Source organism: Eretmochelys imbricata, chromosome 11, assembly GCF_965152235.1.
Source record: "Eretmochelys imbricata isolate rEreImb1 chromosome 11, rEreImb1.hap1, whole genome shotgun sequence".
Taxonomy (NCBI): Eukaryota; Metazoa; Chordata; order Testudines; family Cheloniidae; genus Eretmochelys; species Eretmochelys imbricata.
The window spans coordinates 3,029,294-3,273,353 of record NC_135582.1 but is presented as its reverse complement, the minus strand read 5'-3'; the positions used below and the strand labels follow the sequence as shown (position 1 = coordinate 3,273,353).

The 244,060-nt window shown below is 56.8% G+C and overlaps 1 protein-coding gene across 1 annotated transcript; it reads right to left on the bottom strand.

Moving 5' to 3' along the window:
• Positions 1–10,089: 10,089 nt before the first annotated feature.
• On the bottom strand, positions 10,090–142,240 carry TNS1 (tensin 1). Its single transcript, XM_077829448.1, has 28 exons — positions 142,019–142,240; positions 137,359–137,408; positions 135,517–135,688; positions 132,438–132,488; positions 130,063–130,185; positions 128,595–128,659; positions 127,085–127,168; positions 122,631–122,743; positions 121,444–121,504; positions 117,857–117,932; positions 117,195–117,324; positions 113,008–113,073; positions 109,851–110,012; positions 77,251–79,038; positions 55,446–55,642; positions 55,063–55,138; positions 50,018–50,110; positions 38,644–38,827; positions 33,328–34,196; positions 30,996–31,082; positions 26,265–26,396; positions 25,345–25,437; positions 24,513–24,590; positions 23,641–23,712; positions 22,003–22,171; positions 20,546–20,614; positions 18,929–18,961; positions 10,090–16,142 (listed from the first exon to the last, which is right to left on the bottom strand). Exons 1-28 carry the CDS (start codon positions 142,058–142,060, stop codon positions 15,998–16,000), a joined length of 5,280 nt encoding a protein of 1,759 aa, XP_077685574.1. The 5' UTR covers positions 142,061–142,240; the 3' UTR covers positions 10,090–15,997.
• Positions 142,241–244,060: the final 101,820 nt, after the last annotated feature.

Sequence of the window (244,060 nt, the reverse complement as noted above, 5' to 3'; positions counted from 1 at the left end):
TTGAAATGGGAGGTTGGAGCCTAAATACCTTTGAGGATGTGGGCCCTCATCTTTAGTTTACCGCTTAAGGAAGAGAAAGTTGACTTGATCACAGCCTACAACGAGCTACATGGGGAACAAATATCTAATAACGGGCTCTTTGCTCTAGCAGAGAAAGGTCTAACACAATCCAGTGGCTGGAAGTTGACACTAGACAAATCCAGACTGGAAATAAGGTGTATTTTTTTTTAGCAGTGAGAGTAATTAACCATTGGCACCATTTCCCCCGGGTCGTGGTGGATCCTCCATCCCTGACCGTTCTGAAATCAAGACTGGCTGTTTTCCAACCAGCTCTGCTGTAGGGGCAGTTCTCCAGCCTGCCTTGTGCAGGAGGTCCAGTGAGATGCTCACAGTGGTTCCTTCTGGCCTTGGAATCTATGAGACTGGAGGGTTTTGAGGTAGCGCTGACCTACCCAACGTCGTCTTAGATAAATAAGGAGCTGTCCCGGCGCCTGGTAAGAATCTTGGGACTGTAAACGTAGAACCCGTTTGGTCAAAAAGCCGAACAATCTGCCATACATAGCATGTACAACTTGCAATGAAAGCCTCCGAACCACCATTCTGTGCAAGGCCAGACTCACAATCACTGGCCCTGACTAAAAGAAAATAGTGTTGAATGTTAAACAGAAGCTACAAAGCCGCATTTCAGAGTCTGCATAAAGGCTCCCAAAGTGTCAGCGGAAAGTCGTTACCCCATCACATTGACAGGAAGCAGAGATCTGCCAGGAATTTGCATTGACATTTCCTACAATTAAACAAGCAACAGACATAATAAGCAGTTGAGCTGCCCTAGTCTTCGGCCAGCATGTGTATGGAAATAATTGTAAGTATGTCTTAGACATTCGGTAAAGGCGGAGGCAAGTTTGTAAGAACCTAAAACAAGAATAAATTATAATGCAGGTTTTTGCCTTGATATTAAGAGTTACCCCGCTCTGTCCCAAAACAGGCAGAGGCCTGGCCGCTACATGGGGGAGGCCAGCCATGCAAGCCCAGAGCTTTCAGAGAGAGAACAAGGAAAGCCCAGTGCATGGAAAGCGAGGGACCGATAAGGAACATGTTGAGGAAAAACATGAACCAGAAGCTCCCGGGGAATCCTGGAAAGGAAACGGGGAATTAGCTGCTGAAAAAAATGCCGTGGTTTATGGCTTAAGACAAATGGGTTTCTGCCTCCCTTTGCAATTCGCTCCCTCTCCGAGGTGAGACATAACAATGTCATTCGAGAACAGCTGGAGTGCTGTTCTCTACTTCCCAGGCAGTGGGAGAGTCCTGGGAAAGGTCAGCCACAGGGTAGGCGGGTGGGTGGTTTGGGACAGTGACGGGACTGGGTTACTGCAGGGCTCCCCAGGGCGCAGGAAGGAATTTCAGGAAAAGCTCGGAAATCTCACCCTCCATTTGGACGCGTTAGCCAGGAAGAGGGGGCCATTTGTCTTCTTCTCTCGTTCTGCTCTCACATATAATTCGGGGTGGGGAGGAGGGGGCGGACGTTGTGTGTGAGAGAAAAGAACTGTTCAGGCAGACGCTGGCTGGTCTGGTCGCTCCTGGCAGAGGAAAGCCAGAACCCAGCAGTCATGAATATAAATGGGGGTTCGTTCTTGAGGCCAACGGACACAAGCGAGACCCTGTCCCTTTCTGTTTCACTAGCTCGCCAGCCTGTTGTTTCTTTTATCGCAGTCATGGAAGGGCCTGCCAGCGACCTATCACAGTAACAAGACCAGAGTCCCTGTGGGAGAGTCCAGGGTGTGCATCTCCCCCCGTAACAAACTGCGAGAGCGCTGAGATCAAAATGGCCACCGCCATTTTGGCGAGATGTGGAACTTAGGCATCCGTGTAAGAGGGGTGCAGTAGCCCAGGTCCCCCGGCACATTTCCGCTCATTTGGTTACATTCTGCCTACCAGTCGCTCCTTTGGCTCGGGGAGTCAAAGCCCTTGGGTGGCGTTGCCGTGCGCTGTCCAGCCGCTGCAGTGTTCCACACCAGAGACGGTGCACGTTACTGGCGGTTGAGGTGGCAGCTGCATGAGGGAAAACATGACTGCTCAAATGCTCTGCAGTGTCGGGGAGGCGAAAGCATCTTCTCTCCTCTTGTGGGTGGGGCCAGCAATGGCATGGGACAACGAACGTGGCGGCCTGAGCACTCGGCATTTAAGGATTCATGGAAAAATCCTAAGCCCCTGCATCCCCCGCTTAGCTACGCTGATGCTCGGCCCTTCCACCTCGTGTGCTAAGGTGGCTCGCCATGGCTCTGCATGCCACACCCCGTCTGAGGGCAGAGGAGCCCCTGAGAAGGACATTAGCAGCGTTCCTTGCCAATTTGCCAGCAACATAAATTACTGCGTGTCCCTATGGAGCATACCACCTCGAGTGGCGCCTCCTTAGCTCCGCCCCCTTCTGGCAGGCCACTCCCTCCCAAAAAATGGAAGCTCTTTTTTTTAACAAGCATGGCAACGTTTGCAAACAAACTCCAGTAGATTCTGTTACAAGAGCGTTACTGATATCGCTTGCTGGTAGGGTTGCCAGGTGTCCAGTTTTCGACTGGAACACTGGGTCGAAAAGGGACCCTGGCGGCTCCGGTCAGCACCGCCAACCGGGCCGTTAAAAGTCCGGTCCGCAGTGCTGAGGGTCTAAGGCGGGGTAGTCCCTACCTGTCCTGGCACCACGCTGCGTCCCGGAAGCGGCCAGCAGATCCAGCTACTAAGCCGGGGGGGTGCATGGAGCTCCTCATGCTGCCCCCGCCCCAAGCACCGGCTCCGCACTCCCATTGGCCAGCAACCGCCCGTCCCTCCTACGAGCCAGACCTGCTGGCCACTTCCAGGGCGCAGTGCCGAGCCTGCCTTAGCCCAGCTGACTGGAAGCTGCCCGAGGTAAGCCTGCGCCCCAAACCCCAGCCCCAACCCCCTGCCCCAGCCCTGAGCTCACCCAAACTCGGAGCCCCCTCCTGCACCCCAAACCCCTCATCCCCGCCCAGAGCCCACACCCCCAGCCGAGAGCTTGAACCCCCAGCCACACCCCAACCCCCTGCCTCAACCCGCAGCCCCTCCCACATTCCAACTCCTCGACCCCACCTGCCTGCCTGGAGCCCCCTCCTACACCCCAAACCCCTCCTCCCCAGATCCTGCACCCTCAGCTGGAGCCCTCACCCCCTCCCACACCCCAACTCCCTGCCCCATCCCGGAGCCCCCTCCCGCACCCTGAACCCCCTCATTTTTGGCCCCACCCTGGAGCCCACACCCCCGTTTACAACCCTCACCCAACCCCCTGCCCCAGCCCAGTGAAAGTGAGGGCAGAGGACAGCGAGCCACTGAGGGAGGGGGACTGCAGTGAGCAGGGGGCGGGGCCTCGCAGAAGGGGCAGGAAAGGGGGGCTCTGGGAAGGGGCGGGGCTCGGTTTGGTGCTATTCGAAAGTCGGCAATCCTAGTCGCTGAGCATGGCGCAGGGCGGCCCAGAGCTGCTTGAGACCCCCATATGAACAGAGGTGCCCTCGAGAAGAGAGCTCACTGCCGCCATCTGGCGATGGGCAAGGAGAAAGGGCTGAATGGGGCAGGCCTCATTTGCATTTCAGTTGTGTGACAGTTTGGGGCGTTTTAGTTAAAATACAGATAAGTGTTGCGCTTGGAGGCAATCAAATGCTATTATCTCTGTTCAGAAATGAAAGGGCAAGAGACTTCTCCTGGGGTGAGATGTCACCCTGACCATGATCTGGTAGGGTTGGGTATTTCCCCCCTGGAGAAAACAAGCCCAGAGTCCCCAGAGAAGATTGCGGAGAAGAACAAAGGAATCTTGTTTTCTCTGTGTTTGTTGAAAAGGAGCTTATTAAAGGTCTTAGGTATCACTGATTTGTCTCTGAAAATTAAGCAGAGAGGCAATCTCAAGAGGGTAGGTGACTTTGGGGTGGCAGGAGGTGGTGAGGTGGTGGAGAGAGAGAGAGAGACTTTCAAGTGTTCTTTTGCTGTAGTTCAAGTTGTCTTAATCGGATATGTGCCTTCTGGCCCAGCAATCCAAGGTGAAGTCATTTCAGGTGGAGGAGCCCCCAGGGCAGCCCAGGTGGAAGTGTCACCTTGTAGGCAGGAGATGGACGTGGCCAACGCTGGACATGAGCGGGGAGCTGGGAAGGAGAGCAGTGACTAGAACGCATTAGTCACTCACAACTGTGAGAGAAGGGCTGAGGCGGGAACTACGGCTAAGATACTGGCAGGGCAGGGTTGAGAGGCTTACCTCATCGAGATCGTACCGGCTCCACGGCTCCCATTGGCCGCAGTGCCCCAGGTTCCCAGCCAATGGGAGCCGGCGTTTGGGGCAGTGCCTGTGGGCGGGGGCAGCGTGCAGAGCCCCCCGTCCCCGGCCGCCCCTCCAACTAGGCACCGGACATGCCACTGTTTCCCAGGAGTCACACAGAGCTGGGCAGGGAGCGTTCCACCTGGCAATGGTACCCACAGGGGTCCTGGCCAACAGGGGGGGCCCCAGGAAAAAATCTGATGCCAGGTGGGTGGGCAGGGCAGGAGGAATCCCCCCCACCAACACCCACCAGCCCTGTCCCCAGCAGAAGCTGCAGGATGTGGGAAGCCCCCATGCCCGACCCTGCTCTCCAGCAGACGCGCTGGGCAGGAGAAGCAGGAGACCCCCCAGTGCCCGGACCCCCACTGAGCCCCTGGGACTGGAGGAGCTCTTACCCCCCCCCCGGCCCCCAGGGCCATGACATGTGAACAGAGCTTCTCTGGTCTTGGGGGCTGAATTGGAGGGGGGGCAGAAAAGAGCAAAAGCTGTTATGGGGCTGCAGTGGGGTTGGGGAAGGGTCACCCACTTGCTCTGGCCCAATGAGGTTCATGTCGGGGGGGGGATGATACACACACACCCCCGAGGTGGCCTCCAGACCCGCCCATGTGCCTCAGCTGCCCCCACATGGATTTACACCCCTGCACCCCCTAATGTGCCTCTGACCCCTCACTTTCCACAGATGCAACCCCACAAGTGTCTGTCCCCCCGCAAAGCGCCCTGCTCCCAAACGCCAATGTGTGTCTGCCCCATCCCATTCCTACCCCCCACCCCAGGCTCTGGCTCCCCCCTCTCCTCTCAGAGGCGGATCCTGAGGGCCTGGTCTCCCCTCCAGTCTATGGGGGGCACTGACTTCCCCCCACAAGCACAACAAGTGAAAGGGACCTGACCCTGCTCCCCCCTCGCGCTCTGCCGGCTCCCGCTCAGCCTGGGTGGCTCCTCCCCCTGGGCGGGGCTTGCCTACCCACGGGATGTAGCCACAGTGTGCGGTGCGGTGCCATGAGGCTCGTGGAGGGCCAGTCCTAAAGGCGCCCGGTTTATTGACCCTCTGTTTAAAAAGGTTTTGCCTTGTTTCCATGCTCTGGTCTTTGGGGCTAGCCTGGAGCTGCTGCTCCTTTCTCACCTCTTTCATTTGGCCCTCAGAGGGCTCATTCCACTCTGGACCCCCGCCCACCCTCCAAGTGAAGGCTCCTTACAGTGCCCCGTGGAGGGGGTTAAAACTTGGTTTGCATGAGGGTGATGTGGTGCCCGCACTGGGTATGGGCTACGCTGGCATTAGAAACCTGCGGCAGGCCCGTGCCAGCTGCTTCAGGCTCACGGGGCTCCGGCTAAGGGGCTGTTGAATGGCGGCGTAGATCTCTAGGGCCCGTACAAGGTCCAGAGCCCGGGCTGAAGCCCGCGCCCAAACGTCTACATTGCAATTAAACAGCCCTTAACCCAGGTAAGCTGGCGTGGGCCAGCCCTGGGGTTTCGATGGCCACGTAGACACGCACGCCAAGGTGTCCGAGCCGCAACTGCCTTTCAGAAATGGGCTGGCATCACAAAGGCCACACCAAGACTCGGCTGCGTAGCCAAGCTCTGGTGTGCTGGCCCATCGGGTGGGGAAAGCTAGCAGAGTAGTTCCCTACAGCATTTAAGCTAGGTGGAAATGGACAATGAGGCTCCTACCCCTTCCCTTAGGAGACTGCCTTGCCATGGCAGGTCCTAGCTGAGAACAAATTGCTCAGCTGCCCCGTTGGACGGTTGCTGTTTGCTCCTAAGTCATTGGGCACCCTCCTTCCGTGTTTCCAGCCTTTCCGCTATTTCTGGGGTGTTGGGGGTCCCCAAAAGCACCGTGCACTGAGCGGCCCCTCCCATCTTAACCTCTATCGCTCCCAGCCCCTGCGTCACGCAGCCTACCTGCCAGAGGAGCAGGAGTCCCTGGCCACATGCCTCACGAGCTAGGCAGGCCCTTGCCCGGGTTTCTTGTAGGGTTAGCATGGCGTGGCTCCCCGCAGGGCCAACCAGCCCTGCCCCAGCTTGCAGTCACTAGGGAACGGCGTGTATTTACCAATAAACAGCCCCCTAAATACACTGTTTATGCCAAATATAGTTGAGTGTGAGGCGAGGGTATTTTTAGCCCTCCGGGGGGATGCTAAGTGCCTCGGCGCGGGAGTGCTGGTGCCAGGGAAGCAGCCAGCGCTTTGGCTGACATTTATCTTATCATTAACCTCAATCCATTCCGGGAGCCCATTTCTTGCCCATCGCTCTGCAGCGTGCCGGGAGGAAGCAGGACCAGACAGCCAGGGGAGGCAGCTAGGAAGCCTGCTGCCCGTTACGGCAGCTGGTGACGGAGCAGCAGCTTGCTGATAGTGCCATTCACCAAGCAGGGCAGGGACCTGTTCAGGGAGGCGCTAGACATGGGATAACTAATGGGCCAGCTGGGGCAAATCAGCTGGGAGAACTGTCCATGCTGGCCTGTGGCCTGGGAATAAAGGCATAACTAGGGGGGCTGTGCAGAGACGGGACACGCCGCTTCACGGAGGCTGGCGCGATATCACAATTTGTTTTCATTCCCATGAGGAACGAAACCTGCCCATTCTGAAATCATGAAATCATAGAATCTCAGGGTTGGAAGGGACCTCAGGAGGTCATCTAGTCCAACCCCTGCTCAAAGCAGGACCAATCCCCAATTTTTGCCCCAGATCCCTAAATGGTCCCCTCAAGGATTGAACTCACAACCCTGGGTTTAGCAGGCCAATGCTCAAACCACTGAGCTGTCCCTCCCCCGCAATGATCCACAGAAGGAAATTCCAAAAAAAGAGAATTGTTTTGGGGGAGGGGAGGAACTGGCTCAACCTGGTTCATTTCGATGTTGGCTGTTCCTTTTATAATTGGTACAATTAAAAAAAAAATCAAAGCAAAACCTCATTTTGCAAGGGTAACATTGAACGGTGTCGTTCCAACACTGTCACGATGGGTCTTTTCATGGTGGTGGAGCTTTTCCCCTTTTGGTTCTTCCAAACAAAATCGCAGCGAAATCGACCCGGTTTCACGGAGCGTTTCAATGTTGACATCTCTCCCTTGGAAAGCTGATCTGCTGATGTTCTTCTGACCAGCGCCAATCATTAGGGTTAAAGGGACGGCGGTGGCGGGCTGCAGATGACGACGGCCCTTGGAAACCCCTATGTGATGTCCTGGAAAGAGCCTCTCTGTGTTCGCAACCAGAACTTTGGAGCAACCCCAGTAGAGTCTCCTGCATTCCCCCACCGGCAGGTTTGACTTGAGATCCAGCAGCTGTTAGGGAGGGGTAATTGGTCTACAGAGACCTTGGGCAAGCAGGACTGGCTCTAGGTTTTTTGCCAACCCCAAGCAAAAAATTTGCCACCCCATGTTCCGAGAGCGCCAAAAAAAAAGGGTAGCCGGAAAGCCGCCCCTGGAATTGTGCCGTCCTGAGCACGTGCATTCTTTGCTGGTGCCGAGAGCCGGTCCTATGGGCAAGGAGGATTATATTTATCAGAAGCTGCAAGTCCTTTCCCTTCATGTGTTAGTTCCAGGCTGTAGTGCCCTGAGACACGGCATTTCCTTGATCCTCGAGTAGCACGGCATTCATGTTGTGGGCTTGCGGAGTGGATTCTCTATAAGCAATCAGAGGCCATAGTGGTTGCTCTTTCAGACAGGCTGCTTTCCTCAGGGGTCTCCTATCAGACAAACATCTCACCACTCAACCGCACCCGCTGCCCCCATCTCCCGAAGCATGCATTAGCCCCAACCGCGGAGGAGATGGAGCGGAAAGGGCCTCCAGTTGAACGATTAGCACCATGAGCAGCCAGCAGCATGGGCGGGACTATGTAGTGACCCCTCACCGTCCTTTCTCCTGTGCCATCCACCAACCTCTTCCATCAGAGCAGCCTCCTCCTCACAGGAACGGGACAGGGCATGTGCCTTGCTGGTGGGACTCAGTGATCGAACCTGTGACCTTGCACGGCTCGGTCCCAGGTTCAACTGAAGCCCGTTGCCCTAAGTGATGGTTTGGTGGCCTCTTGTGTAACGTGGGCTGGACATTGGGAACTATCTGATACACACCAGATCAGCTCTCACGTTGAGGGCTCCGGCGTGCAGGCTCCTCGGAGAACGCCAGAGAGGAACGGACTCGGGGGCTACGTCTGAAGGGAGCTCCGCCCAAGGAAAGGTGCGAGGGCTTTTCCAGGGGGTGGCAAGAGGCCCTGCCCACTGCCGCTGCTGGTCTTCTGCAGAGAAACAGGAGATTCTGCTCTCCCAAGCTGGCAACCCAGTTCCTCCCCCCCAGAACTGAAGCCACTTCACTTAAAAGTGGGTGCTCTGCATCTGCACGTTCCCGCAGAGGGAACCTAGGAGGTGCGATTTGAAATCCACAGGCAGAACGCCACGCAGGCTGGCGTGCAGACAGGGTGGTGTGCTATGGTCCTGCCTCAGCGCAGACGCTGCTGGGGGGGGGCGGGGGCGGGGGGAGACTAACAGGAAATGAAACAATGGCAAAGATAAGGTCTACCCAGCAGTCCTGGAGGATACAGCAGGGAAACTAGTAAATGGGGGGATACCCCCGGCTGGGCTCCCGCTCATCTGCTGAGGTGTATTTCCCCAGGCCAAACCCTAGGATCAAAGGGTGCACCGAAATCTTAAGGCGCCAGCCTAGGCTGACGGGCGCAGAGAGAGACAGACGCTGCAGCGGGGAAGTCTGCTACACCCTGTCCCACAGCATCCATAGTGCTTGCGGGGGCTGAGCCCAAGCTCCTCAGAGGTATTTAGGCTTCTAACTCCCATGGGTCTCAATTGAATGCCCTTGAGCATCTGGGCCATAATGGCCGCAGGGCCCAGCGGGGAAGCTTCACGGCAGGTACAGAGCATGGGCAGCTCCTTCCAGTTCTCCTCCACCTTTTCCTTCTGGTTGGCCCTGGCTGCGGAGAGGGGAAATGGGGGAACATCCAGCAGGGGCAGTGAGTCAGGAAGGGTCAAAGCCGAGTGGGAAGGTGCAGCTAGCAAGGGCATGCGGAAAGGGAAGGTGGAGAGGGTGGCCACGCTGCCTTGTGGGGAGAAGGACGGCTGCTATCAAAGGTAGGAGGCAGGGTTATGTGGAAACTTCGGGGGAGCGTAGGCAAAGGGTGTGCTTGGGGGTAGCGGGGGGCAGCAGCCGTGGGAGTCACTTTGAGGGCTCGGTCGAACATCATGGCATTAGTTTACGTGCAGTATGTTATTTAGCCACCAGATGCCGCTGTGAGCTGAAGCATTCCAGGCAGGGTGATGTCCCTGGTAAACAAAGTGAGACCATGCTGGAAGTCAAGCTGCGCAAGGGACTGTTTGTTTCTGTCGGTAGTTGTAGCCGTTTTCTTTAAACGACGTCGCCTGTTTAACAGGGCCCATGGATCATGGATCATCACATCCCCGTGCACCCGCCCTCAATCATCAAGCCCATGGCCACCACGTTTCCACCTAGGAAGGGGAGAAGCAACTCAGGCAGGAGCAAATACAGTCACCATATAGATTTCCCTGTGCAAAAAGAACAGAGCATTTATTCCTGCACTCCCTTAAAATTTCGAGATACAATTCCAGCAATCCAGACACCGCGCTGGCATTCCAAGCAACAGTATATTATAGATAATTGATTCTTTTATCACTTATAAAGCCATACAATGAACTGCAAAGAATCAGTCCTCTGTACAAAGGAGAGGGAAAAGGCTAGGGAAGGGGTGTAGTGCGCATTCACACCTGGACAATGAGTAACACAGGTCGCCTTTATACAAGTGACAAAGTTATGGGCACAAAGATGAAAAATATAAAGTATATTTCCATCGATATAAATACACTGAAATGGGAAATTCTGGTTTTCCTCTTTTGTGTTTCTTACATTTTTTTGAAAAAACGGACATGATGCAAACTGAAGGTAAGTTATTTTAAACTGCTCGTTAACACTGATTAGCAAATACATTTGTAACATTCCCAAATCGACAATGGTAGCAACACAACAGCAAATGAAATGTTGAAAAAAAGAGTGATTTTGCAAAACAAAAAAATACCAGCCCACTTTGCTGCACGATTTTCCTGTCGGTTTGATTAGCAGGTTTTTGACATCTGGATTATTTATGAGACTGAGGGTTTTTTTAAAATAATACTTTGCACACCTGCAGTGCCTTTTAAAGCAGGTACTCAATGTGCTTTACAAACATTAACCACAAGGATTTAGGATCTGCACCAGTAGAGGGAGTTTTGTCCTTGATTTCAGTGCAAGCAGGATCAGCCCCAAACCCCGGTATGGGGGAAGGTGTTATGTGAGTCAGTGCCAAATCTGGCCCCATTATGTGGATGAACCGGGGGGGGGTGGGAGGGCACGAGGCTTGTGTTATAGTGACTTCTCTTGTTGTATGTGTGTAGTTCCTATTTGCATTACCAGATTCGGGTGCGGGGAAGGAACAGACTGGAAAGACATTAACCAGTGCAGGGCAAATCTCTAAACTGGTTTGGTTCCGATAAGATCCTAAAAAATCAATTCCTTCACCCAAGCCTTGTTAAGCTGAAAAACCGGACTTGGGAACCTCACAAGAATGGGCTGTGTCAACAGGTTCTGGGAGACGCAGCTGCAGTGCAGCGAGAGGAGCTTTTCTGCTGGCAGCTCCAATCCCAGCTACAGCCAGGAAAGAGGGCCACATGGAAACGGGATGCAGTGAGGCAGGGTCTGCGTTTATTGAAACTCAGAAATGGTTCAGTTCCAGGAATGGATGCTGGCTCAAACAGATTCTGTTTTTATATCAACCTCTACAAGAGCTCCAGGAGAGATCCCAAAGCCTAGATCCAGTGTTTTGATACTGGGTTATTCAATGCCGGTGTACTGATCAACACGATGATGGCCAATAACACACCCTGGATGAAGGGCCAAAGTTGTCTAAAGTTTGGAACATTGTTGGTTAGCCAGTTGGTAAAAAGGGAGGTAGGACCAATTTGGATCCAATCCCATGAAAGGGCGTTTGGACTGAAGGATGACAATGCGCTTAGTGGATGTTTGTATATTTAAGATTCTGAGTCAAAGCTCGTAAGTCAATGGGAAGACGCCCATTGACTTTAACGGCTTTTGGATCAGAACGCCAAAGACATTTCTATTTCCCTTTCTGGGGGACGTGGGGAGGAAGTTTATTGAGCAGTAAGATATGGAGGAGACATAAATAGCAGTTTGGTTGAAATGCCACCAAACACAAGCAACTACAGCATGCTGCTTTGTCTCCGGGGTTCTTTTCCGAAGAAGGGGTTTGAGAAGGGAAGGCCAGGAGAAGCGTGAGAAGAATTGACTGACCTGCTGCCCTCATCACTCAGTCTGCGACTAAAGAAATCAGGATATCTTGTGTCAACTATTTTAAGAATCTCCGACTCTACTGGAACACAGCGTTACATAAAATTAACATCAGCCGGCCGCTCCGGGAATCAGAGTTTACTGATACACACAACAAAATCGACAGCAAAGGGGTCCTTGGGGGGGAGGGGAAAAGAGCACATACAATCAATTTACAAAACAAAACTGGCTGGGAAAAGTGCATTTTAAAGGCTATCTTTGGCAAGAATATATGCAGTTCCTTGTGCAGGGAGTAGGTGTGAGTGTCTGCGTGTGTGAGAGATATAACATCCGCTGCTGAAAAAAACGGCAGTGTGATTATTAGGATACATCCGCTGGAATAAATTGCATCAGCATTAATCTCAAATACTGTGACTGCATTTTTAAAACACAAAGAATCTTCTCGGTCCCTTTAGGAAAGAAAAATGTAAACCTTGGCCGGTAAAGCCAGGTTTTTGCCTGGCTTAGCAGCTTCACAGATATCAGTGGAACGGCTCCGATTTACACAAGCTGATGGTCTGTCTCGGGAAATCAGGGATGACAGAAAGAAGTTACCCAAAAAATGTACTTTTAAAAAAAAAAAATAGCTCTTCAATTGAAGCTGGAAAACACCTGCCTATGTCATTTGCAAGATGATTAGCTTTGTGTTAAAAATATAATCAATGGTGATTTTAGCGTTAGAGATTCTGACCTCGTCTAAATCTTTCGTCTTCAGCTCGTGAGTTAGCAATGAGCCGTTGCCGGCCACGGCTGGAAGCAAGGGTTCGGTTGTTATTGGGGATCTGCTGTGATTGCTTTATAGATGAGATTGCTGGATGCCTTAATACGGGTTCATTTTATGGGGGGAAAATATGCATTTAAGGCTCAAGCCCCAATTCCCGGGGCAGGACAGCAGATTAAAACAAAAATAATAAAATTAGCTTTAGCTGTGAGAAAAATGAAGTCTGAAAAATAGAGACTTTCAAAAAATATACCTTTATATATTTAAATATCTATAAACACAGTGTTTGTCTAATTGGTTAATGGCAGGGTGAGAAGGTTACAAGTGAGGGGGTTCCTCGTGCTTGAATTTTGCAGAAGGAGGGAATTTCTTTTTAACAACTTAAAATAAAAATATCTCAACGTGCTATACGACAGGGTGGGCTGGAACACAGGGCCCTGGTGGACGTCCTAAAGTGACCCCTCCCACCCCATCCCAGTACCAGTCTCCCAACACCTCCCTGACTCAAATCTAACCCTCCTACGGTATCCAGAAACGAAAGAGCCCTCCACACGCTCACGCAGCTGTGGCCCTCACACACACACACTCGCACACATCCGCGCACGCCGCCAACCCTTGCGTCACTTGGCAACGGTTTCAAACTCACACGCCTCACATGCTAATTTGCTCCAGGCGCTAGCAAATGTCCATGTTCAACAGGGAAAGGGGGCAGGGGTTAGAGGTGGGGGACCAATCATACGCATTGCACCTTGGGGGCGGTGTCTAAAGGGACACTGCACTCTCTTGGATCCTTACCCATGTCACTAGTATAACCGAAATAAACCATGTTTGTCTGTTACACTCTATTATGAGTTATACGTACAAGAGTCTATATGGGGATGGGGGGTGGGGGGCCGTATATAAGGGAGGAGGGTAAGATACACAGAAAGCAATATGGCAAAAAAATAAATATTTTTGTGTAAATTTAACCCCTTTTAAAAATTTGATTAGCTTACAGTATTTTTCAGTATATTTCATATATATATTATATATATCAGGACACTGCCTCTGTATGAGAGAGCAGAGTGCTCTGGGGGAATCCAGGTGGTTGCAATATTTTAGCTGGTTTATAGTTCTCGGGTGTTTTTTGGTTTTATTAACAGACAGCCTGTATCACATAACCTTGCACTGAAATGTGGCACAAACAAGGAAAGGCCTATCTCTCCTGCTTCCTGATTTCCCCCTCCCCTAACACCTCTGACCATATCTGAGTGATTCAAGCTGGTTACGGCGTTTTCCGAAAGCCCCAGAAAGGTGCTTGGGAGATTGGCTGTTAATGCAAATTTGTAGGGTTCCCCAGAGCTGGGCGGAAGCTGAAGATCAGATCTGGGTTTGGAACGCCTCCAGAAGTGGGGAGTGTTTGGGCCGGGGGGCTGTTCATAGCTTGGGTCTCAGTTCTAGCTTGAACTAAGCATTAAAAAAAGAAAAATAGACCCATAAGATTTACCACACAGGAAAAACGTGTTGGCCCGTCCAATCTGCTATCCTGCCACAGGGATTGGCCAATATCAGCTGTGTCAGAGGAAGGGGTAAAACCTGCATAATTTTACCTGGCCATTCCCCAGGGAGAACGAAAAACATCTCTTAACTTCCTGGACTGTCCTCTGGTGGCTCCTATCTCAGCCAAGCTACACGGAGCCAGATATTAACCACAGATCGTCCCATGGGGCCCAGTGTGGAGTCAGAGAGAGGACACGAGCCCTGTATCTGTGGGCAATGCACCTTTTTTGCCGCACCAACTTGTTCCCTATGGAAAGGCCCAAGCAGAGAGGAGATCATGCAGGGATTTGCAAGGCTGGGAACTTTGCCTCATCTATCCACATTTGCAACACTAGTCGATATCTCTTGTGAGTTAGCATTTCAGTGCAAAGTCTGGGGCCTATGGCCTTCTGAAGCAAAAGCAAAGCTTACGCCTACTGGGTTGTTACTAAACTACAATACATTCAGCACTCCAAGCCTCCACAGGGCAGAGCATCTGAGAACGAAATTCGGCCATGAGATCTCTTGGCTTTTGGATCAGCTGAGAGGATCATGCAGAGCCAAAGCTGCCCACAGACTGCAGGGTCTTTTCTTTTAGTGGCCTCCAAAAATGCCTGAGTTTGCTTTATACTGATTTGCCTTTCGTGCAACCAAATGTCCATGCAATGACCAAATCGCCTGTACGTCTACAGAAGGAGTAGAGACCAGGCTCGACCAGACCTGTGTCCGCTTCCGGTATGTTAGTTTTTAAGAGAACATGTGACAGTCTGCAGGTGAAAATACAGGGTAAAGTATGGTACTGCAGGTCCAGTATATATATATGGTATATAGCCCAGAAGATCTTTCCAGTGAAGATGATCTTTGGAAAGCATGCTCCTGAATGCAGTTAGTGAAGGCAACCTGCTAAACAACTCTGTGTGTGTGTAAGAACTGCCTAGTGTGTATGCATCACCACCGCCCTGTACTGGATGGAATCAGAACTGCTCACCTGTGTGTCATAGATCCCATACTGCTAACCATGCGTCCCCTTTCGCTCAAGTGGCCTAGGTCCTGTGCTTTTTGGAGCAGGAGGATCTGAGTTCTCTCCCTTCTGCTGCCAGGAAATCCTGACGGGCTGTGGCGTGCAGCACAGAGACCAAAGGGAGTCGCTCGGGGGCTACAGGCTTATATATAAACCCCACCGCTGTGAATATACATGTATGACACATCCCCGCACTCACTTCATATACACAGGAGTGGCAGACCTCAGAGCAGGGAAGGTTAAAAGGGATATTGACCATCCTTTGTTTTCCTGCTTGATCACTTGAGCACAGCGGTTTTCAACCTGTTTTCATTTGCGGACCCCTAAAAAATTTCAGATGAAGGTGCGGACCCCTTTGGAAATCTTAGACATAGTCTGTGGACCCCCCCCCCCTTTCGCCCCGGGGTCTGCGGAGCACAGGTAGAAAACCACTGTTCTAGCACATAGGTCATGAGGCCAGAATGGACCACTGAGATCTAGTCTGACCTCTTGTGTAACACAGGCCAGAGATCTGCCCTGAATTCATTCCTGTTTGAACCAGAGCAGATCTCTTAGCAAAACATCTCATCTTGATTTGAAAATTGCCAGTGATGGAGAAAGCCCACCACAGCCCCTGGTAAGCTGTTTCAATGGGTAATTCCCCGGGGGCGGGGGGTGGGCGGGGGTGGTCCTGCAGACCTGCCTTTCATTCGATTAGTTAGCCATGGGCGTTGTTTAAAACAAACGACTGACATTTGCAAACAGAGTTGTTGGTTTTCAAACGGCAGGGCCGCGAACGTTCCCACTTTGACCCGGGGTGAATTCGCCACTTGAAACCTCCCGCGGGGACGCTGATCCAAAAGCCAACCCAGTTCCACTCCTCCGACTCCTGGCCGTTGCGCTGGTCGCATTCCCTGCATGGGGAAATGCGCTGACATCGCTTCCTTTAGTTTTGTTTTGTTACGCTTGGGTGAGGGTTTTTTTTCTTCCACAATTCAGACCGTTTCCCCCCGATTCACTTCCCTCTCCCACAATGCACTTCCTCGCGCTCCTTCTCGGATCAACTCCAAGTCCTTCTCCAAAATTCAAGGGCAAGAACTACCCGTGTCCAGTGGCTCATCTCTTCTGGCCAGAGCCAAGCATGACCCTTGACACGAAATTGACAATGGCGGTGGCCGGCTGGTCAGGATCCAGCTCGGCGAAGAGGTGACAAATGTTGTCCGTTGTGCTTCCCTGCTTCCTGGCCACAAAGCCAAAGAGCCTGTTGGGTCACAAAGAGAGAATGCACATGAGAGAGCTGCAAGGAAGCAGAGATCATGAGACAACAGCATATATCTAGCAACGGGATATGGCTCGCCGGGGCAAGTGAAGGGATGGGGCAGCCCACATTAGAACATCTGGCCCATCTGGATGACAAGCCGCTAAACCACCCTCCCAACTGGTGAGCCAACGTCCCAGCCTACACTTGATCACCCGCGGGAGAGAACTGATGGCCGCTGCTCAGGATACATGGACCATGCTTTGCACGGCAGTGGGGAACACACCCGAGCTGGTTCGGCACACGCATCCTCAGGGCCCATTCTGCTTCCACTGGTGCTGATAGAGTTTTTCCCGTCGACTCACGGAGATCAGGCCTCAGTGGGAACATTTCCTTGCCTTCAGGCTGAGAAGTTCAAAGCCATCTGAAGGATTGCGTGCTCTACTCCCATTGGAATGAATGGGAAAGGGGGTCTATATCGTAGCCCACGTGTCTATCAATTCTTATGCAGGGCAGCGTGAGTCAGGAGTAAATCGGTGTCCAGAAGATCAGCAACACCACTGGCACAATTCAAATCCAATTCGGTTCAAATGGGGCCGGGGACATCGTCTGGGAAGCGGCTGTTGGGAAGGGGTAACACCCACGTGCTGAACGAGGCCTCAGAGCAACCTGCAGGACCCTGCATCGATAGCTTCTTAAGCAGCATGCTCCTGGGACACCACAAAAGTGGGTCTGGGGTTGCGGGGCCCAGTCTGGACCCAGTTCTGAACTTCCCCCAAGCCCTTGGTCTGGGGTTTTGGTTTGTGCACTATAGCTGTCCCCAAAGGGACCGGAGTGGCCACAAGCCTGCCAGTGCGACTGTGTGAATCACTGACCATGGCTTCTCCTTTCCTTCTCCGTCCTCCAGCCTTGCCTTCTTCACTCTTCCTCCCCCTCTCAGTGCTGCTCACACTTCTCTCTTCCCCTCCACCAGCCACTCTCTGCCGGGGCCTTGTGAGCTCAGGCCAAATCCTCAAAGATGCTGAGCCACGGGCAACACCCCTGAAAGCCAAGGGGAGCTGCAGATGGCTCCTTCCCTCTGAGGACACCATTCCTATGCATTGGTGCCCACCGTACCCATCGTCTCTTTAATGCCTGGGTGTGGCCTGTGCCAACCACCCGTCTGAGGCAGGCTGCATTTCAAGGAGAAAAGGCGGGTGACGCCCTGATCCTAGCAGCGAGGCGGTGATGGGCATGCTCTGCTTGGCAAGACCCTTGGGCTTTTTTAAACGTGACTATTCCATGAAGCAGGCTACAAAATAATCACGTCCAGATGCTTCAAAGGACAAGAATATTTATTCCCCAGGGGACATCTTGTTCTCCTACGGCAACCCCAGACAGGCATTGTCCTGGGTGCGCACTGCCCATTCAGAACCTCTCCCAGGGATCGAGGTGGTCGATCGTGCGTTTCTATGGTGATTCATCTCCCCATACATGGAAGGGGAAAGAAGGGTTTGTTAGTCTTGGAGGAGACGAGGGGCGGGAGGAGAAGGGGGATTGTCCGGCCCCGTTAAAATCTCCCTCCCCCTGTACAAACAAAATGTCCTTTTTAATTCCAACATTAAAAGCCAGGTTATAAATATGGGATTGGAGGGGAACAGAATGTTAGCCAGCTCCCTGCCAGGTCATTTCTAATTAGAGAGCGAAAAATCCTAACAGCTGGGGATACTAATTAAAAGCCCTTCGCTAACACAATGACTAAAATTAGTGGAGCCTGGGCTCACTCGAATGGGGCTCAGCCGGCAGCTCCGTCCTCCTGTGGGCAACGTAGGGCAAAGGGCTAGTCAGCTTAGAAGTGGAAAGAGAAAAGCCAGATCCACACGGCTGCCCCTTCCCACTGCCCTCGTTCGCTTGGGGACGTGTGACGCCGGCCAGGCCTGGAGAAGGCGAAGGGTCTTTGCGGCTACCTGCAGACCTGCCATTCACACTGATGGGAGCGGTCAGGGACTGCATTGTCTAGCCAGTTTGGGATGGAGGAGCCTTATTAAGCCTGGGCAGGGTCTGGGGCAGGAATGTTTCCTATAGACCAGCCTCTTCAGCCAAACGAAGCTCTTTTCCTTGCCTCTCCTCCCCGCAAGAAAATTTCCACCAAGGGACACATGCCAACGGGACCCCACACCTCGGGGCATGTCCCACTGGCCCCCCACAGGGAAATGGTCTCTTCCTGCAGCCTTTGTTTTTGTTGTTGGTTATTACAGTCTCAGGCTACAGCGGGAAATGTTTCCCAGCTGCGACGGGCAGCATCTGGCTATCACAGAAGAACATGCAAACGCTGGGGGAACCAGATTTGGGTGCATCTGCCTGCTGGGGGATGATGATGCTGCCTGCAGTCCCGCCCAGCTCCAGAGGGGGCACTGCCGAGTCAGCATGTGCCCTGCCCCGCCCCACCCGGAGCACCCTGGAGAACAAGCTGAGCATGGCACTCAAAACGTCCTGTCACGCCTTCCGGCAGCTGCCTCTCCCCTGCTCCACCAAGGCCAGAGACAGGAGCCGCTCGCATGCACCGGACCCGTACCGGAAGGACAGAGCAAACTGCGATGCATGCCCTTTGAGTCACCCCGTCGGGATGGCCGATTTGTTTGACAAAAGACACCTGGAGAAGCATCTACGCTTGGCAGGGTTGATCTGGTCTGGTTTGCTGGCATGGAGCATTCACTCAGCGGGTGGCTCGTGGGGCCAACTCAAAACGCGAACGCAACCCAACAGTCAGAATGTGAACGGCAGCAAAGAATTCGATACATGGCACTTACTTTGCGGGACCTCCACCGTCTGATTTAGTCCATCTGCGGGGAGAAAAACAGCCCCAGGGAATTACTGCTCTTCTCACCAAGCACAATGGTACCAAACTCATTTGCTAGCATCACCGTTTCAGGCCAAGCGCTAGCTGCAAAGTCACTGTCCGGGCCTGACTTTCAGAAGTTCTAAATGAGGCCATGGGGGGCTGGGGAAACCTCTGAAAATAAGGAGGTAAGGCCCAGATCCTCAGAGGTATTTAGGCACCTAACTCCCCTAAACATAAAGTCACTCTAGTCCATTGATGTCTTGGAACTAGATATGAGCCTGTTTCTAAGATCTGCTTCTATGGACTGAGCCCCCTACAAGCGCTCCCAGGCCCACGGGCAAACGCCCGCACCCAAACCATCTACTTTGAAGCACTGTTTTTATCAGAACCTGACCCTGTTAAGCGGAGACACCCAACAGGCTCCATCTGACTCCTCTGTTCCCCATTGAAAACAGATTCCCTTGCCCAGGAGCGAAGGCCAGCTGCTACAAAGATCATGCTCTACTGCCTAAATTAGGCGCATCATCCCAGGATTGCCTGGCTGCAGTATCTGGCAGTGACCATATCCTGCAGGGCCATCAACAGCAAAGAGGGAAGCACAAGGATATAATCGGATGCTTTTGGCCAGCATGAGCGGGGAGGGGTCTCAGCATACCAGTAGCCAGCGTACTTCTCCCCTGACCCTTTATCTACACTGGGGATTTTCCATAGGTGAGCCCAGAGCTACACTGGTCTAACCCCTGAGAATAGGCAGGCAAAGCTGCTATAAACTCCCTTTGCACCCAGGCTGCTCACCCCTGTTTCAAGTAAAGAGTAAATTGCACCTATGCAAATTGCCGCTGATAGCCGATTCTCCGGTCTATGCTAGGCGTTCGGGCTGGTACAGCTACACCAGTGACTTATCAGTGCTGATAAGTGCAAAGTAAGGCACACTGGAAATAATCATCTCAACTCTGCATGCAAAACGATGGCGTCTAAATGAGCTATTACCGCTCAGGAAAGCTGGGTGTCAATGGGATTGGATACTTAACTCTAGCGTTTCCCACTCGCGAGCTCAAATTGATGATTGGGAAGGAATTTTCATAGGTTTTAAAGCCAGAAAGGACCATTAGTTTCATCTGGCCTGGCTTCCGGCACAACAAGGCCAAAAAACCTCTCTCAGGGATCCTGCATCCAGCCCAGAACTAGGCTAGAGCAAGAGAGACATCCAGTCTTGACTTAAAAACTCCCAGTAATGGAGAATCCACCGCGTCGTGAGGGATTTCCCTCCCGGGGGATATCGGCAGAGACCCGAGAGCAGGGGGATGTTGCCTTTCTCGGCAGCACAGAGCAGGAATGACCCATCAGTTGGGTCAGTTGGTGTTGACAGATTGCCCCGCCGCCGCTCATTCTCCCAGGTGTTGGTGGCCCCTCCATGGCAGACTGCTGGCTGCCTCTGGATTTCAATGGGATATCAAGCCTTTTTCCTCCTCAAAAGCAAGCTGGGTGTGGTTAGCGAAGCCGTTGACCCACACACAGACCCAAGAGAGGGGGATTCTTTCTCCAACCCCATTCCCACTCAGGGATCTCTGGCTACGGCACTTACTTTCGTTCCTGGGGGTCCAGGTCGCAGTAGGTGACGGTGCTGAGGGGATAATGTCGTCTGAAGAACAATCTGAAACACAAGCAGAGGCCATGGTGAGCGCGTAAGATCAGCCTCTAGGCTCTGCATCCCGCCTGGAGCCCCGCCCCGCCAGCTCTTCTCCCGCCACGTTTGCATCCTCCTGCCACGAGGTGCGTTAACGAGATGTTGCATCCTCATACGGCCCTGCAACCCCAGCAGGGGCTGAGGCAACGGCGCCGGGTGAACGCGGGACATGGTGACTTTGCCTTGCCATGCCTGAAATAGGGAAGGGGGCAAGGAGCCTTTCGTTGTCCTGTTAGCTGACAGCCGGAGGTGGGTCAGACCTGAGCAAACTGGGCCCGTCCTGGGAGCATCCAGGTACATGATGATCCTTCCAAGAGCCTGTTCCCCAGGCAGCAGTCTCCCAATTACAGCGGACTGAGCAGGGGTGAGGTCTCAGTTCCGGTCTGTAACTAGCCCTGAATGCCAGGCACTCGCTCCCCCGGTGCATGCACCATTCCCAGCAGCAGGGGTCAGCGCAGCCAGGACTGGGGATCAAATCCTCCATTTCCCACGGCACTACGGCACCTGACACAGGGGCCAGTACAGCACGGGCCTTTTTAAAAGATGAATAGCTCCAAACTCGCTCTTCAAGACACACTCCGAAAAAGACAGCTGGACCCAAACCAAAACCCAGCACCTCTCCTGGGCTGGGAACTGAAATCAAGTCTGGATCGGACCCCGTTTCTCATGTAAATGAGTCTCCAGTCAGATCTGTTTCTGTCTTACCTCCGTTTGGTCAGACAAAGAAACCCCGTCTCCCTCAGGAAGGCTCCCGAGAGTTGTGGTTAAATGGCCACAGCAGCTGTATCCCACCCCCAGCCCAGCTGTCCCCCCACTGCAGGAATCTATGGTACTTACCTGACCCCCTGCTCCCATGGTGTCTGAATGTCTCCTAGGATTTGATCCCATAGGAGATGGGACAGTGCACCCGCTCCCCCTTGTACCAAGTGGGAGCTGAGACACTGAGAGTAACGGACTTGCCCAAGGTCACATACGGAGCCTGGCAAAGACGGGAATTGAACCTGAGCTTCCCAAGTCCCTGAATCGCACCCTAACCATTGGGCAATGCTTCCTCCCCAATCCTCAGCTCCTTCCCAGATCCCGGCTATTCTTCACAGGCCTCCGGTCTGGCCCTCCCCTGACAGCCTGTTCTGGGGGCTCTTCCAGCGTGACACCAACCTCACCGTGGATTTACGTCCACAGAAGCTGCCGGGTTCGGAGGGCAAATTCCTGCAGGGGTGGCCAGCCGCCGCCCTCCTACCTGTTCACCCAGCCCCTCCGCAGCTCGTTCCGTGGTGACCTGTGTGTGCTCGATGCCTGGGCGCCCCCGCGTGATAAGGCCCCCCGCGGGAGCTGGGCCCAGGCGGGGCTCTTACTTTCTCTGGTTGTCTGTCAAGGTGATCCCCTGTGCGGAGACTTTGAAGTGCACGATGATGGCTGCGGGCATGGGCACCAGGGCCAGTGTCTCGCTGATGGCTTTGGCGATGGCCTGTGGGCCCGTCAGCGACTCCATCTCCACCGAGTTGATGAAGATCACGTTACAGGCTGGAAGGGAAACACGGCAGGCGTGAAGGGAAGGGGTGCAAATGTCACCGACGGGCCGGGCACCCACGCGAGGGCCAGCTCACGCTCGGCTATTGTCCTCCACCTTGGGAACTAAGCTACGGCGGGGGGGGCTGGAGAGGGTGCAGAGTGTCGGCTCTCTTGTCTCAAGACCCCCCGCTTCCAGTCCCCAGCTCAGATTACGGGGGAATGTGACGTTTGTGGCTTGGGGCCTGGTTGAGCACGTCCCAAACCCTAACACACTGGCTCTCGGCAGTGCCTAGGGCTGGACAAGAAACGGGGGGTCTGGGGGGGCTGCGGGTCAAGATCGAGGGGCATCGGCAGAGCTCTTTCCATGGGGAATCTGCAGGTAGGGTAGCAGCGGGCTGTGGGTCAAAGCGAGGGGCACGGCAGAGCTGGGGGTGGCGGTGTGGGGGAGTCCAGGATGGGCTGAAGGTCAGGACTGAGGCAGAGCTATGAGGGGGGAACCCAGGCTGAGATACCAGCAGGCTCTGGGGCGTCCGCAGAGCCCTGCCTGGGGGGAACCCAGGACTGGAAAACAGGGAGGGCTGCGAGCTGGGATCGAGGGGCCGCAGAAGAGCTGAGTGTGTCCCCGCGGGGAGCCCAGAACAGGAATAGCAGGGGTGGCTGCTGGTCAGGCTTGAGGGTCCGCAGCAGGGTCCTTTATACAAAACCCTACGGCCAAGCAGCCCCAGGCTTTGCAGGAGATTTGAAATCGAGCTCTGGATCCCAGTGACGGGGCTGGGGCCCATCTCTAACGATGAGGAGCAGCTTTTTGGAACTGCTCCTCCCAGTCGTTCATGGAGCCTCACAGCCCCACCTGGAAGGGAAACAGCCTTATTCCCCAGACACTGAGAGGGGAAGCTCGCAGCCAGGCAGTGGCACAACTGGGAGCGGAACCCAGGAGTCCTGGCACCCCATGCCCTGCTTTAACTATTAGACCATGTTCCTTCACTGAGCTAGGAAAGGAACCCAGGAGTCCTAGCTGCCAGGCCGCACTCTGATCACCAGACCACCCTCCCACCCAGTATATTGGAGCATCGCCTATGTTCAGCGTGACGTTGAGAGAAGCCAAACCCCGGCTATGCAATTCCAGCATGGCACCTGCCCTTCCACTGGGGGCGGGGGCAGAGGTTTGCAAGCCCTCCCTATCTGAATCTTTCTTAACCTAAAAGAACGCCTGTGAGCTGCCTCGTCAGTGCAGCCGCAGGGGCCAGCGTGGCACGGCTGTCCGGTTGGACCCCAGGGCTCCCCCAGGGGCTCTAAGCGCCCCCGCACCGCACGCTTTCGAAGCCTCCGCGCTCTGCCTGCACCTCCGAGGGCGAGCGAAGTGCGTCCGCGGCACACAGCGGGTAAAGTGGAGGAGGCCGCGGTGGAGAACGCCTGCGGAAAGGCGGCCCGATGCAGACGGAGCTCCCTGCCACGCTCCCCGCCACGTCCCGGCCACTCACCGGCTCCCTGCTTGAGCAGGTCTGTCGCCGAGTTGGCGGCTGAGCTTGCCTCTTTCGGTTTGTCCGTGGGATCTAAAAAAAACCGGGGAGAGGAAGGACAGTGACTCCTCCGCCACTAGCCGTCTGGGAATACACGCTGGGGCTCCTACGGCCGGGATCTGCGGGGGCGATCGTGTGATGGAGGAACAATGTCACTGAGGAGCCGTACGCACTGCGCTGGTCTCCATGGGAATCTCTACAGAGATACACCCGAATGGGATGCCCTCTCAGTCTAAGTCATTATGTCGTGTTTGGGGTGCGGATCAGAACTTTCCCGGGGGCTGGGGGAGTTTGGATCCGGGGGGCTGAGGGATCTGATCCCAAAGAGGGATTGTAAGCTCTTTTTGTTCTGGCATTGTACCACGTCAAGAACAATGGGGTCCTGGCCATAGACTCCTAGAGGCACAGACCCATAGGGTTAGGAGGGGCCACCAGGGTCATCTGGCCTAACCCCCTGCCAAGATGCAGGATTTGTTCTGGCTTAACCATCCATCCATTACCCTAGGGCCTAGGAGCTGCAGTCGTGGTACAGCATTCCTCCTAGGCCCCGTGGTAACTCAAATAATACTAATGAGACGGACGGGTCCTGAACATACTACTTGACACACGTGGCTTCTGCCAGAGGACAATGACTCCTGGGCTTGGGTAAGTAAGCCTCGCAGATAAGTAAAGAAGGAACCGAATTCGGAACATCTCCGGGGTCAGACACAGTGTTAGGGATGGGATCTTATAAAGCTTTCCAGTTCCGCCCTGCGGTGCTGAGCAAGGGGAAAAATCCATCCAGCCCCAGACCCCGGTGCATCCTCCATGCCCCATTCCCCTGTGCCTCCTACCTTGGTCGGGAATGACCAGCTTGCAGGGCAAGGCCAGCGGGATGATGGAGTGCTGGTACACCAGAGCAGACAGGCATCCTGGGGAGAGAGCCCGGCAGGGAACACTGTCAGTCTAACGCTGAGGCATGGACACAGCCTGCATTAGAGTGGGGACGTTCCTTCCCCATCAGCTGACAAGCCATCCGCTAGCTTCCCCACCTGCTCGCTTTGGCCCCGACTCGGATCCCCACAGTCATGAGCAGCCCCGGTGACTTCACTGGCACTGCTTGAGTAAGGGGGATACTCAGGGAACCAGACCGGCTCTGTGCTTTCCAGTGTCTCCCACCACCCCATGTCCTGGAGTTCACTGTCGTTCCTTTACACGGCAAGCTCTTTGGGGCCTTGTTCTCCCTCCTTTCGGTAGGAGCCAGACATCTGCACACCCCAAGCACAGGGGATAGGGCTGCCAACCCTCGAGGATTGTCCTGGAGTCTCCAGGAATTAAAGTTTAACCTTGAATTAAAGAGTAGAAACCTCCAGGAATATGTCCAACCAAAACTGGCCACCCTAACAGAGGACCCAGCTTTATTGTCATTCCTGGATGTCTGGTTACCAAACTCCTGGTTAGCTTGTGTTGGTGTTTGGGGGAGGGGGGGGTGACCGTGCTTGTGTGTCACTGTTAGGGAGGTGCTTTTTGGCCTCTGTTCCAGATGCCCACAGGATACCCCAAATCCAGTCATGCCTGTGGTGATTCCTATCAATGCCGCTTACTCCCCACAAGGGGGCGTCGCTGCCACAGGGCACTGAACGGTCCTAGGGCTGAATAAGGGAGGGGAGGGTCATTGCCACTTACCAAAGTTGGGCTCGTTGGGGCATCCTTTTAGCTTCACCCCGCGCGGGCTGGTCTCGATCAGGAAGTGCCTCACCAGCTCATTGGTTATATCTCCTGGGGGGAGAGAGGACGACGTCACTCCGGGCTCCCGGCCCCTCCTGAAACCAACCCCCTTGTGCTCCCTCGGACAGCGGGCTCTGGAGTGGCCTGGCCCCTTAGGGTGAACATCCCTCCTGCCCGCCCCACCCCTCAGTGCACGCTGGGTGATCCAGGCCCCAGGCTCTGGGGAGCGAGAGCAGAGTCCAGGAGCCAGCTGCCCTGGGCTTTGCTTTCCCCGTGGGTGAGCCGAGGGAGCAGTGCAGCTAAGGAATCCCAGCTGGTGCAGCTCGGCCGGAGAGAGCGTCAGCAGCCAGCCGGGGGCCTCCTTTCAAATCCCCCCCGCAGGCTGCATGAAAGAGGCAGGTTCTGAGCTCCAGGCCCCAGTGACGGACACCTGGGCTAACTAACTCCACTGACGTCACTGGGGTCACTCCAGTTTGCACTGGGGTAGGTGGGAGGGGAGCCCGGTCCACAGAACACTATTCTAGACAGCTAGGCTACGGCCCAGGGGCACTTGGGACCAGACACTTCATCCCCAGTGCAGAGAGGGCAGCAGCAGAGAGAAAGGGGACCACGCCCCTGGGCTCTTTGCCCACGAGGACACAGAGACATGCTTTGCTGGCAACCCCCGGCCTGGATCTAAGCTCCCATAACTCAGTGGAAAGGCTCCCACGGGCCAGCCGAGAGCTAAACGCCCTGCATCCCAGGCGGATTCCTGCTGCCTCAGCACATACCCAGCTGCGCTCCGCTGCCCCGAGCGGCCCCGTGCTCAGCCAGCAGAACAATGGGGGGGAAGTACCGTGCGCTCCCGGGGGCTGGCGCGCGGGGGTGGACGACAATACCTTTCTTGTTCTGCTGCAGGATGGTTGGAGGCGGAGAGGCTACTTTCATGGCCAGCCCGTAGGCTCCCCGGAAGGAGTGACTGTCTCGGATAATGAAGGCTCCGGGCTCCCTGTCCTTCAGTAGCGTGATGGCTGGGACGGGAGAGGAGCACAGGAGTCAGGACACGCAATGAGGCAGCTACTGCGCCTCTGAGCACGGAGCAGCTGCCCCAGGAAAGGCAGAAAGCTACACTGGGCGAGTTATGCAGGGTAGCTGTAGCCGTGGTGGTCTCAGGACGTGAGAGAGACAAGATGGGGGAGGTCATATCTTTCATTGGACCAACCACAACCCAGGCTCAAGGGGGACCCCATCCTGAAAGAAATCTTTCCTGGACCCCCACTTCTGACCTTCAAACAACCCTCCAACTTCTCCACGCTCATCGTCAGAAGCAAGCTCCCCACAGACCAGGGCACACCAACCCCAACGGCACCAGACCCTGCCGGAACAGCAGGTACAATATCCCCAGGCATCAAACTGATCGACACCCCCCCACAATAGGCCTTTCAAGATCCATGGGTCCTACACATGCCTAGCACATGTGCTGCACCCCACCCAGTGCACGGCAAGACAATCGCTGCGCTCTTGAATGAACTCACACAGGAAAATGCAAAACACCCTGTCACTTGCGGGAGAACATCGCTCTCGATCTGACCTCTCCGTCCTCGAAGGAAACCTCCACAATACTTTTAAAAGACAAGCCTGCGATCTTTAATTCATAACTCTGCTAGACACTAAAATTCATGGACTGAACAGAGGTGCTGGATTAGTGGTTTATTACAACAATCCGTAACCCACTAGCCCCCCTTTTATGTCCTATGACAGCAGGGGTGTTAACGGGCCACTCTACCTTGAATGGTCCCTTACAATATGTGCTAATTACATATGCTAAACTATCTGTTCCACCTTGCATTTAGCTGCGAGGCTCCAGTACCTTTCCCTGTCTGGCTGGAAAGCTTGTCTCTCTCTCCAACAGAAGCTGATCCAATAAGATATCACCTCCCCCACCTTGTCTCTACAATGGGCGAGGCACAGACTTGGGAGGCTCAAACCTGTCCTCTCCTTTGGACCCGTCACTTGATTTCTCAGACACGGCTGCCAAACATTAAGCATCCCCCTCCCGCCATCCCTCTCTGTAGTAAGTGGTGACCATCACCGTAGTATCTTGGCACCTGCAGAGGCGTTATTCTTATTTATTATTGATATTTACTGTAGCACCTAGGTGCCTGCGTCCTGGCCAGGACCCCAGTGTGCTTGGTGCGGTACAAACAGAACAAAAATTTGGCACCTGCTTCCAAGCCAAGCATAAGACAAGAGCTGGGTCCAAGCAAAGGGTGAGGGGGACAAGGCCACAGGCAGACAGTCTGGTCGGCAGGATGGGCAGCGGTCGCAGCACTCCAGTGGTCGCAGTCTGAACGTCGGCCCTGCATGTGCCTATTACAGAGATGGGCTCCTAGCGTTACCATCCCCCAAGATCTGACAATGTGGCCTCAGCCCTCTTTGTGCCTCAGTTTCTCCTTGTAAAAAGGAGATCATAAGAATCACCTACTGACCTCCTGGGGCCAATGGGCTGTGAGATCTGGTACCCTTTGAGCGCGTTAACTACTGCCACCAGGGAGTGCTTTAGAAATGTTACTATGCTCAAATAAATTGGTTAGTCTCTAAGGTGCCACGAGTACTCCTTTTCTTTTAGCTGCTAATGAATTTCACCTCCCAGTGAGGTTAGTAGCATGATCATTTTCCATTCTGCAGAGAAGGGGAACTGGGAAACAACATCACCAGCCCCGGGTCGCATGTAGGGAGTCAGGGATAGAACCCAGGTGCCCTGACGCCCAGCCCCCTCTCCGAGATCACCTCCCATTTATCTCAATGGGGATATTGTCCTTTGCGTAATCAGCCAAGGGGGGCGGAGAAGGAACAATAGAGAGAAAGAGGCAATAAAGGTGGTTCTGGGCCAGGTGGTGGGGCTGAGGGGTTTGGGCTCCCACATGTCAATGGAACCAGCATTAGGGAAGGGCAAAGTGAACCTGTCGGTGGCCTGGCAGCTGGTGTGTTGTGGCTGCTACTTCTTATAATTGTCAGGTCAGTCTAGAGGATCCCAATGGCCTGCTTTGGCTTTAAAATGCACCAGTCTAGTCATCTCCCTGTGCCTTGTGACACCCCAGTCCCTGGGCCGTATGTCCCTGGGACCTCTCATCGCATACTCAGATTGTCTTTGGGACAGGGATTGCCATTCATCATACACCTGGACAGAGCCTAGCAATATGGGGGCCTGGATCCTGGACGGGGGTGTCTGGGCACTGCCGCAGTACAGCTCAGCAGGGGTAATTAACACGCCAAGATCTCTGCCATGTCACAGGTGTCCTGCCCTGGCGTAAGGAGGTGCTGAGCTCTCCCAAGGGGGATCGGAAGGGATCGAGCAAATGCACCGACACACAGACAATGTCTTTTTATCCCAGCCAGCAGCCTAACCCAGTGGTTCTCAACCAGCGGTATGTGGAGCCCTGGGGGTAGGCAGAGGTCTTCTGGGGGTACATCAACTCCTCTAGATATTTGCCTACTTGTACAACAGGCTACAGAAAAAGCACTAGCGAAGTCAGGACAAATTAAAATTCCATACAGATGATGACTTGTTTACACTGCTCTATATACCGTACACTGAAATGTCAGTACAATATTTATATTCCAACGGATTTATTTTGTAACTCTATGGTAAAAATGAGAAAGGCGGCCATTTGTCAGGAACAGTGTGGCTGGGACACTTTTGTATTTTTATGGCTGATTTTGTAAGCAAGTAGGTTTTAAGTGAGGTGAAACTTGGGGTACGCAAGACAAATCAGCCTCTTGAAAGGGGGACAGTGATCTGGAAAGGTTGAGAGCCCCTGGCCTAACTCTTCCTCCAGGCAGACTGCGAGCCTGGGGTGCATTGCAGCTTCCAACGCACCAGCAGGCTGCAAGATGGACCTGGCCCTGAAGAGCTGAAATTTGCATCCAGAGACAAACTTCTGTAGCTTCACCTTATTCAAGGTCCCTCCTGCCGGCTTCCCCATCATCTTCTCCTGTGTATCTTAGGTGCTTAGCTTGCCCCCTCACCAGAGTATCTGAGCACCTGACAGTCTTTACCATATTTATCCTCACAACCCCTGTGAGGTAGGGCAGTGCCAATGTACAGATGGGGAACTGAGGCACACACACAATAAGGCCCATGTAGGTATGCAGGCAGCACTGTGCTCGGTGTTGCGATGCCTAACTGACTTAGGAACCTACACCTCATTTTCAAAAGGGATTTAGGCACTTACAAGCCTAAATCAGATTGATGGGCAGTAGGATTTAGGTTCCTAAGGGCCTAAATCCCTTTTGAAAATGAGACAAACAGAAATGGGCTTAATCTGCAGCAAGGGACAGTTAGGTTAGTTACTAGGAAGAACTTTCTCAGGATGAGGGTGGTTCAGAATCGGCTTCCTAGGGCGGTTGTGGGAACTCTGTCAATGGAGGTTTTTAAGACCAAGTTAGACAAACCCCTGTCAGAGATGGTCGAGGTCTCCTTGGTCCTGCTATGGGCAGGGCTTGATGACCTCTCAAGGACCCTTCCCCTCTCCAGGTCTAGGATTCGATGACTTGTCCAAGGTCACACAGAATATCTGTGGCACAGCAAGGAATTGAACCTGGGGTTTCCTGGGGCCGAGAGTAGGGTCCAAACCATCCTTCCTCTCTCCCATTACCTGCCACTTACCCACAACCTTTCCCCCAGGAGCCACTTCCTCAGACAGCCCCATTGTCTCCTCTTGCCCGAGCCTCCAGCAGAGGTTCCCTTGGGAACAGGTCCGGGATAGACTGTGGGGTCATTTCTCGGCTGCAAGGAGCGGCTCTCAGAGGAGCCGGGAGGGGAGATTCCTAGCCAAGTGCAAACACTGGCAACATTGCCAGCAGGAACAGAGACAAGCCCTGGCCAGGTTGCTATCCCTCTGCAGGGACTAGCTCTCGGTAGCTCTCGGACTGGCGTCCCTCTGTCATGCCAGTCGGGGGGGTGCGGCAGGCTGGGTCGCAGCAATGTGGGGAGAATGCCCCCAAGCGAGTTAACAAATGAGCAGAGGGCTGAGACGGGTCGGGAACACGGCTCCAGCACTGCCAAGAGGATCGGTGATTGGCTGCTGGCAGAGAGGAGTGGAAGAGCTAAGCCCAAACACAGGTGTGAGATCGGGAAGTGATTCCCCCTCAGGTCAGATTGGCAGGCACTTGGGGGAGGTGGGTTTCGCCTCCTCTGCAGCATGGAGCGTGGATCTCCTGCTGGGGTCATCTGGGTGTATCTCACCAAATCCATTCCCTGTCATTGCCCCCAGTGCACTCGGGCCTGCCTGCTCTCTGCCTCTGGCACACAATGGGTCGGTCTCTTGCGGCTACTTGGGTCTCACCCAAGATCATCCCAAATGTCCAGAGTCACCCAAGCAGCCACAATGTGCAGATACAACCACCCTGGGCGGATGGGATCCCTGGAAAGAACCACGGCGCGATAGAGACGCCCATCTACCAGGGACAGCCCAGGCAGGATGTGGGCAGCCATAACGCCAGGATGTGGGCAAAATGACCCAGGACCAGGATAACCCACATGGTTCTCAGAACCAGCACATGTGTGCACACTGATTCCCAATTCCCATCCCCCCGGCTGCTGCTTTTCACTGGGGCTGGCTACTCACCCTGCTCCCTGGAAATCTCTGGCTTGTACCAATACTTGGACGTGTCCTGGACAAATTTCACGTTGGCCCGCGTCTCGGGGCTGCTGTCTGAGAGAGGGGAAGGAGAGAAACAATCAAGGGAAGCATTCGAGACATGTTTATAGCCACTCCAGATTCACAATTCAGAGGGATCTCACGGTGCAGCCCTCCCAGAGAACAGGACAGGAACAGATACTCTTACTGGTCTTGTTTAGCTGCATCTCTTTGAAAGTATAAATATCTTAATCTTCCTTTAACCCTTGTAAATATCCTGACCCCACCACTAATTCCATCTGGAGATCACAAGGGCACCTCCTCTTCCCCGAACCAGCAAACACTTACGCACAGGCTTCAACTTTCTAAACCCGTTGATGTTGATGGGGATACTCATATGCTGAGAATTAAGCATGTGCTCAAGAGTTTGAAGGATCAGGGACATACGTGGGGTGATAGACCCAGGCTGGTTGGGTACAGCAGAGTATCAAAAGGCAGATATACTGGCTACTGGATAAGCAGTTTTCTGTTCCCTGACCAACCAGAGCAGGGGCTGCTCCACGCTAATGAGAACACCTGACTCCAATTAACCTGCAAAGAGTCAGGTGAGGCCGTTAAGCTAATGTGGCCACCTGACTCTAATTAAGGCTCCTCTGATACTATAAAAGGGCTCACTCCGGTCAGGCCAAAAAAAGCCAGGGGGCCAGAGGAGAGGAAGTGCGGCTGAAGGGCTGGGTAGTGAAGACAACCTCAAGCCACTGGAAAAGGAGCCCTAAGGTAAGGGAGAAGAAGGCGTTAAGAGAGAGAAGCAGGAGAGCTATGGGGAAGAGGCCCAGGGAAATGTAGCAACTCTGGCAGTGAAAGGTCGGCTGCCGACAGCTGTTGCCATTCGGGTCCCTGGGCCGGAACCCGGAGTCGAGGGCGGGCCCGGGTTCCCCCCAACCCGCCACTACTGAAACACCTCCTGGGAGGTGAAAACAGGCCCCCGTCAGGACAGGGGTTGAGCAGTGAGCGCAACCCCCTCCCCCGGCACATTGGAAAGTTGGCACCTGTCGCTCCAGCCCCGGAGTCGGCACCTATGCAAGGAGCCGCAGGTTAACTTCTGAAGAGCCGCATGCAACTCCGGAGCCCTGGTTGGCCCCCCCTGGCCTAACCTGTCAGACGTACCAAGACCGGACGGCTTATGACCTAGGGCGCGCCGTGCTGGCCGTATAAATCCACAAGACCAGCTCTTAGCTGCACTGATTTCCGGGGAGCTACACTGGGCAACACCAGTTGAGGGGTCACCTGAGACAGGCGCAGTTCGAATCCTTTCAGACCGAGTATGATGAAGCAGACGGTGCCCCTTTACAAAAGCCTTCCCCAGAGAGCGCTGGATTCAGCTCTGCCCCGCAGGCGGCAGGGCAAAGGACTATATCCGACCAAGTTGCTTTGACCTCACGGCCTGCAAGCTGTTGTGTTTTTGACATCAACTGTGTGGTGGTTCTTCCTTTGATGCTAGCTCTGTATTTTCCTGTTTTGATTCTGACCGCTAATTTTAGAAGAAGGAAAAGAGGGGGTGGACCTGGGCACCAGCGGTGACTCCTATATATATGTCTCCTGACGTAGGAAGCAAAGCAGATACGCAACCCCTACCACTCCCAGCGGCTCTGTGAACTGTAGGGCACGTGCCTGCAGGAGGTTGCATTGCGGAGGACAGAATCGCAGAGCAGCGGTAGGCAGGACAGTAGCGCTGGGACCAGAGTAATAGCGGCCCTCAGGGGAAAGCCTAAAGGAGCGCAGCGAGCAGGAAATAATCTAGCCTCTGGAGGAGGAGGGTGCTGTGCAGATGCCCGGGGATAACAGTGGAGCGCGCCCATTCTGCGGATCGCAGCACGTAATCTTAAGAGAGCGAGCAGTGCGCTGAGGGGCTGGCCAGGACCCTAAGTACATCAGATACCCTGCCAGGTCCCAACCCTAATGTACTTCCCCAGCTAACGGGAGCGCGGCCCGAGTGAGGACTGGGTGAGAACTGAGCCAGGACCTTGGGATTTATACCCAGGGTCCGACCCATTGCTAATGGCAGGTGCAAAGGAGGGGAAAGCCCAAGATCCATTTGATCATTCAGAGGAGGCCCTCTGGTGGGGGGAGAAGCCCTCCGGGGAGTCCGCTCTGAAGCAGGCTGTGAAGGACAGCGCCGTCTAGCTGGAGAGCACTTGGCCTTTGGAGAGAACGTGTCCTCCAGGACCATAGGCCCCCCCCATCCCCACCCCCTCCGGCCTGCCCCCAGGCACCTGCCCCACGCTCTAGGGTTCCCGCGCCGCGATGGGCGAGCCCTTACCTGGCAGCGAGAGCTTGGAGAAGTCGGGCAGTGTGTGCGGGTACGCCACGCTGCTCCCGCCGATGGGGCTGGACATGCCGCTGGAGACGGGCGAGGACATCTTGCCATTCACCGTGGCGTAGTTAGGCAGGCTGTTGGACCGCTCCCCGGCCGACATCCTCCTCTTCTCGGGCAGCACCGGCTGCGGCAGGGGGCTGCCCTGCCGGTAGGTGGCGGAGTCCGGGGAGGAGGACTGCGGGCTGCTCAAGCCGGGATAGTAGGCCGGGGACATGGGGAACGACGGAGTGGAGGGGGGCTGGTACCCCGAGGCGCTGCTCTGCCGGGACAGCGTGGGGCGCTGCTCCTCCGGGGTGGAATAGCCGTACATGATGTGCCTGTCCATGCTGGGGCTGCCGGCCACACCGGGTGCACCGCCTCCCTTAGCGGCCTGGTGCCTACCGAGGCTCGGGCTGCCCGGGGTCCCAGCCAGGTGGGTGCCCACGGGGTGCCTGCCCAGGCCGGGGCTCCCGGGAGCAGCTGCCATGCCAGGATTGAGTGCTCTTCGCCCGAAGCCGGGGCTCGGCGGCGTGTTGGTGGCCACCGTCCTGTGAAGGGTGTGGGGGCTCCCCGGCAGGACGTGAACACCCACCACGCTGACCTGGGGCTGCGGCCTCGTGTGGGCGTCTTGCTGCGCGCCGGCTCGGCCATCGGGGTACTCGGGGCTCACGTAGAGGGAGCCCGCGGGGCCCCCCTGGCTGAAGGACACCGGCGAGGCGTTTTGGTAGCTGCTGTGTGCCGACGGCACCCGGGAGCTGGACTCGGCTGAGGGCCGCGGGGGCATGGCGGTGCTGTGGCCACTGCTCTCCGACGGGTAGCTGCGGATCGACACCCTGGGAAAGGCAAGGGACGAGCTCAGCTCGCACTGCTCCACGCCAGGCTCACTGCTGCCTGAGTTAGTTACTGGCCTCCCTCTGGTGCACATCACCGTACCCTCAGGGCAACTCGTGTAGGTCAGTCACCACACCACACCTGAGGCACTGGGAAAGCAAGACCCAGATCCTTAAAGTCCCATTGATTTCAGTGGGAGTTAAGTGCGTCAATACCGTTGAGGATCTGGGTGTGAGTGACTTGCCCAAGGCCACCCAGGAAATCTGTGGCAGAGCCAGGAATCAAACCCAGACCTCCCAAGCCCCACTTCAGTGTCCGAGCCACAAGATCACCCTCCCTTTGCTGTGGAATTGGCTCCGTCGGGCCCCAGGTGCTTGTGCCAAGGCCCCATTTTCCAGCGTCCCAGCTTAGCATCTGGCTGCAAACTGCTGTCGGTGCGTGCCCACACCAGACCTGCCTTCTGGAATACCCACCGGCTGGCTGGAAACACAGGTAGGCGCAAAGCAGCCATTTGCCAGCACGGCAGCCTAGGTGGGAAGCTTTGAAACTTTGTTCCTCTGTATCTAGCCTGAAAGCCCAGGTCTGCCCCTGCCCAACCCAGCAGCACTGTGCCATCTTGAGGCAACAGGAGGAACTTTACAACCCAAAGGATCCTGCAGAGTGTTAGACAAATACATCAGGATAGTACAAGTCAGAACCAGCTCCCCGAAGATTCAGGTCCCTAACTTCCACTGATGTCAGAGGGCGTTAGGTGTCTGAATAGCTTTGAAAGCATCTAGAGAGCTCAGGCCCAGATCCTCAAAGGAGAGTGTGTTTCCTTCTAGGGATAGCACAGATAGGGAAACGGAGGCACGGAGCGGCCAAGTGACCTGGCCAGGTGACACAGTGACCCAGTTCTCCTGACTTCCATTCCCCCCGGCCCTGTCTACTGGATCATGCTGAAACAAACGATCGACAGCTAGACACAACACTGAAATGCAGCCATCCTGCCCCTCTGTCTACTGAACCTTCCCCTACAAGAGCAGGATGCTTCCGGCAGGGAAGCCGATGCCTACGTACCCCTGCTCTCTGACTCTGTCTCCGGTCGGCAAACAGCTCAGCCCGTGGAGGGAAGAGAGAGCAGAGGGGGCTGCTCTTCTCTGAGTCTATACGTGATGGGACTGATGCCCAGACGCCCTGGTCATGGTGACACCTTCCAAAGAAATTCATAATACCATGCAGCTCAGCAGGGATGACCGAACTGCAGAAGGAACTAGGGCAGGAGTGGGCAAACGTTTGGCCCAAGGGCCACATCAGGGCATGGACATTGTATGGCAGGCCATGAATGCTCACGAAATTGGGGTTGGAGTGCGGGAGGGGGTGAGGGCTCCGGCTGGAGGCACAGGCTCTGGAGTGGGGCCAGAAATGAGGGATTCAGGGTGTGGGAGGGGACTCTGGGCTGGGGCAGGGGGTTCGGGCATGGGAGGGGGTAAGGGCTCTGGCAGGGGGTGCAGGTTCTGGGGTGGGTTGGGGATGAGGGGTTTGGGGTATAGGAGGGTGCTCCGGGCTAGGCCAAGGGGTTCAGAGGGAGGGAGAGGGATCAGGGCTGGGGCTGTGGGTTGGGGTGCAGGAGGGGATCAGGAGTGCAGGCTCCGGGCTGCGCTTACCTCCTCAAGCAGCTCCTGGAAGCAGCGGCATGTCCCGCCTCCGGCTCCAATGCGGAGGCGCAGCCAGACGGCTCTGCGCGCTGCCCCGTCCGCAGGCGCCGCCCCTGCAGCTCCCATTGGCCGCGGTTCCTAGCCAATAGGAGCTGCAGGGGTGGTGCTTGGGGTGGGGGCAGCGCACGAAGCCCTCTGGCTGCCCCTACGCATAGGAGCCGAAGGGGGGACATGCTGCTGCTTCTGGGAGCCGCGCAGAGCAGGGCAAGCCCCAGACCTCGCTCCCCAGTGGGAGCTAGAGGGCCGGATTAAAATGGCTGGTGGTCAGGGCCTTAGGTTTTTGTGTCCTGGGTTCCCCTGATGCCTGGGGCACCGAACACCAACTGATTGGTCACCGGGCCTGAGCAGTGACCAACCCACCATTGCAGCCACACACCTGAGCGTGTCCTCGGTCAAAACCATGCAGCCCCACATGGTTCGCAATGAGCCCAGCAGGCTCTCAGGGGGAACACCAGGCGTGCAGGAGCAGCCGCTCCAGGGGACTTTTCTCAGGAGTCGGTCAGTCGTTTGGGACCTGATCCTGTACAATGGCTTGGTGCTGGGCACCCCCAGAGCTCACCGGCTTCGGAGGGAGGCCTTGGGGCTCAGCACCGCCCGACAGGGGGCCTTTGGACTAATCAGGGTAAGTCAGAAAGGGGCTCTGTGCATGGCGGGCGAAGGGAAGGAAGGGCTGTGAGTCCTCCTACTCCCAGAATGGGGGTTGCTGGGGTCCGAGGGCTCGCTGGGGCCCTGCCCACCCACTGGGCATGAGAAGTGTCTATCCCAGCCCACTGGGAAAGGAGAGGAAGGGGTTAGCTAGAGCCAGGGTGTGACGAAGCAGGACTGTTCTTAATGTTTCCTCTGAATAATATGGGGGTGCCTCAGTTTCCCCTAGGCAGTTCTTAAGTATCTAGGGGGTGGGATAAGGGTGTATGATCGTTGCAGAGCCCTAGAGGGCAGGTATGTGCAGGGGTCTGGACACAGAATGGCCGACACCCTGTTTCCTGACCACCGATGGCCTGGTCCTTCCCCCTGCAAGGTGAGAGCTAAAGGGTTGGAGAACAAAGGAATCCGGTGACCTCCTGGCCCGGGAAAGGGACAAAGCCCAGAGGAATGGGGGCTGGCAGGACTTTCAGTTGGGGGCTGGCTGGGGACATGGAGTGAAGGGCAGACGTGGTTGTCTGGCTCACTGCCCTCCACAATGGACCCAGCTGAGGGGTCCTGTTCTCTGCAGCTACAAGCTGTGTGTTAGACCATGTTCCTGTCGTCTAATAAACCTTCTGTGTTACTGGCTGGCTGAGAGTCCCGTCTGACTGCGGAGTTGGGGGGCAGGACCCTCTGGCCCCCCAGGACCCCGCCTGGGCAGACTCGCTGGGGGAAGCGCACGGAGGGGCAGAGGAGGCTGAATGCTCCGAGGTCAGACCCAGGAAGGGGGGAGCCGGGGGAGCTGTGTGTCCTGCAGACAGGCTGCTCCCAGAGAGGAGACTCCCCCAGAGTCCTGCCTGGCTTCATGGGGAGCAGTTCCAGAGCATCGCCCGGGGGCTCCGTGACACGGGGTGACAGGAGCAGCCTTTCAGACGCAGGATGGCCCCCTGCAGCACCCAGTCCCCGCAGCTCCATCCGGCAGGGAACAGCCAGGAGCAGCAGCAAGCCCGGGGCGCGAGCTGCGAGGGGGCCGAGCCAGCGGACAATCCCCACTCCCCACGCTGCACTGCCGCCAGATCACACCCGTGGACACGCCCTCCCGATCACACCCGCGGACACGCCCTCCCAACCACCCCCCTGCACACACAACCCTACATGCGTGCACACAACCGCACACACACACAACCCTACATGCGTGCACACAACCGCACACACACACACAACCCTACATGCGTGCACACAACCGCACACACACACACAACCCTACATGCGTGCACACAACCGCACACACACACAACCCTACATGCGTGCACACAACCGCACACACACACAACCCTACATGCGTGCACACAACCGCGCACACACACAACCCTACATGCGTGCACACAACCGCACACACACACAACCCTACATGCGTGCACACAACCGCACACACACACAACCCTACATGCGTGCACACAACCGCGCACACACACAACCCTACATGCGTGCACACAACCGCACACACACACACAACCCTACATGCGTGCACACAACCGCACACACACACAACCCTACATGCGTGCACACAACCGCACACACACACACACAACCCTACATGCGTGCACACACATACCCCGACACGTGTGCCCATGCAAACCCCCCATGCGCACACACCCCACACCTCCCAAGCGCACACGCAACCACACATCCACCCCTGTTTCCCCTACACACAACCAGCTACACCCACCCCCTCCCCACACTGTCTTGTACACACCCACCCTCTCTTCGACCACATCCTCATTCATGCACACAACCCCCCTCAAACCCACACAACCGCAGACCCTCTCGAATACACACGGGAAAAACCTTACACACACCCCCTTGTCCCCCCAAACACACTCTCCCCGCCACACCCCCATGTACCCCTGGACACAACCACCTACACACACACACTTCCTGACCCTGTGGTGACAGCTGACACCCTGAAGCATGAGAATGCACAGCTGCAAACTGACCACAGCACGGCCCTTATTCGTGTGACCCAAGTCATTGATGGGCGTGTTCAGGTGAGGAAGGGCTGAAGGGCAAAGCACTCCTGGAGTTAAACCCAGCACTATAGGGGTCCCCAGTGCCCGGCTCTCCTTACCCGTCCATGCTGTGAATGGGGCTGCTGGTGGAGATGGGGCTGGGGGAGGTGAAGGAGTTCATGAAGGCCCCGTTCCTCATTGGTGTCTCAGTGCTGTAGGCCTGTGGAGTTGGGGGGCTCTGGGGCGTCCCCCCGCCCCCCGTCGCCGCCTTGCGGGCCACTGACTCCACATAGGTCCTGGAACCTGGGGGGCAAAAGGAAAGGAAGGGTGAAGCTGGCGACTGACCCGGGGAGGTCGGCGTGCATGTGCCCTTTGGCTGCAGCTCAGGATCGGGGCCGATCACAGCCAGGGCCCGAATATCAGTCACCCCGTTTCAAATCGATAACCCCGTCGCGGCCGCGACAGCTGATCTGAGAAATCCACTGCATCCCCATCATCCCACACCAAGCAATGAATGAAATCCCCCCACCTCCACCCAGCTAGGGCGTTGCCAAAACAGATGCATCGTGTGACACAGCCCCCGGCCCCCTCTGAATCGTCTTCCCCGTCATTCCTCCCTACATGAGTCTTGTGCAACACACAGCTTCGTGCCTGTTACACATTGCAGGCACCACTGTGCCCATGAGAAGTCAGTCCTCGTCATCATTTAAAAATAGATCCTTTTGAATCACCCCCGCCAGACATGCAGCTGGCTAAGCAGAGTTACTGTATGACTGGCCGTAAGTAACCCCTGTCCCACCTCCCTGCACACTGGCTCACTCCTAAGATGAGACTGTGACTCCACCAGGCGGGAACGCTTTCCGCTGCACGCCCAGCACGGGCTGGAGAAATCAATCACACGAGGTGCCCATGGCAGACAAAACCTGGTGTCTTTTTAAGGTGCAAAGCCCAGCTGCGGCCTGGCAGCTTGGGAGGTGCCTTCTCAGACAGGGGGCGCCTTAATTTAGATCCAGCCAAACTGAACTTCTTACGTCTACACGGGAGCTGGCAGTGTAATGAGACAGACCCAGCTCGAGTTTAGACGTACCCTCGTCCCCCAACCTCGAGGCATTTATCTCCAAGTATGTTCACCAACAGAGGAATGAGCTGGATCTAATCCTTGCATCCACCTTCCCGGGGTTACCCCGAATTTGCCCTCTTGGGACTGCAGTGAAATGGACTCTCCCATCTCTGCATCTCCAACCCCCAGCTTCTCTCTCTTACGAGCCGCAGGTGAGAAAAGCAAACAGGAGCCACCATCTGGCCAGGCAGTTAAAGACTCCCCCATCTCTGCCCACTGCATTGCTGAGGGTGATCTCAGCCTGTCACGCCCACAGGGCTGGTGCCTCAGGACGGCCTCGTTCCATTTCTGGAAGCAGCTGGGTTCAGTGTCTGGTCTAGCGTGGCTGCGGTGTGTCCCGAGAGCACCGGCAGGGGGAAGGATGGGCAGGCCCTTGGGGTGCACTGCTGCACGCTGGGGGTGAAGTGAGATGGCTTCTCTGAACCCCAAGAGGCAGCAACGATCGTCTCGAGAACCGAAACTCACCATTGTGTCGAACCATGAGCCCAAGTCCGGGCCGTTCTGCCGGCCGCCGCAGGAACACGCGTTGCCCTGCAATCCGCGGGATGGCCGCAGGGCAACCATCTGCAGTGGCCCAGCTCCATCCTCTCAAACAAAGGTAACTCCCAATGATGAGGGGAGAAACCTTGCTACAGCCTCCCATCCTTCCCACCCCATCGCTGCGTGGCAGGAAGGATGGCAGAGCCGGTGCCCTCTACGCCCGGAGGGGATGGAACCCGACAGAACTAGGCGGCTTTCCGACACGGCCGGTGCAGGGCGGGACAATGCTCGCCAGGCCCCTCTCTTTGGACCCTGCGAGCCACAAACCCGCTGAGCAGCCACTGGCCCGGGTCACCCCCGCGGCGAGCCGGGCAAGCTGCCCTCCAGGGCCCCATGCCCGCCCAGACTATCGGCGATGACCGCGACGTCAGCTCCCCCGGGGGCGTAAAGCAGCGTGACACTGACCTCAGTGGAGCAATGCTCATTTACACCAGCTGCCGGATCTGGCCCCCCAACATGTAGAAGCCGGGCACGTTCGGAGAGAGCTGACTAACCGCCCTGCAGTGCGCTCGTTCCCCAGACGGCAGCAGAGTCGTCGCCTAGACCCCCCCGCGCCCTGCCAGCTCCGGACGCGGTCACCCTGCTCAGACAGCCGCATGGTTTCCAGGCTTTAGAGACCCGTCCCCCTTTGCCCCCCGGAGGCGGCTTCTCAGAGACTCTTCCCAGAGTTCTGGGCCCTCCCGCTTCAGCCCCACAAGGCTTCCATCTCCTACCCCCTTCCACACTCACCCCATTCCTCCTCTGCCCCCTGCCTGGCTCCCCCTTTGGCCCCAATCCCCCCGGGTATAAACACCCAGTTCTTGCCTGCATCCCTTCCCCCCACCTTTGCAGCCCCCACTCCGAGGAGAAGGCAACGAGCCCTGGGATTGTTCCTGCTTTTCCCAACAGAGGCGCCCCGTTCTCATGCTCCCTGCCTCCCTGGCTGTCTTACTCCCCGCCTGCCTGGGGGACCTTGCCCTGACCCTGCCTTCACCCGGGCGGCAGGGCCGCACCGTGGCCTCGTCTGAGTGCGTGAGCGAGTCCAGGAGGCTCGGGAACCTTCACCCTCTGCCTCCCGCCCGTCCTCGCCAGTGCCAGCCCCCTCTCCACTATCCCACAGGCGGCTCCTGCGAATGCTGTCCATGCCCCATCAGGGCCTGGCGTCACTGTGGGCTGGTGCCAAGCTGCCTTCCCGCTTCTCCCGGCCAGCACCCAGCGTGAATTTCTGCCTCTTGCTGAAGGAAATGAGGTGCGGGGGAGGGTGTTATACCAGGGACCCTAGAATCCTAGAATATCAGGGTTGGAAGGGACCTCAGGAGGTCATCTAGTCCAACCCCCTGCTCAAAGCAGGACCAATCCCCAATTTTTGACCCAAATGGCCCCCTCAAGGATTGAACTCACAACCCTGGGTTTAGCAGGCCAATGCTCAAACCACTGAGCTATCCCTCCCATATGACGTGAGTGGCACTGCCCGCAAAGACCTGAGATTCACCCACCAGCCGGCCTTGCCTCCTTGTCTCGCAAAGCCACGTGTCTAGCAGCAGGGCTTTTTCAGCCTTTCCATTCCGTGAGCGACTGCATCAGAGACCCCCCTCTTCCCCTGGACCCTTCTCCCCTCCTACAATTCACTGGAGGAGCCATTCCCGCGTAGGCAAGGCCGGGGGTAAGATAACCCCAGAGATCTTTGGCATCTCTAGTGCAGTGGGCGGCATACGCAATACACGGCTGGAAATAAAACGGACCCCTACGGTGATTAGTTAACGTCACCGCGGCTCCTGAGTGGCTAAGAAGTGAGCACGCCCTATTATTCTGTTACCCAGTCTCCTCCCCCACCAGCCATGGTCTATTTGTCTGATCGCCTGTAGCCCGTGAGCTTTTTGGGGTAGAGGCTACCAGGTACCCTCTGCCTGGTATAAGCTCTCCGTCCAGCCCTGCCCCGCCCTGCATAATCAGATGGGGCAGGAGCTGACCTCTGAAGGGAGCTGGGCTAATCTTTTCCTACAGAACATTCCAGCTGGGTTTCGGGATTTTCACTGAACTCGGCACTTGGGTCCGCTCGGCCGGGGCCAAAGTGCTGCTTAGGGTGACCTGCAGAATGGGGGTAATACACCTTCCCCCGCTTCGGTCATTAAATCCTGCTCCCTGCCCCGACCAAAATTCGCCAGTCCAAGTGCATGAGTCCGCCTGTCAGGGGTTCGGGAGAAATGGCTGCAGAACGGCAGCGACACAAGGGAAATCAGGGGCATGGGCAAAGAAGAGAGGAGGTGGGTGTGCCACGTTTGGGGGCAGAAAAGAGAGTTTGGCATATTTTTTTAGATTAAAAATGTAGAGCTCATCTGTTCTGATTTTTCTGCTAGGGCTCTATGGATGATATCTTAAGAACAAAGGAAGAGACACATGAACAATTGAGGGTGGGTGGGAGCTCATTATAACCCCCAAAATGCCAGAGAGACACCCGGATACACACAGGGTATTATTTTTAAAGGGCCCTCAATCCATTCTCTGTCCTTGCAGGTAGAAATTCAGATATTCAGCATTCAGCTGGTCAGATCTGGAGGACCATCCAGTAAATTAGAACTTGAACATCTGCACCTGTGATTTTGTGCTCATAATTCACTTGCAAAACTGGACGTTGACTTCAAAAGACTGGGGGGGGTGTGAATGCGTGTGTGCGCGTGTGTTTGTTTGTTTGTAAAAAGATGCTGTTTAAACATAAATCAACAGTGCACAAATTCAGTGTAGACAGTCTGACTAGAGGACTAGTGCAGAAAAACCTGCAGCTCCTTTCTATTCTAATTGACTATATTATTGGCCAAATTCTCTATCCCATTATCTATCAGGGATTTATCAATGTATCTATCAAGGTACACGCGGACAGGAACACAGCTATAGTTTCCACAGCGCCGAGCTAAACCCTGCTTCGCTTTACACATCCGATGAAAACAGTCGCATTCCTATGGGCTCAGTCCCACCCTTCCAGCTGTGCAGCTACTGACTCTCCAGGTGCACCTTTCTGAGTGCCAGGGTGCATCCACCCCAGGGTGCACTTCTGTTAGACCATCCCTGGGCTTTGCACAAAGCACAGAACAAGCTGAACACTTAAGGAGAGTTGCAGGGGCCAGAAGAGGACAGAGAGCAGATGCTCATGCCGATTAAGTGGCACTGCTATGGGTACCCGCATGGCCCCACAGGATGCCAACATTTTTATAGCTGACTTAGAGCAACGCTTCCTCAGCTCTCGTCCCCTAACGCCCCTACTCTACTTGCGCTATATTGATGACATCTTCATCATCTGGACCCATGGAAAAGAAGCCCTTGAGGAATTCCACCATGACTTCAACAACTTCCATCCCACCATCAACCTCAGCCTGGTCCAGTCCACACAAGAGATCCACTTCCTGGACACTACAGTGCTAATAAACGATGGTCACATAAACACCACCCTATACCGGAAACCTACTGACCGCTATTCCTACCTACATGCCTCCAGCTTTCACCCTGACCACACCACACGATCCATCGTCTACAGCGAAGCTCTGCGATACAACCGCATTTGCTCCAACCCCTCAGACAGAGACAAACACCTACAAGATCTCTATCAAGCATTCTTACAACTACAAGACCCACCTGCAGAAGTGAAGAAACAGATTGATAGAGCCAGAAGAGTTCCCAGAAGTCACCTACTACAGGACAGGCCTAACAAAGAAAATAACAGAACGCCACTAGCCGTCACCTTCAGCCCCCAACTAAAACCCCTCCAATGCATTATTAAGGATCTACAACCTATCCTGAAGGATGACCCAACACTCTCACACATCTTGGGAGACAGGCCAGTCCTTGCCTACAGACAGCCCCCCAACCTGAAGCAAATAATCACCAGCAACCACATACCACACAACAGAACCACTAACCCAGGAACCTATCCTTGCAACAAAGCCTGTTGCCAACTGTGCCCACATATCTATTCAGGGGACACCATCACAGGGCCTAATAACATCAGCCACACTATCAGAGGCTCGTTCACCTGCACATCCACCAATGTGATATATGCCATCATGTGCCAGCAATGCCCCTCTGCCATGTACATTGGTCAAACTGGACAGTCTCTACGTAAAAGAATAAATGGACACAAATCAGATGTCAAGAATTATAACATTCATAAACCAGTCGGAGAACACTTCAATCTCTCTGGTCACGCGATTACAGACATGAAAGTTGTGAAATTACAACAGAAAAACTCCAAAACCAGACTCCAGTGAGAGAGTGTTGAATTGGAATTCATTTGCAAATTGGATACAATTAACTTAGGCTTGAATAGAGACTGGGAGTGGCTAAGTCATTATGCAAGGTAACCTATTTCCCCTTGTTTTTTCCTACCCCCCCCCTTCCTCAGACATTCTTGTTATTTGTGCTGGAAATGGCCCACCTTGATTATCATACACATTGTAAGGAGAGTGATCACTTTAGATAAGCTATTACCAACAGGAGAGTGGGTTTGTGTGTGTTGAAAAAAAAAGGGGTGGGGGGGAGAAAACCTGGATTTACGCTGGAAATGGCCCAGCTTGATTATCATACACATTGTAAGGAGAGTGATCACTTTAGATAAGCTATTACCAGCAGGAGAGTGGGGTGGCGGGAGAGAAAACCTTTTGTAGTGGTAAACACCCATTTTTTCATGGTTTGTATGTATAAGAACATCTTCTGTATTTTCCACAGTATGCATCCGATGAAGTGAGCTGTAGCTCATGAAAGCTTATGCTCAAATAAATTGGTTAGTCTCTAAGGTGCCACAAGTACTCCTTTTCTTTTTGCGAATACAGACTAACCCGGCTGTTACTCTGAAACCATTCTAAATGTAGTTGGGGGAAAAAATGTGGAAAATTTCAAAACTTTGTTAGTTTTGCCTTTTTGCACTGGGTTCAAAAAACAGACTTTTTTCCATTTCCCAAATTTGTGGGCACATTTTCCCCCCTCTTTTTATCAAAAGTGTTATTAAAAACGTCACCAAAATGTTCCATCTGTGAAAACTGGTTTTGGGGAAACAGAAGCTTTTTCCAAATGTATTAGGAAAAAAGGCACAAACCCCACAACAGACTGACAAAATCAAAACCATCGTTTTTTGGGGGGAAGGGCATTTTTCTATCTAAAATTTTTTCTTTCAAAAAAAGTCAACTCGCTCAGCTAATTTCTTCCCCGCGGCAAAAGCATTGGTCCTCTTTCAGGAGCCAGAACATGGTAGGTTTTAAAACACAAATTATCTGAGTCATGCAGAAAATGGGTGAAAGAATGTTGTAATGGTTAGGCAGTATTGCCAACCCAAAGTGTTCAAAACGCATGAGTCAGACCCTAAACCCCATGAAATTGGCTTAAAAAGAACTCAAAATGTATTATTTTAAAAAATCTCATGTCTTTTTTATTTCCTTTCTGGTATTGAACTGTAGGGATCACAGTTCAACCTGGTCTACAAAACAATTGTGATAAAAATGAAGACGTTTTCATTTTCATCCAAATTTTTCTTCAAAAGGATTTTGGGGTTATGTCAAACCACCGAAAACCTGAAAAATCAAACATTTGTCTGTTTCTGGCTGAAAAGAATTCAGCCAAACTCCCAAAATATTCTGGTTTGGGCTGCAATTTTCCCTTTTTTTAAATGAAAAATGGGAAAAAATGATAGAAAAAGGAGATTAGCCACAGAAAATGCCATTCTGACCAAAAAAGTCATTTTCTTGTTGAAAAACATTTTGAACAACAACAAAAATTGCAGCAAGCTCTCGCCACGTTTTTAGGCTTTTCTCTGCAGCCATAAGGACCAGAAACTTTGTTTTTTAATTAGAGCTGAAATTGTCCTGTAATCTCCTGACTCCAAGAACTGGGTCTTTAAGATAAACACCACGATAAAGATTTGTGGTACAATCATGAGAGGTTGCCAAGACTGCTTTGGGTGCAACAAAAATGGACAGATTCTTATGAAACTCCCCAGAGAGGTCCAGACAGGACTGAAATACATGCAAAAAACTCAGCCCAAGGAGTAACTCAGAAGTGACTGAAAACAGAGATTCTGAAGGAAAGTGCCATCTCAAACACAGCATCACCATCCGGCTGCAACACATGAAGTAGGAAAGCACAGAGACAGATTGTGTAGGCGTGTAGATTCCAAGCTCTTAACTTCTGTATCCACAAGGCGCTTGCTTATGTTTCGTTTGAAGCTAACATCCCTACTTATAAACACTTGCACATTCTTGTTTAACCGTGTTTGTCATTCCGCTCGGACCGTTTGATTTGTCTGAAAGGCTACAGCCACCGAAAGCACAAACTGCACCGCAAGTGAACCTGTTCTAAAGCATGTCATGGCATCTGAAATTCATGAGCTCTGTATCTCTGCTTATATTTTCACTCCCCTCGGGTCAGCAAAAGCACAGAGCTTGGGAGTCTTATGGCCTTAGGGTATCGGTCACAAAACTATCTTAATGACTCAGGGGTCGCTGAGAACTGACCTCTGTGAAATCTATCCCTGTGGTCACAATGGGAGCTCCTGGGGGCTCAGCAGTTAAGAAAATGTGGCCCTTTATTTTGGTACCTAAATTGGAAATGAGCTCTTTGAAAGTCTGTTGCCCATGCTGCACTGTCTTCACTGAGACTAGCTGGAGGGAAGCTAGCTTGGGTAGGCTAGCCCACGCACATCTTTTGCCATGTAGACATAGGCTAAGCCCTACTGAAAGTCAATGGTTCTCCAACGGTTCCACAACCAGAATGTGGCAGTCTGGCCTGGTGGGTAGGACCAGGAGCCATGCCTAGCGGTCAGAGCAGGAGTAGGCCCTGGTGGCGGGAGGAGGAGTCGTCAAGCGAGGTGTCACAGCCGGAGTCAGAAACCAGGAGTCGGGCCTAAGGTCGGAGCTGGAGTCAGGGCCATAGGTCAGAGAACAAGAGAAGCACCTGTTGTCGCAGCAGGCCAGGTACTGCCAGGTTGCACAGACAGCTTCCGGCAACTCCCTACCCACTTAAATAGCGTGCCTGGACAAATCAGAGGTCATAGGTGGTGATGCCAATCGGGGCTTCGCGTGGGCAGCACTTCCCATGGCGTGTTGTGCCCCCCAGGGTTTATAACGTGTGGGTCACGCCTCTGCTACAGCTGCCCGGCTGTCACCCTGAGCCCTGCAAACCCAGGTTCTCGTCCTCTGGATCCTTACGCTCTGCCGCTGTTGAAGATGGGACTTAGGCGCTTATGAAAATTTCACCTTTCACCTAGGCGTGTCCCTTGGCTGTACACACACTGAGGGAAGCATGGACCAAAGTGAAAAGAACAGTGGTCAGCATCACTACTTCCCCATTGTGGGGCGTGCGGGAAGGACAGAGAGCTGTGTACCCCACGGCTGCGGCTCTATCTCATGGCACCGTCCTGACTGGGTTTCAGAACGAACCTCTGCAGAAGCCAGTGCAATGATCTCACGGCACATTGATTCACTGGGGTGGGAACGGCATTCCAGGAAGTACCGCCTGCCAGAAGACAGGAAATGATGCGAGAGCACAAGGAACCAAGTGATGGGCAGAGGCTGAAATGCCACTGCTGGATAGCTGATCATTTTCCTGCACGCTTCAGTTTCAGGCAGCTCTACCTGGATTTATTTGCTTCGAGATTGGCTCCTACGTATAATTCCCTGGCAGGCCGCACTGCGGTACAATCCTGTATGCACTTTTGACCCTTCTGCATACCACACAAATCAAGCCAACCAGATGTCTCAACATTAATGAGCTTAGCAGTTTCAGCTTCTCTTTTTGGCCAAAAGAATTAACATGAATAAAGAGAAAATATCCCTTCTTACCTTCATCAGATTCAACTACTGCCTCCCCATCTAGCTCTGAGGGGGAAAGACGAGAGATGGAGGAGCAAGGCAGGGAAGGACAGACAGTGGAAGAGAAAGGAAACACGGTGATGCAAAGGGAAGAAAGAGAGAGAGAGAGAAATCGATGTTAATGTTCTCTGCTTTTTCATCCTGGTAAATAACTACATGTGTGCAAGTTACCTGAATTGCCACAGAAACAGGAAAGAGGCCCTGGTTTTTAAAGGTATTTAGGTGCCTAAAACCCATTAGTTTAACACTCACCTGGCCCTCAGCACTCACCTGGCAGTATCATTCCTATGGCTTCACCGCTAACCTTTCCCTACCGACAAGCCCTAGGCAGGGAGATGGTTTATGTCCAAAAGGGATGTTGTTATTCATTATTATTCTGATTCCCTCCACCCTTTGAGAAGCCATTGGCCTTCCCGGTTCAGACGGCAGGTCTGGGGCAGGGCCACACAAGCCTACACTGATTGGCTCTCTGCGTGCTGAGAAAACCCAGCTGGGAACATTCCTAGTGCTGCCTTTTTTCCATCCAATTTTTACGGCTGTGCATCGGCCTTTCTGCTGTTAAACTCTCTGCTGCTTCACATTTATAGCCTGGCTGTAAACAGGTGCCAGTGGCTGAAATGCTGGTGTCTACAGCCCCAGAATCGGTCCCCAAAGGGGCTTTCCCCACTGTAAACTCTAGTTTCTGCTTCTCTCTGCCTGCGGTGAGCAGGATAGACACAAGGCTCCGAACATAAAGGAAGCTCTTGAAAGCCTGTGAAGGGGAGGGGTGGTGCTGGTGAGCTGGGATCTGTCTGAATTAGAAGACAGCTCCTGGGCTCTGGTATCCGTCCCCGAGACAGCTGTCAGAGGCCAGGAGAGGAGTTAGAAGCGGGGCCCGGGGCTCCACTCTGGGGATTCACACAGAGACAGCGGATGCTCTGGATATTGTTTTAACTGGCAAGTTGCACTTTCTCTAGCCCTCTTGAACTGCTGCGAGGTGAGAACGCCACATATAGGTGGAGAGAGCGAGGGAGAAAGGAGGAGCGGGAGTGGAGAGAGAGAGAGCCATAGACAGTCAAATCCTAACTACCTTACGCACTCCTTCAGGACAGCTCCCATCGGGGGCAGCTGACCCTCAGTAAGGACCTTGGGTGCTGACCCAGACAGAGAGGGTGACAGAAACCAAGTGCTGGTGGTAATGAGCAACCACTCTACCGGACAGCGTGTTCCTTACCTTCTTGAAGCTTGTTGTTTGATAACGTAGGAATAGCCAGCCTGGGTCAGACCCGCTATGTCCAGCTAGGCCAGTGACCTAACAGTGCCCAGTACCAACTGCTTCAGAGGCAAATGCAAGGAACTCCTACTGTACGCAGCTATGGGACAACCTGCCCATCGGGATGAGTGTAACCTGGTTCTAGGGTTGGAAGGGCTCTCAAGAGGTCATCTAGCTAGCCCATCCTCGGATCTTGGCAGGGGGTCGGGCTAGGTGATCCTTGTGGCCCCTTTGGTTCTATGACCCCCCGCGCTAAGGCAGAATTTAGTATACCAATACATAAGGACCACTTGATGATTACCCTGTTCTGTTCACTTCCTCTGGGGCACCTGACATTGGCAACTGTGGGAAGACAGGAGACCGGGCTAGATGGACCTTTGGTCTGACCCAGTCTGGCCGCTCTTATGCTTGACAGGCATATTTCTCAACCCCATTGCTGCCACAAGACCCTTCCTCTACTGGCCACAGCCCCTGAGGCACCGCATTGCTGTCCGGCGGCATACAGCTCAGGCTTGGGTGCACATGCCAGTGACCAAACCCAGTCAGCCTTAGTGACCCTGACGGGCCGACGTTGCAAATTCAGCCTCAGCAGAAGCCCCTGGAGAAATAAGGCATTCTCAACCTCTCTGTGCAGCGGCATGATTCTATGATTCAATATAGGAGAGAGGGGAATAAGATGCCAGGATGAACTGGCCCTAACTTTCAGCACCTTCTGTCTGCAACTGGCCCTCTGACCCCAGCCATTCACTTACCTCCCGCCGGCTGCAGCAGGATCTCGGCTGGGTTATGGGGCTTCAGCCCCAATGCAGACAGCGGGGTCTTGGCCAGGCCGGGTGGGGAGCGCGCTGTAGTCAGGCCAAAAAAAAAAAAAAAATCCAACGGTATCAAAAGAGGAATTAAATTTGAAGCGCAATAAATCCTAGAGTCATCTCGGTTGTTACTAAATGTGAGTTTATAGCCTCAGCACTACGTGTCCTACTTAATGACGGTCATTATGTCCTGGCAAGGTGCGTGTGCAACTGGAAACACTTAAGCCCGCTGGCCTGCAGAAACCACAGGAATGCAGGAGCCGAGAGCAGGCCCCCTTATTAGAAGTGACACCTTTGGCTTCTCTTTTAGGAGACGGTGATTCGGCCAGCCCCGATGCCAGCCACGTGCAGAGGGAAACTAGACACGGGGGAGACAAAGAAACCCCCTGCTGATAATTGATGGGCAGTTACAGGAAGACGGATTGAGGGGTCCAGAGGGCGGGGCAGGATTACAAATTCCTTTGATGCCTATAAACCCTGCCTGAGTGTGCTGGGAGCCTGAAGGCCTTGCCTCTTTGAGGAGAGAGCACCTTGGCGAGGCCATTAGGGACAGTCCACCGGCAGGAATGACTTCCCGGGGCTTGCAGAAATCCTAACACTGGGCAAGTCTGCAAAACAGCAGCCCCCTGGCTGGATAACAGCGCCCTCCATTGCCCGAGTGCCTCTCATCCAGGGGATCTCAAAGCACCTTCCCCAATGCTCACTGATTAAGGCTCCCTGCCATGGTTAATTGATGACACCTCCCCACCCTATGAGGGCATTTAGCTGCACTCCCCTCATTGGACAGGTTGGTAAACTGAGGCACCAAAGGTAACATGTCCTGCCCGCAGTGACTTGGGAAGTTGGCGGCGCAGCTAGGGCGAGAACCCAGGAGTCCTGACTTCCACACTCCAAAACATGAGACCACCCAGTATGCGTCTGCTGCGGGGAAGTGCTGCAGAGGCTCACTGCTCAATGCACAGGTTGCCAGAGATGCCTCCAAAAACAGCAGCATTTCCTCTGTAGTCAGACTGATATTAACATAAACACAGTGGGCCAGATTCCGACCTCCGTGCCCTAGATCTAAATCCAGAGGGGCTCCACTGACTTCAACCACGATACTCCAGATTCACCCCGGTGTAAACGAGAACACAGTATGGCCCTCAGAAATTCAAACCACCATGCTCACAAAACAGCCCCATTACCTAATCTTCCCCTTGAAAAACTAACTTAGGGCCCACACTTTACATTCGCTCTAGTTCTGGTAGAGAGACCTACACGGTGCCCATGCCATGAACTTTTACACATATGGCGTAGACACACATCTGGAAAACCAGCCAGATGTGCAGCGAGACAGGTATCACATACCCACCAGCCTGTTTACGAATGCACACAACACGTGCTCTGTAGCTCGACTGCACGTACATATTCTAGAGACAGAGGCCGGTATGTAGTATGTATGTACAAAGGGGGCTGTGTGGGTATGTATATATATAGCATGTGTGCTATATATAGGGTACACATATGAAGCGGGGAGTGATGGAGCAAATAGATGCAGATGTATATGTGAGATGTGTGTACAAGTCTCACAAATAAGGCTTTATAGTGTCTCTGTCTGCGTGTGTGTGTGTGGCGGGGGGAAGGGGGGAGAGTTCTTGCCGTTGATTTCTATCTCCCTGACACTGTATTTTACCGGCTCGAAACAATTCAGGCTTTCTAACTGGGAGGAAGAGACCTCAGGACACAGAAGAGGAGTGGGAATGCTGCAAAAAGCAAAAACAAGGAGACAAATGAGGCTCCAACCTCCCTAAAGGAAATTTGACACATTCCTTTAGCTTTATCCGCTGTTGCATTTCAACCTTCTGACTTACAGATTCAGACGGGCACCCACGCTGGCAGCGGGAGGAGGCGGGAGAGGCAGGCGTGGAAACAAAAGCCAGTCCTCATGAGCTCACGTTTTCACGGCTGCTACGTTGGTTAGAACTGTTTGCTCAATGCAGATGAATTACTGGGAAACCAAGCAATTCCACGGACGGGCCAAGACGTTCCAGCCAAGTGTTACCGCTAATGCACTGAGCCTGCTTGATCGAGAAGCTGGCCAGGGATGAGATGCAAAACACACCCGGTTTTGCACTGGGTAAGGGATGTTGCCCTGAGGGCACATCTCAAGCCTCTACTATTAACCTGTCACTCTGAAATTCATCCACAGAAGGAACTGCTGGCAAGAAGCCCCTGCAGTGTGCTGAGCATTCAAAGTGCAGCCGAATGTCCCCGCCACACCCTCACCCTTCATCCCCAACAGGAGAAGACCTTACCCAGATGTGTGTTTCTCAGGGGAAGGGGTGGCACCAAAGGGGTTAAAAACAACTCTCCTGCTAAACTTGGTGTGTAGCAACTGCAGTCACCAACGAGGGCTGAGCGAAAAACAGATGTTTCAATGCGCTGGAAATTCAAAATAAAAGCTTTGGGGCTTGAACAGAAAACTCATTTTTTTCTAAATTTTCAGCAAGTCAAAAAGTTGAAGAAGAAAAAAAACAACCCTTGTTCCAGGTCAAAGGAAACCCGAAATGAAACGTTTCACATTCAACTGTTTGAAAAGATTTTTTGGATTTTTATAAAACAAAATTAAAGGAAATGTGGAAAGGAAAAATTGAAATGTTTCAGTCAGAAAACCCCTAAAAACCCTAAAAAATAAAATGCTGGAAAAATTCAGAACAATTTGACAAGATCGACGTGAATTTGGGAACGTTCTGGTGTCACCAAATCTCCATTTTTCACCCCCCAAAAAAATTTTGATGGAAAATCTTTGCCCAGCATTAGTCTGTGGCCGTAGGACATCCATACGGGGCAGAGACAGGAGATGTGGAGAATACAGTTTGGGAGGTGACTGCCGTGTTGGAAAATCTCTCCTGATCGGGACCAGAGCATCTCAATCCATTTTCAGCTCCTCTATTCCACTTTTCAATGCACAGGAACATCAGATGTGGCCATTGCTTTTTCCCCCAGTTGCTCACCACTGCATTGTGCTGGTGCACACTGATTCAGCCGTGCCCCTGTGGCACCGTGGGACAGCGGCAAGAACCGGTCACAGCGGAATTCACTTCTTCCAAACCTACCACCAAGTTATCAAGGGTTAGCCAGTAGGACGCATGCTTGGCTGGAGGAGTCAGGAGGTCAGAACATGCAACGGGAAGTTCGAGGGTCAGACTTTCCCAGCAACTTGCAAGGACGGGACAATTCCAGAAGCAAAGCAACTGCTGAAACCTCCTTTGCCTACCTTAGGTTCAGCAGAGCACCTGCATGTTAAGTGGCATCTAAATCCCCTTGTCATTCCCCCTTCCCATCTGCAAATCTGTTCAGGTAAAGGGGATTCACCTTGCACTCGGCTACACGCCATGGGCTCCTATCTGGACATCCGGATATGAACGGTGAATGGATTTGAATGGACAGTGCAACCCCAAATGTGCCTTCTTTAAAGGGAGTGGAATACCATGCAATACACATATGTGCATACACAGCATGTCTTTAGCTAGGTACACGGGGGGAACATGATAGTCCTTAGTTTAAGCTCTTAGAGGCAAGGACAATATTTGCATGATAGGATTGCACAGTACCGACCGTGCTGGGACTCTGATTACAGCTTGTTCGCGGCGTAGTACAAAGGACTTTTTGGCTTGGTCGAAGCAGATCAGCCCAAATAAATGCTGATACCAACTTTATCCTACTCCTGGCCAGCATGTGTCCCATCTCAGGGTTACAGAAACCCTCTTTGGGGAATATTTCAGGGAGCTTTAAAACAATTGCATCGGGACTATTTTTCAGAATCTTCCAAACTAGCTGCCTTAGCTACCATGAGTCTAACTGTCCATGACTTGGCGGAAGCCATAAAAATGGACCTAAAATAGCCTTTCTGTGCACCCCCACCCAAAAAATCACTGGTTTAAAATCAACTCTCCCTTCCAGAGCTAGGAGCAGGTGCTGGGTGGGAGAAATGGGAGAAAGTTCCTCCTTCCGGCTTTGTCAGACTGTGAGGGTCACTTCAAAGTGGTGCCATCTCGAAAAGCTGTCACTGACGCGGGACTGATGGAGATCCCTAAACAGCTCTGTAATTGAGCCAGCTGTTGCCAGCTGTTTGGATTCCTCCCCATCCCCCAAAATATTTGCTTTTTTAAAACTCTCGGGAGCTCGTTAGCCAACAGCATGTCTGTGAGACTCACACTGAGCGCAGGGGGGCTGCCTGGGGACAGCTTTTCGGGGTGCACGTTCAGTTTGGGATTCTACGCGAGTCCCTCTAAAAAGGAGGGGATCGGCTGCGAAAGTGATCGCTCTGAGTTTAACTTTGGAGCAACACGCTGCCGAGGAAAGCGACATGACCAGAGATTTAGGCCCGGCTACTCTGCAGGGTCAGGATGCTGGAGAGTCTCCCAAAGCTATTTGGCATCATGCAGCAGCCATCACCCAGAAGACGAAGTGGTGAGAGCCAGGGCTATGTGTTACATATACCATGTGGCATGGAACCCAATTGAAATGGGAGTCTCCTCAGTACACGGAGATAGTTTTATTTTCAGGGTGTTTTCATAGCAGATGGGGACGTGCCCCCCCCAAAATAGGGTTTAATTTTTTCCATCACATGCCCTCAGGGGTCCCCAGGACAGATATATTATTTTACACCCCGCTATCTGTAAAACTTGGCTGTCAAAATGAAATAACAATGAAATCAAGGAAATCTGCAGCGCGTGGAGTGGCGGAGGGTGGTGTCAAGCAGAGAAGAGAAGTGACAGGGAAGGAATTGCCGTGGGAAAGGGGTGGAGGGATGAGAGAACGAGAGAGAGAGATTAAATGGCGGCAGGTGTCTGGAATTTGGAGCTGCTTGACCTGCTGCTTTTATCTGGCTTTGCTAGAGCCGCCCGCTGGTTCCCACCGCCTCCCGGAGCCGCGGAACTTACGCAGGTGACCATAAGGGGTTTGCGGCGAGACAGGAAAGGCAGGGGTTGGGGGAGAGATCTCACCACCGCTGGAGGGTGGGCTGGTTGGCGAGGTCCCCTCCAGCTCTTCAAAGGCCTCCTTGTAGCTATGGAGATGAGGCTGCAGAAGAAAGCAAGCGAGGCTGAGTCAGTTGTGGAAATAGTAGACCCCAGGCAAACACGGCCCCATTACAGAAACCTGATCCTCAGCCACCCACCAACCCAGGCTCGCGGCCGCTGGGGCTTCATTGCCAGAAAGAACTAGGGACTTTCTTCAGCTTCTTCGTGGGTCTCTGGCAAGCCTCAGCCCCCTCCTCCCACCCCCTGGCAACTGGGGTTGAATGGCGAGGTCCCCCTCCAGCAGGGCTATCCACATTACCACACGCCCCGCTACAAAGCAGCAGTGGGAAAGACCAAGGAAAAGGCACCTCTTTGGGCCTCCCTCCCGGGTTGGCGGCAATGCTGCTGACCACCTCTGGCGAGAAGCTGTGGACCGGCGATCGGGCAGTGGGGCTCCGGGGCGTGCCGGGCTCCTGGGGACTGTTCTCGTACTGGCCGTCACTGGTCGTGCGTCTTCGGCTCGGCGCTCCGGGCTCCTCTGGGGACTTGTCCCGTGACTCCACCCCTGGAATTCAAACACAAGGAGGGAAGCACTCGTTAAAAAGGACGATGCCCAGCAACAGGCTCATCCAGGTTCAAATTCACCCTCAGGGAACCACGTGGCAGCTGGCACGTTGGTGATTTATCTGAAGCACGAGCCACTCCTCACCTGATGACTCCAGCTCCTTGGCATCTTGGGGCTCTCCCTGAGGACTCTTTACCCCCAAACATTTTTAAAGGGCCATCTGTACTGCCTTAAAGGGCCTGCATAAAGGCTAGGGGAGCTGGAGACTTCTGATTCCTACAGGATAGGCACAGCGGGAGCAGGAGAGCACCCTGCCGCCCTGATCCCGACCTGCAGAGAACCAAGGAACGGACGTGCCCACTGCCAAAACAGCCTTTGCTCTGCGTGGAGACCCAGTACAGTGCTACAGGGCTTGGTGCTGCAGGAGGGGCTTGTGGTCAGAGGAGACATCGAGCAAAAGTTTTTATCGCGTGTGGTCATCAAAGAACCGGGACTCCTTCCTAAAGAGCGAGGCTAGGCTCTGGCATCCTGACCAGGTATTCTCCCAATACCCTGCCAGTTCCACTGCAGACAATAACTCTTCCCTTTCTGCTCTGCATGACTTCTGTGCTGCCCGGACGATCAGAGACCTGAAGGGCTGGGAAGAGGCACCTCGAGAGGTCATCAAGCTCAGCCTGTCTGCGCTGAGCCAGGACCAAGGTGGATGTCAGCGGCATAGAGTTTAAAACCAGAAGGGACCAGCAGATTATCCAGTCTGACCTCCTGTCTAGCACAGGCCACCCACAGCACCCAGCCACCCGCACACCAAGCCCAACGCCCAGAATCAGTACAAAGCTGCCTTCTGCCCAGAAGTGGATGCCTGTCAATGACAGGGAAAGTGGCCTTTGTAACACGTAAGGCCTGATCCGCGGGGCATCTGCCATTTCCATGACTCCAATGGGATGGAAAATGCACCGTAAATAACCATTAATATTTTGCATCTCCCATTCCCATCACACCTGACAGCCTGTATCTCCGTTACACCGCCGCAGGGAGGGTGCTGTCCCCATTTTACAGATGGGAACTGAGGCACAGGGAGATTAAATGACTTGTCCAAAGCCACACTGTGATGGAGCAGGGGATTGAACCTAGGTCTCTGGCTAGCGCCCTAACCACTGGCCCACCTCTTCCCTCTTGATCAATCCTCCGCCTTGCTTTGGAGGCTGCCAGCAGATGTACCAGTTCAGTGCCTGGTTGGAAGGCCATTGCAGTCCGCGGGAGTTTGACTTGGCCAGGCATTGGATCAGGCCGCAGAGCCAGCTGTGATGGTGGCTTTTGGACAGGGAAAAGGACCGAGTCCACAGCCATCAAAGAGAGTGAAATGGACACTACAGCCATACAAGGCCAGGGAGCCACAGATGGGAGACAGAGCTCAAGAGAGACCCGGGCTGGTTGCGATGGGGAGGGCATCCTGAAGGGATCCTTCTGAGCAGAGGGGCCGAGCAAGTCCAAATAACTAAGCCAGGGATGGGCCCTACAGCCTGAGCGTCCCCCCCCACCCCCGCCCCCCGTCCATGGGAACGATCCCCAGAGAAGTGCATCTCAGAGCCTGGCCAGGGAAAACAGGTCTCCATGCCAGGAATCTGGAGCACATTCCAGTCCACTTCTTTGTTTGCATCCCCGCTAGCGGCCAGGCACCCCCCTTTTCCAGCCCCGCACACAGCAGCCTGGCTGCAAAGAGGCGACACCTCTAGGGAAAGGCTTGCAGGCTTTGTAAAGCTGGTGGGGGGGCGCGTTCCAGCCCTTTGGTGGGCTGGGGTCTCCCCCCGCCCGTCAGCTCTTCGCTGCGAGTGGCAGTCAGCCAGGGAGAGCACTTGCGACGGAGCGGGAGCAGGCTTTGGCCTGGATTCCAGCCCCGGAGTGCAGATGTCCACTTTAGCAGAGGGGGAGGGCGGCTGTCTCCATGGCAATGACACCAACTAACATGCAGCACCTGGCCCGGGGGGAAAGCCCTGAGGGAAGGAAGAAGCGGGGAATTGCTAATCCTGCCGAGCAATCATCGCATCACGAAAGCAGCAGCCCGCTGTTCTACCAGGACAGGGATCCTCTCTCCATTCTCCCAGACGGTGCACCTCTCCTAATGCTACAAAGGTGATTAGCTAATTAACCCTCAGCTCAGCACCCTGCTGGGAGGTGGAGAAAGACTTTTATGCCCATTCTTCAGGTGGGGAAACTGAGGTACAGAGTCAAGTATCAGAGGGGTAGCTGTGTTAGTCTGTATCCACAAAAACAACCAGGAGTCCGGTAGCACCTTAAAGACTAACAGATTTATTTGGGCATAAGCTTTCGTGGGTAAAAATCCCACTTCTTCAGATGCATCTTTCTTCAGATTTACGCATAGGGCACCAGCAGCAGAACAGGCTCCCGGCACCAGCTCGAATCTGCTAGATCTGATTTCTAAAAGGGCCTGCAGGATTGACAAAAGCCCAAGGGATCCCGATTCCAAAGGCCAGGAAAGCAGCCACAACAGTAAGAAAGGTTCGTACTTATGCCAGTGCCTTTTAGCCCAGGGGACCCCTATGGGTTTCACGTGCTGGATTTACAGATGGACCAACGTAGGAGCTGATGCTAATTTACTTCCCACAACATCCCCAGGCGTAGAACTGAGTTCCATGGAACTGCACCGGTCACAGAGCACTCATCAGCGTGAATAAACCATCAGGATCCAGCCCTCAGCGTGTCAGGGAATGGGGGTTGGATTGTTCCTCCAAATTGCCCAGCATGCTTTGGGTGCATTTCCTCCAGGGTTGGGGGAAATGAGAAAATTGTTTGCCAAGCTAGCGGCAGGCAGCGGGGCTAGCGGAGGGGAGTGGGCTGCACGGGGCAGTGGGGAGAAGCCTGTACCGGGGCAGTGGGGGAGGGCAGCAGGCTGCATCAATGAGCTAGGGAATGGCCTGCACCAGGGCCTTAGGAGGGGATGGGGAGCTGGCTCAAGGCGCATTTACACCCATTTCTCCCTGCTGCCTAGGAACCCCACATTTAGATCCTGTCCAGGCAGACTCCGCTTTGGAGTTCCCATGACATTCACCGACGTGGCCCTTTAAAGGGGGCTGCTTAACAATCTGAGGTCCTGTCTGCGCCGTGGGGACATTAAAGCTCCCAGGGCACTTTGTGTCAGTGCTGGGGTGTGGCCCTTGGCCAAACTGTCCCCACCTCCTGTCTCTGTCCTGTGGTGCGGCTGCATTTCAAGGCTGGGAGCCGTGACCTCTGCAGAAATAGTTTGCGAAGTGCTGTGGGATCCTTTGGGATGAAAGGTGCTGTAGAAGCCCGAGAGACCGTTACACAGTAAACTGAAAATGAAATCGGTAAGCACAGATGCACCTGCATTGCCCAAAGACATATATGCTGCCCCTGTAACTCACCCTTGCCGGTACCTCCCCCGACCACCCTCAGCAGAGACACACAGACATATTGCGGCTTAGAGACGCTCAGCACTGTTCTCAGAGCCGGGTAGGAAAGTGCTGGAGACCAGCTGGGGCTGTCTACTGTCCTCTCAGATATACACTCTGTCCTTTCATCAGCCTTGGTCCAGTTTGTCACACACAGCCATTCTCTCTCTCTCCCCTCCAGGCAGCCACCTCATAGACCCTGCCTCGAGGAATTTAGCATAACATTGGGCACTAGAAAATGGACTGAGAACCCCAACTTCTTTCACAGAGGCCTCTGAAAAGCCATCAGGTTGGCCCCTGGCTCTTCCTGACTTCCAGAGAACTATTCCTGAATCTCTGAGCTATGCTGATGCCCCCCTTCTTCAGATCTTGAAAAATCTGCTAACGAAATAGGGAGGAAGTTGGCTGCAAGTTCCTGGCACAGGCTGCTTAGCTACATCACTGAAAGACGAAGCCTTTCCAAGGGAGTTTCTAAATAATAATCACAGTAATGATGATAATCACAAAATCACCACACTGGGGAGATGCAAGAGAGCTGAAAGCTGGTGCACAGCCCAAATGGAGTTGCCCACGTAATTGATGGAGGCTGGAAAATTCCATTAACAGCAACTTTGGAACCAAATTCGCCCATCCAGTCTGCTGGAGCCGGCCGCACGTCGGTCATTTGCTGAGCGTACGGGCAATTTCCAGGGGCAGTGATTGCAGAAGAAGCAACCGAAGCGGAAATGAGCCACTCTGGGGGTAAGAGACTCATTGTACAGGCTGGGTGGGAGAAGGTTCGTCGTGAGCGGGTGGCGGCATGCCAGGCTTCCCACAGGACCGTGCCCGGGGCGTGAGAAGCTGTATGGCAGAGCCCATGCCGTCATCACTGAAAGGGACACAACCAGCTTTCACAATATCACATTTCCAGGGGTAATTTCCTACCCACTTTTGTTAAGTGCCCTGCCGCCCCAAATGACTAGACTGGATAGGAAAAAAAACTTTGTTTGGTGCAGTTAGTAGCATTTTGTGTCCAGTTAGTTAGTTAGGCCGAAGGCCCAGCAGCTTGAAGGTATTTAGGTGCCCAGTTCCCACTGACATCGATACATTGAAACCAATGGGAGTTAGGCACCTAAATACCTGCCCACTGCTGGAGCTTGGGTCTTTAACTCAAGCTGGAACAGCACTTGCTTTTAGTTCAGGAGGCCCCTGGGTCAGCTCCAGCTATAACCAAGCCGGTGACCGTAACGCACATGCCTGCTTATCTTTAAGCAGCAGGTCGTCCCCCTTAACTACCCTTCCACACAACTCTTTGCGTGCTGCGCGTAATGCCTGTCTGCAGGGCTTGGTCACCTCCCCGGTCTGCTTGGGTGATGCTTCTACCCAGCAAAACCCCATTGTCATAGGAAAATGTGACGGTGAACCCAGCACAAACAAGGTCTCAATGGGACTCGGGGCAGAACCTGGAAAGGCAGTTAACGCTGCTGCCCAGAATTCAAGGGGACGCTGTCCTTTTCATTCAACGGGCGTCACCCCCTTTCACTGCACAGACAGCACGGCTCTGTGGAGACGCATGTTGCAATGGGATGATGCCAGGTGATGCCGGGAGGGCACCGTGACCTTTCACTCCATATTCTTTATGAAAAGATGCTTATGATATGAATATGACATAACTGTACTTTATGCCAGACGGCTCTTGTGAGATACCATTGGAAAGGTTCTGATTTACTGAATGCGAGTACCTAATTTGCATGCCTGTATCATTTCTGTATCTGAAGTTAGGAATATTGACTATGTATCTGTATTTCAACTATGCTGCTTTGGGTGACACTCACTGCTAACACTTCAGGACAACAATGGAAAAGCCAGACAGGGGTCACGGCCCATCAGCGAGGACAATGGACTGTGAAAAGCTTGGCCTTCCTGCCGGACGCTCCATACTGCCTCTGACTCATGGACTCTGTGATACTACAGAGTCAGGTGGTCTTGTCACCTGACCCTAAACATTACCTGGGACTTCTGGTAACGTCCCACTGGAAGGGAAAGGGGGTCAAATTTGGGAAACAAAGGATTTCTGCCTCATGTGAATCCTATTTACGGGTGGGGAGGAAGGCAAACAGGACTTCTCTCCATGGCCTGTCTGCCCAAGGAAAAAGACTGCAAAAGGGAAGGTGGTGGTGTGGGGGGGGGGCGGGGTTAGAGAGTCCAGGCTGAGACAAAGGTCCAGTCTGAAAAGGAATATCACTGGAACTTTGAACCACAGAAACTTTGCAGCCTGCCTGCAACAATATCAAGGGTGAGAAATACTATTTGTAACCAATTTCTTTAGCGAAACTAGCTTAGTTTGCATGTTTGATTTCATTTTCTTAGTAATCTGCTGAGCGTACGGGCAATTCCAGGGGTTTGTTACCCCTTCTGCCACTTAAAATCTGCCTTTTATAGTTAATAAAATTTGTTTTCTTTATTTCTAAACCCAGTTTCTGTAATTTCTAACTGGGGGGTGGGCAAGAAGTGTGCACACCTCTCTCCACATTGAGGGAGGGGGCGAATTTCATAAAACCTTTGGGCTTGTACCCCTTAAAAGGAGCGAGCACCAGGGTGTTGGAGCAAGTGCCTTAAGCTGCGTCTTCCCAGAGCTGATTTGGAGCTGGGGGTGGCCCTGCCTGTGTGTGTGTTAGAGGAGGCTTTAGTAGTCTGGACAGCAAGACAGGGAAAAAAGGGGCCCAAACTGGCATAACAGGTGGGCTCAGTGGTATCCCAAGGGGCCCAACCCATCACAGGCACTTTCATAGAATCAGAGAATCAGAGAATCTCAGGGTTGGAAGGGACCTCAGGAGGTCATCTAGTCCAACCCCCTGCTCAAAGCAGGACCAATCCCCAACTAAATCATCCCAGCCAGGGCTTTGTCAAGCCGGGCCTTAAAAACCTCTAAGGAAGGAGATTCCACCACCTCCCTAAGGAACGCATTCCAGTGCTTCACCACCCTCCTAGTGAAAAAGTTTTTCCTAATATCCAACCTAAACCTCCCCCACTAAAACTTGAGACCATTACTCCTTGTTCTGTCACCTGCTACCACTGAGAACAGTCTAGATCCATCCTCATTGGAACCCCCTTTCAGGTAGTTGAAAGTAGCTATCAAATCCCCCCTCATTCTTCTCTTCCGCAGACTAAACAATCCCAGTTCCCTCTGCCTCTCCTCATAAGTCATGTGCTCCAACCCCCTGATCATTTTTGTCACCCTCCGCTGGACGTTTTCCATTTTTTCCACCTCCTTCTTGTAGTGTGGGGCCCAAAACTGGACACAGTACTTCAGATGAGGCCTCAGCAATGCTGAATAGAGGGGAACGATCACGTCCCTCGATCTGCTGGCAATGCCCCTACTTATACTTTGCTGCATATGGCCAGGCCAGGGTAGACAATAATTGTGCAATCCTTGTGTGATGCCCCCTGCATGTGCACACGTGAACACACACACACACACTAGGGTGACCAGATAGCAAGTGCGAAAGATTGGGACGGGGGTGGGGGTAATAGGCACTTCTATAAGGAAAAGCCCCAAATATTGGGACTGTCCCTATAAAATTGGGATATCTGGTCACCCTAACACACACACACACACGGGTTCCCTAAATCTCAGGGCCACACACCCAACTGAAAGCCTGGGATGGGGCTAGTGCACCTGAATATGGAGGGGGCATAATAATGGCTCAAAGGGATCCAACGGTCCCAGCTGCTCACGGCCTGCAGCCCCCGGAACGGCCTCGTGAGCTCGGCAGCCTTCGGAGCCAGTGAGCACAGCGGAAAGCCACGGCAGGTGCTTGCCGAGCAAGAGAGTCAGCAAGGAAAAGCTGCAGGAACATCCCATTCTTCCCTGGTGAGAAGAAGAGCGCGAGGAATGCCACGGGAGGGGGCGGGGGGCCAGGGAGAGGGGCCGGCTGTGACTTGATGAAGACCTCAAGGGGGGAAACATCGGGAGGCAGAGCGAGAGACTGCAGCACGGGGCGGAAAGGCAACATGAGGATTGGCACCGAACGGAGGAAAGTCGCTCTGCTAACGAATGCCGGAGAAGCACGACAGGCAGCTCCCGCCCCCGCGGCATACATTCCTCTCCCACCCCGGAACGCGGCAGCAGCCAACGCTGGGCCATGCCAGGCTGTGCCCATTTCAAACTCCTCTTTCACAACATCTCCCTGGGAAGGCCGGGCCCGCTTGGGGCATCCATCAATGCCCCGGCCTGTCTTTTCTCTTCCCGACAAGCGGGAAACAAACAGAAGAAAAAGAAACTCATTGTTTGGGAGCCAGGAATGGGAACGCTCGCCGGCTGGCTGGAGCTGGAATAAAGTCAGACAGAGGGGAACGCGGGCTCTCAGCAAAGCGCCACTCAGCGATTCCAGGCCTTGCAACCTGCTCTTTTCAAATGAAATGGCATTTCCCCCGCTCCTGGCGAAACGCATGAGCAAAATTCTCAGCAGACACACAGACACGTCCCTCTTCGCTCACAGCAAGTGCCAGAGTCGCTCAGCGGCGCTTCCGCTCAGCAACGGCGTTGCCTGTTGGTTTGTCACTGGCCTCTGCCTCTTACTTCAAGAAGACGTGACTTTGCCCACCCAAGGGCCGCGTCAGGCCACGTGCTGGGCCGCATCTGGAACACCTGTAATATGGTGGCCGAGCCAAGGGAGACGACAGATCCCAGTGTGCCTGGACCGGACAACAGGGATGCATCCTGGCTCCTTACATAAGAACAGTCACACTGGGCCAGATCAATGGTCTGTCGAGCCCAGTGTCCTGTCTTCCAACAGCGGCCAGTGCCAGGTGCTTCAGAAGGAATGAACAGAACAGGACACTTATTGAGTGATCCATCCCCTGTCGCCCATTCCTAGCATCTGGCAAACAGAGGGTAGGGACACCCAGAGCATGGGGTTGCATCCCTGACATGGGTGGTGCGTGAACTGCCGGCTGAGGGAGGCTAGCCCCCAGCCCCGCCCCTTCCGCCTGAGCCCAGAGGCCCCCCACCACCACCAAAGCCCCCATCACAGGCTATCCCCCTCCACCCCGGAGCACCCCCAGCCTCCCCCTCCCAGCCCCAGAGTGGGTGTCGCGGCTGCAGCCCCCCCTAGCACCGAGCACCAGGAGGGAAGGTGGCATGGCCGAAGCTCCCCCAGCCCCGGAGCGCCGGGAGGGCAGGGGGCGCGGCCCTATCTGGGGCCACCCCACAGGGAGACTAGAGCGGCCGCGCTGAGCGGAAGAAGACGTGTGTGGGAGGGGTCTGGGGGCAGAGTGTGGCTGGGGTCACGCCTGGCTGTTTGGGGAGGCCCAGCCTCCCCCTGCCTATGATACCTGCCGCCCATGGCCCCTGATGGACCTGTCCTTCATAACCTCCTTCAGCCACGCCTGTGTGCTGGGGATCGGGGGAACTACAGACTGCCTTGCAAAATTATGCAGACTCCACTGTAGCCACCTGCGCCTATTCCTCCCACGTTTACCAGGGACATTTGAGACTTCAAGTGTGGGCAGAGACCTGGGAGCCGGGTTTATACCCGGGAGTGGACCGGCTGCCTCCTGGGAATGGGGCGTCTGACTTCAATGGCAACAGCAGGAGGCACCCAGGACCCTGCAGAATCCGGCCTGCGTCCACACCGCAGCATGGGGAAGCTGGGATTGACCAGGAGTCAAGGTTCTTTTACTGGCCCCACACAGATTTGCTGTGTGACCTCACTGAACTGCATATGGAAACAGGGAAACCACCACGTGCCTAGCACCCGGCAGGGCTGGGACCACACCAACGGTTGTAAGAACACTCCGAGACCCTTTGAGATGGCGCAAGCTCTAGGAATACAAGCTCTGCCTTCTAACACCGAGTACAGGCAGCCTCGGGGAACCCAGAACCCAGCATTCTGCCACTCCCGTTTCACGTCTCACCTCCGTGGAATCACACCCGCATAAAACCGGAGTGACCCTCACCTGGAATCACAGTGTGAGGAGGGGCTCTGACCTACAGCAACTTTCCACCACCCAGATCGATAGCTGAACTAGCCTGGGGACCACTCAGCCTCTCTCATGGTTTTTTGAGCTTTGGTGTATGTTAGGCAAACACATCGCCTGAGGTATCTGCCAGGAGCAGCAGCCCTTTTCCTTTCTCTGAGGCGTCACCCTCTTACTCAGATGGTTTTTAGCTGTCATCACGCCCCTTTCTCGTTGCTGCTGCCGGCGTTCCATGGCCCGTGGGTACTTCAGCAGCAGAAGTCCGGTGTTTTCTGAGAACCTCCAGGGTCACATTTAAATGTCAGTGCCCAGAAACTCCAGCCCAACATCAGATAGACTGCAGTGTGTTCTAGCGGATAGACAGGGGGACGGGGAATCAGAAAACCTGGTTTCTATGCCCAGCTTTGTCACTGGCCCGCTGGATGACCTTGGGCCTCAGTTTCCCCAGCTGTATTTGGATACTGACCTCACTTTTTTAAAGTGTTTTGAGAGCGAAGGATGAAAAGCGCTATATAAGAGCTAGGTATTATGATTCTCATGCTCTCTGGGTGTGTTTTTCCAGCTGTAAAATGGAGATAAGGATATTTATCTAGCCAGATGATTCCAGCGATCGCTGAAGCACTTTGCAAACATTAAAGAATGTATGTACACAACCCTCCCCCACCCCCCAGTAATGTAGGAAAGGATCATTAGCCCCATTTTCTGGATGGGGGAACTAAGTTATGGAGCTGGGACGAGACTTGCCTAAGGCCACTCAGGGTGTTTGTGGCAGAGCCAGAAAGAGAGTCCAAAGCTCGAGTCCCTATCCAATGCCCTTTCCACTGGGCAAAACCTCCCCCTGGTCTGTATATAAAGGAGCAGCTTGCAGCCAGGTCTGGTGAAAACATTAGGTGGGGGTTACGTCGTCTCTCAGCCACGAGCAGGGATTCCAACCGCCCGCCCTGGGCAGCTAGAGGTCCCTTCTCCTGAAGGGTCAGTACAGACCGATGGCAGCAATAAGATCTGGGTGGCTAGCCCCAGGCTCTCTTGGGATCCTCGGTCCCACCTGCACTGAATGAGAGCACAGTGGCCACAGCCCGGGCTTCCCCTCATTCTGGGAGTCACCAATGTCAGGCTCTCTCCAGCCCTAGGCGGCTGGGACTGGCTGGCAAATAACAGTGCCCTACCCCTCTCTCCAGACAGGACGCCCCTGATAGCAGCCTGACTCCATTGCATGGGAAGAAACAGGCCCAGGGGGCTCTGGACACTGAGAAAAGCTCAGGCTGGAACGGGTTTGAAATCAATTCTCTCGTAGATGGCGGACAGCCACTCCCATTTACCCTGGCACCTTCCATATACCTCTATCGCGGGCCCTTCCATTTGGCCCGCGCTATTTCGGTCACACTTTAACTTAAGGAAAGATTTATATGTAGGGCTAATCACCGATACAGACAAGCTATAGATACATTAGAGGGAGGCATGAACAGCTGTGCTATTGAAAAGGAGGACTTGTGGCACCTTAGAGACTAACAAATTTATTTGATCAGAAGCTTTTGTGAGCTACAGCTCACTTCATCGGATGCATTCAGTGGAAAATACAGTGGGGAGATTTTATATACACAGAGAACATGAAACAATGGGTGTTACCATACACACTGTAACCAGAGTGATCACTTAAGGTGAGCTATTACCAGCAGGAGATTGGGGGGGACGGGGGCGGGGGGGCCTTTTGTAGTGATAATCAAGGTGGGCCATTTCCAGCAGTTGACAAGAACGTGTGAGGAACAGTGGGGGGTGAGGGGGGGAAATAAACAAGGGGAAATAGTTTTACTTTGTGTAATGACCCATCCACTCCCAGTCTCAAGTTAATTGTATCCAGTTTGCAAATTAATTCCAATTCAGCAGTCTCTCGTTGGAGTCTGTTTCTGAAGGTTTTTTGTTGAAGAATTGCAGCTTTTAGGTCTGTAATCGAGTGACCAAAGAGATTGAAGTGTTCTCCCACTGGTTTTTGAATGTTATAATTCTTGACATCTGATTTGTGTCCATTTATTCTTTTAAGTAGAGACTATTTCCCCTTGTTTATTCCCCCCCACACACCCCGTTCCTCAGACGTTCTTGTCAACTGCTGGAAATGGCCCACCTTGATTATCACTACAAACGGTTCCCCCCCCTCCCCGCCCCCTGCTCTCCTGCTGGTAACAGCTCACCTTACCTGATCACTCTCGTTACAGTGTGTATGGTAACACCCATTGTTTCATGCTCTCTGTGTATATAAATCTCCCCACTGTATTTTCCACAGTATGCATCCGAGGAAGTGAGCTGTAGCTCACGAAAGCTTATGCTCAAATAAATTGGTTAGTCTCTAAGGTGCCACAAGTCCTCCTGTTCTTCTTGCAGATACAGACTGACCCGGCTGCTACTCTGACAGCTGTTCAATCCACGCCCACACGCACATGGGGAGAATGTGTCACAGATGGGGATAAGAACCCCATTGGGGACCCAACAGCAAGTGATTAACCACTTCCCACAACACCCATTCATCATGTATAAACTACAGCAAACGCTGTTTTATCCGGCACTTCACCAGCCAGAAAGCTCTGTAAACTGGCATTTCTGATCTTCATTGAAATGCTGGTTTACAGTCTGGTTGGTGCGGGGCCGGCAGGGGCTCGGGGCACAGGAGGGGGCGTGGAGCGTGGGCTCTGGGAGGGAGTTTGGGGGCGGGAGGGGGCTTGGGGGGCGGGAGCAGGTGCGGGGTGGTGTTCCCTCTAATTTTTCCCACCCGTGTGCGGAATGAATTTTGTTATGTGCACCAATATGGAGGTGATGTGTGACATGAGGGGCCGAGGAATCCTTGTGGGAGGGGGCTCAGGGTTGGGGTGCAGGGGAGTGAAGGCTCCAGCTGCGGGGGGTGGGCCCTGGGATGCGGGGGCTCAGGGCTGGGGCAAGGATTCAAGGCAGGGGGTGTGGGCTTCGGCTGGGGGTGCAGGCTCTGGGGTGGGGCCAGGGATGAGGGGCTTGGGGTGCAGGAGGGTGTTCCAGGACTATGGCGGGGAGAGAGGACTCCCCCCGGCACACTCTCCCTGCAGCAGCACCTGGGCTGGGGGCGGAGAGGCGCCTGTCCCCGGTGCGGGAGCTCTGGGGCTGGGGCTGCAGGATAGGCACCCCTCCCCTGGACCCAGCAGGTCTGCGCCTAGGTCCAGGCCACGCAGCTGGGTCTGGGCTGCTCCAGGGTCGCGCTGGGCTGGGCTGCACCGGCCGTGCCTGGGCCCAATCTGGCCGCGGCAGGTCTGGGCCGCAGGGTGAGTTGGGACCGGGGCGCCCCTCCTGCGGCAGATTGGGGGCCGGGCTAGGTGGGGGCCGGGAAAGGGGCGCCCCTCCCTCGACCGGTCCTTGGGCAGCCTCCCTAAGCACCTGCATGGCGTTACATAGGCTGCTGCACGGCCGTGCAGCTTACAGGGAACATAGGTGCAGGGTGCCAGATCCGGGGACCGCCCACCTCGGGCAGCTCCCCACAAGCAGCGACCTGTCCTGGGCTCCGGCTGCCCCTAGGCCTGCAGGCACTGCCCCGGCAGCTCCCATTTGCTGCAGTTCCCAGCCAATGGGAGCTGCGCAGCCAGCATTCGGAGACGGAGGGCACGACGGGGGGGGGGGGGGTGGGCGGGAAGGGCAGGACGCAGAGCCGCCTGCCGTGCCTCCGCCTAGGAGCAGCTGTAGCCTGGGACAAGTCGCCGCTTGCAGGGAGCCTCCCGAGGTGAGCAGCCCCTGGATCCGGCACCCCGCACCCACTCCTGAACCCCCTCCCACGCTCCTAGCCCCCGCCCCACACCCGCTCCCAAACTCCCTCCCTCTTAGGCAACCGACATTTTTAACTTGCCAGCAACATTCCCCCAACATGCCGGATAAAAAAGCTTTTATTCTACGAATAACAGGGCCCTTCACGCACCAGGCGACCGCGGCACTGCTAAAGCAGGTGGCATGTCCTTCTCAAGTGCTCCAAGAACTGCTCCACCGTGGCTAATCGGCTTCCCCCCGATGCTCGTTAACGCGAGCCAGATCCACTGACTCCTGGCCTTCGCCTCAACACCTGATCACACTCCAGTGCTCCTGGCCCCCTCAACCATGGAGCGCTGAGATCTATCCAGCTCAGCAAGGAGACATTGCTGCGTGCTCTGCCATCCAAACTAAAGGGGTCTCGGGACCTTTCCGCAGTAGAAACGTGACGCAAAAACCTACAGTCACCACCCATGCAGAGGGGCCACAGTCACCCACTGAATGAAGTTCAGCCTCATTCAGCGTCTCTCCAGGATAGGGTGAAATCCCAGGAAACCAGAGCCTCAGTTTATGTAAATCGGTGTAACTCCACCTCTGCGGACACAGCAGTATAGGGAGGCCATATTTCCCAAAAGGAAAACGGGACACCAGTGCGGGGCTGGCCCAAGGCCCCCCTGTGGGGCTGGACCCAGCCACTCATCCGAGGCCCCCCCAGTGCGGGGCTGGCCCCAGCCGCTCACCCAAGGCCCCCTCAATGCGGGGCTGGTCCCAGCTGCTCGCCTGAAGCGTGCCCCCCAACTGTCACTCAAACACTGCTGGCCCCCCTGCTCGAGGCTGTGGCTGGTCGCTGATCACTAGAAACCTTCCTCCCCCATCCCTTCCAGCCCAGCCCCCACTGCCCAGCACGGGGCTGGCATCTCCGCTTGCCCCCGACCTGGTCCTCCGCACTGCACCCCACCTTTTTGAGAAAAGGGACATTTGTCCCGTTTGCTCTTGCCAAACAAGAACAAACAGGACAAATGCCCTCTCTGGCCCGGTTCAGAGCTTAAAAAAGGGACTGTCCTGGCCAAAACGGGATGAATGGTCACCCTATAACAATCCCATCACTGTTTCATTTTCCGCTTCGCCCCGAGTTACTGCCCTGTCCATGGATGGCTGTTTAGCAAGCAGCCGGCTTCCTCGGCTGGTTCCACACCTGGGTTGCTAATCCCTCTGCACTGGTGCCCTACCCGGTTAGAGCAATTCCAGAGCAAGGTTACGTTTCAGGTCTGAACCAGCTGACGGCATCGTTCCCTTTATCAGAGCGAAACAGACCCAGTATAGCAGTACATGTAATCAAATAACTTTGTGTTGAGAGCTCGGAAGATTCACGAGTCTTCAGCCCAACAGAGCAAAAGACCAGACGCCATTCCAACATGCACATCCTCCATAGCAACACCCACCCCAAAATCCATCCCGTCTCCCTCCCCTCCACCTACCCACCTGCCCACTACTGCCCGTCTCCTCTCTGAGCTGCGCTGCTCACACAAGGGGCCAGATGCAATCCCCACTGGATCTTTCCACTGGTTCCAGAGGGAGCTGGACGGATCCCAGTGCAGATGGGCGAGAAAGCGTTTGCTCTGAATCCGACATCGAGCAGGCTACTGCCCCAGCCAGAGACTGAAGTCAAACAAGCAGCCTGGGGCAGCTTCTTTAACCTCTCCAACCGGGCAGGGAGGACCCGGAAGTTCTGCTTTAAAAGCGGGCCCAGTGGCACGGCCCCTCTGCGAGACATGCAGCCCTGAGCGTGTGCCCTCCGGACGGCGGATCGCCATCCGCCTGGAGGCTTTGCCCCGACAACGACCCGCTGAGAGAGGAACCAGTGAGTGCATACACACGGCTGCATGGGGCCATGTGGATATTGGGGCGGGGGGGGGGGTCAGTGTTGGCCTGGAGGGATTTCAGTGACTCCTTCCAGATCCAGCATAAAAGATCAAAGCTGGACCCACTGCAGCGCTTTTACATACATTGCCACCTCCGAATAAACCCACCCCGATTTGGACTGTTAACCCTTTGTGTGCTGCCCCCTCCCCATGCACACACAGCGACTGGGCAAGCAAGTCTCCCTTTGCCAGTGACCTCCTGCGTGTCCTTAGCTGCTCTGGGGGTGCCCTCTGAGAATGGACCGAATCTAGGGCCCCTGGCATCACTCTCAAGCCAGTCAAACACCCAGGCAGGGAAAGAGAGCCTGAAACCAAATGAAAAAACAAGGAGCGCTGTGGCTGGGAGGAGAGCTCTACCCAGAATCCAGTCCCGCGAGGCACCACGGTACAGAGGGGGATTTCCCAATGACTGTCCCAAAGGGTGTGTGTGTCAGCTAATGGCATCAGTCTGGGATTTTCCAGTGACTGGGGTTCGGGCGGGGAGGCTCTGCCATGGTGGGGATCATCCCGTCCTGGCCCACTGCACTAGACTCTGAGCAGGTCCCCCACCCCCTAACAGGGCGTGCTACCAAACCCTGCCACACCACATCGAAGCAACCGTGGGGAGCCATCCGGCATGCAGAAGAGCAGGGGGGAGCGGAGCGAAAGAGGAAGGAGGAACGGAACAAACCAGCGAAGGAGAAGGATCTTTGTCGGTGCAGAGGAGGATGGGGGGCTTTCGTGCTCTGCCGGATGCCCCGGAGTTTGGCGTTGTACTCTGGCAGGGGAGGTGGAGGGGGGGAAGGGGCGCAGGAGTAGGAGGAGGTCAGCCAGGGAGGAGACACAGTCCACCATGGAGAGAGACAGACAGGACAAACACCACAACGGAGACAGGAAAAAAAAAGAACACGAGAAAAGATTAGTTGGGACCCTGAGTTGAATGGTGGCCGAGCCCAGAGACGCTGAGAGCAGAGGGGGCAGCATGGGACTGCACACACTGGGGGTCCCCACTGCCCTGGAACATGGACATGTCTCTTGCACCCCAGAAAGAAAGAAAAGGGGTCAGGAAGGCTTGGTGAATGGAGCAGCCGCAGTGTCTGGGCATCAGTTGAATTTTGTTCTCCAGGGAAACAGTGAAGAATTAAATGGACTGATGCCTCCTTTCAATCCACGCAGAACATCCTCGTGCCTGGACAGCAACCACTCGGGAGTCCCCAGCCCAGAGGTGGCTGCATGCACGAGGGTGGGAACAGACCCCACAGGTATGATTGGAGGGACCTTGGACTTGGGAGCACTAAGCCTGGGGCGTGTTACGTTATCTGACCACTTATCTGTTATGTTGCCATTCCAAGCGACACCCCCCACCAACCCCGGGGAGGGAACCCAGCTTCCCAAGGAAGCTCCCCGCTCCATTCTCCTGTGCCAGTCACACGCAAACCTCACACACTTTGGCCGAACTCAGCGAGAAAGTCACAAGGCCCACGGGCGTTACTGGAAGGATGGAGGGGTGGGGCAGGGAACAGTCAGTGTCTGCATACACCCAATGGGCAGAGGGCTGCGATTGCTCCCCGCGGGACAACCGGGGAATGGACTGAAGGGCTGGAGAACCCGCGGGAGGGCCTGGCTCTGACACAGAGTCCAGCCCTCCAGGACAGAGGTCAGAAAGCCAATTGGCCTGAGCATACAGCAGGTGTAAAATGCTACCTGCCCCCCGGTGCCGGCAAGTGGAGAATTGGAGCATTTTACACTCCTCATGCAAATGACCACACAGGGAAGTGGAGAATCCGACCCAGCGCGTCGGCCGGTTTGGGTGCAAGGGATGGGCAGGGATGGCGTCCCTAGCCTCCGTTTGCCTGAAGCTGGGAATGGTGACAGGGGATGGATCACTCAATGATTACCCATTCTGCTCATTCCCGCTGGGGAACCTAGCCCTGACGGCTGGCAGCGGGCAGGACACTGGGGTAGAGGGACCTTTGGTCTGACCCAGCCTGGCCGTTCTGATGTTAGAGGATCAGCCCGTCGGTAATGAACAAACTCCTATTGAGGGGTCTACAGTGCAGCCCAGCTGGCTCATGCAGCCGCTGCCGGTGCCTTTCTGGGTCCACTACCGGTCCCCAGGCTCTGGGGCTGGCAGGCAGCAGGGTCTCTCTGGGTGGGGGCTGCTGACATCCATCCCCGCTCCTGTGTAACCCTCCTTGTGGCACCCCCAGCCCCAGCCAGCCCTAGGAAATTGGAATTGTCCTGCTTGCAAGTCCCAGGGAGGAGGATGTTGTGTGAAATTCCCCACATACTTGCCTTGGGACAAACAGGCAACTTATAGCAGCGAGGGCCATAAATAACCCCCTCCCCCTGCCAGCAGCCGTCACCTCCTATCTTCTCTCCCGCAGCCTCCCCAGCTCCCGTGTCCAGGCTGCGCCCTGACTCACGCCACGTGCTGCTGGCTCTGCTCTCGGGACACCTTGTTCTCCCCTGATGTAAACAGGCCGCGCTGCCCTCTGTGCTGTGCTGTTCTTCCCCGCGACGGGCCACGAGCCTCCAATGGCGACATACGGCCCTGCTCCAGGGACAGCTCCCAGCGTGAGCCCACCCCCCGCCTCGCCCCGGTCCCTCACCTCCTCGGAGAACCGCATCCTACCACCAAGCGGCATCTGGCCTGGGCGGTACTTGGATCCGAGGGGAATCCGGGCCGACGCAGGCAGCTGTGTGGGTGACTCAACGGGGGTTTTGTTGAAGCCCAGGTCTTAGCCCTGATGTCCTGGCCCAAAGCGGCCCATAAATTACCCTGCAGTTTCAACTCCCAGAAATGGTTTGCAGCCTCCTTTCCTGCCCTAACCTAGGACACATTGTGACTGGGCGCTGTTAAGCAGCTACCACACTCCACTCCAGAGGTGGCTGCATTTCAGGGCTGGGCGAAGTGATTTGCGTACGCGATCCGTTTAGTAGCCAGGGAAAGGCTCTGGGATGTAAGGTGCTGCAGAAATGAGCACAGACACCATGGTTGGTTTGGGTTTTTTAAAAATCTCCAGTTTTCACTCCGTGATTTCCCTATAGCTTGGGGTGGGATGGAGGGGGCTGGGGGGGGGGGGAGAGGCGTATTCTCAGGGCATTAAAGGGACAGTCACTGTGTCCTTGAGCTGGGTGTTAGGATATAGATATTCAGGCCTGTCTGCAAAGGCTTGTACTCTAAGAATGTAGGTCTATTCTTACCACTTGGCTAGTTCTAGAGGTATAAAAGAAAGAATCAAAATCACTGACTGCCGGTGTAAGGGCCTTCTCTTACTGTGACAGTCTGAGGCCCTGTGCTTAGGCTAAGGCCTTTGGCTACGCAGCAGAGGCAGCCCTAAGCTGGGAAGCGACCGGTCACCTCCTCCCATTCCAAACCAGTCACACTGAAAGAAGGTGCTATTGGGCTGCTAGGAATACAATCCTGTCCTGATAATGCCCATCACCTCCAGAGAAAGGGAAGTGCCTAGAAAATGTAAAAGGAAACTTAGTTTGATAGTATCCTGTCTGGCAAGAACTCACTTATCAATAGCTGGGATGTGAAATCCTCACTTCTGTATTGTTTTGTCATGATAGTTCCCACTTTGCTATTGTTTGTCTGTATAATCTCTGTCTGGTTCTGTGACTGTTTCTGTCTGCTGTATAATTAATTTTGCTGGATGTAAACTAATTAAGGTGGTGGGATATAATTGGTTAAATAATCATGTTACGGTAAGTTAGGATTGGTTAGTTAAATTTCAGGAAAATGATTGGTTAAGGTATAGCTAAGCAGAACTCAAATTTTACTATATAGTCTGCAGTCAATCAGGAAGTGTGTGTGTGGGGGGGGAAATGGGAATCATGTTTGGCTAAGGGCAGGAATGGGAACAGGGACACGGGTGTAAGGCTCTGTGGGGTCAGAGCTGAGAAGGGGGACACTAAGGAAGGAAACTGGAATCATGGTTGCTGGAAGTTCACCCCAATAAACATCGAATTGTTTGCACCTTTGGACTTGGGGGATTGTTGCTCTCTGTTCATGCAAGAAGGACCAGGGAAGTAAGTGGGTGAAGGAATAAGCCCCCTAACACTGGGGTAAACCAAGCCCATTGCTCAGAGCGTGAGGCTAACATGACAGCTGCAGCGGCCCTTTTCCCCACAATCCAGCAGCCAGCTTTCCCCGCAATCTACACCGGCACCAGCCTGCCAGGACCTGGCTCCCTCCTCTCTCCCTCCTTCTGCGGAGCAGTGACTCAGCCTGGGGGGGCGGGGGGGTGTAGGAGGGGTGGGGGTGTTTTGCAACTGAGCTGTGTTCCCTCCCTCTAATACCGTTTGTGTTTCGTGTTTCGAGGCCAAGGTGCTGGCTGGACTAAACCCTGCTCTGCCAAGCCCTGGAACTGGAGGCTGGATCGCAGCCCTGGCATTCCCACGGAAGGGCAATTACGGAGAGGAAGGCAGGGCGGCCACTGACAGAGCCAGGCACTGTGCATGCCCAGAAGCCACAGATTTATTCCCCAGGCCCGACGGGCCAAGAGGGACTTGGCTTCCTGCTTCCCAGGCTCAGGCTGGGGCCTGAGCTCTGAAGTTAGGCCAGGGGCGAACGGAGTCCCAAAGAGATGAGGCCAGTTCGCTATTCCGTCCACGCACCCTGTGCATGGTAAAAATGCCTCACTGGAATAGTCCCACTGGTCAATGACCATATCCATGGTGAACGCCTGTTACTACCAAGGAAGGCATCAATTCCCTACAGCGCACCTAACTGTGCCATACTATCCCATGGGGAAGTTACCTCCTGACCCCAACTGGGGGCCATATGCCCTGAAGCATCAGGATCAATGACAGACCTGGTTCTAAATATGCCCCCCAGTTATGCCATTTGTTTCCCCAGTGCAGATCCAAGCTCTGAGGCTGAATGGATAGTTTGACAACAGATCCAGGGGGTCATGTCTATGGGAAGACCTTCAGAGGGGTGTGACAATTTCCATTCTCCTGCCTGTTCAGAACAGAGCCAGCGTGCTCAAAACGTGGGAGACCAGGGGTCAGTCTCCTGCTCCGCTACAGACTCTCTATGTGGCCTTGGGCAAGTCACTTGGCCTCTCTGTGTCTCTGTTCCCCATCTGTACACCTGGTGTGACGGCACTGCCCTGCCGTAAAGGGGGGTTGGGAGGATGATTACCCTGAAGACTGCAGGGTACTCAGAGTCTGTGATAATGGGAGCCACGTAAGTACAGCACCTAATACAAGCGGGAAGGTCCCACAATGAGCATGACTGCTTTGGGCGCTAGGGGCTATCGCTGGGTATCTAAAGTGGAGTCCAGTCTGGCCATTCCAACTGACGTCTCCCAAGGAGGGTAGCTACGGCTTGGCCTCCCACATGGAAGCCATGAACCCCACAAGCAAAACCTGGCCCCTGAACCCCTTTGAAAATCCATCACCGGGGGCAGTAGGGCCAACTCGCTGTTTTCTGCTTTTATAAGGTGCTGGCCTCTCCACTTTTGTCCTGCCTCCTTCCTGCTCCCAGGCCGGACTGATCAGTCTGCTCCCAGCAGCTCCTCGCACAGGAAGCCGGCGCAATTTCCCTTTGGCTGCAGAGAGAGGAGCAGCAGAGGGAGCAGGAGGACAGCTGGAAGAGATCATCATCCACAGCCACGACACACCTCTGCAGGCCGCTACGGTCCTAGAGCCAGCCCCAGCCCCCACCGCTCGACAGCCGCCAGCAAACGGGGCAGCAGGGCAGTTTGGAGCCGCCCCCAGAAATGCCAGCGCTGATCCAGCCAGAGCTCTCAGGAAGGCGAAGCCAGACTGGCCATCTCATCAGAGCAGGCACCCCCGCCAAAGGCTGTCGGGCCCTCTTTCCCGCACAGCTAGGCGCACGGAGTAACTAACGCAGCCACAGAGAAGCCCTGAGCTCAGCCGTGCTGCTCACACGGTCTCCCGCCTCACCAGCTGGGCACTGCCCAGGGGCAGGGCAGTGGTCGAGCCTGGACAGCGAGGCCGTGCGGCAGACACCTCCCCTCCAGTCATGGCCCCGTTTGCATGGAGAGGGGACTCTGGGAACAGGCTGAGGGACGTTTAACTCTTCCCTGAGCTCCCTCCTGTCCTGCGCATCTGCGTTTCGTCTCACCCTTCCCACAACTTCCATCCCTTTTTCCCTCTGCACCCCGTGCGTGCTTCCCGGGTCCAACCCCGTTCCCAGGGACAGGCCCCGATTCTCCTCTCCTGGGCACCGCTCGTTGAGGAGGGGGTCTGGCTGAGCTCCCCGGGCTGCCTCTTCCCAAGAGCAAGGATGGAGAGGGTTCCCCTGGTATGTTAGGGGCCCAGAGGGCCTAGTTTCCAAGGAGACCTGGAGCCAGGCTGGGGCATGGAGCACGGGCGCCTCCATCCCAGTGGGCCTCCCACGCAGCCAGAGCCTCGTTGGTGAGTTCGTGGCTCCATTCTGCGTGTGGACGCAGCCGCAAGAGCCGGGCACGCAGGCCCCCACCTGCTCGCTGCATAACCCGCCCTCACTCAGTAGTCGAGGACAAATGCAGCCTGGCCCTGGGGTGACGGCCAGCCAGAGGTGGTACTGCAAATCAAAGCCTCTTACCTGCTACTCTGTGCGCCACCAGCCCTTCCAGGTTCAAGGGCTCTTCTTCCGAGGGTCTAGCAGGCTCTTGGTAATGCTCCGCTCCCTTCAGGGGCATCTGAACTTGGGCTGTCGCTGTGGGAGAGGGGGGCGACAGGATCAGGGGCTGCTGAGGCCGAACAGGGCTGTAAGCTGTTGCCAGAGGGATGGAAGAGGTTGGGGGGCTTCCCGGGCCGCGGCTGTAGCTCTTTGTCTGCGGCTCAGGAGGCTGCTGGTTCTGATAGCCGTAGGGTGAGTAGGACACCCCAAAATCCTGCGCCTTGGACTCTGGCTCTCCAGCGCCCCGGCCCACCTGGGCCGGCGGTCCTGGCAGATAGGCTTTGGACAGCGGTTCAGAAGCTGGTGGGGGCTGGGTGACAGCGATGCCCATGGCGTTGTGGGACACGCTCTCCGGCATGGCACCAAAGGCGTTGCTGGGTCTCGGCTGGGTCAGCTGAGGGGCCGCCTGGCTCGGAAGGCCCAACGCTGGCTGGGCAGACAGAGAGGAGACCACCGGGCCAGGCTGCTCCTCTCTGGAGGCCACGGGGACGCTCTGGGACTTGTGCATCGTTGAGACAGACGGGTCCAGGTCCAGCATGAGCATGTTCAGTGCTTCTATCGACTGCTCGATCTCCTTCGGGGAGGCCACCCGGGGGAACTCAGGGATGCTGTGGCTCGGAGGGGGGGCCGCCGGCAAGGGGCTGGGCTGGGGGCTCGAACTGGAGACGCTAGGGCTTTGGCTTTCCAGGCCGCCGTCTTGCTGACGGGAGGGCGGCCTGCTCCCACCGCTGCTGCCACCGCCTTGCTGCTGCCAGGCGTTGAGCCCCCTCTGCACGGCTTCCCGGCTGCTGGTGCTCCGAGCCGGCGCCGGGGGGAGCTGGAGGCCCGGCTCGGCGGCTGGGTAGGACTGAGAATGGTACATGTCGCTGGAGTCAAAGCCGTACAGGTAGGGCTGCGTGGCGGCCGGCGGCCGGGGCTGCAGCCAGCCGGGCTCAGGGAAGCCGGCTGGCTGCTGCCGGTAGTCGGACAGGTTCTCCTGAGCAGACACCGAGGGCCGGATCTGGCTCAGCAGGGGCTGGGGGTGTCGCCCCATCATGCTCCGCAGCGTGTTCTGGTTGTTGTAGGGGTACCCCCCGTTGATCAGCGGCTCCGAGTCATACAGCCCCTCCTTGTGCAGCTTGTCCGCGCCGTCGAAGCTGGACGGGCCGTTGGGCAGGCAGGAGAGGCTCTCCATCCGGGGCACCTCCTGGTAGCCAACCTCGCTGGCGTTGGTGATGCCGTCGCAGGAGGAGAGGGTGCCCAGGCTGCCGACGCTCTGCCCGTCCTGGTTGGGCAGGTCGTCGTCCAGGATGTCCGTCTCCCGCTCGGCCACCAGGGCGGGGGCGCTCCCGTTGACGTGCACCTGGGCCGGCACCACGTGGCGCCCCGGGAGGGCAGAGCTGCCGGCCGGCGCCGCCCCGGGGTGGCGGTTGTGCATGGGGGCTTCGCTCTCCAAGCCGAAGCCGCTCAAGAGGCGCTCGAGCTCCCGCTTCTCCTCGGGGGTCAGTGCCGGGGGGCCGCCGGCAGGCGCCGCCTGCTCGTCGGTCTTGTCGGTAGCGGTGGAGTTGCCCGAGTCGCTGCTGACAGACAGCGTGTGCTCAAGGTGGTTGGGCGCCGCGGAGAGGGGGGCGCGGCTGGCGTTGACGGCGCCGGTGCTACCGTGGAGCGAGTCTTTCTTCTTCACCTTGGCGTAGAGGCTCCCGTCCAGCGGCCCCTGAGTGTGCCCGAGCTCTGCATGGGGAGAAGGGAACAAAGCAGATCAACAATTCGCTCGGGGCGGGAGAGCGAGCTAATGGCTCCCATTAAGCACCGATGGCTTCGAAGTTCGAACGCTGAGCTAAGGGCCCTGTCAGCCAGCTGCCGAGCACTCAGCCTCCCCGTGAAATACGCACCACATTCCCACCACTCTCCTGCGGACGCTTGCTCTGCCGGAGACGCCGGCGGTGTGTCCTCTGCGGCTAACGTGGCCCCAGAGGAGACGGCGTCTACTGAGATGTTACTGGAAACCTGCTTTCACTGCGCTGAAAGCACAGGATGCTTTGCAGGCTGGATCGATAGAGCATTAATGTGAGCTCTCCCGCAAGGTTCAAACTGGAAAGGGGGCTGCGTGAGGCGTATGGCCCTGCGAGACTGGAAAGCAGCCCCAGACTCCCTGACCGCCTGCGCATTGCAGGCCACAGAACCTCACCCACCCACTCCTGCAATAGACCCCTAAGCTCCGGCTGAGTTAGTGAAGTCTCAAAGACTTCAAGTTACAGAGAATCCACCGATTAAACCTGCAAGTGACCTGTGCCCCATGCTGCAGAGGAAGGCAAAAACCCCAGGGTCTCTGCCAATCTGACCAGGGGGAAAATTCCTTCCCAACCCCAAATCTGGCGATCAGTCAGACCCTGAGCTTGTGGGAAAGACCCAGCAGCCAGACCTCTGGGACAGAATTCTCTGTAGTGACTCAGGGCCCTCCCCATCCGGTGTCCCATCCCCGGCTGTTGGGGATATTTGCTGGTAGCAGTAGAAGGTCAGCCACCTGCCATTGTAGGCAGTGTCATCATCCCAGCCCCTCCGTACACTTATCATGCTCAGTCTTGAAGCCAGCCCCCACTGTTCCCCTGGAAAGGCTGTTCCAGAACTTCTCACACAAACAAGGTGGATGGATGGATCTTAGATTCCAGGCCAGAAAGGATTATTGTGATCATCCAGTCTGACCGGACAGGCCAGAGAACTCCCCTGAAATAATCCGCTCTAGCTCAAAAGGAGGCATTTTTTAAAAAAATCCAACCTTGATTTTAAAATAGCCAGTGATGGCAAATCCACCAGATCCCATGGTAAATTGTACCAATGGTTAATTACTCTCACTGGTAACATTTATGCCTTATTTCCAGTCTGGATTTGTCTAGCTTCAATTTCCAGCCATTGGATATTTGTCTGTGAGGTCAGGGGTTCTCAGTGTTTTTCTTTCTGAGGCCCCCCAACATGCTATAGAAATTCCAGGGCCCAGCACGGGGGCCTGTGGGCTTCAGCCACTCATAGAATCATAGAACCATAGAATATCAGGGTTGGAAGGGACCTCAGGAGGTCATCTAGTCCAACCCCCTGCTCAAAAGCAGGACCCATACCCAATTAAATCTGGAGGACAAGGGGCTTGGGTTTTAGACATGCAGGGCCGGGGGCTCAGGGCTCTGAGCTTCAGCCACATGGAGAGGGGGACTCGAGGCTCTAGCCACCAGATTGGGGTGGGGCACAAGGCTTCAGCCCTGCGGGGATGAGGGCTTCTTCCCTATTGGGCTGAGGGCTCAGGACTTCTGCCCAATGGGGGGGGAGTGGGGTTCAGGGCCCCAGGCTTCAACCACTGGGGTGGGGGTGGGGGGAGGGGGCTTGCTGCTTCAGCACCAGGGATCCAGGATCCTGGCTTTAGCCATACAGGGCAGGGGGACTTGGGGATTTAGCCCTGTGAGGCAGGGGGACTCAGGGCTTCTGCCTGCCCCATGGGGCACTAGGGGTCAGGGCTCCCAGCTTTAGGCTCCCGGCTTTAGCCCCGCATGGCATCAGGGCTCCTGGCTTCATCCCCATGGGGCTCTGGGGTTCACTGGACATGCACCAGCTTGAAGATGATTCTCCTTTAACGGTTACATTTGGAGACCTGTCTGTTAGCCAGTTTTAAATCCATTTAATGGATCTATCCCTTCCTCCTTCCCTTGCTCCTCCCCAGAGAATCGGAGCCTCTCCTGGGGCCAGCCCACACAGCAGCATTTTAGACCGATACAATTGTGACCCCGGACACCACTCTTGTGACGACGTGACCACGTTTCCGCCACGACAGCCTCACAAGCCAAATGGGGTCCCGCTGCTGGACGAGACCCAGGCTACCCGCCTGCAGGAAGCAGCCTGCTCCGTTCTGAACCTTGCGCTCCATGACCGAGCCCCGGCAGGTCGACGCTGTAAATCAGACGCCATCGCCTCGCCATAGAGCTATGCCGAGTCAGCTGTTCAGTTTGGGAGACTCCGCCATGCTCCGTTTGTACCGGCTGACCTCATGCCCAAGCGAAGCAACCAACCGCTTTGGACCCCACCCTCTTGCGGGCCCTACAACCCTAGTTCTGCAGATCCCATCCGGGCCTGATCCCGGCATGGGAGCAACCTTACAGCCTGCTCCCTCATGGTGGCACGTTGGGGCTCTGCAAAGGTGACTTTCAGGTTTTTCCAAACTGGTCATCCAGCCTTAATTTTAAACTGCTCTCTGCTCCAGGGCTGCCCGGGGCTCCAATGCCCTGGGCGAATGCAGGGAATTGGGGAAGATGGGCTGCTTCAAATGGGCCCAGGTACCGGAAGAATGTCGTCCCGTATCAAAGGCGCTGCCTTGGCACTGAGTGTGGCATGGAATACCAGAGCAAGCTGTCCATTTCCCCACTCCGCCCTCTCCCCCCGTTGGAGTCTCTCCATTTCTTTTTCCAGATCCCCAGTGAGGTTTCCTGGAAGGCCATGGAGGCAACATTAAACGCTTTCTTTTTAGAGGAAAAAGTGACTCTTCCTTGGCCGCGAGCCAGAGGCCAGACTGAGAGCCGGAAGACGGCCTCATGCGACAGTGTGAAATCAGAACACTCTGATCTGCAGGCAAACACTTCCGCAGCAGAACCAGGCGTAACAGGGGAGGGAGGCTAACCAGCCCCTGTGCGCCTGTCCAAACACTGTAACCTCCACACAACCCGGACACACACACACAGAGAGCACACCCACCGTGCAGCGTGCACACACAGCCTGACACCCCAGAGCAACCCCCACGCAACGCACATACCAGTCCCCGTGGAGCAACCCCCAAACAACATGCAGGCACAAACCCGGCAACAGCCGGGCCATCGCACAGGGACACCCCGCCGCGAGCGACCGTGCCGCAAAGTGTGAGCACACACAAAATCGCAGCAATACCCCTGCCACGAGCGCACGTCGAGCCACGCAAACACCCAGCAACACGCACGCGACAGGTGTCTGCCCATGCACACGCTGTGTATGCAGACTCACACACGGCAACTCCCCCGCATTGCGTGTGCACCCATGTGCCCGCACAGCAACCCTCTGGGCAACTACTTCTTGATTAAGGACGGCAAAAAGTCCTCTCTGTACAGCGCATATGCCACCACCAGAGTGGGACATACAAACCTAGGGAGACCGAGTTCGAGATGGGGGGTTTTGATCCAAAGCGAGCGCGGTGAAGTCTCTTTTCCGATTTCCGCGGGCTTTGGATCAGGCCACAAATTCTTACCATAACAACACCCATTCTACACAGTAGCATCCACTTTCAGCCCTCAGCCCTTCGCTAGGTTTTTGTGCAGATGTAGCCAGGTTACGTTCAGTCGAAAGCAAGTTCAGCCCACTGAACGGGTCCTGGGACATCAGGGGTTAAATCTCCTTCTGTCCCAGCAGTCTGAGACCGTGGGCTGGGAAGGATGATTAAGATTTTCCGAGGGAGAGATGCCCAGCCCCGCCATGGCTTCCAATGGCTCTGTACACCCCGCCAAACCGGCCAGTCCCCAGCCTTACTCTAGCAACTGCTAGGCGAACTGTCAAACGAAGGGAATTGGGCACCCAGAGCCCCAGAGAGCGCCCAGCCTTCTCCTGCCTATTGACACGCCTCTGCCCCGCTTTGGGGGGAGGATGCTGATCCAACCTTCCTCCACGACACGGCTCTGCGGGGAAGCCAGGGTTTGACTCAGCGGAGCTCTCTTCCCGGAGGGGAGAACCTGAGCAATGCCTCCTTCCAGAAGTGCTCCCTGGAGCTCTCCCGGGCTCACCCCACCAGCCAGGTCCACAATTCTCTAGGCTCTTTGCTGCCACTCAAGATGGGCTGAGTTCCTCGCGCCGAAGCACAAGCATGACAGAAACAACAGACAGCGACTCTAGGGGTGCCCTGGGAGGCTGGGCACAAGCCCCGGAGAGGCAGGAATAACGCGCCTGCAGGTTATGTCCACATCAAATAAATAAAGCACGTGGGCCAGGGGAAATAGAGGGAAGAGGCTTGAATTAGCACCCTGATTCAGAACCCGCCCTGCTGCTGGGAGAAGCATCTCAAAAGCATCCGCAGAATGGCCTTCTGGCAGGGGACGGGGGGGATTTTTAAAGCTCAAGGCGAGGCCAGCACAGTCCCAAAGTGGCCTTTGGACCAGATTCTCCTTGAGAGGGATGGAGGCAACGAGCCAGCAGGGAGGCCAAGCTGTGGGGACAAACAGCCCAGCTAGCTCAAAGCGGGAGCTTGATAAGTTTACACATGGGATGATACGCCAGGACTGGGCTCTGTGACCCATGGGTACAGTGGCCAATTTTGGTTGGATGCATTCCTGGGGATTTCATCACATGACATAATCTTTAATTAAAGAGTCATCTTTAATTCCAGGAGACTCCAAGCAAATCCTGGAGGGTTGGCAACCCTACCCACGAGGCCCTTGCCAGGCTGATGGCCTAAGTCCCCAGCCCTCTTCCAAGTGTTGCTGTCCGATGGGAGATCCTAGGGGACGTCTACATTGCAATACAAGAGCCGAGGCACCGCTGCGACTGGCCCAGTCATCTCACTCAGACGATGAGGCTACAAATTGCAGGGTAGATGTTCGAGCACCACCCAGCCCAAACTGACTGGGGGAATTCAGGAGACAGAGGCCTCCCAGCCCAAGGAGCTCGCCCCCAGCCTGCAGTCTCCATGGAGTTGCACCAAGCTCTGCTACTGGCTAAGCTGGGCTGGCTCAGAGCGATTGGAGCCAAATTATTTCCTGCTCTGATTTAGCCCTTTCCACCATGGTTTGGAAACCCCGACTGCTCGGTCCCAGCAGACGCCCACGAGGCAGGTAAAAACAACCAGCTGCAGGCGGGTTAAGTGACTCACCCATGCCATACGAGGAGTCAGTGTCAGAACTGGGACTATAACTCACGGCTCTTGACTCTTGCACCTGTGTTTTGACAGCTAGACAACACTGTACAAGAGCAACTTGCTCACAGACGGATGGAGATGAGAGACAGAAAAACCCTCCTGAATCCACTTATGCACCCCCATGCAGCAGATACAGCCCAAACTCATGGCTTTCAGATCGCTTTGGAGGACACAGAACTAGCATCCTAGCTCTCTGGGCCTGAATCCGGACCATCCTTTTGGGTCCGACAGGGCAGGGAGCAGGGTTCAAAATGACAAAACGCTTCTACTGCCATGAAACAAAGCATTACGATTCTCTCTGCTGTGATGGAGAGGGAGGGGCAGATTCGCCACTTTCACAGCAAAACTGGCAGAATCCCAGCAAGCGGGCACCTGCTCCCATGGTCAGTTGTCAGACACGAGTGCAAAGCCAAACTAGGGACAGTCAGTCCGACTCTCTGTCCAATGAGAATGTCCCACCTCATCTGTCTCTTATGTTCCCCTAGACCATCTGGGATGGTAGCAGCATCCTCACCGTGGCGTGCAGAGCACCCACCATTAGCTTATTGACTCAGCGGCTTTTATTTTTCAAAGGTATCTGACACTACAAGAGTGGTTTTTGTTCGATCCACCTGTGTTGATTCAGGCAGGGAGGATGGAAAAGGATCCAAAAAAAACCTCCAGGCTTTGCTAGAGGAATTCCCCAGTCTGTTCTACCCCTCGCCCGTCACCGTGCTCTCTGATCCCACGGACCCAGGCACACTGATAGAAACAGCACGACTCTCCAATTCTCTGACGGCTTTACCCTGCTCCCTGGCCTTCATCCCCCTGCCTGTCCCTTCCCCCATGCACAGAGAGAAATCGAACAGCAAACAGACTGTAGGAAAGGAGAGAGTGGCTGATCTAGCGGCTGATTCAGGTCAATCCAACTTTCTCCAAACACTTGTGGCCACATTCAAATCTGCTTCTCAAATAGCCAGCCAGGTACTTGATGATGGTGCAAAGCAGGTTTGACACAGCAGAGCATAAACCGCTGCCCAAGAGGAAGGGAAACAAGCGAATCAGCCTCTACGCCGGCAGATCGCAGGGGGAGGGGAAAGACAGCACAGGAGAGAAGCAGAGTCAGAATCACCTGGGGATGTGGCTACTTGATTTGGTCAACGCTCGGGTGAGCTGAGTCCCCCATCCCAAGATTCCTCCCCGCAGTGTGACCAACTCTGCCCGCTGGGCTCTGAGCCCCAGCGTAAATCAGTACAGCTCCACTGACTCCAGGGCTGAATTACACCCACCTGGAATCCGGCCCCGGGTCGTCTCCAAACGTGTGGCCCCGAAGTGACAGCTAGGCTGGCTGGCAGGTGGGGACCGCGCGACCCTGCGACGGGACGGGGAAGCACGGGAATCAGGCTGGGTTCCCAACAGGAGCTCCAGGCATTCACTCAGCCCCTGCCCTTCAATCCCGACAGGGTTTCCGTTTCATCGCCTGCTCAGCTATGAGGCTCAGCAGTGCCAAGGAGCCGTCCCTGCCCTCAGTGGGGAAGTGCTGAGATCTGCCTGGCTCTAGGGTGTTGTTAAACAGCAGATTACAGTCACCCCATCTTGCAAACCAAATCTGGTCAGATTCCTGAGGAAGCAAAGCCCAGCCAGAGTCAGAACTTACCAGCTGGATGGAAGGAAAACACCCAGCAGAAGAGGAGGAACTGGGTTAATTTCCTTCCCTCGCTGTTCACTCCCTTTTCCTTCAGTGCCGGAGCTTTCTAAGAGTTCCTGAGAGACGACAGCCCCAGCTCTGCCTGTCTCCTGCCCTGCCTCTCTGCCTGTCAGGGACTGGAGCGGGGTGTTTCCTGGCTCGTGGGATAAAACGCCGTCTGTAATTTCAGCCAGTTGGATCCCAAGGATTTATCATCCTGCAGCTATGTGATTTTAGCATGACATCACAGAGGCTGCAAGTCCAGCAGCTTAGCACTGGGCGGCTGCACCGCACAGCCGCTAGACAGAGCGCTCGCCCAGAGCCGGGCGGAGAGAGGGAAGGAGGTGGAGAAAGGGAGGAGAGGTGAATGGGCAGAGAGTGTGGCGGGGCAGGAGATGAAGAGAGGCAGACAACGGAAAGTCAGAAACCAGAGACAGACAGCCCGAAAGAGGAGGTGATTTTTCCATTCCCTCTGGGCCCCAGCTTTTTGTGAATGGGACCACACAAGGGACGTCCGTGCTCTTCCAGCTGTGGAACAATCACATGGGAAGGAGCGGGGTTAAACAGAGCCTGGGGCTAACGGAGTGACACCGGAACAAATTCACCCTGATTGAACCCCACTGAAGGCAATGGAAGGGTGTGAACTTAGCCCCCATCGAGAAGGAAGCAGAGATACATAGACAGACAGACAGACAGACAGAGGGGGTGTATGGGGATGAATAGATAGATAGATAGATAGATAGATAGATAGATAGATAGATAGATAGATAGATAGATAGAGCAGGTGTATGGGGATAGACAGAATCATAGAACTGGAAGGGACCTCGAGAGGTCATCTAGTCCAGTTCCCTACACTCAAGGCAGGACTAAGTATTATCTAGACCATCCCTGACAGGTGTTAGATAGATAGATAGATAGATAGATAGATAGATAGATAGATAGATAGATAGTGTGTATAGGAACTGATGGATGGATAGAGGGATGGATAGAGGGGGTGTATGGGGATTGATGGGTGGATAGAGGGGGTGTATGGGGATTGATGGGTGGATAGCAGGATGGATAGACGGGGTGTATGGGGATTGATGGAGGGATAGAGGGATGGATAGAGGGGGTGTATAGGGATTGATGGATGGATAGATAGATAGATAGAAAGAAAGAAGGGATGTATTGGGATTCTGCTGTACCCCACGCCAGACATTTTCACCAGAGAAAGCCAAAGCTGAACCCCACCCACTGCTTTCCACTCGTGACCAATCTCACCCATGTTCTGAGCTTCAGCCCCATTCAGGCATCTCCCAAAGTTGGGATGCTTCTCCAAAGCAGATTTCCTGTGGCACTCAGCTCCTTTAGTCTAGAAAGCAGGCTGCAAACCTTGCACAGAGCAAAGGTGATTTTTGGTGATGTTTCCAGAGGAGAGGATGCTTGCCATTCATCACCAACCTTTATTTTTTGGACTATTATGAAACTTGGCTGAGGAACACCAACCGCTTACAACAAAGAGTCTCTCCTGGGGACTGAAATCTACTGGCCAGTTATAGTAGGCAGGTGACTACCGTACAGCTTTCAGCTTACTTCTTGGGTTTGGCTGGCCCAAAAAAACTGCAAGAAGAGGTGTTTCCAGAAATCATCTGTATTTCCATCTACTATTCTCAACAAAACCAGGAAGCTCAGAACAGAACAAGAGTAGGTTCTGGTCTGGTTAAGGAGTCTTGAACAAAGCCCTAGTGTGGGGCGTTTTTATTCAAACCGGGACAGGCATCACAGCTTAAATAGCATCAGGACAGGGCAGTCTCAGGGCCTTGAAAATCTTTCCCCAACCTTCTGGAGGTTTGAAATACAAAGGCATTCTCACAAGCCATGCAAGGGCACGCAGTTCGGCCTCCTGTTATTTTAGCAGCCAAGTTTAGCGCTGGAAGATCTTCTAGTGCACACGTTCCAAACACAGCTCCAGCCAGACGGGCTCTTACGCGCGCTCGCTCTCTTATTCAGACAGGTTTAAGTTTCAAGGAAACTTCGACAGTGAAAATAAAGAATAACTTTCACTAGGTATTAACCATTTTTTCCTACTTTTCCTAGACAAAAGAGGCTGCACAAGGCATCCTACCCATCGAGAGAGCCCAGCTGGCACCGTGCCCTGTTGCATTGATGGCAGAACACAGATGGGGAATACTCCAGAGAGGTGTCCAGCACCCAGGACTCTAGGTTTTGGACGCCCCATGCCACTCCAAATCAGGGTGAAGATTCAGCGTTTGAATTATGAAAAATACCCCAAAGCGGGGATGATTCTAACACTTGCTCTCCACCTTGGTATCCCAACATGCTTGGCAAACATTCCTGCCGCGAGGCTCACAGCAACCCGTGGGAATAGGTGAGAATGACAGTCCCCATTTAACAGATGGGGAAACTGAGGCCCCAGGAAGTCAAGTGTCTTGAAGAAGTTTGCTCTTCTGCCGCCTGGTCCCATGCTGTAGCCACTAGACAATGCTGCCCCCTCAAAGCTCTGATCTATCTGAACCTTGTGGGAAGCTCATGAAAACAGGCTCTGTCCCAGTTGTTTAGCATTTCCCTTTTTGGAGCCGGGGCGTGGATGTGAAACAGACAAGCAGGATGAGCTGGGTTAGTTTGGAAGACAGGGAACATTTCGGGGGCTGAGTTTCTGCCAAAGGTTCAGGTCGGCTCTTATTGTTGGTGAGCCGGTTCAGGAGCCAGTGGGGTGGCAGTGACTCCAGAAGGGCATCTGGCCACCTTCTCCATCATCATAAGGGGTATGTCTACCTGCCAATCGGAGCTGTCCCTGCAGCAAGCATGGAGAGACCCGAGCTGGCTCTGCTTGCGCTCGAGAGAGGAAGACACTGCAGCACGGGCTGGCTGCTCAGGGACACAGAACAGGGTCCCAGGCAGGTTTGTATGGCCCAGGTTACAGATGCTTCCCGGCTCTTGTTAGTGGAGCCAGCAGACTCGGGCACATCTCCACCCGCTGCATGCCCACCACCGACGGCAGCGTGGACGGACTCGGTATGCCCAATGTCCCTCGCGACTGCGCCGGTCCTGCTAACGAGAACCCCCCGAGTACCAGCCAGTCCTGCACCCCTCTGCCTGAACATCACGGAGCGGGCACAGAGCCCAAGCCAGCGGAGGGGAAAACCAGAGTTCTTCAACCTTAGGCCATGTCTACACTCGCGAGCTTACAACTCATGTAGCCACTCGGTGCCGACAGGAGAGAGCTCTCCCATGCTTTGGCTGTACCGTGGGCTCTTGGGTGCCACGCCGCAGCTGAGAAGGGGGGCAGGACCTGCACTCCCCCAGACCACCGCCACCCTGGTTAATACATGCTGCCGGCTGCCCCTGGGCAGGCTGTGATCGGCTCCTGTTGGCGCACTGCTGCCTGACAGACTGAGTCCTGCTCCCACGCTGCCTCCTGGACCCAGCCCACCTCTCAGGGTGCCTGTCCCAGGTCTCATCACCGGGCACCTGCCCCAGGCCCTTCGCACTGCAGCCACCATCCCCGTCTTCTCCTCCCCAGCCACCTCCTGCCCTGCTGCTCCCACCGGGTAACTCGTCCCTGTGAGCACAGGCCAGACGAGAGGCTATGGCTCACTCCACTCTGCAGGCAAGTGGAAGGGATGGGTTTTGGAATGGGGTGCGGAGATCACCCAAATCGTCAAGACGCAGAGCTCAGGGGTGTGGATCCAGCCCGCCCTGCGCCACCTAGTTAAGGAACGTGATGAGCTCCGGCAGTGCCAGAGGCTGATGGGACGCAGGAGCAGACCCGAGCCCAGTGAGCGCTGTGGGTGTGCCAGGAAAGGGAGCAAGAGATCAAACAGCCGGCCGGGGAGAGAAGGGAGGGGCGGTGGCTCCAGCATCTGCAGAATGTTTTAAAGGCCTAGGCAGACCAAGCCCACCGCCACGCCAGGCTGCTGTAAACACAACCCCAGGAAGGCAATGGGGGAGCGATTCCAGCAGCAGCGAGAGGCTCATGCCAAAGCGATTACTCAGGTGGGGAATTAGCAAGTCTCCTGCAGATGTCGGAGCTGGACGCGGGTCAAAGGCATCCAATCTCCCATCACCAGCCCATAAAGTCCTTTCACAGACGACATTCAAAATCGCTTAGCTAACAGCAGACTGGGGGCGGGGTGGGGAAGGTGGGGGAGAAACAGAGCAAGTGGGGAACCGGGGAAGGTGGAGAGATTTAGGGGAGGAATGGACAGAACCATTGCTGTGGAGAGGCTATGTCGGCCCCCCTTACCCATGGCAGGGCTGTGTGAGCACTGCCTAGGGGGCCACGCTGCCCCATAACGAACCATGGGACTGATTTCATGACACACATCCTGAGGTAAAGACGTGCATGGGCCGGGGTCCCCCTGCCATGCAGCACATCAGCACACGCACCACCCAGGGCCCCAAACTCCCACTGGCTTCCCCAGGAGTCACACGCACACCTGTGTGCTGCAGGACCTGGACTAGCAGATCAGGGAAAGGGATTTCTGGTGGCCACCTGGCAGACGGTTAAAGCCGGGGACTGACAGGACACTCCAGGGTTCTCAGCTTAGCTCTGGGAGTGGAGCAGTGTATGCTAGAGAGTAGAGCTGGGGGGGAGTCAGGACTCCTGGGTTTCCGCTGGTGCATGGGGTGGAAAATCTCTGAGTTAAAAAATGTTCACATTTGGGTGCCTAACGTTTGGCCCACACATCCCTACTGAGGCACTGAAATAAATGGCCCAATTACCCCCCCTTACAGCCCTTACTGGAGTCAAAGGGAGTCGCGCATGTTCAGCACCCTGGCTTACTTAGTTGCCTAAATACGGACACCGGTGTCTAACTGCAGGCACCTACATTGGAAAATGTTGGCCTTACTGGGGGTAAAGGCAGCGACAGGCCAACACCTAGGAGCAGTAAGAACAGACGTGGCATGTGTTGTTCAAGGTAATGCGACGTTCCGTGACTTCCACGTTTTTTTCCGAGGCCAGGACATAACATCTATTCCTTGGGATCCAGGTCCCCATTACAAGCCCCTGCAGAGGATGGATCTAAACTGTTCTCAGTGGAGCAATGGTCTCAAGTTGCAGTGGGGGAGGTTTAGGTTGGATATTGGGAAAAACTTTTTCACTAGGAGGGTGGTGAAGCACTGGAATGGGTTACCTAGGGAGGTGGTGCAATCTCCATCCTTAGAGGTTTTCAAGGCCTGGCTTGACAAAGCCCTGACTGGGATGATTTAGTTGGGGATTGGTCCTGCTTTGAGCAGGGGGTTGGACTAGATGACCTCCTGAGGTCCCTTCCAACCCTGAGATTCTCTGATTCTATGAATTTCCAGTGACAGAAGGAAGGGCCGGCCTGGCAGCGCCAGGCTGGGAGGCAACGGGCTGCTGAAGGTACAGAGGGATCTAATGTCCACTTCCTTCCGCCCTGTTCCCAGTGGGAGCCAGGTGTGTGGCTGAAGTAGCAAGTCCTTGTTGATGGAGATGTTGCATTAATGGTCTCCTAGCGGCTAGCCCACACCAGCCAGCAGAAAGGCCACTGGAGTGGGGAGAAAGATGATGGTGGAGGTTGGTGGACCCTGGGATCTTTCTCCCCCATCACTCAAAAAACTAAACCAGTTATAACTTCAGACTGGTTTTAACCTATTATCGCACTGTGTATTACCATCTCCTTCCGGAGGAACCTGCTACTCAACCTCCCACGGGCAATGGAGGTGAAGCAACAGAACGCCCAAGTCCTCAGATCACCATGGATGGAGACTTCGAGACAGAAGAGCCTGGCAGGAGCGAGGCCCTGTCTAGGTCCTCCCGCAGGCAGCGCGCTGTTATGAATCTGTACTATGGGACCAACCAGGCCCAACCGAGACCACAGCCCTATGGAGCTACGTGCTGCACTGACTTGTAGCAAGAGACAGCTCCCACCCCAAAGAGCTTACACTCTGAATAGATAAGGCAGAAAAAGGGTAGGAGAAAGGAAGGATAATTTCCCCCCATTTTACAGAGGGGGAAACTGAGGCACAGAAAGATGAAGTGACTGGCCCAGGGTCACACAGAGAGTCTGTGGAAAAGTCAGGAAGTGATCGTAGATCCACCAAGTTCCAGTCCAGCGCCTTAACCATACTGGTATAAAAGATCTCCCTACACAACATTCACCAGAGCTCCATCCAGCCTCATTTTACATGTCTCAAGTGACTGGGGCACCCATCGCTTTCTTTAGGAGGCCATTGCAGAGGCGTGCCAGAAGCAGAGGGGATTTCTTTCAGAAACACAGACAGACACATCTCACACACAGGGCCATTTTGCAAATATTTAGTTGATCTTTTCCATGGCTGAACTTCCTCTGCTCAGTCACTCCAGCCTGGATCGCGCGGGACGGTTCTGATCTCACCAATACCCCAGTTCGATAGCATGGCTGAGAAAGCTACAGAGAGAAATGGCTTCTGCCAGCCACTCTCAGAGTGTCCCTTGCAGGCGAATGCTATTTATGAGGATACCACAAAGCCCTGGAGTCACAGGATAAATGCGCTGCCTCATGGGAAGCCCTGAAATACAGCCCGTGCAACAGCTATTTTCACCATGCCAGCGTGATTAACCCTGGATTTATTTCCAGTGATGCAGACACACAGCGCAGCAGAGAGTTGAAAGACGCACTTCAGACATGACCTGGACTTGACAGTGCTCAGATACGATGGTGAAAGGGCTCTATGAGAAAGACAGACAGACAGAACGGGTGTATGGGGATGGATAGACAGACAGACAGACAGACGGGGTGTAGAGGGATAGATAGATAGAGGGGTGTATGGGGATAGATAGACAGGAAGATGGGACGTATGGGAATAGACAGACAGGCAGACAGACGGAGTGTATGGGGATGGATAGACAGACAGACAGACGGGGTATATGGGGATAGATAGGTAGATAGATAGATAGATAGATAGATAGTCTGTCTATCTAATATAATCTCCATACACCCCCTCTGTCTGTCTGTCTATCTATCCCTTCTATCTATCTATCTATCCAACCCTTCTACCTGACTGTCTGTCTATCTATCTATCTATGTTCAGGGATGGATAGATAGACGGACAGATAGATCTTCCTCTAGAGTTCTCATGTAACCATATTTAGATCTATTATTAGTCTATGTCTTTGTTTAAAACTTTCTTTCAATGAAAAATGGCCTTTTTCTTAAAGAAATACTTTTGTTTCTTTCAAAATGTTCCTGATTTTCAACAACAAAAAAACCTTAAAACCCCAATTTTTTTGCCTAAACTGAAAAAAATATTTGTTGACAAATGAGACAAATTTCCATGAAATACTGCAGGGGCGGGGAAGGAAAATCTGCCCATTCCCTGAACCGCTCTAATCTGGGTGATTATTCATTCTCATTTCTCCTGTGGTAGCACCTATCCACTCAGGCAGGAGTTGAAGTCACGGGTCTGCCTACATGGCCACCGGATACACAGTGTTTGGAAATAAATATTTTGTGCCCCTTAGGCTGAATGATTTCAAACACAAAGGCCCTTCATAGAATAACAGCTGGCAATAATTAATCCCTCGAGAAAGGTCTTGTACACACTACAGAACTCGGGGGCTGGGACTCAGACCACTGCAGATGGTCTGTCTAGCCAAATGAGTGGGGTCTCGATCCTGGTTCCCACTGCGGCTACATTGCACGGGTCTGCCAGGGGCAGGGGAGCCCACATGGCATAGGGCCAGAGGAGCGAATTCTAATCCGCACGCCCGGGCCTAGGGGGCATGGCTGTATGGCCAAAGTGCTCATGTGCTCCAACAAAGCCAGGAAGGGGGGCCCAGGAAGGAAGCGAAGAGCCATCTTTGCTCCCTGCAGTTCCTGCCACATGGGTGCATACTTAGGTGCTACTTACACACACACGGATTCCCAGGAGATCTGAACTCCTGTCTAAAGCAAAGATTCAGAGCCGTGAACGTTAACAAGCTGGGCCAGCGAGAAGAGACCCTCCCCACTGGAAGCAGCTGATGTATGCATTTCCCCGCGCAAACTGGCCGCGGCCGCCCCGGTGAGAGGCAGGAAGCGGTGATATGCGGTCGCTTTGGTGCTTAACCCAGGGAGACAAATGCTACCAAAGACGGGGAGGGATTTGGGTCAGGCTCCGTGCTCTGGACTGTAAATAACTATGCTGGCTCAGCTGGAAAAAACATGAGAAACCAATCCATATAAACTGCCTTGTCGTAACCAATCCACAGGCCGTGTGTCACAGACACAACTGCTGGGAAAAGCAATTTAAGGTCATTTATAGTGTACTGGTTCTAAATGTTTCTCATCTCTCCAAGGCCTGTTCATTGAAGCCATGGGGTCAGGTATCCAACTGGAGTAAACCAGCATTGTGCCATCGACCCAGATCCCCAACTGGTGTACGTGGGCACTTTTCTGGGAGCGATGCCGATTTACCCCAGCTGAGGATCTGGCCCAATGTAAAACAGCCCCAGTCCAAATCGGTTGCAGATGCTCTGCCACGTTCTTTAAAAGAAGGTTTCTCTATAATAAGTGGCCGGCGCAGAGGCCTGCTGGTGGGCCGCGAGACAGAGGCATCACCGCACTCGCTCCAGGCCCCATCACCAGGGAAGAATGCGGGCGCCCAAACGGCTCCCGGAGCACTCCCGTCAGAGCGTGAGTGGCGGCTCTGGAGTGCAGTGGTGGGCTCAATCTCTCCTTCCTGGACTGGGCTTGCTTGGACGTTTCTAGACGTGGCGTTTCTGGGGGCACCTGTCTCTGAGCTGCTTTTCCGTGCGCCCGGTGGCCCCTCTGCACAGCTGAAGATGGGTGCTCCTGGCACAGCTCCCGGCGGTGTTGGTGACAAGATGACGGATGTCACCAGGCCGAACTCTGACCCCAGCCAACAATGCAGCACCTGTGGAGAAAACTCCTGTTGCAAAGCCCACTGCCATCCCCCAGCCGCAGGGCTCGGCTCAGCCCCGCTAAATGCCCACAGGGGGAAGTGCAAGGAGCTGTTTGCAGCAGGAGACAGAGGAGATCTGCCTCGGGAAGGAAAAAGGGACGCCTGGCACATGGTGCCATGTTCGTCCCTAGCACTCGCTAGCGGAGTTGTTGGGAGGGTAGAGATTGTGAGGCGATCAGACAGACGGGGGCCAGCTAAGTACCCAGATACGAGATCGCCTGTTGCTATGATAGCTCTGCCCTGCCACACAGGGGGGGTGTGGTGACAATGAAGGACGATAAAGATTGTGAGCAGATACTATGGCAACAGGGGCGTCTCCGAATTCAAAACGACCTCGGCGAGTTGGAGATGGGTCTGAAATCAACGAGGTGGAAATCGGTGAAGACAAGTGCAAAGTACCGCACTTGGGAAGGAAATATCATATGCACAGCTACCCAATGGGGGAATGACTGGCTGTCACGGAGTGTGGGGGAGTCCAGGCCCTGCACCCCTCTTCCTGGGATTCACTGAGACTCTCAGCCAGCCAGTAAAACAGAAGGTTTATTGGACAACAGGAACACAGTCCACAACAGAGCTCGTGGGTACAACCAGGACCCCTCAATCACGTCCTTCTGGGGGAGCAGGGAGCTTAGACCCCAGCCCTGGGGTTCCCTGTGTTCCTCCACCCAGCCCCAAACTGAAACTAAACCCCTGCAGCAGGTTCCCTCCTGCAGCCTCCGTCCACATTCCTGGGCAGAGGTGTCACCTCCCCCTCCCCCTCCTGGCTCAGGTGACAGGCTCTCAGGTCTCCCATCCCCAGGGCACATTCCCAGGTCAACACTCCCCCCTCCCTGCTGCGTCACATCTCTCCCCCCTTCGAGACTGAACTGAGCGGGGTCACTGTGACCAGTGACCTGGGGAAGTTCAGGGCCCCCTCTCCGGGACAGCGCATCCGCTATCAGGTTGGCATTTCCCTTCACGTGGACCACGTCCATGTCGTAATCCTGCAGGAGCAGGCTCCATCTCAGGAGCTTGGCGTTGGCTCCTTTCATCTGGTGCAGCCAGGTCAGGGGAGAGTGGTCGGTGTAGACGGTGAAGTGTCGCCCGAAGAGATAGGGCTCTAGTTTCTTGAGGGCCCACACCATGGCCAGGCACTCCTTCTCGATGGCCGCGTAGCGTTGCTCCCGGGGTAGCAACTTCTTGCTCAGGTACACGATGGGGTGTCTCTCCCCCTTTTCATCCTCTTGCATTAACACCGCCCCCAGGCCCGTGTCGGAGGCGTCGGTGAACACCACAAAGGGCTTGTCAAAGTCTGGGTTTGCCAGAACTGGGCCACTGACCAGAGCCTCCTTCAGCGCCCGGAAAGCCTCCTGGCACTGCTCGGTCCAGACCACCTTGTCTGGCTTCCCCTTCTTGCATAGCTCCGTGATGGGGGTGGCTATGGTGCTAAAGTGGGGCACAAATCTTTGGTAGTATCCTGCCATCCCAATAAAAGCTTGGACCTGCTTTTTGGTGTGAGGAGCGGGCCAGTCTCTGATCACCTCCACCTTGGCTGGTTCCGGCTTTAGGCGGCCGCTCCCCACCCAATGGCCCAGGTAAGATACTTCAGCCATCCCCACCTTGCACTTCTCCGCTTTTACAGTCAGCCCAGCCCCCTGGAGTCGGTCCAGCACTTGTCTAACCTGGGACACATGGTCCTCCCAGGTCTGGCTAAAGGCACAGATGTCATCAATATACGCCACAGCAAAACTCTCCATCCCCCTCAGGAGCTGGTCCACTAGGCGCTGGAAGTTGGCCGGCGCTCCCTTGAGGCCGAAAGGCAGGGTCAGGAACTCATAGAGCCCCAGCGGGGTGATAAAGGCCGATTTCAGCCAGGCATCTGCATCCAGCGGCACTTGCCAGTAGCCCTTTGTAAGGTCCATGGTGGTAAGGTACTGAGCTCCTCCCAGCTTGTCTAGGAGCTCGTCCGGCCTGGGCATGGGGTAGGCATCAGATACAGTGATGGCATTGAGCTTCCGATAGTCCACACAGAACCAGACCGACCCATCCTTTTTGGGGACCAGCACCACCGGCGAGGCCCAAGGGCTGGCCGATGGCTGGATCACCCCCAAAGCCAGCATGTCCCGGACCTCTCTTTCCAGGTCCTGAGCAGTTTTACCTGTGACTCGGAAGGGGGAGCATCTTATCGGCGGGTGCGACCCTGTCTGCACCCGGTGGACAGTCAGATTAGTGCGTCCAGGCTGGTTGGAAAACAGCTGTCGGTACGGATGCAGCACCCCCCTGACCTCAGCTTGCTGGGCAGGGGTTAGCTGATCCGAGAGGGGAATTGTTTCCAGGGGGGAACCAGCTCTGGTCCCAGGGAATAGATCTACTAAAGGGTCATCTCCCTGCTCCTCCCACTGTTCACACACGGCCAACACCACATTCCCCCAGCATAATATGGCTTCATCATATTCACATGGTACACCCGGCGGTGGTGCGCCTGGTTCGACAGCTCCACCACATAGTTTACCTCATTGAGCTGCTGGACAACCTTGAAAGGGCCCTCCCAGGCGGCCTGTAGTTTGTTCTTTCTCATGGGGATGAGAACCATCACCTGATCCCCGGTGGCGTAGGCATGGGCCCACGCCATGCGGTCATACCAGACCTTCCCCTTCCCCTGGGCCGTGGCCAGATTCTCCCTGCCACGTTGTCCTCTCCACCAGGTCGCTCTTAAGGCGTTTAGCGTACCTCTCCCTGCCGGCCACTCGCAGGCCTGGCAGCTTTCCACGGTTTCCAGGGAAAGCCCCTAGTGTGCCAGTCCTTCTTGAGGTCACCACCTCTTTGCCAGGGTCGAGCTGCAGACTCCTCCGCCCCTGGGACCGCTCGCTGCAATCCCCCGGGGGACCCTGTTACTGCAAAAGTCCTTCTCTCTGGTCACACACTCCCAGGGGTTAACCGCCCCCTGGAACCGTCTCTCTCTGACTCTTCAGCACGCCTGGTCCCCGTCAATCCCCCTTCGTTTTACTGTTCCCCAGTCACTTATTGCAGGAAGCGCCATTCACAGGGTGCAGTACATCCCACCGCTGCCACCAGTTGTCACGGAGTGTGGGGGAGTCCAGGCCCTGCACCCCTCTTCCTGGGATTCACTGAGACTCTCAGCCAGCCAGTAAAACAGAAGGTTTATTGGACAACAGGAACACAGTCCAAAACAGAGCTTGTGGGTACACCCAGGACCCCTCAGTCAAGTCCTTCTGGGGGAGCAGGGAGCTTAGACCCCAGCCCTGGGGTTCCCTGTGTTCCTCCACCCAGCCCCAAACTGAAACTAAACTCCCCCCCCCCCGCAGGCTCTCTCCTGCAGCCTGTCTTCACATTCCTGGGCAGAGGTGTCACCTCCCCCTCCCCCTCCCGGCTCAGGTGACAGGCTCTCAGGTCTCCCATCCCCAGGGCACATTCCCAGGTCAACACGCCCCCCTCCCTGCTGCGTCACATCGTCACACTGGCCAGGCGGTCGCACTGCTGAAAAGATCCGGGGCTACTGGATTGAATATGAGTCAACCGTGTGATGCTGATGCGAGAACAGCTCATCTCATTCTGGGGTGCATTAACAGGAGCGTTGTATGTAAGACCCGGGAGGGAACTGTCCCTCTCTACTCGGCCCTGGTGAGGCCTCAGCTGGAGTCCTGGGTGCTGGCACCTCACATTAGGACAGATGTGGACAAACTGGAGACAATCCAGAGGAGAGCAACATCTGATGAAGTGAGCTGTAGCTCACGAAAGCTCATGCTCAAATAAATTGGTTAGTCTCTAAGGTGCCACAAGTCCTCCTTTTCTTTTTGCGAATAAAGACTAACACGGCTGCTACTCTGAAACCTGTCTATCTAATGTTCCCTGTTACCCAACACATAGCACAGGTGGGTGAAGTCTGCGTCCACTTTTCCACGGCACTCAGTTTCGCTGGGCAGGGGACAATTTTGCATTCGCTCTCCGGTAACATTTTGCTGGCGTCGGTGTTCACGGAAGGCAAATTTCAAAGTTATCCATGCAAGGTAGCAAATCATTGGCCCCAAATTAAATTCTAAATTCCAATGCACAAGGGCTTCAGGGCTAAGGCAACCAGCAGACAGAACCCAGCACACGATTTATCTGATCAGGCGCAGCTAAGCAACACAGTTTGAAAATCCAGGACTCCCAAAGAACACTTGCAAAAAGAAAATTGGCGAAGAATTTCAAACAAACCAGTTGGAGGACATCGCAATCTGCTTCTGGATCGTCTTCAGGCACAAAAAGAGGCTAAATTCATCCAGTAAATAAATTACTGGCTGCAGATGATCTGCCCAGGTCTGACCAAAAGGATCCAGAAGGAATTTACTACTTGGAATTTTCCAGCTCTTTCCACGCTTGTAATAAGTGAACCAGGCTCAGCCCCACCATGCGTGGTGCAGTGCCCCAGTCACAGGGTTTAAGGCTAGAAGGGACCCCCGGTCCATGATCCCTCATGCACACAGCTCTGCTGACTCACTGGGAGTTGTGCTTGAACTAGGGGTTGCCTCAACCCCCTGCCCGATGCAGCCTTCCCCGCCCACAAGAGACGCAATCTTGCCTTGCCTCTAATAAGGCACTTTCCCCAGAGAAACACCAGCCAAGCCCCTGGCCAGACACCCCTTCTTCGGAGAAAGCCTTCTCCTGCAAAGAGAACAGACAACATCTGGGCTGTTTCCAGCTGTGACACCAACGCCCTGGGGCCCTTGAGCAAGTCACTTGGGGCAGATTTTTGAAGGTATTTAGTCACCTAATGATGGGAGTTGGGCATCGAAATGCCTGTAAGATTCTGGCCCTTAGTCTCTTTGGGTTCAATACAATGTCCTCCTAGGTGTGTGGCGGGGGTGCGTAGGTGTCAATACTAGGGATGTAAAATATTAACTGATAAGCATCAGTCTTATCAGTAAGGTATTCCGGTTAACATTTAAACTCCGTTGCGGGACTCCCTGCCACTCCGTCCCTGGGATCCTGGCCTGCTGGCCCCCCCAATTAAAGATTGCGGGGTGCTCAGACACCAGCGTGACAGAGGTCAGTCCTCCCCCGCTCTTTCAGCCTGTCCATCACTCGCACTCGTGTTCAGGGAGAAACCCCCAGGACTAAAACACCCCCTCCAAGGGGAACGGCAGATCAACGGGCCTTGGGACCCCAGCCTCGCCGCCGAGCCCCAGCCCTCCTCCTCCGGCTGCTGCCCAATGTATCCACCAGCTCCCACGGGTGCCGAGCTCCTGCAGTGGCCCCTGGAACCGCACCTGCCCTGCACCTCTCAGGATTGCACCCTAAAGAGAGACGATAATCTGTGTGCTCCCACACAGCCTCCTCGGCTCACCAGCACAGAGCATGGCTGAGTAGCTCTCGTTCCTTATGGCTGCTGCGCCCTCCTGAGGGGACGCCGTGCCTGAGGCAGAGACAGGACGGGGAGCCAACCCTCCAACTCACATGGCCACCTCGCCCTCCCACCGGCCTGCTGCACCCGCCATCGGGGAGTGCTCTCACCTAGGGACAAGACAGTGGTGCTGGAAGAAAGCTACCAGCTGCCTGATCCCTCCCTCTCTCTCTGGTCCCTGTGCCAGCTCCCCCAACCAATACACACTCATTCTTGCTATGCCAAAAATGTTGCATGCAGTTCTCGGACCAAATAAGGCGAGAACAATGGTAAACAAGGTCTCACACACCCGCTCCCCCTAGGACACCCGCTCGCCCCCTCCCGATTGCATTGGCTTGTCCTCTCTGGACTGGGCTCTGGCTAAGCAGTGCATCAAAGGCTTGGCTCTCCTCTTTTTCCACTTGAAGTTCCATGTGATTAGAGGCTCCTGCAGTCTGCCAGGGCACCTCTCCTCTCCCTGCCTGCTCGCCTGGATCCCTGGGAGCCACAAACATGCTGAAAGACGAGCCACCTCGGTTCATTCCCTACCCACCCACCCACTGCAGCCTCTCCTAGGGTTATCAGAGAGCAATGCTACAAACCTCAGGGCCTGGTAGTGCTTAAGAGACAAGCAGGTAACTCAACACAGGCATGCTCGAGGCAGAAAGAAAGAAAGAAAGAAAGAAAGAAAGAAAGAAAGAAAGAAAGAAAGAAAGAAAGAAAGAAAGAACCAGTGCAATCTCTGAACACAGAGCTATGTGAATTCACTGGAACAAAGGTCCTGCACACAACAATTCGGAGGCTGGCAGAGAATGGGTCAAGCCAAAGCAAGGAGGAAGCAGGCTGACCCTCCCACCTTGTGCCTTCAATCCCTTTGCCCCATTGCGGCTTGGAAGCCCCCGAATCTCCTCAGAGAGCGCTCGATTGAGCATTGGCAGGACGGGACATTTCAGGCCATGACGCTTGCAATGTCCCAGTGCGAACATCTCTCCGGCCACCTCGGGTCGGGCCTCGCTGTTTGGGTGGGGGCTGGAGACACTGGGTTCCTATCCAGCCGGTGGAGAGCACGTTCCCCCATGGGTGGTGTGGAAAAGAGCCAAGACTCACCCTCAGCAAGTTCACAGATGACACTAAGATGGCGGGAGACGTAGATATGCTGGAGGGTCGGGATAGGGTGACCTAGACAAATTGGAGGACTGGGCCAAGAAATCTGATGAGTTCAACAAGGACAAGTGCAGAGTCCTGCACTTAGGACGGAAGAATCCCATGCACCGCTACAGACTAGGGACCGAATGGCTAGGCGGCAGTTCTGCAGAAAAGGACCTGGGGATTACAGTGGATGAGAAGCTGGATATGAATCAAGAGTGTCAACAGGCATATTGAGCAGCATTAATAGGAGCATTGCCATCAGTTCGAGGGAAGTGATTATTCCCCTCTATTCGGCACTGGTGAGGCCACACCTGGAGTACTGTGTCCGGTTTTGGGCCCCACACTACAGAAGGGACGTGGACAAATTGGAGAGAGTCCAGTGGAGGGCAACGAAAATGATCAGGGGGCTGGAGCACATGACTTATGAGGAGAGGTTGAGGGAACTGGGCTTATTTAGTCTGCAGAAGAGAAGAGCGAGGTGGGATTTGATAGCAGCCTTCAACTACCTGAAAGGGGGTTCCAAAGAGGATGGAGCTCGGCTGTTCTCAGTGGTGGCAGATGACAGAACAAGGAGCAGTGGTCTCAAGTTGTAGTGGGGGAGGTCTAGGTTGGATATTAGGAAACACTATTTCACTAGGAGGGTGGTGAAGCACTGGAATCGGTTCCCTAGGGAGGTGGTGCAATCTCCATCCTTAGAGGTTTTCAAGGCCCGGCTTGACAAAGCCCTGGCTGGGATGATTTAGTTGGGGTTTGGTCCTGCTTTGAGCAGGGGGTTGGACTAGATGACCTCCTGAGGTCTCTTCCAACCCTAATATTCTATGATTCTATGAGAAACCCTGGCCTGGCTCACCAGCACACAGGGGCAGGGTACCATGGGGAGGTGGGGTCCCCTGCTGGGAGTGGGCCAGGCTGCTCACCCTATAGAAGCCAGCACCAGGCTGACCTGCAGGGATTCTGCACTGCTAGGGAGGATCGAGTTGCCCAGCCATGATTCACAGACCTTAACCTCTCCTGGGAGCGGCTATTTCAAGTCCGCCTGAGATGGGGATGGGACGGTGGCTCTCAGCCTTGCATTGACAGAGCTGGGGATGTGGGGGGATCCGTGAAGCCCCCCCCGGGCCTATGCAAACACCCTGCCTTCCAGAGAGCTGGCTGCATCGATTCATGTTGGCACTGCGGGATGTGGGAGGGAGATGGGCCCATCCGCGGAGACCCACCAGAAGTGTTTCTAAACACATTAGACGTGGCTCTCCAAGATCCCAGGCCTGCAGGAGCTGCCCTGGAGGATGCCACGTGCCTCTGAGAGGGGCAGGAGAAGGGTTGTTGTTTTTTTTCACCTGCCAGGGCCTGAGCTCAGGCTTCCAGCAACTGCTCATGCGACAAAGATGCAGAGCTGAGCAAGGCACCGCGTTCCCGAATCCCTCGTACGCCCTGGAAGAGATTCTGGGCTGTGCCCCAAACACCATCTCTGCACAACCCAGATGCTGGGCTGCTCCAGAGGCCAGAGCGGCCCCCAGCATAAGTGAGAGCAGCCCAGCTCCAGGCACAATGTAAGCTTTTGTTTAGGTGCTGAAGCCTGGATTTCAGAGTCTAACCTTAGGGACCCAGGGTTGAATTTTTGGTCTACATATCTTGTAGCAGGGGGAGTCAGTAAGTGGACCCGCAGGCCAAATCCGGACGGCCAGATGCTTTCGATTGGACCTCAACATCTTTTTATTTACTTATTATCATTATTAGTATGATTTTTTAATTATTTTCTCTGGACTATACCTTGGCCAAAAAATTTGGACCTTGACAAACAAAATTATTGACTACCCCTGCTTTATAGGAATCACTGAAATGCAGCCACCTCTGGGGAAGAACTCAGCAACCCTTTAAGGGCCCAGGCTTAGCTCCTCAAAGGTCTGATTCCAATGGGAGTCAGGTGCCTATATACCTTTGAGGATCTCAGCCCCAATCCAATGCCTAACAAACGCAAAGGGAGTCTTTGCATTGATTGATGGGTCGCTGGCTCAGGTCCAAATGGAACAGTAATGCTATGCAACAGCTGAGATCAGGAAGTGAATGATAGAAATGTACCCAATTAAACTAGCAGGGGAAAGTTCGTGAGGCAAAATGCAATGACCTGTTCAGTGTTACAATGTGGCCAGGGCATTGAGGGTAACATCCAGTTATTGCCAAAAATGCCCTGAGAGCTGTGATGGACACAAGTAGCTGGGATCTTTGTCCTCCATTTCTTTGAAGTTTGAAAATGTTAGAACCACACTGATATTCTGTCGAGGCCTTGGGATTTTAAACACTTTCAATAAAACCCTTTTCTGGTCCCCTCTAAATAGTGGCAATACGTATTTGTGACTCAGTCCAAGAAGACAAGATGTTTCTTCCACATCCGCTGCCCATCCGAGGTAGCCATCAGCAGGCATTTCCTGCCCCATAAATGCTGTTTAAACTAACTAACTAAAAAACTAAACCCAACCGAAATCCTTTGCTGCAATATCAACAACAATCAATCGAATCAGGAAGCAGCTGGTCCCAAACACTCTCTGAGCCGCTGTTGGGTTTTTTTTCTTCCTGAGGGAAGGATATTGGTCTAGTGGCGAGAGAAGATTTGGGAATTCTGGGGTCTATTCCCAGCAATGGCACATTGCATAGTCATTGCGCTGCCCCGTGCCTCAGTTTCCCCACTTCTGCACACTGGGTGTGAGAGCCCCTACCTCCCAGGCATAGAGAGTAGTAGTTAGTTAGGGCTGGGTGCTACGTAAAGATCAATGAGGTGGAATTCAACAACCAAAGCAAAATTCTCCCTCCTCGTTGCCGATTGGTTGAGTCCTTCCATCTCCACCTCACAACCCGGCAGGGTCCATGTTCTACATCCATCACCACCGTTAATTTATCCCTGCGGCTGCACTGACCGTCCAGCTCCGCTTCCGGTCCTGCCCAGAGCATTCTGCTAAAAGACCTTCCACTGCCGGCCGCCGATCCGAGACCTTAGCTCCACGAGGGAGCTGGAGCTGCAGCGGTGGGAGTGGAAGTGTTCCCCGCACCTGCAGCATGGAAAGCACCTGGTGGAGAGGACGATGCTGGCAGCAGATTGCACGATGGGCTTAATTCAGATTGGGAGGCGCCCCCACACTACACTCAGTGGAGCTGCTCCACCAGAATAGAGGGGAGCAGGCGGAGGCCTGTCCACCCCAGAAAGGTGCAGGGAGAGCCTGGGGCTAGGAGTCTGCCGGCTCAGTTCAGATCAGAGATGGGCCACGTGCACCGATCCAGACCCAAAGTCACGGCAGCTCAGGTCCTGCAGTGTGGTTCACTGAGATCCTTCCCTGAGACTCCAGCTGACATGCCAGACCCCTGCAGCTTGGACACCCGGCCCCACTATGCTGCTGCATGACCAGGTACATCTCAGCTCATCTATCCCCTGCCTTGGTGGGGGTCTCCGGCACCGGTGGCTCCTCGGCATCCCTCCTGTTTTCTGCCTGGGGAGTACGACAGCTTCGTTTCCTGTGGGCCACAGTTCTTTATCTCATCCAGGTTTGGGGGTTCGAGGCAGAGAGGCCTGGGCGGGGTTAGTGCCCCGTGATGTGCTGCATGTCAGACTAGCTGAGCTGGAGGTCCCTGCTGCTTGGAATCGATGGCTCTTTGACTGTCTCCTCTGTGCCTACTTCCTCGCCACATGGACAGGCTGCGGCTGGATCCTGCCCGATCGAACTCAGCGGGGGGTTGCCAATGGATGCAGAATCAGGCCCGATACCCGCAACTAATATTTTTCCCAACAAGCCTCCCGGTGCTGAGGTGGCCCATCTTGCTACTCTGATGTGGCAGGAGCATGCCGTGAAGAAAGGAGTCTGGAGAAACCTGATGCCGTGATCTCACCTCAAGGCTGAGGCTCCTAAGAAGAGAGGAATCATTTGCCCGCCGGGCGCTGTGAAAACAGGAAAGGGGCAGGGAGCTGCCACTTTCCCCAAGCCTGTCCCTAGATGGCAATCCTGACTAGAACATCCCAGAGACGCCAAGAACACAGACAATCGGGGATAATGGAGGCCCGGATCATCTGATTTGTCCAAGTAGGAAGAGAAGAGGAGCCAGAGACACAAGACAGGGTAGCCCTCCTTGTGCCCATAATGCCAAATGCTGCAGTGCCTGGCTCTCAGCGGCTGTGGCTGGCAGAGAGCGGTGAAAAGGAGAACACCGGTGGATGCCAAACACAAGTGAAGATAAATAACTAACCAGTCCTTCTTGGGGCGATCCCTGGCTCGACTCGTCCAAGGATTTTCCATGAGAATCTGAGCCAGGAACGATAAATACACGTCCTCGGTACCTGCTCCTCCTGACAGCCTGGTCAGGCAGGCGTGGCTCTACCAGAAAGAAGTCATAAATTGCGAGGCTTAGCTGGGTCCCTCCAAGGATTTCATGAGCCCTCCGTTATTGTTAACATTTCCCGCAAGGGGGATGAAAAGTTTCGAGCGCAGGCCTCCAGGAACGGGAACCGTCGTTGACCTTACAAGGGAATGGAAAGGAGTTCCACATGCAAGACAGAAAGCGAAGCCTACAGGGCATAAAACATTTCTTCGCTGCCGTGGGCAATTTCCCCTGGAGCTCTGCTTTTTCCTACTGTTCTTGAGTTAGATTCTGGTCAATGCACATGCCAAAGCAGCTGCCCGGTTGTCAGGCCTTGCTCTCACTCCAGCCCTCTCCTCGTGTAGCCACCACTTCCCCACGCAGAGTTAGGGGAACCATCATCTCCTTGACGTTCACTGGCTCATCAGCAGCTCTCCACGCCCCAGGCGAATGGGAGGCTCGAATGAAGCAAGGCTGAGCCAGCCAGCACTTAAATATAGCTCATGACCGAGTTTGTTGCAGGCTGACGGGCCGGGGATGCAATTTTTGGCCCAGGATGACTTGTTGATCTTAGATTCTGTGAACAGGCCAGATCTTGAGGTTTTGCTCAATCCTTGTTCAGGCAAAACCTGCCATTGGCTTGGACTGGAATCTTGCCAGGGGAAGGTCTCCGGCCCTTTAAGATGTCAGCATCGCTGTTTTCCTTAGGGAAGGGTGGTCGGGACCCTTCTCTGCAGAACTAATGAGGTCACCCTGGGTACCCGATACGCCAGGCACATGCCCGAGCCCATGTGTCACGAGTCCTTGTTTCCTCCTCCCTGCCAGGAATTCGGCGGCTGCCCCTTGCCAGCTTTCCATGCCCACACTGTGAACCAAACCATGGGGAGGGGGAGATTTTACTCAGGACTCCCGAGTGCAGCGCTCGCAGCCCGCAGGACACAGAAGAAGCCAAGATGTCCAGAACTGGACAGACCCCTGGGGCGCCCATAGAAGCAATGCAGGCTCTGCTTGCTCATACATCAAGCTGGGCAGTTTGTAAACACTCACGTCACCCCGGTGGCGGCAGCAAGGACTGGGCATCTGACAGTCAGGCAAATGTCCAGGGAGCCAGGGACACATGCCCCATACACCTTCAAAATAAAAACACCATCTGCTCCCTGCAACCCAACACCAATGGTCAAGGATGACCAAGAGGCGAAGGGGCAGGAGCAAAAAGCAAAGAGGGAATACTCTGCCTATCTACAGTGCTGCTGATCTGCTAGGTCCAAAGCCTTAGCCCACTCCCCCACAGGTCAGGTAGGTAGATAGAATTACCCCCTTTCCACAGATGGGGAAACTGTGGCACAGATTAGTCATGCGATTTGCCCAAATCTGTGATAGCGCGAACAACAGAAAATGAGACTCAAGGCTAACCCCAGGCTAATCATCCTGTAAAATCTGGGTTTGACTCCTGGATCGCCGGTGGGAAGGAGGGGGGAGTCCTTGGACAAGCCGCTCTCCCCTCTTTGTGCCTCAGTTTCCCCATCTGTAAAATGGGATTAATGAGACCGACCTTCCTTTGTCAAGTGCTTTAGATCTAGAGTGTGAGTGTGTGTGTGTGTGGTCAGACAAGCACTAAATACCGCTGGTGTTACATGGTAGCTGTGAGGTATAAAGCATGCTGAGACCCCCTGGATGGGAAGCACCAGGGAAGGACAGAAGGTTAATAATAAATAACAACTTTCCCAGGCACGTGCCCCCTGGCTTTTCTCTTCCAGGTTTTCTGCACTCTGCATTCTCCATGGCTGGCTGGATCGCCGTGGGCTAGTGACTGGGCTCAGACACTGTAGCCCTTTCTACTCTCTCACTTTCCACGGCCAACAACCCACTGACCCTCAGTGCAGCCAGCTGGACTCCCATTACAGTCCCTCTCCTCCCTGGTGCTACTGCTTGTGACTTCACACTCCATTGCCTTGGCAGGGACTGTGGGGTCATTCCCACGGCCAGAGAGGACCCCCGTCCTGCCCCCTCTGCCCTTGCTGCACCTAGTCCCTGGGCCATGCTGAGACCCCCCCAGCTCTAAGCCGTGCAGCTGAGTGGCTCTCCACACCCAACAGTCCCCACCCCCTTCAGAAACTAACCCCCGGTACGGCATGGACATTCAGACTAAGCCCCTTCTTGCTGTTCAGCTGAGTGGCTCCCTCTTGCCAATCCCAAAACCCAGTCGCCCCCTCCAGCGGCTGGCAGCTGCGCTATGCTAGGATGGGAGCTCAAACGCTTTCACGGCTGGGTAATAACCCTCGGGCTGCACAGCCTCGGCCGAGTGCCAGGCGTCGGCTCTGCCTCCCTGTGATGGGGCGCGGGGAGGCCAGCTTTCTCTGACGCACCCGCGACGGTGCCCTGTCTGGGACGAGATCCCAAATGCCATCGCCCGCCTTGCTGGGATCTAGAACAAGCACGAGCCGCGGTCCACGTGCATGTCGGGAAGACAAAGCATTGAAGCAGTAACAGCCCGCCACCCAGGCCGAGGTCCCCGCCATCCCCTCCCCACATATATTAATGGTGCATTTGTTTGGATCACAAGATCCTGGGGCAGGGACCGAGTCTTCTTCTGCGTCTTGGAAATGACCTCCCTGAGGTCTCCTAATATTCTATGATTCTATGATAGTCCTGCACCCGCCAGCAGGGCTCCCGTTTCTGATAATCACCCTCTGCTGGAGTCAATCCGTCTGGCCCTGCGTCTCGTTTCTCTGGGAACTTGGCGTGTCTGGGCTCTGGCCAGGAGCCAGCGAAGCTATTCCAGTGAGATCCCCAGCCCAGCTCTGCAGAACGGGGCGGTCTGCACGAACCCCGGCACTCTGGGCAGCTTATCTGAGCCCCCGACTCAGACCCACAACGATCCCAGCTCTCTCGGGCCAGGGCCGCCCGTCACCCTCGCTGCCTGCAGGCCACGGAAGCGGCTGCCGAGACCCTGAGGAGCTGACAGGCCTGGGTACGGGAGGCAGGTGGGATGATGGTTCTCCACCATGCAGCACCACTCGCTGCCTGCCTGTCTCCCTGCCTGCCCACGCCCTGCAAGCCTCACCTCTCGGCGGCCTGGAACCCAGAGCAAGTGACGGGTCCCAGCCGCCAGTACCAGCAGGGCTGTCGAGGAACGGCAGGTAGGGAAGGAGCGAGAGAGAAGGGTTGTGTTGCCCTCTGCCCCGCTCCCTGGCTCTCTTGAGCCGTATCTGCCTCAAGCACAGGGCACTTTGAGCCCTTCTGGCCTGAGACCCCTGGCCCCTCTCCCAGGGAAGGCAAAATCTACCCAGCACTCAGGATTCACTCAGGCTTGGCAAGGCCAGGATGCCCTCTCCAAACTCCAGACTGGTAGCGAGGGGCTGGATCCACAGCCCTAGAGACAGGAGGCCTGTCCCATCCCACCGAGCAGCTCCAGCATGGGCAGCTGCAATGCCAGCTTCCCCCCAGCGCTACCCCGCCAAGGCGCCCGCCCCTGAGCTGGAAGGACCGAGCCCTGCGGGCAGTGAGGCGGGGGTTAGAACTTAAACAGGGATGAGGGCTCCATAAATAACACACTCGGATTCCTATACCCCCTTTTGCCTGTTAACTTCAGGTTTGAACTTCCCTGCAAGACCCCCTCTCTCCGCAGGTCACATGCAGGGGATGCTGATGCTAGACTTCCTCTGTATAAAGGAGGTAGGGGGTTCAAGGAGGGACCCTTTGCCTCTGGAATGTGCCCCCCCAAACAATCCTGCAAGAGCGCCCCTCACCCCCAGCTTGTGAGCTGCAAGGGCTGATGGCCCAGATGGCTGCTGGGTCTTGAGCATGCCAACGTGGGGAATAGCTTGGTCCTAGCCTTGCCGCGTAACCGGCATACGCCATGGGCCTGGCTCCATCGCTCCCATCAATAATATTGAGCTACTGTATTTTTAATCCGCTCTCAGAGGCGGCCGCAGCCTCAAGACAGGTGTCTCTTGTTTATAAATCTAAATAGCTCCCCGCACTTATTTCCGAGCACACAGACGTAGCTGGAAGACCAGAGGGCCCTATCGCCACCTCCTCCACCCAGCCCGCCATTTGTCTGTCTCATCCACCTGTCTGACCCCCAAGATCAGGAGCTCTCTGGGGAAGCGACTGCCTTCTTTATGACTTGTCTGCACGGTGCCTGGCACATCAAGGGCTCTCACAGGGGCCACAGCAATATAATAATATGTTATAACAATGACCTGTGTCCGGAGGTTTGTGGGCCTCATGGGGACCAGCCCACGTACCCTCCAGGCTGTCCTCTCGGCGGATGTTGAAGTTGTCGTAGGAGTCCCATCGGATGAGGGGGTCCGAGGTGTTGTAATCCACAGAGACGCTGGGGCCGTTCTCCAGATGTTCCATCCCTGGGGGCAAGCGGAGGTGAGTCAGTAAAGGAGGCCGAAGCTACACACGGGTGTGGTGTGTTGGACTTCAAGGGGAGAGACGGGAACAGGCCGGGCAGGATTGGGGGCGTGCGGAGAGATGGGAGAGGCTGGGTTATTAGAAAGAGACAGGAAGTGAAAGGAGAAAGGGGGAAAAGGCAGGACAAAAGGAAGAGGAAAGGAATCATAGCCTCTGGAGATGGGAAAGACTCATCACAGGACCTACTCTGTCTCTCAGCCAAAGCCAGGCTGTTCCAATCAGTCATTCACCAGGGGTTATCCTGCCTGACACTGGACTCCCAGCACTTCCCTGCTCAGGGCATCCTGTGAACTAGTAGATCTAACTGTCAGGAAGCTCTTCCTGACCAAACAGACAGACGGACAGAGGGAGATGTATGGGGCCAGACAGAGGGGCGTGTATGTGGATGGACAGAAAGGCGCAAACAAGACAGACACAAGGACATGTATGGGGATGGACAGTGACAGAAGGTCATGTATACGGATGCACAGACTGAGGGGTACTGTAACAGAGCGGCTTTCTCTGGGGTAGAGCGCCAGTGGCTAAACCAAGCCTGATTACAGGATGAGCCCCACTTTCATATGGTGATGATAACACTCTTTCCATTCCCATTAGTATCTCTGGAGGATGCTGAACAGGAACTACTAAAGTTGGACTTTTCAAATCAGAGGTCCAGATAACTTGCATCCAAGAGTTTTAAAAGAGCTGGCTGAGGAGTTCACTGGACCATCATGTTGACTTTCAGTAAGTCTTGGAACACTAGGGAAGTTCCAGAAGACTGGAAGAAAGCAAATGTGCCAATTTTTAAAAGGGTAAATGGGATGACCAGGTAATTATAAGCCTGTCAGCCTGACATCAATCCCTGGCAAGATAATGGAGCGGCTCCTATGGGACTCAATTAACAATGAGCTAAAGGAGGGTAATGTAATCAATGCAAATCAACATAGGTTTATGGAAAACTAACTTGATAACTTTATTTGATGAGATAACAAATTTGATTGATAAAGGTATATATCATAATATATAGAGACTTCTGTAAGCCATTTGATTTGGTACTGAGCAACATTTTGATTAAAATACTGGAATAATATAAAATTAACTTGGGACACATTACATAGATTAAAAACTGGCTAACTGATAGGTCTCAAAATGTAACTGTAAATAGGGAATCATCATTTTAACAGGTATGTTTCTAGTCAGGTCTGCAGGGATTGGTTCTTGGCCCTACGCTATTTACCATCTTTATCAATGACCTGAAATCATCACTGATAAAGTTTGCAGAAGACGCAACAGTTGGGAGAGGGGTAAATAAAGAAGAGGACAGGTCACTGATCCAGAGCAACCTGGATCGCTTAGTAAACTGGGCTCAAGCAAACACTATGTGTTTTAATACAGCTAAATGTAAACATATTCATCTAGGAACAAAGAATGGAGACCATACTCACAGGATGGGGAACTCTTGAGCGGGAAGAAATGACTCTGAACAAGATTTGGGGGTCGTGGTGGGTAATCAACTCAACATGAGCTCCCAACGTGACGCTGGGGCCAAAAGAGCTAATGCGATTCTGGGCTGCATCAACAGGGGGATCTCGAGTTATTTCATCTCTGGATTGGGCACTAGTGCGACCGCTGCTGGAATCCTGGGTCCAGTTCTGGTGCCCACAGTTCCAGGAGGATGTTGATAAATTGGAGGGGGGTCAAAGAAGAACCACACGAGTACCACTAAAGGATTAGAAAACCTGACTTATAATGACAGACTCAAAGACCTCAGTCTATGTAGCTTAACAAAGAGACGGTTAAGGGGTGACTTGATCACAGTCTTTAAGCACCTACTCAGGGAACAAACATTTGATAAGGCGCTCCTCAGTCTAGCGGACGAAGGTCTAACACGATCCAGTGGCTGGAAGTCAAAGCTAGACAAATTCAGACTGGAAATGAGGTGTAACTGTTGGAGTAATTCGCCCTTGGAAGGAACAATTTACCAGGGTCATGGTCAGTTCTCCATCACTGACAATTTTTCAATCCCGATTGGATTTTTTTTCCCAGAAGACCTTCTCTAGGAATTGTTTTGGGGCACCTCTATGGCCGGGGGGGGGGGGGGAGGAGGGGTCAGATGAGATGGTCCCAATGGTCCGTTGGCCTTGGACTCTAAGAACCTATGAACTAGATGATTCCTGTGTAAAAGGAGCCAGGTTTAAGCTCCAAGAGGGTCCAGTGGAGAAAGAGCTGGAGGTAAGAGACTGCAGGGCCCTGACTCAGCAGAGGGGAGCCAGAGCAGGAAAAGAGGCTAAGAGCAGGGAGAGAGGGAGGAAAGCTCTCAGGCAGGGGTCCTCGGAGAGACCCTGATTAGCCAGGGAAGAGACTGGGAAACCCAGAGGGGTCATAAAGAGGCAAGGTAGGAAGTTTCCCAGGGAAAATTGCAATAGGGAGAAAAGGTCCAGCCCAGCTGCACAGTACAGGGCTCTGGGCTGGAACCCAGGGGCGAGGCTGGGACCCAGTTCCCCTACCGGCCCCAAGGAGGGGGCCTACAAGCCCTTCCTGGAAAGGCTCCGGGACCAGCAGCTCCCTGTGTGTCCTGCCCAGAGATGGGCTCTGGCCTCCGTGAAGGTGGAGGAGGGGATGGGGGCTGCTCCCCTGCCCGGACAGGTCACCACGGGGATGCCTCATTGCAAGCAAGGCTGTATTACTGAGCAGTACGAGACTGGCCCCCACACAGGGGGCATGCTCAGCGCCTGGCAGCAGGGCCCCTTCGCCCACACTCACCCACCAAGGAGCTGCCCAGCACCAGTGGGGTGCTGGCACAGGGGCAGGGAGTATGATGCAAGGAGAAGAGCAGGGGCTGAAGGGGACGGGAGCAGAGGTGGCAGGCACTGGAAGAAGTGGGAAGGGGGAGGAAGGGGCTCAGGGATTAGTAACTTTGGGCTGCAATGCCCCATGCAGAAGGGCCACCGGCCGTACCTTGGATCTTCTCCGGGCCGTACGAAAACACAAACTCCACCTTCCCATACTCCGGAAACCGGTCGTCTAGGATGGAAACGGAACACAGGAAACTCAGTGTGTGTCCAACCCGCGGGAGCAGCAGCCAAGTCGCCTCCCCAAAGCCAGCACCAAGGAAACCGACACACAAGCACCTGTGTTCAGGACAGTCGGGCAATAACAGGGACCTTGGTCTTTATCACGAGAATCTCCTGCACCTAACTAGAGCCTTAGCACTGATCCCACCACAGCCCCAGCGGCCCTTGGCAAGGGGAGTCCAGAAGTGGCTCACCAACGGGCAAGGCCATGGGCAACCCTTTGCTGTTTCCACCATGAGAGCTTAGCCTGGGTAAAATGTCAGACTCCCAACTGTGGAGAAAGAGCCCCGGATTCATCAAACATAAAAACATAAGAACGGCCGTCTAGCCCAGTATCCTGTCTTCCGACAGCGGCCAATGCCCGGTGCCCCAGAGGGAATGAACAGAACGGGGAATCATCAAGTGATCCATCCCCTGCCGCTCAGGGTCTGATGCCTATAAAGCAGGGATGACACAGTCCTGCCAGGAGCACAGTCCCCTACCCGTGTGCGTTCAACCACCACTGAACCACAATTGCCAGCGTGCGTTCTACCTCCATGGCCATTCTGTTCTTAGCCTCCCTGCTGGGGTCAACCACAAAGGGCCAATCAGTGCCGATTTAGAGACACGGCTGAATCCCAGCTAGGAAATGGACTAAGGCCCATGACACCATTTCACAGAGACCGGCCTTTGGATGGCAGCCCCCTCCAGTCATTGACTCCATAGAGATGGAGGACCCCATAAGCCGCCAACACACCCCCAAGAAAGGTGTCCCCCGCCACTCAACAAGGGAGTGCCCCATCGGCCTTTCACACCGTGCTCAACATCAGAACATCTGAGCAACATTCTCCACCCCACTGTCAGTCGCTGCTGTAATGGGGAGTCCTTCCCACTGGGGGAGGCCCGAGACACGCCTCCGATGGAAATAACGAGTGATCCTTGGCCACCAGCTCCACTTTGTGGCTTCCTCCCTTCGCTCTCCAATTCAATCAACTCTTGAGACTTAAAACAGGCGAAGGTGAGAGATCTACGCAGGGGAACCTGAGCTGGGGAGCCTGCTCCAGGGCCAAAGGTTCATTACATTAAGAAATACATCCTCAGCACCACGCTCCATCAAAAGTACTTCATCATGGTCTAGAGTCTGACACCCATCCCCTGCCCGCCCTTGCAAGCTGTAAAAACGTCACAGTGTCCATGCTGGAGTGACTAATATTGTTCCAGGGCTTAGGGCAACAGTCGCTGGCACAGCCCCCGCGTGAAGTGCATCACGTCGGGTATTTCCGGAGCGTCATGTTTCACCTCCCCGCCTCTCTGGGGCATGGTTGTAAATTACTCGCTGAATCCAGCGGACTTGTGTCCAAGGGCGAGCTGCTGCAGCTAGGGGACGCCTTTGTACCGCGGCGCTCTGACGGTGCAGAAGACCGAGTAACAGCACGTGTTACCGGACCAGCCGGCAAGTGAACAGTGGTTTGAGTGACCCAGGCATGACTCCGGCAGTGGGATCAGTCTGCTGAAGAACCCATGAGAGATGCCAGGGGGGCAACCACCCCCAGCGAGTTCAACCCCATGGTGCAGCTTGGGGAAGACAACTTGGCGAGCAGGGTGACATCCCTGGCCACACATGTAGATTGCAGGCAAACCCATCCGGCCTGAGGAGCGAGGAAGAGACCTTCAGCCTGCACCGGGGATGAAAGCAGCTGATAGGGACGGAGCAATGCCAGGTCTCTCCCCTGCAGTGATGTGGGCGGAGAGACAGAGCAGCTGCTACAGAGGGAGATCACCCCCAGGTCAGTGATCTGCAGAGGAGGAGAGCGGACGGTAGAGCTGGCTGGACAGGAGCAATGCAGAAGAGACCTTCACCCTGCGGTAGGGCAGGGACCTGAAGATGAGGGTGGAGGGAAGCAGCAGAGGTTCAGGCAGAGAGCCGGTCAGGAAATGATTCTCTGTCTTCCGTAAAATTTCAACAAAGGGAAAAAACTGATTTTGTTTCAATTTCTCGCTGAATTCTTTTTCTTTTTTTTTTGTTTTCATTTTCATCGAAAATGGAATTTTTTCCCCTAAAATTTCCCTTTCACCAAAAAGTTATTTTTAATCAAAAAATTTGTTTCGATAAAAGATTTCCAACCAGCTTTGTGCACGAGTCCTCCAGTAGGGCTTAAAAGCGGCTGATAATTGTGGACGGGTGGCTCAGAACGGATGGGTGGCTGTAGAAAACTGCAAGTTTTGTGGTCAGAAAATTTTGATTTTTCTTGGCTGTAGACCAACCAGCTGTAGATGGACGAGTGGCAGGAACCCCGAGCAGAACTGAGAGGAGATGATTCAGAGGAATGACCGGGGCAGAGCTGAAGGGACCTTCACCCAACAGCAGCCTATGGATGGATGAACAGACTGACTGACCCAATGAATTATCAATGGGGACCACTTAGGATATACAGTGCTGCTGGAGGCAAGAAAAATACCATCTACTCTCCAGGCATTGTGTGTTTATTGACCACGTTCAGCTCACTGTAGTCACATGGACGTGGAGGGTAGGATGCAGGTATGAAAACTCCCAGTCGGGTCTAGTGGGCAGGTTTGCATCAAGTGGAAAACCCCCGTCTCAGGCTGGTACCCACTGGTAGCTGGACGAGATGTTGAGAGCAACTTCCCAATGAGCTGAGGTTGGCAGAGATTCCTTACAGCTGCCCTAGACAGGAGCAGGCGTGAACCTCCATGTGCATCGGTGGGACATTCCCAACTTCCGGTGCTGAGACATGGTGGTAGAAGGGCCACGTAAGAGCCTAGGTAGGCAGACAGCCCATGAATGAGCTAATCGGATCTCACAAATAAGGAGGGGTGGGACTAGAGAGGCCAAAGACAGCCCAGATTTGGAAGACGTGGCGCTGGTGATGCCCTTTCCAGTAGGCTGGCACTGGATCAGTGCGCTACCATGGTGTTGGGAAGTGCTGTGCAACCATCTTAGATAAAACCAAAACCAAAGAGGTCATTACAGATCCCATTGCACTTTTAATGTCGAGAAAGGCGTCGCCCCAGGTCCCCCAGGCAGATTGAACCTGGATAACAGCTAGATATGCTACAGAGAGAGAAGCAGAGACAGTTTGGGGAGCACATTGGGATTCTGATATTCCAAGTCCTCTGAAAATCACCAAAGTCCCCCAGTGCGGAGCTGATATATCTATGTTCCCAGACACCCTAGTCATAGGAGCTGTATCAGAACCGCAGTGGAGCAGAAATGTGAAAACCAAGCAGGCAAAGTAACTGTCACGGAGTCCCCGGGCAATGCTGTGGAAATGCTACCTGAGAAGCCAGTCAGGACTCTGGGGAAGTCTGGGGAAGTCTCCTTTCTGTGAGCAGCCTGTCTTCAGGACACACAGCTCACCCGGCTTCCACCTTTCTGGGTCTGACCTCGGAGCATTCAGCCTCCTCTGCCCCTCCATGCACTTCCCACAGCCAGTCCGCTCAGGCGGGGCTCCTGGGGAAGCCAGAGGGTCCTGCACCCCAACTCCGCAGACAGATGTGACTCTCAGCCAGCCAGTAAAACAGAGGTTTAGTAGACGACAGGAACATGGTCTAAAACAGAGCTTGTAGGTACAGAGAACGGGACCCCTCAGCTGGATCCATTTTGGGGGGCAGTGAGCCAGACAACCACGTCTGCACTTCTCTCCATGTCTCCAGCCAACCCCAAACTGAAACTCTCTCCAGTCCCTCCTCCTCTGGGCTTTGTCCCTTTCCAGGGCCAGAAGGTCACCGGATTCCTTTGTTCTGCAACCCTTTAGCTCTCACCTCGCAGGGGGAAAGGGCCCAGGCCATCAGTGGCCAGGAAACAGGGTGTCGGCCATTCTCTGTGTTCAGACCCCTGCACACACCTGCCCTCTAGGGCTCTGCAAGGATCATACACCCTTACCCCACCACCTAGATACTTAAGAACTGCCTTAAGGCACCCCCACACTATTCAGAGGAAACATTAAGAACAGTCCCACTTCGTCACAGTAACTCATCAATAAACCCCCCAAACCATGAGCGGCACAAGATTCCCCCATCCAGGCTGGGTCCCACATCCCTCTCCCCGCCTGGCAAGAACGACGCAATCACCTTTAAAGGCTTCGTCCAGGTCCTCCTTCCCGAAGACAATGCCGAGGTCATGGATGGCGCAGGTGTGGAACTGCACCCGGAAAATGACGTCTCGGGTCGGGCTGCGGAACTTCTTGTGGTAGCATTTCAGCTGTCCGGGAGAAGGGAAGAGGTGTCAGCCTCTCCATAACCCAACCAGGAAACACCCCAGCGAGCCTTGGGCAATGCCGGGTCTCGGTCTCGCCGCCTCTCCTTATCTAGCTGGCCTAGCGGGAGTGGTTTCTCTCCTCTCTTCCCAGCTGTCGCGCACCCTCCTATCTGGGTAACTGGCTGGACTGCAACAGGGCAGAGCGGACGGATCCTGCAGTGCTTCCAAGGGCCATGCAGCGTGGAGGTGGCTTTGATGCCATGTGAGCACGTGGCCATTGCAAGGCACCAGTTCACCCCGTTGCACCAAGATGCAAAGCTGGGAACCCTTCCCCATCACCTGCAGAACAGTGGGGTAGGCACTGGCAGCTCCCCCTAGGGCTCGGTGTTGCACAGCTTTTGAGCTGGGGTCTCCCTACCCCTATAAACTATCCTCCACCTTCCCCCAGGGGCTGTTTCTTCTCCCCTGGCAGCCCCAGTGGGCCCAGCTCCTCACTGGATGGGAGGTTCAGGGCAGGCTGCTCTCAGTCTCTTACCAGGATATCTCCCTTCAGGAGCAGTCCAGGCTCGATGGTGATGCAGATGCTGGTCTGGCTGTCTCCTTGCACGTTGCTGCGGAGAGAGGGAAATAACTCAGCCTGGATGCAAGAGCCCAAGGACTCCATCAGCCAAGGGGCAGGCAATCTCAAGCAGCTCTGGGGGTGGGCGAGGAGAGAAATCCTAGCGAGGCGGGTGCTTTCCCCAGCTCGCCAGAGGCCTGGCTGGAAATGCCATGAGAAAAGGCTCCATCATGCAGCCTCTGCTGTTTCCAGCTGCCCCCCAGGCCAGGAAAATCATCACGGTCTTTGTATACAGTTCAGCAGCGCCTGGAGGCACCACCTAGGATCAGGGCCCTATTGCGCTCGGTGCTGTACAGATAGACAGGGCCAGTCCCTGCTCCGAAGAGCTCAGGGGCGAAATAGGCAGGCGGGGAAATGATTTGCCGAAGGTCACGCTGCAGGTTAATGGCAGAGACAGGAACAGACCCCAGGCCCCCCATGGCACCCCGCAGTGTGCTCCCTGCAACCCCTCCACCCCCCATCAGGTGCAGCCCAGCTGCCAGGCTTTTAACCTGGAGATGCCCCCACGGACCCAGGAGGGGCAGAGAAATTTCCAAAACAAAAGGGGACGGTGGAGAAAAAGCCATGGCAACCCCAATGCCGGTTTGGAGCCTGGGGGAGGACTTGCCCGGGGGGCCAGTGAGGCGGGGCCTTGTTCACCCGGACGCTCACAATGGGGGCTGAGAGTAGCAGCTCCTAGCGCAGCCGGCTCTGGCCAGCAGGAATTCCTCTGAGCTAGTCACTCAGCTCCCACACTCCCAGGGGAATCCCTGCAGTTCTGAGCTGGGAACGGGGCGTAAAATCAGCCCAGCTGTGGTTGTTCACGTGCCCCATCGGCACGCCAGCCTTGCTGACCGTGTCAGCCCAGCCAGTAGGGGGAGCTCACAAGTATCATGTCACTGACAGCCGTTGTTTTTGTATAGGTCCTACGAAAAACACTACCTATTGGATTTGCCATTTTGCAGCCCTTTTTAAAGCCGATCTTTAGAGTCTGGAGCACGTTTGACAGCTGATTATAATATACAGTTGGTCGCTGCTGGGGTCTAAACTATTCAATAGCGTCCCAGGAAAACCAAAGAGAAGCAGCAAAACTGCATCCCCGTCTCTCCCAGTGGGCCCTGACCCAACGATCAACATTTATACAGGAGCAGTGCCCGACTGGGACACCAGACGACTCCTTAGTCTAGAGGTTCGAGCAGGATACGACCCAGGGTACATAGCACCCCACAGCTCTGCCCCTAACTGTCTATGGGGCTCTGGGCCTGTCACTTCCACCTCCAGCAACTTCCTCACTTGCCCTCCCCGCCCCCAGCCCAGTGGATGTAATGGTCCAGGAGGGTTAATCCAAGTGGTTTCGTCACTCGCTGGCCTTGGGGCTCAGCTTTCACAGGTGAGATAAACTTGGGGTTTATTAACAGCTTCCCATAGACAGGCTATTAAAAGCTGAAAGGTACGAGTGGGCCTGTAGTAAATTTCATTGAAGAGATGGCATCAGGCCTGGTTAGAAACAGGCGTGTCCTGTATGGGCAGGTCACATATTAGGGAGAAGAGGGGTGCAGTCAGACAGGCCAAGGGGACAAGGGAAGAAAAAGAAAGGAGACAAGAGTTTTTCCACGCACCCTTGTCTGTGACGGTGTTCACAGAGGCCTTGTCTACACTGCTTTGCAAACCCGCGCCTAGGGGACCCGGAATTGTGGACTCGGTGGTTTCAATGCCTGCATGTGAGTGTCCACACTGCCTTGTAAACCTGGATTTACAACTGCTGGCCCCAGGTCTCACAGCCGGGCTAACGCGTCCATACCGCACTACACAGGCCTTCTGACTCAGGTCTGCAGCTTGAGCTGTGTCCACACTGCAAAATGACAGCGACTGGACCCAAGTCGCAGCAGGACTCACACCGTGACGCACCCCTCTAGCAGGGTCCTGAGACCCAGGTCCTCGGTGCTTGCCGACCTGAGTCAGACGGATCTGCGTGTGGACGGAAGGGGCTTGGGTTCAAACCTGAGTCAGAGCCCGGGGTTGGAGTGCAGTGTAGACATACCCAGTGTGTCCACCAGGGCACATACACCCACCCCATCCCACCGCCCAGGGCTCTAGCTTCAAATTAGCACATGGAAGCCAAACTGTCTGCTCCCCACTGCACACATCAGCACCGGAGCCAGGCGGGTGCCAGGCAAGACAGCTCAATGCGGGGAAAGTTGGAAAGTGGGGCTGGGGAAGCCTGTCTGGGAGCTGACCCCAACCTTTGCCCCAGCCTCGATGTGTCGTTGAGTGGCTGGAGGTAGCTGGTGGGTGCCGTTCTGTGCTTGAGCTTCCCCCCACCCACTCCTGCCCACATCTGCTTTCCTGGGCGGGGGAAGCCCCGAAATACGGGGCGGGAGATGCCATGAGAGAGCCCGTTCGTGACACTCCCAGCCCCATTCCTCAGCCCAAGTGGTTGGGAGATGCACAAAGTGCTTTGGGATCCCCGATGAGCACAAACAATGCTACATCCCTGCTTCCCAGCCACTGTCCCGTGTCCCAGCACTGCAGCTGTCCTTGCGACCACTGTCCTGGGCTTCCCCTCTCTCCCTTAGGGCAGGATCCGCCAGCGTGCAGGCTGGGCACCATCAAAGTCCCCCATTGAGCCCTCAGGGCCTTGCACTGCTTGGCTGCGTGGGAGAGAACTTCCCCCTGAGCGCATCGTCTGTCTCCCATTCGACTGCGCCTCGCTCGCACGCCCTGAGACAGGGGCTGCCCGTCACCTGGGCTCTGGACCCAGCCAGGAAACTTCCCACGAGGTGATATGTCAAAGGACAAGCTGGAGTGCAGCTCTCCCGGCCGGAGGAGAAAGCATGTGCCCCTGCTCTCTGGGCGGCAGAGTAAGAGCTCCATTCCTGCTAAGGAAGTAAGGGTCCCCTGCCCTCCCAGCCAGACGGATGCTGAGCTGCTCAAAGGTCCGGGTGCACTGGCTTATGGCTGCATCCCTGCACCAGGGAGGGTGGGTGAGGAAGAGGGCTACGGAAAGGCCTGTGCAGAAAAGGCATCACAAAACGATCGGCGGGACTCCTCCAGCAGAGCCCAGGCAGTGGCAGTCCCTGGGGACTGGGCACGTGGAGAACTGAAGGGCGTCTCCAAGCACACCGGAAGGGGAGGGCAGTTTTTAGGTCAGATGCGCTGATCCGCCCATGCCGCCGGGATTCTTCGGAGCAGGTCAGGCGCGTGTCGGGGGCGAGTCTACACGGCATGTGTCTGCAGCGGGGCTTGGGGGGACAATAGCGGATTTGGGACCCCCAGAAAAATCTCCCCCCACCCCGGCCAACATTAACCATAAGCGCAAAGTGCAGCTTGTTTCAACCCCAAGCTCTCCCCTTCCCTTACAGGACCCAGCCATGTTTCACACCAACACCCGAGCTCATCGGAGTCCGAGATGCAGAAGGCCCATTGGGTCACCGGGACCATCTCTCGGGCAGGAGACAGTCACAGGGACTGGAAGCAAGGGCCTCTAGGCAGAGAGAGGAACCCAAGAGAGAGCTGATATTTACTAGATCCCAGATGTGTACACCGGCTGCATGGCCTGGTAGATCTTCAGGAAGGGCCGGCAACCTAGAAGACACCGATCAGAAATGGAGAGAAGGAGCATTCGTTAGCCAAGGGGATTAGTCACCAGGAAGGAAAACAAACAGCCCAGCCAGGTGGAGTGGGACAGGGTGCTGGGGACCTTTCCCTAGCCTGCCTGCTTCTCGGAGCACCTTCCCCAGGCCTGGACAACAGACGGCCCGGAGACGTGGAGGTGGGAGCAGAGAGGCCCCTACACGTTGTCCGCCCTTCCTACTGACAGACCGCAGTGAGACATGGCAGGCTGCCCCGGCCCAATCACAGCCCTTGGGGTCCAGAGTCCCTAACAACTAGCACTGGAGAGAACTCAGTGCACCAGCCAGGGGTGAGCCAGGCCCTGCTGATGACAACAGAGGGGAGCCCATGCAGCTTCCGGGCTGGTGACTGGAGGATGGCAACCCCCCTGCTTAACGGCTGTGTGTCGAGGTGCCAGCAATCCCCCGGAGTTAGGGCCACCGCTGAGTTCCCACAATAAGCCCAACTGCAGCTCCATTCTGGAATCCATTGGAAATGGCCATGAGCCGTTGGCAAAGATGCTCTGTCTACACTAGGGCTCCCACCACAGAGCTGCACAGTGGCTAGCGACAGGGTGATCGCCCTTCCCTCCACCTGCTCTGGGTGGCGTGCCCCAGGGGGCCAGGACACAGGCCGGGGCTGCTCTTGGGCAACCCAGATGCCCACCAGGGCAGGTGGAGACGTCGGGGCTCCCCGCAGAGGCCTGGGCTTCCTGGGCAGCGCTTACCATGGCCCGGCTCCAGCTTCTGGCCTGGCCAGGGGGCAGAGCCTTTGGGGGGAAAGGAGGGGCAGGGGTGAGGCTCCTGCATGCGTCCCGTCCTGCTTTAGCCTTTCGAAAAGCGGTCACCCTGCCTAGCGAGGGGAGAGACGGCTGAGGCCCAAACTCATCCTGTCAACAAGGCATTGATAGTGACCGGCAGGAAGCTACACACGGCAGCCCATGGCACCCTGGAGCCCACGCAGCCTCCGGTCTCGCTTGCATATACCCTACCCACCCCATGCCCCCTACCCCTCATGCAGGTTCTGTGCCCCTGGAAAGTAGAGTCACGCTGGGGGGCAGCCAACAGCCCTCCCGTGCCGGAGCCGGGGGGACACTTACCGCCTTTGGACTCGAAGTTGGGGATCCCGTGCATGATGACATGGTGCAGGAACAAGGGCTTGTTGTTCATTTTGATGGTGCCGGACAGCAGGCCGCTGAAGTAATGGACATACCTGGGGCAGAAACCAGCGTGCGTTCGGGAGGTTAGTGGTGTCTGTGCATGGCCTGTTCAAGCTGCTTTGGTCTCCCCACTGCAGAAGGGGGCTGGGCACCTGCCCCCTATTCCCTCTGCTTCTTTCCTTCCACCCGGATACCCCGCTCAGTAGCCCTTTCCGTCTGTAAACCAACCCTTCGGCTCAGTTGCCTGCACTGGAAGCCGTTCCAAATGTGCCCCAGAATCCTTTGCTCCAAAGGAGACACCCTGGCAGCTGACACCATGGGATCCAGGCTCATCTGAGACTCAAAGGCACCGACTGAGCAGAAACAGGGTGGCCAGAAACTTCACAGCCAGGGAGGAGGGTTTCAGGACTGGCTAGAAGGCCCAAGGGGTCTCAAACCTGGGCCTTCAAAGCTGCCAAGCGGCAGGCATCTCCATGCTTCCAGCCAAGGAGAAGCTATAACCAGCTCATGTTACACTACCCACAACCCAGAGGACACAGACCAGAGGAAGTCCCACCTCAAGGGGTCTGACAGGCAGCAGCCTCATGGCTCCTGATTGGCTTCCTCCCCTATATAAATAAACCCAGGGAGCATTCCAGGAAGCTTCCAGACAACAGCGCGCCTCTCCTGTAGCTGTCACCATCATTCCTACTCCCTGTTCTTGAACTCCTAGCTTTGATCTCACCTTGATTTGGACCTCGCCTCCTGACCCGGACCCTGTAACCTGACTCGGACTCTGATCCTTGGTATCGGCCCCAGCCTAGAACTTGACTGTATGCCTGCATCTATCTTATTATCTATCCCATTCCTGATGGTTCCTGACATTCTGTTCACGTTTTTGACTGTCGCTGCAGATTGAGTAGATGTTTTCAGAGAATCATCCACAATGGCTCCAAGATCTTTCAGCCAATTTAGACCCTATCATTTTGTATGTATCGCTGGGATTATGTTTTCCTAGTATTCGTTACTTTACATTTATCATCACTGAATTTCATCTGCCATTTTCTTGCCCACTCATGCAGTGTTGTGAGATTCCCTTTGTAACTTTTCACAGTCAGCTTTGGACTTAACTATTTTAAGTAGTTTTGTATCATCTGCAAACTTTGCCACTTCACTATTTACCCCTTTCTCCAGATCATTTATGAATATGCACTGTAATTTTCACTCCATGCATCTGAAGAAGTGGGGCTTTTACCCCCGAAAGCTTATGCCCAAATAAACCTGTTAGTCTTTAAGGTGCCACTGGACTCCTCGTCGTTTTTGTGGATACAGACTAACACGGCTACCCCTCTCATAATAAGATAGTGGCATGATGATATCTTCTGTCTAAATCCATGGTACATCACCACCTCGAATGCTGTGTGCGGTTCTGGTCACCCCCAGTCCACCTGGCCCTCATGACCTACCCAACACTGACAAAGCACAAGGCTGTTGGCTGGTGGGACCACGCGTCCCCACTGAATTCTCCAAAGTGGAACAGCCTGATCTGGAATGTCTGACTGGCCAAAAGAGAACTCCTTCGAGACCGTTAGTTGTTCAAAGCTGGGCCTTAGTCCACTGAGCGGATCATCTCCTCCAGGCCTCCAATAGGATCCAAACTTGACTTGCCACGTCAGCATCACCTGCTGTGGTTGATCTGTGTACGCACAGACCAGCTAACCTGGGAGACGGTGCAGGCTTGCTGGGGTATGTTATTGTGCCCAGGTAAACTCGCTGAGCAGAACTCCTTTCCTCACACAGAGCTCACACTAGATACGCACATGCGTTTGGCTCAGAAGTCCCAAGAGATGTGATAAACCTAACGAGGTCCTGTTCTAACAGTGGTTCTGGGAGTGGGGCCAGCAAATGACTGACACAGTAACCCAAACTGGGGAAGAACTGATCTACCTTAGAAGGCTCAACTAAGAGTGCCAGGATGGGCATGCAGAAATAGAGAGAGAGAGAAAACAGTGAAACCCACAAGCTTTCAAACTGCAACATAAGCTTCCCCCACAGAAGATCTCAGCTCAGATGCTCAAAGATGTAGGCACCAGACTCTTGTTGTTTTCACCTTATCCCTCTGAGGACGTGGGCCGTCCACCCAAACCGCTCCTAAATCAAACCCCCAGCCCCAGTGAGCCGCTGGGTGTTCTGGGCCCCCAGGCACTGGCGTTTGCCCTGCGCGGATCCCAAGGTGTTGAGCTGGGGTTGGATTTCTCCCACCAGCCAGAGCGATCTGGATTCCGAGCCGTGTTCACACCTGCCCGTGGGCTGCCCTGGTTTCCAGGCCAGGGTGCGGGGGCATGAGAGCGAGGGAAAGCCCAGGGGAGCAGAGCTGGAGGCAGAGGCAGCGATGGGAGAGGAGACGGGCTCGAAATCTCTACGGATCCCCCTGCAGCACCAGGAAAATCTCCCCCCCGGCTGCCATTCAGCAGCTCCAGCGCCCGGAAGGGATAAACTGGGACGGCGGCATGGATGGCGGGAGGCCTCTAGTGCCCCCTAGTGGAGCAGAGGGGAACGCACGCTTGATACCTGGGAGTTCTGCAGGCTCCCTCCCCGCAACAGGGGGGCCCGGGTGGAGCACTGCCCCATTCATCTGACCTGCACCCCATATGCCAAGAGGGCTCTTGTCACTTCGATACCAGCCAGGTCCCTTTCAGGACAGGAGAGGGCAGTGCCACTTGGCCCAGGCTTCTGTGTCAGCATGGGCCAGGGTGCACGCAAGGGGGCAGTTCGAAGGGCAATTCCCTCATGGGTTGTCCCATAATTGTCCACTAGGGAGTGTCGCACCCCACGCTCTGAAGCAGCTGGCGCCATGCCCTGTCCGAGACGACCAGGCAGTGCCTGGTCCCTACTTGGTTCAAGGGAGAAGCAAGGGGTACGCGGGGCGGGTGGCAGAGCTGGCCCTGTGGCTGTAACCAGCAGCTGGGCCCGTGTAATCTGATGGGCAGCCTGCTCCTCTATTGAAGCACCCGTGACACGCACGGGAAGTGGAAGTTACAGGGCCATTACCGAGTCCCCGATCGTGCCGGCCAGATGTTGGCAGGAACAATGCCATGGGCCGACCTGACAGGGCGCTGCCCAGAAAACCCGCAACCAGCAGCAGCCACTGACAGAGCCCAACACCCACTTGGTAGATGGGGCCCGATCCCGAGCTGATGCAAACAGACCCAGCGCAAGGGAGGTCACTCGAACTGCACCGACGTCCGGGATCTGACCCAGCCCCTGTGTGCCTTTATATGGATAGTGCCCTGCAGATAACTTGAGACACGCACATGCCCCATACCCAGAGCTGGGCAATTACAGGTGGCACAAATGCTGCTTGGAGAAAGGAAGCATTTTACTGCGTTTACCCTGCTAAGTGGATGCCGGGTTGCAGCCTGTTGAGCCCGGCCTGGTGCATCTGTCGGCCTGGTGCAGGTCACTGAGAGCCATGGGCATCAAAGCTCAGCGAAAAAGCTTGATTTGCAGTGCAAGGCAAATCCCCTTCCCTGGGAGGCACCTTCAATTCCCAACAGCCCGGACGGGTCCTGAGCTGGCTGCTCGCACATTGCCCTGCAGCCGCCTGTTGTCTGTGTGTCTGTCCCTGTAGGGGCTGTAGACTTGCCCGCAGGTGGGGCATTCATTCTCCCAGGTTCCTCTGGGTTGGGGACTCAGCTGAACAAATCCAGAACTCGGCTCAGCACCGTTAATCTGCCAAGGCTTCTGGCAGAGCAAGGGGCACGCAGAGGGTGCTTGGCAGGCCAGGCTGGTCCGCAGGAGGCTCATCCCCAAGCCCGTGTCAGGAGAGTTTCCCCTGGGCACCACGGCTGTGGGAACGCAAAGCCCCACCCTGAGATCCTGGCTGAGTGCAGGAGCCAGGGTACAAAGGGCCAGCCCCCCACACGCACTGCCTCAGCTCCTCGCTCTCGGTTGGGGTCTTGATATTTTCCTTTAAAGCAAGGACAGAGCCGACCCAGAATCTCAAACCCAACCCGCCATGCATCAAGCCCCTGCATCCAAACCCATGCCTATGATCTGGGTCTGGATCAGATTCAGAGCCAGAAGGGACCCAGTTTCTGGATCTAGGCCAGGCATCCTGCTCCTGCTTTCCAGCCCTCTAACCTGCATAGGGGGGCCAGAGTTTACCCAGCTACCTCTGCTGGAGGGCCTCTCCCCCTCCCAATTTGATGCACCACACACCAGGCACACCAAGTCCTGCCACCAAGGGGCATCTTTTCCCACCTGAATCCATGCCCCGCGCACACCATGTCCGGGCACCACATGCCCGATCAAACACCGGCTCAGTCACCACCTTTAATTCCATCACCACAGGAGGGGCCCGGGCCAGTGCTCACAGCTCGGGCCGCCGGGGAGGGAGGAGCTGCAGGACTGACCTCTTCTGCGACGGCTGCCCGACCGGCAGCACCTTGTCCTCGTAGAACCTCTTCATGGCAAACCTGTCGAGGGCTTGGTCCGCGCTGCGGGGGGAAGGTGCACGGGGTCAGAGGGGCGGGCGGCAATAAGGCCCAGTGCGCGGGAGGGCGTGGCAAGGGGGCTCGGTCTCCGCCCGACACGTTTATAAACAGGAGGTGCCGGAGAGCTCACTGGGGCTCTTTCGAGGCCTTTCGGGTTTTATCTGACCCGGGGAAACGTCCCTCGGGGCTTGTTTGGGGGCCAGGGGTGGAGAGCCCTGGGCTAGCAGGGGGCTGCGGGGTCGGGAGTGAGGGGCATCGGCAGAGCTGTTGGGGGGAGCCCAGGGCTGGGGTAGCAGGGAGCTGCGGGTTGGCACTGAGGGGCCCTGGCAGAGCTGTGGAGGAGGGGAAACCAGGACTGGAGTAGCAGGGGGCTGTGGGTTGGGGTTGAGAGGCCCCAGCAGAGCTGGGGGAGACGCCAGGGCAGGTCGGGACTGAGGGGCACCCCAGGGCGGGACGAGCAGGGGGTGCTGTGGGTCAGGGCTGAGGTGCCCCGGCAGCATCGTGGGGCGGGAGGAGGGTGTTTGCCCAGTTTGCCTCTCCCCCTCCCAGTCAGCCCCACACTCCAGAGCTCGCCCCCAACACACGCTGCCTGGGTCCCGGACGCTGTCTCCACAGGGCTGCACCGGATACCCCAGCTCAGGGAGGCGGCTCCCACTCGCCCCCCGGATTTATGGACACAAACCGGAGCCGGCTGGATGGACACAGACCTGAAATTCCCACTGCAGCCTGAGCCGGGCGGGCGGAGACCCAGTCCACGATGCCCGGCCCCAGGAACCCTGCAGGCTGCAGTCCTCTAGCATAGGGGCAGGGGCATCCCCCGACCCCCCACATTCTGCCCCCAACCGAGGAGCCGCCCTGGTCCTGTCAGTCCTTGGCCACCTTTCCCTGCTGCCAACCCAGGGCGCTGGGGACAGCTGTGGGTGAGGGACCCTGTTCTCCTCTCACCCAGCAGCTGACCGGGCTGGGTTTGAAGTGCTAGCCTGGAGGCAAAGGGCCCCATATCTCATTTGCAGGCCCCCACGTCCCTGCCCCCCAGGAGGTGGTCTCTTCTTCTCCTCCCTCGGTGTCTGCCCCGCCTGCTGCCCTCCCAGGTGGCTGGTTCGGGCGGATGGTCCCCCCTGAGCCGGGCCAGGGAGATGCCAGGAGCCGAGAAGCTGCCAATGGTCCCCCCAGGCAGAAAAAGGGGTGGGCACCAGGGCCCAGAGCCCAGCCCAGAATGGGGGGCTGGGCCAAAGGCACCATTACTGCTGCTGGGGAAGCGGGAGGACGCTGAAGAGAAGCAGCATCCTCCTGAACCAGGCTCTGAAAGGCGGGTCCCCGGGCTGGTTATCTCCTGGGGGGCACTTAGGCTGTGGGAAGAGGGTCCAGAGGAGATGCCGGGGGTGCTGCTCCAGGTGCCCCACACCCACGCACGCCAGGCTCCTCTCACCTGGCTGAAATGTTGCTGTAGTGCATGTAGGCAGCAACCACGACTCCCATCCGGCCTCGGTTTCCCTGCAAAAGACCAGAACAAAGAGGGCGTTGGGCACCCCAGGGGGCAACCAGAGACATCCCAGAGTCCGCCAGCCAGCGGCAGGGTCCTCCCCTTGACTTCAACAGGCTTTAGACCGGGCCCCGAGTGCCGCGCTGCATTGCTGGGCGCTGGTAACCCGCCGCCACGTTCCACCCCAGAGGTGGCTGCATTGCAGCAGCCAGCAAAATGTTCACAATATTTCCAGCCTGCACCGCCCGGAGTGATCCGCTAGGGAAGGGAGGTGCGAGAGGAATCCGAGACATCAGTGCTGGGATCTTGTATTTGGCCAGCCAGATGAATAACCCCCTGCAGAAGCTTTTAACAGAAGGGAACTGCTGTGTCTGGATTTGGAAGCTATTGTGTTTCTAATTATGTATCACGCACACGGAGTGTGTTGTCATGCCTGACTGTGTGCGTGTCCCCTCACTCCCCTATCTACCAGGCCAGAGGTGATGAGTGGGGGAGCGAGCATGCAGGGTCGCACGCCTCCCCCAGATTGCTCGGTCACATGGTGCGGCTGGGCCCCCTCCCTGCGGGACAGCTGAGTTGACAAGCTGCGCCAGAGGCAGGAGGAACAGCTGGGAGCCAGAGGTGGCTGCATTTCAGTGGTGAGTAGAAAGTTGTGGGTTAAATTTCCCTGTCTGTAGGATCTCGTCTGTACCTCTCTCCTCCCAAAGCACCTTGCCAGGGCCGCTGAACTGCAGCCACCTCTGGGGTGGCTCAAAGGCAGCCAGCACACTCCAGGCTGCACAAGGGGGTGGGGTAGGATATGACACAGGAGGTGACCATGGCATGGTCTGACCCCAAGGACCCAACGAACCCAGGAGTTTCTAGCTCGTGGCACTGGGCACTGACTCAGACATAGGTCCCAGGGGTCGCTGAGAGCTCTTAAGGGAGCATCTACAAACACCTGCTCCTCGGGGTCTTCCCCACCCTCTCAGTAAAGCACAGATGGGCTAGTTACCAGCCCCGTGTAGGGCCGGGCTCCATTCAGCCCGGCTGCCGGCTGGGAGAGCGCCCGGTGCTGGAGCTGGGAAAGCCGCCGGGGGTGACACGGTCGCTGCTGGCACTGAAGGCCGGGTGGGGCTTGCCAGGGGGGCACAGGGCTGGCCGCAGCGCTCTTTCCTTTGAGTCCGAGATGTCACCGGGCCACAGACCTGCCCCTGCGCCCCATCTCACCCCTTGTCCCTCGTTCAGCCCCTCCGGGAAGTGTTCCAAGCTGCTCCCCGTCTCCCCGCAAGCCCTACTCCCCCTCCCCTGTGTCCCTGTGCCCTGCCCCCTGAGACAGCACCCCCCTGCTTTTCTCTCCCCACCGCGAGCGGGGCCGATAGGCCCAGGCCACTGGTGAACAGGCCCTGCCCCCCCGGGGGGCGCTCTCGCTCACCTTGTTGTGGAGGACGACCACGTTGTGGGGCTCGGCGCTCAGCCACGTGTCCATGGCCTTGCAGACGCTGCAGATCTTCTCCAGGGCAGGCGTGTGCAGGTCGGGCCACCCGAAATCCAGCACCTGGGATGGGCAGAGACGGAGGGAGGAGGAGGAGGCTGGATGAGACGAAGGCTCCCTCTGGGGCTTTTGGTTACCGGTTGCCGTAGATGCCCAGGGCTCCTCACGCCAGCCTGGCCTCACGGGCGCTGCCGCCCGCCGGGTAACCTGCCCCGGGTGGGACCCACGGTGTGCGGACCCACTCACGGGGCCGCTGGTTGAGAGATGCAGGTGATTCCCTTCCAGGGGCAGAACAGGCCTCCGCCTTGAGGTATCTCCACAAGGGAGCCTTGCCCACACCTGGTACCCAGCAGGAATGGGAGGGCACCATGCCAGCTGCCCAAGACCCTGGGCTAAGCAGTGGGGCCAAAGCAACCAAGCCCCTGGCCCCCAGCCTGCCCTGCCCTCCACCACACCTAGAATGGAAAGGAGCTGGCACCTCATTACGGGATGGATCGCAGGAACCCCTATCGAGAGCCCCCGGGCACTCCAATTCCCTGGCACACCCACCCGTTGCTCTGCCCCTTCCTGGAGCCGTCGATGCTGAGATTAGGCAGCTCTGGTGTGGTGCCATCAAGCCCCATGGCAGAGCCTCACCCACGCTGCGCTGGCTGGCCTTACCCGCCCATCAGCCTGGGGGAAAGGGCACAGGTGGGACAGCGACAGAGGGAGGACATGAAGACAGCGATGGGACGTGCTGAACCAGGACCTGGGGGAGGTGGGCTGTGTGGTGCATGGGCGGGAAGGGGTTAATTGTGCCCAGTGCCAGCCTGGCCCGCATCCCTGCTCCGGTGGTCCCCTCTGCAAGGCACGGGCATGGCACCACGGGAGGGGCCGTGTGCCACCCTGATTGATTGGCAGCACAGGGGACAGAGGCTGGAGCCACCCACAAACCCGGGGTCCCACCCTGCCAGGGCCTGAGCCAGCCCCCGTAAGGCGCGGGGCAGGGTCTCTCCCAAGGGCAGGGCTGGGGGCTCTGCCTCCCGCTCGGCCCAGTGAGTAGGGACAGCCCACGGCCTCGGCTGCCCGCTCGGACTGACCACAAAGGGAGCCAATCTGAGGCAGCGATCTGGGTGGGCAGGCGGGGTACAAGGGATGTGCAGCATCCCTCCAGCCACTGAGTGAATTGGCACAAGCCCTGGACCACTAAAGCAGGAGGTGAAAGGGGCCGGAGCCCACCCCCGAGCCCCGGCCCAGCCGACTTTCCCCTCCTCCTTGGTGCTACCCAGCTGCAGAGACCCAGGGGACTCCTGGCCCTGTGCTGGTTTCTTTGCTCCCAGGAGACAGCCCCCGCGCCTATCCATTCCCGCTGCCCCGGTGCTACCCACCTGGCACACCGAGGGGGCTTGCAGCGCTCCGGCTGTCTCCCCGGGAACGGAGCTGGGGGACAGGCTGAAAGATCCCGGCGCGTGCCTGGCTCCCAGTCCTCGCACAGCCCGTGCGGCCGCCAGAGGCAGCGGGAGCAGGATGGGATTGGCGGACAAAGAAAACACATCCGCGGAGCGAAGGAACACTCAGCCAGTGGGGGATCCAAAGGGCTGGCAGCAGCCCTGTCCCGACGCGGACTCTCTCGCCGCTGGCGGGTCCTCACGGGAGTCCCCTTTTCCGGCTAAGCCCCCCACACACTCTGGGGCTCTGGCGTCCAGGCCCCATTCTGATCTCAGCCAGAGTCGCTCCACCAGCTTCCAAAGAGTCGCTGGGATCAGGGCCGGCCCCATCGCAGCTGGCAGCCCCCGGGCGTGGCTGGGGAGTGACAAAATGGCTCTGAGGCCGGCCCCCAGAGCCCAGACACCACAGAGAATTGCACCCGCGACGGCGCGGGCTCGGCTGGGCTGCCAGGAGAGGCCGGTCCTTGCCAGGGCTCAGGGATTCCTGGGCACTTCTGCAGCCCCAGACACACCCGCGGGGGTGCCAGTGACCTGGGGTTCGTCACTGCCAGTCCCCCGCTTCGGTTCTGGGGCTGGGGGAGGGGGAAGAGAGCTGTCTGGGCACCACAAAGGGGCAGGTTTCACCTCCCCTCCGCCCCAGGGCCTCCCCTGCCCTGAAGGACCCCCTGTGGGGCTCAGAGGGGTGCTCCATTTCCATGACCCTTGGCCTCTCCACCGGGGCTGTCCGGGAGGGGGCTCTGGAGACGTGGCCCACTGGGCGCTGGGCTGGGACCCGCCAAACTCACTGCTTACGGGTGGGAACACACCTGCCTTGTGACCCGCCTCGACTCCGGCTCCTCCTGGGCCTTTTGTCCCCTCCCCCAGCCCACAATAGTGCCCGGAGCTTACCTTGGAGTGCAGCTTGCTGATGTCGTGTCTGCGCTCGGACAGATTGAAAAGCTTGGGAGAGAAGGAGAGGAAAGAGTTAGGAGAAGAGCAACGGTGGAGCAAAGACGGCCCCAAACCCAGGGACGGTGCCCCTGGGCCACACTACACAGACCCGGCCCCAGGGACAGAGTGCAGGGCCCCTGGGCCACAACACACAGACCCAGCCCCAGCCCCAGGGACAGCGTGCAACAGCCCTGGGCCACCCCGCACAGACCCAGCCCCAGGGACAGGGTGCAACAGCCCTGGGCCACAACACACAGACCCGGCCCCAGGGACAATGTGCAACAGCCCTGGGCCACCCCACACAGACCCGGCCCCAGCCCCAGGGTCAGCGTGCAACAGCCCTGGGCCACCCCGCACAGATCCAGCCCCAGCCCCAGGGACAACGTGCACTATCCCCGGCCACCCCACACAGACCGGTACCAGTCCCAGGGACAGCATGCAGCATCCCCGGCCACCCCGCACAGACCCGGCCCCAGCTCCAGGGACAGCGTGCAGCATCCCCGGCCACCCAACACAGACCCGGCCCCAGCCCCAGGGACAGCGTGCAACAGCCCTGGGCCACCCTGCACAGACCTGGTCCCAGTCCCAGGGACAGCGTGCAACAGCCCTGGGCCACCCTGCACAGACCTGGTCCCAGTCCCAGGGACAGCGTGCAACAGCCCTGGGCCACCTCGCACAGACCCGGTCCCAGCCCCAGACATTTGGCAGGGGCTAGGGGAAGAAGGATGGAGTCACAGCAGCAAGATCTTGCAGCTCTTCGGCTCAGAGCAGGGTGGGATAACGCAGGGCCGGAAGGCAAGGCAGGGAGCTGGGCCCTGGTGCAGCGGAGAAGGGGCAGCCAGGGGGATTTCGTCGGTGCCCCAGGATGCTCAGGAGACCCGTGCTGCCCCCCTGAACCAGCAGCACTGAGCTGCTGGAGCCCCGCTCATTACTGGGGCTGGGAGCAGGACTCCGCACCCATATCACTGCACCCTCAGGGACAAAACTCTCCCCCCACAGCCTGCAGGGACGGTACAGCCCCCTCATGCTCCCTGCGCACCAGGTGGGGACCCCGGGGCTGGGTCTGTCCCGCAGCAGAGCCATGGCTGTGGGGGAGTCTCCGCGAGGCTGCTAGCCACCGGCCCCCTGGAGCGCAGCAAAGCGGCCGCGAGTGTTATGGCTGCCTTGCCCGGGGCGTCACACAGCCGGTGATGTGACCCAGGCGAAAGCAGGGCCAGATGCCCGGAGCTACAGGGAATCTCTGCTCCTGTGTCAGAGAGGAGGTGGGGACCCATGCCTGGCTCCAGGGTCTCTCTGTGGGGCGGGCAGAGGTGGACAGGCACCGGTTGCAGCCTAAAGTCACGACCCTGAGTGACTACGGCAAGAATGACGGAGCAGCCAGATGGCTGGGTGCAATGCCACCGCTGGCGTGACCCAGGAGATCCGATTAGATTTGGGCATCTCAACCAGAGCTCAGACGAGAGCCTGGAGTCAGAGCCCCGGGGGGATGCGGGGGGAGGCTCACAAACAGGTGATGTGATAGTCTGGCAAAATGGGAGGCGTGTCCCAGCTGGACGGGAGCAGGATCCCCCTATGAGAGAAGGCCGAGGCCCCCTGGACTGGATGATCAGAAAGCTCAGTTTTCACAATGGAAAGAGGCAAATAGCGGGGTCCCCCGAGGATCTGTACTGGGACCTGTGTTGCTCCACATACTCATAAATGATCTGGGAAAGGGGGCCAAGAGTGAGGCGGCAAAGTTGGCAGATGATACAAAATTACTCAAGATAGGGAAGTCCAAAGCAGACTGCGAAGAGTTACAAAGGGATCTCATGAAACTGACTGGCCAGGCAACAGAACGGCGGATGAAATTCAGTGCTGGTAAATGCAAACGAATGCACATTGGAAAACAGAGTCCCAACTATACATATAAATGATGGGGTCTAAATTAGCTGTTACCACCCGAGAGAGATCTTGGAGTCACTGTGGAGAGTTCTCTGAAAACATCCACTCAGTGTGCAGCAGCCGTCACAAAAGCGAACTGAATGTTAGGAACCATTAGCAAAGGGATAGAGAATAAGACAGAAAATATCAAAATGCCACTCTCTAAATCCCTGGTTCGCCCACATCGTGAATGCTGCCTGCAGTTCTGGTTGCCCCATCTCAAAAAAGATGCATTCAAATTGGAAAAGGTGGGGTTTGGAAGGGTAACAAAAATGACTTGGGGGGATGGAGCAGCTTCCATGTGAGGAGCGATTTAAAGGACCAGGACTGTTCAGCTTGGAAAAGAGACAACGAAGGGGGGGATGAGGGAGGTCCATAAAACCATGAGGGGTGCGGAGAAAGTGACTTGGGCAGCGTTATTTACCCCTTCACAGAACACAAGAACCAGGGGTCACCCAATGAAATTAACAGGCAGCAGGTTTTAAACAATCATAAGGAAGTATTTCTTCACACAACGCACAGACAACCTGTGGAACTCCTTGCCAGGGGACGTTGTGAAGGCCAAAAACATAACTGGGTTAAAAAAAGAATGAGATAAGTTCATGGAGGACAGGCCCATCAGTGGCTAGTAGCCAAGATGGTCAGGGACACAACCCCATGCTCCAGGTGTCCCTAAACCTCTGACTGTCAGACACTGGGACTGGATGACAGGGGATGGCTCACTCGCTAATTGCCCTGTTCTGTTCACTCCCTCTGAAGCACCTGGCACCGGCAACTATCAGAGACAGGATCCTGGCTAGATGGACCATTGGTCTGATGCAGAATGGCCATTCTTATATTCTTAATGGACCTTCGTGACCATGAATGTATCGATCTCGGAATCTGGGCTTCCACTTCACACCCTCCTGAGATTCCCGAGTCTCCGTCTGGCTCTGGAACATGATGCCAGGACCTTCCCCATGCTGTGGGGAGGTGGATGGCCTGGCAATCCCAGGAATTGAGGATCCCCACCCCTACAGCTTCCTCTCCCACAGTCAGTTCCACATCCTTCCCGACATCCCTCCCCAGGCCCTCCAACTGGCCACCCGCAGACGGGGAGCGAGGCTGTGACTCTTACCAGGTAGCTATCTCCATGCTTGGACTTGAGCATCTGGGCCACCTCCCTGAGGTTGCTGCGGAAGTTCTGCTCCTCGGCCGAGCTGGGGTACGAGACGGCGATGATCCGCTCGGTGATGTACACCAGGTCCAGCTCGCAGCTGTCCTCCATGGTCTGGGCCATGCTCACGCTCCTGGGCCAACAAGAAGCAGCCAACTCAGGTCCCAGCAGGGCGCTACAGGCCTGCAGGGCAAAGGTCTAGAGATCTGGAACCCAAACAAGGTGGCATTCCTGCAGCACCCTCCTTCACCAGACGACTGCAAAGCATGTTGCAAGCTGTAGGTCATTAAGACCCGTGAGCTAATTATTATCATCCCCGATCCACAGATGGGCAGGGCAAGGTATGGACATGGAGAGGTCAAGGGGCTCGAGCGAGGACACGTCGAGACTCCCATGGCAGCTCTAGCCATGGAGTTCAGGTGTGGTGGCTGCCCCGGCCCTACTCTAGCCACCAGCTGCCTTGGCGCAGAGACGGGGCCAATTGCTGCGCCAGCCTCTGCACCCAGCCGTGTGCTCTTGGTGCAGCTCATGGCTCTGGGTTCAGCTGTCCAAACGGCCACTGACCATAGCAGGAAGCAGCAGGACCAGCCCGGCTCCTGGAAACCGTGTCCAGAGCTAACCCTCCCAAAGACCCAGCCCAACACCGGTGGGGAGTTAGTAGCAAGCACCCTACAAGGCCCCACAGGTCAAGAGATCCTTCCTGTGCTGACCCAGGCCCCACCTTGTCCGGCCCATCCCCATCTCCAAGTGCCATTCGTTACATACTCCTATTGTTGCCTCTTGGCAACCAGTTCCGTATCTCCGGGAGCTTATCTCGGTTACAAAAAATAATCCATTAAGTCCAAGTGAAGCCTGGCTGGAACGCACTCCACGGGCCTCTCTCGCTCCTGGCATCCGACCACGGGCCAAGCAAACAGACTGTGGGGTCCTAGATAAGCCTGAGGGAGAGAGCTGCCAAGGCAGCCTATGCCCGCCTGGGGGAGCAATGCTCTGCCCTGCAAGGATGCAGAGGTCACACCTTGACAAGGGCGTGCAGTGTTTGTAAGCAGGGGGTGAGGGTTGGAGACCACAGGAATCCCGAGGAGATAGAGGAGATGAAGAAAGGGGCACCTGAAGTATGGGTGAGCCCACAAGGACCCCAGAAATGGGCCCTACCCTGCCCGGCACTGAGCATCCCTCCTTCCCACTGCCTTCACTGGAAGCTGAAGGAGCTGAGCGCACTACAGGACAGGGGCTGAAGAACACAGTGGGGAGACACCAAGATGGGGATCAGCCTGGAGCATTCAAAGGAAGGGAGTGGGGACTGGCCTTAGTCTTGCTGGGAAAATTCTGGTCCCCCTCCTGCAGCTCAGTCCCACAGGAACCATTCGAAGGGGAGAGCGCCCCATCCTGGGATATCCCCCTAGGCACATATCCCCCTAGCACAGCGCCCCCTAGCACCCTGCGAGAGCTCTGGTTAATTACCAACTTGTGGAGGAGCAATCAGCTAATGAACCACCAGCACAGGGGGAAGAAATTCTTCGCTATACCCTAGGCTGGCACCTGGTTATAACCTCAGGCTTCAGGCTTCCACGCTGCCATGGTCACAAACCACTGCACCAGCCATCGGCAGGAGGCCCCAAGAGGAGGCCGAGTTCCAGATTCTGATTTTAAACACAAGACTGAGTAGATCGAACAGTAACAAACCCCGTCTACACTGATCTCACACTGCTGTGGAGAGAATGAGGCCAGGGCAGCTCTCCTCACCGGGGGAGAAATCTCTGCCCCTGGCATGGTGCTGGGGGGCAATCACAGGGGTTGTACCTGGAAGGTCTGCCTCGTGGCTGGGCACTTTTGGAGGATTTTGTGGATTCCTAAAGAAAAGAGAGAGAAAAGCAAAGTTACCATCGTGGGGGTTCATCAGAGAGGGAAACAGACAGCAGGGCTCACAGCTCGGGGAACAGTGTCTCCGACCACGCAGATCTCAGAGCTAACGCCTGCCACCCCATCCCGGTAACAAATCACAAGCAGCCGGGCTAGTCGGGTCTTGAAAATTCAGAGGTTTTGTCTTTTTGTTCAGTTTAGGGTGGGAAACAATTTCAAAGTCTCCAAAATTTACCCAGGTCAGGAAAACCTGTCCTCTGTTTGTCAGCCCTTTCCTGTACTCTGTACACTTCACCTCTGCTTCTCCACCTTCCCTCCCACCCTATAAAGTACCCCACCCCTCCCCAAACTCCTGATCCCTCTCTTACCCCTCCACAGCACAGCCCCAACCCCCTCCCACTCCCTATCCACACAGCACCCCCAGCCAGCCTGGGAGTGCGTCCCTTGCTCCTGCTGCAAATCTCAGAAGATTAGGGTTGGAAGAGACCTCAGGAGGTCATCGAGTCCAACCCTCTGCTCAAAGCAGGACCAACCCCAGCTAAATCATCCCAGCCAGGGCTTTGTCAAGCCAGGCCTTAAAAACCTCTAAGGATGGAGATTCCACCACCTCCCTAGGTAACGCATTCCAGTGTTTCACCACCCTCCTAGTGAAATAGTGTTTCCTAATATCCAACCTAGACCTCCCCCACTGCAACTTGCGACCATTACTCCTTTTTCTGTCATCTGCCACCATTGAGAACAGTCTAGATCCATCCTCTTTGGAACCTCCCTTCAGGTATCATAGAATCTCAGGGTTGGAAGGGACCACAGGAGGTCATCTAGTCCGACCCCCTGCTCAAAGCAGGACCAATCCCCAATTTTTGCCCCAGATCCCTAAATGGCCCCCTCAAGGATTGAACTCACAACCCTGGATTTAGCACACCAATGCTCAAACCCCTGAGCTATCCCTCCCCCCCAAGGCTGCTATCAAATCCCCCCTCACTCTTCTCTTCTGCAGACTAAACAAGCCCAGTTCCCTCGTCCTCTCCTCGTAAGTCATGTGCTCCAGCCCCCTAATCATTTTCGTTGCCTTCCGCTGGACTCTCTCCAGTTTGTCCACATCCTTTCTGTAGTGGGGGGCCCAAAACTGGACGCAATACTCCAGAGGTGGCCTCACCAGTGCCCAAGAGAGGGGAAGAATCACTTCCCTCGATCTGCTGGCAACGCTCCTACTAACGCAGCCCAATATGCCATTGGCCGTCTTGGCAACAAGTCTGCTCCAGCCAGGCTGCATTCTCTCTTCTGGTCAGCGCTGAGGGAGGCCACATGGGGGAAAGAGATTGCTGAGCCTTTCCAGCCATGGGACCTTGCCCTAGCACATCCTTTCCCCAGGCCATCGCTACGGGAAACTTACCCATGCTAGCGCCTCCTGCAGGCCAACAACCCGCCCCCAAACAGCTGTTGGCAGGTGCCTTGTATCTAAGATCCAGCTGGCTTCCAAAGGGTTAAGTCCATCTCTCAGAGCCCTTCAGTTATCATGTATGGGTCAGATGAGAGGAAGGGGCATTGAAAACCTCCCCTCTTTTTTTCCTGATCTATTTCCAAGTGAAACTCAGATGGATCGATTAATGTCATGAGTTTCTCTGGTCTCAGCCACGCCAGTTGCACAGAACTGTCCGTGCGTGTGCTCCCGGCCCCTGTGCTGTATGGGATGGGGGGCTGGTCTCCACCGAGCAGAGGCCAGGTCTATACCACCAGCAGGACACATTTGCTACCTAACAAGCCAGGCTGCCTGAGCAGCCAGCATTTGCCTTGGCTTGGCTCATCAGAGGAAATGTTTGAGTTCTCAAAGCAGGAAGCGTCTATTTACACACGATCCCCAGCCTCAAGAATCTCATCCACAGCCGGTTTGTTGGGTGACTTCATGACCTCAGCTGAAAAACAGAGTGGGGCTTCCAAAACCCCTCCGTGCATTCACACCTCATTCGTTTTAGGATCTCCAGCCATCAGCGACAAGTCGTTTAAATGCTCATCTTACTTGAGTAGTAAAATCTGACCTCACGGAGGGCCCCACAACGCTGAGCAAACCACAGACCAGTTCCTTGGCTGGATCCTTCTCGGAGCTATGCCAGGGGACACCAGCTGAGGCTCCAGCCCTAGAGAGCCAAGAGTCGCTACACCCCCTGCGGAAATGCAGCTGCCTCTGGGGTGGAGCATGGCAGCTGTTTAAAAAAATGCCCGGCATACAACGGCTTAGGACACTAAATGACAATGAATCCTGTACCAGGGTGAAACTGCAGGAGGAGTTTGGGCTCCTGCCGGCACATTCGTTCAGTACTGACTCTGAGAGAAGAGCGCCACCTACTGGGAGTCCCCAAGAGGACACGCAGCGGGAAGCCCTTGTTAGGTCTGGACAAGGAGCCATCCTTATTCCACACACTGGACAGGCCGGGCTTTAGGACCCACCTAGGACAGTTTTTAGCGGGGGTTCCTGCTTGGCTGCACACACGCACACCCAGCTGGGAGATTTTCAGGAGGATCTGCCCCTTTAAAGGCACCCCTCAGCCACCCCACATCCCCAGGGCCACCGCAATGGAAAATATAATCCTAAACGAGAGCAAAGGAGACCCGTCATGCTCGCTGCAAATCACCTTTGCAATGGTTTGATCAGTTGTCACTGAGGAATGGAGGGCTCATTCCCCCACGGGGCCTGTACGCTGTGGAGGGGTTTTCCAGAGGACTCTTGTGTTTGGCCGAAGACATCCAGGGCAGTTTTACCATGGCTTCAGGGGCAGCAGGTAGGGCAATGCTGAACATCACAGCCACGATCTCCTTCCTCGGCTCCCGGTTGTGGGAAAGTTACCTTTCAAGGTGAGCCAGACCGGTCAAGCCAGCGCAGCAAAAGGCCCTCAGTGTTCTCCGTGAGCCCGTTCTGCTCCCGATCCTTCTGTCTAAGGACCCGCCGTGAGTGACAGCCGAGAGCTCCACCTTTCTCCGCGAGAAATGCCTTTTTCACACAGACTGACAGCCAAGCCCAGGCTCGCTAATCCTGAGCCCGCCGCCCCACGCGCCCAAGGAGTTTGCGTCCATTCTCAGATGTGACTCCTGACATCTCAGCCTCTGGGAGCTTGCTGCGGAAACCAGCGATGAGGCCGAGCTGCGGAGAAAAAGCCACTCGCTGGGCTTCCTCCGAGTCCAAACTCATCGCCTTAGGTTGGGTCTACACTGCAGCTGTCTGCGAGCCTCCCAGGCAGGGGAGACAGCTCCTGCCAGCAGGGCTGGAGCCGGCGTGCTGAAAGTAGCAGTGTGGCTGTTTGCAGCTTGGGCTGGAGCTCAGGCCCACCCGACTCCCTGCGTCCGCGCTCGGGTGGCTAGACCGAGGCTCCACCAGAGCCGCTACCTCCACACTGCTAGCTCAGATCCCGCTAGCACGGGTCGTCCAACTGCTGGCTGCAGTGTGGACGGGACTCACTGCAGCGCATGGCCGTCAGGCGGACATTGCTGGGTGGACGCTGGGATTCCACCAGGTGACGGCCTGCTTGAATGCTGCAGTGAACCCAGAAGGGGGCTGGGCATGGACCTGGATTTCGGCACGGCCTCCTGCAGGGCACGAGGGTGCTGAGCAGACACCGGGCAGTCCTACCTCCCAAACGCCTGGCTCGCTCCCCCTCGGGGACGTCCACACGGCAAAGAAAAACCCGCAGCACCGAGCCTCTGGGTCCGTCAGCACCGCGGCTTTGTCTTCGCAGTGTGGGCGTCCCCTTCGAGGCTTCCGATGGTGACCCCCGCCCCCCTCCTCCTCTGCCCAAAAACGGACAGACAATGAGAGCAACACCACGCTTCCAGAAGCAGAGAGGCACTGGACTGCAGGCTTCCGGGGTGCCTGGAGCCACGACTGGCCTTTGCCCTCCTGCCCCAAGCTGTCCTCAGGGCAGCAGGGGTCAGTATATCGGGCACGATCGGACAGACAAAGCCCCTTGCACCGGGGAATCACACTCATGCCGGGATCCTTGCCCACACCGCCCAATGGCCTCCAGCACGGGGCGCGCACCACGCCAGTTCCCCTCCAGCATGTGCAGTTCGCTTCCATGGCCCATCTCAGTCCCTGCTGCTCCCAGCTGGCATGAGGGCATCCTAGGAGCCCGAGCAGGAATCAGCGAGGGGTGCAAATGGACCCAGGAGCCAGGAGCACCAGTCCGCAGTGCTAACCGCCGGACCACACCCCCCCCGCGGGGCTAGAACCGACGTGCCTCTGAGATCGGGCCAGGCTGGGCACATTCGGAGGGAGGAATCACATGGCCTCGAAGCAGGTCAGCAGCAGCCTTTGCCTGCTGCCCGCTCTGTACCCTTCCATTAAGGAAATGAGACCGGACAGCCCCCGGGAAATCTCTTGCGCTGATGGCCAGGGCCTGTCAGAGCATCTCCCGCTCCATCGCCACAGTGATGTACACCCCCTGGCCCTCCTACTCCATCTTTCACCACTGGGGAGGCGACAAGCCCATTTCCAACCCCATCTTGGGGTGCGTAAACCCCAGGGCAAAGCCGAGCAGCGTGGACCCGCGGCCCTCTCTCCCCTCCCACCACCGCCTCGGCCCCTTCCCCCCTTGGCCCACGGATTTACCTTGGACCAGGTGAAGCTCCTGCTAATCCGCCTCCAAGGCATGGCCGCTCCTCTGCCCCGAGACCTTCCCAAGCAATCCCCCCACCGGGGCAGCGAATCCGAGCTGCAGCCCACTGCAGAGCTAGGTCACTGCGGTGGGGTTACTGGAAGGGTGTGAGGCTGGAACAGGCCCCGCGCTCAGTCATTCTGCCTCTAGGTCTGAGCTCCCCCGTCCCCTCCACTCCGCGGCTCACCACAAGCGCGCTCCTGGTCCGTTCGCTCAGGGAACCGCCCCCGCCCCACTCCTCCGGCCCCCTCCCGCCCAGCAGAAGAATCAGGCAGCTATCAGCTGATAGCAATAAGAACAGGCCAGGCTAATGTTATTAAGGGCTTCTGATGAGCAGCAGCCAGGATCCGAGCTGCAGGGAGGGAGAAGCTACAAAAGATCCCCTCTCGTGCAACAGGCTGGGGCGATCCCTGCCTCGCGGGGCTGGCTCCACATGAGTGAGACCGGACCCCATCCACTGCCCATTTACCTAGCGTAGCGCTGAGCAAATAGCGCAGGCATGGCCAGACGGGCGCGGACCCTCGGCTCCATCTGGCTCACGGTCCCGTCTCTGACCAGAGCAGCCCCAGGGGGAGAAGAACATGGCAGTAGCAGACGGGGCAGGATCTGCCCCCACAGTAGGTCCTGGTTTGCATGAGGTTTAATAGCCTTTCCGCACTCGTTGTGAGAACTCGGGCTAGTCCTGATAGCCAGTTAAATGTCCAGGCCTCGTGTGTTACACAGAACACCCAGCAGGGCCTCTCTATTTTCCAGACACTTTCTCCTCCAACACCTTCCTGGGGGTGTAGCTCCCCCCGATTCCGGTCTCGGGTCCAACTTGTAACGATTGCCAGCACTCCCAGCAACCGAACCAGTGTCCAGTCTCTTGCAGGTTTGCTGGCAGAAGAGAGTTTTCAGGGGGCCGGGGGAAATCTGGGGGGGCAAATGTCTTCGTGCTGGTGTGACAAACCAGCCTCTGGCCCAAAGCTACTGCTCTGGTCTCCCATAATGCCTTGCCCCGGGCATCCCTTTGTCCAGACAGATCTGCTCAGCATGCCAGGCGCTGCCAGGTGACCCGGCCTCGCCAGCGCCTTGCTCTCCATGAAGACCGTGAAATGCCAGCTCCTCCCCTGGAGGCTGCCATGGGTGTGCTGGGTGGGGACCCCGGGGGGAGAGGAGTCACGCCTGTTTCACTTCACTTCTAAGGGAAGAGCAGGCAAGTGAAGCGGCAAATGAGCCGCCAAAGCAGGAGCGGAGGTTTTGGGGGGCTGCAGCCAACCGCCACCCGCCTGACACCAATCTGCACCGGCTCCTGGCACTCCCTGCAAAATAGACTTTTCATGTAAATTGCAACGAACACAGTGGCTCCGGGAGACCTCTGTCCAAGTCACACTCCCCCCCCAACCCTCCCCCACCCCGCTCCCAAGAGGGGGGCATGGCTGGATTGCCCTGCAGAGGTGCTCTGCCTAGCTGCAGAGCCAGAAGGCGAGGCAATAAATCGGTATTAAGGTGCACTGACAGCACAGGGCAGGGGAAGCCTGCACTGAACCTGCCTGCTAAAGTCAGGCGAAAATGATGTAACAACAGCCCCTCGCTCTAACACCGTGCTTTTCATCAGTCGCTCTCAAAGCACCTTTACAAAGGAGGTCTCATCAGCCCCATCTGACACAGGGGGCGACACGGTCCCACGGGCGGGCGACTGTATTGCAATGACCTTTCCTTGTACCGATTAACTGAGAAATGGTCAGGCTGGCCATGATTCATGGGATTAAACGGTACCACCAGCTGCGATTCACAGACGGCTCCCCCTGCTCCCCTGCCGCAGACCCCTGAAGGGAGAGGGGAGCCGTGCCCAAATCTGACTGGGAAGCAAAGATCCAAAAGACAGATCGGGCAGCAGGTCTGGCAATTAACGAAGCTCCAGGCCGTTTGCATTACGCTAGCCACGCCCCCGCATATTTACCGTAGCAGGGGTGGAAAGGGAGCGCAGGGAAGCGCTGGGTCCTGGCAGGATAATTCTCCTGAAACCGATAACGCATCCAAGTTCTAATACCCAATAAATACACTCTGATCGGCAACGGCTCCAGCAAACTAGCCACATACGCGCCCTTAGCCAGGGAGACCGGCCTTGTGGCAGGGACTTGGGAACTCAGGGTTCAGTTCCCAGCTCTGACACCAACTTTCTGTTTGACCTTGGCCATGTCACTTTGCCTCCACTGCCCATCTGTGAAACGGGCCAGTCAACCTTCTCTGGTCTCGTTAGCCTGGAAGATCTTTGGGGCAGAGGCTTTTACCCTGTGCCTGGGCAGTGCCTGGCACTATGGGGTCTCTGGGTGCTGCTGCAACCCCACCCCTTGGCAGCTTCTGCTCCCGCTAACAATGCCCCCCATGGAATGGCGGAGCAGATCAGATGCGAATTTCAACTGCACAGCCCCGGGCGTTGCTGCTGCCTCGTGGCCACAAACAGCACTTAAACCTATTGTCAGACGCCTGCAAGGATGTTTACAGCTGCTCACGTAATGGAAAAAAACCCGATGCCAACAAAGGGCCGCTTTGCTGCTGCAGACAGAAGCCTCGTTCAGTTTAATTCCACAGGATTTAGCTTGCTAGTTAATTTGTTTGGGCTGGATGGTTAGGCCCACAGCCGCGGAGCCAGGCTCCAACGCTCTCTCGTCTGGGGAGATGGGGGTACGGGCTCGTGGTGCTGGGAGAACCGCAAAAGATTGGATGGGTCTCTTTGGAGAAGACTACAATAGCAGCATATGCAAGGTGGTCATCTCACAGGAGATTTCTCGTGCTGGCCTGACTCCATGACACCTCCTGCGTGGGTCCTCAGACCGTCCACTGCCCCTCCCCGCTGGCCCCCAGGATGCAGCGGGAATTAAAATTAAGAGGGACAACGTTTTATCAGCCCTTTCTCGGCTCTGCAGAAATGCTCCCAGACGCGATCCAGCTCCGTGAGAAAGCTGAAATCCGCTCTCTGGTTTCCAAAGCCAGTTGGCCCGGCCACGGTGCTTGCAGCACGGCCGTTCAGCTCAATTCACAGCAGGCGTGCAACCCGCGGCTTATTTGAGGGGACAGTTTCTGATTTCAGCTCGGGAAGAAGACCTCAAATCTAGCACGTCATGTACCAGCTGCAACATTTGCAGGTCATGTATTGTCGCCCTCTAGTGGCACTTCCCCGTATAGTACTTCTCAGGACAGGAAATTGCTCAATGGACATGCTCCTGAGCAGGAAGCGGGCCAAATCTCAAGGCCTCCATCTTCCCTTGCTAACAAAATAAGTCCCTCGTGGGGGCAACACACCACAACGGGTGTCGTTAAACCGGCACAGGGAGAAGAGTGGGAGTCCCTTCGCGAGAACACCAACAGAGACTCGGTTGTCTCGGACGCCGGACCCCGCCCTTCGGCCCGAACCCTGGCATCGATACGAACGCGCCAGGGCACGTCACTTACTGTGGCGTCTACATGCTTGCTGGTGCTCTCCCCGTTGGACGGCTGCGGAAAGAGAGAGAGAGGAGACGGTTAAGGCTCCGCCCACAGCAAAAGGGCCTCTGATTTTTCCGCATTTCCCAGGAGCGGCTAAGCTGTCCCGCTCCCTTCCCTGCTCAGGGCTGGAAGGAAAGCATCAAAGGCCAGCAATCCCTGGAAACCTGGCCACGGCTCTATATGGATGGGATGGGATTTCACAGAGCAGCGGCTACGCGCCGAGCTGCGGGCGTAAATTCCAGCTCAAGGAGACGTACGCACGCCAGCTCTGATCGTGCTAGCACGCTAAAAATAGCAGAGGGGCTGTGGTGGGAGGGGCTAGCCACCTGAGTCTGTGTCCGTGTCTCGCATGAGACCATCCTCAGGGCAGCTTGCCCTGGACACCACCGTGGCTATCCTCTGTTTAAAGCATAGCGCGGGTGTGTCTCCTACAGCGGGAAGTCCCACCCCCAGCTCGAAGGGTCGCCGTGCCCGAGAGTTAAGGCTCACGGTCCCCGCTCCACAAAGAACACCAACGCCAACTCCACGCATTCGCAAAGCACGAGTCGGGCCCCGATCTCGCAAGGTTGCCTTCAAAATCCTGAGATCGCTAAAAACGGTGGATGCTTTTTTCCCCGCGGTCTGGTGGCAGAGCTCTCAGCTCACGCTCAGGTCACGTTTACAAGCTTGTCTCAACCACGAGGTCCAGAAAACTGACTTTAAAAAAGAAAAGAAAAAGGGAGCGCAGAGAGTCTCTGACGCCAGCGACCGGGGTCTCGCGAGGCCGTGCCAACAATCACAAAAGCTGGCCATGCTGATTTCAGCACCTGCTCCGCCCTCAACGAGCGATGGGGCGTCGGCATGTTCTGAACGTTAAACACCTGCTTCCATCACAGGTGCTGACTTTTATATTTTCCCCCGATGGGTGCTCCGCCCCCACTCTGCCCCGAGGGCCCACCCCCACTCTGCCCCTACCCCTGAGGCCCCGCCCTCGCTGTGCCCCTCCCCAAGGCTCCGCCTTTACGCCGCCTCTTCCTGCCCCTGCTCCGCCCCTCCCCCAAGGCCCCCCAACCACCTGCCGCTCGCCCCTCTCCCCCCTCCCCGAGTGGCTCCAGCAGCCACCCAACAGCTGATTGGTGGCCAAGCTGAACAGCTGCGCCTGGTGGGTGCTGAGCACCCCTTAATTTTTTCTCCACGGGTGCTTGAGCCGCAGAGCACCCACAGAGTCAGCGCCCATGCTTGGCGGCATAGTGATTGATCAGCTCTAGCTGGAAACAACGAGTTCACATTATTTACAGCAGGTAGCTTGTATTCCCTGACAGAAAGGTTAGTAGGTGAATAAAACCTCATGGAATTGCCCCAAACCAGTGTTAACTGAGACAATGTGCATATATGGAAATTCGGGGGCGGGGGGGGGTGAATCCATATTTGGTCAGCAACGCTCTCGTTGTAAAACGCTGTGATCTTTCACAGTGTCCACTTCTCCTTTTATTGCAGAGAGATTTTACCAGGTCTGACAGCTGCCAGTGTGAAGAGATAAAGGAGTGAAAACTAACAGGTAGATAAGAAGATAATTAAGAAACCGAGCCTGGTCTTGGAGATGGGTTTGTATATGTCCTGGCCAGGGTCTGAATGGGAAAGAGTACCCATATATGCCACAGGACAGGGACCGGTTATTTTATAGAGTGGCCCTATATAAACACACACTAACAAAAGAGGAGTCACTTTTCTGCCGCGAAGCCCTCGCTGGGGGTATCACAATTGGCTGCCCCACTGGACTAGGGCTGGGGTGATTTACCCCTCCGCGCTGGGCTTTTCCACGCTCACATGTGGGGCTGGCTCAGTGCAAGCAGCTCTGCTTCCAAACAGCCCCCACTGGAGAAAGCCAATTCCTCGCGGGCTCCTTGCACGGAACAGTGTTCGGCCTGCCAGGCCTAATGCCATTCGCGAATCCAAGCTCTGAACCCGAGAAACGAGGGAGCTGAGCGCAGTGCTCCCATCGCTTAGAAAACCTCCCGGATCTGCTCCCGCGCTCCCAGCTGCCCGCTGGCCCTGTGAAGAACCGATGTAAATAAGGACAACCAGTGGGGGAGAACTCCCCATCTCACTCACGATCCTCGGACCCCACCCATGCCCTCTGCTGCCCACTGGCTCCCTGCTGTTGGGACGGTCATGTGGCCATGCTGAATGAAGGGTGTGAGCATAACTTGACATGACTTAAACATGGCTGAAGGGCTGCAGAGGATCCTGGGAGCAGGGTCCTTTTAAGCGGAAGCAGATTTGATGAAGAACTGGCAAAATCTACATGCACGATCGATATTGAACCTACTGTTCGGCCACCACGGGCTCATGCGACGTGAACATCACAGGTATAAAGTTCCAGCATGGAGCACAGGTTGACCTGGTTATAGCGACCTGCCAGCAGGAACCTCAGGCAGAGAGACCGAGTGAATGATTGATGAGTGAGTAAACGTCCGGTGATCTTCCTTTGGTTCCACTCCCCCAGCCCCTTCTAAAACAGGAATTAGGTAAAATCAGTAGCCACACGCCCACTGGGCATGCTTTTAAGACAAGGGACTCCTTTGAGGAAGAAGAGTACAAAAATCGAGCAAAGCGCATTACTGTGGTTGGTGACGCTTGAAGAAAGCAACGCTGCTAGACAGAGTGGCCAAAACTCTGCTCCATGGGCTGGAGTAGGACTGTGACCAGAGCGGGTCTGGCCTCGAGGGAATCCGAGACAGAGCAGAGGGCTGGGAAGAACAGACCAGGAGGGAAGAAATTGGTAACCACCCTCTCTGTTTGCCAAGCAGGAACTGCGTGAGGCTAGCACAGGGCCTGTTTGTGAAAGAGAGACTTGTTCAGAGGAATGTATCGCTCTTAATGTCTAACATAGGAGTTATGTGCTTAATATAACCCTTTACCGCTCGTGTAACTCCTTCTCACTAAACGGCTGTGTATTGCAGATAATTACTGTGGACCTTTTTCACTGGGATGGCAGAAATCTGCTGCACCGGGAGCCAGGAAAGATCCCTTTCAGGGGTAGTAGAGCCCACTGGTCCCTCCACACGCACACAGATCCTAAACCCCGCGCACACGGCGAAACGCCGCGCCCACAAACATTTGCACAGACGCACAACAATTTGCACAGAAGACATTTTTTGCGCACACGGCCTGCCAAAAATGAGAGGGACCGTTGGTAGCACCCCCTGTTGTCAACACCTGCCACCAGCCCCGGCCTGCCACGGTTTAACTCTTCTGCTGCCAGTTTCCTCATGAAGAGGTTTTGCTAGGAACACACAGACAAGCACCACCACAGGGTGTGTATTGGTCCCTGCAGCTTGGAGCATCATTCGGTTACCTGAAGCCTCCCAGCCTCGCATCCCTTCACACTCTACCCCAGGAAAGGCCCGAGGAAACGATGGTTATTTACCAGCACGGAGCTGGCCAAGTGCTGTGCCACAGAGCCACCCAGCAAGAGCGTGGCATGCTCTGCCTGGCAAACCCCAGGCCCATTCTAGGAACCTGGCACAGCAAGGTGCTGGGGGCCCTCAACCGAGGTTCTGGCTGGAGGATCTGAGACCCAGCTGGGACTGGCCCTAAATCAGTTCATGCCGAGGATCATGCATGGCCACCGACCGCTCCACACAGGACACTATGGACTGGTGGTTCACACCCTGCTTGGATCTTCTGCCTAATGAGTCAAGGCTCCAAAGCAGCAGGGAGGGAGGCCGGTCAGCATGGATCTGGGAAGGCAACACATCCAGGGAGCTTCAGCAATGTTCCCCCTTCCAGCCGGCTCCAGGAAAGCAAGCAGCAAAACGATTCCCCGTCCACCCCCTTTGCTCCCTGAGAGGTGACTCAGAGTGAGCAACCCAGCAGGAGCAGCCTCCAGTACCCGGCGTCTGACGCGGCTCCAAGCATCAAGAGAGCGGCACTGAGCACCGGTGCGAACCGATAGCCGCGTAGCCATCTGACAAGTCTCTGAGATCAAGACGCAGGCAAGACGCGGAGGCAGACAGGGCTGTGGAAGGATGGATGGAATCCTAACCCAACCAGGAACAAGCCCCTGGAGATGTAACACCACCCCGTCTCCTGCAAACTTGACAATGGAGGAGGGGCCGCGGGGTCCTGCCTTCTGGTTGCCGAATTCCAGCTAGGACGGCAAATTGTAGGGGAAGGTGAAAGTGAAGTCACTCTGCTCTTGGGTTAAGCGGGATCTCTCATTCTGGCTGTTTCCAGGGTCAATTCCCAGGAGGCACGAGGGCTGGGGGGACAAATGCAACAGCCACTTAGGGAACCGTTTCTGAACAGGGTACGCGAAAAGAGAGACTTCCAGCAGCAAAGCAGCCACGGCCTCCTGGCGCAGCTCCACCAGAGAGAAGCCAAGCCCCCTTCGGCGAGCAGGAATCCTGCGAGGAGAGGAACTGGGCAAACCTGAGCCACCGCATTCCTGCTAGGAGACGGAGCAGCAAAACCGTTCCCCTTCTGCACAGAATATCCCCCGACAGGTGGCTCACGAGACCTGCCTCATCTCGTCGGAGCAGCCACGCTCCTGCCTGAGGGCGGTCTCCAGACACAAGCTGCTGGGGAAAGGGCGGGGGCCGTCTTTCTGGGGGAGTACTGTATCCAGCCCCCCACGCTGGCCAATGGGACTCTGTCAGTTTCCACCAGCATCTTTGCCATGCCGGTGTGCGGCTTCACGAGAGGATCCCTATGAGGCCTCTCTCCTGCTGCTAGCTATTGTAGAGTTTGATTTGTGCCCATCCCCATGGCATCTAGGCTCTTGGCAGCGGTAACATGGAGGTCTCGGGGCAGGAGAGGGAAGCGACGGTGATTTAACCAAGGATCGATGAGCTTGTCTGAGTGAAGCTGTGATAGTTCTCGCAGATCCCCCAGAGCTGTGATCCCCAGCCCTGAGCTTTCAGCTGTTGCTGTTGGTTACAGATCTCCTAGGCCACATTACCCATCAACTACGGACCTCATTCTGAGCAGGGCTCAGCATCCCGGCTTCCATGGAAATCGGAGCTCAGTACTTCTCCGGATCAGGTCCATTTGGCCCAAGGCCTTCGTGGCTGTCTCTAGCTCAGGCTTCTCTCAGCTCAGTGGACACAGGTGAGCTAAACAGGGCAGGCCGGGGCCTCCAGACCACTGTGCCCGGGGGCCAGGGCCGATCGGAGAGGGCGGCACCTCCACGGATGGCGAGCGTTACTGATGGCCCCGGCCTATCCGGGCAGAGGTGCATGCGGGGGAAGCCCATTTTGGCAGGGAGCCCCGCGTGGAGACCCTGGTCTATTTCTGCATTGTCAGTGATGGGAGATGCCTTTGGAGCCACCTCGTTCATTTGCCTGCGATGGGGCAGGTATTTACAAGGTGGGCTGTGTCCCAAATCCGCCCTCCCCGCCACTCCCCCCACAGCCCCCTGCTCCAGCCCCGGCTCTAGCCATGAACTGGCTCCACCAAACACAGGACTCCCCGTCTCGTTTCAGGCATGCGCTGGGCCTGCAAGCCAGCCTGGGCCATAATCTCCAGACTGGGCTGGGCTCCTCACACCCCCATCAGCTTCCTCCTGACACTGCACTAACGGTCCCAAACGGACAAGACTGTGTGTTTTTCTCCAGATAAGTATCCTGGAGCGGGCTGGCGAGCTTCCTCTGGGACCGGCGGGCTCCTTGCAGCGTTCACAGCATGGATGTGCCATGGAGAGATTAAACCCCAGGCTGTGATAACAGCAGCTGGATCAATGCGAGACACATCACGGTGCGTTGGTGGGGGAAGCGCAGAAGATAATTGCTTGGAAAGATTTGGCGTGAAATGAGCACGGTGCCTCTTCGCTTGCTTCCCATCAGGCGGGGGTCCTTGTGATTAAGCCGGGCAGGCAGAGCTGAGAGGATGGATGGTCCAATGGTGAGCTTAGCACTTGGGAGACCACAGTTCAAATCCCTGCTCCGCCACAAACGCTCTCTGGGACCCCTGATAAGTCACTTCAGTCCAGAGCCACAAAGGTCTTAGGCCCCTGAATTCGCTGCTCCGGCCCCTCAGCCTGAACACCTTTGTGGATCTGAGCCTGAGTCGCTCCGTGCCTCAGTTTCCCCTCTGTACAATGGGGGAGAATAGCCCTGCCCTGCTTCACAAGGGAAGCGGGGAGAGGTGTGAGCAGACAGCCACCACAGATTGGGAAGTGCTCAGAGAAGACAGTCATGGGGGCCAGGGAAGTACCTGCGAGAGATCACCCCCAAAGGAGAACGTAGGTACGTCTGGCCTGGCCTGAGAAGATGCAGGGGAGCATGCTGCCCCGGGGGTGTCTGCTCCGTGCACACACAGGAGATGTCAAGCCAAGATTTGCAAGCGAGACAAGCGATTCCGAGGGCCCCCCGGGGGCCCGTGTGGCAGGAGGCAGCTGTTTAGTCCTTTCCGGGCGTCAGGCCGAAAATCACTCAGCGCTTGTTAATACTGGCCTGCAGGACTGTCACCCCGACGCCTCCCGGCTGACAGCAAGACGCCCTCACAGAAAGCCCGATCCTGGGACACAGGGGCTGGAAAAGAGAGGACAGAGCAGACCCTGCCAAAACGCTGCACACGCTTCTCCGTACGGGGACAGGAGGAGAGAACATGGGACAGATGTTATCACATTGCTTAACGTACAACGAGAAGGTGCATCAGGGCTACGGTGCACATGCAAAATCAGCTGATCCATTCACACGCACACGCAAAGCTAACTGATACCCTCTCACGCGCTTCCAGGCCCCTGCGCATCCACCCCCAGGTACCCTCACACCCACCCCCCGGTCACTCTCGCCCCCGCCCCGGGCACCCATCCCAGTCACCTGCTCACCCACTTCTGGGGCCCCTCGCATCCACCCCTGGGCACCCACTCCCAGTCACCTGCTCACCCGCTCCTGGGCACCTTCTCTCGCCCCTGCCCTCGGGTACCCTCTCAACCCACACCCCCCCTCCCCGGGCACCCTCTCTCCCACTCCTGCTCCAATGGACACTCTCACCCACGCATACTCACCTGCTCCCGTGAACGTTCTCACCCACTCCCATGCACGCTCACGCATCTCACACTTAGCCACACCCACGCACACTCCCTCGTGCACACTGCCCTTCCCCATGCACGCTCAGCCAGACTCTCTTCCTCTCCCTCCTTTGCACTGTCAGATGCAAGTCAGAAATCGGCCTGGCTGCTGCTCCAGGGGCCTGAGCCAAGCCTTCAGAGCAGGCCCCAGCCCCCTCGTTCCTGCTTCGAGCCCCTCCACAGCGGCCCTTCTGCAATCTCCCCTCCAGCTGGGCCTTTGCAATGGGCTCTCTCGGCAGCCCCCTCTGGCCACCTTCCTTCCCGAGTGAAGCACGAGCCCTGGCTTTTCGCACGGATGGTGTTTCCAATTAATTCCGGATTGATTTATGTAGCCCGTTTTCCCATGGTAATTTCCTCCCATTGCCTGTAACCACATCACCAAGGCCTGGATCTGGGATTCAGGGGAAAGATACTCCAGGCTCCCCAGGGGGCTGGCTTCCAGCTGGTACATCTTGGGCTTAAAACTCAACCACGAACAAGCAGACGCACTGGGAGGCCGCCCTCAGCCACGCCCCCTGCCAACACTAGGGGGCAGCACATCAGTCAGGAGATGGGGTGGGCACCTGGCCTCTCGGGGCTCAATGATACCCCTTGGGGAGGAGATCAGGGACGTGGTGAAACATCCTGTCCCTCGCGTCCTAGGTCGAGGTCTGTGGAGGAGACTCAATCCTGTCCTGCACTGTGCCCATCACCGGGGTATCTGGGGCGAGGCGGGAGCTCCTGCCAGCTGCTACAGCAGGGAGGGCCCCCTCCTTGCCCCTGTGGCTTGGACCACCTGCGGCACCAGCTGACCGTCCGCGACGCAGAGGGAGGAGCCAAGCCTGGCCCGGCAGGGGAAGGACCAAGCCCACCCCCCCATCTGTCACTGCTCCCAGCCCCCCCGAGTTCGCGTCCCGGGATGGAGTCACTCACAGGCACCTGTTTCACAGGGGGCACCCGAGGTGGCATGATGGCCGCGCCAGGGAAAGCCCTGGAGAGTTGAGCCCGGCTGTGCCCCGGGAGATCCCAGGACAGGCAGCGCCCTCGGGCTCCTCCTAAACCCCAGACCCGCCCGCCGAGACCACCCGAGTGACTAGGGCTGGGGGAAGGGGCCTCATTGGTTTATGGAAGTGCATGGCAGCCTCGGGGGTCCGTTCCGAGCACAGGGGGTAACCCCGCCCCACCCAGCACAGCCAGCAAAGAGCAACCACGTACTACGATAACAGTACACAAAGACCAACTCTCAGGAGCAACCCTACAATAACAAACTTGTGTACAAAGTCCCATCCCTGCAACAACCAATCGCTGTTGGCAGATCTCAGAATAGCAGCCGTGTTAGTCTGTATCTGCAAGAAGAACAGGAGGACTTGTGGCACCTTAGAGACTAACCAATTTATTTGAGCATAAGCTTTCGTGAGCTACAGCTCACTTCATCGGCAGATCAGCATGCATAAGCCACCCTACAATAATAAAACCAGCGAGCACGCCCTGGTGCCCACAAGGAACCCTACAATAACAAACCTAGCCCAGCCCTCCACTGACAAAGCCCAGCCCGCCACTCACAAGTAACCCTACAATAACAAAGCAGTGGGACATTTCAACAGACGCCTGCCGCAGCTTTCGGAGCGGAGCAGAGAGGAGATCTTGTTGACAAGAGAAGCCAGCGCCTCAGCCCCGAGGACACACACGGCTCACAGTTCAGATGGAACAACATGGGCTGTTTCACAGGACAGCTGTTTTAGCAATTCCCTGTTCCTCTTCTATCAGCGGAGACCTGCTGGGAATTGTTCCTGTTTGTTGCTCTGGCGAAGAAATCCCTGCAGCCTGTCAGCTTAATTGTTTCTGACTTACATTAAGATTTCCAGGGAAAACAAGGGGTGAAAATAATCATCTTCCTCAATCTAAACAGCATCAGAGAAAAGAAAACGAGCCCCGGGCACATCTGCTAGAGTGATCTCCCCGGGTGGGAAGAAAACGCCCCAGGCTCTGAAGGAAAACAGAGCCCAGCCTTTGCACGGGGCCCTGCTCAGTTCTGGATCTTTGACTGCGTGTCCCCCTCCCGGGCCGTCAGTGGCACATGGTGGTGGCTACCCGTCCAGAGGAGGGCAGGTGGGGAACGGACCGGCCTCTACGCCTGCCTCTAATTGACTCGAGCTGCCCTCCTGAGGGTCACAGCGCTGCCCTTGAAGGGTGGAGTGGGCCCAGCCACATGCGCCCTCCCTGCTGCAGGCTGCGTCGGTCCGTTTCGCAGTCGCATCAGGCGAGGATTTCATTGGCGTGGTGAAGGGGGCCCTCCCAACTCTGCTGATTTTCTTGAGATAGTCGATGTCCTTAAAGCCCCAGCTCCCGGAGTCATGGGACTGGAGGAGACTCTCAGCTTGCATTTCCAAACAAACAAGTTCCTGCCCCGCCCCATGCGGGATGGCAGAGAAAAACTTGAAAACAAGAAACGAGGGGCCCCCAAAACGCTCAGAAACAGAAGGCAAAGATCCCCCCAGGCCTTAATTTTTTAAATTTTAAATCTCGAGATTTTTAAGCGACTCTTGTGATTTGGCTGCTCCAGGGCTTCTGGCTGCTTGGGACTGGCGCAGCCAGCTCTCTGGGCACTTTGCCGGCTGCTGGCAGGGCAGGACCTGCTCAGAAACTCAGTGGCAACGGCTCATGCTCGTGTTCTGCTGTTTGCCGGGAGGTGCCCAGCACTGGCCTCACACAGACAGCAGCAGCCTCCTGCCTCCACGCCAGCTGTGGGGCTGAGCCCCCACCTCACACTATGGTCTAGAGCAGAGGTCCCCAAACTGTGGGGCGCACCGTCCCGGGGAGACACAGAGGACCGTTCCGGGGCAGGGGGAGGGGCATGGCTGGGGCCCAGGCCAGCCCCCATGGGGGGCAGGGGGGAAGCGCTGCCCAGATCTGCTCCTGGCCACGGCCCCAGCTGCTCACCCCACAACCAAGGCTCCGCTCCCGGCCCAAGCTGCCAAGCCCGCACCCAGGGCCCTGCTTCAGGCTCCATGCCCAGGGGCCCTAGATGCCGGCTCCACCCCAAGCTGTGGCCCCAGCCTTGGCCCCCTTACCCCTGTCTGCCTCCCACTGGGGGCGGCGGCCCCACTCCCAGCCCTGCGCCCTGGCTACCAGTCCTGCCCCCAGCCTTGATCCCCTTACCCCGTCCACGTTTCCCCCCCCCCACTCCCCGCCGGAGCCACAACCCCACTCACGGCCCGGGGGAGGGTGGGGGGGCTGGACAGGGGTAAGCGGGGGCACGACCCTGAAAAGTTTGGGGACCACTGGTCTGGAGAGGGGTATAAATCACTGAGCTCTGCTGCTGTGGGGCAGACATCCTGGCTACGGCACCGGCAACCCGCTGTCCTCTACTGACTGGGATCAGACCCACTCTTGGGCCCCTGTCGCCCGCCGGCAGCTGGAGGCCTGCCGAAGAAACTGGGCTCAGACTAACTCCGTCAGTGCAGGATCAGGGCCGCCCAGCTCAGCACCCCACATCCACACCGGGCAGGACCCAGCCTCTAGGAAAGCCCGGCTGGTTCTCTGGGCAGGGAAAAGCCTGCCCTGGGCGCAGTGGGGGAGTTCTCGCTGGCTTCTTACATTAACCGCCGAGATGTCAAAATAACCGTTCAGTGGCACGGTGCCCAAGCAACCCCCTTATCTCCAAGCTGCAAGGCTCCGACACAGCACATGTCCTGCTTGCGGCTGGGCGGGCAGGGGGGCAAGCTCAGAGGGATGGCCCACAGGTTCGAAGAGCCCAGACAAGGCAAAAAGCCAAGGCCCCGCTTCCGCTCAGCTCTTCGTGCCAATTAAAGTCCCTTTGAACACGGCCCGTGCACCAGTGCCCGGCTGGATCGGGGCCCCGGGCTGCCCCTCAGTGCCCTGAGCCGCTCCCTAGGGATTCGGTTGTCAATCAGGCAAAGGGAAGACACAGCGCCGGCCCCACGTCGCTTCTCGAATGCCCTGCTCTGTGACTGCCCACAAACCCACGCTAGGAATTCACCATGGCAGCGTGCAGAGACAAAGGGCTTGCCAGGCTGTCCTGCAGACGGAGGGCCAGGCTAAGGGTCATCATCCGAGTCGGAATTTCCCCCCCGGGTCAGCTCAGGAGCGGGGCTGGCGGGGACATGGTTCATGAACTGGGATCATCTGGGTATATTTCACCTAGTCAATTCCCTACCACTGCAGAGGCATCAGGCCTTGGTGGGTCCCAGCTGTTCTCTGCCCGTGGCACATATGAGTTTAGGGTGCTGAGGATGGCAGAGCTTCATGCCCAAAGAAGGGAACTGAGACCTGGGTGAGCCCACATCAGGAACAGATTCTCCCGGCTCGCCCTTCAAAATGGCAGACCCCCGCGTCCGGAGCTGTATTGTTCCTGGCACGGCCATGAAGCCCTGCAGTCCCACCAATTTCAAATGAGACCACTGCGGGGAGGCGAGGACAAGAATTACTTGGCTGTGGTGGAATCTGAGCGTGCCCCTGGTGTGATGGGAACTGAATGTCGTTGGGATGGGGTAAGACTCATGTGTTATAAATGGATCCTGGCCCAAGCCCCTCCCCAGACGTCAAGGGGGCTCGGGGTCCCGCTGCGGATCTCGCTTTGAATTGTACAGCTGGCCCGTATCTCTATCTGAACTAATCCCGGGGCCAAGAGCCCACGGGTTTGGGCAGGGCCAGATCCTAACCTGAATCTGAATCTGCGCGTTGCACCTCGGCCCTGTTTCTATCCTGGACCGACCCAAACATCCTGACTAACCGTCCCCTAGAATTCGGCAAGGAGAATTGAGTCCCGACCAGAATGCAGGTTTCCCAGGCCAATTTCCTGGCGGGCTTTCCAAGTGCACAGGGCCATAACACGAGCGCACCGAGATAAACACCTGCTCCCAGTAATTGCTGACTCACCTGTGACTGCTAATGCTAGGGGAGGTGGCAGAGGAGAGGCCAGACCCTGAGAACAGGAAAGCCTGCTGCATCTGCCTCCTATCCCTGCACCCCCCTTTGCTATCGCCCCCCGATGGCACATGCATTAGGCCCACAGAGCGGGCTGAACCAGAACTGAGCTGCCTCTGAGCTCTGAATAACTTTCCCATGCCGACCCAACAGCAAGAGGCGCGGGGAGTTGAACTGCTGATCTGTGGCAAGCAACAATTCCTCAAGAGTCAGCTGCGCGGAGACTAGGCCTCCGAAAATGAATACAGGCCACCAGCTGAGGATCCTGAGGCCAAAATGCGTCATACGCCAGCCGTTTGCTACTGTGACGCCACCCCTACATATAAACGGCAAGTGTGTATGTGCACCACTGTCCTCTACTGGAGGGAATTGGAACTGCTTCTCTGTGTGCCATAGGCCCTATACTGCTAATGGTGATTCTCCCACAGCTCAAGAGACCTCTTTCCAAGCAGAGGGATCCACGTTCTCTCGCCAGGGCTTGAGCACAGCGACAGCCCAGATTCGTCACATCAGGAGGGAATTCACCTGCCACCGAAAGGGGGACGGTGGCAGTAACCAGTGTTGCAGTACAGAGAAGTGAAACGGCCGGGGCTTTCCTTATTGCAGCAAGCGGAATGTAACTACCCCAGCATGCCCGGCGCCAAGACCTGCTCCACAAGAAACTTCCTGATCAGCATTAGCCACCAGCTGGGACTGACTTCCCCTCGCTAAGCTGGCTCTCTTAGCTATCCAGTGCCTGCTAAATCCTGCCGGGCAGCAGCAGTTCAGTATTGACCGGGAGGCAACAGTGCCCCCTACTGGCCCACCGATGGGTCCCATTTCTGAGCTGTCAGCTCGGTCAGTGCTTTGCCTTGGTGCTGTACGGGGCTTTGGGGACAGGATGGAGAGGGGCGGATGAAGTGTCCCAGGGCAGCTCTCAGAGCCAGCCGGGCTCACTCTGGAGTACACGCAGCCAGCTGCTGAACCTGGCAAGTGGAGGGAATTCAATGCCCTTTGTCTGGTCCTTTCGGAAACACCCCAGCACCAGCCTGGCTGCGAACAGCCCTCGCTCACCCACCACCCAAACTCTGCCAGGGCGAGTCTGGGCCAGCCCCAGCCCACCTGACACGGAGACGACCCTCTCATGCCAACCTCCCTATCTACCTAACCCCCCGCTTACCATACTATCAGAGCACCTCGTTGCCTTCAATCCACAGACCCTCACAACACCCCTGTGAGGCAGGGCCATTAGCCCCATTTTACAGAGGGGAAACTGAGGCACAGAGCAACTAAGTAACTTGGCTAAGGCCACCCAGGGAGCCTGTGCAGAGCAGGGACTAGAAACCAGGTCTCACACATCCCAGGCTAACACCCCGGACCATCCTTCCTCTCCCTATACCAGACCCTCTTTTCCATCCACGCCCTTCTGGACTCCAGGTCACCCACAGGGGATCATTTCCTTCTGGGTCACCTAAGCACTGCCAGCTAGTTGGTCACTGACACCCTAATGAGCTCAACAGATTGTTCCAAATAATTCTGCTCCTTCCCTCACAGCATCCCACTGCCCCTGCCACAGGGAAGGACCACGGCAGGCCCATGTTGGACAGAGAGGGAAACTGAGCCACCGCTGGCTCCGTGGCAGAGCCAAGAATGCAACTCCCCTGGTTCCCAGCCCCGTGCTCTGCTCCCTCCCCAGGTGCCAATGCTGTTTCACTGTGTTCTTTTTTGCAGTGGCAAGAGCCGCCGTGAAGCTGCGGCCAGAGTGCCCCCGGGGAAGAGGGGTCGGCTCACTTACCAACTCAGAGTTGACGGGAGGCGCACACGGGGTAGCCGCCTGCGAAGCAAACACAAGAAGACCCGGCGTTAGAATGTCACCAGTCCCTAGGCGCGGCAAAGCAGAGACTGGGCTCTCGGTCATCTTACATACGGCGTGACCTGGGCTGGGGGGCCGCCGCTAGGAGCCTGCCCCCGGACACCCCCCTCATGTCTGCTCCCCCCGTCCACGGAGGCCTGCTCCACTGAGCGATGCGGCTGTGGTCAGCTCTGGCGAATGGTTGCGCTCCTTCACGTGGGCCGGGGAAGACCTGAACCGCGCAGGGACGTGCAGAAGGAAGGGGGTGACGGCCCAGCCTAGAACCCACTGGCAATGGCTACCGCGCCATTCTGTGCAATGCTCAACCACTTCACAAGAGGGAGACCTGCCCGTGGACCCAACTGCCCCAAACATGCCAGGGCCCTGGCTTCGTCTTCCCCGGTCCTCGGACCGCCCAGGGTCTATGTGAGGGAGAGCTGCTGTATTAACTGCAGGCATTAATCTGAGCGTACTTGGCTGGCTACTGCTTTTCACACAGGCTCCTACACACCCAGAAATCAGAGCGTGTGGCTGGTGGTACGTTGCAATCAGCCCCCTCCAGAGGGCATTTCTCTAATCACGGCAGAGCTTTGGGACGGGACTCGCACACACTTCTGCAAAACGCCCCCCATGATCATTTCCTGGATTAGCTTAACCCACGCACCCAGCCCATCGCTGATCGATGTGCAACAAACCAGCAGGGCCTCTGAGGCCGAGAACGGGGAGCGTTCCATGTGGCTCCATCCGCTCTGGTGGTGACCTACCCCTGATCCTTCAGAGGTGGGAGGGAACATACCAATGAGCCTGATCAACGGAGCTGTGTTATACCAAGGGAAGGAGAAATTCCTCCTGACCCCCGCTGGTGATCGGCCCTGCAGCATGAGGGTGGCTCCCCTTGAAACACCATTTCAGCTCACACAGCAAAAAAGTTACAGAATCTGGAGTCCAGCCTCAGCATTTGCCTCAATGACCCCCCCAGCCCCCACTCCCACCAGTAGTGAACTACGCCAACTTAAGCGTAGAGGACTTCCTTTTCTCTGCCTGAACCATGCGTCCCTTTGTTTTCAACCCCCGGCCCCTTCTCACATCATGGGCCGAGGTGGGGGATCTGACGGTTTCCTGGCACGTTCCAGGCTGAAGGGCAGACAGCAGGTGACTTGTCTGCCAGGGAAGAGGAATCGATTTGCCTCTTAAGGAGGAGAGCGATTCGATTTTGACAACTGCTTTGGAAATTAGGCGGGTTTCATTGTTTCTAGATGGTAGGATCCTGAAGGAGCCAAGACTGGGGAGATCAGGCTAGGAGTGGGAATGCCGGCACTTTGCTCCAGCATGGAGAAGGCGACCGCGTGGCAGGTTAGCCCTATTACGATGGGAGGCACCAGGTGGCGGCATTACACCGGCTTCTCACGTAGCAGGAGACGATGCTTGCGCGGCTGTTCGGTTTGTGATTTAGTTTCTGGTTGGGGAGCTGTTGCAAAGGGCAGGAGAGCTTGAATTGCCCTAGTCGGAGTCAGTTCTTGGGGCAGCATTACTCCCTGGAACCTGGGCAGTAGAGTTGGGCTGGGACGGCTAAAGCAGCCGTTGCCTCCCTGCCCTTTGACCACCTGGGCCCTAGGCCGCTGGATAAACGAGTTACGCGAAGCGTGAACTCTGAGTGCGTGCCACGGATTTCTCCTCCAGCGAGAAACCATCTTGCTAGGCCATGGCACCTGCTACCGCTGGGCACTGGGGGGCCAGTATGTAACATTTCTGCTCTGCAGTCCCTCCCCCACGCCCCGCACCAGCTGCGCGACCGTTGTTAGCTAACGTGGCTTGAGCCTCCACGGACAGGCGGGGTCCCCAGGCACACTCAGCAGGCGCGTTTCACCTGCTTGCCCCCGCCACATGCAGGAAGCACAGAACCCTCTGCTGAGCCCAACAGCCCCGTCCTTGCAAAGACCAACCACCCCTTGCAACGTCTCTTGTCCACGCTGCCCCTCACGCTGCACAGACCTCAGCGCAAGCAGCCGGCCTCTGGCTTTCCTCGTAGCCGGAGTCTCACATGCCCAAAGAAGCATCTTGCCAAGCCTCCCGGGGCACGGCTACCGTCCCGTGTACCGTCTCACATTGGTGCGAGCGAATAATTGCCGTGCAGGCTCATCCAAAGATGCTCATGCTGGCTCTGGTCCCTCGCCCGGAAGGGAGGGGAAGAGAAGAGCTGTTGGAGGGGAAATGAAGGAGGCTGGCTATTCCGGATGGCAGCTGTGGCAGAATAAAAGGGTCTTGTAGCCAGACTGCGTGGTCAGAGCAAGAGCTCACGAGCTCTGCACAATCCTCCGCCCCAGTGTTCGAAAGCGGGAGCAGTCGCTCCCCTTCACGTAGCATGGATTCCCACGCTCGCCCGTTACGTCCAGGCTGTCGCCTACCGAGCCTAGCTTCGGGCTAGCCGCTGCCTCAGTTTCCCCTCACTCCGGCTGGCTCTCACTGCCCGGCCTGAGTCTCTTCCTGGGGACAGTTTTATTGTGCAAAGATCAAACTTGGGCAAAAACACACACACAGAAAGCAGCTTCTCTGCCCACCCGGAGCTCCAGCTCCGAGAGGCTGTCCCCCCATGCGTCCCTCAGTGCTGGAAGGTATTTGTATGTCCCTTGCAGCTCCCCCCCGAAAACATGATGTGCCCCCTCTCCCACCGCTCCTCTCCCTCCCACCTGCTGCCCCCAGAAACACAACAGCTGCAGCAGCCTCCCACAGAAGAAAGGAAATGCTCCGGATCGGAGCTGCACCAGCAAGCTGATCTCCTACACTGGTAGCTCGTCGCAGTAGCCACTGGCTGCTGCCACGTGTCAGGGACATTAACCTTTGGTCAAGGTCATCAATGCCACGTCCCTCCCTGTGCCTCTCAGCCGTCTTCCCTCCACGTACCCTCTGCTCACCAAGCATCAGAGTCCCCCCGGCAGCCCACATCATCTGCCCAGTGCTCGCACACGAGCATCCGTCAGCGCAGCACCGGGAACGCCCCGTGTCCCTTCTCCGCCTCCTTAAATCAGCCCTCTGCCAGCGCCGTGAGAAGCAGCTTCAATGAAAGATGCTGAAAAAATGGATCGTGGTGTATGGCGTTACTGTGTCTTATCCGGCGAGCTGCTGGGGTAGTGCCCAGCCAGCGACAGCCGGGGTGAGCCCGCAGGGGCTGGCTCAGTGCTCAGATACCCCGGGGACGGGCACTGATGGACGGATGGGTCTCCCGCTGCAGGGTTTATCTAGTGGCTGAAGGCATGACAAAACAAACCCCAACAGAAGAGAGAGGCTGAGGATCTCGATCTGAGCCCAGGAATGGGACTCCTCATTTTTGTTGCTGGTTCTGATGCTGAGGCTCTCTCTGAGCTCAGATGTGTCCCTTTCCTGCCCCGTGACTCAGTTTCCCCATCTGCTGAATGGGTATGAAGCTGCTGGGCCGAGGATTCATGTTTGGAAAGGCTGAAGCAGTGCTCTGTATTAATACCAGGGGAGTATTTAGGGGTAATCCCACTGAGAGCTCATTTGCTGAATTAACTAATGAGTTAATTACCAGAGTTCTTTGAAACTGTGCCTCCCTGATGGAGACTGCCCTTCGACCTGAGGGGCTGGGGCCGGGTGTTCAGAGAGCAGATCGTCAGTTCGATCCCCCGAGCCGCAGGCAAGCAGCTGCAGTAGCTGACGACAGCGATGTCTGCTCTTACGGACGCTGCACTCCAGAGGCAGGCCTGGCCTACGGTCCTGTGTGAAGAGAGGTCTCGGCTGCTATCAAAAGGCCGTACTGCTACAGTGGCCTCCTCTAATGGCTGGGCTGCAGAGGGTAACAGCCTACCACTGCTACTTGCCAACTGAGTAGCTCCTTTAGTTCAAACGACAGGGGCCTGTGCTCGGAGTGCTGAAGAACCTGGGCTCAGGGCCCGGGGTCATTATGTAAAGTTGTTTTAAGCAGCGTGTATGGAACCTTTGAAGTGGAGCAAAAGACCGCAGATGTCAGACGAAACAGCCAAGCTATTGTTCCAGTAATTACCAGAGGCAAATTACTGCCAATTAACCTCGGGCTTTGTTTCCTCCGTATTCCTCTTGGTCCCTGCGTCAGGTCCGGATTTGCCAAAGGACTCAGGGTCTGGGTATCGAATAGCTCTGGAGGGGCTCAAACCCGGACTCCTGCCGAGCAGAACAGAGTGGCCCAGCCATCATCCTGATTGCGACAACAGCTGGGACTCACGCCGGGCAGCAGACCTCTTCTGATGCTGCTCCTGGGCTGGCCCTTTTCTCCTCTACATGCAGGGTGATCTTTACCCACTGCAGAAAACAGCGTCAAGGGCAGCGTAAGCCCAGTTTTGCTGGTTCACTTTCCCATGTCCCCAGCCCCGCACCACACGCCAAGCTCCGCTCCGCCCAGTATATCCTGCCACTCGCACTGGCAATCCAACCCAGAATTTCCTGGAAGGAGCTTGTGGCTCAAAACTATTTGTTGATATTGATATGGCACGAAGACACGCATGCCAGGGAAGCCACAGCTACTTCCCAGCAAGAGCTGCTAAGTACCCAAGCCCCTGCATGTCCCCCTCCGAGGGATGGACATAGGGAAGTGACCGGAATGTCTCTGCACCATCATTCCAGTGTTTCTCAGGCCCTGTGCTGAGATTTCTGGGATGGACGAACATTGCTGAGGGGTCCAACTTCCCAGCACCCCAAAGCAAATCCCACGTCCCAAAGTCTTGGACTCGGAGCCAGCTCTGAATTCCACAACTGGCCCACATCTCTATAACCAGCCAAACCAAGCCTGGTAATGCCGGAGAGCAGTCAGAAAAAAAGCTACGGGAAAGATTCCTGGTCTGGAAAAGCCAGCTTGCAGCGAGAGACTGAAGGAACGGGCTCTGTTTAATTTATCCAAGCCCCCACAAGGGGAACTGACTTCTGAGAGCAGAGGCTGGACATGGTGCAATGCCTGGAAGCTGCAGCTATAGAAATTCAGGCTACGAACAAGGCCCCGGTTTTTAACGGTGAGGGTAATTAATCACTGGAACAATGGATCTAAAGGCGGGGTCGATCCTCCATCACTTGAAGTCTTTAGAGCATCTTAAACTAGGGTCTAGCTCTACTACAACTGCATGACGGGCTTCATGCAGGAATCATTAGGGGGCTCTCTGACCTGGATGATGCAGGAGGTCAGACTGGGTGATCATATCGGTCCCTTCTGGACTCAAAATCTATGAAGACCCCCGACGCGAACACCACTGGGCATTGCGGGGTGTGGCCGAGACACACTTCTGGGTCCTAATCTTAAAGCCAGTTTCACACGGTGAAGCTTTGCCCTCTACTAACACCTGCCATCCCAGGATCTCAAAGCACTTCACAACCAACCGGAAAGTCAGACTGACATGCACCTCTGCAGTCAGGATGATTATAAAGTTTGCGGACGATACCAAGCTGGGAGGGGTTGCAAGTGCTTTGGAGGATAGGGTTAGAACTCAAAACGATCAGGACAAACTGGAGAAATGGGCTGAAGTCAATAGGATGAAATTCAATAAGGACAAATGCAAAATACTCCACTTAAGAAGGAACAATCAGTTGCACACATACAAAGTGGGCAATGACTGCCTAGGAAGGAGAACTGCAGAAAGGGATCTGGGGGTCCGAGTGGATCACAAGCTAAATATGAGTCAACAGTGTCACACTGTTGCAAAAAAAGCCAACATCATGTGTCAACAGGAGTGTTGTAAGCAAGACACGAGCAGTAATTCTTCCGCTCTACTCCACAGTGATTAGGCCTCAACTGGAGCATTGTGTCCAGTTCTTGGCACCACATTTCAGGAAAGATGTGGACAAACTGGAGAAAGGCCAGAGGAGAGCAACCAAAAGATCTAGAAAACATGACCTAGGAGGGAAGACTGAAAAAATTGGGTTTGTTTAGTCTGGAGAAGAGAAGACTGAGAGGGGACATGAGAACAGTTTTCAAGTACATAAAAGGTTGTTACAGCAAGGAGAGAGAAAAAATGTTCTCTTTAACTGCTGAGGACAGGACAAGAAGCAAAGGGCTTAAATTGCAGCCAGGGCGGTTTAGGTTGGACATGAGGAAAAATGTCCTAACTGTCAGAGTGATTAAGCCCTGGAATAAATTGCCCAGGGAGGTTGTGGAATCTCCATCATTGGAGGTTTTTAAGAGCAGGTTAGACACACACCTGTCAGGGATGGTCTAGATAATAATACTGAGTCTTGCCATGAAGGCAGGGGACTGGACTAGATGACCTCTCGAGGTCCCTTGAAGTCCTACAATGCTATAATTGTCCCCATTTTACAGATGGGAACATCAAGGCCCAGAAAGAGCAAGTGACGTGCCCCAGGACATACAGTGTCAGGACTCCAGCTATGGGATCCGGGTCGAGGTGGGGGCTTGGGGTGGAGGGGATTCGAGAACATGGTCCAAGTTCAGTGCAGAGGGTTAAGGGCAGAAGCAGAAGTCCGTACCAATGTCACACCGTAGGACTAGGTCGGAGCTGAACTCTATGAGCTGCAGCAGAGAGCGAAGAACGCCAGCCACAGTAGAGTTAGGGGAACAGAGACAGCGCGAGATGGCAGGAGCGGGGGCGAGGAACTGGGAACTGGAACCAGGAGCAAGGATCAGGACCACACAGCAGGATCTGTAGCAGCAGCAATCCAGGGACCTGCCTTATTGCAGAAACAGCCTCCAGGTGCTTTGCCTAGGCCTGAAATAGTGCACCTGGGCCAATCAGGGAATGCGGTCGGCTCCGCCAGGTGGGACCTCTATGGGCAGGAGATCCAGTGGTGCGTGCACCCGGAGGGCTCACAGGCTGCTGTTCCCTGCTTTGCAGAGGGGGCGGCGTGGATACGGCAGCCACCCTGGGATCCCAGCCCCCCGCCCCTGGGAGTCACCCAGGTTGCAGCCCTGTGGCTTCTCATGCCCAGCGAGTCCATAGTAGAGCCAGGAGTGAACAGACTTCTCTCAACTCCCAGGCCTGGGGCTCGGACCCTTAGCTCACGGGTCCTGTCCCTTGCTAAAAGCTGGGCATTCCCACCGACAGGAGTCATCACAACGTCTGGATGGGAGAAGACCCCAACATCCAGTTGCCTGCGCTGGAGGTTCTCTGAGTTATCCAGCCAGGGTCTCTTCTGCCCTGGCACTTCTGCTCCCAGTCTCAACTTGGAAAGACAAACATGATTTAGAAGATGCCAACCATTTCAGACCTCCCAAAGCAATCCAACATGGGCTGAGTTTCAGCGGAGGTTCAGGCCAAATCTCTTTCTGTCTGGACGACGACGCTCCCTATTCCCGAGGAGGCTTCCTTCGGGGCTGCTCCCACCACAGGCCTCTGTCTTTCCTGGCGGCTCAGAAACACTGGCCAGAAACTGCTGCACTGCAGGGAGCCACCCCTGGTAATTCCCACCAGTCTGCCAGGGGCCGGTGAGCCAGACTGTCCTTGGACCGCCCATGGACCCACCCACCCAAAGAGTCACTTGGCTGGAGACCAGGAAGGAACAGCGACAAATTTAGGGCTAATTCTTGGTTACACTGGTGGGAATCCAGAGTCCCTCCCCTTCTTTCCATGGAACACTGGATTTATGGACTTCAAAGCCAGAAGGGACCGTTCTGAGCATCAAGTCTGATCTCCAGCACATGGCAGGCCAAGGAACCTCATCCAGTGCCTCTGTTATCAAGTCCCATCATTTCCAATTCAGATCTTTCAGACAGAGAGCCAGTCTTGATTTAAAAAGCCTTCAAGTGAAGGAGATTCTCCCACATCCCTAGGTAACTTCTTCAGTGGTTAATGACTCTCACCATTAAATGCTTTATTTCTTGTTCCAGCTTCAACTTCCAGCCACAGATGTCACCACTCCTTTTTCTGCTCAATGGAAGAGCCACCTACTCTCAGAAACCTTCTCCTACAAAGGAGCATGATCACGTCATGTCTTAACCCTCTCTTTCTCAAGCTAACCCCAACTCCTCAAGTCTCCCCCTACCAGGCCTGTTCTTCAGAGTACCAATGCTGCCAACAGAAGTAATGCGTCTGCCCTACTCCTACTTGATGTTCCCCTGCTTATACCGCCAAGGAGTGCATTTCCCCCACTCAGGATCTGTCTCCACTCGGAAACTTACCGAAGGAGCTACTCCCAAACAATCACTCCAACGTGGATAAAGCTAACCCACAAGTGGGCACTCTCATTCTGGAAGAGGAGAGTCCACATGGGCCTTATACCTAGATAATTATTTCAGCATAGCTACTGCGATAAATGCCCGTGTGTAGACAAGCTCATGAACATGGGCTGCCCACCACGCCTGCCTGGTCTGATCTGGTCCAGGAGTTGCTGTATCCTCAAGTTCTCACTCGCTTCTCCACAGAGCTCTGCACCACCTGCCCACGTCCCGGGGACCGGTGTGTAACTAGCAGGTCGACCTCCGTCACATCTCCAGAGGCCCTCCCCACGCCAGGCAGGGCCTGGCCTCTTCGGTGGAAAGCTCATCAGAGGGGGACAAGCCTTGACTAGGGTGTTTCATCCCCTTAGAGATGCTCCCTCCAGTTCGCTGACAGGGCTGTGGGGGGCAGAGGGTGGGAATCTTGCCCTTCGTCTGTGCTCACCGCATGGCTCTGTAGAGGCCTTCAAGCCGGTCAGGTCCAGAGCTGGATTCATTCGTTACCAGTAATCCACCAACGGCACTGAAAAGGAAACACAGTCTCTCCTCCCCGGCCACCCGCCACAAGCAGGGTTATTTGCTTGTCCTCCCTGTCCACCCCCTGTCCATCCCGTTGCTCACGCCGCGCCAGGCAGGCTGCTAATCACTGGCTCTTCCTTCTACTGCGAACCCCCAGGTCCCCCCTCCCGGGCTGCTCCCCAGCTGCGTCTTCTAGCGGCCGTGTTTGTGTTCCCGGCTCTGTTTTGTTTTGGGTTGGGGTTTCGATTTGAATGGAGAAATGCTACCATAAAAGGCCCCGTTCTCCTGCCCTCCGGGGCTGGCGCCGATCCACAGCGCGCTTGGAATGTTCTGCTTGGACCTGCTCACGAGCCGAGTTTTGGCTACGGGACGAGGGCTGTTTACACAGTGTCTCTAGACATTTGCATGAGAAGAAAAAAAATAATGAAGTGCCAGCATTTAGGGAGCTCCCGCTTGGGCCCCGATTGAGACCCTAAGAGAGAGCGTAGATCCTGCGGGCGAGGCCTTTCACAGAGCGGGAGGCCCAAGGGGCCGGACAGCGGGTCAGTCTCCCCTCCTGTAGATCACAGGCATTTCAGCTTCACGCCGTAACTGAGCCCTGTATTGTATTCCTGCAACCTGTTAGACCAAAGCTTTCAGTCCTCAGGCAGAGAACGGGGGACTCAGGTGCGGTCAGTGCCCGAGGCCCCTGTGATGGCAGTGGAGGGAAGCCAGGCTGATCCTGGCAGGCGACCCACACCCCATGCTGCAGAGAAAGGCGGAAGCACCCCCCAGTGACCCCACCAATGTGACCTGGGGGGAAATTCCTTCCCACCCCCCAAAACTGGCTATCTGGCACAGGAGTCTAGGAACAGGGGGTCTCTGTCCCACCTCAGCGCAGGGGTGAACCCCTGTGCTGTGGCCAGAGGAAGGCGGGAAAAACCCCACCCTGGGATACAAGCAATACAAGTTACAACACTGGGTGCGACCCACGTGCCAGCTGACGGGGAAATGGGATACACGGGGAGCTGAGATCCAAAGTGTCCTGGGGTTGGAAGAAGTCGCTTCACTTTAGTCCTTAATCACTCAGTGAATTGCAGGGGGAGGCATGTCAGGTGAGGGGCACCGGCAGAGCAGAGGGAGTGGGGGGAAGAGCTCAGGGCTGGGACAGCAGGGGCTGCAGGTCGGGAGTGAGGGGCATCAGTAGAGATGGGGGGCCGGTCTGGAAGGAGGGGTATTGGCAGAGCTGGTGGGTGGGTGAACCCAGGGCTGGGCTAGCAGGGGGCTGCGGTTCAGGATTGAGGGCCAATTGGCAGAGCGGGGGGAACCCAGGGCTGGGCTAGCAGGGGGCTGCGGTTCAGGATTGAGGGGCAATTGGCAGAGCGGGGGGAACCCAGGGCTGGGCTAGCAGGGGGCTGCGGTTCAGGATTGAGGGGCAATTGGCAGAGCGGGGGGAACCCAGGGCTGGGCTAGCAGGGGGCTGCGGTTCAGGATTGGGGGGCAATTGGCAGAGCGGGGGGAACCCAGGGCTGGGCTAGCAGGGGGCTGCGGTTCAGGATTGAGGGGCAATTGGCAGAGCGGGGGGAACCCAGGGCTGGGCTAGCAGGGGGCTGCGGTTCAGGATTGGGGGGCAATTGGCAGAGCGGGGGGAACCCAGGACTGGGCTAGCAGGGGGCTGCGGTTCAGGATTGAGGTTCCTCTTCTGTGCAGTGCCCGTGCCCTGTGTAGGGCAGTTCAGGGCTGAGGCCTCGCACGACAAAGCCGGCCCGGGATGGGGCCATGGGGTTTCATTCAGCCCCCTCCAGCTACACGGTGGCCTGCGTTCCCCATACACGCTCAAGCCAGCCTGGCTGGGGATGCCGGTTAACCCTGGGCTTGAACCCCCCCCCATTCTCCCAGAGCATCTGCCAGGGCAGCCCCCATCCCCTGGCTGCCGAGGCCAGGCCTCTGCGGGAGACCCCTCATGGTGATGCAGGCTGGGAACCGGCGCAACAGACAGAACCCCAGGATCCGTCTGTGTCCGGATGCCCCAAGACAGAATCCCCTTTATAGTTCACACAGCCCCGGCCCGTCTCCGTTCTCCCGCGAAACACGCTAAAGGCCCCACTGACCAGTGACTGGGAGAAACGTCCCCACTGCAAGATCTGAGGGTGGGAAAGGCTGGGAGCCCCCCTTAATGCCAGAGGGTACCTGAGACTGGCCGCAGGCCCAACCCCACTGATCTCGCTCAAGCACGTAGACCCCAAGTCGTCTGTGGGTTTACGTACTAAAGATCCAGGCCTCGTCTCTACCAGCGGCTGCCCTCGCAGGGGGCGTCTGGCATGTAATGGAACTGGGCGCTAAACATCAACTCCGGACCCGCCTCGCTGGACCGAAAGCAGCCAGGAGAGGGGAGGGAAAGTGACCCAAGGTGCCCGAGAGTCAGTGCAGGCCAGTGAAACGGGCAAATGGGGAACAAGTTTTATCCTGGCAAGAAACGGAACCAGCCCCTGAGCCATGCTCGCACACCAGCAATGCACCTTCCATTTGTGACAGCCCGGGGTGGGTCGGTGCAGGGGTGGACGCAAGTTTAATCTGGCTGTGGCCGACGCCAAGGCTTGGAGAGCTGCTAGCATCCCCGTGCCCACCACCTGGGGCTTTCTGCCAGCCGCTAAGATGGGCGCTGGCTTCCCACACCACTCAGCTGCTTCCAAAAGGGAGTTTTGCGAGGGCACGTCGGTGTGAGGAGGGGGCAGGTGCTGGCATACTGTAGGCGGGGGGCAGAGATGGGGCAGAGCTCAACAGTGTGCATGGCTCCCAGCCCAGCTACGGGGAGGTCCAGTGCAGGGCACAGGACCCACCCACCACCATCTTTGGGACCATGGTATCGGTAGAATCAATGCCCAGAGAGGGGGCTCTGCTCTGACCACAGGCCTCACCCCTCCAGGCCTGGGTGGCAGCAAATCAGAGAAGCCCGCGCAGCCCTTCCTGCTCCGGCTCGGTGGCTCCATGGAGGATGTCGTTCTCCAGGGCTGTGAGCCCCACTCTCTGCGAGGACCTGATCCTGGGACAGCAACAGGAGTCACAATGTGCCGGTTCCTCTCGGCATCAGGCTCCCAGGTACAAAGCCTGCCCCCAGAAGGGACCTTGGAGCCTTGCACCAGCTGCAGTGACCTGGCCCCGACCCCGGCCCATATTCGTTCATTGCACACACAGGCGAGGGCACCTGTCCGACGGGCACGGGGCACACGGAGGCAAGAGGGAACAGAGGCACAAGTGGGAGAGGTGGAAAGGAGACAGCCCCTGCCCCCCGCCCCCCCTACAGGGTATTCCCAGGTGCCCTGCCAGGCCGGTGCATGCAGATCTTCTCCAGCAAGGCAGCTCACACAGGATGCGGATAAACCATTTCCTTAGGGCATGCTCAGGGACGCAAAAGCTGGTGTCTAGAAGAGGAGAAGTGGGGGTGACATCCTGGCCCCAGGATAATCAATGGCAAAAGTCCCACTAACTTCGATGGGGCCAGCATTTCACCCCAGATCTTCTGCCTGGAGCTCCGTCTGCACCTTCTGTGTGGGACGCAGAAGTCCCGTTAGGGGACTTTAAAAGCTCACTCACCCCCTACAATGCACCTTTCAAGTTCCATGGGTCTGACACATGCTGCCCCCCATCCAGTGGACTACATGCCCCAGTAACAGCGACGGGGGTGAAACCAGACAATCACCGCGCTCTCGAATGACCTCACACAGATAAACGACCCAAACACCCTCCGGCCTGCGGGCGAACACTTCACAAGGCGATCACTCTCGATCTGACCTCTCCGTCCTCGAAGGAAACCCACACAACACGAGCCTGGGAACTTCAATTCATAACTCTAGACACTAAAAACCATGGACTGAGCAGAGACACTGGATTTGTGGCTCATGACAACAACCTGTTACCCATTAGCCCCCCTTTTCTGTCTCACGACTGCAGGGGTGTTAATGGGCCGCTGTATCTGGAATGGTCCCTTACCATATGCGCTAGCTACTCCTGCCAAGCAATCTGTTCCACCTGGCATTGTGCCGCGAGACCCTTTCCCAGCCCCGAGGAAGAGCTCTGTGGCTCCAAAGCTTGGGTCTCATCACAGAAGCTGGCCCAATACAAGAGATCACCTCCCACACCGTCCCTCACCACCCCCCCAGCACCCTCAGAAATCCGGGCAGGCCACTCGCTGATGCCGCATGACCACCAGGGACGGCAATAAGGTCCCCAGCAAACCGTTCATCTGATGAAGTGAGCTGTAGCTCACGAAAGCTCATGCTCAAATAAATTGGTTAGTCTCTAAGGTGCCACAAGTCCTCCTTTTCTTTTTGCAAAGACAGACTAACATGGCTGTTACTCTGAAACCGTTCAAGGGTCGTGCACCAGAGAGTCCAGCGCTGCTGGGGGCAGGATACAGTCCCCAGGGAGGTGGATACGCCTCCGAGCTGACCCCCCGCGACGCGGAGCTTGGCAGGCAATGCCCACGCTGGCCCCTGAGGAAGCCGGAGTGCTCCAGTTCACGCCCTGTGTTTGCACCCTCGAGCTGTCTGCGGGGCGGGTTTGTTCTCTGCCTGCCTGCACGGCCCTCCCAGCAGAGGTACCGCTCTTAAAACAACAGCCCCAGCAGGCTCCGTTTCAGAAGCCCCCTTGGGGGCGAGCAGCGCCCGGTGACAGCCCGTGGTGCATCCCCCGGCCCCATGGCACGGCTACATAGGGGGCTGCCGTGCCCAAGGCAGGCTCATGTTGCGGGGGGACGACGACGCAGGAATCGGGGTCGGGAGGCGGGAATGAGAGGGAGAAGCGAGCACTGTTACCTCCTGCCCTGTCCGGCTCAGCGGAGATCCCTGGGGGCACCCTCCAGGGCAGCCTGCTCCGGCCTGAGCCTCGCATGCCAAGACATTGGCCACAGCACACGCCGTCACTGCCCCGGGCAATGCCTGCCACAGACCCCCCCAGCAGGGGGCGCCCCGGTGCCAGGGCCAGATCCTCAGCTGGTGTCAAGCCACCTGATTTCAGAGCTTGGGGGGGGGAGGGATAGCTCAGTGGTTTGAGCATTGGCCCGCTAAACCCAGGGTTGTGAGTTCAATCCTTGAGGGGGCCATTTAGGGATCTGGGGCAAAAATTGGGGATTGGTCCTGCTTTGAGCAGGGGGTTGGACTAGATGACCTCCTGAGGTCCCTTCCAACCCTGAGATTCTATGATTCTACCCCCATTTACACCAGCTGAGGATCTGGCCCCGGGTTCCTGCAGTCCAGTGTCCCCGCCTCCTGCCCACAGCAGAGGAGACTATTGGTCCATCTAGTTGCTATATCCCACCTCCAGCTGTGGCCAACCCCAACTGCACCAGGGTAGGGGCAAGATCCCCCCACCCCACCCCCCCGCAGTGGACAATAACGGAATGACCCATCTCCCGTCCTAGCCGATCACGGCCCCACCAGTCCTGCCTCCAGCACAGGCCAACGCTGCGGGTTTCAGAGGACGGCTAGGAAATGCCCACAAGGCCCTGAGTCACCGTCGCGATGGGTAAGACATTCCCTCCCTGCAGGCGCTCACTGTCTGCCTGGACTGATGTGGGCCCGGGCAACTTCCTCAAAACCCCTGACTCACAACCCTCCCATCTCCACACACGTCCAACACGGCTCCCCCACAACCAGGACAGGACAGCCCGTGGACTAACAGCAAACCCAGTGGGGCAGATGCATTTCGTGCCGAGGGTCATGCCTCCCCTCGACCTGCCGGGATCGAGCATGTGATGGGCAAAGGGAGCATGGAGGAGTCCTTAGCCGTGCGGTGAGGGTGAAAATACAGCGGAACGGACAGGAGCAACACAGAAAAGGCCTTCACCCACCAGTGGGGCCGGGGGAAACGGATGGAGCCGGGGACCATGCTGCACAGTGCTAACCAGTGATTTTATCGCCTCTCACAATATTTGTGGTTCCCCTTAAAGCCTCAGCTCCCAGAGACACGTGACTGGAGGAGAATCGCGGCTCTCACTTTCAAAGGAAGAGCAAGTTTCTCGGCCTCCTGGTTACAGAGAAACGCCAGAAAACATGACTTAAAGGCTCATAAAGCAGAAGGGAAAGGAAAAGCCCCCAGAACATCGGTTTTATATATAAAAATCTCATTTTTTTTAGGCCAATCTCACGATTTTGGGGCCTGACAAGATTTCGGGGCCCTCGGGGCAGGAGGGCAGAAGTTGATGAGATCAGAGACCCGGTGCCCGGGCCCGTACGTGAGACACAGAGCCGTTAGCTAAACCTGCGGGTTTTATCCCCCACCTCCAGGCCTTGTAGCCAAGCCGATCCGCGCTTGCTAAATAAATCCACAGCAGACTCATCCGCCCAACCTCGTCCGCTACTCTCTCCGCTTCCTCCAGGGGTTAAGACACTGCGCCCGAGCGAGACAGAACGTCGGCTCCCTCTCTTGCTAGTCAGACCCGGGGGCGCCGCCCCTTGTCGCCCCGAATCACGGCCTGCCTTTGATCAAGGCGGCCAGCTCCAAAGGGCCGCGGCCGCCTCGGAGATCACGTTGGGTAGCACGCTCCTTCAGGGCCAGCACGGGTCGCACGCCCCCGCCTCGCACGCACGGCCCATCGCAGACCCGGGCTCCTGCATTCTGTCGGCACCCGGCCCGGTGCAACGCGGGGCAGCCGGACACCAACAAGGTGCTGCCCCCGCCCGCCCCCATTCCTCACCTTTCCTCTAGTCCCCCCACGAAGAGCAGATTAGCCAGCAGGCCTGAAACACAAGCAGGAAACGCCGACCGCAGCCGTCTACTGTCTTTCTGGGGCCCCTGTCCCCCCCGAGCAGCGTGAGGGCCGGGGGCTGCAACGAGAAGACGCCTGACTGATAACAGCTCACCCGAGGCAGGCAGGGCAAGTCCGCGGAGGGGAGACTTCCAAGAGGAAACCTGGGCACCTGTGGTCCCAATTTTCCAGCATGGCGCTAGGGGGCGCTGTGCTGCAGGGCATCAGGGGGCTCAGTAGGGGGCGCTCTCCCCTCACAACACAGGGTGAACGCCCATGCCCCAGTCTGGCGCTAGGGGGCGCTGTGCTGCAGGGACTCAGGGGGCTCAGTAGGGGGTGCTCTCCCCTCACAGCCAGGGCTGACCCCCCCATGCCCCAGTCTGGCACTAGGGGGCGCTGTGCTGCAGGGAGTCAGGGGGCTCAGTAGGGGGCGCTCTCCCCTCACAGCCAGGGCTGACCCCCCCATGCCCCAGTCTGGCGCTAGGGGGCGCTGTGTTGCAGGGACTCAGGGGGCTCAGTAGGGGGCGCTCTCCCCTCACAGCCGGGGCTGACCCCCACATGCCCCAGTCTGGCGCTAGGGGGCGCTGTGCTGCAGGGCGTCAGGGGGCTCAGTAGGGGGCGCTCTCCCCTCACAGCCAGGGCTGACCCCCCATGCCCCAGTCTGGCGCTAGGGGGCGCTGTGCTGCAGGGCGTCAGGGGGCTCAGTAGGGGGCGCTCTCCCCTCACAACACAGGGTGAACGCCCATGCCCCAGTCTGGCGCTAGGGGGCGCTGTGCTGCAGGGACTCAGGGGGCTCAGTAGGGGGTGCTCTCCCCTCACAGCCAGGGCTGACCCCCCCAATGCCCCAGTCTGGCGCTATGGGGCGCTGTGCTGCAGGGAGTCAGGGGGCTCAGTAGGGGGCGCTCTCCCCTCACAGCCAGGGCTGACCCCCCCCCCATGCCCCAGTCTGGCACTAGGGGGCGCTGTGCTGCAGGGACTCAGGGGGCTCAGTAGGGGGCGCTCTCCCCTCACAGCCAGGGCTGACCCCCCCCCCCATGCCCCAGTCTGGCGCTAGGGGGCGCTGTGTTGCAGGGACTCAGGGGGCTCAGTAGGGGGCGCTCTCCCCTCACAGCCGGGGCTGACCCCCACATGCCCCAGTCTGGCGCTAGGGGGCGCTGTGCTGCAGGGAGTCAGGGGGCTCAGTAGGGGGCGCTCTCCCCTCACAGCCAGGGCTGACCCCCCATGCCCCAGTCTGGCGCTAGGGGGCGCTGTGTTGCAGGGAGTCAGGGGGCTCAGTAGGGGGTGCTCTCCCCTCACAGCCAGGGGTGACCCCCCCCATGCCCCAGTCTGGCGCTAGGGGGCGCTGTGCTGCAGGGACTCAGGGGGCTCAGTAGGGGGCGCTCTCCCCTCACAGCCAGGGCTGACCCCCCCCATGCCCCAGTCTGGCACTAGGGGGCGCTGTGCTGCAGGGAGTCAGGGGGCTCAGTAGGGGGCGCTCTCCCCTCACAGCCAGGGCTGACCCCCCCCATGCCCCAGTCTGGCGCTAGGGGGCGCTGTGCTGCAGGGACTCAGGGGGCTCAGTAGGGGGCGCTCTCCCCTCACAGCCAGGGCTGACCCCCCCCCCCATGCCCCAGTCTGGCGCTAGGGGGCGCTGTGCTGCAGGGAGTCAGGGGGCTCAGTAGGGGGCGCTCTCCCCTCACAGCCAGGGCTGACCCCCCCCATGCCCCAGTCTGGCGCTAGGGGGCGCTGTGCTGCAGGGAGTCAGGGGGCTCAGTAGGGGGCGCTCTCCCCTCACAGCCGGGGCTGACCCCCCCCATGCCCCACTCTGGTACCAGGGGGCGCTGTGCTGCAGGGACTCAGGGGGCTCAGTAGGGGGCGCTCTCCCCTCACAGCCGGGGCTGACCCCCCCCATGCCCCACTCTGGTACCAGGGGGCGCTGTGCCACAGACAGTGGCATGGGGGAGGCGTTCAGCCAAGAAAGGTAGCGACTGTGAGATGATGCCACGCGGCTGCTTCCCTAACTACTGCCGGGCAGGCAGCTCTATGGGACCCAGCTCCCCGCACCCCAAGCCAGAAGCCATTCAGCCACCACCACTCCAACCCGCCCCAAGGCCCCAAGCATCCCTGGCGAGAGCCACGGCCCGGGGCAGCGACCGTCGCTCCCGCTCCGAACAGCAGCACCCGGCCCTGCCTCCGCGCCTTCTAAAGCGCGAGGCGCACGCTCCCCGCGGAGACAGAGCCGAGCCGACAGAAAGCAGGCCCCGCCGGGCTGCCACCGAGCCCCGCTGCAACGCCCGCTGCCGGGCAAGGTGCCACGCGGGCCGCGTTCAGCACGGCTCGCTCCTCTGGGAAGCGCTGCTAGGTCTCCTCCCCCGGCCCGTCGGCCCTGACCCCCCGCCCCTCCTCGTGCCATTCCTGGAAAGCCGCCCCTGCTCCCTGCTTGTTTTTCAGACTCTGCCATTCCCTTATATAGAGTTTTTTTTCCTGGTCTTGGGGCAAAGGGACAAGATGGAGGGAAAAAAAAGCAATGCAAGGGAAAAAAGCACTGTTCCTGGGGGACGGCGCTTCCCGAGGAGTGTCCATCACCTGGCTGGCTGAATCCGCGGCCTGACGAGATGGCTGGGAAGGCTTGGGGAGGAAACGCGCGGCTGGAGCGGAGTTTAGCCCTGCCGGCTGGGAAGGGGATCAGCGTACGGAGGCCGCTGCTGCGTGAGACGCAGTGTCCTGCTCTTCTCCTCCCAGTGGGACGAGGGGCAACGCTCCCATTCTCCCCAGCAGACCCCTCACCCTTGATTGAACGTCTTTTATTTATGGGGCCTGACTCCCTAGGAGCCACCGGGGGCTAACAGCCACCGGGGGCTAACCCGGTGCACCCCAGCTCTGCTCTGCTCTTTGTCTTTGGTCTTCTAATGCCACAGAACCAGCCATCGACTCAGCGACCGGCCATGGGCGGCGGGTATCATAGGCAAGGGGAGGCTAAGCCCCCCCCAAACAGCCAGGCGGGGCCCCGCCCACACTCCACCCCGAGATTCCCCCCTTGCTCAGCCTCTCCCCCAAAGCCGGTGGGGGCTGGGGCTAAGGCGGGCAGGCCAGGACTCAGGGCGGACAGGCCAGGGCAGCTGGGGTGGGCCAGCCGGTGGCCCAGGACTGGGGCAGCAGGGGCTGGCGGGCAGGCGGGTGCTCAACTTCACAACCTCTTTTCCAAAATGGGACATTCAGCAAAAGCGACCCATCCCCACAGAAAGGTTCGGTTTCGACAAATCAGCATTTTCCAACTAAAAGCATTCGCTCACTAAATTCCCAACTGGCCCTACCCAGTCTAAACAGCCGACAGCCAGCAGCTGGCCGAGAGCTGGTCGGCTCTCCAAGGGGTGTGGACAAGGGGACACGTTCCTTCCACTGAAGCAGAAGTCCTGTGAGACTTCACCGAGGAGTTTGGAGGAGAGGTTGGAATGAGCAAAGGGAAATTATCTGATGAACCAGGAGGAAGAGGCTGTTGCAGGAACCTTCATTAAGGCGACAGCGCTAATCAGGACCCTAGTCCCTTTCCAGAAGAAAGCAGGTGCAGGCAGCCTAGGTAACAATATGGGCTTGTGTTTCCAGAGTGTCTTTCACCCGATGCTGTACAAACTGCAGGCAATATATAGGCCTGGCTTCAGCCACACGTGAAATGCAGCTGTCTCTGGGGTGGAATACACTACTGCGGTGGTGGAAAAGCTGTTTCTTCTTACCCTTCTGCACTGGGTGCCAGAGAACTGGGTCTCATGCACCTGGCTTACACTGCAGAGGGGAGGTTGCCCTGACATCCGCAGACCCTCCCTTGGCCTGCAGGATTTGGAAAGGTGTTGTCAGAGAGAATGGAATGTGAGATTTGCCCCCTTCTCCTCCTCCCAGGAGCCGCTCCCTTTGCTGCCAATCGGCCCACCTTTGATCAGCCTCCCTCGAATTTCAAGGCAGGCTAATTGAAAACACAGAAGCTTTTCTCCCTCCCTGCTCCTGTGTTTACATTCCTCAAAATCTCCTCCAAATATCAGCACAGCCCCTCATGTTCTGCCCTGCACAGGAATGCGGAGAGCTACCCAGAAGGGCCAGGGATGCATTGTACATTGCAGGAACCAGACATCAGCCAATCCACCCCAACAGTCTCTGGGTCCGGCCTGGTCCGGAGTGGTACTCGATTAGCCACGGCATGGAGCAAAGGGGGCAGTCCTCCAAACGGGCCCATCTACACTAGCGTAAACCACTGCCTCAAGGGATCGCATTTGACCAGGGAAGTCTCCCAACTGCATAGTCCGGCCAAACCGTGTCTCAGGCCAGGAAGCGGCATGTTTTGCAGAGCTCTGACACAATCTGGTCATAGGACTCTCCTGTGATACTGTGATTCTCCTGGCATGCTGTTTTCTCGGGTAGGCAGCCCATGAGGGCTTATATACAAAGACAATTCTCTTCACATTTACACGGGTAGATATGACCCTTAACTAAAATCCCATCCGGCTGCATGCCATTCCGGTTATCCAGATCTACGAGTAAACCGGAACCTTTCCACCCCTTCCACACGATTCGTCCACTCAGGAAGGACGGTCCAACGGCCAGAGCATTAGCCTACTGCTTGGAAGACCCCAGTTCAATCCCCTGCCCTTGTGATGTTTCTCTGTCCCTCGGTTTCCCAGCCCTGCACTGCCTCACAAGGATAAATACATTAAACGCTGTGAGACACTATCTAATGGGGGAGGCATAAATACCTCAAAAGATGCCATGATCCAGTTTGTGTTTCTTAGAGTTTGGGCTCACATGTACGATATAAGCAGCACATCGGAGGTAAATCAGAGCTCAGCAAAGGGGAATGCAATTCGTCCATATTCACCACCCTTTTGCAGTTGCTTTCCACGAACACTCCAGTCCCCAGATGCTGCTAGTGTGGACTCCCATGAAAAGACCTTTTTTAGCTCACAAGCTCACCGGTTCTGGTGGGGAAAAGGTTTCACAGGGAGAAAACCAGAGTTCTAGGGTCTATGGAAATTACTCTACAATTCTAAACAAATATTAAAAGATCCTTTCTTTAGGTTCTCTGATTGCTTGGGTTTTTAAACAATCCTTCCGCCGGGATATAGTTTTGCAGTCAATTTTATAGGATGCTCAAAAATACGCTCAGGAAGACTTTCCGCTCAATTCTATAGGACCTTTGTCGACAGGCCAGTGCATTTGAGGCACTCAGGTACCTTAGCAATGGACATCACGAGAACATGAGCGACCACATTGGCAGTTAGCGCTGTACTGGTCAGTTACATCATTCAGCCAATCGGGGCACCGAAACAATAGCATGTGACTTACAGCACTGGCCAACCCCGAGTGAATTGCAGACCTTGGCCAGGGGCAGTTGGCGAATGATGTGCCGAGGAAGAATTACTCACAGGGGAGGTTTGCACATAATTGCAAATGAACCTGAGACACTCGCAATCCAGATGTGGACAAGTCACAAAGAGCAAGAAGAGCGAAATTCACTGAAATTGTTACAAACTCTTTATTGCCCTGATCTGCTGATGTCAAGGGGGAGGATCAACCTCCTGGAGTAGGAGGGTTTGCAAACCTACCAACTAGTTCAGGACTCTGCCCCATACACCAGCCTTACTACCCCTCTCATTTACACCCAAGTTTCTGCAATACATTGAAACCAGTGTTAAAATTACAAGCTTTCACTCCAAGTTATAAAGGATTTCCTGGTCCTGTTTGCACGCTACAAGGCTTTGAAGGGAAGTTTGTGCTCTGCATTGTCAGCAGCCAGTCTGCAGAGAGCCAGCCTAGTGCAAGGTTGGGGGAGTTGTGCCTCGCTGCCTTATGGAGCAGCCTGCTTTGTCTCTCTCTGTTTTCAGTTCTGGGGTGTTAAGGTTCTGGATTCTAAGAAATGAAGTTGGGTTACATTGCAACCTTCCAGCAAGAAGCGTTATGCTTTTATAGCCCTTCTCTGTGTGCGCTGTGAACATAAGAGCTTCATTCAAGAGTGATGGGATTTTTTTAAAAAATGTTTTTCTAGCAAAAGAGGAAGACTGCGCTGTATATTAAGGATCCGAGCAGCACCAGAGGCAAGGCTGCTAGCAAGCACATGCACTGGATGCACGTTTCTGTGTACCCGGTATACAGCATTTTCCCAGCGTGACCTGCCCTCAGTGGGGGTACAAAGTTGTGGGCATTAAGGCATGTAGGGCTTTAACAAGATGGTAGGGCTGCAAGAGAGAGGGGGGCAGACTTGGTTTCACTTTCCCGAAGTTTGGCTCAGCTTTCCAAAATGTAGGAACCACGTAATTATTGTTATGGTCACATGGAGGAGCCCCAACATGCCGGACGCTGCACAGACACACAGGGAAAGACAGCCCCTGCCCAGCTGAGATCAGGGCCCCGTTATGCCAGATGCTGCCCAGACACACAGCAAGAGACAGTTCCTGCCCCAGCTGAGATCAGGGCCCCGTTGTGCTGGGTGTTGCTTAGACACACAGCAAGAGACGGTCCCTGCCCCAAAGATCTTACAATCCAAATAAACCAGACAATGGGGTGAGAGGGGAAACTGAGGCACACAGAGGGGAGGGGACCTCCCACGGTCCCACAGCAAGTCAACAGCAGAGCCGGAAATCGAGCCCAGCTCTCAAGTCTCAGTTCAGTGCTCCATCCATTAGACCACACAGCCTCAGGTGCTGCCCTAGATACCGGACTTATCGTTTCATTTGAATTTTTTTCACTCTCCGCCTCTCTGTTTCTTCCCCGCCATTTTTTCCATTGGGTTTTTCCACCCAACTCCCCCTGATTTTCACAGACCCAACGCGATGACGTCGGAGTCAAATCTTCTTAGCGAGGCATAAAAGAATTTTCCGGCTCGATCACCTTTCCTGGCTGAATGCGCCTGCTCGCCTGAGTGTCTCTTGGAAGGGACAGGTTTCAGAGTAGCAGCCGTGTTAGTCTGTATCCGCAAAAAGAAAAGGAGGACCTGTGGCACCTTAGAGACTCACACATTTATTTGAGCATAAGCCTCCTTCAGGCCAAAGTGCCAGTTGTCCTAAAGCTTTCAGACGGGGACGGTCATAACTACAGGTTTGTACAGCACCTGGTACAACGGGGCTCTGAGTAGGGTGACCAGATGTCCTGATCTTATAGTAACAGTCCCAATATTTGGGGTTTTTCTTATATGGGCTCCTATTACGACCCCCACCCTCTGTCCCGATTTGTCACACTTGCTATCTGGTTACCCTAGCCCTGGCTGCCACATTCTGAGCATGAAATAGGAACCACCCAGAAATGGCACCAATTTGACTCTGTCCATCTCTGGATCAATTGAATTAAACCGGGGTAACCCCAAGCTCGGAAGCTCGTCTCTCTCACCGGCAGAAGTCGGTCTGATAAACGGTATCACCTCCCCCGCCTCGTCTCTCCGGCGTAACCCCTGGCACCGGACCCTCTCAAATCGGTTTACATCAATTTAGCTCAATCGCGGATTAAGGGAGTAAAGCGCTTCCCTGCAGGAGAGCGCCTTAGACTTTAACTAGGAAGGGACCCAGAGGGACCAGGAACCATGGTCCAGGCTGGGGTACGTCGACACTGCAGCTGGAAGTGATCCTTGCAGGCTAAAAAGAACAGCGTAGGCAAGGCGGGACGGGACGGGACGGGTGGCGGGATGCGTTAGCGGTCCATAGGCTAGCTGAAGGCATGCCCAGGGTCTCGGACAGGATCGCGCTCAGGCGGCTAGCTTGTGCCAAGGTCCGGGTCGACGCTGCTATTTTTAGCGTGCTAGCTGGATCGAAGCTAACCCCAGTGTGTCTATGCGAGCACCAGCACCTGGGGGCCCTGGACCCCCATAAACAATCAAACAGAAAGTGAAACTCACCGGCTCAGGGCCGCCATCCCAGCCCCAGGAAATGCCAGGGGCCAACCAACAGCCTCCGCTGGTGCCCTCTGGCTCCTCCAGCCGTAAACAGCCCAGGCCCTACTGGGGCTGCAGCAGATACTTAGCTCCACCGCCTCCACCTCCCCCCAGCCCCCACCGCTGCACCTCAGGAAGGGAGCGTGGCCTCTTCCAGCTCGAGCCAGGCCCAGGACTGAAAGCTGGCCCGCACCCAGCGCCGAGGCGGCCTGCATGGCGGAGGATTGTTTAGGCCTATCTCTGACGTAGGTCCCTTCCTTTCCCACAGGCTCCCATAAACATTCCTGGCTGTCCGATCCCTGGCCCGGGGCAGGGCTGTGCTCGGGGCTTTGACGCTAACCCGGCGTCCTGCTCCAGAACGTCGCCCCTGGTGGGGCTCGGCCGCGCCCGCGACGGTAGGAGCACTGCCCTCGGCAGACCACCGGGAGGCAGTGCTGCGCGCGGAAACACGATCCTTTTCACGGCTCTGCTGCCGTGGGGGGGAACAGACAGACTAAATTGTGATGTCCCTGGACGGGGTGCGCACGACCAGCCAGCTGGCTCAAAGGGGGCAGAGCCATGGCTCTCCCTAGTCTCCACCTGTTTGCTCCTAGGGTGGGGCGGGTCACCCATCCCTCCCCGGAGCAGCCAGAGCTGCATTCCTGGCAGCCCTCAAGCTGCAAGCGGGCAATTGCTTCATCACCCTATTCCCCTCCACGGCCGCATCAGCATAGGCCCGGTCCAGCCCATGCATGGGAGATTTCTCTTCTGCTCCCGACGGCACCCGTGGGGCACGGGGAAGGGGCTCCCCCCAGGAAATACCTGCCCTTCTAAAGGGGTTGCTGCCAATGGACATAACTCCAGCCTCCAGCCATGGTGCAGCGTTGCCGGCTCTGGTGACCGGACCACAAGCCAAGCTGCTGGAAGCCCGACATGGCAGAGACATCTCGGTGTCCGTGCCTCACGGGGGCAGAGGAGAGTTTAAAAGGGCGAGGGGAGCGCAGACCCCCGTGTCTATTACGGCTTAGAAAATCGCGTGATTTTTAAGCCCGTCTCCTGATTTGGAGGGCTGGGGCGAAAGGGGCGGGCTCAGGAGGTTTTTGATGCATGGGGCTGCCCATAGTGCAGGCGCCCTGCACCGCACACCTTGCGTCCGGAGCATCACACAGAGCGCTCCCCAGCTGGCTGTCCACGGAGGGGGAACGTAAAGCTGTATCAGCGACGGAAAATGCCCCTGCAACCAGCCACCCCCTCCCCAGCCCTCCAGAGCCTTCCCTGCTCTAGGGTTAATAAATAAGTCTAGCCACAAGGCTTCCCACCCTCCCTTCGCTACGGGTGATCATGCCACAGGTACCCAGGTATCAGTCGACACTTGCCTTTGCTCAGCGTTATTCCACGGCAATTCATTTCACTCCCTCGACACCCCCCCCCCCCATACACACATACAAAACAGTTCCTCTGCCAGGCCGGGGGCTGCACCCCGGGAGTGCCCATCGAGAGTTATCAGCCGCATCCCTCGTCCCCCAGCACGAGACGCACGAGACACATGTCCCCTGCAGCATGTCTCTCAGCTCGGGGACAAGGAAGGGATGCGGATAACACAGCAGAGACCCCCAAGCCAGGACTGCGAGGAGGAGCCCCCGGCCATGGGGGAGCCCACCCCGCCGCTGAATGGCTCCTGCCCTCTCCATTATCCAAACACAACCGTGCCCACCCCCCCGCTATTCGGACCACGGGGAGCATCCGGATGTCTTTCCAGGCCGGCCGCCCCAGCACTGCACAGAAAGCCCATCACGCGTTGCCCGTGCGGCCTGCTGCATTTGAGGGGTAATGTTCTGCAGATCACAGCGCAAGCCCCATCCAACCCGGCGTGTTTGGGCGTCTTTCCGCATGCCTGCTGCATCGGCACCTCCTTGCTATTAAACACACCTGCCCTCGGGGTGCCTCGGAATCTCCCCCAATCCATTCGCGGGGATTCCAACGAGACAGAAACTTTCCCGCCAACCACGCCCTGCCGGGGCCCGATTTGCAGCAGAGCCGAGCGGGCCCGGCTCCAGGGGAAAAGTCTCCTGCATCCCACTTCCTCCAGGCCGAGCGCAACAACGGTGCATAAAGCCTGGTCCCAGGAGAGAGCCCATCCACCTAGGTAGCACCGGCCGGTGAGACTGACAGAGGTGGGGGTAGCCATAGTCCGGGGAGCCCCCTGAGGCGGAAGGAGGAACGGGAGGGAGAGGTGGCAAAGGTAGGATGGGCAGCGTGGGAGCGGGCAGACTGGCGCTCCCGGCGGCGTCCAGCCGTGCTAAGCAATGGGAGGGTCTGTCCTCACTGCAGTCGCGGGGGCAAAGAATTGCAGCCCACGTACCCGAGCGAGCCTGGATCTAGCGAGCCTGGCTGCCGAGACCCGCAAAGCCCGCCTGGCCCGCTGAGTAATCACTCCAGCCGCTCGCCCGCGCGGCTTCCCTGCCGTCAGTACCTACATCTGCACATGCTGCAGCCCCCACGGCGCCGCAGGCAGCTCCCCGGCCTTTGGCGACAGGGGCTCCGGGGGGCCCAGCCAGAGGAGGCTCGGTCGAGCCGAGTGCGGAAGAGGCAGGGCAGCAGGGAGACGAGAGGGAAGAGCTCCTGGGTGCACAAAGCTAGACGGGACTCTCCACATCCGACAGGAGAGCGGCCATGGCCCGGGCTGGACGGGAGGTCAGTGGAAGAGAAGGGGGGCTGAATAGGGGGCCAAAGCGGTTGAATGATGACAGAGGACCATAGGAAGCAGCTGGGAAGGGGAAGGCTTGGGGAGTTCTGGCAGATTAAAGGGCCACACTCTCGGCCGGCATATGCCCATCAATGCCACGCCCTTCGCAGCCACCGAGGAGCTGGCCGCGACGCTCAGAAAATCTCTTTCCCTTCCCCCTTCCAGGAGCCCACCCAGCCGCTGTGCCGCGGAGGAGAGCGCCTTGGGGAAAGCTGGGTGTGACTCCCTGCAAGCCGGGACCCTCAGAAACGTTCCTGCCAATCACCGGTGACAGACAGCACTGCCAGGGGCCTGCCTGAGCCCCCGGGAGCATCCGGCCACTCGCACTGCTCTGCGCACATTCGTTCTGCACCGGCGGCAGCCGTTGGAAGGGGAAAAGGCTCCTTGTTCCCCTCCCCGCCCCCCGAAAACGGCTGCTAGCGAAGAAGCCTCCTGGAGGTTTTCCTTCAGGGCTGGTGCTCATCCCGCTAGCTGGACCCTCATGTCAACCGAGCAATTGGGCGAGGTGGCGGCCCAGCTCGTGACCCCGAAATACCGTCCCGGCCCCAGCACGCTGCACCGCGACGTGCAGATGCCAGGGCTTGATGTGCCCAATGTGGCCAAGGTGCAACGGAAGCAGCGCCATGTCCGGACGTGCAGACTTGCCCCGCAGGACAGGCGGATAGGTCGGAAATTCAGGGGGGCCGAATTCCTTCTGCAAGCCCTGGGGGCTCCATCAGAGACCGATCCCCGATGGGGACCCGGAGGTGCCAATCAGCGGAATCTCTTGGGCACCGCCTGCCGTGCTGGACTGAGCCAACGTTAGACGAGGACGGTTAAAGACTAGAAGACAGGACGGAAGCTGGGCAATAAATGTGGTGCTCCTAAAGGGAGAGACAAATTTTGGGGTCGGGACCAGGCCATTGGTCAGGCAGATGCAACTTTCACCACGCACAGCTCGGCCAGTGCACCCAGCCTGACGTGCAGCGGCCCCCCCCCCCCCCCCGCTATTCCAGCCCTGGGCTCCCCACCCAGCTCCCCCGCCAAACCTCACTCCTGAGCGACATAGCCTCCAGCCCCTCCTGAGTGGCGATTCCCATCGCGCCCCATCGGCTGGGGCTCTCCCCACATAGACTGCAGGGCCACACGGGATCGCCTCGAGGCTGACCCCCCTGAGTTACGCCGGGCGGAGAGCTTGGAGATGCAGCCGCCTCACTGGGCATGACACGGTGCTTAGGGTGGGATGCCCAGAGACGCCGCACCGGGGTGCAAGCAGCAGAGCGGCGGGACACGGCTGCACCGGGCCAGAAGGGAGCTGGGGATGCAAAGAGGCTACGAGACAGATCCGGAGACATCAGGGGGTGGCCACGCTGGTGGGAGGTCTCCTGAAGAAGGAGCTCGCCAGCCCGCACAAACCAAACCCAGCACTGCAAGCAGGCTTTGTTTGTTCTATTTTTAAACTCAAATCTCCGGGGCTTGCCCCAGGGAGCAGTAACTAGGAACAGACTCTGCCCCCCGACGACCACCCCCCCCATCGCGCTGAAGGTCTCTCGGGAGCCAGCCACAGCCAAGAAAGTTAATCACCAAACCAGCAGCCAGGCGCTTTATGCCTGTTCTCAGCGAGGCCTTGGAGATCAGTTACAATGAAATAATCCGAGCGGTTGGGAGCAGTGGGGTTCAGGCCTGGAGGGCGGGGGGCGCTTGCTTTGCCGATGAACATACAAAGCACGCCCAGGTTGAAACGCACGCAGGCTTGGTGCGTGCCCAGCGCACTGACCTCGCTGCTGAGTGCCCCCGGGCCAGGTGCCCAGGGGAGGAGAGAGACCAGCACGGAAAGGGTTAAACTGAAATGCGCAGCAAGCCCAGCTGATGATACAGGCGGGAGGGAGCTGCCCGAGATCCCTGCATGGGCAGCCTGCGAAGGGAGAGGCTGCATCTGGGCACACGCGCCAGGCTTGGCTTTGCAAGGGAAGGGGATTAGGGTCTGGCTTCCTTTGGCAGCGTGAAATAAACAAAAACCCAACCATGTTCCCACTGTCAAAGTAGCTGAAAACATCCCCAGATGTTTTCCTCGCTGGCCTCCTTCCCCCAGCCCTGCCTGCTTCCCACGAGGGGAAGGTCAAGCGGCGAGGGAGACGCAGACCCACACAGAGGAAGTCGGTCCTCCCTGCTGCTAACCCTGGGACCCGGAAGGACAGAGGGCTGAGAAATCCCAGAGGAGCGAAAAAGGAACGTACGGCTGCAGAGGGAAAGCACAGTTGCCCCGCCGGCCTCCCGTTTGCACCCAGCCTGCAGCTCAGGGGTTGGCTTTTCCCGGCCCAGAAAAGGCCCCCATGCTGGTATGCTCCTCTTTGCACCGAGGAACCCGCTGGCCCCCAAGCTGCAGCCGCAGAGGTAATTCCCAGGCCGGTGAACATACCAGTGATCGCGCTAGCAGGCTGATAACAGCAGAGCCAGGGCAGCATGGGCCCTGGGAGCGGCGAGCCCCCCCGAGGATTTACCTAGGGTCTCTGACGGGATCGGCTGCAGGCAGCCGGGCCATCCCGCTGCCGCGGCTACCCTGCTATTCTGAGAGCACTAGTGTTCACATGGCACCGAGCTGGAAACAGCGCTGCCCCGCGTAAGCAACGGCTGAGGCTGGCAAGAAGTCTCCCGGGCCAGTCCCCAGCTGGTGGTAGGTCACTGGTGTGGTGCTAGGTTCTTTTCTGGCACCCGGCCCCATCACAACAGGCCTGGTTACCCAAACACCCGGCCCTGTCCCACGGCTGCCCGCAGGGCGTACTTCCAAGCACCGGCAACTCCAGCCACGGCAGGCATGAGAACCCACTCTGCTTCGCCTGTGCCGGGCATCTCCCCCGGAGGAGCAGCCTCCCCGGACAGACGCAGCCCCTCAGCTGCAGCGCTCCTCGCTGGCATACCGCCGCTCCCCGGGGGGAAGGGGGTCTTTCACTCTAAGACACCACTGTGGTCCACAGAGACCTGTCGACAAACCACAGAGAATGATATTCCCTTGCATTGCCGGCTGGAGCAAGCCAAAGCGCTAAGTATTATCGTTAGTAAGAGTAGGCGGTACTTACAGCGAGAGGCAGCATGGCCCAGTGGGTAGGCCCCTTGACTATAACTCAGGAGACCCGTGTTCTGTTCCCACCTGCTGGGTGACTTCACGTTTCCATGCCTCAGTTTCCCTCCCACACTGTCTCATCTGTCTTGTAAGCTCTTTGGGGCAGGGACTCAGGAGCCTAAACCCATCAACTGTCAATAGGTGTCTGGCTCCTAAATCCCTTTGGAAAAGGATTGGTAGGCGCTGCAGCACTGGGCACAGCAATCCCCAAATACCTTTACAAATCTGGGCCTCTTGATGCCGTTGGCGCCCGGCCCTGCAGGGCCCCATTCTCAGAGGGAGCCGCTGGGACGATACCATGCTGCGAAGAACGAATGCTCCATTTCTCCTTGACGCCCGAGTCCCACGAGTTCAGCTGAGCGTCGGGGAGGTCGGCAATGCCGCAGCGGCACACAGCCCTCCACAACGCGCGGAGTAAGCCAGGGGGTCAGATTTTGCCAAAGGGATTCAGGCGCCTAAGATCCAGCGCGACCTCTAGCGATTTCAGTGGGTCTTCGGTGCCGAGCTTGCTACGGCGCTTTTCAAAATCTCCGTCGGTGCCGATCTGTCTTTTTCAGCACCTAAGTTCCTTAGAAACACCTGGCCCAGGGTCTGTGGCCTGGGGAGCAACCGGCATCCACAAGAAGGACTGAGTGCCAGAGGATGGATCTGGGGAAGAGCTGGGCCTTACAAAGGGATCGGAACGGGGCGCTCGGCAGGGCTGCCTCAGCTCCCTCCCATCTCTCTCCACTCCTCGGGACTGGCCTGAAAGCAGGGCTCCCTGCTCCATGAGCCCAGCTGCTCCCAGGTCCCCAGCTGCAGTTACAACCCGCGCTCCAGGAGGTCTCCGAGTCACCCGGTTGCCATGGGGACGGTTGAGGTTGTCACAAAAACACCCACTGAGGACTTCAGGCGGGGAAATAAACAAGGGGAGCAGAGGACGTCTGGGGAGACAGAGCCCCCCGTTTCCGCACAACGGAGCGTGAGAGGTGGGGAGGGGCGCGAGAGCACAGGAAAAGGGCGCTTGAATTCTCCCGTGAGCAGTCCGCACCTTCCCTCGTGCCAGCTACAATGTCTGGAACAGCCTCTCTGGTCCGGTGCCCCATGCCACCTCCTTCTCCTCCCCTGCTCAGAACACACCCCCTTTCTCCAGCACAGACCCCTCTCCCCCCCCAGACCACAGCGCCATCCACTCCCCCCACCTCCTCACGCTGGATCTAGCAAGGAGCAAGCCAGTCCCTCCGGGGGACCCAAGAACCAATGAATGCCAACGGACAAGGGGTGCAGAGGGGTTACAGGATTCCGGTTCCACCAAGGAACAGCCGCGAGGTCTCAAAGGAAAGCGGGCGGCGCACTGATCCTCGGCACTGCTGTGAAATGGACGTGCCAACACTGCGTAAGGAGTTCGGTCCATGCTCTGAAAATGCAGCCGCAGAGGCTGTGTCAAGGTGCTAGCCCGGGTCTACACTAGAAAATTAGGTCAGCATAACTACATCGCTCAAGGGTGAGTTCTTCCACCAACCAGGCTGCGGCTTCTCGGGGAGGAGGATTACCGATGCCAACGGGAGAATCTCGCTCACCGGTGAAGTGCTACAACGACTAGGGGATTAAGTGTAGACAAGTCACCAGCAAAGGTGAAACCTTGGCTTTCTGCCGGACGAGAGCTGCTTAGGCTTCTGTCTCTTCACGTGTAAACCAAGTGTTGGCTCTGTCACCGTGGGCCCCCCCGTCTGAACTGAATGTCAAGGACAGGTTGTGTGGAATTCAGAAAGCAGCTCACAGGAAGGGACAAGGAGCAGGGCGCGAAGGAGGACCCTCGGCAAAGAACACATCAAAAGGTTTCCTCCCCGCCATTTTTGCATCATGTCAAAAAACACCGCAGAGAACTTTGGGGCAGCTAAGCTTCTCTAGGCAGGAGGCTACCCAGTTAGTTAAGCTGAATCTCGAGAGAGCGTGCTATGATCTTGCTTTATACGTAAGCACTGGTTTCCTGTATCCTTGCTCGCTGAATCCCTGCGCTTTGTTTTCCGTGGCTGGAGTCATTTCACACTACGCAAGTCTTGTTTTCACTGTAAACAGATCTCAGTGCTGCGGGGCTAAGCAAAGTGCTGGCTCTCTGTTAACTCTTACAGGCCGGGGCGGACCGTTCCTTTGGGGACGGCAGGCCTGGAACCTCTGGGAGCGTTCGGTGGTCAGGGGCTGGACGCTGCAGAGAACACCCCGAGCATGCAGCACTGGTGCATGCCTGTCACTCCCTGCGCAGAGAGCGTGAGCCCTGCGGGGCCTGGAAGGCAGCGTTTGTGTTGCAAGAGGCTGCTGCAGTAGGAAGAAGGGGATCTTGCCATGTCGTAGGAGACCCGAGGTCCACCTAGGCTGGCAGCCAGTCTCCAAAAGAGGCCAGGGCTTTGGCAGAAGTTACAACCCACCACACTGCACAGCACCACCCTGAAGGTGGAGGGAAAGGGCTTCCAGACCCAGCAGGAGATCAGCTCAAGCCCACGCATTATTAAGGGGGCTGTATAGCTCTGGTCCAGGGTTGGATGTGGTGAAGCATGGACCATAGGGTAAGGAGAGACATCGTGGGTGCCCAGCCTGTTCATCTTGCAATTTACAGCATCCTTCCCATGAAGGCTCATCGCTAACCCATTCCTGCGTCTCACACAGCGAGGCCTCCGCAGACGCCCCCTGGCGTGCCTCGTCCACTGTCCCATTGCCCGAACTGTCAAAGGGGATTTTTCCACCTAACGTCAATGTGACACTACACCCCATATTCTTCATAGAAATACTGTTGCGATATGAATATGGCATAACTAAGATGTGTTTTACAGTCCTCTGTGAAGGAAGAAGTGGTTCGGGACTACTTAGAAAAACTGGACGTGCACAAGTCCATGGGGCCGGATACGTTGCATCCGAGAGTGCTAAAGGAATTGGCAGATGTGATTGCAGAGCCATTGGCCATTATCTTTGAAAACTCATGGCGATTGGGGGAAGTCCCGGAAGATTGGAAAAAGGCTAATGTAGTGCCCATCTTTAAAAAAGGGAAGAAGGAGGATCCTGGGAACTACAGGCCGGTCAGCCTCACCTCAGTCCCCGGAAAAATCATGGAGCATGTCCTCAAGGAATCAATTCTGAAGCACTTAGACGAGAGGAAAGTGATCAGGAACAGTCAGCATGGATTCACCAAGGACAAGTCATGCCTAACGAATCCAATTGCCTTCTATGATGAGATAACTGGCTCTGTGGATGAGGGGAAAGCAGTGGATGTATTGTATCTTGACTTTAGCAAAGCTTTTGACACGGTCTCCCACAGTATTCTTGTCAGCAAGTTAAAGAAGTATGGGCTGGATGGATGCACTACAAGGTGGGTAGAAAGTTGGCTAGATTGTCAGGCTCAACGGGTAGTGATCAATGGTTCCATGTCTAGTTGGCAGCCGGTATCTAGCGGAGTGCCCCAAGGGTCGGTCCAGGGGCCGGTTTTGTTCAATATCTTCATTAATGATCTGGAGGATGGTGTGGATTGCACTCTCAGCAAATTTGCGGATGACACTAAACTGGGAGGAGTGGTAGATATGCTGGAGGGTAGGGATTGGATACAGAGGGACCTAGACAAATTGGAGGATTGGGCCAAAAGAAATCTGATGAGGTTCAACAAGGACAAGTGCAGAGTCCTGCGCTTAGGACGGAAGAATCCCATGCACCGCTACAGACTAGGGACCAAATGGCTCGGCAGCAGTTCTGCAGAGAAGGACCTAGGGGTTACAGTGGACGAGAAGCTGGATATGAGTCAGCAGTGAGCCCTTGTTGCCAAGAAGGCCAATGGCATTTTGGGCTGTATAAGTAGGGGCATTGCCAGCAGATCGAGGGACGTGATCATTCCCCTCTATTCGACATTGGTGAGGCCTCATCTGGAGTACTGTGTCCAGTTTTGGGCTCCACACTAGAAGAAGGATGTGGAGAAATTGGAGAGAGTCCAGCGAAGGGCAACAAAAATGATTCGGGGACTGGAACACATGACTTATGAGGAGAGGCTGAGGGAACTGGGATTGTTTAGTCTACGGAAGAGAAGAATGAGAGGGGATTTGATAGCTGCTTTTAACTACCTGAAAGGTGGATCCAAAGAGGATGGATCTAGACTATTCTCAGTGATAGCAGATGACAGGACAAGGAGTAATAGTCTCAAGTTGCAGTGGGGGAGGTTTAGGTTGGATATTAGGAAAAACTTTTTCACTAGGAGGGTGGTGAAACACTGGAATGCGTTACCTAGGGAGGTGGTGGAATCCCCTTCCTTAGAAGTTTTTAAGGTCAGGCTTGACAAAGCCCTGGCTGGGAGGATTTAGTTGGGATTGGTCCTGCTCTGGGCAGGGGGTTGGACTAGATGGCCTCCAGAGGTCCCTTCCAACTCTGTTATTCTATGATTCTATGATTTAGGCAAGGTGGGGCATGGAATGATGTCACCTGGTACAGAGTATCACCTTGGACACAGCTGAGATTTTTCCAGTGGAAACAAAGGATTCCTGCCTTATGTAAATCCTACCTCAGGCTGGGAAGTGAGTCCATCAAGGCTCTTCTCTGCCTGCCTGCCCAAGAAGGAAGACTGCTGAAAACACCTGAAGAAACAAAGGAACTAAGCAGGGGAAAGGCCAGGGCTGAGGCCAGGCTGAGACAGGGGTCTAGCCTGTAAAGAGAAATAACTGAATCTCTGAGCTGCAGAAACTCTGCAACCTGACTAAAAAAACATTTAGGTGAGAAATGACTATTTGTAACCTGCTTCTTTAGTGTATGATGCTTAGTTGGTGTGTTTTGTTTTGTTTGCTCAGTGACCTGCTTGGTTCTGTTTGCTATCCCTTCTAATCACTCAGAATTTACCTTTCGTAGTTAATAAATTTATTTCTGGTTTATACCAAAACCCATCATAACTGGTGGGAAAGGCAAAAAGCTGTGAATGTCTTCCTCCACGTTGCGGGGTGGGGAGGATTTCATGAGCTTACGCTATATGGATTTCTGTACAGCGCAAGGTAATATAATTTGGGGGTTACACTCCAGAGAGGGTGCACACAGGAGTGCTGGGCAATCCCCTAGCTGAGGCCTCCCCCAGAGAGCTGACCACAGACTCTGTGTGATTCTACAGCTGGGTGTGTCCCTACTTGTGTGTGTGCTGGAAGGGGGCTTGAGAACCTGTCACAGCAGCCCAGAGTGAGGGAAACCCAGGCTGGTGAGACAGGTGGGTTCAGTGAGACCCCAGTGGGACTCCGGTGCCACCCCGAAAGTGGGGGGTCTAACCCATCACAGTCTAGTCTAAACTTCTCCTTAGCAGCTTCTGGCGGTTGCTCCTTGTCCCACCATCTACCAAGGAGGCTGGAATAATTCCCTTCCTTTCCCTTCAAATCGCACACTGTTGCTGCAGAGGTAGCCATTGACGAGGACGCTCTATTCCCAGCCACCCCAATGAAGCCTTGCCCTCTCTCAAAGGAGGCACACGAGTTTCGATCTCTTGGGCTTGCAAATGCTGGTGTCGTTCTGGCCCAGGACTTGACACAGCCCGTCCCAGTGTAGTCGCCAGTCCCAGGGGTATTTTACCACCAAGGCTGGCCCTTCCTCTCTATTCCAGTCCCACTCCTGTCTCCAGCCAGCTGCAAATCTTTGCCTTCACCAGCCACAGCACATCAGCTGGCAAAACTGAATTCCTTTGGAGAAGCCCCTGCCTCGATCTCGTCTTGTCTTTTTTCTTTTAGCGGCAGAGTTCTGACAGCCCCGACTAATCTTCTGTTTATTGCACAAGGAACGCACACAGAGGACGGCATGTTTCCATTGAGGGGTTTTCCACGCCCAGAGAATTTCTCAGCTGTTTCCCCCCTCCTCCCTCCAAACCACTGCCTGCCAGCACGATCCTGGACAATCACTGGGCCCTGAGAGCAGAAGGGCCCCAACCAGGCAAGGAGCCCATCAACCTGATAGAGGGTTTCGCAATCGGCCCTCAGGCAAGGGGGGCAGGAATGCTCCGGGGGGAACCACGCATCCGATTTGGGAGTGGGAAGGCGTGAGCACTATCCCGTTCCAAACACTCGGGGGTTGGAGTTTTATTTTTCCAGGGCTGCTGATGCTCCAACACAGCATCTGGCTTTCGGTGGGGGCCCTGCTTTCTTGTTCCCCGCTCGGGATCTCTCTGAGACATAGGGAAGCCAAAGCCACAGGTGAGTCAGTGGCTCAGCTGGCATCAGAGGCCGATGATTTCAGCCAGGACCCCACCCTCTCCAGCCTGGAGATTTAAACGCAGTGCTAGGAGCATGCTGCTTTCTGGGCGTCGCCCTGGAGGCTAGATCATGACCAGGGATACAGATGGCCTTCCTGGGATTCTCCTGGGGAATGCTGTCCCCTGGATCCCACCACGCCCAGCAATTCAGGCTAGTTTATCTAGAAACCGATAAGAGAGAACCGTGCTAGAAGTGCCCGCAATGGCAGGGATATGATTAAATGAGATACACCCAGAGAGCGCTGGCCAGGGACACACGCTGCAGAGGAAGGCGAAAAACCCCAAAGGTCCCTGCCAAGCTGACCTGGGGGAAGAGTCCTTCCCGACCGCACATGTGGCGATCAGTTAGACCCTGAGCATGTGAGCAAGAACCAGCCAGCCAAGCAGCGTGCGGGAAGAATTCTCGGTGCCACCCAGAGCCCCGGGCCTCCGCACCCATCTGCAGCCGTGGCCGGCACTCACACTTCAGAGGAAGTTCTGTGCCTCATCCCCTCTGTGTTTCAGTTGCCCCAGGTCGGGATGCTCCGGTATTTTGCCCACTCCCCTTTCTTCACAGCACCCCCAATGCCTGGGACAACCTCCCTCTTCTCCTGCCAGTCCCTCCCGAAAACTCTTATTTTGCTTTGCCTTCTCCATCAAGCCCCACTCCAACGCCCTCCCGCCTTACACCTGATGCCAAAAGCTAACCCACCCAAGGCAGAACCAAAAGGAAAAAGTTTTCTTCTTGCGGAAGTCACCCTCCCCCCAAAGCAGCTTTCTCCCTCTTCCCCTTGAGCACCCAGCTCCTCCTGGGATCAGCGTAAGCACATCCAGGGAGCCTGATTCTCCACTGCCACTGGTCTGGCTGCTACTGCTTTGCACGGGGTGGTGGTGGGGAATGGTGACACACAGTGCAATGCAATGGCGCTTCCAGCCCTCTCTCTCCTTTCATGGCACACTTGGGGATGCATCCAGCTACCACAGGCCAGGGGAGACTTTCCATTGACTTTAAAGGGCACCGGATTGGGGCCCTAGGGCCCTCACCCTTTCCGAAAGCTCCCAGGGGATCAGATCGCGGGTCCATTCCCAATACTAAGTAAAAGAGCCTTTGCAGGATATTTGTGACCTTCTCCCAAACAGCCGCCCAGCCAGTAAATTGCACCCAGCTCTAGCGCTCCGCACAGCGTTTGTTAACTGCTGTCTCTATCCTGTAACAACCGCTTCGGACGCTTCTCCCTCAGGAGCAGAGCATGAGCCCTAGAACATGTGAAGGGAAAATGATGCAATACAGCAAAGAAAGAAAGAACAAGTCTGGTTGCACCTGGCGTAACCAACAGCAGTGATCCAGGGCCTGGGGAAAAAACTCTGACATGCAGGTAGATTATAAGAGGGGAAATCAGGAGGTTCTGTTCTTCCTACCCCATTGCACAAGAACCAGGGAGATGCAGTGAATTTAGAAATTCAATCCTGAGCGAAGAAAACGTTTTTTCACACCATGTGTGATTAACCTGTGGAACTCACCGCCACAGGAAGTCACTGAGGCCAAGATTCAAAGAGAAGCTGCACATCTACAAAGAGCACAAGAATCTCCAGCCTTGTCCTAACAATTGTGGAAGGACTATTAAACCTTCTGCTTCAGGGCTTGAGCCGATGTCTACCTCTCAGAGACCAGGATCAGACCTGATGTTGGGGCAGATTATCTCCTATCTGCTCCTGGGGGTTCTCACACCTCTGACCCAGCTAGTGCCGGTCACTGTCAGAAACAGGACACTGGGCTGGACGGCCCTCGGCTCTGAGCCAGTCTGGCAATGCCTGCTTCCCTGCCGCGTGCTCATCCCTGCATGCACTGTGCTCCGGGGTTCAGAGCCGGGCTATTCCCCCGGCCCTGCCCCCCATGCTCAGATCCAGGCTTCAGCATTGCAAGGGTTACTGCCTCCCCGGACAGCAATCACACACCTGTTCAGCAGGGACAGCCTGGATTCTGGTTTCATTCAATTGCATATCAATGAGGGGGTCCCTGTTCCACCCTCCAAGCAATCCTAGGAACAGCCTTCACCTGTCGCTTACCTGTGTTATTTAAACAGCAGCAGGTTCAGACAGCAAAGTCCCTGCCCCATACAACGTCACTGGCAGACAGAGCAAATAATCCCGACAGGCTGGGGGCGAAGGGGAGAGGAGACAGCAGAGAAGAAGGGGTGAGGGAAGCGGCTCCGTGGGGAGCTCTACCTGCAAAGCCTCTGCATTCACCGGTGTCCGTCTGTTTCCAGATTTGGGTTTTTTTTCTCCCTTTGAGGACTGTCAAGCTGAAGAAGGGACAAAGGCAGGACCAAAGCCCACTGAGGTCAATGGAAAGGCCTGGGGGTGGGGGGGCGTGTCAGGCTCAGACAGCAGGGGCTGGGAGATGAGCCCCAAGACACAGGGTTTCTCCAGCTGGGTCACCGGGTTTTACTTAAGAATCCCCCAGGTGTTCGGCCGCTACTCCAGCTGACTCCACCCCCGCCCCCCCCAAGGTCTAGGGAGGGATATGAGGGCTGCGGGGGGGACCTTTAGATAGGGAAACAGAAGACAGGATTCAGTGGCTCTGGGCTGATGGATTAGCCAACACTCCTCTGGCATCCTAGTCACCCGGCCTGCCCAGAGCAGCAGTCCGGCTGGGGACGGGCACCCCGGGGTGGAAGGAACACCTGCTGCCTTGCGGGTGGATGGAGGCTGTTAAGCCCCAGGATTCCACCCGGGGCGGTTAGTCACGTGTTGCTTGAGCTCCCTCTGGGAAAGGCAGCCCCCTGGCTCAGCACACGCGGCTGTGCTCGGAGCTAGCCGTCCTGGGCCCGCAGGCTGCACCGGGAGGTACGCCCCGCTATGATACCAGCTCGTCTGTGCATGCTCTGAGAGCGGGTACCCCGGGGCCTGCTCATGCTAGGGGAGGAGATAAGGAGGTAGAGCAAGACAGAAGGAGATGAAAGAGAGGCAGCGTGGGCCAATGGATAGAGCACCGCACAGGGACTCAGGAGATCGCGAGTTCTATTCTTACCTCTGCTGGGTCACTCCCTGTCTCTGTTTCCCCTCCCACCCTTTGTCTATATAGGCTGTGAGCCCAGGGACTGTCCCTCCTTAGGTGTCTGGACAGCACCTTGCACAAGGGAGCCTGATCTCGGTTGGGTTCTCCAGGGCTGCCGTAATGCAAGTGAGAATTAACCAGAAGGAAACTGAGCAAAGGGAATTTTAGGCAAAAAACCAGGAAAAACCCCCTGCGATTTCTTCAGCCAGAGGCACATTCTCCTAAGGGAAGGGGTGGAATGCTGGAGAGCATTCGAACTAAAGCTGGCAAAACCCCGGGGGAACCCCCGGTACCGGAGAGCGATGGACGAGGTGTGACCCAATGGGTCTTTGATCTTTCTGAGGCTCAGGAGCAGGGATCGCAGCCCATCCACAGCTCCCGCATCAGGCTGCACATCCAACTGCATTAGAAAGGTCAGGGCAAATCTGCTGGCTTCTGTACTGACGTGCCGGGGGCTCTGTTTATGTACGAAGCGACTGGTTAAGATCACAGAGTGTTGTGTTGGGCACTTTGTCCCTTCCCTCTCTCGCTATCTGCATATGGTTTCTGCAAAGGGTGAACGAACAGCAAAGGAGTAAGAATTCACTGCTCAGTTTGGGGTGGGCAAAAAGGATGGATTTCCCCAGATTCAATCTAAGGCTAAAAGGGACCCCCATTGTGACCATTTTGTCTGACCTCCTGCATAACCCAGGCCAGGGCACTGCCCTGAAATCATTCCTGGAGCAAATCGGTGAGAAAACTGGCCAGTCTTGATTTAAAAAAGTCCCGTGATGGAGAATCCATCCTGCCCCTTGGCAGATTGTTCCAGTGATTTGTAACCCTCACTGTTAAAATGTGGCATCTTATTTCTAGTCTGAATTGGTCTAGACTGACGAGCCCTCTCTTCTCAGATTTCTGTTCCCAGGTAGGTTCTTAGAGATTGTGATCAGTCACCCCTTAACCTGCTCTCTGTTAAGAACAGATCAAACGGATCCCTATTGTGCCATTTGGGGAAGCCCTTCCTGATTCCAGCTGACGGTTCGGTCACTCCCTGGAGCAGAGAGACTGATAGCCACTAGCTAGTCTCATAGGAGCCCCAGCCATGGGCCAGGACCCCATGGTGCAAGGGGCTGTACGAACAGACGAATAGACTTGCATTGAGTGCCATCCTGTTCTCATGTTACAGGACAGGGCACACAGGAACTCCTTGTTCCACACCTTGTTCCGTATCCCCTTATCAGATCTCCCCATCTCCTTTCCAAACCAGAAAGACCCCGGATCCCCCCCCGGATCCCCACGACCCTGCCTTCCATCAGTCGCACTCCATCTCCACGGTCCTGATCAGATGCTGCAGGATCTAAAAACAACACTGAGGGCTGCGTGTTAATCGCTCACCACTTGCTGCAGGTTACAGCTGTTCAGGCTGCAAGTTTCAAAACGGCTTTGATTACCTGCCAGCCCCACCAGCTGCCCCGGGATCTGTGTCGGCTTGGCAGGACCGACGGAGGAAGAAGCACTGCTCCTTGTCTGCTAGGACTTGTCCAGGCCCAATGCTAAGGCGCGAAGGGACCAGTGTGACCATCGAAGCCCTTGCAGGACAGGGGATTTCCACTAGCTTAGCTAAACCGGTTTAACTCAAACCGGAGCAAGCCCCTGCATGGATACTCATTTCACCTTGGGGGTGAAGGGGAGCTGATTGCACCTGAGCTTAAACCAATTCCTGACTGACCTCCTGAAATCACCCGGGTTTAAACCAAAGCGCGTCCACACGGCTTTCTGCACTGGGTTAGCGGAATCAGTTTGACATCACACACCGGCACAGCGCTGCATGTAGACTGTCCCCCCCGGGGAGCCGGCTGAGGGATAAGAAGGTCTCCCTTAGACATCGGTTTGTTTCCCGACTCCAAGGACCCTTAGCAAGCAGGAGGCAGCCATCTGACTGGGCAGGCAGCGTCTGGAAGGCAGCTGTCCGTTTCGGACCAGAGGCAGGGCTCGCTCTAGGCCCTTTCGGGTGAGCCTCTAGCCAGCAGCTCCCTCCCCGGTGTCGTGGGCAGAAGGGAGGGTTTTGTGCACAGCTGGGACTGGAGCTCGCTGCTGAAATGCCTCAGCTCCAAGGCCTAAAAAGGCAACGTTTCCAAGGCACCAGTGCAAGCCCGGGTGCATTGCACCGAGGGTTGGCTCTGGCCCACGGGCTCCAGTCTGCAGAAGCTCTCCCGACTTAACCCTGCCACCTGCCTCGGCTGTTTACCCAGCCCAGATGGCAGCAGAATGCCATGCCCAGGAATGCACAACCCTGACTGCACTCAATCAGCATTCCTGCGCCCCCGGCGCGTGTCATGGCCTGCGTCCCCCAGGCGGAAGATGCCGGATTATCCCTGCATGGGCTCCGCTCCTCCACGCCAAGGGTGAGTTTAGACTCCAAGCCAGGGCAAATCCATGCTATGGCTTCCTCTGTGGGCTTGCCCCCCAAAAGTCCTATGGCCCATCCTGCTGGCCAAGGAGGAGAGGTTGGAGCTGTGCTCGGAAGCCTGTCTACACCACTCCTCTTCTGAGCCTGGCGATCCCCTCCTCCTCCTCCAGCATTCCAGGAGGTACTGCCTCCGGAAGGCAGGACTTCCTGAAACAACTCCACTAGAGAAGTCTCACCTACATTTTACGGGAAAAGAAGAGACGGAACTGATTAGCAAGGCTCATCAGCCCAGAGCGTTTCATCCATGGCACAAGAGCAAAACACTCATGTCCCAGGCTATCGACCCTTCGCACGCTGGAAAGCACAGTTGTATTCTGAAAACTCCTGGCCAGACATGGGACGCCGATCGTCCTGACACGACAGCACCGTGCAGCCAATAGCATCCGACTCTACTCATCATCGTACCTGCAGCCACCAGCACCTAGATGCAGTGTGTACGGGCTGAACACTAGCCAACCTGGCGGTATTTGGAGGCAGACAAAAGCCCACACCTACCCATGAGGATCTCATGGCACATGGGGATCTCACGGCACTAGGGGGCCGATGCCCACTGTCTGAGCTCTCCACTTTGTCCCTTCCCCGTTTATCGCTGCCCACGCTGGCCCCATCCCCGACTCTCACCGTCCCGACGAGATCGGACAGAGGCCAAAAAAATCCACTCAGCCGCACGGGTTAGAATCTGAGGCAGAACAACGCAGGCTGCCGAAGCAGGAGAGACAGGGTGGCCGTGCTCCTGACTTTGCCAGGGCTACCCAGACTCCCGGCCCACGCCAAATCTCCCAAGCAGAAGGTCTGGGCTAAAGCCAATGTTGCATCAGGAGAGCAAGCTGCATGGGGACCAGATGGCAGGGTGTCCAGCCGGGAGGCTGAAAGCAGGCAGAGGGGATGCTGCAACTGACTGCCAGCATACCGACCAGCCCTGGTAGCATCGCCTGCCAGCTGGCCTCCGACCCGCCCAGGTGTGGTCCCCGCATCCTGTCCCCGTGACGATGGTGCCAGTAAGATGAGCATGCATGAGAGGGGAAAGGCATTGGGGGGACTTGGCACAACTGGCCTGACCTGGCACTGAAATGCCAATGGAATAGCACTGATTGCCTCTCAGAGCACCCCCCACCCTGACGTCCCCATAACGCCCCCTCCCCAAGCCTGGTAAATCATCCCACAGCCACTCAGCATTGTGCCCAGCCCCCCTGACCATGCCCCTGCCCCCTGTAATGGGCTCCTCCAGGAAGGAGGGTGAGATCCAGATCAGTTCCTCTCCGGATTCCAGGCCAATGCCCAGCCCCAGGGAACCCTCTTCCCCACCCCGTGTCTGCCCTGGAGGCAGGCTCTACCTGGCGCATGGGACCGGTGGAGCAAAGCCCTGGCTGGACGGAGCACTGGGAACTGCCTCGGGGTGGGGGGAAAGGTCAGAGCCATCAGCTGCTGTGGGGCTGCCCCCCCCCCCGATTCCAGCAGGATCTGGGTCAGTTCCTTCACATCACGCCCCCAGAGAAAGTGGCCAAGAACCGCTGAAAAGCCTGACCCCAGCATCAGGTGTGGAGATCAACCCCCCTCCTCGCTCCCCCCGGAAAGAGGGCACATGCAGAACCCCCCTCGGGGATTGCTGAGCCACTTGCCCAGAGGGACAGCTGAAGAGGAGTGGAAGCAAGGAATCCTGCCCTGCCCGACGCTTGCCGAGACGCCCCGGCTCCCTGGGGGATCGCCCCCCAATCTGACCCTAGCAGGGACTCCTAGCCGGTGCGGTTCCCCTGGGATCCCCAGGCACAGGGGAAACCCAGCAGTGCTCCGCTCCTGCCTCCATCTGCACCCTGGAGCTGCCAGCCCCCGTCCACGGCCTGCCCCGCACCCCACGCTAGTCTCTAGCACCGGTGCAAGAGACCCGCGAGCCAGATCTTGTCCATGGGGCTTTCTGCATGACCTGGACAGCCGGGCCGCACCAGGGCAGGCACGTTCTGGCGGCTTTATGGTGTAATAGGAGCAGCACCTCTCCTGGGCAAACGGCTCTCACCTGGGCCTAGCCTGGGCCAGGAGGGGAGGAGAAAGGCACCGGGGTGCAGGGAGCGGGGAGGAAGGCTGCCCAGCGGGGCAGTGGAAGATGCCGGGGTGGGGACGGAGGCATGGAGGAGGAGACGGACCAGGCAGCAAGGAAGCATGGGGCAAGAATGAGTTTCATTATCTTTAACGAAGGCCAAAGCTTGGCTCCCACGTCACAGTGGGAAATGCCATAAGCATCAGCCCATTGCCAAGGGAGCGGGCGAGGGTGTTGCCATGGGGGTGGTGAAAGGGGTCACGATTGGGAGGGGAGGTGCCCCCGAGACTACGTCGCCTGCCCAGGGAGGTCTGAGGACAGGGAGGTACTGGCCACGCCTGGCCACGCTGGACCAGTTCCTGCGAAGAGGGGCCGGGGGGCCCAGGGGACTCGCTGGGCGGGAACACGCACAACAGCCCCGGGCTGCAAAACTGGCGTCTCCCTCCAAAGCTTTGACGGCAGAGGCGCGGAGCAGCTCAGCAGCTGGGATCGCGGTGTGGTCCCCCGCCCGGCCGGGAGGGGCTCTTTGGCACCAGGGCCTGGGAACCCATCCGGCTCGCTGCGGGTTGCCCGCTCCACCAAAGCGGAGACCGTGCCGCGGCGGGGGCTGCCCCGGCTGCTGTGACTCAGAGCAGCCTCGCCATGCACAGACGCCAGGACCCCAGAGGGCTCCGCTTCTCCCCCCCGCCCCCCGCCCACCAACGCCCAGCGCAGTCATCCCGCCCCACCCCAGCCGCGCCACGAAACAACGGCCCAGCCACCCGGAGCACGCCTGCTCGGGCAGGGCCCCCGCGCGCCAGTCAGCTGATCCTCCGGGCCCTTCGTCACGGACACGGCCCCCCTGGAAAGCTGCAGAACCCGGCCCTCCCCCTGCCGCTGGGAGCCGGGGAGCCCCCGGTCAAGCGGGGCTGTCGCGGGAGTCGGGTGAGCGGGGACACGCCCTGCTAAGGAGACACCGGGTGAAGGAGGAACCTGCCCACAACCACGTCCTCTCCCTGCCCGAGCAGCGCCCCTGGGCTTGCCCAGTCCACGCTGCCGGCTCAGCCCGCCGTCCGGGTCCTCAGGATTGTCAAGCACGACAGGCTGCTGGTGACATTTCCCCCCCCCGGGAAAGGGTGCGGTCACTCTCCCTGCCATGGCAGGGCCCACCCCTGCTGTCTCGGCCCAGGCCAGACCCTGGGGCACCGGAGCGCCGGCTGAGGGAGGGCTGAATTGCAAGGCTGGTCCCACCCCTGCTGCAGCCACCAGCATTGACTTTATTAGGAGGAGTCACTTGCTCTTTTCTGCCAGGAGTCGCCCCGCAGCAGAGACCCGGGCAGCCGAGGGAATCAAGGGCATCGGAGGAGCATCCGGGGCTGGGGTGGAGATGGGTCAGTTTCCATAGTGCGTTTGGTCCCCGGTCCCACGGCTGACAGCTCTATGGTGCTCGTGGGTCAGGGGATACACAGGACCCCCACTTATTCTACAGGCCACTGGCAGCTGTCGAGTGCAAACTCCTGCCACTTCCTTAACACCCCGAGGGCAGCTAACCACCTGCACCAAAGAACTCCGAATAAAGCCTGCAAGCCAGGTTCATCCCGGGGCAGTTCTCTGTCCAGCCCCAGTCACTGATGAGGAGTGCCTGACCCTGCCAGGACCCGGCAACCCATGCCCCAAACTCCTGCTCTCACACGTACACAACGTTCTCTGGCGAGAGGCATGGGAAACGCGCCGCTGGTCCAGCCACGCGACCCCCGGCGCTGACAGCTGTCTCATCCAGCCAGAGTGCAGATAAGGGAGGGGCTGAGGAGGGAGCAGCCCCCAGCCCAGGCCGGCGGGGGAAAGAGAAGTCCATGGTGCAGCGGGAAAGAACCTCTGATCGTTGTCAAGTCTGCAGCCAGCCAGCCCCGGGGAAGTCTCATTAACGCGCTGTGCTCCTCCCGAAAACGACGGGCCACCCGCCCCGCTTGAATTGCTAAAGCAGATATTTGAAGTACTAGATCGTTCTTGGATGAGGCTTGTGGCACCTTGTCCTCTTCACCGTGGTGGCGTGTCCCTTAAAGACCACCAGATTAGTCTGGGAACAGCACCGTTCCTGGGTTGCTAGTACACATGAGCCCCTTAAAAGGGCCCAGCACCCCACCTCCACAGCAGGACTGGCTCTCCGCCCAGGTGAGCGGTCCCCCAGCTTGAAGAGAGAAAGCCCAAGGGGTTCTCAGCAGTGATCGTGCTTTGGCTTCTGGGGTCCATGCAGGATCCACTCACTAGCTGCTGGGGTGAGGCCCTGGGGACTGAAGTCCTCCGAGCATCCATCGCAAAACAGGGCGTGCTCCCCCCGTTCAGGGCCCACCTTGCCCAGTGCTTAGGGTATGACGCAGCCCCCTCTGGGCCTGACCCATGGAGGACGGGTGTGTTCCAGCGACACGCCCTGGCTCGGTAGCTATCAATTCCTATCTGGTAGGATCTGGGCTGAGACACGTCCCACCCCCCGTCCCCCGCAACCTCACCGAGGAACACAGCCAGCTAGTGAGGTGCATCGGACTGGACCCCTGTCCTAACCCACCAGCAGACCTCTGTGGGGCGACGTTGAGGGATCCCCCAGCATGGCATGGCCCCTTCTCCCCCCATCCACGCCAGCCCCCTGCCCTGACCCCCCTCGGCACTCCCTGTCTCCACACACCCTTCTGCACAAGCTCCCCTCGGCTCCTGCAGTGGGTCATTAGGAGTTTCCGATCCAGGCCTTTGTTTTGCTTTTTTTTTTCTCTCTCTCAACGCTGATGCCTGGTTCCTTTCCAGGCCTGTGAGGGCCGTTTCCTTTTCTAGGAACACAGCAGAGACCAAGCCTAAAAACAGCTGCGCGGGGAGCCAGGGCCAAGCTAGGCAAGCAGCAGCTTTCGCTTAACTCTCTCCTGGACCTGATCATCCGTGTGCTCCCTGCCCCTCGGCTCAGAGGGCACCTGGGCCCAGGAGGCCCCCGGCACGGTCTCGCGACCCTCTCAGCCGGGGACCACGAGGGGCGCAGGGCAGCGAGCCCCAGGAGCCTGCGATGTCTAGATCCCAGCTCTTTAATTTCCATGCCACTGAATCATCTGGGCACTCATTAACCCGCTGGATGAACCATTGCTCGTTCCCCAGCCCCAGCCCCCGGGGAGAGGTTGGACCAGCCAGTGTGAGCCAAGACAAGGGGGGGGGGGCAGAATTAACCCTTGGCTCTCCAGGTCCCTGTGTGCTCCCACAGGAGGGAGGACGGGCTCGCCGTCCCATACAGCCACGGCTCTCTGGAAGGAGTGAAAACGCCAAGTGGCCGGCACCTCTCAAGCAGGATGGGGGAGAGGGACCTGAGCCGTCGGTGGGGCTGGCTCGGGATCCCGGCCCGTTGCAGCTGGTCAAGGAAACATTTTTGCTCCCTTTGGTTGATACTTTGTCACATTCTTCCCAGCCCTGCCCATGGCATCCTCTCCCCCTTCATCCCCTGCATGCACACACAGACACTTCAGTGACCGGTCCCCAGGTCCCCAGCTCACACTCGGGCACCAGCAGGTCTTGTCTACACCGTTAAGATAACAGCCGGGAACTGCAGACACCTTTCCCAGCCCCACCCCTGCCCCGCCTTCTCCCAGCTGCTCCAGCCGGACCCAAACTCGTCCCGTCCCCCACGTCAGCACGTTTGCTGTACCCACGTCTTTGCCCTCCCCCTGCCACCTGTGAGGTCAGAGACCCCGGTGGCGGGCACCGTGCAGAGAGACATGGAGCTAGAGGATTTCCTGTGCCTGTCCCAAAGACGGAGCCGGGGAACACATCGGCAAAACGCAGCAATGCTGGCTTAACACCCAAGTGTCATACGTGATCCAAAAAGCTCTTGCATGGAGCAAAGGGCACAGAACGCACTGAGACTTCCTCCTTATCCCTGGTGGGACAGCGCCGATTGCCGGGGGGTTACACCTGCCGCGGGATTTGGTCCCCGTGTCACGGCTGAGAACAAGATTCCTAGGGAGCTGCTGAGCACAGCTGGGCATCCCACCCCATCTATCTTCTCTGACAGTCTCTGCCCCACATCCCAGCCCTCCCAAACTCTTGCTGCTCCTCGCCTCCAAAGAGGGAGCCGTCCCCCAGCCCCGGGCGGTGCTTTCCCCTTCGGCAGAAGCCTTAGGTGGCTCTTACCTGTTTCATGACGCTCCCAAAATCCATCCGATTTCACTCGGCCTCCGAGCCGGTTACATCCAAGGACTGGGCGCTTCCCCTTTGGCGTTCCCCTGGCTGGCGGGGGGAGTGGGGTGGGAGAAGCGTGGGGCCGGGGCGCGGGAGGGTCCCGGCGTTGCTGAAGCGCAGGCTGGCAGGCGTGAAGAAATTAAAGAGCTGCCCCCCGGGAAGAGAGAAAGAGCCAGGCACAGGGAGCGGGGGGAGAGGGGGCTTGGATTCCTGCAGGCGGAGGGAGAAATCAAGGCAGCCCCAAGCGTCTGGGGAGGGTGAGGCTAGAGAGCGGAGCGTGGAGCGACCAAGTGCGGAGCAAAAGCTTTCAGGACTGCGCGAAGGGGGGTTTCCTTCCCACCCGCCCAATCTCCAACTCATTAGGAAAGCTTTCTTTCTTTTTTTTTTTCCTTCTTCCCTCCTCGTGCGCGTCGCTGTCCAAGTACAACACACACACACCCAGCCCCACCACTGCTGGCTGCCTGGGGCCTTCCCCCCCCCCCGCCTTAAAGGGCATGGCAGGCATAAAACCGGCCCATCTGTGTAACGGGAGGGCGGGCAAGGCAGAGGGGGCTGGAAAAGCACAGGATGGGGGAGTCAGATACAACAACAAACTAGGTCATCCATCCTGTTTCCAAAGGCTCCTATGCAAACAGACGGAGGGGCGGCCTGTCTGGCCCTTATCACCCGTCGCCCGGCTGGAGTGTTTGGCATCTCTGCCATGCCGGGGCTGGGAGGAAAGTTACCTGAAAGCCCCGGCGCCCTGCAGCGTTTGGTCTGGATCTAGTGGCACCTACCCCACCGGGCTTCGGGATCAGCCTGGGGGACGTCATGGGCAAGGACAGTGGTGTCCAAGGGGGGAGGACATTTCCCTGCCCCACTGGGGATTGCCAGCCCGGATCAGAGCCAAAGGGAGCTGGGATCCTGTGTCCGACAGTGGGCAGTGCCAGCTGCTACAGAGAAAGGGGCAAATAAAACCCACTAAAGGCCAGTGATGGAACAATGTACCCCGAGGGCACCTTTCTCCTGATGGCCGTCAGGCAGTACTTGGCCTGCCCCTTGTACATCCCTGACTCGGGGCCGGGGCCAGACACGGTGTGATCCTTACTGCTGCGAACTCAGCCCTGCAGGAAACAGTCCAGCTGGCGCCACAACCCACGAGAGGGTGTTGTCCATGCCCACGCCCCTGGGGATTCCAGACGCCTCATTATAGGGCCTGATTTCCCGTCCCATCGACACCCATCTCCTGGCATCCCACAGCAATACCCCAGCAAATGGCACCAGCACCATGGCAAGACAGAGGGGTTTGTACCACCACGGATGCATATTTCCCTGTTCTGCCTTCTCCTCATTGTTACATAATCTGTGTATTCCCCCAGTGCCGAGGAGTAGGAACCCAGTGCGCCAGGTGCTGTACAAACACAGACCAAATGGACAGTCCCTACCCCAAAGAGAACACTAAACCCCAGGTCTCCTGCCTTCTTTATGCCATGCTCAGAGGTGACAACAGAAGCCACCCTCCAGCACCCCAAAAACAACTTGGAGAGAAGTCAGCCCCTGACACACACCCAGCAGCGCCCTGGCCCATCCACCCTGGTACGATCTGGAGCTGGTGCCAGCAGGGACTCGCCAATATCAGGGGAAGTGGAGCGGTGGGGGAGGTTTAGGGGGATCCCTGCATGTGACTGGCTGGATGCTGGGAATTTGAACGACCTGTCGGACAGGAAAGCATGCAAGGGAATCGGGTCCAAGCCGACGCACCCAGCGGCAGGCAGTTATGGTGCGACACACACAGACGCTGGTCACATTTACCCTTTTTCCTCTCCATTGTTTCTGTTGCCCTCTGCGAAGCCCGGGCCTGCAGCCGTACCTCCTTGGGCTGCAAGCTCGGCAGCTCTCCCAGGCTGAGCAGGGCTGGGCCCTGGTGCTATCTGGTCTCGAGCTAACATTCCGACTACCTACGGTCATTGCAGATAAACGGGCTTCACAGGATTTTGGACAGCAGCCGAACAGAGCGACTGAATTGTAAAATCTGAACGAAAGGCACCGGGGCAAGGGGAAGAGGGCGAGGTTTCACCGGCCCAACTTGCACGTCTGTGCTGAGACACCGGCCGCTCGCTGAACAGAGCAGGAGCGAGGGAGTGCCGTGCCCACCCGCAGACACTAGAGGGCGGTGGGAGGAAGGCAGGAGACAGGGAGCCAACCCGCCGCGTTTTGGGGAACCGGTGCAGACACAGAATTGGGCTGAGCCCCATCCAGCCCTCGGGGAGAAGCAGGGGAGCTGGCTGGGCGTTAGTCTGCCCTGCCTCAGCCGAACCCCAGCTGCCTTTCCCAGCCAGCGCAATCGCCGTCTGTCCATGCTGGGGGCTTGGCTGGCCCCCCATCACCGCAGCATTTGGGCACATCACTCCTCAGTGTATTTACTCTCACCGCACCCCCGGGCGGCAGGGCAGCACCAGCGCCCCCATCAGCCAGAGGGGAACTGAGGCACAGAGAGAATAAGTGACCTACCCAAGGTCACAGGGCACCTCTGCCAGAGCAAAGACTTGAACCCGGGTCTCTGAAGTCCTGCTGGTGCTCTGACCACTGGGCAATCCTCCCTCTTGGAGGGCTCGGACCCTTGGCCACATGGCGGTTCGTAGAGACCCAACCCCCTGAGCATCATTCTCCCCACCCCCGCACCTCGGTAGATCGTGACCCAACACACCTCAGCCTCTAGGACCCTGCTGTCCAACAGCTGCAGCTCCTTGCCCAGCGTGAGCAAGCTAAGCCCGGGCTGAACCCAAGCAGGGTGTCCCACTGGTAAGGGCCCTGCCCTGGGACTTAATGAGTTCGAAATCCCTGTTCTGCCAGAATCCATTTGTGACCTGGGGTAGGTCATTCAGCCACTCTGTGCCTCGGTTTCCCCAAATGACGGAATTACCTCCCGGGGTGTCCTGAGGACAAATACGTTGAATGCTGGGAGGTGCTCAGAGGAAAGGGAATGAGGGCCAGATCAGTATCTTAATGAGACCATTTTTCCTACTCAAGGCAAAGTCTAAAAGTCCAGGTCTCCTGTCCCCTCCCTACCAGGCATCCAAAGCCGCTTTGCAAATACTGCCCCCTCCCGACACTGCAAGGATCTCCCAGCTCCAGCGCTGAGCTCTTGGATTCTCCTTCGCAGGCAGCGCACGACCCCACTGCTAACCTGCCACCGCAGGAGACGTGGACACGGCCTCGTTACTGGCCGCCGTGCTCCCCAGCTGTTACCGTTCATCTGATCCGGGCAGCTGCAGGGTCTGGCTTGGGCACCAATCAATCAGCCGCAAATAAGGAATCCACAGAGCTACCTTCACAACGCCCATGCGCCTTACCACGGTCACTACAACAGCCACTGCAGCCCCGAGCTTCTCCTGGGAGGAGCCCGTCGCTCCTGGCCAGGTTAATTCATTTTTTGCTGCTGGCTTCCTTTCTGCACGCGGGCTGTCCCCAAACCCAGCCCGCCTCCCAGAAACAACCAGCCATTGATGACTCAAGCTTTCCCGGCTTTCCCTCCCTCTCCGCAGTGTGCTTTACTGCACATCTGGTTCCAGTTGTGGTTTGTAAGCGAGGGGCAGATCTGATGGCTTCCTCTGAAAGCAGGACTAGGCAACGTGTTTTAAAAAAAGAAGAAGAAGAAGAAGGGAGGGGGAAGGAAGGAGGAGGGGGGAAAAGTGAAGTTAAACGAGTGTGAAAAGGTTTGCTTCTGTTCCTCTGCTTCTCACTGCAGGCTCAGCCACAGAGGCCACGAGGAGGCATCTCCCATGCAAGATGGGATCCCTTTAGAGGCCTAATCTCAGATAAATAACAGAGAGTGGGAACCTACCCCCTGCAAGCTCTTCCAGACGAGAAAGTCCCCAGGTTAGATCCTGCAAGGCTGGCAATCCCCCGGCTGGAGCCTGCTCCCCAGCACAGCAGCCATTCACCGCTCCGCAGGGCTCTCTGTTGGGACCACTTCCCTCCCAGCCATTTCACCTCTGTGCTCCAGTCTCCCGCTCTGGGCAGATCTAGATCCTCGGGCTACGGAGGGTGGAGACTGTGCCAAGTCTCTTATTCACGTATTGACTTGTTTTTTAAATGCACTAAGTCCAAGTGCCTCTTGGTGATGGGCACTTCATACATGACTGAAGTAAACATCAGGGCCGATTTGGCAGAGAGACCACCATCGATTTCAGCCAGGGGGTGAAAGCTCAGCACATCCGAAAATTAGCCCTTTAATAATGATGGACATTTTGGCTAGGGGTCAGAGGCTGGGTAACCGAGCCCTGTGTCTCCCCCCATCCATACTCCGCAAGCCAGAGACAAGCTCCCACAAGCCCGCACCATCAGGAGAAGCCCAGGCTGCCTCCCCAAACCCTGATTGCTTCTTTGCAGAATGAGCTGGGTCTCTCCCAAGAGCAGGGTTCCCATCCCCATAGGCAGGCAGGACACAAGGAGAGGACTTATTTTATCCAACAGACCCCAACCTGCTCCATAGCCAGACAGCAGCATCTGTTGGGCCCATCAAAGTGTCACCTCCCACCTTCTCTCCTCTCCCCACCCCCCGCCGCCAGGGCTAACTCGACAGATCCCCCATCCTGATATCGAGCAACCCTATCCTCACCGGGCTGGCAAGATGCTGTCTCAGCCCAGGCTGGTCTGGTTGCTACTCTAGTCAAGTCTCTGTTTCCATTCGAAATCTGCTGAGATGAGGTGCATTAAAGGATTAGGGAACCGTTTTCTAAAGTACATACACCACCACCCAGCTCTGAAGGCAGAGCGGAGACCAGCAGCGGCTGCTGGCAGGGTACCCAGCTCCGAAGGCAGAGGGGAGAGCAGCGGCTGCTGGCGGGGCACCCAGCTCCCAAGGCAGAGGGGAGAGCAGCGGCTGCCGGCGGGGCACCCAGCTCCCAAGGCAGAGGGGAGAGCAGCGGCTGCTGGCGGGGCGCCCAGCTCCCAAGGCAGAGGGGAGAGCAGCGGCTGCTGGCGGGGCGCCCAGCTCCCAAGGCAGAGCGGAGAGCAGCAGCTGCCGGCAGGGCACCCAGCTCCCAAGGCAGAGCGGAGAGCATAGAATCATAGAATATCATAGAATATCAGGGTTGGAAGGGACCCCTGAAGGTCATCTAGTCCAACCCCCTGCTCAAAGCAGGACCAATTCCCAGTTAAATCATCCCAGCCAGGGCTTTGTCAAGCCTGACCTTAAAAACCTCTAAGGAAGGAGATTCCACCACCTCCCTAGGTAACGCATTCCAGTGTTTCACGACCCTCATAGTGAAAAAGTTTTTCCTAAGATCCAACCTAAACCTCCCCCACTGCAACTTGAGACCATTACTCCTCGTTCTGTCATCTGCTACCATTGAGAACAGTCTAGAGCCATCCTCTTGGGCCAAAAGAAATCTGATGAGGTTCAATAAGGATAAGTGCAGGGTCCTGCACTTAGGACGGAAGAATCCAATGCACCGCTACAGACTAGGGACCGAATGGCTAGGCAGCAGTTCTGCGGAAAAGGACCTAGGGGTGACAGTGGACGAGAAGCTGGATATGAGTCATATGAGTGCCCTTGTTGCCAAGAAGGCCAATGGCATTTTGGGATGTATAAGTAGGGGCATAGCGAGCAAATCGAGGGACGTGATCGTCCCCCTCTATTCGACATTGGTGAGGCCTCATCTGGAGTACTGTGTCCAGTTTTGGGCCCCACACTACAAGAAGGATGTGGATAAATTGGAGAGAGTCCAGCGAAGGGCAACAAAAATGATTAGGGGTCTAGAACACATGACTTATGAGGAGAGGCTGAGGGAGCTGGGATTGTTTAGCCTGCAGAAGAGAAGAATGAGGGGGGATTTGATAGCTGCTTTCAACTACCTGAAAGGGGGTTCCAAAGAGGATGGCTCTAGACTGTTCTCAATGGTAGCAGATGACAGAACGAGGAGTAATGGCCTCAAGTTGCAGTGGGGGAGGTTTAGATTGGATATTAGGAAAAACTTTTTCACTAAGAGGGTGGTGAAACACTGGAATGCGTTGCCTAGGGAGGTGGTGGAATCTCCTTCCTTGGAAGTTTTTAAGGTCAGGCTTGACAAAGCCCTGGCTGGGATGATTTAACTGGGAATTGGTCCTGCTTCGAGCAGGGGGTTGGACTAGATGACCTTCAGGGGTCCCTTCCAACCCTGATATTCTATGATTCTATGATTCTATGATTCTTTGGAACCCCCTTTCAGGTAGTTGAAAGCAGCTATCAAATCCCCCCTCATTCTTCTCTTCTGCAGGCTAAACAATCCCAGTTCCCTCAGCCTCTCCTCATAAGTCATGTGTTCTAGACCCCTAATCACTTTTGTTGCCCTTCACTGGACTCTCTCCAATTTATCCACATCCTTCTTGTAGTGTGGGGCCCAAAACTGGACACAGTACTCCAGATGAGGCCTCACCAATGTCGAATAGAGGGGAACGATCACGTCCCTCGATCTGCTCACTATGCCCCTACTTATACATCCCAAAATGCCATTGGCCTTCTTGGCAACAAGGGCACACTGCTGACTCATATCCAGCTTCTCATCCACTGTCACCCCTAGGTCCTTTTCCGCAGAACTGCTGCCTAGCCATTCGGTCCCTAGTCTGTAGCGGTGCATTAGATTCTTCCGTCCTAAGTGCAGGACCCTGCACTTATCCTTATTGAACCTCATCAGATTTCTTTTGGCCGAATCCTCCAATTTGTCTAGGTCCTTCTGTATCCTATCCCTCCCCTCCAGCATATCTACCACTCCTCCCAGTTTAGCGTCATCCGCAAATTTGCTGAGAGTGCAATCCACACCATCCTCCAGATCATTTATGAAGCAGCGGCTGCCGGCAGGGCGCCCAGCTCCAAAGGCAGAGCGGAGAGCAGCAGCACAGAAGGGTGGCAATGTGAAAAGTGATACTCAACTATATCACTTTTCACAATGGGACTTTGTGCCTCATTGACACCGTTATTTCTGCCCTGCTGCTGCCAACCCAGGTCTGACAGACAGAGCCCCTCTGCCTATAGGTGATTGGCGTGTGAGGATTGGGGGTGAGGAAGGAGAGCCCAAGCCTGGGTGGTGGGGCTCCGGCTGTCCCCTTTATCTCTGCCTCCCAGGAGTGCACGGCCCTTCTGCATGAGCCAGAGCCTTTCCAAAAACACCCACAGAGCTCGCTCCTTGCTTGACATTTTCCCATGCCTCCCTTGGGAGGCCCGCCCCATAGTTTGCGAACCGCTGGCGGGGGGTTAGGACCCAAGACCTGACCAAAATCTGGTGCTGAAAGCTCTCTGGGCTCTGAGCTAGCCGGAGGGCCTCTCTGGTTCCAGCCACATCCCCACCACAGGTATAAGCAGCAAAACAAAACAACCAGGGGTGCTCAAGCTTTGGCCTCTCACTCCCCAGGTGGGCAGGGGCTGGGGGATGCTCCAGAGGTGGCCCCCTCGGGGGAGAGGGAAGGGATCTCCCTGCTCCTCAGCAAGTTCCCTCAGCAGACATAGGAGCTGGCTAAGAGACTGCCAACGTCGCTGCATTCGGCTCCCATTGGGCTGAACTGAGGGCTGGAGAGCACAGACACAGACGGCTGCTGGCAGTTATGGGTTTGACACAAAGCCCGCTGAGGTCAACAGGAATCTCCCCACTGGATCAGGCCAGAGGCTGACAGCCCAGCCCAGCCCAGCCAGGTCTGGAAGGAGTAGGACCTTGCTTTCCAGCCAGCCAGAGAGCAGGGACCGTCTCCAGGATGCCCAAGCCAGATGGTTGATCGTCTGGACACCTGCCATGGTTCCTGTGACTATCAAGCACTCCACCCTGGAGGCAAGGGCCTCCCCTTTCCAGCCCAACATACGGACTCGGGGCTAAGAGCATTGGAAATCCTGCCGAGCAGCACGCCCTCCTGCCAGCGATTGCCTAGAGACAGAATGGCATGAGCAAGCATAGAGACCTCCCCCCGGGCACAAGCCTGGCACACGGACACTGGCAGGATCTCAGGTGCCTCTGGACGGCCACAGTGAGAGACCCCATTGTCACTAGGGACGGGGCGAACCATTGCCCTTCTGCCCAGAGGTTATGGGTCTGCGTTGCTGCTCATGGAGGCAAAGGGTCGGACTGAAAACAAGCCAGAGGAGAAACCTCCATTGCAACTCCCGACGACCGTCACGTTGCCCTGGGTTGGTTCCTGGGCACAGTGATGTAACGCACGGACGCCGGGCCAAATCTTTGCTTAACATCTCCCGCCCGCTTCCTACCCTACTTCCCATCCCCAGCTGCATCCTACGGAAAGCCTCAGCCAAGGCAGAGGAGCCATATAGCCTTCATGGCTTTGCTCACCAACGAGCAGCCCCGTGAGAAGACATTTCCCTTCCTCCATGCACCCTTTCCACTCCCTCAAGGGGAGCCAGGTCCCTGGCCAGACCCCACAGCCAGTGTGAGCCAGGTAGTATTTATGTTGCAATAACTCCTGGGAACCCAAGGATAAAGACACCTATTGCACCACCTGCGTTGGGCAGACGGCCCCAGACAGCTCATAACTTATCCCACGGAGCAGGTGAACCGGAGGGAAGGAACAGACAAACCGGAGAGGTCGAGGGTCAGACTCAGAGGAAGGAACTAAAACGAGCATGCCTCACCAGAGACACCACACTCAGCGGGGCTCGGTGGGTTTACACCAGACCCACAGATTCCAGCTGGGATTGTCTCATCTGACCTGCTGTGTAACCCAGACCAGAGAACAGCCCCCAAATCATCCCTAGCGCTGATCCTTTAGGAAACCAGCCAGGCCTGATTTAAACATAGCCACAGACAGAGAATCCACCATGGCCCTTGGTAAATCGCTCCCTCTTCCAAATTTATGCCTTATTTCCAATCTGAATTTCTCTAGCTTCAACTTCCAGGCATTGGGTCTTGTTAGATCAGCAGGTTTCAACCTTTTTTCATTGCAGACCCCTAAAATATTTGAATGGAGGTACAGACCCCTTTGGAAATCTTAGACATAGCCTGCAGACCCCCAGGGGTCCACAGGCCACAGGTTGACAACCACTGTTAGACCCTTCTCTGCTAGATCAAACAGCCCCTTATGAAATATTTATTCCCCATGTAGATACTTATAAATTGTAATCAAGTCACCCGTTAACCTTCTCTTTGTCGAGATCAGTGTCTGTCCATCAGCCACCTCCTGGACAGCTCAGGCCCCCTGCCACGCTCTAGCCTGCACTGCACCCCCAAACTCACATGGCCTGGCCCACAGGTGGCCCATTCAGACAATTTCATGGATTTCTTATTGCAGTGAATTTGTCCTCTGCCGGCACCCATCCTGTGCGAGGCAGGGCCTGAACACACGGGAAGACCCAGCCCTTGCCTCCAAGAGCTCAGACGCACAACAGGCGAGGGATACAATCAGGCACTTGTACCCATCGGTGCCACTGTCTTTTAATTAACTAAATACCCCTGAGCTGAACCCATCTGCCCCTCCACTTCCCCATGGGACCGGGGCCAAGCTGTTGTATGTGTCGGGGAAGCAGGGGGTCTCAAGAGGAGACAGGAGGGAGGAACGTGGGGTACAGACCAGCTGGGGGCGGGCCCGGGGTCAGCGGTGGGAGACAACGATGACCCAGGGTGGCACGGCTCCTGGAGTAGAGAGCAGGAGAGGAGGGAGCAGGGCAGGGCAGGGCTGTGAGAGGCCAGGACAAGAATCTCAAAGGTGGCCGCGGCATCAGGATTTGGAGCGTGGGCACCATGGGCAGGTTGACAGCACTCCCCCCATCCCTGCACTGATCACAGCCCAGCTGTTCGCATCCCTGCCCCATCTGGCTCATGTGTCACTCCCCCCGGCACACACCCCGCATGCTGCATGGGGATCAGGGCTGGATCCCCCACTGGGGTCACAACGTCACTGAGGCTGATGCGGCATCTGCCCATCAGACCTCTGGGCCAGGGGACGGTCAGTGCGCCTTGTACAGCACCGTGCACGAGGCGGTTCTTAGGCTGCAATGGGGGCGAAGACTGCACCTGGCCCCTGGGGAATCCAGGGTTCAGTCCAACTCCACTTCCCCCAGCCCATGCTCAGGTGGGGATATAAGGGCCTGATCCCGCGTGCACTGGAGTTTTGCCATTGACTCGAATGGAAGATACAGTGGGAAGGTCGGGGGTTGCAGGGTGGAACCCCAAAGCTGGGGGAGTTTTCTAGTGTCCTCCCTGATAGCTATGCGAGCCCTGGTGCATTGCAGCCCGTGGTGCGTAGGCAGGCCGGTGATGGGAAGAGCGCCAGCTTGGTGATCTCGGGGAGCGCACCCCAGCCCACGAGAGGTTTGTAACATGTTCCGAGCGAGCTCCATGGTGGAAGCAAGGCCAGACGGGCGGGGCCAGCGCCTAAGTCGTTCCTGAGCTGGTCTGAGCAGCCGTTGGAGAAGAGCTCAAATCCCTGCGAATTAAAGAGGATACAAACCACAGAAATCAGCCTGCCACGTCCAGCCCGGACAGCCACGCCTGCATTCGCAGGGACAGCCTGGGGCACACCTCACACACTGGGCCTGGGCCAGCACTCGCGTGAGACCCTTCCATGGGGAAGAAAACCCCGAGCGCTGCAGGAGACTAACCCAAGACGGGGTGCTCTTCCTTGTGGAGACGGGACGCAGCGGAGGGGCCTTTCAGAGGAGGTGCACGGCCAAGGCCCCTGCCGTCTTGTAATCGTTGCAGACGCCGGGCTTTCCCCCAGGAGCAAGGCTGTCAACACCTGGAGTCCTGCCAAATTCCAATGCTGCCTCCTTTACATTCCCCCCTGCATTCACACTGAGATGCAGCAGCCTGCTTCCTGCCAGCTGCGTTCCACCCCAGAGGTGGCTGCATGTCAGCACTGGAGCGAAGCTCGTCGAGGGCTCTGGGCTCCTCGGCGCGATAAGCGAGTCACTCATTCTCTCTCGTGGCTCTAGGGGTACAAGCGAGCTGACCAGCGGGTGCTGTGCACGACGTCACGCTGCGTGCCTCTCCGGGCCTGACGAGATTCCAGAGATTCCAGCAGCTGCTTGCTCGGCCTTGCAAGCCGCGTTTTCTTGGGAAATCGCAGGAAACTTTATAGCTTCCAAGGGGCCAGAAAATCCTGGGACATGCCGGACCCCATGTGAATAAACAACTGGGCCCAGCCAGCGGCGTAAATACACACAGGGCGACAGGTTCCAGATTAATGAATGGAAAGGCGATTGCTGGGTTATGACCCAGGTCCGTTCCCAAATATTGTTCTCCCTGTACAGAGGCTAGATCTCCCCCTGCAGGGTTTGGTGGTGCAGGTTAACGGGCAGGGAAAGGGTTACTCTGTCTCTGGATGTCTTCTTCCCTGGAGGATGTGGCTTGTAACATGGGAATCCCAGGACAGCAGCTGTTTCACCAGTGGGTTCCGTGTCAAGGATCCTCGTGACACCTCCAGTCCTACCTGCACGCATGGCCCACCCATCATATCCCACATCAGATCACCGTCTCTTCATTCAAATCCCTTTCTGCCACCCGTTGCTTCCCCACCGGCCAGAGGAGGGGCATCTCGGTATGTTTTTAGGGGAAGCCCATGTTCTGAGTCCTCTCCGACCCCCAGATCTCCCGGTACATCTCATCTGCAGGTGGCCCAGCTATTCTCTTCACTATCCACCCTTCTTCTCCTCGAATGGGACGGAGACTGCCCTCTACCCAAACTACCTGCCTGACTCCTCTAGGCACTGCTGAAGCAAAGGAGGGGCCTGTTTTCTGGGAGGTGTCTCTCATCACTGCTCTGGGCCACCAATCCCACTGAAGGCCGATGTCCTGAAAGGCCGTGCCGGGCAAGGACCACCGCCGCGAGCTTGCCATGAGACAGCTGCCCCCAGCACACGCCCGGGGTAAATGCTGTGGCCACCCTTCCCCTCTCCGTTACGCCAGCTGCTTCCATTTGCCATGGAATCGGTGTAACCGAGCGGAGAACTAGGCCGAGAACTACCCCCACCCCGGAACAAGACACTCAGAGGTGACCATCGCGGGTGGACATTTGGGGCCACCCAGAAACATGTGGACCAGGGCCAGGACCCTGCTTCCAAGCCCCTCCGTCTGCATGGATGCTCCACGCCCAGCACAAGAACAGGTGCTGGTGGAGACAGCGAAGAAGCCGACGGGGCTCTTGCAAGCCCAGCCCAACAGGGAGAGCCGCCGACTTTAACATGGCTGTTTACGGGGCTGTTTCTAGCTAGACCATGGCATCACTGATGGGGCGGAGGGGAACTGCTGCCCAGCCTGCTGATGATAAGCAAAGGATGCAAGCGCCAGCGAGATCAGAGAGGAAAGCTCCCGCTAGAAACCCATGCCCAGGTTAGGATGGTGGGGTGGTACCTGAACTGAGATCCAGCTGCAAGGGGAAGGAAAATCCTCCTTAGAATTGATTGCTCCTGCCAAGGTACATCTGCTGTGGCTCGCCATCTAACTCTGGATGCGTACCAAACACGGACACATTCCTGCAATTAACAACAGCTTCTGCACTCGTCAGGACTGACGCCCCAAGAGCCGGCAATTCACGTGCTCCAAGGCAGGAGTGGCCCGCTGTTTGGGTCGAGAGCTCTTCCCCCCGTCCCACCCAGAGCACAACACGGCATGGCCAGGTGCCTTCGGGATGCAGGGTCCCCCTCCCTTTGGAGTCCCCAGCATCAGCAGCTCCTAGACTGGATTAGTCCATCCTGATTAGCTGAGCGATTTGCAGGGGACGGGTTGTGGGGGGAGTTTGGGGCCTGGCAGGGCATTTCCTTCTACAAAGATTTACAACATATCACTGATTTCCGGAGGGGGCGCAGATGGCTTAGTTGCCACCAGGCCTTCCGCACGTAAAGGGCTGCTCTGGTCCTGCGCACTCAGACAGCTCCACCGTGTGGCAAGGACAGATCCCCTTCACGGTCGCAAAGCAGCTAAGGATCGGCGCTAGGCCTGCCCGTGCCCCAAGAAGAACAGATAGAAGAAAGGACTATCCTTGCAATGGGACGGAGTCTGGAGACCCACGTGTTCGTGATTAAACTCTTGACTGCACCCAGGGGTCCCCTCGGCCCCGCTGGCTTCGCACTTTTTCACCCATTTGGTCTCAGTGCTTCCGCGGGAGAGCCAGCAGCATCCTCAAGCCACTGACAGGGAAACCGAGGCACCGGGCACTCAGTGACTCTCTCAGGGCATCAGCAATAAAATCCACATCTCCTGGCTCCCCGCCCCACACTTCCCACAAGTCCAGGACGGCTTGCCGCCCTGCATGGCTTGGGCGATGGGGCAGCTCTGCCCACAGAGTCGTGTTTGAGGTCCCAAACCTCTTCCGAAGGCTGTGGTCAGGAGCTGCCCCGCTGCTTGGGGGCTCACAGAAGCAGGTGATTGCTGGGGGCTCCACGGTCCCAGCTGGGGTGTGTAAGAGGGGGCTGGGGAGCCATTCCCGCCCCCCCCCCCCCGTCGCAGGGCAGGTGGGGCCGAGTTCTCCCAGCCGGGTGACTCATCCCCAAACAATCCCTGCAGAAAACCCCAGACCATGTAGGAGGAACCATCACGTCACCCCAGACGGTGAGACATCAGCCTGCATCCTGGTCCCCGCCCACGCAGTCCCTCCGCTGCTCCCCCAGCAGGGCGAGTTTGGGTTGACTGGGGGGCGGGGTGAAACACCTCTGGCGCTTTGCAGGTGCTGGGGGGCTCCACAGGCTGGAGGTAGCGGAGAGCACAGGTGGGGCGTCAGCCAGCACCGCTCCCACCCCCCGGGGCAGCTTGCGGAGCTGCCTAGGGACCGTGACATGACACGCACAGCGACTCTGGGCACGAGATGGGCTCCGGGCTGCTGGGGCCGATGCCAAGCCCCCGCAGACACGGCCTGGCTTTTCTCCGGGGCCGAGTGACCCCCTGGAGCTCAGACAGCCGCCGAATATCTTTGCAGCGACAACCCCCCACCCCCCCGCTCCTCCCACATACCCCCCCGTACTGAGTAAACACGACCTGCCCGCGCAGGGAGGGTGCGACTGACCCCTGCTACCCAGAGCCGCGGCACCAGCCGGGCCCACTCAGCAGCACAAGGACACACATTCCTGCATTCCTCAGTGCACAAAGCCCAGCCGCCGGCCCGTGTTGTGGAGACCAACGGGGTTGCTACCTTTCCATCCAGAGAGGAGGGGAACGGTGGGCACGAGGGAGGAACCTGCTGCAACATCAGCCGGCTTGGGCCTGGGCAGGGGGGTCTCTAATGGCCCCTGCGGTCGATGGACACAGGCTCAGCCCTAGGCCGGAGTGTCACAGGTCACCGTTCCACCCCCACCCCCGGGGGGATGGCGGCCTAACGAGGCAGCAGAGTCTAGTGGTTAGAGCACCGAACTGGGACACAGGAGGCCTGGCCTCTGCCGCTGGCTTTCTGTGGGTTTGGACGCGCCACGGAGCCTGTGTCATGGCCCAGGCATACCCGAGGAATGGCAGCTGCACGCTGCTCCGCCGGCCCCCACGAGAGGCCTGGAGCCCGGGGCCAGAGGGAGCACCTGGGCAGAGCAGCGGCAGGAATCCAGTGAGCGACCCTGCCAGGCACGGCTTGCTGCTGGGGTGAAGGCTTCCAGGCGCCGCGGCCTCCCCGTCACCGCCCCCAGCTTGGCCCGAGCCAGGTTCCCGGACAGAGAAACGCGGGCGACGCCAGGCGCTGCTGGTGGCCTAGTGCCCTTGTGCTAGTTCCTGGCACTGGTGCCCCTCCTCCGACCCCTGCCCACTCCCCTACGGAGCTGGGGTACACCCAAGCAGCCTGGCATTGCTCCTCTAAGCCTGGCTTGCGTGGCTGTCCCCTCCCTCCCCCCAGCATTGACCCCCCACGATGCATGGCGGGGGCAGAGCTTGCCCAGACCCTATGGCATGTGCCATCCGGCACCCAACGCTCCAGCCACGCATGGCTATTTCCCATCGCCCCTGCTCTGGCCCTGCCCCACCCCCGCGGTGACCCGTGGGTAGCCCTGCCCCACGGCACCCACAAGACGTTCACAAGCGAGCGATCCCTTGCACAGAGACGACCCCGGAAACAGGCTTGTAAGGAGGAGGGTGACTCCAATGGGGATGCTGGCAGCACGCGGGCCTGTCCTGCTCCCAAGACCTGGCTGCATGACCCTCCCCGAGCTACCCGCTGCCCTGGGAGCTGACCAGCGACCAGTCCCCCATCCCTGGACTTGGGTTCCCTTGCTGACTGGAGCTGGACGCCGGCACTGGGTCTGTGCAGCGGGGCAGGGAGCAGCCCCACCGCCCCCTTCCAAGCCTGGTGCAGGGCGCTTGGGGGCGGGTCCCCTGCACACCCGGCGGTAGGAAGAGCGAACTGTTCGGGGGGGTTGCACACAAGAGAGAGGGGGAACCAGCGCTGGGTCTCCGGCCGCGCTCTGTGCCTTTCCCGCCCCCTCGCTGGCGGGTGGTAGGGCCGTGCCCGGGGTTGGGGCGAAGGTCCGGTCCGGGGCCCCCCATACCTGCTCCAAGCTTCTCCCAGCTGTCCCGAGCGCCTGGGGCAATTGTTTGTCTCAGAACTCAGCGTTCAGGCACTGCCCCTCGGCTCCCGGGCGCTGCTGGACGCTGGCCAGCAGCCTGTTTAATAATGTACAAATGGCCATTAGCTTAGATTTCACGGGGGGTGGGGGTGGGGGCGGGATATTTTGCAACAACAAGCAGCTTGTGGCTGTGGGCCAGCGAGGAGCAGTGTCCTCTGCACGGCTCCAAGAAGGCAGTGCAAGGTGCAGGGGGGCTGGGGGGCGGAGATGAACACCCCTCCCCGCTCGAGGGCGCCCCCTACTGGTGCTACCTGGGGCACCGCTGGTTTTCTCTACCCCTGGCCTGGCTACAACGGGAAGGCCAAGTCGGTACCAGCAAGGAGAAGGCACCGGAGAAATCAGCGATCGTTTCACTGAGGGGGGGCTGGGGCGGGAAGGAGGTGCCCCCTCAACAGCCTGATGGGGGCAGGGCTACCGCCTCCCCTTGTCCTCACTGGCACCGGTTCTGTGCCACGGAGGAGCCAGCGCCCGCCTGCTTTGACTGGACACGTGTCTAGTGGCCCGTCTGTTTCCCACCGGACTGAAATTCCTCAATTCAGGGGGCTGCCCCCCTCAGGCGGTAGCCTAATTGTCTGAGACACAGCAGCCATCTCCAAGGGGGCCGAGAGTCAGGGCTCCTGGGCCCTATAGCCGGCAGGGCTGGCATTCTTTGCTTCCCAGCAGTCGGGCCAGGGCTGGGCACCTTGCATCACCCTCCCTTTCTCCTCTGGTCCCTTCAGGACTCTCGAGGCCTGGCACAAGGCTGCAATGTTTGGGTGGGCAGACACACCACACTGGCACAAGCCGCGTCACGTGCCCCACTTGGGGCCGGTCCGCTGGAGGATAACAGCCCCCTACTGCTGCCGCCGGCTAATGGAGCGACCCTGTTAGCTCCAGCCGAGCTGTGTGGGGCGGCAGGACAGGCACGGAAAGGACGCCCACTTCACACGCACCTCGGGTTCCATCCCCAGCCTCTCTGCCCGCGCCAGGGCCAGGACGCCGGAGAGGCTGCGAATGGGGGGATGCCGCGCCCCACCCTGGCAGCCGCAGCAAGGGCCTCTGGGAACCAAAGATCCCACGTTGATGCACATGATCCCGGGACGACGAGCTGAGACCCATGCAGGCCACACTGGTAATGTTTGCCCAGAGCAGGCCACCCCGCTGCTCCTTAGCTAGGACACAAGGGGGGTCAGCGCCAACGAGGATGACTCCTGAGGGCCTCACCAGGCCGGTAGGTAACTGGCTCAGCTGGGGATGGCTGGCGCGAACCCAGGCTCCTGGCTGGGAGAGCAGATGGCCTTTGCAAAATCCACCCCCCCAAGCACCCTGCTCTTGTCCTTCCTCAGCCATTCTCCGCAGCCCCGACAGAGCCACATTCCCCCTCCCCGGCCCTGGCCTTGGCTGCTCGAGTGGAAAAAGCGGAAGCAGGAAGCGGCCGCGACCTTTGCACCAGCCCCTCGGCCTGCTCGGAGTCCGGCAGCGGCTTGGCAAATACGGACGCGGCGCAGAGGGGGCTGCGCAGGTGGGCCCAGGGGGAAGAACCAGCAGGAAACAAAGCACAATTGAAGGGGAATCCCAGGGACAAAACTTCCAGACTCGAGATCCATGAGGCAAGAACCATCTCCCAAGGGCAGGGGCGGAAACCTCGGTGCTTGGCTCATTGAGACCCAGATTGGCCAAGGCGCTAGAGAATGCTCCGTGAGGAACGCTCCACTCCCTGGGGCGGGCAAGGAGGCTGGCAGATCCGGATAGCTAGGGTGTGCATGTACCCCCTTATCATAAGATCTGAACACCTCCCCCCCCGTGTATTTAGCCTCACAGCCCCCTGTGAGACAGGGCTCTTTAGCCACATTGCACAGATGGGAAACTGAGGCACCAAGCGGCTAAGTGACTTGCCCAGGGTCAAGTAGGAAGTCTGTGGCAGAGCAGGGACTTGAACCCAGGTCTCGCGAGTCTCAAGCTGGTGCCCTGCCCAGCCCCTCTTCTCCCCAAGGCTCCAGTGGGCAGGAAGAGCAGGCAGGAGGGAGCAGCGTGGGTCATCTTGGGGACAGCTGGATTGCTCAGCACCTCTGGACACCCCACAGGGCGGGAGCGAGAAATCTCCCCCTCCTGCCACAAACCAGCCTTTACAAAGCTTCATTATGCCCCTCCAGGCCCAGTGGCTGATCCCGCTCCAGGTCTCGGCCGTGCTGGCTCAGGAAGGGGACTGGGATTCCTAGCCCACCCTCCGCCACTCCAGGAACACACCCCGATGTGCCTCGCCTGTCCTGCACCTCCCTTCACAGCTCTGTGCCCATTTGCCCCCCTCTCCAAAGGCAGGATGGGCACCAAAGCTGTCCTTTTAAAGAGACGATCCCGCAGTCCACCAGCGCCCCCACTAGGCACCGGCCAGCGTCTATCCCCTGGGGACGGAGGGCGCTGGAGGGCTGCCGCTGGGGCGGGGAGAGACAGGGGGAATTAGGGCACAACGTGCGTCTTTCACATGGACAGCGCTGTGCCAGTCACCATGGGCACGAGCCAGGGCACGACCTGGGGACACGTCAGCCGGCCCACGAGCCTGAGAGCTCAGGACGTGGGATCGGGGCGCGGTATCATGACAATATCGATCCCTGGAGACTAGACTGGGCAGATTCCCAACCTCCTCAGAAGACTGAGCTAATGAGAAATCCAGCCTGTTCCCGACAGATGGCAAGGCCGGATCCTCCAGCTCACGAACGGACGCAGCCAGAGGGGATGGCCAGTCTATTGGCCACAGGACTCCAGTATAGGCCCAGTCAGCGAAGGAACGCGCCAAGGACTGCCGGCCTTTCTCCTAGCCTGGCCCCTTGGTTCCTGTATACCTGGTCTGAGGTCCATGTGCAGGGTCCATGGGACGCACACACCTTCCTTGCTCCGTGAGCTCCCCCGACCACACGGATCAGCCCGTGGCCTTCAGAGGGCAGAGAGAAAGGGCTGGGGGGCTCCAAACCACAGCAGAGCCTGCTTCTCAGAGCGAGCGGATGCAAACCGGCAGCCGGGTTCCCCCGGGGGGCAGAACCAGCCATTCCCATGCTGGCCTGCAAGCCATGCAATATTTATCCCTCCCCTCAGCCGCAGCTAAGTGCAGAGAAGCCATGGGCTGCTTGGCAAGCCAGGCCAATAAATATTAACAGACAGGCAGTGGATTTTCACGCTCATGCACAATTTGCGGAGCTGCACGGACGCGTTCCCGCTGCAGAGAAGAACTGGGCTCCCCAGAGAATGCAGAGTCTGAACCAACACCCAGCCGGTCGCTCGCTAGCCCAATCGCAGGGGGCCCGGCAGGGCGAGAAGTCTGGCTCTGGGATGAACCGCCGGGTACCTCCCAGTTCCAAGTGCTCTGCGGATGCCGTGAGGACAGCCTTGCCGCAAAGGGGTTGGGGACTTTCGGGTGCACATGTGACCAGGACACTACATACGGCAGCCGGCAGCTCATTCCCTGCCTGCTGACTCCAGGCTAGCGTTGAGACAGACCCCGCATGGCCACGCAGTCTGGACTTGGTGCCTGTCTGCATCCAGCCGCCTCCATAAAATCTTCTCCCTTTATACTCACTGCAGCCACACAGTCTCCAACTGACCGGGACCTGCACCCCTGCAGCCGGGAGCAGCTGGCGAAGGGTAACTAGCTCCTTCCAGGCCTTTCAATCTAACCTGTGGCCCCATCTCAATACCGTGGTCAGGGTCGCTGTGTCAGAAAACAGAATTAGAGCAGCCGAATCCCCCCGGGAAGGATGGGATACATCTTCCACCCAGCCTGGGCAGTGGTGGCTGGGAGTTGCTCCAAGGGAAAGCTCCCCCGGAACGGGCCCTTAGCCCTGCCACAGCACTCCCCTGCCCAGAGAGTTCGGCAGCATGAACAGGAGCAGCCCAGCCACTACCCCCCTATGAGCCCTGTCTTTCAGATGCGGAAACTGAGGCTCAAAGAGGCGAACTAACTTGCCCAAGAAAGGCAAGCAGTGGCAGAGTCAGGAATAGACCCAGGCGTCCTGTGCTATCCACGGTAACCTGACTGGGACAAATTGGGTATTTCCCGCTGGACTCTCCACTGTTCTGCCCCCACCCCCAAAACATAATGGGGGTGGGGGCTGCTAAGAAACCGAGTCAACCACAACCTGCAGCCCCTTGGATTTTGCCAGTGGAGATATTGTCCTGCATGCAGCTGCTGTAAACCTTGAGCTGTGCGAGGCACGCCAAGGCGCAAAACTGACATTTCCAGTAAAAATCACCTGAAGAAATAAGCCCGCATGGTCACTGAAGATCCCCTGGCTCAATTCCAACCTGCACCCACCCCAGTTTCCCCTCCCACATCAGGTGGAGGCAAGTTGTGAGTAGCCTTGCTTGCCCTTTTATAAATGGCTACTGGGTTCCTCCCCAGAACCAGCTGCACCCAATCAAGTGAAACAGTATTCTGTACATATGGACTAGGGGGAGATTAATCCTGTCCTCAGACCATTTGTGTGGCAGGCCCGACAGCCAGCAGAACTGGCAGGGTGGTGCCAGGTGAAGGCAGGACGCAGTGAACCAGCATTGCAGGTTCACAGGGGTGTGCCACAGAGCGATACTCTATGCCAGCAGGCGGGAGAGGCGGGCGGGCGGGGCCAGGCCATGATCTGGGGCTATAAAGATCCAGCTATGCCCCGCGATGCTGGGGGGAGACAGCAGCTACCAAGGACCTGCTTGGGAGACCCCTTCCCCTGAACCAATCCGAACAGGAAACCCCTGGGCCCTGCTCGTGTGCTGGGACTAGGCCCAGAGACCATGATCTGTCCCCCTCCCATTCCTGCTATGACTCCCCCTACCCAGTGATCCGGCCCCATGAAAAGCACTATATAAAAAATCAATGCAGAAGGATCGTCCGTTTCATGGATTCGGCGCCAGCTAGCAGCATCCGGAAGGACACAGAGGCCTTCCCTTCCCAGAGGCCCCGGGGATGGGGGCGGGGGGGGGGGGGGGGGCACCTCTCCAAAATCATCCACTAAACACATGAGCATTCTCAGCGTCCCAGGAGGGGCTGGGTCACCGATCGCCCCTTCCCATGCTCCCTCCATCCTGGAATTTGGGAAGCAACCAGGTTCCAGTGGCCAATGGATCCATTCCCAGCACAGCACCCTGCGCGACTCCCCGCCTTGATTGCATCCAGGCACCCCTCTCTCCCTTGTAAGAATCGCTGTCAGACAAACACCAAGCTGGGCTGGTCGGGGGCTGGGGGGACGACGACAAACTGCTTGGATCCACTTCCAGCTGCTGAGCGATGAAAATAGCCCAGGGCCAGAGGGCCCAGGGGAAGGCGACGTGAAAGGAGCCATCGGGCGCGCTGCAATCACTCCACCCAGCCCCGAAACGGAGCCTCGGCCACCAACGCTGCACGGCACCGTAGGCTAGGAAGTGAACGACGCCCCGGCCCAGGGGGCTGGCGACCCTCAGGGGGGTCACACACACGTGTCAGCGATTCCAGTCCCCCAGCCCTTCCTGCAAGACAGGCCCGGGTTGCAGATGGTAGAGAAGTGGCCTTGCCAACTGAATTTCCAAGAGGAATTCAGCCAGGACGCCAAGGGGTACCAGAGCCTCCGATCCCCAGGAGCCGGCAGGGCCTCGGGTGTACCCAAGCACAGCACACGCAGCACCCCGCTGGGCACCAATGCCATACCGGCAGAGGGGAGCCCCCTTCGGTAACCCCCACAGAGCTTCGGCGCTAATGGCCATGTACCCCGAGTCCCAAAAAGCCGACCCTCCCCCAGTCTGGGATCTGGGCTCTCTGCTCTCTCTTTGCTCTGTATTAAGTGCATATTACACGCGTACGCGCCGATACTGTGTGCGTGTGTGGGTGGGTGCCAGGCTTCTCCCTTCGCTGCTAACCCCTGCCTGGGATCTAGATAAACATCCACGGCCCGCTTCCCAGGGCCCGTGCACCTCGTGAGCATCACTATACATTAGGGCATGGAGACAGAGTAAACCTGCGGCAGGGAACAGAAACAAGGGCTGGGCCACTGCTCCTCCCCAGTGCTGATGGCTGTCCTTGCAGCAAGCCGGTAGATCTCTCCTGGGGGATGGGGGACGACTGTCTGTTTGCTTTTTTCTTTTTTCCCCTAAAAACCTTTGGGGCACTTGAGGCAAACCTGCAAGAACCCTTCCCCATAGCTGCAGGATGGCAGGAAGGGAACTGCTCTCTAGCGCGCCATACGGGGCGGGTAGCAAGGCCGGGCGATCCGGACCACCGCTGCGAGGAGCAGATTGGAGAAGACACAAATACGTCTCGGGTTATGGGCAGCAGAGACGGCTAAGGGGCCAGCAAGGCTCCGGGCTGTGCAGAGGGGAGGGGATTACAGAAAGGGCCAGTCTCATGCTTTCTAGGTACCTATCAAAATCTGGCTCTCGCCCAAAACACCCTCCACCCACCCCAGCAAACGATGGTTCTTATTTCTAACCACTCCGACACCCCCCACGGGAACTGGGCGGCGACGAACGCAGTTACAGCACAGCAGTGCGACCCACAGACCCCTTGATTTTCATTCATTTGGCTTTTTAAACCAAATGAGAAAGACCTGCTCAGGCCCAGACCGCGTGACCGAGGCGAGCCTGTGAAGAGGAAACATGCCGGCCACACGCCCGGATCCTGCAAAGGGGGAACGCCTGCCTACAGGCCCCTTGACTTCACCACGACTCCCCACACAAAGTCCTACTCAGCTACCAGCCACTGTCCTCCTCCTGCTGACTGCAAGGGCAAAACCCGCACCGGATCCAGCCTGCAGCCCATGCCGCCCTCTGGCCCAGGCCCGGTTTTGCCTGCCACTGTCTTTTCAGAGAGTACGTATCCCAGCTGTGTCCAAACGGCTCGCAGTTTCCTTTTCACCCAGTGAGCACATTCCTCCCTGCAATCCGGCTGCTAAGAAACAGATCGGTCCCTTGGGTCCCCCGACCCCGGCTACTGCACCCGTGAAAGCAAATCGGGACACCGGATAATATGCAGGGCAGAGGACGGATCCAAACACCCGTCTCCTCTCTCACCCAGTGCAAGCTATTTCAACCAACAGTCATGGCTCCGCGCCCCCCATTCCAACAGAGCTTTGCACCCAAGAAGCTGGTAAGGGCCATGAACAGAGATGGGGGTGGAAGGCAAAGCTCAGATCCAGATACACCTTTCATCCCCTCTCTGAGTTCAGGGGTGGCCAGACCCGGCTCTGGCTCTACACGGGGCGCTCCCAGGCATGGCGTGGGAACTCCAGAAGCTTGGGAGGCTCTGACAGGCACCTGAAAGCCCGACCGCGCCAAAGGCTGAGTTGGATGTTTCCAGAGAACTGGCTCTTGGCAAAGAGAGAGACTTCCTCTGTTTACTGCTCCTGCCCACGCCACAAACCACAATCCCCTCCTTCGCCCCTGAGAGCCTTTTCCGGAAGATTATGTATGTTGTAGTAGTTTCTAGGAGCCCCCCGGCGCTCGGTGCTGTACAAACACAGAACTGATGGTCCCCATCCCAAAGGGCTAATCAACGGTGATATTTGGGCATTCCCAGCCAGGGGCGAGGCTGGAAAATCCTCCCGTGATCTGAGTTTACCAGTTTCCACAGGCACAGCTTCCAAAGGACACGGATGTCTGGCTAAAAGTTCTGCTCTAGGAATTATTCTGGGCCAGTTCTCCGGCCCGTTATCGAGGAGGTCAGACTGTGTTCACAACGGGCCCTTCTGGCCTGGGAATCTATCACTCAATGACATGGCGGCGTCTCCATCATTCAGAGATCGGCTCTAGCTCAACCACCAGATATGGGCTGGACACAGGACTCCCTGTCGGAGGTTTTCTGGCCTGGAGGTCAGAGTAGACGGACAGAATGGCCCCTTCTGGCTTTGCTCTACGAATCCCCGAGTTCCTGGGCTCTCCAGCTTTGCATGCTGTTAATTGCACAGCCGTAGCTGGAGAAAGACGTGTCCGCTAGGCAAGGACAAGGCTCTGCGGTTTCTACCCCTGGCTCTGCCACTGACTCCCTGGGTGACTATGTGCCTCAGTTTCCCTAGCTGAGGAACGCATGCCTACCTCCCAGGAGGATTCAATATAGCACACAAAGACAGCTTAAGGACAGGGGGGCCTCCTTGCCTGCATCTCCCCTTGATGTGCTGATGTGGGGAGTGGGCAGCCCAGCCCCTCCTTGTGCCTTCCAGCCTGGTGGGATCTGCCCGCAGGATTAGGCTTTCATGCCCGACAGGAGGGTTTTGCTCCCGCTTTGTTCTGTCGGGAGTGGCAGGGAGCCAGGCTCCGGCAGGTTTCACAGCCCCGCTGCTCTGCCTCAAGTTTTGGGATCAAAGGGGCGTCAGCCGTTCCGGCAGAGACAGAGAGAGGGGTCGAGGTCTCAGCTGGGAATGAAAGCAGCCCTGTAGCTGCCCCGGGGAGGCTTCGCAGGCCAGTCTCGGAGGGTGGGGGAAGAACAGCCTTGAATCAGGGGGAGCTCCCGCCCCCACGCACCCACACAACCCCAGCCAGAAGGGAGCAGTGATTTGTAAGCACGTAAAAATTCCCAGAACCGCGCTGACCCCTGGCCTCGCTGCCGAGGGTTGGCCGCTCGCCGGCCAAGGGGACAGCCTTACATGGGCATCTGCAGCGGCTTAATGCTTCCCAGATGAGGCACTGTGCGTCGGGCCCGAATTAGCATCCCTGGCTGCTCCCCCGGCCCCGCACCCCCTTCGCCGCAGGGCCAGGAGCCCCGTGCCCCACAGGGTGAGGGGGGAGAGCGCGGGCTGGCAGTCTCCTGCACGCGGCCCCCCCTTGCCGGACCGAATCCCCCCCCCACACACACACACACACACACACAAAGCGAGCCTGGTCCTCCCAGGGCGCGGGAACGGCCCCGACCCTCGAGCGGAGGAAGCATTGCCTCTGGGGGGGATGACGGGGGGGGGAGGTGCCAGGTGGTCTCTGTGCGACAGACACGAGGGGGCAACAATGCACAACCCCAGCTGGCATAGTACAGCCCTTTCCCGGCCCGGCCCTGCCCGACACACACTCACACTCGCACCCCCCTGCACTCCCCTCTCCCATCCTCGCCCCCCACACACACACCCCCTCCCCGCCCCTCCCCTCCCCGTCACACTCCCCCGCACAGTCACACACACCCCCCTCCCCCCTCCCCGTCACACTCCCCCCGCACACCCCCACTCCCCGCCCCTCCCATCCCCGTCACACTCCCCCCGCACAGTCACACACACCCCTCCCCTCCCCGTCACACTCCCCCCGCACAGTTACACACACACCCCTCCCCCCTCCCCATCACACTCCCCCCGCTCAGTCACACACACCCCCCTCCCCGTCACACTCCCCCCACACAGTCACACACACCCCCCTCCCCGTCACACTCCCCCCGCACAGTCACACACACCCCCCTCCCCCCTCCCCGTCACACTCCCCCCGCACAGTCACACACACCCCCCTCCCCCCTCCCCGTCACACTCCCCCCACACAGTCACACACACCCCCCGCTCCCCTCCCCGTCACACTCCCCCCGCACAGTCACACACACCCCCCTCCCCCCTCCCCGTCACACTCCCCCGCACAGTCACACACACACCCCTCCCCCCTCCCCGTCACACTCCCCCCACACACCCCCACTCCCCGCCCCTCCCCTCCCCATCACACTCCCCCCGCTCAGTCACACACACCCCCCTCCCCGTCACACTCCCCCCACACACCCCCACTCCCCGCCCCTCCCCTCCCCATCACACTCCCCCCGCACAGTCACACACCCCCCTCCCCCCTCCCCGTCACACTCCCCCCGCACAGTCACACACACCCCCCTCCCCCCTCCCCGTCACACTCCCCCCACCACCCCCACTCCCCGCCCCTCCCCTCCCCGTCACACTCCCCCCGCTCAGTCACACACACCCCCCTCCCCGTCACACTCCCCCCGCACAGTCACACACCCCCCTCCCCCCTCCCCGTCACACTCCCCCCGCACAGTCACACACACCCCTCCCCCCTCCCCGTCACACTCCCCCCGCACAGTCACACACACACCCCTCCCCCCTCCCCGTCACACTCCCCCCACACAGTCACACACCCCCCTCCCCCCTCCCCGTCACACTCCCCCCGCACAGTCACACACACCCCTCCCCCCTCCCCGTCACACTCCCCCCGCTCAGTCACACACACCCCCCTCCCCGTCACACTCCCCCCGCACAGTCACACACCCCCCTCCCCCCTCCCCGTCACACTCCCCCCGCACAGTCACACACACCCCCCTCCCCCCTCCCCGTCACACTCCCCCCACACAGTCACACACACCCCCCTCCCCCTCCCCGTCACACTCCCCCCACACAGTCACACACACCCCCCTCCCCCTCCCCGTCACACTCCCCCCACACAGTCACACACACACCCCTCCCCCCTCCCCGTCACACTCCCCCCACACAGTCACACACACCCCCCTCCCCCCTCCCCGTCACACTCCCCCCACACAGTCACACACACCCCCCTCCCCCTCCCCGTCACACTCCCCCCACACAGTCACACACACACCCCTCCCCCCTCCCCGTCACACTCCCCCCACACAGTCACACACACCCCCCTCCCCCCTCCCCGTCACACTCCCCCCACACAGTCACACACACCCCCCTCCCCCTCCCCGTCACACTCCCCCCACACAGTCACACACCCCCCTCCCCCCTCCCCGTCACACTCCCCCCGCTCAGTCACACACACCCCCCTCCCCCCTCCCCGTCACACTCCCCCCGCACAGTCACACACACCCCCCTCCCCGTCACACTCGCTAACCCATCTCGAGTAGCAGCGTGGCCACTGCGGCCGACCGGCAGGACAGGCTGGCCACCCCGAGTCCCATCCCACCCAAGGCCCAAGGCCGGACTTGGGGCAGCCAGCCCCTCCCGACACTGGTGCTGGGGACGTCTCCTTGGCCGGACAGCCCCTCGGGGAGCGGGGGGCCGCGGGGATGCTCCCACAGGTGAAGTCACGCGGGCTGCAAGCGGGGGGCTGCAGCCCCCGCTGACAAAGGGGAAGCGCCCCTGTCCTGCGTGGCTCGCCACGGCACTGCGCGCACAGCCCCGGACCGGGACGGCAGCTACCAAGCCCCTGGGGCTGGGCTTCGAGCCAGACTGGGGCTGCAGGGGGCGGGGGGCGACTTTAGTCCATGCCCCAGCTCCCCGCTTCCCCGGCAGGGCCCAGGGGCTTCCACAGAACGCGCCGTCCTCTTGAGCTCTCCCACACGAGGCCCACCAGCTGCGGGCACCTCCAGCCCGCGGCGCCAGGTCTGCCCGCCGGAGCTCAGGCACGGTGCAGAGCTACAGGGATTTCACCTCGCCAGGGGGACTAGCTGGAGTCTCTCCGTCTGGGCGTTACAGTCTCCAGTTCCTTCTGGGACCTACATGGAGAGGGAGAGTTTGTACCGGTCCGATTGGTTCTGTTCACGCCCCGGTCATCAGCAGCACTGCAGGGACAGGCCAGACCCCAGCCTCCTGCTAGCTTTAAGATCCCCAGTGTTCAGGGCAACACCTCAAGAGCTTTCCCGCAAGCTTTGGGCACCGTGTTTCGGTCCTGGACAAACGGGAGAGTGCCAAGAGGAAGGCAACAGGACGAATGGCCTCACGAGGAAGGTCCTCAAATAGGACGCGGGGGAGCCAGCTTCAATTCCAGTCTCTGCCACCGCTTCTCCGTGTGACCTTGGCCTCATCACCTGATCTCACCATGCCTCCATTTCAGACATTGCCGAGTGCAATGGGTCCAGGATCTAAACGGCAGCCTCTGTGAACCACCGGGATACGTGTAACAGCTCCCCCTCCCCCCTGAATGCTAACACGTTTTGCAAGGAGAGGGCAAGTGACCTGGACGTGCCGAGCCGGGGGGTGGAATTCTGCCGGGACAGCTGCCGACAAACAAGCAGCAGGGACCTGACAAAGACAGGGATCATCTCTGCTTATGAGCAGCCCAGGGCAGAACAAGAGGTCACGGGACTTGGGCTGCAGGAGGGGAGTTTAGATGAAATATTTAGGAAAGAACATGAAATTGCTAAGAATAGCCTGGGCGAAGGGACGGGCTGCCAGGGAGGGCGTGGAACGGCCGCCAGGGCAGAACAAACACCAGGCAATCCGGGAGGGTTGAGGAATCGTTAAAATGACCCTGCAGGTGACTTTCCACAGGTCTGATCAGCAACTCCCCTCACCTCCCTGCTTCCTGAGCCCTCGGCAAGGGATCAGGGCCCAAGGGCTGTGTCTGCCGACGACGGCCCATCCCCAGTGGCTCTGCCAACAGACGAGCACCCCCGTCGGCCACACGCAGCACTTGGGCAGACAGGACACGGAGCGAACAGGGCCAGAGACGGGGATCCCTTCCGAACCCCCCGCATCCCGGGTCTGGCAGGATGCCTGCCCTGCTGACACCCCTGGCAGGGAGAAAGGCTGCAGGGCTGTCGGGCCAGCATTCAACAAGACGCAGCCGAAGGGAGACGAGACCCCTCAGCTGAGGTTTGCGCTGGGGAGGGGGCTGGCAAGGGCCTCCCGGCAATGGCTCGTGGCACAGGAGCCCCCGTGGGCCCTTACCAAGGCCGTGTGCGGCACCCACCGTGCCCCTCTGTTTATGCAGCTAAGGAGCTGCTCAGTTGTCTCAAACCTCTGCCCCCCTCAGATCCTGCTAAAGCTTTTCTCCATCCCCACCCCCTGTTTTTAACAAAGCCTTCTGCCTCCCCACCTGTCCCACACATGCACTCAGCCTCCTGCTATCCTTGTGTTTCAGTGTCATCCATCACCTTGGCACCAAGGAAGTGTTGTGCACCATTCCGCAGCTGCTGGGCTCCACCCCAGAGGGGCTGCACTCCCCGAGCGAAGAAGGGGCTATCTGCACAGTATATGTCTCTACAGCAGCCTTTACTGTTCTGCCCATGCAAAATTAAAGGCCACAACGTTCTGTGTCCTGAGAGAGGCCTAAAAGCCCCTCAGCCGTAACAGCGCTCTGGCCCCACTCCCAGTTCAGACGGGGCGAACCGGTGCGGCTGAAAACGAGAACCGATCCAAGGCTCCAAACGCCCACTGAACCGGCGCTTTGCAGCTGCTCTGACCCAGACCACTGCAGACAGAATAGGAACTGACCAGAAACCCCAAACCCTGCTTGGGTTCTGTGACGGGGCAGGGAGTGGGGAGGACTGAGCTGGGGATGTCACAGGGGAGTTTTACTGGGACTGTCGGCATTGGGGATGGGACGATACCTGAGCCTGCACCTGAGCCAGGAGGGGAGTTGGGGCCAGATGACACCTTTGCCCGGGAAACTGGACAAAGGCTGGAGGAGGATCCGGGGGGGAGGCTGGCCTGCGTGAGGTGAGTCGGCTGGAGGGGGTTTCAGTTTGGAGCGGTCTGGGGAAACGGAGGGAGGCCCAAGGCTGGGGTCTAAGCTCCCTGCCCCCCAGAGGGACCTGACTGAGGGGTCCCGGTTCTATCTACAAGCTCTGTTTGGAACTGTGTTCCTGTCATCTAAGAAACCTTCCGTTTTACTGGCTGGCTGAGAGTTACGGGGAATCGCAGGAAGAGGGGGGGTTCAGGGCCCTGACTCCCCCACTCGCCGTGACAGGTTCTGAATCACGCTCAGATGCAAAATAATCAGGCTGGAGAGGAACAGTTTGTTTTCCAGGGCCTGGCTGGGAGCAGGCGTGAAAATGCTGACATCTCCAAGTCAGCAGAGCCCAAAGGAATTGGGAGAGGTCCGAAAGCAGCCACATTTCAGCCTCTTCATCTGAATTCACACGTTCCCGAAGTTCCCTGGTCACTACTGACAACATAATGACTGCATACTGCCCTCCACCCACCTCTGCCCCACTGCCAGCGAGGCAATGGACAGATCATTTCGCCCTTGGGGAGTCCCACGCGGAAGAACGCTAACACGCAGCAGAGCGCTTGGGAAATGGAATTCTTCCAGCCTCCTGGCAGAGCGACTCCAGAGCCCCACTTTTGCCAACTTTCTATGGCACAAACCCATCCAAATGTTGCTGTTCAAGCTCTGGATCTCTGTCCGGGAGAGAGGCTCCAGGCTGACAGCATCATTGATTGCGGCAGCTCTGGAAACCTCTCCAAGTTAGAGCCGCTGCTGGATTGTTCCATGGCTGTTCGATGTAGCAGACCTCGCCTGTCAGAACCCATGTATCCTGTTCTCTAGAGCACCTCTCCCACGCTCGGCACCGCAGCATTCACGGAGCCAGTTACAGCAGACGGTGTTCAACCATACAAAGAAGCTTCCACACCGCTTGAACCCCAGCTTGGTCTGCGGTCTCCCTAATGTTTACCAGGGGCCACGCCCTGCCTGCAATTCTGTACAGCACAGAGACATCTAGTGGTCGAAGAATGCATTGCAAGTAAATATGATCCCACTGCTTTTTCTCTGTAAGACTTCCAGTACGCGAGGGGGAGCGTTCCCGGCCCGGGTCGAGAGCCGGCGAGGACGATAAAGGGGATTGGGTGGTGAGGCCACTGGACGCAGACAGAGCCTGGGGCTCTCTCTGGCGCTCCAGCTCCCAGCCTGCACTGCCCAGCATCACCGCTAGGGGTGTCCCTAAATCCTGCTCATGCCGGGACAGCTGAGCACACCACACAGCGCTCTCTCCGGGTGCATGGTTCAAGGCCGCATTTCAGGACGGGGATTTGAGACACGACATGGGGAGGGAAAGGGGTGCAGTGAAGGGAAGGACTTTATGAGGCAGTGTAAAGCACCCGGAGGCACCAGTGGCTGCAAGGTAGAGCCCCGGCTCATCTGCTCGTGCAGGGATCTCTCCTGGGAGCAGCCACCGCAAAGAGGTTTAGCATTCCCTGTGTCTGGCCAGGTCAGAAATGCCACCTGAGTGAACGCGGCTCTCTCTCGAGGGACTCCGCTATCCCCCTGGGGTGAGCCACCCACGCCGTGTGAACAGCCCTGCCGTGAGTTGTGGCGTGCAGCCCAGCCCTCAGAGGAGACCCTACAATAACAAAACAAGCGTGTGTGGCCCCTCGGGGGCCACCCTGCAATCACAAGCCCCGTCCTCGTCACCAGCCCTACCAGGACAAACCGGGGGTGGCTGGATCTCATCCGACGGCCATTCTCGTGAGGGTGGGCAAGGATATTGGGGAGCTGGAGAGCTCAGGGGAATGAGGGGAAGACTTTTGTCCCCCAGGGCCTGATTCTGATCTCACTAGAGCAGGCGCAAGAGGGGAGAGATCCACATCCCAAACCACCCCACCCCACCACTGGCACCAACGGGGCCCTTTGTTACTCAGCAGAGGCACCGAGGCCTAGGAGAGCTCTGGAGGCTGCCGGCCCCTCCCCTCCCTAGCAGGGGGTCCCTCCAGGTCAGGGCAGCCGTGGGAAGAGCTGATCTATAATGAACTTCATCAGGCCCCTGGAAAAGGACTCGGATTCCTTCCACACCGAGGCGGATTCCTTCCCCGGGACGCTTCAGGAGCAAAAACGTCCAGCGTCTCGGCAAGCGACAGCCCTGGTGCCCCAAGACCCGGGCCTGGTGTTTTACAACCAGCCACAGGAAGTTTCACCGTAACATTGACCAGATGGCAGCAATTTGAGCAATCAAGGGCTGAATGCATTTGGAGCGGGCTTGAAGGAAACAGCTCTCTGGTGGGGGCCGGGGCAGGGGGGGTCTCAGCAGCTCCAACACCAGGAATGCAGGGAGGGAAGGATGCCTGAAGCCTGAGGTAAGCCTTATTAATAGTACAGGCCAATTTGCCGGTGACTGTAAGCAACGAAGGAGTCCCTCCCCCAACCCTCTGTGCGGTTCAGTGTCTATCAGCGCGTCATGCAGACGACAAGTCCAATTCCATCCTGTGCAGTACTCCCCTCCGATCTCCGGGGGGTGCCACTCCCCTCCAGTTCACACGGCAGGCCTCATTCCCCCACGCCGCCTGGCCTTGCACGATTTTATCACGAGCCTCGTGATGCGTGCTGCTTTTCCTAAAGCCCCAGTTCCTGGACCCAGGGATTACCAGAAAATCACAGCTTTCCTTTAAAAAAAAAAGAGAAAAAAAACATTTTTAGCCCTTGTGGTTTTGGGGGAAAAGGTCAAGACCGTGACCTGCAAGGACGACACCACCAGAAAACGAACAAGAACCTAAAGCCATGTATTTTTTTTTAAAAAAAAAAAATCTCATGGTTTTTAAGCCAATCTCGGGATTTTGGAGGTCTTGGGGTCGGCAGTGTTGCAGACTAGGATTTCAAGGTGCAGCAGCAGATTAAGTTGACTCGACTCAATCTAATCAACTCCTTCTACTTGTAAGCAGTGTCAGGATGAGCTCCACCCTGACATCTGGTGGTGAGGTGTGGCAAGTTGTGGAAAAGAACTTCAGGGACCGATCTCATTTGCATAGGCACACCCACCCTACCTAGAATGAGGCCATAGCTGCCCAAATGGTCACTTTGGCTGCTGTGGGATCCCCAGTGTCTCTGTTATTGGGGCAGGAAGAATAAATTGTTATTACCCTGATTATGGGAACTGTGCTTGGAACTGTACTTGGCCTTTTGTTATGATGGAGGGACTCACCATCAACTAAGTGACACTCGCTAGGCAAGGGTCATGGGTTCCAAAACTCTGTGAATTGAGAGAGAGGCTGGGGATAAGTATTAATACTTGGTGGTGAGGGCCCCTTGGTGAGGGCCTTACATGCTAATTACACTTCCTCTTCTCTCCATTGTGGAATATCAGAGCTAATTTTGATTCCATTAAGAGTCTAGTTACAGGCTGCTGAGCTCACTTTGGGCTGATGGTGCACCAGCACTGAGGCTCCCCTACTACGAGCTGAACTGACTAAGCTGAAATCACTGAGTGTTGTGTTAAGTAGCGGGGGAGCCTGAAGATATATTGTGGAGCCGTTTGCCGGACGGCTGGAGTGCCTTGTGGACAGGCTGGTGGAGCAGTTCATGGGACGGCGGGAGCTGCTTGTGGCAGCGGAGCTGAGCGAAGCAGTTCGTGGGGTGGCTGGTGGAGCGGAGCGAAGGCCTATGGAGCTGTGGGGCGGTCAGCTTCAGATCATGTAAGGTGCCTCTTACCCCCGTCCCGTCTCCACCCAGGTTGGGAGGTAAAGCTCCGCAGATAAACTTTTGAACTCTGGGGCTGCCCTGACCAGGGACAGAGACTTTTGGGTCATTGGACTTTTGGGACTTTGGGTGATTTGGGGTTGCTGGACTCCAGAACCAAAGGGAAAGGACAGGCCCCAATTTGCTTGGGGTGGATTTTTTTTTGCTCATGGGTTGTGTTATGAATCCTGCTGGTGATGTTTCCCCAACATAATGCCACATTGTTTCTCTCTGTTATTAAAAGGCTTTTTGCCTCACTCAGACTAGGTGCTTGCGAGAAGGGAAGTATTGCCTCTGGGAGGCGCCCAGCGGGGGTGGTAAATATTTGTCCGAGGTCACTGGGTGGGGGCTCGAGCCGGTTTGCATTGTGTTATTGGAATGGATCCCCTAGATATTGAACCCGGCCCTGGTTGCTGCCAACTCTGACGGGCAGAAGGGTTCCACACTCTACACAGCAGGCGTAGGAAGGGGCTAGCTGTCTGAAGACCTCAGCTCCCTGCCTTTTCAACAACAGCAGTACTCAGCCATCGCTCGGATCGTCCGCCCTACGGAGCCCTCTGCATGCAAAAAGGAGAGAGGAAACAATTGTGCCCAAGTTCCCAGGTTTTAGCCGTCTCCCAAGGGACACAAATCCTGCAGTCGCTTGGGCTGGAAGGCATCTGCCCTCGGGGCATCGAACACACCTGGGCTGAAAGGGCTGCAACCAGCCGTGACTTTAACCCACTGCTGTGCTCGTGGGGACTACAAGTCCCAACATGCAGTGCTCCATCCTGAGCTGAGCAGTGCATTGCATGCTGGGAACCGTAGTCTCTGCTGGTCGCATCCCTGGCCCTGCTCCCCTGAGGATTTCCAAGCACCTCACAAGCCTTCAATGCGTGCGTGGACACAGCCCTCTCTGCGTGCGACCCTCTGGGGCCAACGAGACGCTGAGCCTGGCAAAGTGCGGGCGCAGCCTCTGAAATGCAGAGATACCTGTCTCAGTAAGGGCCCTCTGGCCCCCCATCCCCGGAGCATCCGAGCACCTCATTGTGCGACATATCTATCCTCACAACCCCGGCCCCCCCAACCCGGTGAGGCAGGGTGGGCTGCTATCCCCATTGCAGAGCCAGGGACGGGAGACGCGGCAAGACCACTTGACACACATCCGCCAGTTCTCCTGCAACCCGCCGTGCAGCAACCCCCCACCCGCAATACGAGAGCGCACGCTTCGGACCGGGTCTGCAGACAGCAGCGTGGACGCGTCAGCACATTGCAAAGCCCGGGTTCCCGGTGCCGTGTGGACGCTCGAACCCGGGCTTGGGAACACGAGTCCCACAGATCCGGGCTTTGCTTGCAGCGCCGGCATACCCGGAGCGGCCGACCCAAGGTCACAGCACAGTGTGGCGGAGCAGGGCTTGAACCTAGATCTCCCAAGTTCCCCAGCCCAGTGGCTGGGCCTGTTCTTTCAGGCCGTGGCTGGCTGTGGCTGGCTTTGCCCCCGCTCCCCCCTGCTGCAAAGGTCTCTAATGGACGCCCCCACCTAACGCACAGGGAACTGGAGCATGAATTCCTGACAGTAACTTTGCACCCATCCTTCTGGCCTGCTCTCGTCTCTGCACCGTTTGCTGGCTGGGAACGTACACAGGGGCCGGCCGTCCCCAAGGGCCGAGCATATTCTGTGCGGCAGGCGTCGCCTCAAGAACTCTGCCCCATTCCCCCGCCTTTGCCGCTGGTTTATAGGCGCAGCCCGCTCCGAGACCGCCGGCCAAACCTCTTCTGCTTCAGAGCAAACAGAACCCACCGGTCAGGTGATCGGCCAGGTGATCGGCCTGGGCTGGTGCTTTTTAAAGGGGCGCTGCCGTGGCTGGACCTTGTGAGGGGGAAAGACGCTGCGTAAGGACACAGCTGGTCCAGGGTCCAGTCTTGATTTCACCACCGCCCCCCTGCGGGACCGCGGGAGCGTAACCAGCTGCCTCCGAGCCTCGGGCCTCCTCCTTCCTCTCTTTGCGGCGTCTGTGTAGAGCGTACAGTCTTCAGGGCCGGGATTGGCTCTTGCTCTGCGGTCGTACAGCCCCTTGCACAGTGCGGCCCGGAGCTGCTCCAAGACTAATAATTATGAAGCTAGTATATCTGTTGGCAATTTTAACTTTTAGGATGGGTCCCCCCTCCCTGCACCAAAAGCAAATGTTCCCCTGCCCCCCCACAACCCTAAAATACCCAACCTAGTATTAAACTAGAGCAGGGGTTCTCAACCAGAGGTCCTGGGGGACTGTGAGCAGGTTTCAGGGGGACCGCCAAGCAGGGCTGGCATTAGACATTCTCGGGCCCAGGGCAGAAAGCCAAAGCCTCGCCACAAGGGACTGCAGCCCGGTGCCCTGAGCCCCACCACCCAGGGCTGAGGCCGAAGCCTGTGGGGCCCCCTGTGGCGCGGGGCCCCGGGCAATTGCCCTGCTTGCTACCCCCTAACGCCAGCCCTGGCTCTCATATGCAGAAAACCAGTTATTGTGGCACAGCTGGGCCAGGGAGTTTTTATTGGGGGGGTGGGGGGGGCTCAAAGAAAAACTAGAACTAGAGAACGCTGCCCACGCACCTGAGAATGGTACAAACCGCCCAGGTGCCAGTCCAGCGTTTAAGGAGTTTTTTTAAAGGCACTCTTTGGTTTTTTCGGTGGTTGTTGTTTAATTGTTTCTTGGTAGCCCCAGGGATGGATTTACCAAAAATAAAATGACTCCAGCCCTTTCCAGGGCTGCAGCACCGGCAACCCCAGCAGCCCCGGGCACTCTGCAAACACCCATTGTTGTTACTGCCCAGCCCCGCTGTGTTATTGTAGGGTCTCCGTGGCACTGGATGCCTGCTATTGAGATTTCCCCCTCTCCTCTTCCTGTAGGGTGTAAAATCTCGAGGACGTTTGTGAGGGGAGGAGGGGGAAATAACCTCATCCCCAAGGTCAGGTTTATGTATGTTTTTTTGCTCTGGTTAGGCTAACGAGCGAGACGGAGCCCATCTGGGTAAGCGAGAGCAGCAGCAGCCGCCGTGGTGGATGGGACGCGCTCGTGGCTTGTGGGGGTTTGGAAACGTGACAGCTCAAGGGCTCGGCTGGGGTTTGAAGCCGTAGCCACAGAGACCCAAAATGACGGGCTGGCCTGGCCAGGAACATTGGGAGTTTGATTTATTCCACTTGAGCCGCTCTAAGCCAAACCAAAGGGCTGGTATCTCTCCCTCCATCCTCTTCCTCTGATGCCCTCCCGGTGCACTGGGCTACGGTCATGGGCACAGGAGACAGGGGGTGCTGTTAGGATATAGATATTCAGGTCTGTCTGCAAAGGCCTGTACTCTAAGAATTTAGGTGTATTCTTATCACTTGGCTAGTTATAGAGGTACAAAAGAAAGAATCAAAATCACTGTCTGCCGGTGTAAGGGCCTTCTCTTACTGTGACAATCTGGGGCCGTGTTCTTAGGTTAAGGTCTTTGGCTAAGCAGCAGAGGCAGCCATAAGCTAGGAAGCGACCGGTCACATCCTCCCATTCCAAACTAGTCACATTGAAATAAGGTGCTATTGGGCTGTTCGGCACTATCAGGACAGGATTGTATTCCTATCACCTCCAGAGAAAGGGAAGTGCCTAGAAAATGTAAAAGGAAACTTAGTTTGATAGCATCCTGTCTGGCAAGAACTCACTTATCAATAGCTGGGATGTGAAATCCTCACTTCTGTATTGTTTTGTCATGATAGTTCCCACTTTGCTATTGTCTGTCTGTATAATCTCTGTCTGGTTCTGTGATTGTTCCTGTCTGCTGTATAATTAATTTTGCTGGGTGTAAACTAATTAAAGTGGTGGGATATAATTGGTTACATAATCATGTTACAATATGGTAGGATTGGTTAGTTAAATTTCAGGAAAATGATTGGTTAAGGTATAGCAAAGCAGAACTCAAGTTTTACTATATAGTCTGCAGTCAATCAGGAAGTGAGGGGGTGGGTGTGTGTGGGGAAAATGGGAACAGGGAATGTGGGTAAGGAAATTGGAATCGTGTTTGGCTAAGGGCAGGAATGGGAACAAGGACACAGGTGTAAGGCTCTGTGGTGTCAGAGCTGGGAAGGAGGATACTAAGGAAGGAAACTGGAATCATGCTTGCTGGAAGTTCACCCCAATAAACATCGAATTGTTTGCGCCTTTGGACTTCGGGTATTGTTGCTCTCTGTTCATGCGAGAAGGACCAGGGAAGTAAGTGGGTGAACTCGGCAGAGTGCAATAAAGGGGGTCCTGGCCCCTGCCCGTTGGCTCCTGACGGGAGCTGGGTGGCGTAAGCAGGGAGGCCCCTTCCCTGCTGGCATAAGGGAGGGGCGGCTGGGCCACTTTTGCAGTCTGTCCGGCGCCCACGGCCGCAGGGGCAGCACAGACTGGAGCCTAAGAAGGATGAATTCAAACTGGAACAGGTACAGAGAAGGGCTACTAGGATGATCCGAGGAATGGAAAACTTGTCTTATGAAAGGAGACTCAAGGAGCTTGGCTTGTTTAGCCTAACCAAAAGAAGGTTGAGGGGAGAGATGATCACTCTCTATAAATATATCAGAGGGTTAAATACCAGAGAGGGAGAGGAATTATTTCAGCTCAGTACCAATGTGGACACAAGAACAAATGGATATAAACTGGTCATTGGGAAATTTAGACTTGAAATTAGACGAAGGTTTCTAACCATCAGAGGAGTGAAGTTTTGGAACTGCCTTCCAAGGGAAGCAGCGGGGGCAAAAGATCTATCTGGCTTTAAGATTAAACTCAATAAGTTTATGGAGGAGATGGTATGATGGGATAACATGGTTTTGGTAATTAATCGATCTTTAAATATTCATGGTAAATAGGCCTAATGGCCTGTGATGGGATGTTAGATGGGGTGGGATCTGAGTTACCCAGAAAAGAATTTTCTGTAGTATCTGGCTGGTGAATCTTGCCCACGTGCTCAGGGTTTAGCTGATCGCCATATTTGGGGTCGGAAAGGAATTTTCTTCCAGGGCAGATTGGCAGAGGCCCTGGAGGTTTTTCGCCTTCCTCTGTACCATGGGGCGTGGGACACACCGTCCCATGGGTGACACCAGCTCCGTTCTCTACATGCTCCGTTTGGCTCCAGAGCGATCATCTGGCACAGAGGGGGGACCCCAGGAGAGAGACACAGCTCGGGGCTTTGCC

Excerpts from the sequence above, each read along its gene's own strand:
- TNS1 (XM_077829448.1), bottom strand. The coding sequence starts at position 142,060 with ATGCCTTGGAGGCGGATTAGCAGGAGCTTCACCTGGTCCAAG. Across the intron at positions 128,660-130,062 it reads TGGTCGTCCTCCACAACAAG|GGAAACCGAGGCCGGATGGG; the intron begins GTGAGCGAGAGC and ends GGTCTTTTGCAG. Across the intron at positions 18,962-20,545 it reads CTGGACCCCCAGGAACGAAA|ATGGACTAAATCAGACGGTG; the intron begins GTAAGTGCCGTA and ends TTCTCCCCGCAG.